The sequence below is a fragment of the Manihot esculenta genome, chromosome 1 (genome assembly GCF_001659605.2).
Source record: "Manihot esculenta cultivar AM560-2 chromosome 1, M.esculenta_v8, whole genome shotgun sequence".
In the NCBI taxonomy this organism is placed as follows: Eukaryota; Viridiplantae; Streptophyta; class Magnoliopsida; order Malpighiales; family Euphorbiaceae; genus Manihot; species Manihot esculenta.
In genome coordinates, this window is record NC_035161.2 from 38,221,993 (window position 1) to 38,451,832 (window position 229,840).

The 229,840-nt window shown below is 34.9% G+C and overlaps 28 protein-coding genes, 2 long non-coding RNA genes, 3 other non-coding genes and 2 pseudogenes across 63 annotated transcripts; 17 read left to right on the forward strand and 18 right to left on the reverse strand.

Annotated features, from left to right (window-relative positions):
• Positions 1 to 471: 471 nt before the first annotated feature.
• LOC110610695 lies at positions 472 to 3,643 on the reverse strand (annotated as a pseudogene).
• Positions 3,644 to 7,096: 3,453 nt separating this feature from the next.
• Positions 7,097 to 10,617, forward strand: LOC110623050 (putative E3 ubiquitin-protein ligase RF298). Its single transcript, XM_021767899.2, has 3 exons — positions 7,097 to 8,402; positions 8,551 to 9,548; positions 9,876 to 10,617. The coding sequence occupies exons 1-3, from the start codon at positions 7,397 to 7,399 to the stop codon at positions 10,398 to 10,400; spliced, it is 2,529 nt and encodes an 842-aa protein (XP_021623591.2). The 5' UTR covers positions 7,097 to 7,396; the 3' UTR covers positions 10,401 to 10,617.
• Positions 10,618 to 12,620: 2,003 nt separating this feature from the next.
• Positions 12,621 to 14,836, forward strand: LOC110623608. Its single transcript, XM_021768610.2, has 4 exons — positions 12,621 to 13,565; positions 13,851 to 14,058; positions 14,232 to 14,361; positions 14,450 to 14,836. The coding sequence occupies exons 1-4, from the start codon at positions 12,664 to 12,666 to the stop codon at positions 14,713 to 14,715; spliced, it is 1,506 nt and encodes a 501-aa protein (XP_021624302.1). The 5' UTR covers positions 12,621 to 12,663; the 3' UTR covers positions 14,716 to 14,836.
• A 2,811-nt stretch (positions 14,837 to 17,647) lies between these two features.
• Positions 17,648 to 19,222, forward strand: LOC110611288 (annotated as a pseudogene).
• A 5,806-nt stretch (positions 19,223 to 25,028) lies between these two features.
• LOC110621074 (sugar transporter ERD6-like 7) lies at positions 25,029 to 28,595 on the reverse strand. The gene is made up of 18 exons (XM_021765129.2): positions 28,166 to 28,595; positions 27,988 to 28,050; positions 27,682 to 27,771; positions 27,535 to 27,594; positions 27,386 to 27,451; positions 27,231 to 27,296; positions 27,024 to 27,099; positions 26,818 to 26,882; positions 26,622 to 26,714; positions 26,458 to 26,538; positions 26,281 to 26,365; positions 26,124 to 26,167; positions 25,977 to 26,039; positions 25,818 to 25,877; positions 25,688 to 25,741; positions 25,544 to 25,603; positions 25,344 to 25,458; positions 25,029 to 25,266 (listed from the first exon to the last, which is right to left on the reverse strand). The coding sequence occupies exons 1-18, from the start codon at positions 28,358 to 28,360 to the stop codon at positions 25,151 to 25,153; spliced, it is 1,452 nt and encodes a 483-aa protein (XP_021620821.1). The 5' UTR covers positions 28,361 to 28,595; the 3' UTR covers positions 25,029 to 25,150.
• Positions 28,596 to 31,991: 3,396 nt separating this feature from the next.
• LOC110618599 (receptor-like cytosolic serine/threonine-protein kinase RBK2) lies at positions 31,992 to 34,842 on the forward strand. Of its 4 annotated transcripts, XR_006352429.1 has the most exons (10): positions 31,992 to 32,152; positions 32,511 to 32,632; positions 32,736 to 33,092; positions 33,177 to 33,428; positions 33,534 to 33,688; positions 33,761 to 33,840; positions 33,930 to 34,065; positions 34,158 to 34,307; positions 34,399 to 34,563; positions 34,680 to 34,842. XR_006352429.1 is itself a non-coding variant. In XM_021761772.2 (9 exons), exons 3-9 carry the CDS (start codon positions 32,738 to 32,740, stop codon positions 34,504 to 34,506), a joined length of 1,236 nt encoding a protein of 411 aa, XP_021617464.1. In that variant the 5' UTR covers positions 31,992 to 32,152; positions 32,511 to 32,632; positions 32,736 to 32,737; the 3' UTR covers positions 34,507 to 34,842. The 4 variants fall into 4 exon arrangements, 3 of the variants coding, with proteins under 3 accessions (XP_021617464.1, XP_021617471.1, XP_021617479.1); XM_021761772.2 differs by having other exon boundaries at positions 34,399 to 34,842; XM_021761779.2 differs by having other exon boundaries at positions 32,140 to 32,282; positions 34,399 to 34,842.
• Positions 34,843 to 35,752: 910 nt separating this feature from the next.
• Positions 35,753 to 43,452, forward strand: LOC110611989 (autophagy-related protein 18g). 2 transcript variants are annotated; one of them, XR_002487412.2, is made up of 10 exons: positions 35,753 to 36,350; positions 37,642 to 38,106; positions 38,589 to 39,026; positions 40,060 to 40,305; positions 40,388 to 41,209; positions 41,287 to 41,444; positions 41,963 to 42,096; positions 42,407 to 42,530; positions 42,665 to 42,979; positions 43,090 to 43,452. XR_002487412.2 is itself a non-coding variant. In XM_021752594.2 (9 exons), the coding sequence occupies exons 1-9, from the start codon at positions 36,177 to 36,179 to the stop codon at positions 43,092 to 43,094; spliced, it is 3,015 nt and encodes a 1,004-aa protein (XP_021608286.1). In that variant the 5' UTR covers positions 35,756 to 36,176; the 3' UTR covers positions 43,095 to 43,452. The 2 variants fall into 2 exon arrangements, 1 of the variants encoding a protein (XP_021608286.1); XM_021752594.2 differs by having other exon boundaries at positions 35,756 to 36,350; positions 42,407 to 42,979.
• A 7,145-nt stretch (positions 43,453 to 50,597) lies between these two features.
• On the forward strand, positions 50,598 to 53,119 carry LOC110616601 (histidine-containing phosphotransfer protein 5). The gene is made up of 6 exons (XM_021759028.2): positions 50,598 to 50,657; positions 50,975 to 51,105; positions 51,410 to 51,472; positions 51,777 to 51,848; positions 52,362 to 52,434; positions 53,069 to 53,119. The coding sequence occupies exons 1-6, from the start codon at positions 50,598 to 50,600 to the stop codon at positions 53,117 to 53,119; spliced, it is 450 nt and encodes a 149-aa protein (XP_021614720.1).
• Positions 53,120 to 56,003: 2,884 nt separating this feature from the next.
• LOC110620303 (LRR receptor-like serine/threonine-protein kinase ER1) lies at positions 56,004 to 57,934 on the forward strand. Its single transcript, XM_021763994.2, has one exon. It carries the CDS (start codon positions 56,551 to 56,553, stop codon positions 57,760 to 57,762), a length of 1,212 nt encoding a protein of 403 aa, XP_021619686.1. The 5' UTR covers positions 56,004 to 56,550; the 3' UTR covers positions 57,763 to 57,934.
• A 2,389-nt stretch (positions 57,935 to 60,323) lies between these two features.
• LOC110611998 (pentatricopeptide repeat-containing protein At2g30780) lies at positions 60,324 to 64,533 on the forward strand. 3 transcript variants are annotated; one of them, XM_021752618.2, is made up of 4 exons: positions 60,324 to 60,894; positions 61,409 to 62,648; positions 63,519 to 63,612; positions 64,095 to 64,533. In XM_021752618.2, exons 1-2 carry the CDS (start codon positions 60,484 to 60,486, stop codon positions 62,531 to 62,533), a joined length of 1,536 nt encoding a protein of 511 aa, XP_021608310.1. In that variant the 5' UTR covers positions 60,324 to 60,483; the 3' UTR covers positions 62,534 to 62,648; positions 63,519 to 63,612; positions 64,095 to 64,533. The 3 variants fall into 3 exon arrangements, with proteins under 3 accessions (XP_021608310.1, XP_021608318.1, XP_021608300.1); XM_021752626.2 differs by having other exon boundaries at positions 63,546 to 63,612; XM_021752608.2 differs by lacking the exon at positions 63,519 to 63,612.
• Positions 64,534 to 68,424: 3,891 nt separating this feature from the next.
• On the reverse strand, positions 68,425 to 71,111 carry LOC110612013 (gibberellin receptor GID1B). Its single transcript, XM_021752638.2, has 2 exons — positions 70,528 to 71,111; positions 68,425 to 69,936 (listed from the first exon to the last, which is right to left on the reverse strand). Exons 1-2 carry the CDS (start codon positions 70,564 to 70,566, stop codon positions 68,941 to 68,943), a joined length of 1,035 nt encoding a protein of 344 aa, XP_021608330.1. The 5' UTR covers positions 70,567 to 71,111; the 3' UTR covers positions 68,425 to 68,940.
• Positions 71,112 to 77,625: 6,514 nt separating this feature from the next.
• Positions 77,626 to 87,583, forward strand: LOC110612018 (serine/threonine-protein phosphatase BSL1-like). 2 transcript variants are annotated; one of them, XM_043961461.1, is made up of 21 exons: positions 77,626 to 78,160; positions 78,251 to 78,311; positions 78,431 to 78,509; positions 78,619 to 78,698; positions 78,790 to 78,884; positions 80,112 to 80,211; positions 80,298 to 80,367; positions 82,044 to 82,145; positions 82,266 to 82,347; positions 82,415 to 82,585; positions 83,684 to 83,867; positions 84,006 to 84,204; positions 84,281 to 84,448; positions 84,554 to 84,792; positions 85,445 to 85,529; positions 85,620 to 85,718; positions 85,799 to 85,998; positions 86,081 to 86,156; positions 86,747 to 86,882; positions 86,963 to 87,102; positions 87,220 to 87,583. In XM_043961461.1, the coding sequence occupies exons 1-21, from the start codon at positions 77,956 to 77,958 to the stop codon at positions 87,301 to 87,303; spliced, it is 2,655 nt and encodes an 884-aa protein (XP_043817396.1). In that variant the 5' UTR covers positions 77,626 to 77,955; the 3' UTR covers positions 87,304 to 87,583. The 2 variants fall into 2 exon arrangements, with proteins under 2 accessions (XP_043817396.1, XP_043817399.1); XM_043961464.1 differs by lacking the exon at positions 77,626 to 78,160 and having other exon boundaries at positions 78,629 to 78,698.
• A 997-nt stretch (positions 87,584 to 88,580) lies between these two features.
• LOC110612048 (sister-chromatid cohesion protein 3) lies at positions 88,581 to 99,346 on the reverse strand. 5 transcript variants are annotated; one of them, XM_021752700.2, is made up of 23 exons: positions 99,123 to 99,346; positions 98,877 to 99,036; positions 97,951 to 98,063; positions 97,604 to 97,696; positions 97,328 to 97,491; positions 96,985 to 97,221; positions 96,728 to 96,872; positions 96,465 to 96,643; positions 96,226 to 96,371; positions 96,007 to 96,134; positions 94,701 to 94,874; positions 94,260 to 94,421; positions 93,916 to 94,116; positions 93,706 to 93,840; positions 93,398 to 93,601; positions 93,128 to 93,272; positions 92,546 to 92,652; positions 92,159 to 92,218; positions 91,776 to 91,853; positions 91,216 to 91,481; positions 90,978 to 91,105; positions 89,644 to 89,913; positions 89,108 to 89,272 (listed from the first exon to the last, which is right to left on the reverse strand). In XM_021752700.2, the coding sequence occupies exons 1-23, from the start codon at positions 99,165 to 99,167 to the stop codon at positions 89,256 to 89,258; spliced, it is 3,357 nt and encodes a 1,118-aa protein (XP_021608392.1). In that variant the 5' UTR covers positions 99,168 to 99,346; the 3' UTR covers positions 89,108 to 89,255. The 5 variants fall into 5 exon arrangements, with proteins under 5 accessions (XP_021608401.1, XP_021608392.1, XP_021608384.1 ...); XM_021752727.2 differs by having other exon boundaries at positions 89,111 to 89,272; positions 90,978 to 91,102; XM_021752709.2 differs by lacking the exons at positions 89,108 to 89,272; positions 91,776 to 91,853 and adding an exon at positions 88,581 to 89,075 and having other exon boundaries at positions 92,081 to 92,218.
• Positions 99,347 to 102,737: 3,391 nt separating this feature from the next.
• On the forward strand, positions 102,738 to 105,804 carry LOC110621871 (rho GTPase-activating protein 2). Its single transcript, XM_021766150.2, has 4 exons — positions 102,738 to 103,243; positions 104,067 to 104,187; positions 104,283 to 104,633; positions 104,791 to 105,804. Exons 1-4 carry the CDS (start codon positions 102,927 to 102,929, stop codon positions 105,376 to 105,378), a joined length of 1,377 nt encoding a protein of 458 aa, XP_021621842.1. The 5' UTR covers positions 102,738 to 102,926; the 3' UTR covers positions 105,379 to 105,804.
• A 277-nt stretch (positions 105,805 to 106,081) lies between these two features.
• On the reverse strand, positions 106,082 to 106,717 carry LOC110621882. Its single transcript, XM_021766161.2, has one exon. It carries the CDS (start codon positions 106,701 to 106,703, stop codon positions 106,263 to 106,265), a length of 441 nt encoding a protein of 146 aa, XP_021621853.1. The 5' UTR covers positions 106,704 to 106,717; the 3' UTR covers positions 106,082 to 106,262.
• An 11,918-nt stretch (positions 106,718 to 118,635) lies between these two features.
• LOC110612076 (RNA-binding protein BRN1) lies at positions 118,636 to 123,066 on the reverse strand. 3 transcript variants are annotated; one of them, XM_021752739.2, is made up of 9 exons: positions 122,533 to 123,057; positions 122,262 to 122,344; positions 120,854 to 120,905; positions 120,541 to 120,666; positions 120,368 to 120,447; positions 119,835 to 120,014; positions 119,346 to 119,694; positions 119,109 to 119,252; positions 118,636 to 119,031 (listed from the first exon to the last, which is right to left on the reverse strand). In XM_021752739.2, the coding sequence occupies exons 1-9, from the start codon at positions 122,699 to 122,701 to the stop codon at positions 118,904 to 118,906; spliced, it is 1,311 nt and encodes a 436-aa protein (XP_021608431.1). In that variant the 5' UTR covers positions 122,702 to 123,057; the 3' UTR covers positions 118,636 to 118,903. The 3 variants fall into 3 exon arrangements, with proteins under 3 accessions (XP_021608431.1, XP_021608438.1, XP_021608445.1); XM_021752746.2 differs by lacking the exons at positions 122,262 to 122,344; positions 122,533 to 123,057 and adding an exon at positions 121,184 to 122,246; XM_021752753.2 differs by lacking the exon at positions 118,636 to 119,031 and having other exon boundaries at positions 119,124 to 119,266; positions 122,533 to 123,066.
• Positions 123,067 to 125,555: 2,489 nt separating this feature from the next.
• On the forward strand, positions 125,556 to 129,404 carry LOC110612097 (U1 small nuclear ribonucleoprotein C). The gene is made up of 6 exons (XM_021752763.2): positions 125,556 to 125,722; positions 125,833 to 125,875; positions 127,482 to 127,523; positions 127,628 to 127,898; positions 128,378 to 128,656; positions 129,033 to 129,404. The coding sequence occupies exons 1-5, from the start codon at positions 125,715 to 125,717 to the stop codon at positions 128,641 to 128,643; spliced, it is 630 nt and encodes a 209-aa protein (XP_021608455.1). The 5' UTR covers positions 125,556 to 125,714; the 3' UTR covers positions 128,644 to 128,656; positions 129,033 to 129,404.
• Positions 129,405 to 130,337: 933 nt separating this feature from the next.
• Positions 130,338 to 130,409, forward strand: TRNAP-UGG. Its single transcript has one exon. It is a non-coding gene; the product is annotated as a tRNA-Pro (tRNA).
• Positions 130,410 to 130,640: 231 nt separating this feature from the next.
• TRNAP-AGG lies at positions 130,641 to 130,712 on the reverse strand. The gene has a single exon. It is a non-coding gene; the product is annotated as a tRNA-Pro (tRNA).
• Positions 130,713 to 130,818: 106 nt separating this feature from the next.
• On the forward strand, positions 130,819 to 132,522 carry LOC110622401 (F-box protein At1g69090). The gene is made up of 2 exons (XM_021766901.2): positions 130,819 to 130,942; positions 131,372 to 132,522. The coding sequence occupies exons 1-2, from the start codon at positions 130,893 to 130,895 to the stop codon at positions 132,330 to 132,332; spliced, it is 1,011 nt and encodes a 336-aa protein (XP_021622593.1). The 5' UTR covers positions 130,819 to 130,892; the 3' UTR covers positions 132,333 to 132,522.
• Positions 132,523 to 133,064: 542 nt separating this feature from the next.
• Positions 133,065 to 133,156, reverse strand: TRNAY-GUA. Its single transcript is given in 2 exon segments — positions 133,065 to 133,100; positions 133,120 to 133,156. It is a non-coding gene; the product is annotated as a tRNA-Tyr (tRNA).
• Positions 133,157 to 133,201: 45 nt separating this feature from the next.
• LOC110612105 (secoisolariciresinol dehydrogenase) lies at positions 133,202 to 137,630 on the forward strand. 10 transcript variants are annotated; one of them, XR_006352433.1, is made up of 6 exons: positions 133,205 to 133,457; positions 133,892 to 133,963; positions 134,120 to 134,915; positions 136,106 to 136,247; positions 136,559 to 136,630; positions 136,717 to 136,784. XR_006352433.1 is itself a non-coding variant. In XM_021752826.2 (5 exons), exons 1-5 carry the CDS (start codon positions 133,438 to 133,440, stop codon positions 137,516 to 137,518), a joined length of 873 nt encoding a protein of 290 aa, XP_021608518.1. In that variant the 5' UTR covers positions 133,202 to 133,437; the 3' UTR covers positions 137,519 to 137,630. The 10 variants fall into 10 exon arrangements, 9 of the variants coding, with proteins under 9 accessions (XP_021608518.1, XP_043817418.1, XP_021608484.1 ...); XM_021752826.2 differs by lacking the exons at positions 134,120 to 134,915; positions 136,106 to 136,247 and adding an exon at positions 137,409 to 137,630 and having other exon boundaries at positions 133,202 to 133,457; positions 136,717 to 137,315; XM_021752792.2 differs by lacking the exon at positions 136,106 to 136,247 and having other exon boundaries at positions 133,209 to 133,457; positions 136,717 to 136,960.
• Positions 137,631 to 140,545: 2,915 nt separating this feature from the next.
• Positions 140,546 to 143,121, reverse strand: LOC110612142. 2 transcript variants are annotated; one of them, XM_021752845.2, is made up of 3 exons: positions 142,764 to 143,121; positions 142,415 to 142,673; positions 140,546 to 140,787 (listed from the first exon to the last, which is right to left on the reverse strand). In XM_021752845.2, exons 1-3 carry the CDS (start codon positions 143,049 to 143,051, stop codon positions 140,735 to 140,737), a joined length of 600 nt encoding a protein of 199 aa, XP_021608537.1. In that variant the 5' UTR covers positions 143,052 to 143,121; the 3' UTR covers positions 140,546 to 140,734. The 2 variants fall into 2 exon arrangements, with proteins under 2 accessions (XP_021608537.1, XP_021608528.1); XM_021752836.2 differs by lacking the exon at positions 140,546 to 140,787 and adding an exon at positions 140,825 to 141,600.
• Positions 143,122 to 145,048: 1,927 nt separating this feature from the next.
• Positions 145,049 to 154,541, forward strand: LOC110612161 (protease Do-like 2, chloroplastic). Of its 2 annotated transcripts, XM_043961494.1 has the most exons (21): positions 145,050 to 145,450; positions 145,545 to 145,712; positions 145,825 to 145,875; positions 146,891 to 146,964; positions 147,190 to 147,253; positions 147,485 to 147,529; positions 148,370 to 148,477; positions 149,360 to 149,437; positions 149,569 to 149,635; positions 149,843 to 149,901; positions 150,056 to 150,155; positions 151,019 to 151,098; positions 151,958 to 152,014; positions 152,473 to 152,576; positions 152,741 to 152,828; positions 152,943 to 153,028; positions 153,163 to 153,187; positions 153,313 to 153,384; positions 153,617 to 153,667; positions 153,746 to 153,806; positions 153,886 to 154,541. In XM_043961494.1, the coding sequence occupies exons 1-21, from the start codon at positions 145,256 to 145,258 to the stop codon at positions 154,131 to 154,133; spliced, it is 1,881 nt and encodes a 626-aa protein (XP_043817429.1). In that variant the 5' UTR covers positions 145,050 to 145,255; the 3' UTR covers positions 154,134 to 154,541. The 2 variants fall into 2 exon arrangements, 1 of the variants encoding a protein (XP_043817429.1); XR_006352436.1 differs by lacking the exon at positions 153,886 to 154,541 and having other exon boundaries at positions 145,049 to 145,450; positions 153,313 to 153,493.
• A 290-nt stretch (positions 154,542 to 154,831) lies between these two features.
• Positions 154,832 to 157,153, reverse strand: LOC110620746 (probable indole-3-pyruvate monooxygenase YUCCA10). Its single transcript, XM_021764594.2, has 4 exons — positions 156,412 to 157,153; positions 156,086 to 156,319; positions 155,382 to 155,504; positions 154,832 to 155,303 (listed from the first exon to the last, which is right to left on the reverse strand). Exons 1-4 carry the CDS (start codon positions 157,021 to 157,023, stop codon positions 155,139 to 155,141), a joined length of 1,134 nt encoding a protein of 377 aa, XP_021620286.1. The 5' UTR covers positions 157,024 to 157,153; the 3' UTR covers positions 154,832 to 155,138.
• A 1,421-nt stretch (positions 157,154 to 158,574) lies between these two features.
• On the reverse strand, positions 158,575 to 161,397 carry LOC110621761 (protein NETWORKED 3C). Its single transcript, XM_021766051.2, has 3 exons — positions 161,047 to 161,397; positions 160,484 to 160,662; positions 158,575 to 159,478 (listed from the first exon to the last, which is right to left on the reverse strand). The coding sequence occupies exons 2-3, from the start codon at positions 160,569 to 160,571 to the stop codon at positions 158,760 to 158,762; spliced, it is 807 nt and encodes a 268-aa protein (XP_021621743.1). The 5' UTR covers positions 160,572 to 160,662; positions 161,047 to 161,397; the 3' UTR covers positions 158,575 to 158,759.
• Positions 161,398 to 162,217: 820 nt separating this feature from the next.
• On the reverse strand, positions 162,218 to 167,529 carry LOC110612170 (sodium/hydrogen exchanger 2). 3 transcript variants are annotated; one of them, XM_043961512.1, is made up of 15 exons: positions 167,358 to 167,529; positions 166,778 to 166,940; positions 166,553 to 166,671; positions 165,840 to 165,937; positions 165,703 to 165,762; positions 165,355 to 165,401; positions 165,066 to 165,260; positions 164,779 to 164,825; positions 164,324 to 164,390; positions 164,087 to 164,187; positions 163,855 to 163,956; positions 163,532 to 163,670; positions 163,392 to 163,454; positions 162,965 to 163,048; positions 162,218 to 162,801 (listed from the first exon to the last, which is right to left on the reverse strand). In XM_043961512.1, exons 2-15 carry the CDS (start codon positions 166,805 to 166,807, stop codon positions 162,463 to 162,465), a joined length of 1,491 nt encoding a protein of 496 aa, XP_043817447.1. In that variant the 5' UTR covers positions 166,808 to 166,940; positions 167,358 to 167,529; the 3' UTR covers positions 162,218 to 162,462. The 3 variants fall into 3 exon arrangements, with proteins under 3 accessions (XP_043817447.1, XP_021608568.1, XP_043817445.1); XM_021752876.2 differs by having other exon boundaries at positions 166,778 to 166,975; XM_043961510.1 differs by lacking the exon at positions 167,358 to 167,529 and adding an exon at positions 167,284 to 167,307 and having other exon boundaries at positions 166,778 to 166,975.
• A 2,704-nt stretch (positions 167,530 to 170,233) lies between these two features.
• LOC110612180 (tubby-like F-box protein 3) lies at positions 170,234 to 173,926 on the forward strand. 2 transcript variants are annotated; one of them, XM_021752888.2, is made up of 6 exons: positions 170,236 to 171,256; positions 171,760 to 171,847; positions 172,095 to 172,224; positions 172,312 to 172,491; positions 172,674 to 173,159; positions 173,544 to 173,926. In XM_021752888.2, exons 1-5 carry the CDS (start codon positions 170,906 to 170,908, stop codon positions 173,143 to 173,145), a joined length of 1,221 nt encoding a protein of 406 aa, XP_021608580.1. In that variant the 5' UTR covers positions 170,236 to 170,905; the 3' UTR covers positions 173,146 to 173,159; positions 173,544 to 173,926. The 2 variants fall into 2 exon arrangements, with proteins under 2 accessions (XP_043817449.1, XP_021608580.1); XM_043961514.1 differs by having other exon boundaries at positions 170,234 to 171,256; positions 172,095 to 172,491.
• Positions 173,927 to 174,276: 350 nt separating this feature from the next.
• On the reverse strand, positions 174,277 to 176,161 carry LOC110612189. The gene is made up of 2 exons (XR_002487442.2): positions 174,786 to 176,161; positions 174,277 to 174,652 (listed from the first exon to the last, which is right to left on the reverse strand). It is a non-coding gene; the product is annotated as an uncharacterized LOC110612189 (long non-coding RNA).
• A 10,616-nt stretch (positions 176,162 to 186,777) lies between these two features.
• On the forward strand, positions 186,778 to 190,773 carry LOC110612195 (protein TRANSPORT INHIBITOR RESPONSE 1). Its single transcript, XM_021752905.2, has 3 exons — positions 186,778 to 187,432; positions 188,877 to 189,369; positions 189,652 to 190,773. Exons 1-3 carry the CDS (start codon positions 186,969 to 186,971, stop codon positions 190,447 to 190,449), a joined length of 1,755 nt encoding a protein of 584 aa, XP_021608597.1. The 5' UTR covers positions 186,778 to 186,968; the 3' UTR covers positions 190,450 to 190,773.
• Positions 190,774 to 193,228: 2,455 nt separating this feature from the next.
• LOC110612205 (zinc finger protein CONSTANS-LIKE 13) lies at positions 193,229 to 196,571 on the reverse strand. Of its 2 annotated transcripts, none has more exons than XM_021752917.2 (5): positions 195,658 to 196,571; positions 195,021 to 195,194; positions 193,792 to 194,078; positions 193,569 to 193,666; positions 193,229 to 193,485 (listed from the first exon to the last, which is right to left on the reverse strand). In XM_021752917.2, the coding sequence occupies exons 1-4, from the start codon at positions 196,249 to 196,251 to the stop codon at positions 193,576 to 193,578; spliced, it is 1,146 nt and encodes a 381-aa protein (XP_021608609.1). In that variant the 5' UTR covers positions 196,252 to 196,571; the 3' UTR covers positions 193,229 to 193,485; positions 193,569 to 193,575. The 2 variants fall into 2 exon arrangements, with proteins under 2 accessions (XP_021608609.1, XP_021608614.1); XM_021752922.2 differs by having other exon boundaries at positions 193,229 to 193,488.
• Positions 196,572 to 196,649: 78 nt separating this feature from the next.
• Positions 196,650 to 205,693, reverse strand: LOC110612218 (E3 ubiquitin-protein ligase MIEL1). 3 transcript variants are annotated; one of them, XM_021752932.2, is made up of 12 exons: positions 205,537 to 205,693; positions 205,316 to 205,403; positions 205,142 to 205,198; positions 201,640 to 201,672; positions 201,450 to 201,527; positions 201,303 to 201,346; positions 201,162 to 201,202; positions 199,733 to 199,815; positions 199,568 to 199,659; positions 199,405 to 199,474; positions 198,625 to 198,663; positions 196,650 to 197,910 (listed from the first exon to the last, which is right to left on the reverse strand). In XM_021752932.2, exons 1-12 carry the CDS (start codon positions 205,596 to 205,598, stop codon positions 197,788 to 197,790), a joined length of 810 nt encoding a protein of 269 aa, XP_021608624.1. In that variant the 5' UTR covers positions 205,599 to 205,693; the 3' UTR covers positions 196,650 to 197,787. The 3 variants fall into 3 exon arrangements, with proteins under 3 accessions (XP_021608624.1, XP_021608634.1, XP_021608642.1); XM_021752950.2 differs by having other exon boundaries at positions 197,823 to 197,910; positions 198,625 to 198,678; XM_021752942.2 differs by lacking the exon at positions 198,625 to 198,663.
• A 4,092-nt stretch (positions 205,694 to 209,785) lies between these two features.
• LOC110620540 lies at positions 209,786 to 211,943 on the reverse strand. The gene is made up of 3 exons (XR_006352443.1): positions 211,524 to 211,943; positions 210,910 to 211,059; positions 209,786 to 210,628 (listed from the first exon to the last, which is right to left on the reverse strand). It is a non-coding gene; the product is annotated as an uncharacterized LOC110620540 (long non-coding RNA).
• Positions 211,944 to 215,289: 3,346 nt separating this feature from the next.
• LOC110610704 (monothiol glutaredoxin-S9) lies at positions 215,290 to 215,996 on the reverse strand. The gene has a single exon (XM_021750746.2). It carries the CDS (start codon positions 215,773 to 215,775, stop codon positions 215,470 to 215,472), a length of 306 nt encoding a protein of 101 aa, XP_021606438.1. The 5' UTR covers positions 215,776 to 215,996; the 3' UTR covers positions 215,290 to 215,469.
• Positions 215,290 to 218,144, reverse strand: LOC122725064 (glutaredoxin-C11-like). Its single transcript, XM_043961544.1, has one exon. It carries the CDS (start codon positions 217,957 to 217,959, stop codon positions 217,651 to 217,653), a length of 309 nt encoding a protein of 102 aa, XP_043817479.1. The 5' UTR covers positions 217,960 to 218,144; the 3' UTR covers positions 215,290 to 217,650.
• Between the last annotated feature and the right edge of the window lie 11,696 nt (positions 218,145 to 229,840).

Sequence of the window (229,840 nt, forward strand, 5' to 3'; positions counted from 1 at the left end):
TTTTTACATATAAATATATTAACATCATTTGTTTGTAAAAATTGCAATTAAACAATAAAAATAATTTATATTTTCAAAGTAATTTTTATATAAATTATTTTTAATAAAATAAATGTAGCTTCGTAGCCTTTTAAGATCGTGTTCTCAAACTATTTTTTGCATATATATAGTCTAAAGGAACTATTTTTTTATAATTAAAATTAATGAATTTAATGTTAATAATTTTGAATTAATATATTTAAAATAATTTTTTTATTAATAACAATTTTATTGCCATGTTCGGTATGATCTATTTTGAAAGAAAAAAATTTAAATGATATTTAATTTTTTTTTAAATAAAAATTTTTTAATTTGAAAAGAATTAAATTTTTCATTTTAATTAAAAAAATAATTAAATTAAATTTTTATAAAAAATTTAATTTCAAATAAAAAGTAAAAAGAAATTTAAAATGATTTGCTACATATTTTCAAACAAAAAATAAAATTGCATTCACGAGTTTCGTAGGATATTGTGATTGAAATTTACTCATAAAAAGCACCTTTGCACCTTTGTTGCCAAGGGGCTCTTCCCCCAACTTAAAAATCAATTAAATAATTAGTTAACCAATACATGATTTAACATAAATAAAAGAACACACACTGGGCAATAGCTATAAAACTCGTCCTTTGTGCACATACCTCGTTGGAAAATCTAAATACCTTCAAACGAATCATGAATTAAGTAAAACAGAGAAGGCAAAGAAAGAATCTGGTGGAAACTGGAAAGCAATATCATTAGTAACATTTTTTATGTGTCATTCAACTTTCAATGTGATAAGCTCTCATACGAAAAACATGCCATCCACATAAAAAGAATAAACCAAAATTCCTTCACTATTCTAGCTTGTGAAAAACCATGGCAAATATTGCAAATCCCACGTCAGAGATAAATACTCCAAGCGTTCAATGAAAAAGCCAGCCTCCTAGTACAATGCCTACAATGCTATTCTTACAACTATGCAATAGGACTACCATCATCTGCAAAATACATCGGCCCAAAAGAAAAAACCTGATATAAGGTGAAAATGAACAAAAAGACCCCCTCATCACACCAACTTCATGAAGGTGCGACACCCAGTATCAAGTTAGGGACAAAACATTCCAGCTCAAGCTGCATCCTTTGATGCCTTACTTTTTCTATTACCACTACCACTGACATCAACCTTCTTTCCATCTTCAGGTATAGTGTCTTCCATTACCTTCGGAGAAGTGAAATTGAGGTCCTCAACAGATACATTTTTGGTATTTTGGATTTGCTTTTAAAAATGCAGCAAGTTCACTTCCCGTCCTTAGTTTCTTACCTGTGGGAGCGATATTAAGCATCCATTTTGGAGAAATCTCGTCTGAGCACCAAGCTCCTCCTAAAACCTTCTGAGGTTTTTGGGATGCCAGGCCTGTCAATCATCCAAATTCTAGTAGCATTGCACTCGATGTCAGCAGGATCCTCACAAGTTAACCCAGGTATATTCTGTCACAGGTAATTGGATTCTCCAAGATTTTGCTTCTGATTTCCTCATATTCTTCTTGTGTCGCAATTACCCTCCATTTTAAGCATGTTTCACATTGTGCGGCATAAGTACCAACTGAACATGAATTCAGTAATCACAGCTATAAAAAGATAATTCACCATCTCCTCTTTTAGATTTCCTCACGTGTGATAATTTACCATCTCTCCCCTTTCAGATTTTCTTCGCATGTCAAAAAATAATATGTAGGCAATGACATAATAACAATGATCTGAGACAAAACCAATGGCTGCTATTTACGCAAGTTCATATTCAAAAGAACATCAGATGTTGGATATATGTAAATAAAGATAAATCTATACGATGGAAGGCCACTTCTATGGATACAAACTTGTTCAAAACGCTAACATGTGTCAGGGATGTTATGGAACTGTTACAGTGATGGCAAACGATGTATTTTTGTGGGTTTTCAAATTTTCTTAAGACTAGACAAGAAATGACAGTAGAAAAGGGATCTTGGAAGCTAATCAAACTCCTGTTCTACAAAGGTGAAGACATGAAGCTCATTAAACCTACAGCTTGAAAAATATTTACTTGGCAAGTTCTACTGGAGTCCTTCTCAACAAGAAGAATGCTATGGAACAGCACATTGTCCTTTGCTAAATTTTTGTGGAGCTCCTGACAATGTTCTGAATGAAAACCTCAAACAGTTTCACTCTCTTGAAAGAATTATGAGAGGGTGATGATGGGGAAAAAAAATTAAAGATGATGTTCCTAAAAGACCCTCAGGTTTAAAGCATAATGCCGTATTAGCATCTAGAAAGGAAGATAAAATTATAGGAAATGATATTGTAGGTTTAAATGGCAACGCATATGGAATTCCAAAAATATGATTTTCAAGTAGCCAAGTCAAGAATATTCACTAGGATTTTATCTGCTTTCTGCTCAGATCAGAGCCTTATTTACAACACGAAATGTTTTAGTCTAATCTAGAGAAGGTCTTTGTATGTAGATTGGATTGAAACCTTATGCACTACGAAAGGGAAACCGAGTGTGTACAAGAATTTTCCAGGAGGAAATGCCTATTTCTAGTGATTGATCAAGCATGTGAAAAACAATTCTGAAACTAACAGACTATGATGGGACTGAGGATATAAATTTTCTTGAAGGCTTGATAAGTGGCATCCTAGAGGTCGTCTTCTCATGGACTACAACTTTGGCGTCATCTATGACACAAACCCTTCTTCAAGTTCAAGTGGCAGCTCTTATATACGGTTTTGGTTTGAGTATGGTCTCCTACCATATCTAATTATACTTGAGTCCACAGTTATCCCAAGATAAAACACATATGGAAAGAGATAGCAAGGACTAAGGTACCCAATGCAGGAACTATTCAAGTAGTAAATTAGCAGACGTATCAGGTTCAAATAAAACTATTCAACCTAAATTGTGTCAATATCTTGCGACAATGGTTTCATCATTGAATGGTACACAATACCAACCTAAACAGATTCATGCGAACCGAGCTAAGGCACATTGGTAATTTGGTATTAGCGTAAAATCTACTCTGTTAAGCATTTTATCGAACATTTACTAGGCACTAAGTCCTTTGAACACCAACCAAGGGTTTAAGATCAAAACTTCATTTACACCATCAGAAACCAGCGCCTAATAAAAACGATACAACCAGCAATAGTATAAAAAACCGAACGCATCAATAATCAAGTGTTTGGAAGGCGAGAAAATCGAATGACTAAACTAAAATGAAATAAACGAACGGCTTAAAATCCAGAAAGTTCGATTTAATGTTTTCCCTACAAACAAACAAAACGGAGTTTTCAATCCCAGCAATATAGAGCACAGACAGAACCGGAGAAGGGGGATTTTATTTTATAAAATAAAATAAAATAAAGATCGCACCTTCGACGCCGTTTTAGGACTTTCACGGTTGTCCTCTTTCGTTGCCATATCCTGTTTCCTTGAGCTGAAAACGGGGCCGCATTGGTAATCATAAAGTCACGAGTCATGCACGCTATCAGGTCACTGACTTCACCATTATCCGACACGTGGAAACGCCATCCATCTCCATGTGGTCCCAACGCGGCTGCAAAGCTCTCCGCATGCTGCTCACGTGTCATTTTTTTTTGTTTTTTCTTTCTGGTAACGCTTGACGGTTGGTAATGGAATCTATGGGACCCACGGAGAAGGAAGAAAAACGTGGGGTCGAGTGAAATTCAAACGGAAGGGGTCGTCATGTGGACCCGCTTTGAGATTCCCCGTTTGGCTGTTTGCCCATGCCAAAGATGGTAGCACACGGTGAAAAATTAATTGTTTGGAACTGAAAATCAAAAATTGAGTGTAATTAAACTTTTTTTTTTTTTACTGTTTTATTAATTTTATAAATTTATAATGCAAGCCCATCAACTTTCAGTTTTTCATCTTACGACCCCGAATTTACTCTTATTACACTGCTAAATTTTAAAAATGTGAAATATTAATATTTTACCCCTTAATTGACAATAGTTAAATACCGGACACAGCACTTCCATATAATTTACTTTTGCTATTTTTACTATGGTTACAACCATTTTTAATAGCCGTGAATTTGTTATAAAAATCATAATTTGAAGTTAATAATATCACAAAAATTATTATAAATATATTTTTCGATTTCATAACCGTTATTTTATTATATTATTGACACGTACACATCCATTTATTTAAAATATAATAAATTTTGAAACGTACAAACTATAAATAATATGTTTTTTATAATCGCACTTCATTGTCCTGGTGTAGTTTTTGAAATTATGTTTTTATGATCCTTAGTTTCATCAAGAAGTCAGGATGATTTTGTGAAATTTGAAGCATTGAGTTGATCTTCAAAATAATGGTTAGTTTATCGGTTTTTAATTTTTCTTAGTTCTTGTGATTTTTTTTATAAAATAATTATTGATATTGACAGGATAAGAAAGCTAAACAATTTGTAATGAAGAGGATTACTCCAAATCCCCTGGAGTTATTGAAGTTCATGCAGAGACACAATAAGGTAAATTTATAAAAGCTTTAAAAATCTCACATTATTATTATTTAGTTGGGATAAAAGATAATTTTATATATATATACAGTGGCAGGATGAAACAAACAAGACTATGAAGATCTATCGTTTGCCCAAATCAAAATTAAAACTGATCCAATCAAGAAACGATGATGAGGTAAATTTCTAGTGCCTTAATTTCCAATTTACTATGATAATTTATTTGCCAAAAAAATTATAAATTATTTTATCCTAAATAATAAAATTTCAAAAGAAAATTGAATTGAATCCGATTCTTATGAAATTTGTGAGGTTAATGATTTGGACTCCATCAATCTAAATATCTCTTATCAAATTTTATTAAATTTATTAATTTATAAAAAAATATTAAAATGCTTTTACAAGTAATTATTATTTTTGTTTTAAATTATATCAAAAAATTAAAAATTTTATTCCAATCTTTAAAAAATGATTTAATTATTTTATTTTAAGTTTATTAAATTAAAAGAGAACAATAATTTCAAATATAGATAAAAGGGTTTTTTTTAAAAAAAAATTTACAAAAGTCAAATATAAAATTTTAATTATTTAGCTTTAAAAATCAATCAATATATGTATTAATTGTAATATAAGAAAATAAATATCTTACTAAAAAATTATTCACGTTTTTAGTTATTTGTAGAATTTACTTAAAATTAAATTAGAGGTTTAAATAATTTAAATTGTTAAATAAAAATAAATAATAAAAACGAAATATTGGATTAACAAAATTATTTGGTGTGGTCGTAAATGAAATTCTGCAATAACCTCATGTCCTTAGTTGTTATTATGAATTTTCAAATTTAAAATAAAAATGCATTGAATTTGTCTTCTTAAAATGGTGAAAAATGCTATAATCCGATGTATGTCTGTGTATTGTAAGGTAAAGATTTAGTTATTACATTATTCACCAACAACTTAGCAAAATTATATTATCTATCTTAATTTATAATATCAAAATATTAGTGAAACAAAGCTTAATTTATAAGAAATTTCTTAAAACATCTCATAAAATTTATTAAAATTTAATATTTTTAAAGGACTATAATAGAAAAATTAATAAATAAAATTATATTTATTGATATATATAAAAAATAAAATAAATAAAAATTATAAAAAAAATAATGTATATGTTCGAGAATATCATAAACACTGAAAATTTTATAATATAAACTAAATGAATTCAACACCATAAAATTAATGCACAAAACCTATTAATTCTATACAATAAATCATATTATGTAGGATTTGTCTTATAGTTTTTATTTTATTTATTTATATACCTAAATAAGGGATTGTTTTACTAATAAAATTAAATAAGATATAAATTTTAATAAATAGTACTCACAGTTTTAATTTAGTGATAAGTATATCTGAATAAATTTGAGAAATCTTAAATTGTATTTCTCAATTTTTAATTTTTATTTCAAAAAAAATAAATTTTATTAAATAAAATATCAAAAGCTCAAGTTTTACTAGTATTATAAAATTTTATAATTTTTTACAAAAATAAATTTCTTCGTATATAAATTCCATGATCACAGTTTTTAAAAAATATTTGTATTATATTAGAGCTTGTTTTTTTTTCTTTTATCACAAAATAAAAGAAAAAAACATATATTTATACAATTTTTTGAGATTAAAATTTTAAATTTTGACATGATTTTATTTTATTAGATGAAGAAATGGGTTAACCATGGTTCTAGAAAATAGGGCCTAGACTCGGAAGAGACAAATCCGTTTCATGGACCATGGTTTTTTTTTTTTTCTTTTAAATTTTTTTTATTGACTCCCCTATATAAACCCATTCTCAAAATTCAGAGCACGCTCGCCCCAACCAGTGTAGTTGCAGCTGACAAAATGCAGGAAACGGGAGGCCTTTGCTCAAAAATTATCCTCTCTATACGATCAATTCTCGCCGTTTTTTCGCACGGATTGAAAGAATCCAATCCATTTTCTCTTGTTTGACGACCCCTTTAGGTGAAAAAAAATCATATATCTTCATTCTTCATCATTTGGGTTCTCTTTTATTGCTTTTCTTTTTTCTTAAAATTTCGGTCTATTTGGTTCTTTTTCTCCTCGGTGTTCTTAAGTCAATGTGATGGTTTCTTGTTGTTCTTAATGCTATTGGGGAGACAGGTTTTTAGTGTATGTGTTTATGTATATGCATATAAGGGTGTTTTTTGTGCTGCTTGCGTTGTTTGCTGGTTTAGTTCATTAGTTGCAGATAATGTGTTTGTTGTTGGAACTTGATTTATAGGTTGATATCTAGGCTTCCTCTTTTTTTTATCAATCTGAGTGTTTTTGATACAGGTTAAAGAACCATCCCCTCGTTTGCCCTCTCTCAAAGACAGAGGTTTGGTTTTCCCCCCATATTTTCCTTGTTATCAAGAATTTTTCAAGAATTGAATTCTTTTTTTTTTTTTTGTCCATTCTCACATTTGCAATGAAAGAATTCAATTCTTTTTAATTTAAAAAAAATGTCAAAAGAAAGAAAATAATTATTGTGTTAGAATTATTTTCATGCAAATGAATATTTTTCATTCTTGTTGTGTATCAGAATTATTTTCACTAGAACGGCATTGCCTGTTTTACATTAAGCTTGGTGAAATATATGAAAATTTTGTAGCCCATTGCAACTGTAACACTATTGTGTTAGAATTATTTTCATGCAAATGAATATTTTTCATTCTTGTTGGGTATCAGAATTATTTTCACTAGAACGGCATTGCCTGTTTTACATTAAGCTTGGTGAAATATATGAAAATTTTGTAGCCCATTGCAACTATAACACTATTGTGTTAGAGTTATTTTCATGCAAATGAATATTTTTCATTCTTGTTGTGTATCAGAATTATTTTCACTAGAACGGCATTGCCTGTTTTACATCAAGCTTGGTGAAATATATGAAATTTTTTTAGCCCATTGCAACTATAACACTAACCTTATTTGGTTAACGTTGATTTCTGTTTTTGTTTGGTTCATAGGGTTTAGTAGTAAAGATTTTGACGGTCTAGACAAACTCCTTCTTCTTGTTCAAAAAGCGGATGAAATGTCTAATTGTGGTGGTGATAACAGCAACTTAGGTTCTTCTTCTTCTCCTCCTCCTGTCCCTCAACAAGATGTAGGAGGCAAGAACAAGAGAAAATTAGTTGATCCTTCTCCAGGGAATCCAATCAGCTTGCCTTCATTTCCGACTGAATTTCCTCGGTGTGGCTCATACTTGGACAAATCTCAGAACCCACAAAGTGACCTTGGGCATTCGGTGGTGGGGTCATCTCAGCCTAACATTGCAGCAGAAGCTGATGAGCCTACTGACTGGAGTGACCCTCTGGCATTCCATCTTGAAGAACTATTATTGTTTAATATACGAACAATTTTCCAGAATGCAATTAAGCAGCTCTGTCTAAGTGGTTTTAGTGAGCACGTTGCTCAAAGGGCAATTACAAGGCTGGGCTTGTACCAGGGGGGAAGAGACATTGTGGCAAACATAGTGACGGATGCTCTTGCCTTATTGACGAGTGGGAAGGACATTGACAGTACAAAGGATATTGTGTTTGAGAATTTGCAACAGATGGTGGAGTACACAATGCTAGAACTGGTTAATGTGGTTAGGCAAGTTAAGCCATCATTGTCCACTGGGGAAGCAATGTGGCGGTTATTAATATGTGATATGAACATTTCACAGGCATGCGCTGCGGAAGGAGATCTACTCGGTGAATGTGGTTGTAAAGCAATCCCAGGAGCAAGCTCTTCTAATTCTAGCCTTCCCAAATCAAGGTCTAAGGCACAATGCTCTGAACCCATTCCTTCAAGTAACCGTAAGCTACTTACTTTATATTTCTTCTTTATTTGATGCTCTAAGTTAATTGCATAAAACATTAAAATTTGGAAGTTCCAAAATTTGCCTAAACTCAGATATTCCTTTGTCTTGATGGGCTAACTAGGAGAATGTTCTTTCTATGCCAGCAAGTTCACGGACATCCCAAACATCTCCTTCTGAAGGAAAATCAAAGAAGGCACGCAAGTCGCGCAGCAAGAAAGAACTTGCAGCTCGGAACAAAACCTTAAATCCAGACAAGGTTCCAGGGAATAAGGGTAAATCAGGAAAGGCTGCTAGTTCTGGTCGTTTGATTATGGAAAATAGAATGAAGTCTTCATCTGAATCACATGGTCTGCAGACAAAAGGTTCTGCTTCGAATACGAAAGACAAAGTGGAAGCCCCTGTGAGAGAAGGAAGTTCTCATGTCCCTAACAAAAGTCCATCTGCTGTATCTGCATCAGATGATCCTTCAAAAGTCCATAAGGAGGGGACAACATCTGCAGCAAATACTGAACTCACAGTTTCAGGAAAGAAGCCTCTATTGAAGCCAGAGGCTAACACTGCAGTGTTTCCAAAAATATCTGATTACTATTCTAGAATTCCGTATGATGAGTCTCTGGGAAAGTATATTCCACAAGATGAGAAAGATGAATTGATTCTTAAATTGGTTCCTCAGGTGCAGGAACTACAGAATGAACTACAGAGTTGGACTGACTGGGCTAATCAGAAAGTTAGGCAGGCTACTCATAGGCTTAGCAAAGACAAGCCCGAGCTTAAAGCACTAAGACTGGAGAAAGAAGAGAAGAAAACCTTGGAGGAGAATACCCTGAGAAGGATATCAGAAATGGAGTTAGCCTTGGTTAATGCTGCTGGCCAGGTTGAAGCAGCTAACTCTACCATTTGCAAGCTTGAGGAGGAGCAGTCTCTGCTACATGATGAGTTTGATACTGTAAAATTGCAGGCTGTAGAGGCAGATGTGAATTGTGAGGAAGCCTTGGAGAGAGAGAAGAAGGCCCTAAAGGATGCTCAATCATGGAAGGGGCAGAAAAGCTTATTGCAAGAGGAGCTACAGACTCACAAACAAAGGGTGACTGAACTGCAACGAAAGATAGGTGAGGCGGAAAAGATCAAGAACCATTTTGAGGTATGCTTTTTGAGAAATAAATGAATACCTCTCAAGAAAATGAGCGTCACATCTTTGTCAGCTGAATACTTCTGTATGTCTCATATAGGACCATAGTTTCATGCTAAAAAATTTTGGCATGCAATGGCACTAGGTCACACTCACTAGCTAGACCAAGGATTCCATAGGAGGAAACTCTTTAATTATTTGTGAACCAGTGGCAGTTGCAATGGGATCAAGCCAAGGGATTATCCTAGAAACATCTGTCAATATGTAACATTAGAATAATGCACATTATGATTTTGTCATTTGGTACTTTTCTCACTTGAAGCATAAAAATTTCTATAGGCAAGATGGGAACAGGAGCGAATGCTGAATGAAAAATTGCTTGCGGAGGCGGCATCTATAAGAAATGAACGAGAACAACTTGAAGCTGCAGCAAAAGCAGGGGAGGATATAATCAGACAAAAAGCAGAAGAAGATTTGAAGAAATATATGGAAAACATTAGCAAACTCGAGAAAGAAATATCCAAACTGAGATTGACGTCGGATGCTTCAAAAATAGCTGCTCTTAGAAGGAGCGTTGATGGAAATTATGGTGGGACATCCATCCAGAGTATGAAGGGAAGTCAAGACTCTAATGTCTTAAGAAAGGCGGATTTCCAGGAAACTTGTGGAAGTGGAGGTCTGAAACGGGATAGGGAATGTGTGATGTGCTTATCTGAAGAGAAGTGTGTGGTTTTCCTTCCCTGTGCACATCAGGTCCTCTGTACAAAATGCAATGAGATCCATGGGAAACAGGGGATGAAGGACTGCCCTTCTTGCAGGACTCCTATCCAGCGACGGATTGCAGCCCGCTTTGCTCGTCCATGAGGGAAATTTATACCTTTATGTTGGAATAAAACATGGGTAGAGGAAGTGATGTTTAGAATGGATCATAGAGGGGAAGTTGTGTTGAACTTCACTCAGAACATGCTCTTTTTCATTTATTTGCTTTTAGGTTATAATGAATAGTTAAAACTCGATGGATGTTTATACATTTAGGTATAGGGAAGAATTTTTCATAAATAATAAACTGTTGTGATTTACATGAATTACAGATCTATAATTTTAAGCAAACTCAATTGGTTTTCCTATAACATTTTTTTAATATGGTATTTCTTAAATAATTATTGAAATTTTAGTGTCTTGTTATTATTTAAAACTTTAAATGAGATTAGGACATGATATAATTAAAAGAAGATTAGTTGACCAGCTCTGTGAATTATTTCTTCGACATCATTCAATTGCAGTTATGCATGAGCTCTCCATCTGAGATTTCGATGAGATTCCTCGTGTTTATCGACGCATTTCAATAATTTAAAAAAAAAAATTTACAACAATAAAAGAAAAAATTAATAATAAGTGAGATACTCCGAGGGAAAACTCAACAGCCCCGACCACGAGCAGGTAAAGGCAATAACAAAATTATAAAAAAACATTTCTCTCTATCAAAATTTTTATTCATTTTTTGTATATATATTAAAAAAGGTAATTTTTTATTAAATTTTTAATTATACTCATCTTAGAATTATTAAATATTTAAAAAATATTTTATTTTTAAAAAATATTTTATTTATAAAAAAATATAAGTGGTTTTAAAAATAAAATAAAATAATAATAATTAATTTATATATTATTAAAAAATGAATAATAATTTTAAAATAATAAAAAAAGATAAAAAAAAATATGAAGTACTGGTTTAATGATATATTACTTATTTAAATTTTAATATAAAATTTATTAAGATTTTAAAGGCTGCCATTTGCTGAAAATGAAAAATGATGGCTCTATCTTCATACAACAAATCAAGATACAGCCACCAACCTAATTAATTAATTCTATAAAGAAATCCCATTTTACCTAATTCTTTAATTTAATTCATGTTTTTTAAATAAAAATAAAATAAAAAGAATTTAGAAAAGCCATGAAAAAAAACACTAACATGGTTGATCGTTTCGTTCGATTTAATTTAAAATTAAATCAAATTGAATAAATTAAAAATTTAAATTTAAATATTTTTAAAAATCGAATCGAATTGATTTTTATCAGAAATCAAATCAAACTGAATTAATATGATTCGATTCGATTTGATCGATTTTATTTTTAATAAATTTTTTATTTTATATAATTTATTTTTGATATTTTAAAATTTAATTAGAATATTTTAATTTTAATATGATATAATTTCTATATTATTAAAAATAATATATTATTATCACTAATCGATTCGATTTGAATTTTTTAATTTTTTTTATCAAAATTGAACCGAATCAAAATAATTAAAATTTTTAAAATTAAAAATTGAATGAAATAAATAAAAAATTGAATTAAAATTTTAAATTAATTCGATTCAATCAATTTTTTTAATTCAAATCGAATACACATCGCTATGTGAGAAAATCAAATTATAAATAGAATTGTATTAATACTTAAATTTAATTTATTTTATATTCCAATTATTTCAACCTAATTTTTATATTTTAAGAAATTCAATTTCTTCCATTTTCACAGTTTTAAACTTAAATTCATTATTTACATATTACAATATCATTTTTTATTTGAATACCCTTGTTTATTTTAGTGGCTAAAAATATATAATTCATTTAATAATTTAAATTTAAATTTTACAATCTCAATCCCTATTAAAAAAATATATATATATATCTTTATTTCATAATCACAAATATTTGTGCGATCAATTAATTGAAATGCTTGGACCCTTTTTAAAGCTTTTATATATATATAAGAACTATTAATTAATAATTAATTATATTTCTTAAAAAAATATTTATAATTAATAGATTATATAAAAAATATTAATTAATTAATTAATTAATTAAATTTTATTAGTCCAGAGCTGACATTTTCTCTGTCCATACACACAATTAAAAATTAAAAACATCTCCCTCACCGGAGCAGTTAGCTTAGCTTTTCTCTCTCTTCCCCTGTCCCCACAGACTGTAGTCCAAATCCCACCCCTACTTTGCTGCCAAGTGTCACTAACCCATTTCCCTCTCCAATGGAAAGGAATCTAATTAAGCCTCCTCACCAAAATAATCTCCACTTAAAACCACTACGTGACATCCTTTCTTTCATGCTTTGCAGGAATACACTTTCAGGCCGATTCTCTACCATGATTAGGATCCTTAACAAACGCTTCAGGCGCTTCTGCTCTCGTCTCCGGTGGCCGATTCGCAGGTCCAAGTCCAAAATTCTCATCAGGAGATTTGGAAAAACAAAATCCAAGACACAGAATGAGTCTATTAGTGGGTTTGCCGTTGTTCATCCAAATGCCCTATTCGCTGAAGTGAGGCCTATAAAAGTAGCAACTTTTAACGCTGCCCTGTTTTTCATGGCCCCTGCTGTGCCTAAAGCACTGGATTCTTCCACTTTTGACTTTGAAAATGAACATCATCAAATGGTTACGAGGTCTGCAAACGGTATTTTCCGTACCAAGTCCTCAAATGATCGGCCAAAGAGCATTCTAAAGCAATCTCCCCTGCATCCCAACACCACGAACAGGGATGAAAATCTTTCCAGGCAGGACAAGTTTGCTAAATCAAAATTAAGGGTATCCATCAATTTGCCAGATAATGAGATTTCTTTACTGAGAAATAGACAATTGGGATTTGTGGAGGAGAAGGAAACTACTATAGGCAGCAGTTTGAGTAGAATTCTGAGAGGGAAGGCCCCAATGAGATCACAGAGTGCGATTTCTGCAAGAAATGTGGGGAACCGGGTGGACGGAGACAGCTATAGAAGCACAAGAACAGTGGTTGAAGTGTTGGAAGAGTTGGATGCTGATATATTGGCTCTGCAAGATGTGAAAGCAGAGGAGGAGAAATCAATGAAGCCTCTTTCAGATTTGGCTGCTGCTTTGGGAATGAATTACGTATTTGCTGAGAGCTGGGCTCCTGAGTATGGAAATGCAATCTTGTCCAAGTGGCCGATTAAGAGTTGGAAAGTCCAGAAGATCTTTGACGATACTGATTTCAGGTGATTCTATTTTGCTTCTCAAATTCATGCTCTGTTTCTCTCTGTTCTGATTAGATTTTACCTTTTCTCTAGTTAAATTTAAATAACTAAATAAATAAAGGGAATCATCAATTAAATTCAGAACTTTTTATTTTATATAAGATGACAATTAAACATCACTACTTTTGATAAAGTAAGCAATTATAGACTGCTTTCCTATGGATTATTTTTTTTAATTAGAAAAGTAAAATGATGATATGAGACTGCTTCAGGAAATGAATGAATGAATGAATCTCTTTGGTGCAGAAATGTTCTAAAGGCCACAATCGATGTTCCTGAGAATGGGGAGGTGAACTTCTACTGCACACATCTGGATCACCTGGATGAAAACTGGCGGATGAAGCAAATAAATGCCATAATACAGAGTAATGATGGTCCCCATATCTTAGCTGGAGGCCTGAATTCCCTGGATCAAACGGATTACTCCTCAGAGAGGTGGATGGATATTGTCAAGGTAACTGCACAGTAACTAGCACTGTCAATGAGTTTTAACTCAGTGTTACTTGACTAGCCCTGAGTTCGAGTCCTAACCAGAGCCAATTGACCACTCATTATGATGGATTGAAGTTGATGGTATTGCTAATAACATGATATGGCAATTTAATGGGTGTCTTTGTTTTTTTGTAGTACTACGAGGAGATGGGGAAGCCAACACCGAAGGTTGAGGTGATGAGATTTTTGAAGAGTAAGCATTACACAGATGCTAAGGATTTTGCAGGAGAGTACGAGCCAGTGGTGATGATAGCTAAAGGGCAAAGTATATTAAGCAAACAAAAACCTGTGAAATGCTTGATTTATTATCTTCCTCTCATGGCTGACGCTTGGATTAATTGATGATTTTGCAGATGTTCAAGGGACGTGCAAGTATGGAACTCGAGTAGATTACATATTGGCTTCCTCAACTTCACCATACAAATTTATTCCAGGGTCTTACTCAGTGTTGTCTTCTAAAGGAACTTCAGACCATCACATTGTTAAAGTTGATATGATAAAACTCAGAAGTGACCAAGAAAATTTCACTAGAAAGAGACGCCAACCTAAACACAAAGTTGTAAAGATAACAAATTCTTCACCTTCTAAAGGTATATGGAAAGCACAAACATTAGATTGATAGATTTTGATCCTTTGTTTTATTCCAAATAATATTTCTTTTAGTCTTGTTTTGGTTTCTTCCATGGGAGAGAAAGAAACCAAAGGCTTTGCTTTGTAAATCATCACTGCACTCTGCTTAATTTTTTTCTTTTGGTTGAATTGGCTATATTAGTTTTAAAATTGAGACCTCCCAACGAGTTAAATTCTATTAGTTTCCTGAGTTGTTATTAAACAAAAAAGGAAAAACCTGTCTGTTTGATATTTTTTTCTTAACTGTCTCAATAAGGAAATTGAAATTGAAAAGGCATCAGTGACATATCATTCTTGAATCATTCCAGCTGGTTTAGAAGGTTTTATCATCTGTATGAAGTGTAGACTAACATTACCCATCTGTACAAGTCTAATTTATAATTCGGTAATAATTTATTTTCTATTATTAAAGATAACGGCTCGTTTGTTTGTTGAGTGTATTAAAATATTTTATATTACTATTATATAAGATAATATAAAATTATTTTATAAAATAATATATTTTTTATATGAATTCATCCTGTTTATTAAGAAAAGTAAAAGTATTTTATTTTTTATATTCAAATTTAGAATTTAAAACTTGATTGATGAAAAATAAATCATAATATTTTATTTTATCTTTTAAAATTTAAAATAATATAAAAAATTATTAATTAAATATATAATTTAATGATAAACGGGTCTAAACATCTCAATATGACTGAACTTATGATAGAAAAATCATATCTTAATAGAGTTCGATATATAGACTTACTTTACATATAAGTTCAGGCCTTACTTTAACGAGCTGGACTGAGCTTAAATCTATATGTGAAAGGTTTAGCTCGATTAACGTGTTGAATTTGTGAGGCAATAAACTCCATAAAATCTATGATGTGTAGTCCCAAATGCAATTAAATAATTGTCATACATTTATATATACAGTCAAGTGTAACTATGACAGGAGATACGAGCGCGCTACACATCATTAAAAGATAAAAAAGAAAAAAAATAAAATAAAGCAGAGGAAAAGAATGAATCAAATTTACTAAAATATACTTTGAACCCACACTTTAATCGATCTGAAACACCACAATCTAGTGCCATAAAATAAAGAAGATAATGGTAAAAATATGCAAAAATTATAAAGTAAGAAATTTAAAAATTTTAAATATTAGTTAAGTATAAAATCATATATTAATAAATATAATTATATAAAAAAATTAAAAATTTAAATATTTACCATCATATATTATTAATATTCAATAACAGATTTTATTTAAAACAATATATAATATAATATATTAAAATTTACTAAACTTCAATATTACATAGTGGTGACGGCCGTGATGATAGTGATTGGGAGAATTATTTAATCACATAATTCCAACATTTAAATAACTCTTATTGAACTTCTATCTATTCAAAGAAAGTTTAGTACATAAGAAATGTGCACTAATACATTTATACTAAATATAAAAAAAATATTAAAAAAGAAAATTTTAAAATAGCAATCAATTAAAAGTAAAAAAAAAATAAAATTGCCAGAATAAAATTATACTAATGAATTTTATATAAAATAAATATATGAAAATTACGGTTTTAGAGGAAGTGAAGAGATTAAAATTATCAAGTAAGTTATAACGATTCAAATTTAATAATTTGATTCTTGAACATTTATAATACTTAATTTAGAGTATTATAAATACTATTTTATTTTTTATTATATTTTAATTATTTATAAATTATTTAAATTAAATAAAATTTTAATTTAATAATATTTTATGCAGTTATATTAATTCTTTAATTGTTTTATATTTTATCGTAATTAATATTTTTTATAGTAATTTTAATTGATTATTTATATTTATTCTATATAATTATTTATATTAGAAAAACATAAATATGTAATATTTATTAATTAGATTATATTAAATATAATTTTAAAAAATTATCAAATCAATAAACTGACATTGTTGAGATATATTTTGTTATGGATTTTATATATATATATATATATAGACTGTGATTTATTTTTAATATCTAAACATAACATTATGTTTATTATCAAAATAAAAATACAAATAATTGTTTTAATAATAAAATTTTTATTATAATATTAATAATATATTATATTAAAAAGTAATAGAAAATAAAAAGTTTAGTAACAATCAAATTTTGATATGAATTCAAAAAGTCATATATTAATAGGGATGATAAAAATAATAAATTTTATTTAATATATATTAATTATTATTTTATATAAAAAAATTAAAATATATAAATAAATTATAAATTTACGTTAGTTATACACTAGGCAATCTTTTATATATTTATTTTTTTATTCATATAAGATATAAAAAATGTAATATTAATTAATTAATAATGTTAATTATAATTTTTTTAATTTATTTATTATTAAAATAAAAAATAAATTATATATGTTAATATTTTTATTTTATTGTGATTAATATATTATATTAAAAATATTGTAAAAAATTAAAAAATTATATAATAATAATAATATAAAAAAATTGAAAAATCATATATAAATTGTAATAATAAAAATAATAAATTTCATTTATTATAAATATTTTAATTAGTTACATATTAATATTAATAATAGAAAATTAAAAAATAATAAATAAATTATAATAATAAATTTAATTTACTATGAACATATTAATTAGTAATATTATTAAATATAAAAATATAACTTAAAAATAAAAATAAAAATAAAATATATTAAGTATGTAACTGATACCATTTTGAGTAATTATTTTGAACTAAAATATAATTTCATGTAGATGGATGAGTTCCTTGGTTGAATGAATTTATTCTGCCGCCAACTGTCAAGGGAGTTGCTTACAGCCCAACATCCTTGACTCTTGATCTCTCCTTGGAGTCTCGACAAAGTAGCTCTGGAAATCCGCTGTTAAGGAATGACGAACGAGGACAAGAGGGGGGGGGGGGGGTTCAATGCTGTGGCTGCCTCTTCGTACCCTTTGCTGAAAATGAATAAAGCTAAGTGGTCTGAAGCTCTCTCCTGCACTAGTCCACCAGAAGTCATTTCTGGTACAGACGTTAAGGCCCAAATGTATTGTCATCTTCTTTGTGCGCTTAGAAATTCTGATTTGATAGATGGGATTCGTGCCCCTTGTGCTCTAGGCTTAGTTAGAGCATTTAGTCTGCTAGAGTCCAAGTGGGAGCAAATATGTGATGATCTTGAAAATGGGTTTCCGGGTATGCAGATTACTGATCCTGCAATGAGAGAATCTGTTGCTAAGGTTCTCGGTGGTCCTCAACCTGATTTATCAAAGAGATTTCGATCCATTTTTGAGGAAAAGAATTGGGATGGAATTGTGTCTAAATTGTGGTCTAATGTTCGTTTTATTAAGTGTGTTACAACAGGAAGCATGAAGCAGTATTATTCCAAACTCAAGTACTATGCAGGAGAGGTGCTAATTTTAGGTGGAGATTACTTTGCATCAGAATGTCCTGTGGGTATTAATTTGGACATTAAACAACCACCAGAGACAACCTGATTCGTTATGCTTCCAACAGCTGCCTATTTTGAGTTTCTGCCATTCGATTTGAACGAGGGCAGTGTTGATGGAAATGAAACTGTGAACTTCTCAGATGTTAAAGTAGGGAAGACATATGAGGTGGTTGTTACTACTTACAGAGGATTTTATCGTTACCGCTTGGGTGATATTGTTAGAGTTGTTGGTTTTCATAATTCATCTCCAGAAGTAGAGTTCGTGATGAGAGCTCCTAACAATGCCTATGAGGTAATAACAGAGAAGGATTTGATGTCTGCAATGGAGAGTTTTCAGCTTGTTATGATCAATGCTGTGGCAGTAGAGATTGTGGAGTTTGCAAGTTTCTTGGATATGGAATCAAGTCCAAAGCAATTGAAGATCTTCTTAGAAGTTAAAGAGGGATGTGTGCTTCTACAGGAGGAGAAATTGCAAGAATCAGTTTGAATCTCTTAAAAGGTGTTGTTCCTCTCTTGAGAAGAGTTTGGGAGGTTTATACAAGGTGCAGAGAGACAGGAGTGAAATAGGGCCTCTGTTGGTATACATTGTAAAGCCTGGTAGCTTTGATAGGATATTTCAAATGGCAGTGGAGAATGGAGCACAAGCTAGTCAATACAAACCACCGAAGATCATTAGAAACAGCAAAGTTATTAGTGCTATGGAATCATCTGCTCTTGTGACCGTGTGCCTGGACTCACTGGATTGATTTGATCCCAACTAATGAACCAAACAGGCCTGCAAAAACTTTATCTATATATATGCCTTCAAGCTTCTACTGGCGATAGATGCTTGTCAATCTGATCTGACTAACAAATACCACATGATCAATGTTATATCAAATTCGCCCGCCAGGACAGTCTACCGACGAGTTCAACTCCGAGGTGCATCACTCTAAAATCTCCTTGAGCTGACGCTTCTTTTTAAGAGTGTTAACCTACGGGCAGAAACTTTAGAAATATAGAATAGGAAATAAATAAGACCGACTTTTGTAAGAAGGGTCTGAAAGGCCCAACTTTTATTAACAAAAGGAGAAGTTTCTTTTGTTTCACCTTTTTTTTTTTCTCTTGTTTCTATCCATTTAGGTTCAATTCTTAAAATTTTTTAACTTTTCAACCCATTTAGTTTTTTATCATTTTTTTTTTTTTTTTTACCAAAGGAAGGATTTTACTAAACTTCCAAGTTCGGAAGACAAAAAAAGTATGTAGTTAAGTTGCGTCAAAGGATTAAAAACAAAGGAATCATCATGGAGACACTTCTTGGCTAGTGAGTGTGCTACCACATTTCCAATCCTATTGACATGGTGAAAGATTGTTGAAGACAAATTCCTTGCTATACATAAAGCATCATCAATAATACCACTAATGGAAAGAACATTTGAGGATCTTTTAAGGCATTGATAACCATTAGACAGTCGCTTTCAATGTGAGAGGATTAATATCGAAGAGCTAGTTGTGCAGCCTCTCTAGCAGCCATCGGTTCTAGTACTGTAGGATCTACGACACTCGAAATTTGCTTGCAATTCCAACCAATAATCTGTCTTGTTTCATTTTTAGCCACGACTGTAATAGAACCACATTTATGTCTGATGTCCAATCTTGGAGGTAGGCAAGACCAAGAAGGCCGAAAGTGATGATTTTTCATTTGAGGTGGATTTTACTGTAGCTCTCTCTCACTTAATTCTTGAGAGAAGTTTAAGGTTGCTAAAATAATATGGTTATAATCCCATATCTATTCTGAAATTGTAGTTCCTTTCTAACTTTCTATATAAACCACAAAAGGAGGAACATCATAATCACAAACTTACTAAAATCTGTTGGTGTCCGTAGGAATTCTAAGATTTCATACCAACAATCTATCAGATTGGTGCCATTCAAATTAAAAGAGCGCAGCATAAGAGAGGAAGTTAGTCACACTTGAGAGGCTTTTAGACAGCCAAAAAACAAATGATTAGTTTATTCAACCATACCACAAAATTTGCAAGTATTTGAAGCTGCTGGAATAATATGTGAAGAGCTTCATTTGTTGGTAACTTGTTCTTCAAAAATTTCCACGTAAAAATAGAAATTTTAGGTGGCAATTTAAGGCTCCACAATTCTTTCCAAAGCTTGTTATTGAAAGCTGAAGTATTTGTACCTGATTCTGCCGCTGAGGAGCTTCCATTATCTGCTTTAAGCTTATAAGCAATCAAGTAACCTGATTTAACAGTGTATTCTCTAGAAGTTGTAAAGTGCCATGCCAAGGGATCCTCACGATCAAACAAATTGAGTGGGACGGCCAAAATATTCTGAATTTCTTCATCTTCAAAAACAAATTTAAGCTTGTTGATATCCCAAGAGTTAGAATTTGAATTCATAAGCTGAGAAACCAGATTGATATTTGGGTCTGCATCTGGTCTTATTTGGGGTATCCTAGGAAAGGAACTAGGGATCCATATGTCATGTTTGCAAAAAATTGAGTTACCATTATTGATATTCCATCGAACACCTTCCAGAATTCTTTTTCTGCACAAAATGCTCTGTCATGCCTAAGAAGGATGAGAACCTTGCTTTGCTCGTAAAAAAGAGGTGAAATGAAAATATCTCCTTTAAGGATTTTAGCCACTAAGGAATGAGGTTGAGAGAGAATTCTCCACCCTTGTTTGGCAAGCAATGCTATATTGAACATCTCCAGATCTTTAAAACCAAGCCACCCTGTGCTTTTGGATAACACATATTCCTCCAGGAGATCCAATGTATTTTTCTTTCCTTTTGCTTTTGACCCCACCAGAGATTAGAAAGCATCTGATTAATGGATTTGCAAAATTCTACACTCATTCAGAAACAAGATATAGTATATACCGGAAGAGCAGTGGTCACCGCTTTGATAATCACTTCTTTTCCACCCTGTGAGAGGAGTTTTTCTTTCCATCCAGCCACTTTGTTAGAAATTTTTGCCTTAAACTGCTAAAAAGTAATAGATTTTGATATGGAGAAAAGCGCAGGAAGGCCTAGGAATTTATCTTGACCTCCAATGTTTTCTACCTGAAGCAAGACAGTTATATGTCTTCGTATGTTCATGAGAGTGTTGGCACTGAAAAAATGGAGGATTTTTCCAAATTAACCTGTTGTCCACTCACTTCTGCGTATTTCTAAATAATTCCCTGAATAAGGTGAGTTTACGCATAAGTGGTCTTAGAGAATATAATTGAATCATCAGCAAACAGAAGGTGTTTCACTTCTGGCCCATGTCTAGATATAGAGATGCCCTGAAGTGAGTAGGAGTTCAGAAGGTAGAAAAGGCCTTTTGCACAAAAGAGATAGAGGTATGGTGAGAGTGGATCACCCTGACAAAGTCCTCTAGATGGCTTGATCGTTCCTATTTTATGTCCATTGATAACAAGGGAATATGAAATCGATGAGACACATTCCATCACCTAATCTATCCATATATCATGAAATCCTAGATTCTGCATCATATGCTTTAAGAAGCCCCATTCAACACATTCATAGGCTTTTCCAATATCTAGCTTAAGAGCAAGACCATAATTCCTTCTTCTTTTTTCTGATGTTTCAAATGGTGCATGATTTTATGTCTGATAATTATGTTATCAAATATGAGACGACCTTTGGTAAAGGCATTTTGTTGTTCATTGATAATATCATTCATCATTGGTTGCAATAGGTTTGTAAGAATCTTGGCAATGATCTTATAAATAACAGTACAAATACCTATAGGTCTAAGATCCTTCATGGAGCACACCTGTTTGACTTTAGGAATGAGAGTGATCACTGTGTGATTCAAACTTTTGAGCATTTTGCCTTGGTTGAAAGAAGTTAAGAATAGCCTCACTGATGTCATTGCCAATGATGTGCTAGTAGTGGTGAAAGAAATAACCGGTCATGCCATCAACCCCCGGTGCTTTTGTTGGATTAATGAAAAAAGCAACTTTTTTTTTTTTCATTCATACTTACTTGTTGAATAAGAGTAACATTCATATTTGCTTAAACTCTTGGTTGAAAATCAGAAGTAACTTGATCAAAGCTTCCTAGATTGGAGGACTTATATATATCTTGAAAATAATCAATTGTAATTTTAGAGATTTTGGATTGAAATGCCACCATCGATCCTCCTTATTTAGTAATTTCAAAGTCCGATTGCGTCTCCTTCTTTGTAAGACTGTGGCATGAAGGCATGAAAGAAGGAGGTATTTTTATCTCCATGTTGAAACCATTTGACTCTAGCCTTTTGTTCCCATAATTGTTCTTCCATTTCCAACTCTTCTTTCAAATCTTTTTCTATGCCCCTGATTGTGGAGTTATCCCAACATTATGCATTCTTGACTGACTCTAGTTGCCGTCGAAGATAAGTAATTCGACTTTTAGCATTTTGATCCGAAGATTTCTTCCAATCAAAAAGCTTTTGTCTGCAATTCTTGTTAAGATTTCTTCCCGTCAAAAAGCTTTTGTCTGCAATTCTTGATTTTAGCCCATACTCCGTACAGATTGGTTTCATAGATTGGAGCATTCCAAGCATTTGAAATGATATTCTCTATATCTTGTTTATTAAGCCATTTCGCATCAAAGTAAAATCGAAGTTTCCATTTTTTGTTCGAACATGTAGAATAAGTAAAATGGATCTATGATAGGAGCCTTCACCTTGGAGATGTTGCACTATGGAATTTAAATATTGAGCCAGCCAAGTTGATAAGCAAAAAGCCCAATCAATCCTCTTTCTAATATTCTTAGAACATTATAATCAAGTCCAGCATCCCCATTCTATTAGAGAAATCCCTAGAGGATTGAATTTTGGCCGCATAATGAATATCACTTTCTTTAGCTTAGCAGAAAATTATGATAAACTGCTGAGGCTCATAATTTTTAGCTGGTATCCGTATATCCAAAGGATGCATTGGTTAATAAGGCTTAAATTTCTTGCACCCAAAAATTTTTGGGCTTTTTAGATTAGAAGAGTGGGTTCATTTTTTTTCGGGTGTTTGGGCTTTGGGTTAAAGGGTTATTGGGCTTTGATTTAAAACAAACTGTTTGGTTGAAGAGGGTTCAGCTTGTTTGGTTGAGAGGGGTTGAGAAACTGAATCACTATCTACACTGCCCAAAAGAGGTGTATCTTAGTGGGTTGTATCTTTGTCTTCACCAATGATTTGAGGTTCATTAACGGTCACGAGAGTACAAGCATCCAGCAGAGGTGGGCAGGTTTGAAAAAGGCTCAGAATTAATATCTTCTCTTCCAATAAAGCGCATATAGTCACCGAAAAGGCTGGGTATTTGGGCTCAAGGTACTAGGTCTGAGACTTTAAGGATGGTTTTTTTTGAGCTAGGCTCCCCGACATGGAAAAGAAAAGGTTGGGTGCTCAATGGGTTGTACAACGGCGCTTTGCCGAGGATGGATGATTGCCCGATTTCAGGTATATGTGATGGAAAAATTGGGCGGTTTTCCGGCATTTGGAGATTCTGTTCAACATCGGTGAGGGAAGGGAAACTAGATTTTGAGGTTGTGGAAAAGGAAAAGGTAGGATTTTGCTTGGATCGTGAGGTGTCTGAGTTTTGATTGAAGGGAAGAAGGTTTGCTGGACTGATTTACTTTTGGGCATCCAAAGGTTGGAAGAGTAAGGTTGGAGGTAAAGCTGATTTGAAGAGTAGGTTGGGATTTGAAAAAATAACTTGTGTGTCAGAGTTGTGAGGAATGGATTCGGGTAAGAGTTTTGGGTTTTGCATACCTGTTTTAGTTGGAAAGATAGATGAATATTTGATTAAGAGCTTTTCCACATTAACTTGAGTGTACAAGTGAAAGATGAGATGGGTTTCCAACGACTCCTTTCTGCACAAGATCCACTTCCACAAATTGCCCAATTAGATTGCCAATGGCTTTTGCATTAATGGAATTCATTTGATTTGGGGCTAATCCGTGCATCTGGATCCAAAAGGGCGAGAAAGTGAACTGCAAATCCTTCAGAGCCAAGTGTAGTGGCCATTCTCTAATGCACTGAGTGTTGGTTTTGAATTGTCCAAAGCCTATTCTGCAGCACAAAATGCACATCTACTTCATGCTTAAAAGTAAATTGAAAAATATTTGTTCCTTTTACAGCAACCTGAAATCTTCTTTTAGTCGCCCATGACTTTTTCAGAGTAGCTTTAATTGTGTTTGTTGGGAAAATTTTAGTGAAGATGACTTTCCCCACTAAAATAAGCTTCTGAGTGGTTAAGTGGGTTGTATAATCAGATGCTAGTTGGAGTGTTGGCTCTGAACATTGCAGAATTTTGGCTTTATTAATAAGATCATTAATAGTTAAGCCAAGATCATTCATGGTTGTTGGAAGGAACAAAGGTTGTGGGGTAGGAAGAGATAAAAGAGAGAGATCATAATGGAGGACGCTAATTGGTAGGCGAAGAAGAGTAAAGAAGAATGCTATGGAGCTGGATATAAAAACCAGAGAGAACACAAAGCCAATTCTCATACGCATTCATTGGTATAGAAGTTACCAAGCTAGCATATTTACTGCGCTATGCTTTAACGAGAGGTAGCACTTGCACCAATGTCACTTCACTATCATTCTTCAAAATTCAGGACGTTTTAATATAAAATTTCCTGATCGTCGACGGGAATTCACGATCATGGTTGGCCAATCAGTTCCATCCGTAGGATCATCTTCAAGATGTTCTGTAAATTTACAAGTTCACATCACTTGTGGTTTTTTAAATTCTTCTGATATGCATGTTGTTAACGTAAACTTCGGCTTTAATTACATCATGGCTGTTAATTTTTTTATTTAGAGTAAGGCTATAGAGAATGCCAGGTAGAATGTGTTTACAACTATCAGATTAAATACTTGTACATATAGATTCGTACATTCATAGCTATGTAATAAGCATTTATTTCCAAGGGATGATTATCTTTGCTTCAGTGCACTGTTTATGCATTAATGGCTGCTTGAATTTGTTCCAGAGTTCGGCCTTTGGTTTCTGGTACCACTTTGGCTATGAACAAAATACCCAGAGCATTGACTACAGCATAAAGAATAAAGGTACCTGAAAATCACAGTTCAAACTTATTTAAGGCTTTTATCCACTACCAGTTGATGGGTTCAAATTTTTGTTATATTTACCATAAGAACTCCAGCTCATGAGGAAGTTGTAAGTGTAGGAAATTGTCCATGCACCAAACCAGTTCACCAGTGTTGCAAGGCTTCCAGCTACTCCTTTAATATTTATAGGAAATATCTGCCCAAAAAATAAAGGATTTTGTTATTATTAGTGGAAATTACAAATTCTATAGCTAGAACTTTCATCCTGCTAAGTATATTACCTCTGACATTAGAACCCAGGGAACTGCACCCATTCCTGCTGAGAATGATCCTACATATAGCTGTACTCAAAGAAAGAAAGAAAAGTGATTTTTTGAAATAATAAAAATAAAAACTTTACATTAAGAAATGCATTATGCTATTACCAGTATGCCAGTGACAGCGAGTACAGGTACAGACTGGAGAGCCAGTTCATTAGCCTGGTTCATATACATGTCAAATATTTGAGAGAGAGAGACAAAAAAGTTGTTTTAGATCTGATGGTTTAGATATAACCTTAAGATAGAATGAAATTGCAGTTATTATGCAAGCAATGACCAATCCGGATGCAGAAACCTGTATTGTAAAGTAAGCAAAATTCAGATTTCATTATGTGAAAGCTGATATGTCCAAGAAAATATTGGAAGTTAACTGAGCCTTGAAGAAAATTTTTACCAATAAGAGAGGCTTTCTTCCACCTTTCTCTATCACTATTGTGTTTAGGGCAGTAACCACAACCTATAAAACACATTCATTTCACACAGTTCCTGCTGGATCTATGCAGATATTTTAAAACTTAAAAAGTTTGTGAGAATTAGAAACCTGAATAATGGCATAGATTATGGTCCCAATAGAGGCAGAAAATCCTGAGATGTTGCAAACACGAGATGCCAGATTAAGCTTATGTTGTTTGATTTTCTGACAGGTAAGGAATGTGTATTGTGTGTGATCTGATTAACATTGTCAAGACCTCTTATACCTGCGGACTCAAAAATGTGGCTGACATAAAAGCAGACTCCATTGATTCCTCCAAATTGCTGGAAGACCATCAATCCAACTCCTATCTGCTCAGACAAGAAAAGAAGAATATTTATTTTCAGATGAGATCAAAAGAAAAAGAAGAGAAGGATTTGATTTCAAAGAGAGGAATAATTACAATGACTGAGCTCAGATATCTTCTTTGAAATAAATCTAGCAGTTTGGCTTTTGGGAGCCTCTCAAGAGTTTCTATATAGTCCTGTCAGACAATAACAATACTGTTTCATGTTTTCTCTCGAATGCTTCACTTTGTCAATGAGGGATTATGTAAGGATTAAGAACCTTAATTTCTTCTGCCTCATGAGATATGTCCGTGCCCTTACCACGAAGTTTCTTTAATGCAGTCTCAAACTGCTTCTCACGTCCCATCTTTGCCTGCATTCATCAGACTTGTTTTATAAAACTTCAATGTCATCATCAATATGTGTGTTGAGAGTGAAAGAGAGATGATTAATTTTGATGTATTATCGTCAGTTACCAGCCATCTGGGGGACTCTGGAATGAGAAATAGGCCAAAAAGCAGAATAGCACAAGGGATAAGTCCTGCAACCACTTTATAAGTAAGCCTCCTGTAATAAAATGATTTGCTGTGCATCCTTACTGGACGTCTCTCTCTCTTTCTCATTTTTAATAGATTTATGACTTATCCGTGCATATTGAATAAAATAGGTCAAGAAAATTTACCCATCAATGCCAGAACTCTCCATTTTATTACTGTTCCTACTATGTAGAAAACAGACACTCCAGTGCCAATCATAAGCTGTAAAATAAGACAAAATTATTAGATATGATCCTTTTCCATTTCTCAGAAAACTGATACCATTTAGGAAAAAAATTGTATCAAATATGAAAGAGGGTCTCTATCAGATTCTTTTGTGTGCAAAAGTTTACCTGATTTAGAGTTGTTAAGGCTCCACGAAGATTTTTGGGTGCAATTTCAGCTATGAAGACGGGAACCTTGCCATCCAATTCAACATTGGCATCAAAGTCAGGAGCAAATAACAAATGTCCTAAGAAATAAATGCTGGAAGAGAAGAAAAATTTACCACATAGGAAAAGACTCCCATGCCATATCCTGTTGCCACTCTTCCAATGTCCAATGCCACTGCCCCCTTTTGTATAAATCAAGACTCAGGTAAAGCAATTTTTTTTTCGTTTGTTATTTAGATGAATCAATTGTTAAGATGGCACAGACCTGAGCGAAGTAAATGGAAAGCCATCCTGCAACACAGAAAGCAGCAGACACTCTCATCGCCTGCATACGTTCCATTGGAAAAGAAAAAGAAAATATATTAATACATTAAGACATCACTGCAGAAACATTAAGACATCACTTTCTTACCCCTTTCCTTCCGATGAAATCAGCAATTGGCCCACTTGTGATTGCTCCGACCATTGCACCGAATGTCAAGATGGAACCAAACATGGAATACTGCGTACAACACAGGGTATTACAAATCAGTTTGGATTTGAAGTTATAATCTCAAGAGTGAGTTTTCTGCAACATATTTAAAGATATTGTTTTGTCATGAGATTTTGAGATCCCATACAATTTTTCTTACACTTGTGACAACACTTTATCCAAAATTCTGTCTTAGAAGAATAAATGGTTAATAGTTAAGAGGACAAGACATGTAGTTAAACTCACCTCTGCTAGAGACAGAGAGAGATCTCCCGTTATTGCATCTTCAGTAGGTGAAGAGTAGCCTGCCTGAAAACAAACAGTAAAATCAGAACAAAGCATTACAGAACCAGGTATGCTTCCGAAGCTGATTCTAAATATGCAGGTTCCTGAAACTACTATTTCAAAAGAAAGAGATACTCACACAGCATCCGAATTCAAAAGAACCACACACAGCAACCAGCGTGCTGAGGTAAACCATCCAGTTTCTCTGTTTGCTGCTGTTGAGTTCTCCAGATCCATCTTCCTCGTCTGCTAGATTTTTCGCCATGAGTGGCTCTGTCAACTCTCCAGTGCTACGATTATGCTCACCATTTTCTATATCCCTTTTAAAGGCCATGCCTAACTTAATTTAAATTCCACTAAGTTTATGTGTCTGTATATGGGAAAAGAACAAGTTCTCAAGAACTGCTTTTGAGCTCACAGAAGATGAGCAAAAATGGAAGGAAGAGAACCTTTTTTCGAGCATGGATAATGGAACCATCCCAACATCAGTTCAGTACTTAAAGTAGTCCTCGTGACGAGTGGGTTGATTTTTATTACCAGCAGCATTTCTAACGTTACAGCTCCTTGATTCTTCTCTTTTGTGTAGATATGGAAGGTAATTAAATTATAAATTATTGCAACTCTAGATTGAGTTGTCGTTTGCATGGTGATTGAAAAGGCTGAGTTGTTCTTGACTTTCAATTGTACATGGCAGAGGAAAGAAGTTGAGGTGTTTCAGAGGAATCGTCTATATGAATATTTAAATAAATAATACAAGTTGAATAGTAATAGCTGTTCTTTTGTGCCTTGTTCACCCTAACCAAAGTCCAACCTTCCAGCTTTCAAAATTCTATTCATTTTGTCCCAGGCTGATAAGCTTCGGCCTTTTGGGCTTTTGCTTGAAAATAATAACACCTTTTGCTCGTAACACATTCACTCACAAATTCACATAAATAAATGGGATGACACAGGTGTTTTCTCCGCTGACAAATTGAATTCACCCTGGTAAAGGAAGGGGAAAGTATCACAACAAGCTTGTGTTCAGACCTCAGACATTAAGCACAGTAGCAAGATTCAGAGCTATCTTGGCTTTTGCGGCTGACAGTTTTTCAATATACTAGCAGCTAATAATGCTTTGATCTGAATTTGGTTAGATGGTTTTCTCACATGGAATCTGCGTGTCGCATGTGGTGGGATGAGAGTAACTGTAATGGCATGTATCCACAAGAAAGCAAAAAATAAAATAAGGGCTTGGCTGATTCCGTCTTCTGCAAAAATAAAATAAGGGCTTGGCTGATTCCGTCTTCTGCGTTGCTTCCAAATTGTTGGCGGTTGGATCTTGTCTTACTTGGGTCAATGTCTTTCTTGTTCTTCTTCCTTTTTTTTTTTTTTTTTTAATTTAAACTTTAATAGTACAATTTTTTATAATGTAAAAATACAACTTAAATTTTCTCATTGAAGAAATAATATAGAGATAAAAAAAAAAATTAAAAATTTTTGATATTCAAAGTCTATTCTCGATAGATTTGATATTTATTGGTCTTTTGTTTTGAAATGATATTAGTGAAAGAGCTCAAAAGCCAGAAAGAGGTTCATTTCCAACTTGGGACAAAGGCACATGGGGTGAGAGATGAGGTTTAGCTTCAATTTGCTTGGATCAAAGGAACAGTCAGATAGATGGTGAAGTAGACTTATTTAAATTTTCCTCTTTAGTTTAATATAATATATTAATAAATTTTATGTACTATTTTTCTAATAATACCATACCCTCACTCGTATTCATACAAAAAATTAAACAACTTATCTTATTAAATTTCCAGTTCAAAAATACATGAAAAAAAAACTTAACCTATAAAAATTCAAATTAGCCCAGACCGTCATGAAAATAAGCACGAAGAGTTATAAAATGGGAGTTGCATTTTGCAGATCATAGCAAAAATCAATTTTAAACTCAGTCGTTTTGCCATCTTCACGGGCCTGCACCCTTTAGTTGGGCCAGCAACTCGACTATACAGATTCTATCCCTTCCCAACCTAATTCAAATTATGATTAGTATCGTTCGCCTTATTAATACTGTGTTCCCAATTTTTTTATATATTTATATTTATTATATAAAATAATTTTAAATAATTATTAGTATTATAAAAATAAAAAATATATTAACTTTAAATATAATTGTTTCATTTTTTATTCTCTATAAATTGTTATAAAATTTATAATAATGAAATAAATATAAAATATATAAAAATATAATTTATAACAAAATATAATATTTATTTTAAAATTAATTAATATTAATTTTTTTAATTGATTAAATTTATTTTTAAATTATATAATCGAACCAATAATAAATTTAATAATTTTTTATTTTTTATTAAAATTATAAATTATCGATAAATATAATTTATCTATTGATTATTATTATTTTTTCATATTAATAACGTTATTTAAAATTTAACTATAAAAATATAAATAAAATGAAATGATGTTAAAAATAATTAATATTTATAAATTAAAATATTATGTTAAGAATTTTTAGAATAAATAAATTATTCTTATTATATTGAAACTCATTAAAAATAATTTGTACTGATATGAGTTATATTTTTTAGTATTTAAAATTAATTATATAATTACTTTATTATTCTATTTTTTTATAAAAAAATTAGATTAATATTATTAACCTTTATATTATCTATTATTTTTTTTAATTATATGATATAAATAATATAATACAATATGATTTTAGTGTTATTAAACATTCACATATTTAGTCCACAATATAATGAATTTATATTTTAATCCAACTTTATTAATTACTATTTTATAAGAAATCAATCACATTTAAATAAATAATAATTATTTTAATATATTAAAAAAATAATTTTTAAATGTTATAAATATTACTAATTTAATATTAATTTTTTTTAGATTAAAGCTTTTCATTTTTAGATGATTTTATTTATTTTTAACAATTTTAATTATAATAAAAAATTAACTAAAATAATTTACATATATAAGTATACTTGTAATATTTTTAAACTCAAATCTATAATTGTAATTAAATTAAAAATCATAATCAAATTATATGCATTAAGAATTTTAAAATTTGAAGTTAAAATAAGAAATTCATTTAATTAAAATAATTTTCTATCTCATAATTTAAATTTAAATAAAAAACTTAATTAAATATAATTTTTAATCAAAATATTCTTAATTAATTTAAAATTATATAGAATATTAATATAATTATAATTATAATTATTAAATATAAGTAAGAATATTTGAAAAAATTCTATTATTTTTCCACTTTCATTTTTATATAGAGTGTACATAAATCTGGAAACTTTTCTAGTATCTTATTACGATATGATATCCGTAAAATAATAAATTTAATTAAGGATATTTTAATTGTAAATTTATGTTTATAGAGGTTGTTGATATAGCAAAGCCAAAGTCAGTGTTAACGTAAGACAAAAACAAGCACCAACCAATAAAACCAATTAATATTGACACTGCTTATACCTGAATCAACATCAAATTTGTATTATACTCTCTTTCTTCATTATTAAGCTTCAAACACAAGCATACTAGATACGTAATGTTTTAATTATGAGTTTATTCGCATAATTTGTGTGGGATATATTTAAATTATAATCGCAGAAATAGAAATAGTAGACGTATTTTAATAAATTTGAGAGATTTTAACGGGGGAGACGGGACTAATTTTTTTAGTATAAGGTTATAGTTGAGTTGAGAATATGAATCGATTAGCCGATTTTTAGTACAAATATGACCAGAGGCAGTAAACCATAAAAAGTCACGTGCTTCAGTAATTCTGCATGCCATATCCCAATCGAGGAGACCCAAAAGAGCCGTCTCTGACGGGCAACCATTGTAGGGTGTTAACAACTTCTGAATCTTTGGGCTTCTGCAACTTTACAAAATCTAATCTTTTTTTATTTTATTATAATTTAAAATTATTAATTTAATTGGAAAAGAATCCCTGACCACTTATTAGCGGAGCAGTAATTTGTTGGAGTAATTGTGAATTTATGTCCACTTCTGCCTCTTGTCTCCTCTGCTTCTATGCTACGTTCTCTGCCACTCTCTCTCTCCCTCAAAAGGATTCAGCTTCTCCTATCTGGTTTGTCCCCGTACCCTTTTCTCTTCTCCTTATTCTTCTTTTGTTTATGGTTTCCTTTTTGTGCATCGCAAGAGATATCAGAGGAAATGTCCCTATCTGCCTTCTCTGTTTTTTGGTTCGTTATTTGCCGGTTTGTTATTTGAATCTATCTATCTCCCTGCTTTTTTACTTGTGTATATATATATATATTCCTTTGAATTTCATTTTTACTTGTGAGGAATTTATATGAAATTGAGAATTGGGCGCTTGAATATTTGAAAAAAATCTTTGGCTTTCTCAATGAAGCTTGTCTTGCACTGAGAAAATTAAGAAAATCTTGAACACACTTTGATTGTTTCTTTGACCTATTTGAGAACAGAAGTCCACGCCCCAATGAATCTGAGAGAGAACAATTAATCCGATAGAGTACTTTGTGAAGAGGGTGGTCCCTGGAGTCGCTAAGAACACAGTACTCTGTTCTGTGCTCTGTTTCTGCTGCAGGTTAAAAAGAAATTTCAACCATTTTACTTCTTGCCTCTCAATTATCTACTGATATTTTCCACATTAGAATCACGTTGACGTAGTAGGTGTTTTGTTGATTTAGATATGGAGAAAAAGGAGGGTACGAGTTCTCCCGTTGGGGTGCTTGAAGATTACTTCAGAAGCGAAGAATCCGAAAGCTGTTCTTCAAAGGAACCCACATCAGACTTGGAAGCTCGAAGAAGTTCAAAACCCACTTCCCGTTGGCGTGGCCTTTTTCAATTGGTAAGAAGTAGATCAAAGAAGCCTTTAGCTACACTGCATCCTCTCAGTGTCCTGAAGCTCTCATTGAGAAGGTGCTCTAGTATGAGAGAGATAGTACCCAATCTTTTTCCAAATTCTGATTCCTACAATTTGAAGTCCCCAAGAACGAGCTTCACTCTCTATGAGCTCCAAGCTGCAACCGGCAATTTCAGCCAAGGTTTTTAGTACTCTTAACGTCCTTTAAATAAAATTGTCCTATTTGGGTATGAACTTAGGAAGAACTTAACATGTTCTTGTGTAGAAAATCTGATCGGAAAAGGTGGTTACGCTGAAGTTTACAGAGGGTGTTTGAAAAATGGGAAACTGGTGGCTGTTAAGCGGCTGACGCGAGGAAAACTTGACGAGATGATAGGGGACTTCCTATCAGAAATGGGGATTATGGCCCATGTGAACCATCCTAATACAGCTAAGTTAATTGGCTATGGGATTGATGGAGGAATGCACCTTGTTCTTGAATTGTCTCCCCATGGGAGCTTAGCTTCTAAGCTTTATGGTTAGTTCATCTTTTCTTGGTTCTCCATTGTTGAAGTTTGAAATGGTCCATTGCCATGGAATCCATTACCCTTTCCATTTCTGTAATAAATTTCCATTATCACAGGCTCCAAAGAGACATTGACATGGAAGATTAGGCATAAAATTGCACTAGGAACAGCTGAGGGTTTACTCTATCTTCACGAGGGTTGCCAGAGAAGAATTGTGCATAGAGATATTAAGGCTGCCAACATTTTGCTTACAGAAGACTTTGAGCCTCAGGCATATCCCTCAAACCTATCAAGCATTATATATGCACATGTCATGATCCTAAGATAGTGTTTTTAAATTCAGATTTGTGATTTTGGGCTTGCAAAATGGCTACCAGAGCATTGGACTCACCACATTGTATCCAAATTCGAGGGCACATTTGGGTGAGTAAAGCTTGGACAGATTTAACACTTCTGCTGTTTTTCCTATTAAATATTTCAATTTAATCAACCTAATTTCTCATATGCCCCAGCTATCTTGCTCCGGAGTATTTAATGCATGGAATAGTGGATGAAAAAACTGATGTTTTTGCCTTTGGTGTACTGTTGCTGGAATTAGTCTCAGGGCGGCGAGCACTGGACTACTCGCAGCAAAGCCTTGTCTTGTGGGTATGATTTCCTGTTGCTTTTTGTTCAGAAGCACTTGCAAAGAATGCCTGTAAGTGGATGACAATAATGAAATTGAATGTTGAACTTTCTAGGCAAAACCTTTGCTTAAGAAGAGTGAGATTAGGGAGCTAGTTGATCCTGGCCTTGCCAATGATTATAATACTAAACAGATGAATCTCATGCTTCTGGCTGCTTCTTTATGCATACACCAGTCTTCATTAAGGAGGCCACGAATGGCGCAGGTATCCGAAATTCCTAGAAAACCAAACTTTCTTGACAACTTCGTTCATAATATATAGTTCTGTGAGTGATGAAAGATTCCACACATTGCAGGTCGTGCAGATTCTGAATGGCAATCTCAGCTCCGTAAAATGCATGAACAAATCCAGAGTGGCATTTTTTAGGAAAGCTGTAGCAGAGTATAAATCACCAAAGAACTAGATCCATCCCAGTTGAGCAAACAGGCTGATTCGGCTGGCTACTTTCTTGGGCACTGGAATCGTCCGAGGCTCCAATTTTCCTTAACCCCATAAGTCCAGATTGTAGGCTGCGCCACTGAAGTTGGCTGCCAGTGTCCCCAAATGCTAGAGGAGAAGAAAGGGATTGAATCACAATGTATTTTAACTTGTGGACATATAAAATTTTAAAACAAAGATTATATGAATGCAAGGGAAATTTAACTAAACGGGTATAGGGATGAACTTAATAAAAATGTTTTTAATTTTGTTATTTATTGTAGGGATGAACTTAATAAAAAGTTAGGTATTCTCCTTAAAACTTTTGTTTAATTAATGACTAGATAGATCCCTTCCCTTCCCTGCCACGGTTTGGACCAAAACAAGTTAACAACGTAAATTAGGACAAAGAATAAATGGAAGCACAAACAAGTTGAGCGCGTGGGCAATTACGGAGAGTATCAATAAGATTAAGTAGAGCTAAACCCGTAAGCCACGCAACCCCCGACCCAAATACCAAACGCCTAATTGTTACCTGCTGCAACACAACTTCTCTCATTACTCAATTGTTATCCTTATCGGCAGAAAAAAAAAAAAGTTGTATAAATATATTTAATTTAAAGAATTAAAAAAAATGTTGAATAAATAATTGATCGTATAAACAAAAATATTTAATTTGGCTACTTAGGGAGAAGATCTAGGTACTATTTTACTCTATGATCAATTTATGTCAACGAATGCATATACTCATAATTTATTTCCAAGCGATAAATTTAAAAATAACTGAAAAGATAAAAAATAAAAATTAAGAAAATGTATTAAAAAAAAGAGTGGATAAGACAATTAGCAGAGAAATGTGCATTGGTGGTAATAAAAAGAAAATAGAGTTATTAGCAATTTAATTTGTATTAAAATAAGCTCTTAAATAAGAATTGGTAAGGTAGCAGTTGACTTTAAAAGATTTAAAGAATTTATCAGTTGATAAACAAGACCAAACACTCTGTAAACGGTAGCCATGGGAATTACAGTATGGAAGTAATAACTCACCCTTGTTTGTGGCTTTGGCATCACGATAAGAGATATTCCATGTGCTCTGGACCTCTAGTCTCGTGATGTGTCCCACAATTATGAGAATTAATTATATCCACAATTAGCCCACCATTTTCCTTAATCTCCGGCATTTAAAAATAAATAAAACAATTATCAAAATCAAGCATCACTTCAAAAATAAAAAAGGAAAACAGTAATCAGTAAATATGCACTTACAGGCACAGCCAAGCCAAGCCAAGGGAACGCAAGGTGGGCGAGAGAAAGCGATGGAAAACGAGAGGGAAAGAGAAAGCCAGTACAGCGAGAAGCAGATGTTGTATAGATATTCCGAGAAATAGAAACAAAAAATAGAATTACAACACGACCTCCTCGCTTTTTTACTAGGCTCTTTCAAGTCAAACTTTACGAACTCTGATATTTTCCTGATTTTTTCCCCCTCTTTGTGGTTTGGTAGTGATCCCGGAATCGGATGATATACCCGATCGTCGGTGGCGATCGGCGATGCTCGTCGGCGGCTGTGCCGGTGGAGGAGGATGGCGGTGGCGGAGTAGCTCAGGAGTCCTTTAGTGAGTCGGTGATAGTTGAGACAAGTTCAGGAGGTGGAGGATGAAGAAAGGAAAGAGTAAAAACAATGGCTTGTTGCCAAATTCCTTGAGGATCATCTCTTCTTGCCTCAAAACTGTTTCCACTAATGCTAGCACCGTTGCTTCAACGGTTAGGTCTGCTGGCGCCTCCGTTGCTGCTTCGATTTCAACTTCTACTGAGGATCACAAAGATCAGGTTTTCTTGTTTTCATGTCAAGTTCAAATTTTTAGCAGATATTACTCTAATTTTTTGACTAATTGATAAATGAAAAACTTGATACTTCAGTTTAAATGACTTCCATGGTTTTTAGTTGCCATATGTGTCCGTTCCGCTTCTCTGGTTGCATGTGCAATGTGTTCAGTAATACGAGAAAATTGTTCACAAATTCCTGCACCTGAATTGAAATTACTAGCATATTACCATATGCCTTGAAAGAGGTGGGGGAGAGGGGATTTAAATATAAACTTTCTGCTATTTACCTACTTTGTAATTGGAAAACATCCTAGGTCTTCCTCCCAGTAGATTGCTTGTTTGTTGGCTACTTGTGGAGCTTTTTTTTCAACTATCCAGTCCCCTTTGTAATACGAAATTCTCCTGCCAGTAAAGGCCTTTTCAATTTTTGGTCTGCCTCTCCTATTCTTGTTTCTGCTTCTGTTCAAGTGCATCCACCTCTCCGTATCAGACATACCCAACCCAGTTTCCACTCTCCTCAGTTTGCCACTTCTAATTTGGCCTTGTCAAGTGTTCCACTCCAGTACTCTCAGCGTGCCACTCTAGTTTCTAGCATTTGGAACATGTCACCTTCACTTATTTTGTTAATTTCTTTGGTTGTGGAGGTCCATATTAGGCTTCTTTCAGGCTTAGCTGATTAAATGCACTGAAAAACACATGTTATTGCCTATTACCTAAAGAGATAAATTGAATAGAATTAGAATATGAACATCTTGTTCTTGTAATTAAATTTCAGGTGTTGTTCTTTCCAGAGTTTGTTAAAGTTTATTGGGACATGTTCGATCTAGTAAATGGCTTTGTGACTTAAAACATTACACTGAATCAATTAGGATTTTGAAATTTGAGTGAAGGCATGGCATTTTTCAGCTTTTTAATCTGTAGATTGTGAAAGGTAAGAGAACTTCGTAAGCTATATTCTTATACTTGTTTCTCTGGAATTATTTATCTGTCAAAATTGCTTTTGAAAATGTCACCTGGATTTATTATTATTATTATTATTATTATATTCTTCTTCATCATCGTTATCATAATCTAAATTTACTTATAGCTTTTGGTTTCTAAACAATATTCCAATGATGTGATCTTAATGCACAGTCCCATTACTTATCATGCAAAATTTCTGTTCAACTCTTTGTTTCTGCAAGATAGGGTGTTGGCTTCCTAATATCTTGTCCTGCCTAATCTCGCACACTTTTTTGTTTTTTTAAAACCAGTTTACTTGGAGCTTCGTTTTGAATTTTTTGCTGGTGAGCAGGTAACCTGGGCTGGCTTTGACAGGTTGGAGTTAGGTCCATCTGTCTTCAAGCATGTACTCTTACTTGGTTATCAGAATGGCTTTCAAGTCCTTGATGTGGAAGATGCTTCTAATTTTACTGAACTGGTTTCCAAGCGTGATGGTCCAGTTTCATTTTTACAGATGCAACCTTTCCCTACGAAGTCTGATGGCCATGAAGGATTCAGATCATCGCATCCTCTGCTACTGGTTGTTGCGGTGGATGATTCTAACAATTTGAATGTGGGTCAAAATCATGGTCATCTAGGTGGGCTAGGGAGAGAGAATAATACTGAGTCTCAATCTGGAAACTATATTAATACTCCAACATCTGTTCGGTTTTACTCCCTTCGGTCTCACTGTTATGTGCATGTTTTGAGATTTCGCTCAGCTGTGCATATGGTTCGGTGCAGCCCTCGGATTGTTGCTGTGGGCCTTGCAACTCAAGTATGTGCTTCCATTTGTAATACTTCTATTTTCATGTTAAAATTTTTAGCTATAATGTTGTTGGATATTTTGGTCTAGTGAAATGAATGAACAATTCAGATTGGCATTGCTAACTCTAGGCTTAGTGGTACTGAATGAACAGTTTGGATTGGCATTACTAACTCTAGGCTGGCATCGACTTCCAGTGGATAATAACTCCCAAATTAAATCCACTAATCCATAATTTTCACCTTTTTTAGAACTTTTTTTTATTTATTTCTGTCTTCTTATCAAAGTTTCACACTTGATGCGAGTGATTTTAGCCAGCAAGTTGTATTAATTTGGTGGAAAATATTGGTGGTAATTAGAACTTGCCTTACCAAGCAATTTTTTCTCTATCAGTGTAATGTAGTATGATTATATGTATCTAATGAAGGTTTTAAGATGAATATTCACTCTCAGTTTCACCATGCTTAACTTGCAGCATTGGTTTTTGTTTGCAGATATATTGCATTGATGCTCTCACCCTTGAGAGTAAATTCAGTGTTCTTACCTATCCTGTTCCCCAGTTGGCTGGACAAGGAACGGTAGGAATCAATATAGGTTATGGTCCGATGGCTGTGGGATCAAGATGGTTAGCTTATGCTTCAAACAATCCACTGGTATCAAACACCAGTCGCTTAAGTCCACAAAACCTTACTCCATCTCCAGGTGTTAGTCCATCAACATCACCAGGTGGTAGTAGTCTGGTCGCTCGTTATGCAATGGAATCTAGTAAGCAACTGGCTGCTGGAATAATCAACCTTAGTGACATGGGATACAGAACATTGTCTAAATACTATCAGGAGCTGCTTCCTGACGGGTCTAATTCTCCGGTTTCATCAAATTCTGGTTGGAAAGTTGGTAGGCTTGCAGGATCGGATATGGATAATGCAGGGATGGTAAGCTTTCTTTTGAATACATAGCACATAATAATATTATCACATCTGATACAATGAAAGTCTAATCACTGTTCTATAACTGGAGCATGTAACAATATGTTCATTTATTCTTCTAAATTATAGGCCCATATATGCCCATATATGCTACTAATGATTGCAGCCTGTTAGTCATAGTTTTAATTATTTACACGTTTTTTAGTGTACTGTTACTGTGGCACCCCTTAATTAAAGGATATAAATTTGTACTTGTAATGACCTTTATGCAATGGTAACATTCTGTTACTTCATTTCTTTTGTTTTTTTATTTTTTGTTCAGATGGGGGCAGTTCTTGCTCATGCGTTGTGTCTGATTTAAGGAGTTTTAAATTACTACATCTCACTCTCTCTCAACTTTCCATCTTTGTAACCCATTACTTCTTGTCTCTTTGGCTAAGATCATTAACAATTTTTCTAGCTTTACAAAGGGTGAGTTATTTATTTTTGTTTTTGGTCTCTCCTTTTCTATTGGAAAAAGTATATTATATGCGTAAATTTGTAGTATGAAGCATTAATTTGCTTGACCTGTAGGTTATTTTTTATTTTTATTTTTAATTTTTTAATGATTTTGAACTAGTTTCAGAATTAATTATAGATTAAACTTTAGTTTTCATTATTGTTTACTAAGTGTGAGGTTAGTTCATTACTATTGACATAGTTATTTTAGTTTAAATTGATTAATTCTAATGATGTCTAAAAAGATGGATTATATGTCTTGCAAATGCTGGCTGACTTATTCACCAACATAACAGTAATAGTGTTAGACTGGCCTTTTTTTTTTTTAACTCTATTCTTATAATATTCATGGAGAATACAGCTTTAGTGATTCATTGTGGAAAGAAACTCGGATCTTCTTGAAAGGACTTGATATGATGTTTGACAATGTAGTGGACCATGATCAGTTCTTTTACTAACAGATAGGCAGAAGTTTTCGGGCTATGAATTAGATCTGAATGTGTTAGTTTATTTATTTTCTTAGTTAACATGGTTCTTGCAGGTTGTAGTCAAGGATTTTGTATCCCGAGCTGTTATATCACAATTTAAAGCGCATACCAGTCCGATATCTGCACTAAGTTTTGATCCTAGTATGACCTTGCTTGTTACTGCTTCAATTTATGGGAATAACATAAATATCTTCCGAATTATGCCATCCTGCTCTCGTAGTGGATCAGGTGTTAAAGTCTATGATTGGAACTCCTCTCATGTGCATCTTTACAAGCTACACCGGGGAATAACATCAGCTGTTAGTATTGGTTTCTCTCACTTTTACTTGTTTCCTGGTATGTATATTAATGCATATTCATTTTTTGCATTTTTTTTATCAGATGATCCAGGATATATGCTTTAGCCACTATAGTCAGTGGATTGCAATTGTTTCATCCAAGGGGACTTGTCATGTCTTCACTCTATCTCCTTTTGGCGGTGATTCTGGGTTTCAGTCTCTTAATTCTATGGATGAGGAGCCCTCCCTGTATCCAGTTTTGTCTCTACCATGGTGGTCCTCCTCATCTTGCATGATTAATCAACATTCTTTCCCACCCCCATCACCTGTCTCACTCTCTGTAGTGAGCAGAATAAAATATAGTAGTTTCGGGTGGCTTAATACAGTTGGCAGTGCCACTGGCTCTGCAACAGGAAAGGTTTTTGTTCCATCTGGTGCAGTTGCTGCTATTTTCCATAATTCTATATCTCAGAGCATGAGGGCCAATTCCTTGGAGCATTTGTTAGTTTACACTCCATCAGGTCATGTTGTTCAGCATGAGCTCCTTCCATCTGTTAGACCAGAGCCTGGTGAAAGTGGCTCAAGAACCCACCCAGCTTCACTTGTACATATACAAGATGATGACTTAAAAGTTAGAGTTGAACCAGTTCAATGGTGGGATGTATGTAGAAGATCAGATTGGTCAGAAAGAGAGGAATGCATTTTTGGGAGTACTGGTGGACAGGATGTTGCTGAAATTATTCAAAAGACACCAGTTTCTCTGGATAACCTTAACATGGAATTTCTGGACATTAGTGATGATGTCAGTGAAAAGAAATCAACAAAAAGTTGTTCTGTAAAACCTCATGAGAGATCCCACTGGTACCTTTCTAATGCAGAGGTGCATATAAGCTCTTTGAGTTTACCAATATGGCAAAAATCCAAGGTACGTCCAACTGAAATTATGATCCTTTTATATTGGTTCTAAGACTTTGTTGTGATTTATTCTGTTCATCGTCTTAGATTTGCTTCTATGTGATGGATTCTCCAAGAGTTAATAGTTATGGTGATGGAGAGTTTGAAATTGAAAAGATTCCCATCCATGAAGTTGAATTAAAGCAAAAGGAATTACTGCCAGTTTTTGATCATTTTCATAGCATCAAATCAGGATGGAATGACAGGTAACAAACCATTTTTAACTGGTAGTTATAAGAAACTTAGTAGTTCTTGTCACTAGTTCTTGGTAGTAATGCTTGCCAAAAGTTTGTCATCGAGCTTAATTGGGAGAGTTGTAGTCTTAGGTATGGATGGTGGCTGGTGTTTTAGTCGAATTGGGCAGACAATTTTGGACCTATCATATGCTGCTTTGCTTCAATAGTAGTTCCCCCGATCAGGGTGGTGGTTTGTGGGAGTTTTTATTGAACTTTGATACCCTAGTGGTTTGGTTTTGCAAAATTATTAAACTTCCTGGTGCTTTGCAGGATTATTCCTTTTTCCTTTGTTGTTGGAAAATATGAGATTTGCACTAGTCTGAAGTTGTATCCTGTGCTTGTAAATAAAATTTCATGTCTACAGTGAGAAACATTCTTTTATTCATACTCCTTATGAATATGTGCTATGTGTTTGGGCTTTGTTTTGAGGCCCTGTTGAGGGAATATGTGGCCTTCTTTCAACCCCTTGTTTCTGTTCTATTATTTAGAGGCCTCGCTGTGGCAAGATACAACCATTCACCGTCATCAGAGCCACATCAAGTAGAGGGCAAGGTCATGCAGGAGACTGTTATTTGTCACTCAAAGCCAGCATCACTGAGCTCAACAGAAAGTTCAGAATGTGGTAAGATGTTACATGTATAAATCATTTCCACATCTTGTTTTTAATCAATACCTCTTTATTTGATACTTGAAATATAGAGATGTTGATTGCTGTAAGAGAACCTCTTCATAATTGTACCTCTTGTAGTGTTTTTGGCTAATATACTAATGCCCTGAAGATAATGGATCGAAATTTCACTCAACAGCCATTCTTTTGTTATTTAAGCGACAGTTCGAGCGTGCTAATTAATAGTTATCTATGTGGATTTTTCTTATTAGTTTGGTGTTTGTGAAGCTCTATAACTCAGAATAATTATCATTTTTTTTATCAGGGTCATCAAGAAGAATTGAGCATCTGCTGGATTTGGATCAAATAAATTATGAGAAACCTTACATTGCCACTTGTCAGAATCTGAATGATTACTATCAGGAAAAAAAAGGTGGTACCATTATCAGGTCTGGCGAACTGAATAAGAATTCCTTAACCATTGTATCTCTTCCACCTGAGCACCCAAAGAATATCGATGCTCATGGCATCAATTGTATTGGAAATAGTTTGTCTTTGTCAGAAAATTACTTGCCTCCTGCAGGAGGAATATTTATCGGAACTTCTCCAACTCTGGAGACCAATGGGAATGGTGATCTTTCGGCATTAAATGCTGGTGATTATGATGCACATATCCTTGTGGAAGGCTCCACTATTCCAACGGGGAAGCCATTAGATTTTGGGCTGTCTTTCCAGGAGGGTCACTGTAAGACATTGAACCTTGATGAATGCGACAGGTCAACTGAGGGGGTAACTGATGATGTGGACAGCAGTGGTGGCCACTGTGAAAAGGAAAAGCCTGAAGAGGATGGAGAGAACGATGAATTTCTCGGTGGCATGTTCACATTTTTTGAAGAAGGTAAAATATTTTGTACGGTTACTAATTATTGATGTTAAAAAAATTATGTTTTTTATCCAGTTACGTGGTTGTAGTTCAGTCACATGAGCATGCTGAACTTTTTATGGCAGGTTGATCTTAACCCTGTACTGAGTGAAAATTCCAAGCAAGTCGCAGCAGCAATTAAAATGTTACGGAAAAGCTTGGTGTTATTTCATGGAAGATGTTACCTCTTGGCGATGAAGGTGAGGGGGATGGCCATTCAATACGGTGCTTGCCAGTGTATTTAATCTTCTCTCTCTCTCTCTCTCTCTCTCTCTCTCTGGTGTACATTCTGTAGATGAAAATTATTAAAATCGTGGAGGATGCTATATCTTCCTGTTAATACTGTGTGTATATATGAAGTGGGTGTGAACAGAGTTCTCTCCAAGCTGTATAACTCTGTAAATTTTTTTAATTGTTAATTTCAAGAAAGGGATGCGTTTTGTTCAAAATGCCATTTGCTTCTTCTCCTCTGTTTCCTGTTGAGTGTTGTGTGGTGGGTTTGATGAAAATTTACATATATTTTGGGAAAAAGAATTTACCAGGATCAGGTTTACACGTATCCCTAATATAAAATCAAAATCATAATAAAGTCTACATAAAATATCTGCACTATATTGATTCAGTCTAAATCATAATTGTCTTTTTTTTTTTTTGAACGTTTTGTTTCCTTTTTCATGGCACGAGTACACACTTGAAGCTCTGAATGTCAAAACAGAAGTTTGAATATTTGTTGAATGTGCTAACCTATTTCTTTGATTGTATTTTCACTTACAAATAAAAAGTTAATTACTATAAATATATTTAAAATTTTATTTTTATTTTTAAAGATTTTAATATATATTATTTATATTATAATAGTAAATTAACAAATTATTTGACTAAAAAAATATAACTAATTTCAATTCTAAAAAATTTGTTTTATACTGAAAAACATGATTTTTATTAAAAAATCGTGAAAATGGTCATGGTCTAAATTATTTTTCATTCTCTTTAAATTTAAAAATTAAAATTTTTTATTTTTAATATTTTTTATTTAAAAGTTAGCACACATGAATAGAAGTTCTATTAATTCTTTTTAGAAGCGCATAGGTGATATTGTGAAATAAAATTATAAAAAGCTAAATTATTATAAATCTCAGTTTTTATGAAACTAGTTGAATTCTCGCGATATGTGGATGCTTATAAAATTATATTAAATTTTTTATAAATCTTTAAAAAAACAGTAAAATATAAAAATAATAACTTATATGAAAAAAAAAAGTTATAAAAATAATAAAGACAATCAAAACACTCCAATTGCATTGAATATAAAAAAAAAATTGTAAAACATAATTATAAAAAAGAAAGAAAGCAAATTTACTAAAAGAATAGAATGTTAACAAAAAGAATATATTAAACTTTCTTTTATTTCAATTTATATATATATATATATATATATATATAAGATAAATGTAAATAATTAAAATAATTTAAAATTTTAAAAAAATAATTTAGTACGATTAAATTAGGTGATTAGATTAAATATGCTAGTTTTATAGGATTAGGTTATATGAATAAATTAAATTATATTTTAAAAATTATTAATTAAAAAATATAATTAAATTAATTGACGTTAAAAATAGGATTTTTTTTTTGTGTGCGCAAGTTTGGACAGAGAGGAAGGGTTCCACTCTTTTTATCTCCCTTTTTCTTGCTTGCTGGCGACACTTAACGGCCTCTCAACTACAGTAACACTCATCTCTGTCAGACATGAACCTTATATACAGTGGTGTCAGTCTCCCTATCTATGTCAAGCGGCCATTTAATGCTCTCCAGTACGCATGCAGAAAGGGCTGCGGGAGAACTGGACCGATTTACTTCTCATCCTATCCCATCATTGGGTTGGTTTTCTTTTTCCTGGGCTTGGATTTAGGTACGACCCGGCCTGCCATGCATTCTGGAGCCCGAGCCAAAGCTGCCAAGCAAGTCTGTCCGAGATCGTTTCGAGCTCTAGACTTAATCTACTCTTGCGGGCCCTGATTCGGTCCAGGGAAGGTGTGAGGGACCGCGGTTATCAATAACCAATTAAAATAAAAAAAATAAATGAAGAAAATTTAAAAATTTATAAAAAAATAAAATGCTAAAATTCAAATAATTTAAAATTTTAAAAGTTAAATATTAGAGGATTAGTTTAAATTATGCTAGCTTTACCAAGATTAGATTAAGTTACATTTTAAAAATTATCAATTATTTATCATAAATTAAATATTAAATTAAAATTAACATATCAAAATATAGAAAAATTTAAAAAAAATTAAAATTTTCTAAAAAACGTAAATAAGTTTTTTTTTTTAAAAGCAAAACTACTTATTGTATTAATAAAATTTCATCGAACAAAGAAGAAAATCATCCCAAACAGAAAGACGATTATACCTAATAGATTCTCTAACTAAAGTATGAGCAGTTAAAGTAGTATTATGACGAACTCATCTAACGGAAATATCAGTTCTAAAGTTTAACAAAGATTTACAATCATTTAAAATCAAACTCCTACAAAAGATAATTTGGCAAAAATGCTCATCAAGTGACTGTCTAAACCTCAGTATAAAATAATTTGGCAAAAATATTCCTCCTTCTTTCTCATCTCTCGAGCATAAATCATTAAAGTCTTCCGAACAAAGTCACGGAAGAGAGTTTCTACGAGATAAAACTCGAATAAGGTTCCAAAACTGATGTCGTCGTTGCGATTCCGAAAATCCATAATAATCAGTAAACCTCCATTAAACATTATCTTCTAAAATAACCAAATCAATAAAATTTGAAGAAAAGCCAACCCAAAAACAGACACATAACTCTTCCACATTAATGAAATGTCTCCTCCCAATCATTGTCTATTGACTGAGAAACAACCATAAAAATGTAAAAAATTACGAAAAAATTCCATACGAGAATTAATAAGAGCTTTTGTTTCCATCGAAAATAAAATGTCCGGCTTGTAACTAGTAACCAAATCCTTCAATGCATTAACTGTCCGAGCATTGCCGAGTTTTCGGCAGTTCCAACACATGACAATTATTACTTTCAGCTATCTCGACCTTTAATGGGATGAACTGCTTCACTTTTGCCTGTCAAATTAACATTCGTAGGGGTGTTGTTAGAGACATCCTGTTGAGAGGAAGGAAAACCTGTAACAACGTTATGTTTAGTGTTTCTTGTCATTTTTTTAGTATCATCATTTATTCGGGCTGCACTCTCCTCATCAAACTTATAAGAACTGCCTTGGTCCACAGAATTCTTGTCCATGTCCATAATATGGTCCTCAGTCTTCTTATTTACAATGGGTTGACCTTTGCCAAATAAGGAGAATTGCCTATTATGTGCTGCCAAATTAGTGTTTTCAAAATTGCTAGTTGATGCCAATCCTGCCACAAATCCCGGCGGAGCAGAATTACTGGAATCACGCAGTCACAGGCTTGTCGGTTTCTAATTCCGACGAACAGGTGCTCTGAGAAAATCACCCCAATTAAACTTGATATCTTCTTTCTTCAACCTCAGCCGCAAGTTACAGAAAACCTCCACATGACCCAGTTTTGCACATAGATAGTAAAAAATTGTAATATCCGGCTAGACTCTAGCATCAGAATTTCCACTTTCCGGCGGAATCTCGGATGTCGGAACCCTCTAGAAGGGTAGAATATGGTTTTCTAAAGTGTTTTCATGTGTTTTTATGGTTTTAATAAAGAAAGAAAATGAGTTTTTCAAAGAAAAAGACCAAGGAAAAAAACTCAGGTTCGGCCGCCGAACATTGGGAGTTTGCGGAAGCACCTTTGGCTCCCAAAGGTGGTCTGGCCAGCCACCTATAAAAGGTCCATTGTCCGAAAATGGGCGAGTTTTCTCTCTCTATTTTCGGGCATAGGTGAGATTTCGCCCTTTCTTAGTCGATTTGTTGTTTTCCTTCAAATCCCTTCAAGTTTTGATGAGTTTTTACTTTGTTTTGAAGATTTTGAGCTAAGATCAGAGTTTTGAAGCTTGGAGACCCCCGGAGCTCGTTTTCTCCCAATCTCCAAGTTTGGATCATCTCTCCTCTCGATCTTCAAGAGGTAAGTGTCGATCCACGCCTTTTATGACGTTTTAAGTAACAGTTAAGGGTTTTGATGCATGTTTAGGCTAGTTGTAAAATGTTAGGGTTTATGTGTGGTTATTGATAAATGTATGCTTAAAGTGATGTTTATTGGGGTATAGGCTAGTTTTATGCCCCTATATGCTTGAATAAGTGTTTATGCATGTTTTAGAATAGTTGAATGCATGTTAGAAAGTTGGGATGGCTAATTGTGGGATGGCAGAATCGGGTTCTGCCACTCAGAAGGATCCAGGTTTGGCCGCCGAACCTACCAGGGAAGGCAGTTTAGGCCGCCTAAACTCGCCTCTGAAAGTTTGGACTTTCGGCTCTGGAGGGGAGTTTCGGCCGCCGAACCTGCCCTCGAAAGTGGGTGACTTTCGGCTTTGGAAGGACTTTCGGCCGCCGAACCCTGCCCCCGAAAGTGCCTTACTTTCGGCTCTGGAGGGACTTTCGGCCGCCGAACATGCTGCCGAAAGTGCCCTGTCCAGCCTTCCTTTGCATGTTTTCTATGAATATTTTATGATATTTTAGGAGGTTTTTGGGGAGATGTTTAAAGTCATGTTAGAGTATGTTTGGTCCCTCATTTGAGTCCACCTGTGTAGGATTGGACCCGACGAACCGAGGAGTTCAGCAGTGAGATAGTTGCTTCAGAGTCAGTCCAGTATCTGCGAGAGGTGAGTAGAACAGAACTACTTTCTATTTTAAAAGTAATTAAACTCCTAAGCATGTTCATGCATCACGATTGCCATGGTTATAGGTTGTTGCATTAGAATTCATGAATATGATGCATTGCATAATTTGATGTTGATGTGGATGGTCATTGGATGATCCATTAGTCCTCGATATGATATGATATGATATGATATGGTACGGAAATACCAGGGTTGCCCATTCTACGCCCCTAGCACAGTTGGACGTGATATGTTATATTTAAGAGGAAGTCCTGAGGAGCTCCGTCGAGGGCCGGGCATTTATTGGACATGTAGAGGGCTATTGGTGACAATACCATCTTAAGGTGATTTATTTGTGTTGTGATGCATTTCATAAAAGTATGTGATATTTAAATTATTTTATTATTCTGTTCACTGGGCTTTAGTAGCTCACCCCTTTCCCTAATCCCCAGGTTTGCAGGTTCAGGATAAATCGGGAAGTCGTCAAAGGTAAAAGCTTTGTATATGTCACAGTTTAGTAGTGGACATGATATGTAAAATAATGTAAGGTATTGTTCAGTGATGTAATGAGGATTAGTACTGTTCTTGGCTCTAATGTATGGTAAATCCCTTTTTGTACATGATCTTATGTTAATGTTTCAGTGATGAGTTATGTTGAACCAGGCTTGACATATGATATGTTGCCCCACTAGAGCTTTTGATGAGAGCTTTAGTGTGGGGTTTTATGTTTACAGTATGGTGCATGCACAGGTTAAGCTTGGTATATGGAAAGTTTAAGTTTTTATGAAAATGTATGATCATGTATGGGATTTTATCAGGTGTACAGGTTGTATAGTAGGCTTGCTATGGGTTCCGGCGACCTTAAGTCGATCTGGATCCTAGCGCCGGTAGCGGTCCGGTTTCCGGATCGTTACAAAAATAGTGTATTGAAACTTCACAGTAAACACAGTACCATCATCTCCAACAAACTTCTTCCGCCATTTCAAAGGTTGCCGAATGTCCAAACAAACTTTAACTCTCATAGGGTCCGGTGACATAACTGAAACATTTTTCATATCATACTCTTTATAGTGGCCAACAAAATCCCCGACTAATTTAGTCAACGTCTCGTTATAATAATCAGAAGGGAGATCTTTAATCAGAACCCAAAAATCATAATGAGTTAGAGGAATATGGAGAGGGTTTTCATTATCTTGTATCTCATTCCAAACAAGTAGGAATCGATTGTACAACCAAGGGCCCCATTCACTATATTTTCAAAATCAATATTATTAAAAAACTGAAACAAATATCTTTTTACCTCTAATTCCATAATAGATATCTCTCTAAAGGATGCCATAAATCTGGCAAAGAGGTCTGCATATTCTAAAAATTGATTGGATTGTGTATGAGAAATATCTCCACCATACAGAAATTATAAGTGACGATCAGAATATCTCAGGAGCTCTTAATAGGGACAACAGCATCTTCTTCATCGATAGTCAATTGACGAAGATCGTCTTTAATGGGAAAGGGGAAAGAAGAAGTTAGGTTTAAGAAAGAGAAAAATGCGAGAGCATCGAGTCACAAAAGGACCATAGATGGAAACTTACATCGAAAGTAATTTTACTTCAAATACTAAGTCTTTAAACTTTCACTTTGTATCAGTGTTAATATAGATATACTTGCATATATATAAATTGTTAAGATTTAAAATTTTATTTTTATAAGTTTATGAACTAATTTATAGATATATTTATTTAATTAAAATTACTTTAATTTTAAATTTATTCAATTTAAACTAAAACTTTTTGTATATCTAAATAAATTAAATTACTCGTTAACTATTTAAAACTAAACTAAATAAAAATTTAATTCGTCTAAATTCATTTACTAAATAAAATAAATTTAAATTTCTTAATACTCAATTCGAATTCAAAATGAATAAAACTTGAATTCAGCTCAAGTTCAAAAAAATTTCAACGAACTAAACTTGAACTCTTTAAAATTTGGTTCGTTTATACTCCTAGATTTGTAATTATTTATATAAAAATGTTTACACATAAATATTAAAATTAAAATTTAGTTTAAAATTTTAAATTTAATTATTTGAATGATATTAGAATATTTTAAATTGTATAATTTTCAAACGATAAAAGACTCAAAATTCTTCCGTTGATTAAAAACAAAAGGAAATTCCAATGAATAGTATGGGTAAAAGCTTTTTTTAAAAAAAAAAAGGTCACAAGGCTCTTATTTCACACAGAATATTTTCAAGAAAATTTTCAAATATTTTAGCAGTTTGGACGTCAAAAAATATAAATAAAAATATTACTATTTACACAAGAGCTAATGAATTTTAAATATTTTTTAAAAAAATTATTTTTCTAAAGTATTATACATGAATTTTATTAATATTTTTAATTTTTAATATTATAATATTTTCCAATAAGATTAGGCTTTTTTTAAAAAAAATTTAAATATATTTTTTTAATATAAATCATCTAAGTATATAAAATTTAATAATTCAATTAATCTGAATTTATTTCAAATAAATTTATTAAGAGAATAAAAGGCTTCATTCTAATTTTTTTTAAAAGGAACATTAGACTTCCTATCTTAGCCGTTGAGCCTAAACCTAAATATTTTTCACGCAGAACAAATAGAGCCCGCAAACGTAGTGAATCAGTTAGTGGGTTTCTATAAGTTCGTCTCTATTCCTAAAACCAATCTCCTTCGTCTTCAGTAGTTACTAATGCTACCGCATTTCAACTAGTCTGTTAGAGAGAATCACCAAGATCTTTATTCGTCTTCTTCTTTATCTCCCCATTGATTTCACACTCTCATGGACGTTATCGTTTTGCAGCGTCAGCTTGCTGTCTACACAGCTTCTCTGTATTACGAGGTCAGTTTATATTCATGTATGAACTGCTGTGAGTATGATCCAATTTACTTCGTTCATCTCTGCGGAAAGTGTCTCCGGGAATATCTTATCTTTCTGAATAATTAGAATAGGATAAAATTACATCTCAGAAATAAAGACGATGATTTTTTTGAAGGAACAAATCAGAAATAAAGACGATGATTTTTTTGAAGGAACAAAGGATTTGTATGATATTATGTAGATGTTCCTACTATTGAATGAATTTCCGAGGGAATAATTTTTGTAGATAAATATTTTTCGGGTGTCTGTTTATGAGCTTTTTGTTTGTTTTGGTGAAGGGATATGTTGACAGTCAATTCACTCAGGTGCGGAAGCTGCAAGACGAGAGTAGTCCTAATTTCGTGACGGAGGTTGCTTCTCTCTTCTTTGCAGATTGTGAGAAGGCTCTTAACAACATGTCCAGAGCTTTGTGAGTTTTCTTTCTTACCCGTGTTCTTCTTTTCACTTTCTTGGATATCCCTTTTTTCAATTTTTTTTCTATTAATTTAAATGAACAATGTTTTTTTTTAACTTATAAAATTTTCATTTTCTTCTAATCATACATTATTTTATAAAAATTGGTCTGAATTTTTTTCTTGTGAAATAAGTCAACCAAATAGAGTTCTCTTCTTTGTTTTTTAGGTCGACTTTGGTAGCAGTGTTTACTTTGTTCGCGTGCATGTATGGAAATATTTTACTTAATTCATATTTTTTTTTTTGAGATAAATGCTCAGAGAAGCTAAGGATTTCAAACAGTTGGATTATCATGCTCAACAATTGAAGGGTAGTAGTATCAGGTATTTGTATATATCATTTAATTGGGCAATTTGATTCATTTATTTGTACTTTAGTCATTACTTAGACCACTTCCAACTGTTAAAGGGAATGGATAGTGCTGATCAGTAAATCCATTAAATAGTTGTGTTTTTGTGAAATAAACAACTACCATTTGAAACTTTGATGATGCTAGATCTGGTTTGCGAGATCATTTTACTTCCGTTTTGTGATAATGTATTCTCATTTGAGAGGGATCTTTTTCCTCTTCAGCTTGTTTCTTTTCTATAGCGTTCAATTTACAAAATTGCTTTCTATGGTTAACAGCTTTGGTGCAGCTAGAATTAAAGATGCATGCATTGCCTTCAGAACACATTGCGAGTCCCAAGACCGTGAATGGTGAGCTTGATTTAATAATTGTATTTCATATTTTTACCCCCTTACTTCAATGGATATTCATATGGTGTATTCAATTTGGACCCTTATTTTTCCCAATCACAAAACTTTTTTCATGTATTCAATAAAATTTGGTGTGTCGATTGGCCACAAGCATAAGAATAACCAATTTGATTACGTGTTTACAAATAAATTTTTTGAGGTTCTGAAAGTGGAAAGTTGCTCAAATGATTTGATAGTCTGGTCTTGATTGGAATTTGGAAGAGAGCTTTGTTTTAATTTCTGGCAATAACTAGTATTGGTAATTAGTTTTTGTCTTTTTAGGATTGAATTGTTTGCTTGTGTAAAATGATCATAGAAGGAGAATTGAATGTAAGTCGCTACAAACTTCTGTCCACATTCCATTATATGATATAAGGGTACAGACCTGGATGCATACTAGCCTTTTATTTTTGGTGGAATCCATTAATGGCTTGGCTGTGAAGGAACTTAATTGATGAAAAAATGTTCACGCAGGTGTTTGAGATGCCTTCAACAAGTGAATCATGAGTATGGTCAATTGAAGACGAGACTTCAAACTTTATTCAGGGTAAGTTGAGAAACTTCAAAAATGGCTGGCTGTCCTTTTAATGGTGTATCTCATTGGAAAATGCCATGTTAAGTACATATAATAAACTCTGAAACTCCATCTATGATCCATCTGTCTGCTGCACCACTTAACCTCATTTGATTAAGCTTCCAGTATGTACTGTGAAAAAGATCATTTATGAATACTAAAAGTACCTTTGGTATGGAGTTGAAGGAGAGTTAGGGTTGATTTTGGGTTAAAATTTACTTTAGGTTTATACCCAGAATGATATTGTATCAAATTAAATCTTAAAAACTCTCATTTTCTTTTATTTCTCATTTTATTATATCAAATATGAAAAATATTAATAAATTAATAATTAACCTCATTTCAATATTGAACAAATTTCATAAAATAATTTTTTTTAGACATAACTACTCCATGAAAAAATTGCACCATTGACCATTAACCATACGAAACATATCCTAAGTGAATTTTTTTTATCAAATTTAATGTTTCACCTGACCTCAGTCAGGTGTGTGCCTGTGCTCCTTTGTGTTTTAGCGCTTCTACTAAATATGAGTGTGGCATTCTCCCGCCTGCAATTGTGCTTCTCACTCTCGCTCTCTTTTTCCCTATGTGTTGGTCGCTGCAGCTGGAACAGCAGATTGTCGCATCTGGTGGATCAGTTTCTAAGTTTCGATGAGCAAATACTGATTTTATCCCGTAGCAACACATTTTGTAGCAGCCAGCAGTATTTAAAGTTTGAGCTTGAGCTACTTTGATATCCTGAAAGCTTATATATCAGGGGGCGACAATGTGAATAGTCATTACTTTAATTGCTAGCTAAACGTGTAATTTTGAGTAGACAAAATTCATCCTTTATTGCTATCAATAATCTGGAACTCAGCAAATGAATGACAGATGAATTTGTATAGAGTATTATTCCATTCACGCCATAGCTTCTATGTTGCCCTTCACATACACATTGCTTAGACCAGATCAGTAGCCATCAAAATGAATGATTAATTGCCTTTTTGATGTTTATATATTCATTGTCGTATGGAACAAGATATGCCTTGAATTTCAATAAACCCATGAAGGATAATGTTATGCCGCAGATTTCTAAGTAGGTCAACCCATGTTGTTATAAATTCTGAATGGCAATATGTGGTCCTGGATTGAATGAAGCAGTCTGGTTGCTACTTATAAAAGCTTTGCTATTGAGGAGACATGGTCCCGAGTTGCATTTGTGGCTGCAGCTTTTTTGTTGGAACGAGTTTAGTAAGGTGTGGAAATTTAATTAAGCGGATATTTTCTACTCAATTTGTTTTTTCTTGCCAAATTAAGTCTACCAACACTATATAATACTCCATTCATCTTCGTTAACTAAATTTACTCTCTTTTTTTTCACATAAATTTATAATTAATATAAATAAAATAGAAATTTATTAGGAATTTGATAAATAAATCATCTGTAATTTGAAACTGAAGAAAAAATATATATTTTTATGGGAGGGCGAGAGGTAGTATTTATATTTATTTTTCCTTCTCATTTATTTTAAATTATAAGTTATTTTATATTTAAAATGATAATTTATTCGTTAATTTACTAGTATATTTTATTTAATTTTTAATGGAAAGATTGAATAAAATTTTATTAATTTAATCAAATCAACAATAGTGTTTTAATTCATATAAAAACAAAAGTATATCTATAATCCTGATTATGAGATGGCATTTTGAATAAAACTAAAAGAGAGATATTAAAATAAAATCAAAACTGTTAAATAAGATTTAAAAATCCAATAATATTATAAATTTGATCCATACGTGCTCGACAATAACCAGAATGAGAAATGATCACCTGTAGATTGTTCCACAATTTTATAATCATATACTTACTGTTAGATCTGGCCGTCACCGGGTTAATATGGAATCGGTTTAAATTAAGGAGAAATTAATTAAATTTGTGATTAACTTAAATAGAAATAAAATTGGATCAGAACTAGTCAGTTAATTTTGAATTAAAATTGTAATTGAGTTGAAAATCGAAACAGGAAATCTGAAGATTTTACGGACTAATTGAGTTCATGCTTCCGCCAAATCAAAATCAACGATTTTAAACCAACATTTCTAAATTGTACTCACCACCCATGATCAGGTCTGCTGGTGTACAGGTAGGGTCACTATTCGGACCGAGTAGACATTATGATTTAGGGTTAATTATAAGTTGTAAACACAATAATTGGCGACTCCAAATCCACATTGTGATGAGATAATAATGAATTCAACATTAATAACATTTATCAATGAAATAAATGGAAAAAATCATGAAATGGTGTCCGCTTGAGGCACACTTTTTGTGAGGGAAATCGTGGGCTGCTAATTAAGAAGCTGCTTTAATGTGGATTTGGTGTTTAGTGGAGATTCCCCTACCTTAATCTTTCCTTTTTATTATTATTATTGTTATTTTAAAATGTATATTCCTTAATATACTCCTATTTATTTATTTAATTCTTAATATACTCATATTTATAATGTATTAATTACAATGATAATTTAAAAATGAAGTGTTTTAATTAAATTAATATTCCTTCTGTTTTATAAGATGTTTTAATTATTAATTATAGTTATAATAATCAATTTATAATTTAAATATATGTAAAAAAATAATAGATAATAATTTTGGGATATTAAAAAAATAAATAAAAAGAGTAATATTTTTTTAATTTATGTGACGAATATATAGATAAATAGAACATACAACCAAAAGGATAAATATTGTTGTATGAGAGGTTATGCTTGTGGTGTTCCATGTGGGAATTGGATATCCCAATAACTGCTCCTTAGGCATATAGCTGAGATGAATTAATATTTGCCAGCTCTATCATCACGGACTGGTGCAAGCAGGAGGCAATCAATAATAATCTCATCCTCTCTTTAATATTTCATTGCACAATCACCAAATCATCACCGCCGATATATCCCATGTCGTGGGGTAAATGGAATTCTCTCATCCAAGCACACACCCAATAGAAAAAGGCAAATCTTCACTCTTCACCCACGGCAATGAGTGGTTGTAGCTCATGTATTGACACCCAACAAAATCATTTATAGATGATGAGTAGGGGTTAATTGGGTTTGTTGGGTTTGGTGATGCAATCACTCTTTCCCATGCAAATTTACCACTCTGAGTGTGGACCCAAAATGCCTTCAAGCTCCTAAATTTAAAGCACAATTGTCTGTGTGTGTTCTGATGATTAGTGCTTTTTTCTTGGACCTCTTTCCCAATCACAATGAATTCCTACTTTTGATTAAAAAAAAAATAATAATGAAAAAGAAGGAGGGTTATGTGAATGGGTAGAAATTGAGATTAATCTCTCTAGCTTTGGACAGAAACTAACTAAATATATAAATCATAAAAAAGAAATAAGAATCCATTGCACATAGAAAGACAAAAAGAAGTACTTTGATGAACGACCGCCAGCTGGCTGCTGCTGCTGTGTGGGACTAGGGCTTTATTTCACTTTACGTGTCAAACACCTTCCTGCCCGTGATATAAATATCATGCAACCTTTCTTCACTTTATCCTTCAAACCGCTTCACCTGGGTGGTACGCCGCCGTTCCTTCCATCCTTCATAGGCATATGAACCTCGCCGTCACGTGACCCCCGCCTCCAGACCTAGTGGCATCCCGTACACGTAGGCTCGGACAAACGTTTCCCTCCGAACCAAAGCTTCCAAAAAAACATAAAATACACAAACAACCTTGTATGTAGCGCTCGAGGGACACATTACAACTGCAAGTGAAAGGAACGGAGGTGTGTGTGTGGTGGTGTCGTCTTCTCCCAGAAGCCAAATATAATGAAAAAAGCTATTTCCTTGAGAGAGGAAGATTCAATAACAAGACTCCCCTGTTTCCCTATTCTATTCTTGTTGCTTCCCTTCAAAGCCACTGTCTCTCTTTCTACAATCTTTTGATGCTGATAGTTTCACCATTAAAGCTTTCACGACATTTCCCACGAGAAATCACTTCGCTTCGCTTCTCTCACGGAAAAGCACTCTTCTCTTCTCTATACCTTACTTTTTTCTTCTCTATATAACCCTTCTCTTCACTCAACTTCTAATTACTATATGCTAATGGCAGACCACAAGTTTGGAGTTTTAGTTTCTTGCATTTTCTTGGTTTTCTCTCTTCTTCAATGTAAATTCTGTGCCCTTGCAATGTTGGACCCTATTGATTTCTTGGCTCTGCAATCCATTAGAAAGGGATTAGATGATATGCCGGGCTCCAACTTCTTCGCTTCCTGGGACTTTACTTCCGATCCTTGTAACTTTGCCGGTGTTTACTGTGATGTTGACAAGGTCATCTCTCTTAACCTCGGTGATCCAAGGGCTGGTTCTCCAGGTCTCATCGGTCACCTCGACCCCGCTATTGGTAAGCTCTCTGCTTTGGTTGAGTTCTCTGTTGTACCAGGCCGGATTATTGGTTTACTGCCGCCATCTATTTCGCAATTGAAAGACCTCCGTTTCCTCGCCATCAGCAGAAACTTCCTCTCCGGTGGGATTCCGTCAACTATAGGCCAGCTGCGCAATCTCAGAACTCTTGATCTCAGCTACAATCAGCTTAGCGGAGAGATTCCTCACTCAATCGGTACCATACCGGAATTATCGAATGTCATTCTCTGCCACAACCGCCTCTCCGGATGGGTCCCTCCATTTCTATCGCAGTCACTGACTCGGCTCGATTTGAAACACAACGAGCTCTCCGGTTCGCTTTCCCCATATTCTCTCCCTTCCTCGCTTCGTTACCTCTCTCTTTCATGGAATCGGCTCAGCGGACCCGTGGACCGGTTACTGTACCGGCTATACCAGCTAAACTACCTGGACCTAAGCATGAACCAGTTTAGTGGTATCATTCCGAGCCGAGTCTTCACATTTCCAATAACCAACCTCCAATTGCAGAGAAATCTATTCACCGGTCCGGTTCAACCGCTCCATCAGGTGACAATAGAGACCGTTGATCTTAGCTACAACAGATTATGGGGTCGAATATCGCCCATGCTCTCAACCGTACAAAATCTGTACCTGAACAATAACCGGTTTACCGGTAAAGTGCCAGGGAGTTTCGTGGACAGTTTAATGGCGGCGAGTATAAGAATATTGTACTTGCAGCACAATTATCTAACGGGGATTGAGATTAATCCGGCGGTTGATATTCCATTAAGCAGCTCGTTGTGTTTGCAGTATAATTGTATGGTCCCGCCCGTACAGACGTCGTGCCCGTTGAAGGCAGGGAAACAGAAGACTAGACCAACAGCAGAGTGCAGCGAGTGGAATGGGTAAAGTTGCAATTATGGAAAATATGAAGGGTACAAAGATATTCATATTCAAATATTTTTTTTAAAATGCAATCTTAATTTTGGTAAATGATGAAAATAAGGGAGATCATATTTTGATGAGAAAATTTTATTAATTTTTGGTAATGTCAATACTAATTGAAGGTTTCTTATTTACCTTAAAGGGACGTATGGATGGATGCTTTTTCTTTCCTCTTTCTCACGCTATTCTAATTATCAAGTTATTATTAAAACTAATAAAATTTACTTTTTCAATTCATATTATATTAAAAAATTAATAAATAAATTGTATTTTTTTCAACTAAATTATCATATTGAAAAGGAAAGTGAATATATATTCATTTATAAATTTAGTTTAAAATATTTAGATGAAAGATTTTGACAAGTTAATTAAATTTGATTTATTCAAAAAAAAGAAAAGAAAGGTGGAGACGGTCCTGTCTCATGAGGTTTTCAAAGGCTGCTGGCTCAGCTTTTTTACTTTTTGAGGCAGCTTTCACTACATCTTCTGAAGCTGAACTAACATTCATCACTCACCTGGAAGTCTTCATGATATCCCCCCCCCCCCTCCCTTTTCATCTGTCCTGATTTGCATAATCATTGCCATTGAGATTTAAAAAGAAAAAAGAAAACCCCATTAAAGCAAATCTTAAAACAAAAACATTAGGATGATGAGTTATGGGTTAAAATCACATACCACTTGTTGTTCATGTTCAGGCAGTTGTAAAGGGCTATGTTAAAAAATGAGAAAAATGGGGATTAGGTTTAGAGGCACATGATGCAGCAGACCAAAATCCATCGCTTAGCCCAAGGCTCAATCTTACGGACTATTTCACTTTTTAAACTGACTTGTTGTGTAGGTTTAGTTGGGAATTTCCCACAGTCAATCTGTGTAAAGATTTTAAAAATACCCACTTCCCTATGGCTTTACTTGCTCCCCCTTCTTTTATTAAACTCAATGTGTTTTCTTTATTTGTTTGTCCCCTTTGGAAGATTCATGTCATTTCATTTCATTCTTAAAAGTCAAAATTAGCGTTTACATAACGTTTAAATATAAAATTTTATTTATTTTTAATTAAAAATAATATTTATACAAATCCATCAATTGAATTTAACTATAGATATAATTAATAGTTTACTAACAGATGAAAGTTTATATTAATTTATATACATTAGATATTTGGTAAATTATATATAATTATTATTATTAATAGGTAAAATAATTAATATATATATGTATATTATATTATTTAAAAATTTATCAGCTGTTTTCAAATATATAAAATTAGCATCTTATCCCATAGTAATTAAAAAGTAAATATTCCAACATACAAAGCAAAGCCAGCCCAATTAATTAAAGTGCATAAGTTAGATTCTGCTTCTATTTTCCCATTAACAAGAAGAATGCCAAGTCATATATATATTAGGATAAATGGTCTCCCAACTTCTCATTTTGTCACAAAAATATATATCAACTTTAATATTATGCGTAATGGCAAGGTTACAGGTTAAAAAAAAATTTTAATTATATATTTTTTTATTTATAATTTTATTATTTATGTAATATTTTAATCAACATTATTAATATTAATTTATTAAAAATATTAAAATACTAGAAACCTTAATTACATATTAATAATTTTACAAAATATTAATAAATTAATATAAAATTATAGCATTTTATTTTAATATTCAAAAAATAATTAATTTTACTAGTGAATATAATATAATAGCTTATCTATTTAATTGTACAATAATGAAGAAATAAAAAGAAAAGAGAAGAAAAGGATAATGTCATTTAATTCAAGTAGGAGCCCTCAACTCAAGTCTCTTATTGGTAAGGTCTTTTTTTTATAGATGCAGCAGTTGCAATCAACAAAACCTACATCGCAACGTATAACGAGCGGTCTATACTCACATATTAATTCGATAGGAAGTGCATTTGAATAAATTTGAAATATTTTAGATTCTGTTTCGATTTCCAATTTCAGTTTAAAACAGAAAATAAAAAGGGAGTGGCCCGTATAAACCCAAAAGAGAACATCCAACTAGCCCAATTCAAAGCCCAAACCACAGTCCAGCCCGAATCTAGAATCAAAGCAGCCAAAAAACCCAACCCAACCCATTCATTGACTAAGCCATTATTATTTCTAACATAATGTTATGGGCCTCTAGCTCCTGCTAATGATCATCTGATTATATGTATAGCTTCAACAGGGGGCCTCTCCTCTCCTCTCCTCTCCACTTGAGAGTCATAAACACTGCATATTAGAAGAAAAATCAAGAAGAATATGCAAGGTCCTTATTTTAATTAATTGATGTAGTAATGGATTACAAAAAAAAAAATTAATTTTATAGGATTTTCAGACATAATAATATCATTGAAATAAAAATAAAAACAAGAAATTAGTTTTAAGCATGACACACTCCTTTGATATTGGGAACCAAGAAATTTTCTCGTCCAGCCCACTCTCTAAACAAAGCCCAATCAAGCCCAGAGTTGGGTCTTCTTTGGATCCCCGTTTTATTTCCAACCCATACCCGGGAATAGCTTCTGAGAGGGATGCACTACTCTCGACCATCGAGGAGTCCCATCAGCATCGCTCCTCTCCAAATCCCCTCGCCTTAAACATCTCATCAATTCTTTTGATAAACCCTCCTAAAACCCTCGAAAGCTACAATTTGGAACTATGCCAATTACCAGGCAATGAAGAGAGCGTTCAAAATCTCGGATGCAGCCCAAGCAGAGCTGCTTTGCCGGCACAGATCCCCTACTGTCTCCCTTACTTTGGCCACTTTCCCCTTCGGCCTCATCAATTCCCCAGTTTGCAGACTTGCCCGCTTGCAGACTCACACTTCGGCGCCCCTCAATTTGTTCCCTTCCATTATTCCGCTTTTTTCCGACAAGCTCTCTCAAGTTGAAACCAAAGCCAGGCAGGATTTGAACGAAAAGGTGTCTCTTTTGCGGGATGAATTGGTTCAACATGTTGGGGATTTTGATAAGGTTACTGGGCTTTTGGAGGAGAAGGGTGACTCGTTGTTTAGGAGGTATTTCGATGGATCCGCTTTTATTGAACTCCTGAAGCAGTTGATGTCTTGGCGTCACTTAGCCATAGAGGTATTGTTTTGCATCTATTTTACTGTGTTTCCTTTTTCTTGTTTGGCTTTCTTAGTATTTATCTCTGGTTGTTCTTTGTTTTGTTTCTCGATCAGCAAGCCCATTCATTTGTATGTTTAAGCTGATATGTTATTGGGAGCATCTGCACTTGTCTGAATTTTCTTTTCATTACTTTTTGGAAATTTCTTTGGAATGGCTTATACACAGTAATCTTTTTGTTTGAAATTGTCCCATTAGACTGTTACATATGTTTCTTCATCAAAAGATACCGAGATTTAGGTTTCATTTAAAGCACAATGGGGTAGATTCAACCGATTTACATAAGGATGAGGATGTTCGCAGGATTCTTATTTTTGTGAGAAAGTTTTTGGACTGTTGCAATAGATTGAAACTACATAAGATTTGGGCTAGAAACACAAAAATATATTAACTACGAGCTCCTTGCATATTTGGGTGATGGATTTTGTTTTCTTATCTTTGAAGTGTAGATGCACATTTAAAAGTTTGTTTTCAGGTCTTAAGTTGGAGAAGAAAACAAGCTGAGAGGAGCAATCCGATGAAACCAGAGGAGTATGCCAAGTGTATTGCAGTTGCTGGTAGAGCTAAGAATATTGATCTTGCAGTTGAGCTGTTTGCTGAGGCTAGTAGCAAGCGTGCTAAGAAAACTTGTACATATAACGCATTGATGGGTGCCTACATGTACAATGGTCATACTGATAAATGTCAGTCATTGTTCCGTGACTTGAAAAAGGAAGTAGATTTTGGTCCTTCAGTTGTAACATATAACATTCTTATATCAGTCTATGGTCGGTCATTACTGATTGATCACATGGAGGCAACATTCGAGGAGTTAAAGTGCTTAAATATCTTGCCAAACTTGATCACGTACAATAATTTAATTGCTGGTTACGTCACTGCTTGGATGTGGGATAGTATGGAAAATACTTTTCAGATGATGAAGGAAGGTCCTGTTAAGCCTGATCTTAATACCTACTTGCTAATGCTACGAGGCTATGCACATTCTGGGAATTTAGAAAAGATGGAAAAGACATATGAATTGGTAAAAGATCATGTAAACATCAATGAAAGGCCATTGATCAGGGCCATGATTTGTGCATATTGTAAAAGTTCAATCAAAGAAAGAATCAAAAAGATTGAGGCACTATTGAAGCTTATTCCGGTGGAGGAATATAGACCTTGGTTGAATATATTGTTGATTGGGGTTTATTCAAAGAATGATCTTTTAGAGGAAATGGAGAACTTTATCAATGAGGCATTCCAGCGACAAACCACTGTAACAACCATCAGAGTGATGCGGAGCATTATTACATGCTATTTTAGATGCAATGCAGTTGACAGGCTTGCAGCCTTTGTAAAACGCGCTGAATATGCAGGATGGAAAATCTGTCGCTCTCTATATCATTGTAAAATGGTTATGTATGCATCACAAAAGCGCCTAGATGAGATGGAGAGGGTCCTTGATGAGATGGAGAACTTCAACTTGGACCGCACAAAAAAGACATTTGTGATATTGTACAATGCCTATTTAAACTGTGGTCAAAGGGATAAGGTTGAGCAAGTAATAGCTTTGATGTACAAGCATGGACATGGGATTCCTCTAGGTGCATCTCCATCATAATAACCTGCTAACATGGTCGCATACCATGCATCGCAAACTGCAGAAGGCATTCAGCTGATTGTGTGAATGGTTCATCAAAACTTAATATTGGATTGAAATTTCCAGTAATTCATAGGTACACAGAGTTTGATACTGGCCCTCATCTATTTTTGTTTTAATCTTGTTATGTCGTATATATCTATCATATCAGTTTGAAATTTTCTGATACTGGCTGATAGTTCATATTCTTTCTTATGTTGCAAGCATATACATGGATCTTCTCAATTACGAACTATACCTAGGACCAGTTGGTATGCAAGGAGACCTATGTATTGCATTTTGAACTTTTAAGCTCATAGGATGAGATTGCCTAAGGTATAGGTAATTTGTGCATCCTTTAGGCCACCACTTGCAATCTTTAAGTACGGTAGTTAAACTATTCTACTTCTCATCAAAGAGCACCCCTTCCTACAAAAACTTTATTGAGAGCATAATAAATTTTGATCTTAACAATGCCATTATGACTGCAAAATTACATTGCCTTCGTATTTGGGTGAGATGATCATGTCTAGTTTTGGCATCAAGTGTTAACACAGTTTTCTAATCCCCATCCCCCATTATTTTCCACTTTCTGTTTTTATTGTGATTTATATTGTTTATTTCTTGAGGAAAGGATACATTGTCCTTCACTTTCTTTCTTCCTTACGATCAAAATCTTTTTTGTTTATCCTAAAATTGCTGCTATCCATCAATCCCCTATTCTTTATTTTACGTCCAAATAAAGATATTTTATTTTAAGTTTGTAACCTTGGAACCACTTCGGTCATCTATATTCTCCAACTGAACTCGCTTATTTTCTAATGCATCTTCTTTCCATTCCTCTTCCCCACTTTCAGCAAGTATTGTTATTTTTCAATTAATCATGTCAGATTGTCAACCTGGCTTTGTATGTAATATTAGGGGATTTCCTAAGCATCTAATTGGACTTATGCTTTGTATATACAAGCTCACTTCCTTTTACTGGAAAATGAAGGAGAGAGCGCATGCAGAAAGATCTCCTTTCTTGGCACTGATGCACCCTCAGATATGGTTTTAATAAGGTTGGAAAATATTGCAATGGTCTTTCCAAAGTTAGTTTGTGTTTTTGCTATTATATGATTTCGTGATAAGGTTGTAAATTATTGCAATGGTCATTCCAAAGTTAGTTTATGAATTTTTGCTATTATATGATTTGTTAGAAGTATAGATGAATCAGTATGCTTTTCAAATTGGAAGCTGGAATGTTACTTATCTGTAGTAAAAAGATACTTTTACCAATAATGTTTGGCGACATCCTTTTAATCCTGATGAGAAAAAATGTAATACGGTGGATAAAGTCTTTGTGTATTGAACATCATCTCTCTCTCTCTCTCTCTCAGAGGATGCTCCAGAATATGTATTGCTTTCTTCCTGCTAGGTCTCTCCTTCGTTCCTTCTTAAGACTACATAAAATGTTGCATAACCTGTATTTGAAATAAGAAATGTTGATTCTCTCCCTTTCTGTCTTGGTTGGCTTGATATTTAATTGATGTATACAATGCAGAAAACTTGGTGTTTTGTGTGATGGACAATGACTGCGAGACTGCTGAATGCTCACGGAAACTGAAATGAAATTCAGCAAGAAGTGGCAGGGTGGTGTGTTTTTTTGTCATGATTCCTGCCTAGCGTCCTGTATCCTGCCTAGATTGACTAAATTATGTTAATACTACAAAAGCTGAGAATAGGGTGAACTTTTGCCTTTGGTTCTGGCTGCCGTACATTAAGGTTAACCTTGTAAGAGATACTATTGTTTGCTCATCATCACGCTCAAACAAAATCCTAGCTGGTGGGCTGAATTTATCCATTGAGTTGAGTTTTGTAGTTTACAACTGAATAAATCAACAATTTTAGTTTTTTCAATTGCTGAAGTTGTCATGTAGAATATTATCCGATATTCTGGAACCTTGTATTTTACCAATTTAGACACGTTTTTTCTCTTTTTTCCTGCATGTGCAAACATGTTTTTTTTTCAAGTGATGCTGGAGTACTTTCAGGGTGGTGAGGAGTTAAAGTTTGCTGGGGTAGATCGTGTTTTGCTGATGTTTTCAATTTCATAATGATGATGACGAAGATCAGTGCTTTAAGAGGGCCTATAGTCGAATCATTTTTGTGGAAATGTTTATTGACAGTTACGTTGGATTGTGAATTGCAGCAGTTGGCACTGCAAAGACGCTATTAAGCTGGTAACTTGAACAATGAATGATGTCTGAATTCTAATCTCTCATGAGATGTTTGTATATTCTTGATCGGCAAACTCTAAGTTGCTTTCAGGATCCTTTGTTGAACTTAGCTTCATAACTCGCTTTTGGCAAAGAAACCCCTTTTCCATCCCCAGCACAGTCAGACCCAATTGAAACTCCAAACATGTTGGTTTATTCTGTGCGAGAATTGAGAGTGATGGGAGTGTTGGTTTATTCTGTTTGTACAGTTGTGTGAAAATTTCAGCTCCTTGTGAGAAGAAGATGGTGGCTGACGGGGTGAGGTCTGAAAAGTTAATAGGGCAGCTGAGCCAATGAGAAGACCCCTACCATTGCTTCACTCCGCAGAAAACAAAGTTTTCCGTCTATTATATCTGTCTTTCATTGGTAATTGCTTTTTCTCATTCCAGAAGCTTTACTGAATTATACACTATGATAATATATTATTCCTGCCGTTCTGGAAATTTTATCTATTTTTATTTTTTAATTATCTTATAATTATTATTTATTTATTTTTACATTATAATAATAGATAAATTAATTATTATAATTTTATTTTATTTTATTTTTAAAAAATCTTTCAAAACTATCTCTTACTATTTATTATGGGAGTGAAAAAATAATATTTATCATTTGAAACTTGATTAGTAAAATGAATTTTATTAAGTATACAAAAATATTACGTTTTTGTATTGATAATTAAATGAGGGATATTGATTTCTCTATACATCCTTCTTACCTTGGCTGCTCTTCTATGCTTTTTTGATTAAATTTGTATCGTGAACTTAAAATCTCTAATTTTTAAAATGACTTTAATATCACTGTGCTAAAGTTTTTTATTTTTTATATTTTTAATTGCAATATATCAAGTATATTGTATTGTTGTAAAGATGTGTCTTTAGGTATGAATCACTAGATTTTAAGTAGCCATGTAAATTATTATTTTATATATTTTAATTTTAATACTTAATAATAATTATTTAAAGTAGTAAATGTATTGCGTTTTAGGTTATTATATATATATTTTAATCCAACAATCCTCATCATTGATGAATTAGATAAAATTCCCTTTTTTTTAAAATTAATTTTGCATGATTATGGGCCATACTAACAGATGGAAGTAACTTTTTGCTCTTTAATTCATAATCAAATCAATAATCATATTTGTCCGTGCCTTGTTAATTTCCCAATTTAAAAATTTACTCCCAAGTTTGAATTGAATCTCTTTTTTTGTATTATTAATTTGAACACAAAAAGTTAAAAACGTAATAAATTGAATATTCCTAATAATTTCATCGGTAAAAATTCAAACTTTAACCTAAAGTCAATCCACGTGGAAATATATTTAATAATTATTAAATTAAATTTTTTAATAAAACTTAATTTAATTAACATTTATATTTTAAAATTTAGTAAATAGTAAATTATTTTGATAAGATTAGTATTATTTATTTTCTCTATTTTTTTATTCATTTTTTCTTTATTCTCTAATGACGTATAATTATAATTATTTTTGGCTCTACGTACCTCCTGCTATAGCTACATTTAGCTGTATGTATGGTATATTATGCTCTTTTCCATTATCAGATAACTATTTAATTCTATCTGTTACTACGTGGACACGATCTTAAATGTTATGAGATCTATTAACTTATGAATTTAGCAGATTAATCAAGTTAGGCCTTTCATATATAAGTTTGAAATCGATTATCCACTTCATTGATAACTTTATCATCTGTTCAGTAGTGCTTTAGGAGTAGAAAAAACGATTTTATTCATATTTTAGACATAACAGTTACATTGTATATTTTTATGGAAAATATCCCTTTAGATTTTAGGTGATGAATGTTCCAGACGTGAGATTCTGAATATTCCTGCAGATTTTCGATTGTGTATATTCCGGGTCTAATGATTTTGGCAATTACGAATAGTCCTTTTCAGATTGACACTAATTTTTCAACAGCAACACTCTTTCCCGTTATTTCTAATCTTCTTAGGATTAAATTTCTAACTTTCAAGTTTTTTTCATGCACGTTTTTTGTTGTAATACCAAGCTGTCTTCTGCTGATAGACAGTTGTTCGTACTTGTGTCTCATATTTGATTTCTTCTAAAAAATCCAAATTGCTTTTCAATATATCGTTGAATTGGACACGGTAAGTAGAGATCTGCAGCTCTGTAGGGACTACAGTTTTTGTCCCAAATTCTAGCGCGAAAGGTTTCTCCTTTGTTAGTGTATGAGATGTAGTCCATAATATTATGAGATCTAATCCATAATATTATGAGGTCTATTGTCCCATGAGATTTATTATACGTGGATACAATTCTGAATGTTATAGGGTCTATTGTCCCACAAGTTCAACAGGTCAATCGAGTTAGATTTTCGTAAATAGGTCCGAACCCAATTTGATCTGTCAAAATAAATTCTAAACTTATATGTAAAGTAGATCCATATGAAATTTTAATAGAATTAAGTTGTTATCTTTCTTTTAACTATGGTCACAATGTCTAGAAATTATCATCAAACATTATATAAATATGGATATAAATATTAAATTTAATGATGGATAAATTAATTTTAATATACTATCAAGTTTATATTAAATACATATTATATTATTAAGAGAAAAGCATTAAAGAATGAGGTACCCACCAAAAACAAATTAAGGATTTTGTCCATAATCAAAGCATTAAAGAAAAAGCCCCAATTAATGACAATGGCTTTTTGGCTTTGTCGTGTTGTGTTTACAGAATATTTCAAACATACAAACAGCTTATTTACATGGGACAAAATATGAGACATAAGAAACCCATGTTAATCTCAACAAGCAAATTAAACAAGCAAAGTTTGAACAAACAAAGCACTTGTTCTAAGCAAAGAGCCTACAAAGTCAATTACAGACACTGTTCCATGTTCATGTCCTTGTCCTGGCTTTGGCTGTTTTTGCCACGCGCTTCATTAAGCTCTTTAAAAGCAATCCCAACATCTCTAAGATTAAAATAAAATTTTGGGAGGAGATGGGTTGCTGGTGTTTTACTTGGTTCAAAGTGGTCCCCCATAATACTTCCAAAAATCCCAACCACTAGAGGATGAGTTTCCTTTCCTTTCCTTTCCTTCCGTCAAAACAAAGCCAAGCCAATCCCTGTATTTGCCTATTTTCCCCTACTCCAAACAAACCCAACTGCAATTGGCAATAAGGAGCTGACAAGATTTAATCAATTCAATCTAGAAACCTGCTGATGTCCATGATTTTGACCCTTTGTCCAATCATTTATTTTTCCCTCTTTTTCTTTTTTATTTTGTTCTGATGATCAACCCCATCCCTCACGAGATTCTTTTCTTTTGTCCATTTCTAACTTGAGGGTTGGCTAAGGAAGAAATTTCCTTTTCTTTTTTCCCTTCTTGACATCTGATGTGAGGCTTTGTGAAGCAATTTATGGGACACACAGACACCACTTCTTCAAATCACCTACCAATCTCCAGCAGAAAGAAAACACTGTTCCTTGGGAAGAAATCATCTTAAATCTTGTTTGTTAATCCATCAGCTTTGAGAAAGGTTATTAGACTTGAATGAGCTGCTTCTGTGCGTAAAAATTGCTTTATATTTGAGCAACAGGAAGTGCTAGAGAATGAGAACTAGAAAAATGCAAAATCTTTTTATATAGAACAAAGAGTATAACATACAAGTTAAATTTCAAGACTGGACATATTCCAGTCTGAAATTAGTTGCTGTAAATTGCTAACTTACTACTAAAACCAATTGATCAAACCACCAAACATTACCCCCCACACTTCTTCGTTCGCTATTATTTGTGGCCAGAAGTGAAACAGGGTAAGATTAATTTACATCTGGTGGCTCAGCTGAATGCCATTAACAAGTTCTGATCCTCAGCAGCCGCAGAAATCGGCCATGCACTCAGAAGACATGAACAGTATGCTCCAGTCTGCAGACCAAGAACTAGCAGTCCCCAAAGATACAGAATTCGTATATATCACCAGCGGCGACATGGTAAGAAGTAATACTACACATTCTTATAACTACACACCATCACAGCAAAGTGGGAGAAGAAGAAAAAAAAAAGAACCCAAGTGAAGTGTTAAGCTTCTGTTATGTATTGGCTGCCTGTAAGGCAAGGTAAGGGTAAGTAGTCTATTAACAGTTAGGATTAACGAAGTTTTTAATCTCCTCCATGAGGCAATAGAAATGATCGTTATTTGGCAAGAAGTAAAACCCAATTGTGGCTTGCTTGAGATAAAGAAGTTTCACTTCGTGGCCAGCTCTCTGTAGCCCTTCAACGTAAGCCAATTGCCAATCTTGAACAAGATCCAAACCAGCTACAACAACTAGACTTTTGGGGAACTTGAGTTTTGCGAGGTTTCTTCCCCTGGGGCCAAAAATATTACATGCTGGATGATCTCTATCTTCTCCCTCGGGCAGATATGCTCTCCAATACCAGTCACGGTCTTGAATCGTAACGAAATATTTGCCATCTAATCTCTTCTCCGATTCACTTCTCTCTTGCCCGCCGAACATTGGGTGAAGAAGAATGTTACCCAATACTTCGATTTCTGCTTCTGCTGCTCTCACTGCAACATGGTGAGCAATATTTCCACCTGAACTATCCCCAGCCAAGTACACATGAACCTTGGGACTCTTTCCACTTTGAAGCCAAGTTCTTGATTTAACCCACTGAAGAGCTGCCCAACCGTCATCGTATGCACATGGGTACCTATACTCAGGTGACCGCCGATAATTAACAGACACCACAACAGCCTTGCAAACGCTCACAAGACGGCGACAGAAGGTGTCGTAGATAGCACTATTGGCAGAAGAGTGAGTGAAGCTTCCACCATGAAAGAATATTATAACTGGGACAATCTCAGTGGTGCTCAAAGGCTTTTCGAGCTCTACAATGCCCCATTGAGCCTCGTTTACGGGGGCAGGCTGGTAAACCCGGTTAAGGAGGCCTGTGGTTCTATCGACGTGATCAAAGGAGAAAACCCCATCAACTGGAATGGTGTTGGCATTGACTTTACGTTCAAGGAACTCTGCTAATTCACGGTTAAATGTTCCGTCGGGGCGGCGAAGGAGATTATACGCAAGCTTGAAATTAGAGATGAGGATCCATGTGTTCAGCGGAACAACCTTCTGCAAGAATCACAAAGGATTTAACAATTAGATGGTCTTTCAATTTAAAGATTCAAAAGTTAAAAAGATAAAAAGTCTATTGACTTGCGTAATGAGCGATAGATTGATCATACACATTTTGAAGAGCAGAGGGTGTATGAACTTTTCTTATGCAACCAAAACGGTAACAAGAAAATGTAAAATAAACCCTGAGAACCCAACAGCACTGCTAAAAAGCAGTTGAATGAGAAATGTTAAATCAAATCCCATAGATGAAAACAATAGATTGGCGTAAACTACAAATTCAAATTTTTAAGAATGAGATGGCAAGCTTTTAAAACTGCAAAACCCAACAATGAAATGGGTGAAGGGGGAGCACAGTAGCAAGCAATTGAAAGCAAAAGCAGCTCGAAAAATGACATTCTTCAAAGCAAATCCAAAGAGCAAGTCCATTCCTCTTGTCATAACCAGAGTCAAATTTCTCGCTTCCCATTTTCAAAAACACGACTTGATACAAATTCGTTGAACCCATGAAGCAAAAGAAATTGTTGTAAGAAACCCCACTCCCGTCGGTGGTCAAACTCTGATGAAGAAATGAAGAGGGGACAATACCTTGGATTCATTGAGGTTGACTTCATTACTACCAGCCATGAGAATGGCTCTGTATAGCAATAGCTAAGGAGTAAGAGCTAAATTAAGCGAGAAGGCAGCAGAAATGATCTTCACAAAAAGCTGGACATTAATTTATTTAGATTGAATGAAGGAGAGTGATAATGAAAAAGATGAAAAGCCCAGAAAACGTATGCATCTGCCTATTCCCGGGTCTTCTCTGTATGTGAGATTCTGTGGAGCTATAATATATGTAAGTAGGGCGTGTCTTTTTTTTTTTTTTTGTACTCTTTTTATCTGCTCTCTTTCCTTCCTGTTGATTGATTCCTCGTTTAGAGTTCTGAACAAGGAAGGAAGAGACACCTGTTTCTGAAATAAGGGAACAGTGAGTGAAAGAAATCGAAGATAGATATATCCTCTAGAGAGAGAGAGAGAGAGAGAGAGAGAGAGAGAGAGAAATGAGAAAGAAGGGAGAGAGTCAAAGGGAAAGGATCGACTGAGACGGACGGAGACGACAGAGACGACAAAGAGGGCAGCCGAATTAAACTGTTCACGTGGGTCCCACCTCTCTCTCTCTCCACAATGCACACACTCACCATTATCACGCTTCGATTGCCATTTGATAAGCTTAGTTCTTTAGAATTTTTTATTTTTTATTTAGAAAAGAGCTTAATTCATCTTTTCATTATTTTTTTTTTTTTATCATGATAATATCCTCTCTCCTTTTTTTTGTGCATAAATTATTTAATATTTAAAATTTATTAATTTAATTAATTTAAATTTATGTTGAATAAATTTATTAAAAAAATAAAATACTACGCGCCACCTCATAGGAGTTATTCTCCCTCTATTTCATACAGTAATACTAACTCTTTTTTTTTAATCTCAATATTAACTCTATTTACAAGTAAATCTAAATTAATATAATTTATTTTATTTAATATTATACTATACTCTTAACTTATATTATTTTATTATTATTAAAAAATTATATATATTAATCTTTTAATTAACTTATTTTATTTTCATAAATACTAAATGTTCATAGATACTAAATGGTAATGTAAGACAAACATCATAAATAAATTATTTAATTTTAAAAAATAATTTGTTATTTGAGATTATAAATAAAAAATATATTTTTTGGGGGAACATATAGCACTATTAGAGCCATATCTATAATTTAGTAAAATTATTATTAAAAACTGTATATAAATATAGAAGTTAAAAAAATTTAAAATAACTAGATTTAATATATATTATTTAATAAATTTTAATGTATTTAAATATTATGAAATATTTTAAATAATATCTTTTTTTTTTTCTGAACAAAAAACAACCGCTGTCTGTAACATCTGAAAAACAAACCTCTATCTCTAGCCACAGACACGACTTTTGACGGCTCTTTATTGCTTATGCAACACGTAAGTTAGGGATTTTGTCTTTTTTTTTTTTAATAAAAAAAAAACAAAACAAAAGTTTTGGTTTAATGCTCAATTATGGTAATTTCTGTAATCACTTTACTAAAAATAAAGTAATATTTATTTTATTATAAAAACTATTAAATTTTTAAAATTTTATATATTTAATTTTTAAATTAAACTTTTTTTAATCAATTATATAACAGAAAGCATATAATAATTTAAAAATATATTTACTTTATATTTACCGTATGTAATATTAAATAAATATTTATTATAAATATTTTTTCATATAAAATATCACATATAAATATTATATATTAAAATATTTTATTAAAAATTTATATTTACTATTATAAATTATGGATATATTAAATACATATTTTTAACATGTGAAAATTATATTTTATATAAATAATATTAAATAAAATAAAATATTACATATTTTAATATGTAAAGTAATTTTTTTATAATTTTTATAAAAATTTAAATATATTAATCACGTTTTTTTATTTAATTTAATTTTTTTAATTATAATCATAATAAATTGAAAAAAATTAATTTTTTTATTTAAAATTTTAAATATAAATATAAATTAATGTAAATATTTAAATTTTTTATATAATAAATTTTTTAAGGAATAATTTTATATGATATGATATAGAGATTAAAAAAATTTAATTAAAATAAATTATGAAAATTGAGTTAAATATCAAATAATTATTTTATTATTTAAAATTTTAAAATTAAAATATGAGCAATTTTTTAATAGATTTTTAAAAAATATATAAATTTATTTTTATATTTATTTGATAATATTACTATTGGTGGTAATGGATGTCAAGATAATATTTAATTAATAATAAATGAAATTTAAAATAACTATAGTTAATATACGTTGGAAATAAGATAAGAGCAAAGATGGCCGAGTGTGGAAATAGCCAGATTATGGGGTCCCGTAGAAAATTTTCGCTAAAAACAAATGGAAAAAGGAAGCAGACGAAGACTTTCCTGCGTGCGGCCGACGCCAAGGCACGTGGCGACAAAGGGTTCCATCTCCACACTTTTGCCAAAAACCCACATTCTTCTTTTCCTAAACTGCCCCTCACTCTTTCCCATAACCACGAGCCTTGCCCTTTCTGAGGAGGACATGTGTTTTTGTCCGCTAGTGCTAAGCGCGTGACAGCATGCCTTTTGTCAGGGCTTGAGAGTTTTCTATTTATTTATTTAATTTTGTCATCCAATGTGGGCTTTGGATTTTGTCGTATTCTGTGTAGTCCTGTGCATCTTGTCAACAGTCTATTGGAGAAACGTGTCTTCACAAGAGGGCTCATATACTCTGATGGGTCCCACGCTGTAAGACATTTCTCCTCTTAAAAAGTGCTACTCTTTAGACATGTTGTGATACGATGATCAAAACCCCTTTTCTTCTCGCTGTGTGGGACCCATGATTATGAGTCTGTATTAGCCACGTTTTTCCATTGAGAGTTTTTTCATATAAGATAGAGCAAACTATAAAATTTTTTTAATTTATATAAATATGATATTTAAATTTTTTTAATTTATATAAATATGATATTTAATTTTTATAATTTAAATAAAAATGTGAATGAATAAGTGTAAAAGGATTAAAATTAAGTATTTTTAATATACTTGAGTTTTATTTTATTTTATTTGAAGTTGGGTGGTCGAAGCATAGAAGTGCTTGGGTACTATTTTAGATACAAGCTTATCTGTAGATAAAGTTAATCGGGACCATTGGATTTTGCTTGTTGATGGGAAAAGTCATACGAATATGGTAATCCTAAGAATCTTTTTTTGATTGTGAATTTCTTTATCAAAGTGGTCACCTCACTCAATCACTACTCGTGTATGTCATGCCTACTTCGAGTTTATCAATTTGTTGAAGCATATCCATCATATCCTTACAATTCTAGAAAATTCAATTAAATTTCAAATTTTATTTTTTATAAAAAAAACAAAACAATTGAGGTGTTAAATCTGAATATTTCAAGGTTTAACTAGGCGGACAAGGGCATGCATGTGGCAGCGCCACACGCACAGAGTCTCGTTTTTTCATACCAAACATATTTGCCGTGTTGCTTTGCACAACCTTCTCGTTTCCCTTTCAATGGCTACCGCGTTTGTATGTTTCCTTCTTTATTTATCTATTTTTCTTTTTAATTTTTTGATTTTTACGTGTCACCCGCAATAGCTTTGTCCTCTTGTGCGTTAGGTCAACTGTAAAAAGCGTTTGGCTTCTTCTGCCGATTGGGTCAATCGCACCACCATCTCTTATAAATCTGCATCATACATTTTTATTTATTTTTCTTTCTAAAAGAAAAATATGAAAATGCTAAGAAATCTTATAGTATTCAATACAATTCCCGACAATTATGTTCCGTCGTTTTTCTTAAACACCAAAATTTAAGCATAATTGGCTTGAGTTCAGATTCAACCAATGATTCATAGAACTTTAGACAAAGCAATTGTGAAGGTCAGCTTTTGATAATCTTTGAATTGGTTCTTGAAGGGAACGATGTAGAGCTATGTGCAATGAACAAGGAATATTTTCTCCTCTTTTTTTCTTTTTTTTTTTCCCTCAAGTTAAACAAAGAAAAGAGAAAAACACCAAACTCTTTTTTCTTTTTACCCTTTAATTTTTAGGGACAGAATGTGACCACCAAACTGAATACAATGTATTTGAGGTGTTTTTTAGTGGTTAGGGTTCTTAATTTTGACTACAAACAAAGGATCACATGCATGATTACTATCATATTTGAGAGATTCTCTTTATGTGCTTTTGATTTTTTGGATCATTTTCCAGGAAAATTTTACTTTTGTCCTTTTTCTTTATAATGGAGCTGCTGGATATTTGAAAAATAGGTCTATTTTGTTGATGCAAAATATCATTAATACATATTCAACTCAAATTTATTAAACTTTCAACCACTCCCCAAAATTGCTTGACCACAAGAAGCATGTCTGCTTGCACCACATATATCCCTTTCACACTTGCATATATCTTCGTTCAAAATAATTTATTTAAGAATAATTTTTTGGTATGAAATTTTTTATTTAAAATGAAAAAATCAATTAAATTTTGAAATTTATAATTCCAAAAGTGGGTAATATAATACTGCGATTATTGTGGATTAAGAGAAAGCCACCTCAAAGGTATTAATAGGTGTGTATGTACCACCCATTTTGTAAGCAAATTTTAAAATAAAGAATGCAACTTGATAGCAATTTCATGGTTGATGCTTTTAGTCTTCAGTAGTGGGGGACTTTCTCATGGATGTTTGGGTTTGACAGCAAGTTTTGTCCATAATCTAATGCTTAATTTAATTTCAATAGCTATTTAAAAAAAAAAAAAATTGTCAATGGTATATGATATTCATTTATTTTGGTCAGTCAGTAGACCTTAACACCAATAAATTAATCCCCAAGCAACTAGCTAATAAATTAGACCATGTGTTTGTTAACATGAAATACGATTATTGAAGAGTGGAGAATTTATTAAGGCTCTGTGGATCCAAACCCATTTTTATTTATTTAATTATTTTTATAAGTTTTATTCTCAATTATTATATTATTAATAAAATAAAATGTAATAAGCTAGTTTTTAGTTGAAGAAGCAAGCCAACACCAGTGTTAGAGTGTGTGGGGGGAATGGAATTGAAGAGTGATGAGAATGATGATTGACAGCCAGGATTTGTAATCTCATTCAACCAAATAACGACATAAAAGCATAATGTGGTTCCCTCTCTTCAGACCCAATTTCTCCAATGCTCACTCCTTCCATTAACCCAAACGCTCTCTCTGCTTGTTTTCAGGATACTGCTCCCTTTTTTTTTTAATTTAATTAAATTAATGGCACAGAGCAAGGCTAATCTAGTCCATCTGGCCCAGATTTCTGTACAAGAAAATAGACAAGCAATGATAGAGCCCAACATGTCCAAAAGGAAAAGAGAATGGGCTATTTATTATGTGCTAATGCTATGGCATGTTTGGTTGACTTGGAATAACTAGGAATAGAAATTGCTCCAACATTCTCTCGTTTTATCGATATATAGCGAATCAATGGGTGTAGATTTTTTAATGTTCTCTGATATGGGGGGGCTGCTTGTTAACAATGGTTCTCTTGGTTTTGTTTTAACAAAATCATATGCAGAGAGTTTATCACTATATTATTGGGCGCAGTGTACAGATCTATTGGTGGTTATCGGTTCCCCAAAAACCTGGCAAATTAACTAACAACTTCTCTGTAAATTGATTGCTGTATTTCTCTGAGTATGCATGTCATTTTAGGCATAATCATCAAAATCCCACAAGATGCACATGCTGGTACAGTAGCAGACAATGAACGTAAACAGCTTCCGGCATGTTGCAACATTTTTATTTTATTAGTGAGTTGTCTGCAGTGTTGTTATACATTGTTGGGATTGGGATTGGGATTGGGGTGTTGCCAGAGAAATTGACAAAATTCAAGAAATCAACATTAGCATGCAGAAATTTATTTTGTTGGGGTTGGGCCTTAGGTAGGGAGCTGTGGAAGTCTGCATCAATATCCTTTGTGGGCTATATGCCTATAAATATCTAAAGAACCAACGGTCAATTTACGAGGCATCAACGCCAACCTAATTTGCATTTATGAGGAGAGCCCATGCCTTTTGCTTTTTTTTATTTATTTATTTAAATTAATAAGACCTAATAAAACCAGATTCGAATCTCCACTTTCCTAATTTCTTAGAGATAAAGATATTTTATGAATTAAACTACTCAACTTAGATCTATTCCACAGAGCTCTGGTCCATTCCCCGGTGGGAATTTTCTTGGCTTAGACTCTTCAACCTTTGACATGCTGGAGCTTGACTGGATTGATTCTCTAGAATAAGAGCAACCAATCTGGCATCATATATTCAAATAGTCATAGTAATTGACCACTTTTAGTTTTTTTTTTTAATAAAAAAATCAACAATATGCATACATTTGTAGCGACTGGTTTAGGGCTTTCCTCGTCCAGGCACGACTAAAATCCAACAATAACACAGAGGTCCATAGCAATCATGAAATGCGAAAAAAGCACAGCCTTCTTTTCCTTTCACACTTTTAAGTTTTATGGGAATCCAATTCATCATTTCTCATTGCATAAATTAGAGCCTACACGCATAGCAATAGTACTTATAGATGTACAATTTCTTTTTTTCTTCTTCTTTTGGCTTGAATTTGAAATCATTTATTAAAAAAAATATGATATTTTAAATTTCTTTTAAACTTATAAAATATGAAATTCACATAAATTATATCAAAAAATACATAATAACCTTTTTAAAATTATAAAAATTCAGCCCAAGTTGAACTTTAGAGACCAAACCATGGCTGATTCAAATATGATCCAATGGTAGAGCTTCCATTTTTCCAAAAATTCCTCCGGCCACCAAGAAACACATATTACGGCGGCCTCATCAATTTTCCCTTCAACAATAGTAATAAAAAGGCCATATTACTAAAATTGTTGAAGCTTAAAAAGAGAAAGGAATTACATGCAACCATCTCAATACCAAAAGAGTTAGATCTAAAATGAGAGACTAAACTCCCAGGGAGAAAACTTCTTGATAAAACTGGAGAGGGAGTTGGCTCATTTTAAGTACTCTCCGCTCATACTCACATGAAACCTTTAATGTTTCTAATCACTTGGCCTTCCATCTCGCGGAGATGCCTTCATTTTTCCAACTCCAACCCAAAATGTCAAAGAAAATAGTATTATTATGCGCTAATTCTATTTTCTATTATTTTTAAAATTACTAGCGGTATATATCCGTAAAATATTTTATATTATACTTATCAAAAAATAATGAAAAATGGTCCGGAGCTTTTAGCCCGGGCCGCCCCACCACCATAGCGAAATCCACCACCGTGGTTCTCCGACCTTAGGGTTCGTATTCTGTTTATTACTATCCTCAGATATCGTGATCTTTAATCCTCGTGAATTTGCCTTGCCTCTGCAATGGCTTCGAAACCGTGGCTACACCCGGCTCCCACCTATCGTCCAGTGGAGACTTACTGGGATACCGATGAAGATGCTCCTGGTTACCGATGCGCCCATACTTTGACGGCTGTTGCTGCCACCAACACTCATGGACCCCGCTTGATTCTCTTTGGAGGCGCCACTGCCATTGAGGGAGGCGGCTCTTCCTCTGTCCCTGGCATCAGTTACGGTTCCTCTTCTTTCCTCCCTACTTTCCCATAAGAATTGCCGGAATGATGCTTGCTTAATCAATTGTTATGTTGATTTATTGTAGGACTGGCTGGAGTCACCAATTCAGTTCATTCATACGACGTCCTTACTAGGAAATGGACTAGGTAGTTTAAGCTTCTTTTTTTTTTTTTTTTTTTGGGTTGGGGGTGGGGCTGAGGCTGGGGTTAAATGGTGGGATTGAATTTGACTTTAAGCTGCACTTCTTGAACTGCTGTCTGATTAGAATACGACCCGCTGGGGAACCGCCGTCTCCTAGGGCTGCGCATGCGGCAGCTGCTGTTGGTACTATGGTTGTCTTTCAGGTGAATGGACAAGGAACTATGGAGGAAGATTGAAATTAAGTTTCTTTTTTTTTTTTTTTAAATTGATGGATATTCTGTTATCTAACGTGAATTGGTGATTACTGGCTAGGGCGGGATAGGTCCTGCTGGGCATTCAACTGACGATCTCTATGTGCTTGACTTGACCAATGACAAGTTCAAGTGGCACCGGTGAGTTTCTATAATCTCATCTTTCAAAGTTTTTGCAAACGTTTGTGTATTATAAATTATGAACTGATTAGGATCTATCTCTGCGAGGTAGACTGGTTGTACAAGGACAGGGACCTGGGCCTCGCTATGGGCATGTAATGGACCTGGTTGCCCAAAGATTCCTTGTTACTGTCACTGGCAATGATGGTAAGAAGTTTTTGTTTCCCAAGTTCATTTTTTGTTTTTATTTTTATTTTCTTCAATCTATGCTGTACTTAGCCTTTTCTCCTTTGTAGCATTACAGTGGGAAACAAAATTCTAGTTGTTCAAATACTCGTACATACTAACAAGAAATCCCTTTGGAACTGAACTCGTTATTCGATGGAATTTTGGTTTTCATGAATGTTCTCAGTCTGATCATTGGCCCTCAGTTATGTATAGCCTTCCTTTTGTAAGGAACAGCATGTTTGGGGGGCCTATTTTCTCGGCTTGGCATGTGGATTGCACTGCATTAATTGCAGAATCGATACATAAGATGCTGGGAGTGACCAAAAAAATTGCTTACTAGGTTAGGACCCAGGCTACCGGTATTTTTTTTGAGTGGTAATCGATATAGTATGATTAGGTAGCAAATTTGCATGGTAACCCACTATAACTCTGGCTAGGGAAAATGTGTTAGGTTCCTTTCCATTGATATTGCCTTTTCCATGTTAATTTTAACCAAGAAATGGCAGAACTAGACCAAGACCTTCTCTTTTAACACTTTATGGTCAAATGGCTCAGCATTTCTGCCATAAAGGCACAAAGATTTATGTGATTAGTCAGATTCCTATTTTCTTTCTAACTAATTATTATTAATGGCTATGTCAAATATTTCAGTGTAAATTGATTTGTTAGGTGTAGTTCTGGAATCTAGTTAGCAAAGCTGCAAAAAGGAACCAACAGGTTTAGTAGTTAGTGGTTGCAGAGAGGGGAAGTGTGATTTGAATGATTTTCCGCTACAAATTTGTAATGGTACAAAAACTTTAAAGTGGCCTAAAATACAGTTTGAGAACGGCAGTTAGTTATGCAAGCAATTGTTGAAGTAGTAACTTGATTTAGATTACACATGCAAGGTTCTTTACTTTATCTTAGTAGATGGGGTTGTGTAGGGGAAAAAATCTGTTGTGGTAGGAACTCATTCTGTTCCATGAGATTGTGTCTTTTTATCTCTCTTCTTCTACCGTCCTACAATTACTTTTTTGCTGATAAATTTATGGGAACTTTTGAGTTAACTTACTAGTGTCGTCACTCCATTTCGTAGCCTATGGATGTTTGCATTAAATTTGCATTTTATAATTTTCTATGCAATGGATGTTTGCATCGACAGGATGATTATGTGGTTTTTGTTTGTATCCAAAGAAGTGCAATTACTTATTTCCTATTAATGTATAGGGAAAAGAGCTTTATCTGATGCATGGGCTTTGGATACTGCCCAGAAGCCATATGCATGGCAAAGACTAAATCCTGAAGGTGATAGACCTTCTGCTAGAATGTAAGTGCATTTAGTTTGTCAAAACTGCAAAATTGTCAACTGCTGTTTCTCTAGGCATTATATGTTTTATGTTTAACATGGTATAGGTATGCAACAGCTAGTGCCCGTTCAGATGGCATGTTTTTGCTTTGCGGTGGAAGAGATTCCTCAGGCGTGGTATGATCTCTTCTTTACTTTGGGCTGTAAAGCAGTCAGTTACAATAATTTATTTTATACTCTTAATACACCATAGTGGTTTACTGCATCTTATCAGCAAGGTTTTCCACCATGACAGCTTACCATTTGTTCTTTCTTTCTTTCTTTCTTTTCAATTTTGTATAGTAATAAAAAAATGAATTGGCCATGCCTAAACCTGGTTCATCGCCAATTTAATCAAAGTAAATGAGATCTTCTGACTTCTGAGCACTGTAATTTGTGATGCAGTCAAGTGAAACATAATTTAGATATTATTTTGATTTAATTCATAATTGTGAAGTTTAGATTTTCTTGTAAAATTTTCTGCTTAGGGAGTTCATTTTTTAGCATCACTTATGAAATTTTTTTCTTCCATTATGAATAATACATAATGTTGTTTGCTTCTTATTCAGTACTTAGGTTAGATCTTCCTGTTTTGGGTCCCTAATCCTGATCAAGTCTATACCTATGTAGGAATTTGATTTCAAAGCCTTTTTGTCTACCGTCTCATTCTCTCCCCTCTTTCTTTTTTCCTTCATTCATTTCATTCAAAATATTCTTCTATAACCCTAATCTTTGCCTCTTCCTTAAATTTGAACCCTAAAATCCATCAATTGCTTGAGATTTTCTCACAATGGAACCTTCAGTGGGCAGACATGTCTTACTCCAATCCGATACGTTACAACTTTTATGTCCAGAACTAAAATTGATAATGGTAGTATACAGCTTCAAATTCAAAACCCATAGTTTATAAAATCTGCATAGCAGATAGGATGAGGTGGATATTTGTACAATATTGAGCATAATCAGTCTGTGCATCTTGCCTGTCCGGCATAATCAGTCTGTGCATCTTGCCTGTCGTGGATGATGTGCTGTCCTTATCCACTAAATTACAAGACTTGGACCCAATATTGATTCCAATGTAACATGAGAAAGTGATATAATTATTAGATTACTCGTAAGTGGAACGAAGTAGTAAACATATGTATATGAAATAGAAACAGGAAAAGGAGTTGATTGATGAAAACAAATTGGGACTCAGATAAATCAAAGAAATCTTTTTTTTTTCTTTCCAAGTTTAATGAGAAGGTTTGGAAAATGACTGGAAGATGGGTCAAAATCATGCCTGCTTCCTCCACTAACAAGAAATTGGAGTTTCCATTCAATTTTAAATTAATTCCCTAGATATAAAACCTAGAGCCCGATATTGATTCCAACATAACCTGAGTAAGTTATATATTAACTCAATAGTAGACATATGTATATGAAATAGAAACAGGGATATAAATTGATTGGTAAAAACAAATTGGGACCCAGATAAATCAAAGACATGTTTTTTTTTCCTTTTCAAATTTGATGAGAAGGCTTGGAAATAGCACAAATATGGGTCAAAATCATGCCTACTGCTACCTCTACTAATGAGAAAGTGGAGTTTCTGTTCTTTTTTTTTTAAAAAAAATAATTTTGTCCGTAGTCTCTGCTGTTTCCAACAAGTACTACTGCCATTCCCTTAGCAGTGAGGATTCTAATAAAATTCGTTTTCAAATTATAACAACATTAAGGTGCTTCAATATTAATATGTTTCTTAAAGCTATGTTTATTGATGATCATGTTTTCTAAGTTGTGGTTTAATTCTTTATTGTTGTGTGCTTAAACAGGCACTTGGAGATGCTTATGGGCTCTTAATGCATAGAAATGGTCAATGGGAGTGGACTCTTGCACCTGGGGTATCTCCTTCCCCAAGGTATCAGCATGCTGCGGTGAGTGATCAATGAGGGCAGAACTTCATACCTTTTAGATTTATGTTAGAAAAGTGAGATTATAGTTTTTCATACTTTCTAATTTTTGTTTTCCCCCCTAATGACCTACCTTGCTATCAGGTTTTTGTTGGTGCACGATTGCATGTTACAGGAGGTGTCCTGAAGGGGGGGCGTTCAGTAGAAAGTGAAGCAGCTGTTGCAGGTAAGTTTTGGCATTTTTAGCTCTCATCTGTTTAACAAGTAACCTCTTTGTTGTTTCTATGTTTTAGTGTTGGACACTGCTGCTGGTGTTTGGTTGGATAAAAATGGGCTTGTGACTTCACCAAAAACCAGCAAGGGACATACTGAGTCTGATCCTGCTTTGGAGCTAATGCGTCGTTGTCGCCATGCATCTGCTTCTGTTGGTGTCCGAATATATGTTTACGGCGGTCTGAGGGGAGGTAATGATTGTATTACCAAATTGTTGAGCCTATAACTTTTCTTCTTTAGTTCTATTGAGAATATATCTATTTGAGTTGGGAGTAGCAGAATTTTATTCCATTGAGTGTGCAAGAAGGGACTAGTTTTGATGTTTGTGGGTAGCATCCCTAGGTTTATGCTTTAATTTGCTAGAAAATGTAGCATTGCTACTTTTGTGCACCCTCCCACATTTTATGCCTTACGTTTGATGCTCAGCAAGATACATGACAAGCATACACTGGTAAGAGCATGTGTTGCTTATTCCCGTGTACAATTAGTGAGTTTTTTGGTTGTTTCGGTATGAACCTTACACTTTTTTTTATAAGGATAAGTGTGATATGGAGACTAGTCACCACGCATTGAGTTGTTGTACTGCATATGTTACACTGAATTAGTAAATTAAAAAGCAAAACTCATATAATTGAAAGCTTTTTATTATGTGCAACAATTTTTAAGTAACCCCATTGTCTTGCATGAATATATTTGTAGTTAATCTAAGCCAAACGTTATGAATCACAATCTCTGCTGTTTCTAATCTAGCATAAATTATGTATAAAATGTCCTGTACTTTTACCAATGAACTTTATGACACTAAAAACAGAATTGAATCGGAAACTGAAACAAAAGATCAACTTTAAAAACCGAAACTGATCTGATTGGTTTGGTTAATCCCTTTTTTCACTTCAGATTTTCAGTTGTCCAGTTCTTTTTCTCATTCATTGTGGTTCTATGCTTATCTGCTAGTTCTTAACCATTCCCAATTGGACACTTAGTCTTAACTTTTGAGTTGTTATTGCTGAATATATCAAGTGCTTCTTTAAGTGTGTTTGATTGGCCTTAGCCAGTTAGTTGCTGCCTATGATAATTGAACTTCTCTCCTTGCACAGAGATTGGATTCCCATATGAGGTTTCATGTCTTCTTGTTTGTTGGGTTATGCACATTCAGTGAACAGTCACTAGTTCTTGTTCTTCAGTGTAATCTTAATTATATACCTTATGTGCATTAAGTTTCTACTATGTGAGTCTGCAAGTTGAGATAAGATATCCAAGTTTAATACCAGTTTATCTGCTCTCTGTAGATGTGTTGCTAGATGATTTTCTTGTCGCTGAAAATTCACCATTTCAGTCGGACATTAATTCTCCTGTATTAACATCTGAGCGAGCCTCAACTATAACAAGTCCTAGAATAAATAATTCTCATGCTAATCGCTATGAAACAGTTTCAAATGATGGACCGGAGAGCCCCTTGTCTTGTGGTATCAGGTTGTAAGCATCTCTCTCTCTCTCTCTCTCTCTCTCACATGCATTTTTATTTTGTGCAGTGCACATGCATGATGCAAGGGTGTTTATCATAGTACAGCTTCTATAAATTTTCATTCATTTACACTTCTTCATTGGCAGCATGGACAAAAATTCTATGGAGAAACTTAGGGAGGCTTCTGCTGCTGAAGCTGAGGCAGCTAACGCTGTTTGGCAAGCTGCCCAGGCATCTGCCAACTCTGCTGAAGAGACATCTGTATCTGATGACAACTCACTAGCTGCAGAAGCAACTTCAGATGGTAGTGATGCTGAGGCTGATGTTCGCCTTCATCCTAGAGCTGTATGTCCTCTTCAACTTCCTTATAGTTTATATATCAATTGCCTAGTTGCAAACTCATACTGCTTCACTGTTACAGGTTGTGGTAGCTAAAGAGGCTGTGGGGAACCTCGGTGGGATTGTGAGGCAGTTGTCACTAGATCAATTTGAAAATGAAAGCAGAAGGATGTTTCCTATGAATAATGACACACCATATGCTGCCAAAAAGTTCAACAGGCAAAAGTCTCCTCAGGGCTTGCATAAGAAGGCTAGTTAGCAACTTAATTTATTAGATAAAATAAGAGTACTAATAGATATATGAGTATTCTTAATTTATTTAAGTGCTAGCTCATAATTGTTTGCTTTCTTGCAGATTATTTCTACGTTGCTTAGGCCTAGGAACTGGAAAACTCCAGCTAATCGAAGGTTTTTCCTGGATTCTTATGAAGTAGGCGAGCTTTGCTATGCAGCCGAACAGATCTTTATGCATGAGCCCACAGTTCTTCAATTGAAGGCTCCAGTTAAAGTTTTTGGTGATCTTCATGGGCAGTTTGGTGACCTGATGCGTCTATTTGATGAATATGGATTTCCTTCCACTGCAGGAGATATCACGTGAGTATCATACTAGAGCTCATAGCATTTGCCTATGGGAATAAAATTGCATAGTGCAAGAAACTGATGAATAAGGTTAAATACTGTTTAATCCTTGACTTCTTAACACTGTTATCCCTCTAGTTTGGAAAATATCTTAAAACGTTTCTAAGCTTTAGTTCCATCTGTAAAATGACCTGTCCATTTATTTTTCCATCTATTTGATAATTTAGAAGTGGACTAAATTATATAATTAACACTTTCACCCTTCTTTTTCCAATTTCTCTCTCTCTGTCTCTCTCCTCTGTCTCTTGCTCTGGCATTATATAAAAATGAAAAAAGAAAAGCATTCATTTGTATGCTTATGGCACACTGGAGTGAGGTTCTACTTTGATTTCAACTTTCGGTCCTAGTATCTTTAATTGTTTGCCCCCATGGAAGTGCAAGGCAATCTTTCTAGTCTGTGTTTGACGTTGGGGTGGTCAAATGTTAAGTGCTTCATACTGTCTGTATAATACTAAGTGTGGTGAATGATCATGGAAACCTTGTTCCAAAAATAGGCCTGAACTTGAGTACGTAGTATGTACCCTTTGATGGTCTTGTTGACAACAAAGATTCATTTGTAAATCCCCAAACTTCTTGTTTAACCAGCTTTTTCATTTTTCTATTGCAGGTACATTGACTATTTGTTTTTGGGAGACTATGTTGATCGAGGGCAGCACAGTTTAGAGACTATAACTTTGCTTCTTGCACTTAAGGAAAAGCCTCTTTTTTGACGGAATACTAGACCGTATTTCATATCTGTTCTAATGTTTAAGCTCCTCATGCCTTTTGTTATTTCTTTGCAGATTGAATATCCTGAGAATGTTCATCTGATACGGGGAAACCATGAAGCTGCTGACATAAATGCTCTCTTTGGGTTTCGTCTTGAATGCATTGAGAGAATGGTATGATAAACATTTGCCATGTGGTTATTTATATTGAATTTGAAAATCTCTCTGGTGCTGATAACCAATAGTATTTGTAGGGAGAAAGTGATGGGATATGGGCATGGACACGTTTTAATCAACTATTCAACTTTCTTCCACTTGCTGCACTTATTGAGAAGAAAATTATTTGCATGCATGGTGGTATAGGCAGATCTATTCATTCAGTGGAGCAGATAGAGAAGATCGAAAGGCCCATAACTATGGATGCTGGATCTATAATTCTAATGGATCTTTTATGGCATGTTTCTCTTTGTATTTGTCCATTATTTTCTGTCTATTATTTCTTTCATTAATATGTCTTGTGGCATGTCTTTGCACAGGTCTGATCCAACAGAAAATGATAGCATAGAGGGTTTGAGACCAAATGCTAGAGGCCCTGGTCTTGTCACTTTCGGGGTACATTTGTTAGCATTTGCTACTTGAAACACTTTGTGTTTCTTCTATATCTCATGTTTTGCAGTGTGTTCTTGTTCATGATGGGTTGGTTATCATTATCTATCATGCAGCACATCATAGAAATTAAAACCTAACTGACTTCATGTTTAGTATAAGATACCTAAGGAATAAAGCCTTGAAAGTTCATTAACTGTTGATGCGTGCTTTATGTTTTTTTTCTCATGTCTGATTATTTGCAGTGTGTTCTCGTTCATGATGGTTGGTTATACATTTAGCATGCATCACATCATATAAAATAAACCCTAGTGACTGTGATAACTATGAGATACTTAAGGAATGAACCCTTGAAAATTTGTTAACTGTTGATGCATGCTTTATGGTGTGCTCTCTCTCTCTCCACTACCTTCATTTATCATGTTAATTAATTTCTGTCAGGATATGAAAATTCTACCGACATTTTATGTTGGTATCAATTTCTTAGTGAACTTGTTTTAGTCCTGCACCTTTGAAATCTGATGCTTTTGAACATCATGCAAGTACCTAAGCTTTGCACCCATCTTTCTTATTTATTTACTATGATCATATGGCAGCCTGACCGTGTAACTGACTTCTGTAAGAAAAATAAGCTGCAACTGATCATTAGGGCGCATGAATGTGTTATGGATGGGTTTGAACGGTTTGCTCAAGGTCAATTGATTACACTCTTCTCTGCAACAAACTATTGCGGTGAGCAAAAGTAGCTTGGGTTTTCTCCACCTGTACTTTTATAAGCGTCCTAATTTTGTATATTGGTAATATCTATATAGGAACTGCAAACAATGCTGGAGCTATACTAGTTGTTGGCAGGGGTTTGGTTGTGGTTCCAAAATTGATCCATCCTTTGCCGCCACCTCTTCAATCACCAGAGACATCTCCAGAACGTGTGATGGATGATACATGGATGCAGGCAAGTTTTCTCAAATTATCGACATTGCAAATTGTCCCTTGGTGCCAAAATGAATTCAGAACAACTTATTCACAGGTGTTCTTACTGTCCATCCTGTATGTTTCTTATGTTGTGCAGGAACTTAACATCCAAAGACCGCCTACCCCTACTCGGGGTCGCCCACAACCTGACCTTGACAGGAGTTCACTTGCGTACATATGAAGTTAGTTTCATCTCCGCCCTTATTTAAAAGCAAAGTATTTTCCGATTGGCACGGGTGGTGTTGTACTTTATGATGAACTAGTTGCAAAGATGAAAATTGTTTAGTGTACACAGCTCAAAAATGATAGAAGGTTTAGCTATTATTCAGGGAGTGTAACATATGTTCAATCAGTATAAGTGATAGTTTTTGTAATTCTTTCGTTGTTCATAATTCACACGGAGGGAACTTGGGTTGGTTTTTGTGCATTGTAATACCGAGGCTGAGAGGCTTTTAGTCTTATATGACTGTTGTTTATTATTATTATTATTATTATTTGTTCCAATGATAATGAGAATTATTAAATTTGGGTTGGCAATCATCAATAGTGGAACCTCAGTTAAGACTTAAGAGGCCTTCACATGACTCCTACGCGTTTGCGCTCGATCTGTTCCCAAGTTTAATGGGATCGTCGCGTTTGAGTTTTGCAGGGGTCAAAATATAAACTTATCCTAATCAAGACTCTCAAATATCATTATGTTTTAGGTTTCAATTCGATCTAATCGAGGATAATCCTTCTCAATAAAAAAGAAAATATTGATATTTTTATCAAGCTGATCTTAAATAGTTTGGGGCCTTGGTGATTTCTTTCAAGATTATTAATTTGTTAGGAGCGCAAATATTCTATCATGACGACTACATGTTTTAAGCTGAAATTTCTCATATTAACTTTATTTATTTATTGTGTTTAGCGGAATACATGATCCATCATATGGACATAACCGAGTTTACACATCCATTTGAAGTCCTTTTTTTAAGCGGGTTCAAATTGCAATATTCGAGTAAGAAATTTCAATGAATGTTAAAAGTAGGTAAGCAAATTGAATCGAGAATTAGAATGAACAAAGCTAATGCCCAAACCGAGAACATATGGGATTTTGATTGGGCAGAAGACGGTATATCCAATGAAAGGGACTCCAGTAGAGAAGCCAACGAGGGAGATTATTTGAGAACAAATAAGATAAATCGGCAGACACGAAGAAACTTACTTTGTCTTTGCCTGGAAGAATCTCAGAGAAGGCAGTGATATGGAGGAATTGGAGTCATTGTTGCAAAGAAATCCTGGTTGCTAATACCTTCTGATTGATCGGAAAGTCATCGTAGATAATATCGGGCGAGTTAAGGCCTCGAAAAGAGTTTCTTCATGCCCACAACCCCAAGAACACGAGCATATACCTTCGCTTCTATGTGCAATAAGCAAATCAAATGTGCTTTTGTTGTATGCTTTATAAGAATGAAATTGGTTTCAAATATGAGATATATATAAACTAAAGAAACATCCGATACAACTAACTTTATCACACATGCAACATAAGTTAGACCCGATAAACACGCTGTTACTCCGTGATTTACCAATTAGTTGATATGTGCCTGCATTTCAATCACCAAACCATGGTTATTGACCACAAAAAGAAAACAACCATGATTACTGTGAGCGGCCAGACATACCACCCGTGCAGCTACATTTTACAATTTACATGGTATCTCCACCACTCTGGTCTGGATTTGAGATGTGCTTTGAGCAGCCATTCGGTATATTTGCATCCATGAACAGGCACACCTAGTAATCGTATTCTCACAGATCTTTCGTTGAATCCAATACAACGATGACCCCAACCCTAGCGTCAAACAGATGGGGGAAGAAGTCCAAGATGTAATAAGTCCTATCTCCTCATGAGTTGTGCCTTCAATATACAATATAACTTGGGCAATGGCAATTACTAGTTTGAAGCCCCTGCAAAATGAACAAATTCACTAAGCGACTTTAGCAATCGCTACTCAGCCAAACATGGGTAGTGAATTATAATATTCCCATAATTATATGCGGTATCAGTCCATGCCTAGGCAGTTAGGTCTTCGATGGCAAGTTGCATAGTTGATGGATGCAGTTGTGACAAAAACTCCATTGTAGTATTCAATCATAGGGCTGTACTGTGTCCTCGAATAGTTGGGAAAATTACATACTTAGCATTAGCAGTCAGAGATAGCCATTTGGAAGTCGTGTATTAGCAGAGACACGTTTTAACTTTTGGAGCAAACATATTTAATTACAATGAAGACATGATTCCAGAAGTATCTTCTATAATTTGTAGGAATACGCCTTTTATATCTCTCCCTCTCTCTCTCCTCTCTGACACACACACACACATAAATTGCTTGAATTATACTGTGGATATTCATCAAACAAGTGCCAAAAACATTGAGCCCATACAATCAACATGATCTAAACTACATTCTATTAACACCTTGACCACAAAAAAGAAAAGAGAATCAAGCTATGCAAGAGACAGGGATAATGATACCTGATGTTTTAGAAGCAGAAACTCCTGCCCTTGCATCTTTTGAAACCTTTAATGATCTCAATTTGGATGACCTCAGCGAGTGTATCAAAGGAGTCTCTTCTTCTTCCTCCTCATCTTGCTTCTCTTCCTCCTGCGCATCTTCATGATCAGATCCACTGATTGAATCTTCCTCTTCACTTGAACTGTGTTCATCGAAGAGTCTCTTTCCTTCTATGTTTTGTCGCTTCCTTGGACGACCCCTGCGTCTTACAGCAGTCCCATCTCTTTCTTCTGTAACATATTGGCACCAAAATACATACTTAAATCCAAAGTCTATTCATGATTCAAAACAAGAACAAAAATTCACAATAGGATGGTACAACATCTATAACACATTCAGCCTCATGCAGCTCCAAGGTGCTTAATAACTGCCAAAAAACCATACCTCAAGCAAAACTACTTTTGAGTCTTTGGCATCTAGTGAAAGAATGGAGAAACTGTCCTTATCATCAAATGCAGGTATAACTAGATCTTAATATATTGCAGTAATAGATTGAAATGCGAGCCTTGGTCCAATATAAGGTTGTTCCATTGAGATTGAGAGGTCATGGGTTCAAAACATGGAAACAACCTCCTTTCGCTGAAAGAAAGTTGTCTAGCTCTCCATCGGCACCTCTCAAGGATATGTGGGTAATAACAAAATGGGATTTCAATGAGACATCTAGCACTGTGTAAAAATACCCATTCTTCCAGGTAGACATGGCCTGCAGTCCATTCCGGTCAGTTCTGCTAACCTCCATACCGAGGGATCCACCCTGGTCCTAGTTCAGTCTGGTTTTGATCAAATCTAACATTTTTAAGATTCTTTTAGCTGTTTTCTTTCTTCATCTCTATAGCAAAAACAGATTTGTGGAGGTTAAAGTTGAAATTTTAAAATTCATGTTTTCATTGCTTATCGATACTCATGCATAATTGATTGCTGCTTATGGAGATTTTGTTGCCTGTTGACTGTGAATGTGATCTGATGGAAAATAACAAAACCGATGAACTGAACCAAACCAAAATTTTTTGGTTCAGTTAAATTCCGTCTTCATCTTCAGAATTCAGTTTTCCGTTATTACAATTGACTCCAGTTCAAAACTGAACCAACAAATTGCACACCCCTAGACTGCATATATATCCACAAATACACACAAAGCACATGCACAACATAGAGAGAGACACACACAGAGAGAGAGAGAGAGAGCAAAGTAAAAGCATTTAAAACTTTTGAAGTAAAATATTGGGTTAGAGGGAAACCCCAAGTATGTCAAAAATTAGATTCCAGTCATACAGAAAGTGAACTGCAGTATTACCTGGCAAACCTTCATTCTTCGCATACTTTTCTCGTAAGTTCTCCACAAATGTATAGTAGGGGCGCCAACCACTGGGATCTTCATCAGTGTTTACATTCACTGTTCGGCTTTGGACATCTTTTAGACTACTTGCAAACCAATGAGCAATACCAATAAGTTTTAACAAACTATCTGTTTGGTCACATCAGAATGAAATTAAGAATGCTGAAGATACCAAAACTAGAGAAGTAATTCTTACACTTCCAGGACATCAAATGTTGGAAGTTTGGATACAAAAGGAAGCACTGCACTTTCGAGAAAAGACAGCTGTGTTGGAGCTTCAATGAAAGCATATTCAATACCTTCCTTTACAATTTTTAAGATGGCTTCCCTATGCTTGTTCCGGGCAGCACCCATGAACATTCCAGAAAGTCGAGCAGCCAGGTCCTTGCACTCCTGGAAAGATTTTCCTGTGAAGGCCCCGTCATTGCTTCTAGAAAGTTCCTCCAAATGCCAATGATGAGCCTAGCAAAAATAGGCAAGTCCCATGAACTTGTGCGTCTTAAATGCAATTTTTTTCAGAAAATTTTTGAATATATCTTTCATATCCAAGAATCTTATAGTAAGCCTGAAAACATCAAAATTCTAATATGCTCACAAAAGCTGCCACCACATGACAATATCTTTTATTATATTAAACACATGGTAAATACAACAACACTAAAAAAGATGTGTTCAATAAATAAAGAAAAATCAGTAAATTCATATAGTTGTCTTTTTCCATCATGTGATAAGACCACCCAAATGTTCATGCCATACCCTTTTCAATGCTTCTAAAAAGATATTGGAAATATCATCGTCTTTTTTCTTTAAAACAGTGATCAGATGCTTAACAATCTCTTTTATTATACACATCGTCTTTTTTCTTTAAAACAGTGATCAGATGCTTAACAATCTCTTTTAGAACAGTGAGCACATGACAATTTCTTTTATTATATTAAACACATGGTAAATACAACAACACTAAAAAAGATGTGTTCAATAAATAAAGAAAAATCAGTAAATTCATATAGTTCTGTCTTTTTCCATCATGTGATAAGACCACCCAAATGTTCATGCCATACCCTTTTCAATGCTTCTAAAAAGATATTGGAAATATCATCGTCTTTTTTCTTTAAAACAGTGATCAGATGCTTAACAATCTCTGCTACACTTGTTCCATGCATCACGAAATGAGAAATTATCTCTGGAGCTAGAGATTCCTGCATTACAAGTAAAAGATATAGTAAGCAATGTACAAACTGAGATCGTGAGATCGTTACATGCATGATAATGGAATCTAGTCCAAAGATAAGAAAATCTCAATCACCACATTTACATTTCACAAGATTCACAACCCCCACTATTTGACCTCCCAGAAAAGGAAGAAGTTGCAACAGTAATGTGAGCAAGAATAAGAAAAGTAAATCCATCAAAGAACATGGTCTACAACATTGCCCAATAAGAATACTCAAACCTGACCATTCAAGCTACCTTATTACCATACTCTGAACACCCAAGTATCTAACAGGCAACAGATGCATGCTTACCTTGGAAACTGTATCTGTAGCAACCAACTTCGCCGCAGCTATCATAACTGCATCTCTATTGGTCTCCTCAATGTACTCTCTATTCAAGTCTTCATCTTCCGTTTCAACTGTGAAATGTATTGGAATAAATATAGAAACAAAGATTACACCCCTATTTGGAATTAAGAATTTTGTAATAATTCAATTCAATTGATTTCTTTTCTATCAAATTTTCTTGTTGGGAATGAAATTCTCTTTAACTCAAAAAAAAAAAAAATCATTTTTGGGAAAAATTGAAATCATGCATGATTTTGTAAGAACTCATTTGAATTCTTCTTTGCAAAAATGAATCATTCCAAAAGAAACCCAAGGACAACAATGCATAACCAGAACATGACACATGAATCATTCATTTAAGCATCTATTTTGTCAGGTAAACAATCTAAACAAGTAAAATTGAGTCGATATATTATAATAAATAAATAAGAGCAAGATATGGCAGACAAGAACCAACTATTTTATCATACAATCTACAAGACTGGCTGGCTTTAGTGTATTAAACATTTATCACAAGAAGCAACAAGTAAAATAAAAATGAGTCACCTGAAATTTTGAGTTGCTGTTCACAAAGACTCCAGAATCTTTTAACAACAGATGTATCCGAACAATATCCTAACCTTTCCAGCTTCGTGGAAGAAAAATTTGTTTGCCTGAACAAGCACCATACCTCTGCAAGTATAATACAAACCTGGAGATACACACTTCACATCAGAATTAGAGCAAATAACAAACATTTGATAGTTTATATCATCTCCAATATCTTGTTGCAGATATCATAGATCAAAGAAAAAAAATAGTAACAATAGAGCTTACTCTGCAAGCTAGCTGATTAGGGTATTTACTAACTCTCTGTTCTTCAGAAAGGGTAGGAAGGAAGTATTCAAGTTCCTCAAACAAGATATTGCGTTTTGAAAGTAGGGAGGATAACTGTGCTTCACAGACAGTTTCGCTAGTAACAATAGACTGAAGAGTCCATGCTACATGCAAATACATATTGAGAAGCAGAAAACTGACAACCTGGATGAGCAACAGAATTTATGACAATGCATGAGGAAACAGATTATGGTTAAGCCTAAAGAAAAATTTGGAAAAACACGTCTTTTGAAGTTCAACTATTGCACCTCATCATCCACGTTTCTGAAATTGTGGAGATTCCTAACGATATCATCATATAAACTCTCAATTGGCACGGCCCTTGATAACTGAAGCTCATATAACCTTTTCAAATTTACAAGAAGAGAATATTCATCACCATCCTGCAATTTAAAGTGTGTCACATCTCAACCCCCCTTTTGAGCATCAAATTGTAGAAGGCAAAAATAGAAATGTACCACTGATTCTTTCATTGCAGATCTAAGCTTAGCAATTAGCTCGTCCTCCAGATTTTTAAGTATATTACAGGCAAAATCTTTTAGCTCCCCTTGACTCTCAGTGGTACAAAACTTAATAGCCTTCACACAAGATCTCAATGCTTCCTTCTCACCATGTTTAAAAAATGCTTCTTTCATGAGCTGAAGGACATTTTTGAAATTCTGAAAGGTGAAAGGAATAAAACATTAATATCCAAGATTTGATTAGTCTGCTAAATTACTGTGCAAGTTAATCAGCAGTCATCATCAAACTAATTTGTAAGCAAATAAAACGAATTGCACAGACAAAAGATTCTTCTGCCCACCTGTTCCTGTCTCTTTAGGGAATAAAGCTCTAGATTCGTATGTATGATGATCTCAACTAGTGATGGTACTTTTGCTTTGTCAGCCATGAATTTTCGTAAAATCAGAGGGTAGTTCTTCATCATGGCAATTGTAACATCTCTTCTATTGCTTTCAAATATTTCCTAAAAATTTAAAAAACAATTAATATTTTCTTATAAAGTGGCAACTATACAAACACCATGCTACAGATATGGCCGGTACCCATAAAGAGAGACATATGGAATCAAGGAAAAAAAGAACACATCAGAGTTTGAATCCCTGAAAATAAGATAACCTAGACGGTGAATCATTCCTACTGAATTTAGAATTTCAAAAGAGATTGCAAATAGTCAGTGTTCATTCAGCTAAACTTAAAATTCAGATGGAACAATAATAATGTATAAAGCCATGGAATTACACACCTTCTGAGCTTTATTATAATATTGCTTTCGATTATCAGAAGCTGGAACAATCCTTTCTCCAACAGCCTTCTGGACAGATGCAAAAAGAAGTCTAACCAAATTTGTTGCATCATCATCTGTAAGCTCCACCATTGGATTCTCATCCAAGAGCATGGAAATAATGCACTTCCAATCCTGCACACATAGAAAAGCTTTTCAAGCTTGGAAAGCAACATATAAAATATTCCCTACTCATTTTCAATAACTTAGTGCTCCTATATAATAGTGTACTATAATTACAGCACAAGACTTATCAACCAAAAAAAGTCCTTTGTGCAGAAAAGTTATCAGGGTAGAGTATTGTTGTTAAGACTGGACCGGATGGGCCAGTTAACCGGGAAACAGAATCTATTCCTGTCCAATTTAACTCTTAAACCATGAACTTCAATAAACCAGTATAAACTAGCTGAGTAATTGACGAACCAGAAAACTGGGCAGTTAGAATACCTTAAAAAAAAAAAGAAAAGGAAAGAGCAGTACCAGGATTCAGACCTGGCACCCTTGAGAGTTTTACATGCACAATGACCTTGTGAACCACAACCATCATTTGTCATTGAATCACAATTATATATATATATATATATATATATATATATATATATATATATATATATATAATCAACTAATTAAATGAAAAGTATTTCCTACTATATCATATTAATATGAAATAATTAGCAACTATTGTTTTATAACTATGATAAAGAAAAATGAAAAAAAAAAAAATAATTCTAACACTACTAATTTAAACAGCAAATATTTTGAATAATTTTTTTAGTATGTTAAATTATTATTTATATTTTATTATTATTTACAGCAAAAAGTATTTCTTTAATGGACTATTTTATATATTTCTAATATACTAATATTTATTTTCATAATTATAAATAAATTTATTACTATAAAAATATTAATTTGAGTATTTCTCTTTTAAATAATTATTGTTATTAAAACTTCAAATTATATTCTAACAAATGTTACGATGCTAAAAGATTAAATTTATTTTAAGCACTATTATTAATTTTATAATTTTATTTAATAATATAATGGTTAAATCCCAATTCAACTCCATTTAAATCTTAATGCTTAAACCTTTAACTTCACCTATTCACTAGCCGGTCAAGTTTAAAAACTTGATGCAAAGTACAATCACAAAAACAATGCAAGCTGGACTCAATGCCACTGATTAGATTCTGTCATTTCTATCTTAGCACTTCCTCTTTCACGACTCAGCTTTCATTATATATTTCAGAAAACAATAATAATGTACCTTCATTGCTTTCATATACTCCCAAACATCATCAATAACATAGATACAGAGGATTGGATCTGTTGAAAACTCCCTTAAAATTTGCAACATTCTGCTGAGATGAACCTCAGAAGAACCATTGTCATTGCCTGCAAAAGGATGGTTATGACCATAACTGCCCTAGTGCCATGCAATTTTGATAAAACCCATTAAACTAAAACTAAAGAAACAGAGTAAAACCTCTACTGCCAGATTGAGAGCTATTAAACTTTTGAGCAATCAAGTGATCATACACCAATTCTCCTATTGCACGCCTGATGTCTGCTGGATCATCAATGAGTAAATCATATAAAGGACCCAAGTCATCATCAGGTAGAAGCTGATGCCTGAAATACACAACAAGACCCAATTTTGTTTCATGCAGATAAACATCCAGTGTGTGTGTGTGTGTGTGTGTGTGTGTGTAATTGAGAGAGTACCTTAGTAATTGTTTTACAAGTCCAATGGAGCATACAGCAACAGAGACATCAATGTCATCAGCAAGCTCAATCATGCGGTTGGAAAATCGTTCAGTGAATAGAGAAAGAGTGGGCACATTATCATCCACATCATAAAGATTTTGCAGTGCAAGGATAGATGCTTTTCTTACACCAGCACTCTTCAAGCACAATAAGGCAGAAGCTAGTTACAATTGAATAGCTCAATCATAAATCAAAAACTAGATTGTTCAATATTAACTCACTTTATCATTTAACGTCCATCCAAGGTACTTCAAGTACAAATCCTGCAGGAAAAGTGATGGATATGACAAAATCCACACTCCAAGTGACTCTATGCATGATATTCGAATATTAGGATCAATATCTCGATATCGATGCACAAATAACCTTCATAAAATAACAAATATGATATCAAAAGGCAATTTAATAGAAACAAGAAATTTCTTATATCGGATACCTTCTCTTTCGGTAATAACAATGACAAGAAAAAAAATCCTACCCAGTAAATATTTTGCGCATCATGTCCTCCAACACAACTATCTTTTCATGGGTTGTAGATAACCTTTTATTTAGTGATTCTAGACGAGGTCCTTCTACTCGTTTCTTCTTTTCAGCATTTAGCTGCCTCTGAGTAGTTTCTCTCTGTGTTCCAAGTGTTTTTGTAACTGTTATGAATGATGTTACAAGTTGAAGACCCATCAAGGAAGCAATCTGACGGTAAACTCTTGGAGGAGTGCTGCTTAGTGTTAACACCATAAAAATTGAATCAAATTGAGTTCATAAATTCAGCCAGAATTGGACATTTTGTGTGTGCGTGTGCACAAGAGAGAGAGAGGGCTAACCATGACAATGCTATTATGTAATCCATGCATTTATCAAACAAAACCTTATCAAATAAGGGTCCACTATGGGACTCGACTACCATATTGTCCCAAAATGAGACAAGGTTCTCTTTGAAGTTCTTGAACTCCTTCCTCTTCGAGCTTTGATAATCTTCAACTTCCCCCTAATTAATCCATAGAAGAAATAAGCAAACACTCTAGCCACAACATTTAAAATCTAGCTGATTGTTTAGTTGACAGCAAAGAGTATAATAAAATTCAATCAAAGTAAGATACTTTTCTGGCAAGATTGACAAGAGCAACGACAACATCATCAACATCAGTCTCATCAAGCAACTCTTCCTTGATATAAAATTTAGCTCCACATGCCTGGACAGTTGTACACGCTATTAGTATAATATCAGATATATATATAGAGAGAGAGATGCAATAGTGAGCTTGAATTCCCAAGCAAGGTAACGTTTGACTAAGCAAGCAATGATCATAAGGATCTTGTTGCAATTTGTAAAATCATTTATAGGGTCACATGTAAAATATCTATTTCTTTCAATCACTTTAAATGATCTCAATTTGTGGTTCTCTTGTGGTTTTGTACCTCTAATTTTCATAACTTCTAAAATTACCTCAAACAGCATGGTCAAGAGTTCAACCATTGCAGGTTTTGGATCCTTTTCATAGTGCTCGACCCAAAGCTTTACCACTTGGGGAATCTGTTTCCCATTACCTTTGATAACCTCTGCAGAAGGTGATCAACATGCAAAAGCCAGATAGAGAAAACTCTAAGCAAAACGTTTCGAACAGAAAAAAAAAGTTAATAATAATAATAACTTCTTAAAGGACGCTGAACAAATTTCTAGCATGCATAAGAATATTTGTAAACTCAAACTCTACAGCCCACAAACACATTCATATCTGGAGTAGGCAAACATTATCTACAGCCACGAACCTCATGAAAATGATACAGTGATGCTAGGAAAACAAGACAGCTACTTGGCACCCCTCAGCATCTTTTGTAACCGAGGAATATTAGATATTGCATAATACCTGTCTATGATGGATCTAAGAAAGCATATTTGTAATTTTGGTGGGTATTGCAGCAAATTTTAATGAAACTCCACAAGAAAATTATCGGTATTTATTGAGATTCCTTTCCTTCTTAAAAGAAAATACAAAACCAAGAAATTTTGCTCAGATCATAATATTCTATGAAAAACACCCATTAAAGCAAAAACAAACCGCTTATACTCCATAATTATTCAAATTCTGTAGTATGAATATTTGGGTACATAGATGGACAAACAAGCTCTCCAGCATTATGACCACATAGAAAAGAATCATAATATATGTTATTCATTAAAACCACCACTAATGGTGATTTAATTCCAACCCAACCGCAAAATCGAGTCGCTAAACACTTTCTTATTCCTAGCCGCAAAAACCAGGTAAACAAGTCTGCCACAGATGATTTCCAATCAAAATATGAACAGAGATTTCTGAACAACTTAACAATGATAAGCTTCTAAAGTAATGAGAACTAAGAGCTAAGTACCAATCAAGGTTTGGTCGGACTTTTGCGCCTCCGAATCTCGGCTCCGTTTAGCTTTAGGACGGACCTCACCGACATCGTCGGGAGATGCCTCTCGCTCCGCCTGATTGGGGGGACCTTCGTCACTTGTTTCTCGGGGGTGAATGCGAGGCCTGCCCCTTTTCTGTTAAAAGAGAGGGGAAAATAATAAATATCATGCACTTACGAAGATGCCAGTATAAGAAAAAAAAATAAAGAATTGAGACTCACAGGGCGAGGACGAGAAGATTCGGGATCTTGGGGTGCGTCATCCATGAGCTAGGGTTTGGGTAAGATGGGAAAAGAAATAGAATTGGGGATGGAAATTTCTGAGGAGGGGATGAGTAAAGAGTGATTGTAAGGGCGGAAGGCTTGCCCTAATTTTGCAGAAACAGGAATGGGAACTCCCGCCAAATGAAATATCCGCCTCTTTACTACGGGCCTTTGTCAGACGGTAGTAGTCTAGGGGTGAGCATTCGGTCGGTTCGGTTCAAAATCGAACCGAACCGAATAAACCGAAAACCGAAATTTGAGTGTTTATGAAAACCGAACCGAACCGAATTTGGTCAGAAATCGAATCGAACCGAACCGGTCTGATTCGGTTCGGTTCGGTTTGATCGGTTTCGATTTTTAATAATTTTTTTATTTTTTACACTTTATTTTTAATATTCTAAAATTTAATTAAAATATTTTAATTTTAATATGATTTAATTTCTATATATTATTAAAAAAACATATTATTATTACTAATCGGTTCGGTTCGGTTTTTTTGGTTTTTTTCTGATCAAAACCGAACCGAACCGAAATAACCGAAATTTTTAAAATTAAAAACCGAACCGAACCGAACCGAAATATATAAAAAATTAAACTAAATTTTTAAATCGATTCGATTCGGTCAATTTTTTCGGTTTGAACCGAATACTGCTCACCCCTAGACGGTACCATCACCGACCGACTTTATGTTAATGTCTACGTGCGTTCTGGTAGGGTATAAACCGACGGAGGCAAGAAGTATTTCGAATTTAATTCGTTAAATTTTTTGAATGAGTCGAATAAGTTTAATTTTAATTTATTTAAAAAATAAGTAAAGTTGAATTGTGTTTTTTTAAATAAAAATTGAATTTAAATTTTTATTAAAAAAATAAAATTTAAATTGATTTATTTTATTTAAAATTAAATAATTTTAATTAAACGAATGTGTTTTAACTTGGCTTATTAAAACTTTTAAATCTTAGACTTTCAATGGCTACTTTCCAGATGCATGATATTCTAGCAATTAAATTTAGTTGAAATTGGCTTTGGCAATGGTTTCATATATCCAGAGGTTGGAAGTGATAACCAAGCATTAATTTCAGCTCTAACGGGCGTCCCCATGGCATGCTTTTATGAAGAAGATGCTAAGGCTTTTCAGTGTGGATTGTTATAATGTTCGTACGCACATGCTCTTCAATTATTGTAAAACTCATCTCATCGTATTACGTGAATTATGACTTACTCAGGAGTCGACTGAAACATCGAAATTGAAAAATCACTATTAGAAAATAATAATTCATATCTTTTTTCATTCTAAATAAAAAACAATAATGGTCTAAAAACTACACAAGGAAGTCATATTATTCTTGGTTAATTGCAGGCACTCCTCTATAGTAAATTTTACACTCAAAATTTAAAATATCATCTACAGACACAAATTTCTCTACAAACTCAAAATTCAAAATATCATCTATAGACACAAAATTCAAAATTCGAAATCCCAACAAAATTTGAATGAGATTTAAATTATGACTCAAATTTCCCTTAATGCAAAATCCCTCACTCAAATTTAATAATATTAACATCCCAAAAAATCTAATTATGAGTAGCATTTCCACTCATAATATTATGAGTCAAAAAATTTATCGAGACGGGAATTGGCTCTCAAAAAATTTCCATAATACGTATTGAGTTTAACCTGCGTCTTTTTCCTGATGGGCTCCCACTCAAGCAAGAAATCAAGTCTTTTAAGTAAAATCTGAAAGATCTAGCGACTAGTCATATCGATAAAAAAAAGTTAATTAAAAGCGATGAGATACTTATTATAGAAAAACTTAAAACGAATTATATTGTCAAATTTAGAAACAGACTCAACAGTTCATCTAATATTTTTAAAGAGTCCATTTTAGTATTGAACGATGTAAGGTACTTGTCATGTGGCTACAGAGATGGATCTTGCCATTAGGAAATAACTCCATAGTGGATCGAAAATGGTTAGAAAAATAAATTGTTAAACAGATTTTCATGATTTGGTGAATATATGAGTAATTTAGTATTGTATATCTCTTGAAAAAGTAGGTAAAAGAGAATGAAAAATTGAAAGAAACTGGAATTTATCTTTTGATGCAGAATAAGAGTGTTTATGGAATTTATGTTTTTTTTTTCTATTTTAACATATTTTATTATGAAAAATTTGTTAGTTTGGATAAAAAAAAATATAAAGGTTTAAATGTTTGGTTTTAAAAATAAAAAGATTAATTTTTTAATTATATTAAAATTAGAAATTAAAATATAATTAAAAAAAAAAGGAAAAAATAAAAAGGGCGAGGAACTAAGAGCAAGGGATCCAATATTTGATCAGTGCAAGTGGCATTCGAAATTCAAATAGTGCCTTTTGTTCTGGAAGATATACATTATATACAAACACACAAAATGCCGCTTGTCGTGTGTTGCTCACTCTGTCTTGACCCGTGAAATTCCCTTTCATGTTTTTATTTTTTTTTATTCTGTCTATGGCGAAAACAAAAATTTCAATTAATGATGTCCGTATCAAAGTTTGTAGATTCTCTACCCCACCATTTATCCCAATTCCCGGATTTCAAATTTCACGTAATATGTTTTCATGATTATAATAATTTTAAAAGTTTAATATATGATTAACAGATATAATACTTACACTGAAATTACTGAATAAATATTTATTACTAATTTTATAATAAATTATGTTTTCTATACAACCTCATTATTTTTAATAAATAACTTATAAAAAATTAATATAAATTTACTTAACGAAACTTATTAAATATAAATTTGGACTCAGTTGTTAATATTTTAAAACTAATTTCACTATCTTTAATTATCTATAACTTGAATTTCAATTTCCAAATTATTTATATATTAACAAAAAGTTGAAGGATGTGGGCTAGCTTGCCAATAAGTGACCGGAATATTGTCAACTTCTTCATATTGCAACGGAATCCAAAGCCTCACAAGTCTCAGAACATGAATGCCCAACGATTTAGTTGATTATCTACGACGATTAATTGCAGATTATATTAAGATTTATGCTAATTTATTGTAAATCTTTAATGAAAATAAGCGAATCCGCGGATTACTTATCGAGAATATCGAGGGGCGACCACGAACAAGTAAACCAAATTCAAGATCAAGGTGGAGAAAACATTTCGTTGGGCCTCGAGTTGATAGGCAAAACTCAAAACGACAAAAGGATGATCTATTTTTGCTTTCCCTTTAATCACGAGAAAGCCCTAAAAACCCAAAAAAAACACAAAAAGGGGGGAAAAGTGTGTTTGATTGTTGGAAATAACAAAGCTGTCCTGTCAGATTTGATAGTCAAATCCCACGGTCTCTGTTTCAAAAATTCAAATGCTTTTTATTTATTTTTTGAATATTATTATTATTTAATTAAAAATTAATTACATCATTTAATACTAATTATGCTTCGGTATTCTAACTAGATTTACGATTAGATTATGAGAAATTAAAGAAGGCTAAGTAAAACTTAATGGGTAATTAATGCAACAGCACTGTAAGGTCAAAAATGTCCAATGTCACAGATAAAGGGAAGGGTCCTTTAAAAATTTGAAAGGAGTGGCCGTTGGAGAACCAACTTCAAACTTGAAAAACTGAGTCCCTTCGATGCAACCACATTCACAACCGCAACCACAAATCGGCTCGATTCACTTCACTACCTGTCCCGGAGAGAGAAACAGACCCACATTGCATACTCAGTTAGCCTGAGATTTGTTGTTTGAGATAATTATGACTGGCATTGTCATGGTGACCAAAGGAGGTGGCTGCGCTGGTGGGGTTACGAGAGCCAAGGGTACAAGAGGGAGCGAACACGACCAGAACCAGCTGTCAATGATGGCGATTCTCTTGGAAGCTGTAAGGAAGTCGTTGGTGTCTTGCCGTTTTGAGGAGAGAGAAGATGGAATTCCTACTGTTAATCATATGGAGATTGGCTGGCCTACGAATGTTCAGCATATTTCACATGTCACGTTCGATCGCTTCAACGGTTTTTTGGGTTTGCCTGTGGAGTTCGAAGTCGAGATCCCGTGTCGGGTCCCGAGTGCTAGGTAGTGTTTATCTCCTATCGTAGTTTTTTCGCCCTTCAATGTTCTTCTTTCTCGTTTTGTAAATCGGGTTTCGTGGGAGCTCTTAAATTCACCAGACCTGAACTGAGTTTTGCTTAGAATTATTTGAGTGTACTTGATTTGGTGGGAGAGTAGATCTGAGAGATAGCAAGGACCAACTAGTATTTGTTTTAAGAAAAAAAAAAAAAGGAATTGGTAGAAAGAGTTTTGAAAATTAGCTGAAATTTTAGCTGCATATGTACTTTTTCTTTTTTTTACTCAGAATCAGATGTTGGGGTTTATGGATTGTGTGGTCAAACCTCTTCTCGCTGCTTGGAAAACGGAGACTCCCCCACTTGGAAAAAACATACTAGCTTTGTGATGTGAAATGAAATTTTATTCTAGCTTATTCGAGTAAATAATAATTTGTTTAATTAATCTGTTAGAATCAACTTCCAAGTTAAACATTCCTATCATTTTTCTTCCACAGCAACTAAAATCACGGAATTTGGCTCAATGCTAGTCACTATCATTGGATTCCTGTCAGTTATCAAGCCATTTATCAATTCAATATCATCATAAATAAGATGGGGATTGTTATAGGATAAGGTTCCCCCTACTACAGAAAGAAGCAGATCAGGATCATCCAAAATTGCAGAAATTAATTGTATTTTGTGCTCTTAATTACGCAATTTCTCATTGTTTTTGGTGTCTGTTAATTGCATTAATCAATTTCTCTTGTCAGATAGATTAAAATATTAATTTCTGCTGCTTCATTTTGTGTATTTTCTACATGGATTTAACTTGAATGCATAAAATTTTGCAGTGCTAGTGTGTTCGGTGTCTCAGCAGAATCAATGCAATGTACTTTTGATACCAAAGGGAACAGTGTCCCAACAATTCTCTTGCTAATGCAGGAGAGGCTATACTCACAGGGAGGTCTGAAGGTATTAGTTGTTCTGCTCATTTTCAGAAAATTAGTGTTATATCACCTTAACTGAATAGTCTTATAATTTCACTTCCGTCGTTTTTCACATTTTAGGCAGAAGGGATTTTTCGCATAAACCCAGAGAACGGCCAAGAGGAGCACGTAAGGGACCAGCTGAATAGGGGCATTGTGCCTAACGATATTGATGTACATTGCTTGGCAGGTCTTATAAAAGCCTGGTTTAGAGAGCTTCCTTCAGGAGTGCTGGATGGGCTTTCCCCTGAACAAGTTCTTCAATGTAACACCGAAGAAGAATGTGTTGAGCTTGTGAAGCAGCTAAAGGCAACAGAAACTGCGTTGCTCAATTGGGCGATTGACCTCATGGCTGATGTTGTCCAGGAAGAAGATTCCAACAAAATGAATGCCAGAAATATAGCAATGGTTTTTGCTCCAAACATGACTCAGGTACATAATCATTATTTGTCAGCACATTTCATCTCATTGTTTTATCTCTAAATGGAGAATTATACGAAGGAAGCCAATTTTTTGTCTTAAAAGTGATAGTTCAGTTTTTTTTTTCTCAATAAAGCTGATATATTTTTCTTCATTTTTCCTTAATTAGATGTCTGATCCGTTGACGGCGCTGATGCATGCTGTACAAGTAATGAACTTGCTTAAGACTCTGATCACAAAAACACTAAGAGAACGTGAAGAAACTGTAACAGGAGGACATTCACCCATGTCGTCTCAATCATCTGGTCAACAAACTGATGAGGATTTCGATAGCCAGCAAGAGACGGATACCAGCTGTGAACTGAGAAAGGCACCATTGGATCGCCATAAAGAAGATCATGCCCATTATAGTCCTCATAATGATGATGAAGTTGAGTCATTGAGTGATGTAGAAGATTGCTTTTTGAGGCATTTGGATAAGAACAGAAGTGATCGCGACATATTCTTTCAGCAATCGCCGGGTGATTTATCTAAAGAATTTTCGAGTCCCAGAACTTGCTCAGGGTTTAAAATGGAATCTGATATCTCATTTACTGATAGCAAAAGTGAAAGTTCCAGTTCAGCTACAAGTGACGGAGAAGAGTCCAGGGCAAGTATGAGAGGTATAGGCCAAGAAATTAACAAAAGAAGCCCATCAAAAGCATACAAGAACTCTGATGATGTGAAGATGGTTGACAGTCGATTGTCTAGTTTTTAGTCTTAGAAATGCTTAGGTGAATACTTGGTTGCAGAGTTTGGTATGGTCTCAACTGTGTGGGCTTTGCTTACACTGGGCTTTGGAGTATTCAAGTGTCGTCGATTGTTAGAGAGTCATGGTTCAGCTTTGGGCTGAACTTTGCTTGTTTCGTGAGTTTCTTAATGGAGCTGAAAACTCTACGTTTCTGTAGTGTGGATTTCAATTCTAATCTTGAAGTTCTCACCCTTGAAAAATTCATGTATGCGAGTCTAATTTTCTTGGGAACAGGCAGAAGTCTATGATGCTGAATTCCTAGAATCCATGTAACACGCTATATTTCCAAGAATAGTGGGTCCATGTGTTTGTTTATTTGCATTCAAATAGTTTGAAACAGATCGCTGTATTTCTCATAAATTTATTGACAAGTAGAATGACAACCACTTTTTATACTTGTGAGACTGTGGAATCTGATCCCATCAACTTCTATTATCATCAGTTTGTCTTATATCCTGCCAAGGACAAGAAATATCATCCAAAGATTCTCTAAAATATTTGAAGTTTTTATTGGAGCACAAAGTTGATTATGAATCAACTTTCGATGAGCTTTGATGCTTTGGCGTCTACTACTTGCTTTTGAGCACAAAAGTTGAACTTAATTTTTGCTTTTACACCATGAATGTTGAGTGTGTGTATGTGTATAGATTTGTATGCTTCTTTCAAAATATGCAAAAAGGAAAAAGAACATAATTTATAAGCAGCATATCATCTGTACATTTGTTTCCTATCAAGGATTTGAGCTATGCTTAACCTCTTTACCCCTATCCCTAAGCTCAGGGGAAGCTATATATGAAAAGAAAATTAAACAGTAATGAAAAGAAAACCATGCAAAATGAATGAGAAAAAGTTTAGGAAGCCAAGCAAGTCTCCCAGAAGAGCCTGTTCTTCTCCATCTCATTCATGGATTCATTGGTCGACTCAACAGAAACACATGATTTCTGATTCACTGTTAACCCATTAGCCCATTCTTGATAACCATGAACCTCGTCTTCCTGCTCCTTTCCCACCTCCTTATGATGATCATCAACTCCATGAACAGATTCTTGTTGAACTTCAGTAACACGAGAATAGTAATCCGACACATCGCAGCTGCATGATTGTGCATCATCATCAACATGATCTTTAATGGCTGAGTTGGGATCAAAATCACTCTCAGAATCACCAGAGGCTTCAACGAGTAAGAAAGAAGAGAGATCCACATCTTTCTTGGTGTCCATTTGTTTGGAATAGAAAGACCAGAAGCTCTCCATGAGTTTAACAGTTTGAGAGACTTCTGATTTTCTTTGCATAGAAAATACCAAAGGTCTTTATTAGTTTGGTCTTTATATAAACTAATAAATAAAGGGATAGAATTGATAAGTGTGAGTTTGTTCAATAGAAAAGAGCCTCAAGAAAATTATTAGTTTATTATAGCGCAGAAGAAAAGGCAAGAAGAGAGAAAAGATACAACCATCAAATATGCCTAATCTTCTAGAAGGAAAATATATTAGAATTGATTTTTCTTTTTCTTTTTTTTTTTTTTGAGAAAAAAGAATTGATTGATTTAACCCCGTTTGAAATAAGAATTGATTTTTTTAAAATGAAATAATTTAATTTTTTAATTCAAAATTTTAATTTTTTCTAAAAATTTAAAATTATTTTTAAATAAAATAAATAATTTCAAAATAAACCTAAACCAACCATGTCAGAGTCGAAGGTCTGGAAGAAGCAAATATTTATAGTATGCAAGTATGCCCATGTGTCCAATTGAAAGATTACACGTGCCATGCCTTTTTTTTAGTTATTATTTTTATTTTATTTTTTACTTAAAGAGGCATTGATCACTTAGAAGTGTGGCAGCGTACATACAAGTTCGTACTTTTATTCAAAGAATTCATCTAATGTTTATTTGATTTTATTTATTGCAATCCAGAAGAAAAAGTTATTATTAGTATTATTTTGGGACTGTGGTGTAAAAAAAATAAATAAATAAATTTGATAACTTTATTCTATTTAAAAAAATTATGAAAGCTTTTTTAAATAAGCAAAGTAGTTGGTTTTTAGAGCGTGCATTAAAAGTTGAACTGTGCTGGTGATAGCAAAAGCTTAGCTCTTCATGGTATTTTCAACAACATTCATTGTTTTTATACGATTGTTGGTGGAGTTTGAACTGCTCTTACGGATATTAAATGGATTTTTAACAAGAATATTCAATGGATTTTTAACAAGAATATTCGTTATGTTAAGTGTACGATGAACTCTTTACTATTATGTGGTGTATTATGTACGTCGATGTCCTTTTCAATTAAAAAAATCAGTATGATTGTAATAACTATATTTTCTTATAATTTTTAACTTTCATATATTTCATTCAAGCATATTTTTCAATCAGTCAATTATTTTTGTTAATAGAATGATTAAACTCTGTATAAAAAAATATTATTCTCTTTGATTGATTAATTATCGGTTATCTGAATTATAATAATTTTTTAAATAATATTTTTTTATGTGTTTTATAGCATTTTTTTAAAATGTAAAAAAAAAATACAAACTTAACTAATAAATATTTTTGGAAGGCGAATACTAAAAATTATTAAAAAAAAACTTGGAAAATAAAATCACTTTAGAGTTAATGATATTAAAATCATTTTAAAAATTATAAAAATGAATATATGTGAAATAATTTCAAACAAAAGAATAAATAATCTAGAGATGTTAATGCAATTAAAAACGAAGAAATTATAATAATATTAAAATTGCATGAGGTTTTGTATTTAAATTTTAAATGAAAAATAGTATTTATCAGAAATTAATATAATATAATATAATATGGTGACTTAAGATGGTAGAAGTGTGAAAAATTCAACAGTGATTTAAAGACCGGAATGTTAGCTTTGAACAAAATTCGCGAAATTTATCAAATAATATTCAAAGCTAACAAAGACAATTGTCTGATAATTAATTAGTCAAATCCAAAACCAAAAGATATTTATAGTGAGCGTGATTTAAACGTGGAAGATTACTACTCGTTTTTCTTCTTTGTCTTAATCAGAAGCATTTCTCTATTTTTTATTAGTGTTGTGATTCCTTTTTGCTTTATCATCATTGTAATTATTTTTCTTTCATAATACCTTTTATTTTACTCTAAAATACAATGCTGGAATTTAAAAAAAAAAATTGTCAAGCTTGAATTAGTCTAATAGTTTTTTAAAAACATATATAATTCAACAAAAAAAATTGAAAGTTGAAATCCTTACTTTCCTTTTCCTCCTAAAAAAAATGAAAAGAGATTAAGTTTATATATTGCTTTACATTTTTGTCAATGTAAATACGTGACATCGTAAAGTGCGGAAGAAGTCAGCCATATCACAAAGTGTCAAAACACCTAAATGTAATAAGTTCTATAATTTTATATTATATTTTTTGAGTTTTATACAATTTTTATTCATGTTTCTTCATTTTCTTACCGCTAGACTTCCTCTAACTTTCTCTATCCTGAGCGAAGCCGAACCCAAGAGAAGAACAGTGACCCAAAACCCATCAAACCCTCCTTAGGCTGACCAACTCAGCATCTCAGGTCTCGACCCAGACACGCCGGGCCGGATGGGTTACCCCCGAGCCCAGACCCAGCAGGAAGAAGTCCAGCCCGGTGATGTGAGGGAGAGAAGCTGGTACAGTCACTTCGCAGCCCTGCCCGCACGCGCTCTGAGAGAATTAAATGGCCGCTTGGCGTGGAGAGGGGGTTTGACACGTCCGTACATACGGGACTGAGTGACGTAGACAGGTAGCACAATAGCAGGACACAGGAGGGGCAGGTAAAAAAGGGGTTCTTCTCTTTCCTTCTTCTTCTTCTGGCTTCTTCCTCGGCTCCATGTTTTTACTTTACTTTTCTCTGCAACTCTGGTCTATCTCGACTAAATTAGTTCATGAATCTGACTTGAACATCGGAGGGTCTCCACCGGGGCATCCCCGATAGACCCTTGACCATCTTTTCTTATTTTGCAGGTCCTTTCATCAAATCGAATATTGAGAGACCCATATGATGGACCCATATGATAGAGCAAGAAGAAAACCAGATCTATCATGGAATAAGAGAAAAATCAGATTTATCAATTGGCGCCGTCTATGGGAATGAAAGAGATTTTTTATATTTCTAAAGTTCCTAAATGTAACGACCCGAAAATCGGACCGCTACCGGCGCTAGGATCCAGATCGACTTAAGGTCGCCGGGACCCGTAGCAAGCCTGCTCTACTGTCTATGCACCTGTAAAATCCCATACATGATCATACATTTTTTGTAAAACACTGGAAACTCAACTCTGTACCATGGTTCAACCTGTGCATGCCCTAACTCTGTACACAGACCCCCTTGCCAGAGCATTCATTCAAGCCCTAGCTGAGTCCACACAGTATATGTTAAACCTGGTTACCATACTCATCAATTGACATATCCATAAAACAGACCATATATACATAAGAGGGATTTACATCACATCTGGGTCAAGCACAAAACTATACATAGCTCGTTACAATTTTTACATCTCTTTACAAGTTTGCATGTCCACACTAATCTATAACACATCTCTTTACTCTTTCTGACCTCTGCTGATCCTTCCCTGACCTCTGAGCCTGCAAAACTGGGGTTAAGGGGAAGGGGTGAGCTATAAAGCCCAGTGAGTAGAAACACTGAAAACAGTTCATTCATTACATGCTCTCATTAAATGCGTCACAGCACAAACATTTCACATTACGGATGGACATGACCACCAAAACTCCCTCCAGTGTCAGTATGCCTGGCCCGGCCAGGTCTTACAACCGTTACAAAAACAGAAAGCTTACCCTTCTAGAGGATTCCGACATCCGAGATTCCACCGGAATGTAGAATTCCGATGCCGGACTCTAACCGGGTATTACACTAAATTCACCCATTGAGATCCACATGAAGGTACGAAAGTTTATACAAAAAGGAAGTTGAAGGTTTACAATAACCCAGCTGAAAAGAAAAATTCATTATGTTTAGAAATATTTTGATACTCTTTCAGATAGTTTATTTTAATATTTATTGAATTTTATTACTACTAACTTTTTCTTCGAAACCTGGTGAAGTGAAACTTTAGATCAAAATACTTATTTATGAGTATCAAATTTTAATATTTTCTGTAGAAAGAAAAAATAATAATAAAATAAGTGATGTATATATTTGTTGAAATTGTGAGGTCGGCAGTATCTATGTTGTAAAGGTTAGATGGGCAAGTCGGCTATAGAGTTCCAAGTTAATAAATTAGAGAGAAAATTAATAAATAAAAAATAAAATAAAGTAAAAAAAGAAGAATATGCTAGAAAAAATGAAACAGGTTGGGTAAATTGGACAGCTCTATGACTGGACAACAAATAGGCGAGGCCAAACTGCACAACAAATGATGAAAAATAGATCTGTAGAAGAGTTCAGGTAAAAAGACTCCAACTGTTTAAAATTGCCTCTTACTGTGTATACTTATTATTTTGCTTTAGAATTTCAAGACTGTCTTTAGTTACTGGAAATTATTTTTGATTAATTATTATTGAATACAAAGAATTTTATAAATTATTAAAAGATATGCTTTGCATGTAAATAATAATGCTAAATTTAATTAAAGTATACTTCTCTGAGATTAAATATCGTGATAATTGCTTACATAACACTAAAATTCAAGTATTGTCATGACAATTTTATTATTAATGTTAGCACAAACATTCCTAAGAGAAAGATCATGTATTTTATAGATTGAAAAATCTTGGAGAAATTTACACATACAAAATATTACTTGTTGAATCTCTAAATTGTATGAGTTAATATTGTTAGTTAGAGCTAATATTTACATCTATCTGAAATATGAAACTAAGTGACATGTGCGACATATTATTTATTGATGAATATTATTGAATTAACAACGAGCATCCTCATTATATACGCTCTGTGCAAGCTCTTATTTTGCAGAAAAAATTATGAATCCTAAGTAAAGACCTCAGTGAGGTAGGTGATCAGCCTCGGAAAATGACCCCCGGCACCACAAAACTGGCTGAGATGACGAAGCGACAGTACGGCCAATGAGCCTAAATCCCATGCAAGGCTAGAGAGCCTGGAAGCGACAGTAAAGCCTAAGAGCCTGAATTTTGCGCAAGACCTTAGTGAGGTAGGTGACCGGTCTCGAAAAATGACATCGGCACCACAAAATCGGCTGAGATGACGAAGCGACAGTAAGGCCAATGAGCATGAATCCCATGCAAGGCTAGAGAGCCTGGAAGCGACAGTAAGGCCTAAGAGCCTGAATCTTGTACAAGACCTCAGTGAGGTAGGTGATCAGCCTCGAAAAATGACCCCCGGCACCACAAAACCGGCTAAGATGACGAAGCGACAGTAAGGCCAATGAGCCTGAATCCCATGCAAGGCTAGAGAGCCTGGAAGCGACAGTAAGGCTTAAGAGCCTGAATCTTGCGCAAGACCTCAGTGAGGTAGGTGACCGGCCTTGAAAAATGACCCTCGGCACTACAAAACCGGCTGAGATGATGAAGCGACAGTAAGACCAATGAGCCTGAATCCCATGCAAGGCTAGAGAGCCTGGAAGTGACAGTAAGGCCTAAGAGCCTGAATCTTGGGTAAGACCTCAGTGAGGTAGGTGACTGGCCTCGAAAAATGACCTCCAGCACCACAAAACCGGCTGAGATGACGAAGTGACAGTAAGGCCAATGAGCGTGAATCCCATGCAAGGCTAAAGAGCCTGGAAGCGACAGTAAGGCCTAAGAGCCTGAATCTTGAGCAAGCCCTCAGTGAGGTAGGTGACTGGTCTTGGAAAATGATCGCCAGCACCACAAAACTGAGCTGAGAGGACGAAGGGAACTATTTTTTCGCCTTTTATTAAAAAAGAAAATACTGTATGCTCACAACAAACAGCGGCATACGATGACAACACGCAAAAACAACTCATAAGAACACAGCTCCGACCTCAAAAAAAAGATTGGAGCACTGGACCATAAATGAAAAGTTAAACTCCGACATTCCAAAGGAGCTCAGGTCAAAAGGTAAAGAGACTTTGATCTCACACAACAGCCAAAAGCGCCAAAGCGCCATGCTGACCTCAAGAGAGTGCTGGAACAGAAATAAAAAATCTGAATCCGACCTCTCGAAAGAGCTCGGATTATATGCTAATAAGACCTTGATATAGCAAAATAGCCAGCATATAACGAAATTAAACTAAGGCGCCCTAACGCATCTATCATGTAGCAATGCGACCTACTAAAGGCCAATGTAAGGCTCACGGCGCCAAAGCGCCAAAGCACCATGTTGATCTCAAGAAAATGAGCTCGGTACTGGTAAATCCAATAGGCAAACCAAATTAAGGCGAGGCGAATCCTAAGCAAAATGCATACCAAGATAGAGAACCAAACAAAGGACCAGGGGCAATCATCGGAGGCACTAACCTTGAGAATTGACTGCTAGTACTAAACCAACTCGGCTAGGCTAGAGAAAGGTCTAAGTAGCAAAGAGCTCGCAAAACGCTTGAGGAAAGACAGCTCGGAAAGCACTCGGGGGCAAAAAACCCAAACAACCGAGACATACTCAAGGACCCAATGTTCAGATAAAGAATCAAGGGGACAGGAGCAATGTAAAAGGCCAAATGGACCATTCTGAATGATTGGATGGGGCAGTGGTGTAATACCCGGCTAGAGACCGGCATCGGAATTCCTGTCGTCCGGTGGAATCTCGGGTGTCGGACGTATCTAGAAGGGTAATACATGTGTGTTCGAAGATGTTTTAAGTGCTTTTAACGTTTTAAAATGGTTTAAGGACTAAGGTTTTGAAAGAAAAGCATTATGAGAGAAATGGCAAGTTCGGCCGCCGAAGGTGACTTCGGCCGCCGAACCTTGCATGGATTCAGCTTCACGTTTGGCCGCCGAAGGAGGTCTGGCCAGCCCCCTTTAAAATGGTCAAAGGTCGGTGATTTGGATACGTTTCCATTTTCTCCACCTGAGGTGAGGCTCTGAGTCTCCTTGGGAGATTTTCATGTTCTTCCATAAAATCTTTCAAAGTTTTAAAGAGTTTATGTTTGTGTTTAAAGGTTTTGAGCAAAAAGAGCAAAGTTTGGCAGTTTGAAGGTTTGGAAGCTTGAATCTTCATAACTCCACGTTAGGATTGTCTGATCTCTTGTTTGGAAGAGGTAAGTGAAGATCCTGAACCTCCTTTGTTGGTTTTTGAAGGTTTTAAGAAGTTTGTATGGGTAGTATGCATGTTTGGTTTAAAGGAGGTTTTTGTTGATTTGTGATGTTCAAGCATGTTATGTGTTGTTTGCTACTGTTGTTTGGGGTTTTAGGTTAGTTTTAGACCCCTTTGGGCATATATATGTGTATATGCTAGTTGGGAGTAGTTGATATGCATGTTGTAGGATTTTGGGCAAAGGTTTGCATGAAGCAGAGCAGGTTCTGCCCTTAGGGCAAAACCAGGTTCGGCCGCCGAAGGAAGGTTCGGCCGCCGAACAGAAATGATGCATTCCATGAGAGCATGTTTTATTCTCCACTCACTGAGCTAGTTGAGCTCACCCCTCTCCCCTCATCCCAGTATTGCAGGTTTCAGTCATCAGAGTTCAGAGAGCAAGGTTAACAGAGGATAGAAGGATTGAAGGATATGTAATAGCTAGTGTGGACATGCCTTGTTATGAGATAGACTGTAATGTACAGTGTATAGATTGTGCTTGACTAGTTTACGATGACCCTTGTGTGTATACATGATCTTTTTATGTCAATGTTTTATGCGATAAATGTGATGAAAACCAGACTTAACATAGAGGAAGTACAGTATACACAGGTTAAGCCTGGCAAAGAAAAGAAAGTTTGAAATGTTTACAGAAAATGTATGATCATGTATGAGTTTTCACAGGTACACAGAGTTCACAATAGGCTTACTACGGATCCCGGCGGCCTTAAGCCGATCTGGATCCTAGTGCCGGTAATGGTTCGGTTTCCGGGCTGTTACAAGTGGAAAGTCTTTACTCATTGGATATAAAAGAATCGTACCCCAGTATGGTCAAACCCAAAATAGATAGTCCAACCTCTTCAATCCAGGGTCGATCTCCCCAGAAGCTTGGAGGGGCCTTATGTCTGTACCGGTAAGGCTATAAGCCTATAAAAGAAAAGTTAAAGCCAAACAAACAAGCAGTTAGACTGAAACACAGCCTGTGTAAGGCTAGATAAGAAAGTAAGAAAATTAAGTTCGACTGCACAAAAGAGCTCGGGGCACCAAAGTAAAGAAAACGAAATCCTGAACTCTCGAGCTCATAGCACAAGCAGCATCATGGGCTATAGGCATAAAAGCCTAAGCAAAGAACAAAAATCCGAGCTCCCGAACTCGCGGCACGGACAGACTCACAACAAGTAAATAATCAAGCTGAATAAAGCTAAGTGTAAAAGAAACAACAGAGAGCCGAGCTCCCTATATGAAAAGGCCCGCCAATGCGAAACGCACAAAAGGATAAACGAAAGCAAAGGGTCGTGCTCACAGCTCGGATTAACCCATAGTAAACAAACACTTAACAAAGATGACCCAGGAAGAGGAAGACGATAAAAGACCGAGCTCTCTATCTCAGTGGAGCACACAGCTCAGACCGCACTGACCGCCAGAAGGTTACACCCAGAGGGACAAGATGTCCGAGCTCGTAATAAGAACAAGATTTAAAATCGTCTAAAGCGGGCACTCATGCAAATAAGACATTCCTCTAGGTATTATATATCCGAGCTCGCAGCACTGAAGAGGTCATGAGCCAAAAACAGAAATGCCCTCATGAGAATAAGAAAAACTCGCAAGTCAGAAGCTTAGCCAGACTCCGAGCTCTTAGCCCGGGTCAGTTCGACTAGCAAAGTCCCAGTAGAGATAGTCTGGTCCATCAATTAAGTAAAATTGACAAAGCCAGAAGACAGTCTGAGTAAAAAATAATAATGAGGTACAGGCCGAGGTGAAATATCATTCATCATCAAATACACATCTCCAGATCGCCATACATTTAAATATCAAAGTAAAAAGACAAAGAAATAAAAAGGCAAGGAAAGGACACTTTTGACAGGAGCAGTTCTCGGGCCACGCGGTCATATATAGAGTTTAAGGATTTACTCCCTCGCCACTCATGTAATAACTGCCGAGGAAGTAAAGGGGCAATTAATGATCGCTGGGCTTCCTCTACCCTGGGCGAGGCCGGGCTTAAGAGGAGAACAGTGACCCAAAGCCCATCAAGCCCTCCTTAGGCTGACCAACTCAGCATCTCAGACCTCGACCCAGACACGCCAGGCCGGATGGATTACCCGCGAGCCCAGACTCAACCGAAAGAAGTCCAGCCCGGTGATGTGATGTGAGGGAGAGGAGCTGGTCCAGTCACTTCGCAGCCCTGCCTGCACGCGCGCCGGGAGAATTAAATAGTCGTCTGGCGTGGAGAGGGGGTCTGACACGTCCGTACGTATGAGACTGAGTGACATAAATAGGTAGCACAATAGCAGGAACAGAAGGGGTAGGTAAAAAAGGGGGTCTTCTCTTTCCTTCTTCTTCTTCCGGCTTCTTCCTTGGCTCCGTGTTTTTACTTTACTTTTCTCTGCAACTTTGGTCTATCTCGACTAAGTTAGTTCATAAATCTGATTTGAACGTAGGAGGGTCTCCACCGGGGCATCCCCGGTAGACCCCTAACCATCTTTTCTTATTTTGCAGATCCTTTCATCAAATCGAATATTAAGAGACCCATATGATAGAGTAAGAAGAAAACCAGATCTATCATGGAGTATGAGAAAAATCAGATTTATTATTATTACATAAAAAATTAATTATTGATATGATATTTATAATATGAGGGAACAAAAATTAAAATATTAAATAAAAAATTAATTATAATTTATTTTTTTTTTGAAATGGCATTATAATTTTTTTTAATTTAACTGTTAAATACAATTAATAACCAATAATTAATGATAATTAATTTATGTTAGGCATTTAATCGTTTTAATCTGTCTCAAACAAATTTCTAAATCAAACATTCCCTTGGACTAGTTCAATTCCAATGGAAACCCTCCAATTACGGGAACTCCTTTGAATTGAAGCAGGTGTGAACTAGAAATGGCTAAGCTGCTAAGTGAGGGATTACTTGCATCTGATTATTTATAATTACAAAAAATATTAAAATAATAGAATTTGAATCGCTCTACTGAGACCGCCACATAGCAGCAGCTAGCATCCACATCCATCACGTCACGCAACCATTTCAACGCATGCACTTTTGTTTTTTCCCTTCAACTCCCGTTTATTTTATTAAAAATATTTTTTTAAAAAATAAAATTTAAAACACTAAAATTATTTAGACAATAAAAATATTTTATTAATAAAAAATCATTTAAAAAATAATTTTTTTAAAAAAAAATCATTTTATACTATTCTTATTAAAATTTTATATATAAATTTATTAATAAATTTTATTTTTAAAATTAAAATTAAATAATAAGAAATAAATTATTTTATTAACAAAATATTTTTTACAAAAATATAAAATTATTTTTCACAGATAAACGAAATCTTAATTGTAACTGAAAGTGTTGAATGAAATCTTCTACAACTACAAATCTCTAATCCAAACGCTTTTTCCAAAGTTGTGAACCTTCCAATCTCACCTGTTTGACAACTCGCAGATATTGGATTAGTAGTGAAGGAACAAGGATCAAACAGCCATGTCATGGATCATGTACGCATCGCCTCACAAATTGAGTACACCAGGGCAGCCCTTTTTCACCTAGTTGACAAGTGTAACAAGTCATCAGTCAACTTTGAATGTGAAGTTCCATTCTTTGTGCAATCTTTTCAAATTATTACTCGGTGGAAGCACATTCAAGGAAATGCACCCACCAATTTATGTTATTGAAGATGATACATGTACAAGTTTTAGTTTTGATTGAAAATAAATGCCAATAACATCATTTGATTAAATCATATTTCAGGATATCAATTCAGTAATTAAATCCAACTGGCCTTTCTCAAGAATACACCATTAGATTTAGAAACTTCAAAAGCAGCCATCACTCGAGACACTATTTGATTAATATTTCACAGAGGAAGACGTCATCAGAAAAGCCAGGCAAAATATGAATGCAATACATCAAAGACGTGTTCCGAAATACAGGATATAAATAAGTACAATGCTGTTCCATCACGGCTATATTAAAGTTCATCAAAGTGTATATAGATAGGTAATTATATAGAGTGAAAGCCAATGGCTAAAATATCTTTACATCCAAAATTTCAGCTGGCATTAATGTTTCTCTCCATTCTTATCTCCTGAAAAGGCGAGAGGACTCGACAAGGAAGCAATGGCTGAAACCTGAGCTGCAGAATCTTTTTTCTCTTTCTTGAAATCTAGTTACCCTAGTTAGATAAAACTTTCATTTAGCTAAATTCCAATCAAGAGCAAAAATTTAAATGCATTCAACAGCTTTAAAATTGACAATACCTGAATCATAGGAAGCAAATGGTAGTATAACATAATTAAACCCTTTGATTTTGCCCGGTAAGATTCATCAAGATTTTCATGAAAGGAAAACATGCATATATTACACAGAAATCTTATAATCGCTATTTCCTATCTATGAGTCTCTGTCATGCTGTTGTCAGTACGCAGTGTCAGAATCTTTTTGCTCTTCTTGAAATCTATTAACCCTAGCAAGAAAAATGTTCATTCAAAAATTATCATCAATAGCAAAAAATTTAAATGCATCCAACAGCTTCAAAATTGAGAGCACCTGATCATAGCAAGAAAAAGGCCAGCAACAGCAACTCCATTCTTTTGGAACAGAAAACTGAAAGAAATTAGCATAAAAATGTTAAACAGGTAAACTATTGTTAAATCCTAGTGATTTTGCCCAGTAAACATGCATATATTTCCCCAATAAGACATCATCACCAAAATGGCATCAAGAAATGTTTGCATGCAGCAACCAGTAAGGTAGAACGTACAGATCACTGCAAATAAACGTGCAGACAGCTAGCGCAATACCTGAAAACTCACTGGACATTACGATGATGCATCAAGAGGAGAAGGAAAAATTAGCACAATGCACAATAGGCTCACATGTCTTTGAGCAACAGATTCTTTTTTTTTCCTTTTTTGGGGGGATGCGGGGGTAGGGTGGTGGGGTGGGGGAAGCAGATCAAGAAACAAAGATGTTTCCATGAACACCATACCAACAGAAGAGGGAAAAATCAAAAAATTAATAATTGATCTCTAAAGAATTTCCATGGTACACAAATTACAAATTTTACCGGCGTAGAATGCACCGTGAATTACAAGTTTTGGGAATTTCAATCCCACGAAGCAATTACATGGATGGAATATACACAAACCCAGATAATTGATCCATCCCAAAGTGCTGATATTGCGGTCACTCCCATATATCCAGGTTAGCATGCGACCACAATCACATAGAATTCAGCTTGCTTCCATGACTCACCTTCTGATCAATAAGGTTTACTCTGTTTATTGTCCCTCTTAACCTGAACTTTTAATTTCTTACCGCCTAATTGGCATCCATTCATCATATTAATAGCCATTTGTGCTGCTGCTGGTGAGTCATAACTAACAAATCCTGCAAATAAAAGCCTATTAGATATATAAACTCTACATGTGAACTATGATTAAAATGTAATTAGAAAGTGTGCATACCGAAACATTTGCTAACACCAGTTGCTTTATCTACAAATACCTTAGCACTTAACACTTTACCATATGGCTGAAAAGCATTGGCAAGTTCCCGGTCACCAAATTCTTGAGGTATGTGATATATGAAAAGATTAGCACCAGGCGGACCTAAGGCAAATAAACTAGAACAATAAGCATAATACCACCACCATGAATACCAAACAAAATGAAAAAAACTGGACCCAGAGATATAGATCAAACCTTCTATTTGACCACCAGAACTTGAACTGACACTTGAAGACATTGCAGAATTACTGCTTGTAACTGCAGCTGGTACAGTACTAGGTGACCCACTCAAAGGCTGGTGACTTGGCATTCCTCCAGGATATGCCATGGGATACTGAACACCTGGCATTGCAGGATAAGCAGAGCCAACATAACTGGCTGGAGGCATTGCATAATTTCTAGGACCCATAGCAGGGGCAAGCTCAGGTCTGATTCCACCATGCAATGCGTTTCCTTGATTAACTGGAGGAAGCATACTATGAAAAGCAGGTTGATTCTGCAAAGGGGGCAAGCGGTATGGCATAATTCCATAAGTTCCAGGAGTCTGCAAAGACAACAAAACCAGTCTGAGCATGGTCAAATATTCGAAGTTGGGACTGAAAAGAAAAGATACTGATAAGTCAAAAGAGATTGCTAAACAAAGCAAATATTAGAACTATTTGCCAACAAGTTGAGCAAACTGACCTGATATCCATATGCATTATAAGGGGGAACGTACCCCATTGGCAAGGCTCCAAATAATGAAGGATGTTGTGAATCAACAGTTGGCAGGCTAGACACCTGAGATTGTGCTTTCTGAGCCCTCCGAGCCAGCCTTTCCTTTTCTGTATCTGCCCATTTGACAACCAAAGGAACACTTGAACCCTAGTAGAAACAAAGACAGCAATTAGGCTGCAAACATGGAAAAGTTTATAAGACATCAAACAGGCCTATAAAACTCAATAAAATACAGATTAAAGTAACAGTACTACAACTACATTTTCCTACCATACTAACTAATGTTGCTTTGAATAAATTACTAAGCCATTTAGCAAATGTTTCAATAGATAAATACATTTACCATGCAACTGTTACATTGCAGTTTATCTTGCAACAGGCATAATAAAAATACAAAAGTAGGCGGAAAAATCTCCAGAACTAATTCAAAACTCCTTAAAGATTTTAAGACCAAGCAATAAAGGAAAAAAAAAAAAAACAAAATCATAATAATCACAAACCTCCATTTTGTGCTTTCCATTGACAGCTGCCAGGGCAGCAAGGGCTTGTTCTTTAGTCTCATACTTCAAAAAAGCACACCCTACCAGGTAATTAGTTGAGATCAGCTATAAAAAATTAGAAATTAGTACTTTGACAGCCACGAGTTCAAAGTTTTCAATTGTTAAAAAAGTACCTTTGCTTGTCTGTTGTGAACCTCTTAGAATTTGTAAGTCTTTTATAGTTCCATATTTAGAGAATAACTCAGATAACTCAGCTTCAGAAACATTTTTTGGAAGCATACCAACAAAGAGCTTGTGTTCTGGATTGCAAGGAAAGTATAAAACATTCAAAATGCAAACAAGCATGCCATGCAAAATCAAATAGATCAACACAATGAAAACAAAAAAAAGCAGCAAGAGATAAGGAATAAGAATATTGACTGCAGCAATTTACAGCAATCATCGTCAAGGCAAATACATTAAACAGTCAATGAAATTATATTACACCTAGCCTTTCCAACTCGCCATCTGCATACTTCACTTGCAACGGACTAGATGCCTGAATTGGACAGAAAGAATAGGGTGCATTTCAATTAGAGACAAAAAGAAATGGATGGATCAGAGTAATAGAAGTAAGAAACATAAGTTGGCACTGATATAGGGCCATATATGAGTTATAAGATAATCCAATAAAGAGGGTTTAAAACTTTCCTTATGCCTTTTGGAAAAAGATTTCATTAAGAATTAAACCTTGACGCAACCGGTTAAATGGTAACATTGGCTCGTGAGAGCTACTTGTTTCACCGTACTACCTAGATCAACAAAGTACCAAGTTACCTTATAATGCATTTGTGATGTATTTGGGGACAAATCATGCATTAATAGTGACTTTTGTTGGTCAAACTGAGGGCCTCTTTTCACCATCCCCCTTTTGATGCAAAAGATGATCACTATAACTTCAGCCTGTACTATCTACCAAAAAACATCTTGCTGACCACCTAAGCTAAGCTGACAGGATGATTTCAAACTAAAAACATTAGACGACAACATGTTCACAAACTAAGAAGGATCCATTCGATTCTTCATTAAAATTGTAAACTTGATTTTGTAGTCAGTGGCATTAAAACCAAATTTAAAGCATTTAAAGCATCCAAACAATTCTTCAATTCCATCACAACTTATTTCGATAATAAAAAATTTCAAGGAGTAGTTTTTCTTTATGTATTAATTAATCATGAATGGAATTTAAATCGTCATACTTTTTGATAGGCTGCACCCTGATCATAAAAATTAGTCTCCTGACCACCAAATCTTTCAAAGAGAGTTTTTCTACATGCGAATCATGAATATGCATTTTCACAAATCAAAATTCTAATCTTGTGACTCCTTTAACAAAATCTTCTGACAAGCAATTAGCAGACTACCACACTACCCATGTGAATGGGAAATGGGAGCCTGAACCTCACAGTAATTAACTGTCCTACACATCCTAAAACTGCCTATTTCATGTAAGCTATGCAACTAGATGCAAGAGTGACTAAGATATCTTTGTGAGTTGTTTGCCAAATTACAGGAAAACAGCTTCATAGTTAGAGACTTAACTTTTTGCCGCATTATTGACTTTGAAATTTCCAGCTAACCAAATAATTACCAGCATCGCTAATTTATCATGTTATGTCATGCAGTAAATAATATGTGGCTATATAGCAAACAATACAGAAAGAATTCCTTTTACCCTAGTACTTTTCTCTACCTCACCACTAAACTACAGTATGAAATTGTCATAAATAACCATTATTAGCGAATACTCGATAATTATTTCTTGATAAAACCTACCAACTTTAAATCTACAATGTGGAAGATAATAAAGAATAAAATGTATAAACAAGTAAATAAAGCTGAAATTTGCACTAACCCCAGGCAACGTTTTCTTGTTATGGCAAGCATTTACGGCCTTATCCGCTTCCTGCCGAGATGGGCATATAACAAAACAACACCCTACACACGCAAGCACGAAATTAGGGTTCAGAACACCACAAATCTAGAAGTAAACATAAAAATAATGGCGCAAATCAAAAAAGAAAAATCAGAAGCAGGAAAAAATGAAAAAAAAAAAAAAGAAACAGTAGAGGGACAGGCGAGGAGAGACAATGTGAGATTTCCTGAATGTGAAAAGAAAAAGGAACCTCTGGAGGCGCGAGTGGTCTTGTCTTTAATTATGTTGACCTCGTCGACCAAAGCGAACTCGTTGAACATTGCGAGAAGCTGAGCTTCCGTCATGTGCTTCGGCACTTGACCGACAAACAGCTTAACGCTCTCTTCGCTCGATTTCTTCTCCTTCTTATCCTCCGCCATTAATGCCTATAGAGCACAGACACGTAAGCGCGCGCGCACACACACTCTCTGTCTCTGTCTGTCTGACTGTCTCTCTATCTGTATCTATGGCGTTTTCTCTCTCTGTAGAATTGGCTAGTTGTTTTTCTCTCTCTAGATTACAGTTGGCTTTGCGTTTTCTAATTTTTCCTTGGAGAAGTCGTCAATGGGAAATTGGGGGATTTCTGGATGGCAAAGTTGGATCTTCGCATAGAAGAATTATAATTAAATCAATCGGAAAAGGGCTCAATCTTCGCCTGATTTACTGGCGTGACCTTACAGCTGTTTCGGTTGCGATGCTTGGAAATGGGTGTACTTGTACAGTTGCGGATGGAAGCTAAGGGGTTGTACCTTAAACTATGTGTGTTTAAATTACAAAAATGGCCCTGAAAGTTCAGGTCTCTTGCATGGCAAGTCTGACTTTGGGGAAGTCTGATGAGAAAATGACTGGTTAAAAAAGAGGAATACTGGAACTTGATAAAACTGGACTCCTCGCTCTTCCCATTGGGACATCAGAACGCGCACATTTTTTTTTTCTGGCATTTATTAAATTATGTATTTTGATTTTATCAAATATAAATATTATATTAATAAATATTCTAATCCCATAAATGTAAATTTTATATTAGCCTTTCATTAAGTGTAAAAGTAGTATATTTGGCAAGTGGTAGATTTTCTTTTTAAAAGTTTAGGAATATAAGCACATATTTGGCGAATAAAACTTAACATAGGAGAAACCAACCCACACCTGACTGGCATGCACGTATCCATATGAAACATAGTGAACTTTAGCCAAAATTTTAGTCTATATTAACTAATCCAAATTACCAGTTAATTATTTATAGAAAATAATTTATATTTAAAAATTATTTTAAAAAAAATATTAATAAATTTATTTAATGTTTTGTAAAATAATTTTCTCCTTTGAAAGATATTTTTCTTAAAAAATAACTTCTTTTTACTAATCAAGTTTTCAAAGTGTCTCGAATATTTTTTTCTGAAAAAAAAAATTCCCAAACCAACAAAAAGGGGCAAGTGTAACGTGAGAAATTTGAAAAAAAGGAAATATAAAAACAATTAAAAAATTGTGCCAGGGGCTTGGGTCATTTTCACCATAAAACGTACGAGATCCGTTATATTTGTTGCAGAAGCAGTGGATTAATCATTCTAAAGGGGCACTATCGTAATTGTGAAGAGAGGGGTATAATGGTAGTTAAAGGTAAACTACGAGGCCTAAAGATAACTACGCCAGACTGTCCCGCCAAGGCCAAGTCTTTGTCTCTTATTCCAGTTTCCATACGCAGCGCAACTCTTGCCTTGCGGCTCTTTTCTTTTCTTTTCTTAATCCAGTTTTTGTTGCTTGGAAAATATTGTCTCTTCAGATTAAAATGGCAAGAAAATCACAAACTTCGATGAATTAGTGTTTTTTGTTGACGGACATGAAATATCAGTGAAAGAAAAAAAAAGTTCACATTTCCTATGGTGGGGTGAACAGAAGACACTCACCAGTGGCAAACGATCAAAAAGGGCTGTCTATCTAGAATTTGTCAGGTGCATTTAATTTGTTGATTGGCAGCCAGCAAGGCACTCAAAATGGGGCCCTTGAGTTTCTCTTTGGAAACTATCTCCCAAGTCTAAGAGCTACAAGTTGAATGATATGGCTTCTATTATGTTTCAGAGTATATTGATCTGACTGCTTGGCCAATTATTGCCTTGGTGACAATCAGCCCGAGAATGGATTCCTTGTCTTGCCCTACGGCCTTGTTGGTTCATAATTGAAACCAAATTTGAAAAGCCTAGGAGAGTAGGCGTATATGAGGAGGAGGAGCAGGGGTTGGGGGGTGTGAATTGAAAGGCTAAAATTATTAGTAAAATCTTGCATTCTTGAAGAAACACCCATTTAAAAAGTGTATATGAGTTGTACCTGAAAGTTGAATCAAGGGTGCCTCGGTTAAACCAAAACCCATATGTAAGGGCAGGTGCCAAATGGCCATAAAAAAACATAATATACGAATGACTCGGTAGGCTAACAGATTCATTCACTCTCGACTTCTTGGCAGCGAGGACGCTTCGTTTCTAACAAAGGCAAAACAGTAACTTTTTGTCATCTGTGAGTGATTATAAATGGACAATTCCACTTCTAAGTGGCATTCAACTAGCAAGCTTGACTGGAAACTGAGTGGCCCTCCATGTTCATGGCTCTGTGTTTCGTACTTCGTAGCTTCCTTCTAGGATGACAGAATAAAAATGAAAGTAAAATAATTATGTATTATGACTGATGGTAGAGAAGTTTTAAGCAATAGAAAATAAATAGTTTTGTTAAAATATTTTTATATAAAATGAAAAATATTATGTATTATGTATTACATGAAAAATATTTTTTTATATAAAATATTTTTAAATATAAATTATTTTTTATAAATAAATAAAGTCTTAATAATAAGTTTAATACATCATTTATATTAAAATGAATTTTGAAAGTATTTGATGGTAATGATAAACTTAGATTAGTCAGAAAATCAATTGGAATTACATTTTAGAATTATATAAATTAAATTTAGCGTTGTTAGAATTATAAGATTTCAAATTCATCCAATTAACTAGTTATATTAAAAAAATAAATTGCTAATAATATATCGAAATTTCAAAGATTTTTAATTCTTTTTATAAAATTTAAAAACCCAACAGATCATACAAAAATACAAATGTTTAGATTAAATTATAAAACATTAAAAATTTTTGGGTTATTTTTATATTAAGCCTATATGACGGGGTGCCAAATGTGAGCGACATGTCGTTTTTCTCATCCATTAATGACGTATTAAAAGCCGCTGCTGGTGCTGCGTGAGATTTCAGATCTGCAGTCGTTGCAGGCAGCTTATACGCAGCGTACATGTCGTTTTAACTCATCAACAAAAAGATCCTTTTTCTATTTCTTTCAGCTAGGGTTTTGCCTCTGAGTCAACAATCTAGGGTTTTTCGCAATCTTAAAACCATGCCTCGGTATGATCTTCGCGTGTTCTTCTTTGATGTGTTTATTTTTTTAAAATCCTTATAATGGACGATTTCTTATTAATTTGTTTCGGGGTTATCCTTCTGGTTCGATCTTGCAGGTATTACTGTGATTATTGTGACACTTATTTGACCCATGATTCTGTAAGTGCCTTTTACTTATTTGTGGTTCAGTTGCTCTTTAATGATTTGTTTACGGCTTTTTTTTTTTGTGTTAACCATCCCATTTGGCAGGCTAAAACTTACAGCAATGCAAATTTTTTCTGTCTGTACCTAATTCCGATAATTATCGATTGAAGTGCTAGTATGTTACTTTAGTCTATTCATTGGTAATTCAATGAGTATGAAAAGTGAGCTTTGTTCTTGTAGCAATCTCCTTTTGGTTTATCTTCTAAGTTTTAGTTGAACTTTAAAATAGAGCCTGGTCTTCGAAGTATTGCCTGCTAATTTGCTACAACCCAAATGTTGGTGCTGAAATTCAAATTCAACGGGCAGCCTCCTCCCCCATCCCTTCATTTATGGCCCCCAGGGAGCATTCAGCTCTTTACACCATGAATGCTTATTTGCCCTTTTCCCTTTCTGGAGAAGGTCGTGCCTTCCAAGTTCCGTGTCATTTCATTTCTGGTAAGAGCTGAATGTTTCTTGTTGTACTACCCTCTGTTAAGATTGACCTTCCAATTTCAGAAGACTACCCTCATTACAGGAATCAAGCATTCAATCTTTTCACATTGCCTTTTCCTACTCCTCGGAGCAAAATAGGGCTAATGTTATTTGTAAAATCCAAGTAAAATGTTGCATTGCATTTAATTGGTTGTTGTTGTTATTTAGCTAGTAGATGTACTTGTGGATCTCATCTTACATTAATCAGTTGACCCAATTGAATTCTGAATATCTGTTTTCAAGTGTTGATCATTTATAACTTTAAAATTTGTCATTTGTAATTTTGGTTCATTAAGAGGAGGCACTGCCTACCACAACACTTGCGTTACAGAAATGAAATCACTCCTCTGGGTACATGCTTTCATAAAGATCCAAATCTCATAGCGTGAGATTGACCAAATGAGACGGCTGATAATAAACTACTGTTTGCATATCTAGTCTTTGGCCATTTAAGAGTTTCTGAAAGGGGGTTTGGAAGAGGGAATGTTGAGGGCTTAGATCTAGCTTTAGTACTCTGCCAGGCTGTATGTCACATCATTGCAATTAGGATGTAAATGAAAGCTTCTTTCCTATTTCATTCCCAACAACCTGAATAGCTGTAAATATCTATTTGTCCTCACTTCAGCTGACAGTTCTTATTCACCATTGCTAAAATCGAACTGGGAAAGTAGGAAGAGATTTTTCATTGAAAAACAAGGTCAGAGCTTTGAAGGCTGATTGATCATTAATGGAATGCTGACTCTATTTGGACAATGAAATGTTTACAAAGTTTTGTTCAAAGGTATGTTAAAGCATATGGACCACTGATGCTTAAGAGCTTCACACTGCAAAAGTGTACTGGAATTTATTAATGTGAGGAAAAACTTTTAGATAACTTTTTGCAGCAGGGGCGCCATAGCGAGAAGCAATATTCTTGTCATAATTTATATATTTGTTAAAACTATTTACTGTTTCTATTTGTTTTAGTCAACAGCTTGTTGTGGATTTTTTTTTTGTTTTTCTAAATTCTTATTTTATATAGCTCCAACCAACTACTAAGTCTTAAAGTGATTATCTTAAGTTGCTGATAGTATCCTGTTATGTGTTACAGCCATCTGTTAGAAAGCAACACAACGCGGGTTACAAGCACAAGGTACCTTTTATTTTTGTTCAATTGTCATTATTTAACATCTTGGCATGAGTAATTTTTTAAAATTGTCTGACAACTTGCTAGCTGGTTCTGTGCATTAACATTAGGCAAATGTGAGATCCTACTATCAACAGTTTGAGGAGCAACAAACCCAAAGTTTAATTGATCAAAGAATAAAAGAACACCTTGGCCAAACTGCAGCATTCCAGCAGGTTGGAGCTGCATACAATCAACATTTACTGGTGCAGAGGCCCCGTCTTCCTGTTCTGCCTACACCAGTAATGCCTGTCTCAGGGAATCCGCAGTTACCTGTAAATGCACCACTAATCCCTGGGATTAGGCCTCCTGTTCTTCCAAGACCTATACCTGGTGCTCCAGGTAAAGCACAGCTATAAAGCTGCTCCATTTGTTGCATGTAATGATGTTGCTCCCTCTCTCTCTGTCAACATTTTTCTTTTCCATGCTTATGTGATTGATGCTGTTCCTGCTGCCTTGTTCTATCAATTTGGTCATACGTTCATTTTGCAACTGCAATCTGTTATTATCTTAAAAAATTTATTAGCTATGGTTATGTAATTTCTTTTAGTAGTTTTTTCATGATTCTGAACAACAAATATTTCTATGAGTGATTATTCATTTTTATCTGTCTAAAATTGCTAAAGTTGATTATATAGCAACCCACTTGCTCGTTTGATTCATATTTGTGTATTACTAGTTTAATAATTTAACCACTTTTACTTTCACTGCTTGCATTCTAAGGAGTTACTGTTTGACCTCTGTGCATTATATCATAAATTATTCTATCCTGTTACAATAAGAAAGCTTGCTATTTAACCTTCTCATTCTACTATTGGCAGGTTATTTGTCTGCTCCAGGCATGCCACAAATGTTGGCACCGCCTGGTGCACCTCCCTTACCTGGTCATGCAAATGGCATGCAAAGGCCTCCCATGGTGATTCCCCCAACAACTGTTCCTGGGAGTACACCAGCATCCACTGCTTCTGGTGCTGCTCCTTCGATGGTTCCACCTGCTACTTATCAGGCAAATCCAGCAGCAGCCACAAGTGGAAGCTTTGACAGCTTCAATAGTGCTCCGGCTGTGGCTCCTGAGGCTAATCATTAGTCTGATCAAATTGGTAGGCTTTGCATTTGTTTCTTAATGAAGGAAGTTATAGCAACATTAGACATTCTGCATTCTACCTGTAACCTTATGGTGATTATTGATGTCTGTAGTTATCTTTCTAGGATAATGAAATTTCAACTAGGTAGTTTATGAATGTTTTCTGAGTATATGGTGCTGAAAGCCTTATGAAAGAATTGCTTTATCTTATGGAAATAGACTTCCACCATGAAGTATTGCATTTGAATTTTGTTACAACTGATCAAAAGTTTTTCCCCCTTCTTTTGACAAAATTTTTATGCACCTATATATTTGATTTTAGATGCCGCCTTACTTGTGTGTTTGCTGAATAGTTTGAGCGTGATTTCTATGAAAGTGTGTTCTTGTTACAGGTAATTACAAGAAGCATACCACCTCTACACTCTGATGCCTATTTAAAGCTTCTTGAATGGTTGTGTACCATCATTTTTGTAAACAATAGTTATTGTAAAATGATAATAGATTCAGCTTAAAGGGGCTGCATTTCCCTGTCTTGAAATTTTACTGATTTACTTTGATTCTCAAGCAAACTCTGATTGATGTCTTAAGTGATCTACTGGGGTTTACAAGGACGAGAATATATTTGGTGGCATCTTGCACTAGAAGGCCTTAGCGTCCACTTGGGTTCTTCCTGATGTTTATGCCTTCTAAGTTTAGTTTCTGGACTATTGAGTCTGCATGTGATGAATCATTTATTTTACATGTATACATATATTTGCGTATTAGGGTAGCTGAAAAATGGCTTATTCCCTTTGTATTGTAATGAAGTTTAAATGTCTCATATCCTAGTAAAAGAAAATAAATTAGATTAAATAAGTCCCAGTATTATTCATTTTTATTACATGATTAATCTGCTTTAAGATAAGTTAGATAATTAGTCCATAAGATCTACTAATAAGGTTAAATAAAACATTAACAGACACCATGACTTGGAAACTGATCTCCTTGTGCTTTTTTAAAGACTTCAGGGAAGATTTAGTTAGCCACGAGACACTTTGTCATTGAAAATTATAAAACCTTCAATGTTACAAATTATGTGTTCAGTCCTCTAGCCTTGCGGGAATTCGCGTATGCTTGTGAACCTACTACATAGGAACAAGGGAGACTTCATTAACTCCAACATTTCGTAAATTGTAGACAATATTATGCTCAAATTAATGCTGAAATCCCAAACTGCATCTCCTGCAAGCAGGTTTAGTTCCAAATTGTTTTTGCAAACCTCAGCTGTCTTTTACTTTTATTTTTTTGAAAAAAAAATTTGTAATGTCATTATATTATACCTTTTATCAAAGGTGTACACTGCTAGCACCTGAGTAAAGATCAATATCAAAATCCCCCGAACCCAACTACGAACCTCCATAGATTTTATTTGTTTCTGAAGTAGCATTTCCCAATGAAAACACATGGATCCTTTACGGATTCCATTTAAAACCACAAAAGTTCTAAACTTTGACGCAAACTTCAGGTGTGTCTTGTAACAAACATTAATTAGCACATACTTCTGAAGGAGAAGCACAAAGAAGGATAATCTCAGGGATTTCAATTCATAAGTTGACATTAAATTAGCATCATAACCCAGCAGCTTTTACGGTTAACATCAGCAAGTATAGACTTATTACCATGTCAAATAAAAGTTAGTTACCTCGTCTTGTCAACAAGGGCATTTGGTCTAGTGGTATGATTCTCGCTTTGGGTGCGAGAGGTCCCGAGTTCAATTCTCGGAATGCCCCGCTTCTTTTTATTTTAAATCTCTTCGGTGAGAAAAAAAACTACGTAAATAGTACCCGGATTGACGAATTTGCCCCTATTTTAACCTGAACTCTAAGTGAGTGTCAGCCAATAACTTTTCTTTTCTAAATCTCTTAAAATGAAATAAATTAGTAGTAACGGAAAGACTAATTTACCCCTATTTAAACTGAGACTCTTAGTCAGAAACCAGGCATGGCAATCGCCAAAAAAGAGGGGCATTCCGAGAATTGAACTCGGGACCTCTCGCACCCTAAGCGAGAATCATACCACTAGACCAAATGCCCTTGGTTGGGAGTTTTCAAAATCATTTATAAAGACGTTAAAGTTTCCAACATAGGAGCGGAAGGCTAGTGCGATATAAATTCCAACACCTAGGAGTACCAGGTTGCTATAAATTCTCAAGTTGTTCTTCACTGTTTATCGTTGTAACATCGCTACTGTCCGTCTTCCAACCCAATTACGATATGAATTCTTCTCCTGACGATTATTGCGCTCCTCCGCCAAAACTCCCAAGGTATTACCCAACAACTTTTCATCTTTCCATCTTTATTAATCATGCCAATACTGATTTTAATTGCTGCAGTTTTCGATACCCAATTTTCTTAATTGGTTCTAGACACTGTTGCTGATTTAAAATTATTGAATCAATGTCTTCCCATTAATTCTTGATTTTCTTAATTAGTTTTTTTGGTTGCCATATCCTGAATTAGTCTTATAATCTGGATTCTTAATCCAAAATCTCAATTGATCATATGTTGTAGGATCAATGGTCCTCTCAAATCGCCATTCAGATGATTCAATTCCTTTCCTGATAGTAATTAGTGTGTCTCAGTATCGTCACTCTCCTTAAATTGAAATTCATCTTATATGAATATGAGTTTACGTTTATTTTGAATTTTGGTTATTGTGTTTTAAATCTTTCACTCAAAACAATCCTTTGCAGGACTAACAATGGCGACAAGCCAGCCAGAGATTGGTCTGAACTTCCTCATGAGCTTATAGCAATCGTTGCTGATGGCTTAGGCATAATTGACCTTCTCAGCTTTCGCGGTGTTTGTAAGGATTGGAATATTGCTTCTCGTACAGCTTCAGCAGAGATTGAATCCTCGCCATCACGTGAACCTTGGTTTCTACTTTACGGCGAAAGTTCTCAATGCCTCCTCCTGAGTGAATCCGGTAAGAAATACACCATCAATATCCCAAAGCTGAACAATGGTGGAGCCACTTGCATAGGATCAAACAATGGCTGGCTTCTTATACTTCAACAAAACTCTATTTTCTTCTTCTGTCCATTCTCCGATGCAAAAATAGACCTTCCCAAGTTGCCTAGCTCAGAATTCTCGGATTATGCTGCTTCGTTTTCATCTCCTCCTACTTCCAAAGATTGCATTGTTTCTGTCCTTTGCCAGAATAATACATCAGATATGGAATTGTATCTTCTTCGCCGTGGGGGTAATAACTGGACAACCCACAAGCACAGGTGTCCCCATGAGAGACCACCTAAGAAAATCAAATGTGCAGTTTACTGTGAAGATGAGTTCCATTTTTTGGACGATGCAGATAAACTAGTCACATTCTCAGTCAAGGATTTCCAGTGGAAAATCTTCAGGATAATTTCGCAGGATAAGCCTGGTGTTGAATCAATACCATATTACATGAGAAAGAATTCCTTCAAGACGAAGTGTATGAAACAACAATTAGGATTGGGAGATGATGTGTCGATTTCTATTTGTGGGACAGCAGTACTAGCTATTGCCCACCCAAAAACAGAAAGGATCATCTTTGGTGAGCTCATCAATCCTCCTCAACCTCAAGAATCTGAAGCTCGTAGCCTGAAAGGGGTGTGGATCCAGCCTCGTTTCTTTTATGTACCTGCGGATCAGAGTTGGTATGCTTCAAGTTAAGCTCTCTATATTAGGATTAGATTTGTTATTTTTTTTGTCTGTTAGTAGATTGGGTGATAGGAGTTGAATTCGAATGGTCGTAAGACTTCGTACGCATTTACCAACCCATTTAAAGAGTGACATGCATTAAGTCACTAACGTAGAATTGAGCTTTTTCAAGTTAATCATTAGTCTTCAATTTTGTGACCTATCATCTTCTTCTATTTATTTAGGTTCCATTTAGATTTTATAAATTGCGTTTAATCTGTTATATAATGTAACAAGTTAGCTTGTGTTTATAATTTCTAATGTTGTCATCTTGATGAGCTTAATAAAAAAAATCTTCAGTCTCTCAATGCTTTTCAACATCGAAGCCACAATAATTCTTTTGATAAAGATAGATTCATTAATGAAAAGGGGTCTCAGGCTTTGTACACATATAAAAATTATAGAGAGACCCAATATAAGCTGATATAGACAATGATAATATTAAAAATTAATAACTCAAACCAATCCAGAATAAAGGCAAGCTCAAAAGAGAACTTGGTTGAAAGCCACGATTTTTTGGCAGCGAAATTTCGAGGCTATATGTCACCCTCTGGGGTGCTACTGGCTTTTTTTTTTTTCCCCCCATTTTTTCACGAATATGCGAATTACTGGCTGGGCTTAATTCTCGCGTGCCTTTAATGCCTGGGACTTGGAAGAATGCATATATAATTGCAAAAAAAAAAAAAAAGGGATTTTGGAAAAAATTCCGACCTGCCGGATTCGAACCAGCGACCTAAGGATTTTCTGTGGATTTCTCCGACTACAGTCCTCCGCTCTACCAACTGAGCTAAGGTCGGATATACGACATAGTAGACCTAAATACCTATATGAAGTATGAATATCGCAATACCACATGGAGCCTCAGGCATCAGCTAACTGATTGAAAAAGAGGAAAAAGTTTACATGTTATAGATAAATCATGGACATTGTTGAAGTGAGATGACTTCAATTTCAATGTGATTTTCACCTCCATCCCGTGCAAAACCTTGATTGTGGAGGCTAACTGAGGCAAAGCTTTGCAATTGGCATACTGTGACAGTAAAAACCTCTCTCTTTGTTTCGATTCTGCAGTGGGAATATGTTCAAATTTGGATTTAGGTACGTCTTCTTTTGGATTTTCTTATTTAATCTTTTTTTTTTTCCGTTGCAACTCGAAGAATTATGATACTAAGAACACGAGCAAGCATGTCTCCTTTAGGTCTTTATCGCATAAGATTGATAGAAGTTCCTGTTATTACTTTTTTCCTCCTCCTTCGATTTATGCAGCTACTGTGAGAGCTGTATTGCAGCTTCTCCTTGTATAATAAGGATCTTTCTTTGTTTTTTTTTTGGTCTTTTTTCCAAATAGATTATACTTGATCTTGAATTTCGGTTGGCCAATGTGTGAAATGCCTGATTGGCTTTGAGCCTTTGCTATGCCAAGTAGATGTACTACTGTTGGTTTTCTTTCTTTTCTTTCGCTTTCTTGGTAGTATAGCTCAATATACAGCTAAATTCTTTTCGTCATTATTGACTTTCGTCATTATTGACAGTAAAGGTGCTTCCATCTCAAGAAATCCACTTGCTGAGATATTCACCAAGGGATTTTCTACTCAGATTCGAAGGTGTGTTTGATTCTTATTCATTCCTTCTGTAATCATTTCTATTTTTACCGTTGCAATTTGCTACATAACAGACAGTAGAAAGAATTATACATGTGCATGGTTGAGTAGGAATGTTTGATGCATAAGTATTCTAATTATACATATACTGTGGAATAGAAAGTTAGAGGGGAAGGTAGCACTAATCACTGGAGCAGCAAGTGGTATTGGGAAGGCAACTGCAACCAAATTCATCAGCAATGGTGCCAAAGTTGTTATTGCTGATATCCAACAGCAACTTGGCCAAGACACGGCAAAAGAACTCGGATCCAATGCCGCCTTCATTGCCTGTGATGTAACTAAAGAATCTGATATATCCAATGCCGTAGATTTTTCCATTTCGAAATTCAACCAACTGGACATAATGTACAATAATGCAGGGGTAGCCTGCAAATCTTCTCCAAGTATTACAGACCTTGACCTTGCACAGTTTGATAGAGTGATGAGCATAAACGTGCGAGGAGTGATTGCCGGGATCAAACATGCCTCTCGTGTGATGATCCCACGAAGAACTGGCTCCATTCTTTGCACAGCAAGTGTCACAGGAATCATGGCTGGTCTTTCACCGCACACATATGCCGTATCAAAGGTCACAGTTATAGGCATTGTTAGGACTGTTGCATCTGAACTATGCAAGTATGGGATCAGAGTCAATTGTATATCACCTTTCGTTATTCCAACTCCATTTGTCATGGAAGACATGAGTCGGTTCTATCCAGGTGTTGATGCTCAACAACTTGTGAAGATATTACATAATAGTGGTTCATTAGAGGGGGAAATTTGTGAGCCAATTGATATAGCTAACGCTGCACTATATCTTGCATCTGAGGATGCCAAGTATATTAACGGCCATAATTTGGTGATTGATGGAGGCTTTACGTCATTCAAGAGTCTCGGATTCCCCGCACCAGATCAGGTGTAGTGCTAAACTTGTTTGATGGAGATTTTAGAAACTTGAAACATCTATGGATTTTTACTTTTCCTCTTTTGACTTGCTTAAGGAGCTATATTTTAATTTTTCATTTAAAATTGCTCCAGAGATGAATAGACATTTGCTCCTGTCACAAACGTGGAGTTTTCATTCACGAGGCAACAACTGCTCCATAGTCCATTATGCAGTGTTGACAATGGGAAAATGGATCCACATAGTCAACAAGGTCGAAACAATTTGGGATTAGGCCATAGTTGGGTTAAGTATGGTTTACTAAAGTTCATAGATTGAATATGAATATGAGCATACAGGGGAGGTTATGGAAAGCTAAGCAATGGCTGCTTACCTGAAACCTGCAGAAAGTTAGTGCTTTTGTATGTTCAAAAGAATTGTTTAACATCATCCACTTGCATGGGAACATAAATTCCACTATATCCTGTGTGTCTGAGTGCAGGGTTGTGCAGAATAGGACCTCTACTGTAGCCAATTGGATTTGAAATTAGACCAAGAACTTCCGTTTCTGCACTTATATATTCAAGCTTATAAACATGCCTAAGACTGTACAGAGCTGCCATGCCTGGAACTATCTTGTCTCCAAAAGATCCATACACCAAAAACCCACCAAATTTTGGGTCCAAAAGCTGGCATATCCTCCTCCTCCTTCTTCTGCGAGAAAAAAAAAAGGAATTTCACATTAAAAGAAGGGTATTTCTGGAAAAAATTATCACTTCTCACTTTTGACTCTTTGACCAAACGGTTTAAATGGACGGAAGGACTACAAATTTAGACGGAAGAGACTACGAATTTAGACGGAAGAGAAAGTGAGGGACTTAAGTGTTGGGTCGCCAAAATAGAGGGACAGAAGTGTTAATTACGTTAAACTTCAGGAACTAAGAAGTAATTTTCCCTAATAATTATTATTATTGCCAGATTATTGATTGTTGAAGGTGAAATTAGGTGATAATTTGAGATTTGCAATCTATAATACCTTATATAAAGGTTGTAAAATCATTTCAAAGTGTTTCAAAATTCCAGGTGCATATATATTTAGCCATTAGAAAAAAAATTACACAAAACATATATCACAATTCATTGCTTAATTTATTCTTCAAACCATATAAAAACACAGTATGACCTCCATACAATAAAAATAGTCACATGTATGCGATTTTCAGCTCCTGATCACCACCCATTGCAAAAGCTTGATTGTGGAGGCTAACTGAGCCAAAGCTTGATTGGCAACTGGCATAGCATGACAGTAAAACCTCTTTTTTTGTTTCAATTCTGCTGTGGCAACATGTTCAAATTTGGATTTAGGTACGTCTCCTTTTAGTTTCTTTTAATTTTTTGGTTACAACTGGAAGAATTAAGAAACACACTAAAGAATTACACAAGAGGTTATGTCTCCTTTAGATCTTTATCACATAAAAGATTGCTTGATGTTTCCGTATTGCAGCTTCTCCTGGTATAATAAGGATCTTTTCTTGTTTTTATATCTTTTCCAGACAGATTCTAACCTGATCTTGAATATCGGTCGTCCAATGAGTGAAATGGATGTGCTACCGTTGCCCTTTTTCTTTTTGTAGTATAGCTCAACATAGCTAAATATTTGTGGTCATTATTAACAGCAAAGGTGCTTCCATTTCAAGAAATTCACTTGCTGAGATCCTCCCCAAGGGATTTTCTACCCAGATTGAAAGGTGCGTGTCATTCTAGTTCATTCGTTCCTTGATCATTTTCATTTTTTACTTTTGCAATTTTGTTCATCATATGGTGTGGTGAATAGAAAATTAGAGGGGAAAGTAGCACTAATCACTGGAGCAGCAAATGGTGTTGGGAAGGCAACTGCAACCAAATTCATCAACAATGGTGCCAAAGTTATTATTGCTGATATCCAACACCAACTTGGCCAAGACACTGCAAAAGAACTCGGTCCCAACGTTGCCTTCATTGCCTGTGATGTAACCAAAGAGTCTGACATATCAAATGCTGTAGATTTTGCCATTTCAAAATTCAACCAACTGGACATCATGTACAATAATGCAGGGGTACACTGCAACTCCTCTCCAAGTATTGCAGACCTTGACCTTGCACTGTTTGATCGAGTCATGAGCATCAACGCGCGAGGAGTCATGGCCGGGATTAAACATGCCTCTCGTGTGATGATCCCACGAAGAACTGGCTCCATTCTTTGCACAGCCAGTATCACAGGAATCATGGCTGGTGTTTCACAGCACTCATATGCTGTATCCAAGGCCACTGTAATAGGCATTGTTAAGACTGTTGCATCTGAGCTATGCAAGTATGGGATCAGAGTCAATTCCATATCACCTTTCATTATGCCAACTCCATTTATCAAGGAAGCAATGAATCAGCTCTATCCAGGTATTGATGCTCAACGACTTGTGAAAATAGTACATAATACTGGTGTATTGGAGGGGGAAAATTGTGAGCCAATTGACATAGCTAATGCTGCAGTATATCTTGCATCTGAGGATGCCAAGTACGTTAATGGGCATAATTTGGTGGTTGATGGAGGCTTTACATCATTCAAGAGTCTGGGATTCCCTGCACCAGATCAGGTTTAGTGCAAAACTTGCTTAAGGAACTATGTTTTAACTTTCCATTGAAGATTGCTGTAGAGATGAATAGATATTTGCTTCTGTCACAAATGCCCAATAGATTAAAAGCTTTTCCTGATGCTTCATTTGCAAGAGCCATTGCTCTCTCCGGTACAAAACAAAGTAACATAGTTAGACATTGAATAAAAGACCGTTAATTCAAAGTATTCGAAGAGATAACTTTAGCATTGCATACCATAATTGCACAATCTGAAATTTAAAAAGACAAGTAGAATAAAGTAAAATTTAAAAAATAAAATAAAATAACTTTTAGTAAAAAGGCAAAAGTTTAAATTATGTATTTACTTATGGTGACATCTTACCAAAGTTGTTGAGGCAATACGCATTTCAAAAACCAAGAAGACACAGCATGCAGCCTTGTCGTTGGAGTAAAGAAAATAATGAGAAGAACCTGACAAGCGCGCGCACATGCACAAAAGACAATCAAATATCTAGCCCCTTAAACCATATGAGACTTTCTTTACCCCCTTATTTGAAATAAAAAATTATATCTATCAATTTTTATTTAAAAAAGATTTCCTTTACTTTTTAATTTATAAAATTTTCATTTAAAAAAAATAAAATTATACATAATTTACTAAAATTTATTTAAATTATTTTTTTATAAAATAAATTATGCTAAACAAAAAATAAAGGACATGGACATTTTTTTTCGTTCTTCTATCTGCGATAATTTAGGTGCTATTCTCAATGGTTGGAAAAATTACACTATAAATCAATGATTCCATGCCAAATTTAACATGGGATAAGTTATAATTATTTTTTCAAAATTGGGTCGTCACCTAAAATTACTTATATAGGCTAATTGATAAATCCATAAATATTGGGGGTAATTGTTCAATTAGTATCTTTGCGATTTACACATTTTCTTTTTGTTTATAATTTTTAACATTTACTGAATTTTTATTTGGATCAGCTGTGTGTTCTTAATCCGTGTTGAACAGTTAACATACTCATTCAATTGGTTGGGTTCGATCTAATATGAATATGAATATGAAAACCAAAATCTTACTTCCAATTGTCCATACAAGGACGCCTAGTAATGTGGAAGGCTAATGGGATTCCTAAGTTTCAATCCAAAAGCATGTGCCAAGTCAGGTACTGAATTAAACGGATTCCTAAATTTACTTGACTTTTCATGCAGCATGCGCATGTGATACATCATGCCCATGTGATACATTTATACAAAAGCAAGCAAATATTTGATCACGCCTTGTATTCAATTTATTACTGTAACAACCAACATTAAGAGAGAATTAAATCTAATGATAACCCAAAAAACCTATCTTTTTTCCCAATAATTCAAGAACCAAATGCATAATTTCAAGCACTCATTTTAATCTTGCATCAGTAAGGACACAATATTTAATTCATTCACCAAATGTTGGGATTAACAAACGCGACCCATATTCGGTTTAAATTAGAAAATTGATCGAATTATTTATTTCGGTTCGATTCAATTTTTAATTTTAAAAATTTCAGTTATTTCGATTCAGTTTGATTTTGATAAAAAAAATTGAAAAAATCAAACCGAACCGATTTAGTAATAATAATATATTATTTTAAATAATATAGAGATTAAATCACATTAAATTAAAATATTTCAATTAAATTTTAAAATGCTAAAAATAAAATATAAAAAATAAAAAAAATTATTAAAAAGTGAAACAGAATAGAATTAAACCGATTCGATTTGATTCAATTTTTTATCAAAATCGATTCGATTTAATTTTTATAAATACTAAAATTTTGATTTTGATTTATTCGGTTCGGTTCGATTTTAAACCGAACCGACCGAATGCCCACTCTACTAACATATTTAAATAATAATTTAAATAAAAATATAAAGTAAGATATTTTCGTTCGGTAAATTCGATTACAAAACTTATTTTAACTGGAAAATAAATAAATAAACAAATTATAATAAATACACAATTAGAACTTAGAAGCAAGCAAGAAAGTGGAATTGAACTAACCATATCAATTTGGTTTGGCTTTATATTTATTTATTCTTCTTAAACTTCATATCATTTTTATTCTTTTCATTATATTAAATTAAATATTTAAAATTAATAAAAAAAAAGTTACTTAATCAAAGCCCAACAAGCCCAAGAAACATAGCTTAAGACCTCTCAACGCCTCATGCAGATATCCATCAAACAAAGCAAAACTTTAGCATGACAATTTCCGATTACGAACGCCCCTACCTTAGAGTAGAAATTATCTGCCTTGACCAAACCCGTAAATAGCAGCATAATGACGTAGGAGAACAGCACAATTATTTCTCTAAGCAAATCTTGGCATCATAGCAGCAAGCAATAATAATTGACCCCTTTCCGCACTTGGTGTTTGTTACTCTATACAGCTCCCACTAAGTAAAGCATTTTGATCATCGAAAACATTGAATCAAATCGAAAAAATTGACCGAACCGAAAAAATTGACCGAAAAAATCGAAAACATTGAATTAAACAGTGGTCAATCTTACTACTGTGATGAGTAGTATTCGGTTCAAATCGAAAAAATTGACCGAACCGAATTGATTTAAAAATTTAATTCAATTTTTTATATATTTCGATTCGATTCGGTTTTTAATTTCAGAAATTTTAGTTCGGTTCGATTTTGACTAGAAAAAAACCGAAAAAACCGAATCAAACCGATTAGTGATAATAATATATTTTTTCAATAATATAGAGAAATTAAATCATATTAAGATTAAAATATTTTAATTAAATTTTAAAATATTAAAAATAAAGTGTAAAAAATAAAAAAATTATTAAAAATCGAAACCGATCAAATCGAACCGAATCGAACCGAATCAGACCGGTTCGGTTCGATTCGGTTTCTGACCCAAATCGATTTGGTTCGGTTTTCATAAACACTAAAATTTCGATTTTCAGTTTATTCGGTTCGGTTTTGAACCGAACCGACCGAATGCTCACCCCTAGTCTGCCACCAGACTAGGAAAGGCAGATTTCATTAAAGGAATCCACAACCACAACCTTACTTTTCAGGACAAACTTTGACGGCAATGGTCCCAATTTCTTTACTGCCCTCAAATAATTGGTGCCAATCCACTGGAAATAAATGTCCGATCTTAACAGCCTACCGATATTAGAATACCCAATTAACTTGCTTTGGAAGAAGAGCATCACAAGGGATAATTAATTATCAGAAGCACATGTATGGCTGTGTAACATTTCTCCCATAGCCGGACCTAAGATAAGATTAGAGGGAAAAAAGCAAACAATTAAATCGTGATGAGTGCCTTCTGAACAGCTTATGTTACTCAAGCTTCAATGTTAAATCTCATGGGTGCAATCCCTTCAAAATCACTGGTCGCGGTTCCTTTCCCCACAATTACGATGGTATATAGTTCCAGAAATTACGCATTCGAGTTCCACATTAGATGTAGGTCGACTTTATTACCAAATATCACGAAATTATTTCTACACAAAATGATCACTTAGCTGACAATTGTACTATTTTTTTTTCTCACAAATCACATGGTATGTTGGTATATTTTTGGAAGCAGTGTTAATGTATCGTGCGTATGAACGGTGAAACATACTCCAAGCCATTTGTCCTTTTGCTTTACTTGTTTTCTTTGCATAGGGTTGTGTTTGCTAGTAAGATTAGTCTAGTTGAATACTTATCAAGGTCAAAATTCACTTGATTGCATAAATCTTAGAACTGGTCAAATGGACTAACCTCATGCAAAATTGGCAAGAAACTTAATATTCACTTGCTGATAAAACTTAGAGCATCCTATTGTCTGCTGGAATAGCATAAGCTGGAACTCCCATGGAAGATGGCATGAAACTTCATCTAAGGAAAGGTTGTTCATGAGGGTGAAGAATTGAGTTAAGCTCAATTGGGCCTAGACTTTACGAGGCTTAGCTGAATAAAATCAAATGTATACAACCTGTAGGCTAGCTCAGCTCAAGTAATCGGTATCCCGCAACAGGCCCATTTTGGAGGAGCCTTGATTGGAGCGGATTTTGCCAAGAAAACAAGCTGGTGCCCCGGCCTGCGGATAGGTTTGGAGCTAAGTAATTCTTTTTAATTATCAACGCACAGATAGAAAGAGTTGTTTCCAAAACTTCATTCTTCCTCCTTTTGGAATGTTGATATGAGGAATGAGGATGTCTTTACTACACTATGCACAACAGCACCATTACCTTGCACTGACATTTGATAATCTATAATATAAGCCCTTGGAATTTTCAAACCCTAGACCATTAAGTTAGAGACCTTGATGCTATATCAGAGTACTAGTCAGCTTAAAAACTCAAATTTATAAGTGAAAATCCAGTAAGTTCCATATCTCTAATACAATAAATCCCCTTTACCAACCAAGGACCATGGTTTACTGATATATTAAAAATCATGCTCAGTTAACACCATACTTTAGTAACATCAGAACTGTAAGTCCCTTACAGATAGAACCAACTATTGAAGGCCACCAAATAATCAATAAAATAAAGTGCCAAGTCTCAAAGTTAAATTAGTTACAGCTGAAGACATTGTTGTTCTTTCAATTAGATATTATAGAAAAAAAATAATTGAGCTTCAAAAGAACGTATTATCAGATTTCCATGAAACAACGACAGCAACAATATGTAATGGTTTTGTATGTATTGATGCATTTTAACACAGAATGATTATTAATACATGTAGGACATGAACATAATGAAAACTTCCACAGAACATAAATACACAATAACGAGAATATAATTCAACATAATATGTGTGCATATCATAATGCTCAATTTAGACGCATGCATAGCAGCGACGAAATTGAATAGGAAATAATGGGTATCTAATAACTCATAAATTTTTACCTTGAAGCTCTATCCGCTGGGCAATCAAATTCACTGCAGCATTTGCAGAGGAAAATGCCCCATGAAAGCTTTCCTGATAGGAAATGGATTGCAATTCTCTAACCATCTTCAACAAAATCTCACCCAGGTCCGTCCGTTTCTCTACCAAAGAGTCATAGTATGACTGGGCAGCAACCTTACTGATTTCTACATTTGTTTCCTCAGGGCAGTACTCATCATCCAGCCATTTGTGCAAGGTCAACCTAAGCCACTCGGATTCCTGCAAGGGCCGCTGATAGTGTTTGATTCACAAGCCAAAAATTTTGACCAAAGACAATCCCCAAAATCTTTTGAAGAGGGAAATTGGTACCTGGCGGGCCTTGGAAGGGAGCAACCAATTTTCGGGAACCTGTAGGTCTTGAACTTGGGCTTCTGGGTCATCCTTATCGTCTTCTTGGCTGCTATTTGGATTTGAAGGAGACTGGTAGCTGAAAACGATAGTTGAAAATTGGGTTTGTCTGAGAGGCCGAATCTGTTTTGAATTATAAAGGACTGGGAAATGACTTGCAAGTGTAACAATTGAGGAACTACGATGGGTAATTGTGGATGGGACGATGAGCCTGTGGAATTTTGGGGTGGATAGTTGGCTTAGGTTCATGGTTTCGAATTTTTATCGTACTTTGGCGACGGCGGGAAGCCAGAATGTGGGCATTCTGGATAATGTGAATTTTCCATTACGGATAATATCAAAATTGGAACGACGTCGCATGAATGGAATGTAGATTGACACTCGGTTTTAAATAATTAGGGAAAATTCTACAATATTTTTATTTATTTTATCAAATATCTTATTTTATGTAAAATCAAGTTCATAATATTTATAATTTTTATAACATATTAAAGAGTTGATGGCAAAAAAAAATTATATTTTTTATTTTATTATAATTATATTATATATCTTTTTATTAATTAAAATTTAACTTTTTCTATTTTATTGTTATCTATATTATAAAAAATTAATAAAATTATTACATTACTTTTCGTATTAATACTTATAATTTTTAAAATATTTTATTTATATATATATATTTTTAAAAAATTTATACTAAATATTAATATAAATTTATTTTAAAAATGATGAATTAATATTATACCGAAAGTTAAAAGAATAATTTAAAAAAAATATTTTAAAAAATATTTTATTATTTTAAACATTTTAAATTGAATTATATTAAATATTATTTTAAATTATTTTTTAATATTTATAACTATTATATTTAATAAAATTATTTTTTTAACAATAATTAAAATTATCTTAAATAGTAAATATATTAAATAGATTTAACAAAAAATAATTGATAATAATTTTAGTCAAAATAAAATTAATAAGAATTATTATTATAAAATTATTAATATAAAAAATTAAAAAATAATATAAATAATAATTTTTAAATATATTTAATAGTAAAAAATTAGTGATTTGATAATTTTATAAATTTTTAATCATGAGACAAAGGTAGAGTATATTTCAGTAAAACATTAAAAAAATAAAATTTAATTAATAAAAATAAAAATATATGTAAAATTAAAATAAAATATAAAATTTTTTAACGATTAATTTTAAATTTTATTAATATAATATATTTTAATAATTTAACATTAATAATTTTTTAATAACAGTTGAGTATAAATAAAATAATTTTAAAAAATTAAATTTTATTGATAAAAAAATATAGGTGTAATTACAATAAAATAAAAAATATATAGTTTTTTTTATTATTAACTCTATATTAAATATATAAGTAACTACATTTTAATTTATTAATAAGTATTTAAGTCAATGGATCGTTATAATTAATTAATTGCAAATAGCAATAAACCATGCACGTTACCATTTTTAAATATACAATACTAAGTTAAATTTTCATCAAGAGAAGCAACATGTTTTAGGGGGGAAGTAGGATAATAGCATACAATATCAATAATTATTTATAAAAAAAAAACCTGCATAAATTAAATAAAGGTATAAACAACTTATTTTATTTACATTTTTATAAACTAATTTTTATTTTAGCGTGTATGGAACATAATTAATTTTAAAAAAAATAAAAATAAGATGAATATATAATTTAATTGATAAAAGTATTTTTTTTCCATAAATTTGAAATTTATTAATTTTGTAGCTAGTTAGTGGTATATATTCTCATGATAGTTTTTATTGTGGTGTGATAAATTAAATCCACCTATAATTTTTAAAACTATTATTGGATTAATAAAATTATTTAAACAAACCCGCTGCAATCTTTTTTAACCTCTCGAAACCTTAAACTTATATTTAAAAATAAATTGAAGTTTTTTAAAAGGAAAGTTTTTTGAAATTTATAAAAATTTTAAAGAATTTTTATTTTTAATTCATTAAATTGATGGATTCAAAATGTTTTCTGTTTAAAACCTTAAAAAATTAATGTATTTTATTTTCATTCCAAACAATGATGAGGTCTATCACCTTCATCTATCCATAAAAACGACGCGTTTTGATATGGAGGACCGAGAACAACAAGAAGCCCACAACAATTGAGCTTTGAAGCGGGCTTCTCGCTCACTAACTGAAGCGTTTAGCTTTTAGCCCATTCGTTTAAAGTACAGGTGATGAATTCTCCGACATCCAAAGCAATCCCATTGGTCTAAAACACCTAGGCGCGAAAACCTGCAAATCCTAATCCAATCCAATTTTGGTCAGGACTTAGTAAAGATTAAAGAAGCAGGGGATAAGGAAACTGCGAAAACTGATGCAACTGAGCTCAACTCAATTCAAAACTCAACTGTTTCAACCTTTTCTTTTCCTCTACTAGCTGCTGCAATATGGCCATATCTGCGGCTAACTGCTGCTTCTCTGTGCTCACCTCCAGTGTTAAATTCCGCTGCTACTCTTCTTCCCAACGCCATCTCCTCACGTCTCATCGAGCAATTGGCTCCTTAGCTTCTAATCCTATCAATGACAAACGACGGCCGTCCAAGCGAGGTTCTTCGGCGTCAATTAATAAGGCCAACAGAGATGTAACCCTAATCGATATCTTCTTTTTATTTAACTTATTTTTAGCTCAATTTCCTCTTCTGCTATCTTATTATGTTGTTTCTTTGGTACATTTAGAAACAAGTCGCGTTTCAGAATAAGTCGCCGGGGAAATCAAAAGATGAGAGGTTCTATTCATATGGCGACAGAAAAGGGACGGGGAAAGCTCAGTCAATGGCTTATAAGTCGTTTGGAATGCAAAGAAAAGACAAGAAGGAGTTTCAGTTAGACTTGCAGGAGCATAAGGTATGTGATCCTCTCCGTTTTCAGTGCAGTTGCTTTGCTCATTTAATAACTAATTAAGTAACTGTAAAATTATGTTGTTATTTTCCTTTTCCCTAATTTTATCTATGGCCAGGCTGAACCTGGGAATTTTCAGGAGTCAGCTTTTCTTAATGCGGTTGTCAAGGTAAAATAGTAACTAATTTTGTATTCAATTCTGACTGGTACAACGGTGCTAAGCACAACATGTCTTCCTTGTGGCTATTGTGCATGTCTACTTTCCTGCATTTGTTTACAGTTTTAGTTTTTTGTGTGAATAGAGCATTGATGTTTATATCGCGTTTTCTTTGCACAAAACACGGGGTCTTACATGCAAATATTGTGTAAATAATTTTGATTATCCAATATTTACTTTTTATTTAGGTATCTATTAATGATTTTTTGCTCTTAACCCAGATATATTGTTTTACCAAATTTACATGGGTGAGTGGTATATGGGTTTATACAGTTAACGCAAATTCTCTGTCAGTGGATCCATATGTAAAGTGTTCATTCTGTACTCCCATCTAAACTCAAGTGTTGTGTCCAGTACTGAGGATGATTAAAATCGTGTTCCCTTGCCTTACCTTTCTTATTCTTTTTTATTATACTTGCTTTCATAGAAAATTTATATTATTTTTAAGGTTTATTTGTTAATTAGTATGAAATTTTTTCTAAAATTGCATATAAACTATAAAGAAAATTAAATCACAAGTACACACGATGAGTACAGGCAGGAGTCGATCCAAAATTTAATTTTTTCTGGGTAGAAAATGGCTTATTTAATTTATAGATCTAGATATGTAGATAAAATAAGCCAAATATATGTATAAATGAATAATGAGCTAGACTAACTATTAATTTATTAAGCCTAATAAAACCTAAACATAGTGTTAGACTATAATGATCGAAGGTTCAATAAACTAGTAGGAAAATTTTTATTTTTATGTGGGATAACAATAAAATTGATATATATATTTGTAATAAGAATTTTGATGAGCCCCTGTGTATAGACAACAAGCAACACACGAAAAAGAATTAGTATTGTTAAATGTGTGTGTGCATTTTATTTTCCTTCACAAATTAGAAAAGTGCATTCTATCTCTTTTGGATGTACTTGCTCTCTGCTAGTGTAGAACTTCATATTTCTATTATTTTTCTAGGTTTACTGCACCCATACTGCACCTGATTATTCCCTTCCTTGGCAAAAACAGAGACAATACACAAGCACGGGAAGGTGAGTTTTCTTATTTAATTCTTAAATCGTCTGTAATCTATTTGTTTCGTGTTACTTTTATTTTTGGGTTTTTCAAAAGAAATTATTGAGTTGCTGTTAAATCTTTAAAGCTTTTATGCTTGATTGCTATTAACACACGATAAATTTTCCTTGCTTTATTTTTGAAAGTTATTGATTATGTTTTGTTAAATTGGTTATTCATCTGTTTCTAAATTTCCTGTGCAGTGCTTTTATGATTGGGAATGGAAAACTCTTGACGAATGCACATTGTGTTGAATATGACACACAGGTAATGTACTTTCTCAGAATCGTTTATGAATATAATCAACATAGTTGTCAATGCTCTTCCATGTCATATCACATACAAGCAGTTCCATCCGCCTATGCATTGCATAATGTTAGGTGGAATGATGGCTATTCTTTAGATTCCCAATTTATCCAAGCCTCAAGTCAATTATCTTTTTCTTTTTTAAAGCAGTTTGTAATATGATGTGTGGGTAACCCTTTTTATGTGTTGCAGGTGAAAGTGAAGAGAAGAGGAGATGATAGGAAATATGTAGCTAAGGTACTTCTTTGTTCTTTAAAAGATGTGAGGTCTTTAATAGTGTGCTTAATAACATCAATAAAAGTTATATGTGGTTTGTTCTCCATAGTATTTGAAGGCACAAAAGCCTTAAACCATAAAGTGGAGGGACAATAGTTGCTAAGGATATGTATGGTACACAGAATAAGTACGTAAGTGGATCTTGTTTAAATCAGATGAAAATTCAAATATTATGGATTTTAAATTATCATTGAGTTTACCATATCTGGTCTAGTAATATTACTTTTCAGAATTTTCTTGCATAATTTCAAGGCCTCCTTTTAGAAAAATTACAGACATTTTATCCTTCTGGTAATAAAATTTGTGATCCTTTTATCATGTCACAGCGTCATTATTTTTCTCGAATGTCTTGTGCTTTTGGACACAAAACTTGAGTGTAAGAAAAGAAAATAATCTATTGCAAGTTCAGAGACTATTAGTAAATGTGAACCACAATTTTGAGTTAGTTGACTGTGATTAACCCATAAGTATTGGCAGAGAGGTAGTCACATTAAAAAAGCGATATTCTGCATTGATTTGCATGTTTATGCATTATAGGTAATCAAACTTTATCTTGGTAAACATACAGAGTTGCATATACTATGGATGTGATTCTTGCATGCTCCAATTCTGTCTCACAGCATTTGTCTTTGAGTTCCTGAATATCCTTGGTGTTTTTCGTTTGTCATTTGCGCTTCTCTCTGCAAACCTAATAGCAATATTTGAATTTATGATTGATTAGTTAATGCTTACACACGCTGCTATATTGAGTTGTTTATCCCTATGGGATATTTGTAAGATTTTAAAAAATTTAAAATGCAGGTGTTAGCCAGAGGTGTTGATTGTGATATAGCTTTACTTTCTGTAGAAAATGAGGAATTTTGGGAAGGATCTGAACCACTACAATTTGGACATTTGCCTCGTCTTCAGGTTTAAATGATCTCTTTCATTTACAGTCATTTTATCATTTATGCTTGTGTGGGTGTGTGTTCATGTGTTTTACTTCCATGTCTATGGATCTTTTTCTACTTGCATTTGCAGCTGCGTTAAATTATCATGCTTTTACTAAATGATTGAACTTCAGAGCATTAAATATTTAACCTGAATTTCATGATTTCCTAATGTTGAATCCCATATCGGTTGTGCAAAAGGGTAATGTGCTCCTTATATGGGCCATAGGCAATCCTCCTCCTTGAGCTAGCTTTTGGAGTTAGTTAGGCCTGGTCCAAATTTAACATGCTATCAGAGCTTCCCCATCCGATGTTGGGCCTCCCATAAATGTGTCACGCACTAGTAAAAATTCTTGGCGTGAGGGGTGTATTGAATCCCACATTGGTTGTGGAAATGGGTAATGGGCCATAGGCAATCCTCCTCCTTGAGCTAACTTTTGGAGTGAGTTAGGTCTGGTCCAAATTTAACACCTAATGTTGTAAAAATAGAGCAGCATGTTATTTAATTATATAAGTTATATTATCCAATAACATCAACTATGAGATGACGACAGATACTATAAATCTGCTACCACAGTCTAAACCATCATCAAATGCATTGGCATTGACCAAATCCCTCCTTTCTAGGAAAGAAACCCTTTTTATCATTGTTATGGTGGCTATGTTGAAATTTACTAGTTAATACTGAGTTTATGTATCTTTGTATGTTTTGAAAATGCAAAATAGATAAGACATTCATTTGTAAAAAATAGTGATATGAAATTCTTCTATTTTATAAGTTGGCTATTCATGTTTTGCATTGTATGCATGTCTTTCTAGAACCTTTTTAAACTACTTGATATACTTATTTTCATGTGGGCAGGATGCAGTAACTGTTGTGGGATATCCCCTTGGAGGGGACACAATTTCGGTGACAAAGGGAGTTGTATCACGCATAGAGGTTTGATTTATTCCACAGTGGACCTATGACTTATTACAGTTTGGATGTGTCACATACGGTCATTTGATATCTTTAGTAGTGTCTTTGAGCAACGCACAGCATGTTTGAATAAATTCACTTTACCACTTCAGGTTACATCATATGCTCATGGATCATCTGACTTGTTGGGCATTCAAATTGATGCAGCAATAAATCCTGGTTAGTGCATATTCTGTTTTCAATTTTAGTTCATGTCTTTATGCATTTGCATTTTCGAAATTGCTTATCTTAGACTTACCACAATGACAACTCTTCTCCCCTTCTATGCTCTCGCTCTCTCTCTCTCTCTCTCTCTCTCTCTCTCTCTCTCTAAGGCATTAATTCATGCTTTTGCAATAGTCACTGCTTATACATGCTAGATTTTAGGTAATAGTGGTGGTCCTGCATTCAATGACCTAGGGGAGTGCATTGGCGTGGCATTTCAGGTACATTCTCTGGCATGCATCATGCTTTTAGTCAAAGTCTTCATAGTCTAGTCAACAGGAAGCTTATCCGTTGCTATTGTTTGCGAAATCTGTTGTTCTTTTACTGGTATTTTCCCTTTCCTTATTTTTTATTTTTTTGAGACGCTTCTTTTAGGTTTACAGATCTGAAGAAGCTGAGAATATTGGATATGTGATTCCAACAACAGTTGTATCTCATTTTCTAAATGACTATGAGAGGAATGGGAAGTATACTGGTAGGACACCTTCACTTCTCACATATATTCATACGGTGAATGTTGCATATTTCTGTGCTGAATGTTCTTATATTTAACTGTGTTTGTAAATTAGACATTGGCAAGTATTAAGGTATTTCTAAAAGTTTCTTCGATCTGAGTTCTGACTTTCACTGAAATTCAGAGATAGAACTGTTAATTATTAATCTCTCCTAAGTGAATTATGGTGTTTTTATCATCAGTTTTCAGTTGACTTTCTATAATATACACCTATTTGCTTTCTATGGTATCGACATTGTATGCTATATATACTCTACATGATCTATAACATCACTCTTATCTGGCATTTGTTTCTATAAAGCCTTTCTCCAGTATAGCAAGATTTTTCATATTTGTTATTGTTGTAAAGATAATATGCCTTTTCCTGATTACATCTTTTTGCTTGGGAAACTTTATACAGGTAAATTTATCAAAGTACTGATTATGGTAATTGATTCTTTATAGTGTGTATTAATTCATATTTGTTATTGTTGTAAAGATAATGTGCCTTTCCTTTCTGTGATTCCATATATTTTCTTGGGAAACTTTAGACATGTAAATTTATCTGAGTACTGATTATGATAATTGATTTCGTCCACTTGTGCTTTCTTGACTAATCCTTGTTGCTTTTTATTCACTTAGTGGTATTTCCTCGCTTCCATTTGATGCAAAACCAACTGGGAGTTTGATAATGCCGACTGATGATGGGTTGTTCTAGGAAGTGTTTTCCCCCTATAGAAACCTAAAACTAAATCCCAAATAATGTGAAATCTCTTAAATAATAATGAAAATGAAATTTCCTTGCAATACATTCTATTTAACTCCATTTGATCTTTATCTTCCAGGCTTCCCCTGCCTCGGTGTATTGCTGCAAAAGTTAGAGAATCCTGCTTTGCGTGCGTGCTTAAAAGTACAGTCTAATGAGGTGTGTCTTTATCATTTATCTTTTATCAAACTTATCTGTTGTAACAGTGTGCTACATTTTGCTTTAAGGTTACCACAATTTCATTTGACTCTGTCTTTTAAAGGGTGTGTTTTTTATGATTCATACTATACTTCAAGTTATTTTTAAAATTTCCTAGGGTGATGGAGATTGGAGGGTCACTTTGGTGGTTGTGCTAAAATTGATTTGCTTTTTGATGGATGAAGTGAGCATTTGGGAAAGAATGGAGTGGGACAATAAGAGAGCTAAACATATATGCTGTAGTAGATGAAAGTAGTTGAGGTGTAAGGTTGATGTTGTGAAGATGCTAAGTGAGGACTGAGGCGGAATGCTGATTATGAAATTTGTGATGAAGGGATTAACTATGAAGTTGCATTCTGTCCAAATATGAAGTTGTTCAAACCTCAAGTGTAACATATGGATCATTGCATCAAAATTTGAAAAAAATGTGGATTGTGACTTATTCTATGATTGTTGAATGGTCATATGTGCATATCCCATAAACATTTCCCTCAAGCTGTATGCAGGGAATGGAAAATTCATTTATGTTATGTGACATGCAAGCAGAGGACTTTCTGGTAGATGTAGTGCTTAGAATCTGCACACATTTTAAGGCATATAGATTGTGAAGGTTTTTTTTTTTTTTTTTTTTTTTTTGCAGACATTTAAAGTGGGAAGTTGATCATGCATAGCCTTTGCCTAGTTATTTCTTTTTTTTTTTTCTCATGTTCTTTGAAGCATTTTATCTGTCCAAATTTCATTTGCAGGCTTTATTTAACTTGTAGTTTTCCTTTTTCAACCCTGCACATGATGCTTTAATTATAAGATATGTCTTGTGCAGGGTGTGCTGGTACGGCGAGTTGAGCCAACCTCTGATGCAAATAATGTCTTAAAGGAGGTAAACTGGCCAACATAGTTCCAAAGCTTGCTTTACTGCAGTTGCATTTATGCTTGTCCTGTTAAAGTCACCCAGAAAAGGACCAGGAATTGTTGTGATAGTTTTCCTCTAGATTATCAATCTAACAAGTCTTTAAATAGACAAATCTTTCTGAATGAGAAAAGGGAAAATCACTGGAAAGGCAGTTGTATAAGAAAAGTGTGTAGCAGTATCATGTGTTACTTGTAGGCTCTGATTCTAGCTAAGCTGTCTCAGACGCCATTCCAATTAGGCCAATTTAACTTTGGAAGAGATGTAGTCCATGTTGGGCATGGATTTATAATCCCTTTTCACTTTTTTGTCCTTGGCCATTGCATGTCTTCTATATTTATCATTGTGTGATGCGATTATGCTGGAAAATCAGCAAAGCAGACTTTTTTTTTTTAAATACTGATGTTTGATGTGGCTGTTATTTTCAGGGGGACGTGATTGTGAGCTTTGATGATGTTCATGTCGGTTGTGAAGGAACAGTACCATTCCGATCAAATGAGCGCATTGCATTTCGTTACCTTATTAGTCAAAAGTAAAGGGCCTTCATCTGTGCCAAAAAAAAAAAAAAAAAAAAAAAAGAAAATATTCCAAGATGCTACCTTTTGTTTTCTTAATCACTTCTCTATTTATTTTATGTTGTAAAAGTGTGTTAACTATGATATTTAGGCTTGATATCAGACAATGCTTTTTGTACAGGTTTGCTGGTGACGTGGCAGAACTTGGTATCATCAGAGCAGGCTCATTTATGAAGGTTAAAGTGGTTTTGAATCCAAGAGTCCATTTGGTAACGCTATTAGAAACTTGGATTTCTACATGATATTTAAGTTTATTCCATCATTTTCATTAATTTTTATGCATAGATGCTAACTAATTTGATTTCTTATGTACTTGCTTCAAGGTTCCCTATCATGTTGATGGAGGTCAGCCTTCTTACATAATAATTGGTGGTTTGGTGTTTACTCCCCTCTCAGAACCATTGATAGAGTATGTAATGCTTTTAAGGCACTTCTGTAATGTGGACAAACCTTTTGTGAATATATAATTTTTGTTGCAAGTAATATTCTAATGCTCTTTTCTTAATTATTATTTGTAATTATCCTCTTCTTTCCCAATGACAGTGAGGAGTGTGAAGATTCTATAGGGGTAAGTAGCAAAATTTTGAGGACATGTAATCAAAACACAGATTGCAATTGTTATTTCCAACTTGCTTTTTGTTTTTTTTTTTTTTGAATAATTTTCAACTTTTTATTTTTCCCCCTTATGCTCAGTTGAAACTGCTAGCAAAAGCACGCTACTCTTTGGCAAAGTTCAAAGGGGAACAAATTGTTATCCTATCACAGGTAAGTTTTGTGCTGTCTCGTCCAACAGTAGCTTACAATCCCTACCCCTTCTGCATCCGATTTTTCTTATGGTCTTAATTGTACCAACTATTATGCTCTGAATGTAACGGTAATGTTTCTGCATTGATTAAATCTTCAATAGAGAATGATATGATCCTATTGTATAGCCTAGCTGTTTTTATTAGATTTTTTTTGTTGGCTTTTTTTAAAGAAAAGGCTTTCTTTCCAATAGGTCTTAGCAAATGAAGTCAACATTGGATACGAGGATATGAGCAATCAACAGGCAAGTTATCTATTTACATTCTGGTTTGCAAATGACTTAAAATTTATGCATGTATACTAAAGTGGAAAAAAATATCAGGTTTTGAAGTTCAATGGTACTCCAATCAAAAACATTCATCATCTAGCCCACCTTGTGGATTGTAAGCATTGTACCATTCCTTTTCTGTATTCTCTGATTTTTCACCTGCACTCAGTTCTCAAGTGTGGTTTGTTAATCAGCATGCAAGGACAGATATTTAGTGTTTGAGTTTGAAGACAATTTTTTTGCTGTGATGGAGAGGGAAGCAGCTAGTGCCTCTTCATCCTACGTACTCGGAGATTACGGGATTCCGTCTGAAAGGTCTCCTGATCTATTGGAGCCGTATGTGGACTCGCCATCGGATGAGCGAGTAGCAGAACAAGATCCACTAGGTGACAGCCCAGTTTCAAACCTGGAAATTGGCTTTGAGGGACTCCTGTGGACGTAACTATCACATGTTGCGAGGTCAATTTTAATTTTTTAGGCGACCCTTAGGTTGGAAGCATGGCGACAGCCTACAAATTCACTATTGATTGAATGCCTGAGCTTCTGCTCATTTTTTAAGAGCCCTTGCAATGGCTGTTATTGAGGCTTTTTTTTTTTTATTCCTATTAATTATTTTTTCCCTTTTCGGATGGGTAGTTTAGGTTCAGTTTTTTCCTAGACTTTTAGTCATTTCCATTTTAATCTCTTTTTTTTAAAGCATTCTATATTTTCGTCGGAGAGCATAATTATGTATAGTAGAGCTGCATCAGCCATGGACTTATTGGCTGTAATGATTGTGAATGGATATTTGAATTATTCATCATTCAATTTAATACGAGATAAAGAGCACAGAACAGCATTCAATTTCAAATGAGGTTTTTCTTCTTTTTTTTTTAAGTCATCTGAAACTGGACCACAATTTCATGATCATTGTGATTGTATCTATCTAATTAAATAACCATTGTTCAGCTTTTTTTTAATTATTTTAAAATTAGGGTTCATTTTTTTTACATTATAATAATATATAAATTAATTATTATAATCTTATTTAATTTAATTTTTTAAAAAATTGTTAAAATAGCTTTTAATATTTTTAATATGATTATAATTAAAAAATTAATAATTTTTTTAAGTATGTGTAAAAAATAAAATAGATAAAAATTATAGAATAGAAGAAGCAGTATTTAGAAGGTAGAAAAGGTTGGTGCATCTAGCATAAAATTTTGTCCATTCACTTATTTGTATGCATACACATGCAACGTTGTAGTGATAGAAGCATCGTATTGTTTAGACATGCTGGAATTTTTCTTTCATGCAGATTTTCAAAGTCCATTAAGATCACAAGGGATTTTGGGTTGCTGAAATGTAAATTACAACTTAAATTTAACATGTACTATCTTATATAGGCTATTGGAAAGCAATGCCATTACATGATATATCACGATTCTCTGCTCATATGTAAACTCTCTCACAGAAGTGATTTGATGTCGTCAGACGTGTTTTGTGCATCTGCACTGGCTCCATACAACCCTCTCCTTGACAATCCAATACAATATAAACCCTTCTTTCCCTTCCAGTGATTGGGATAACGTGGCTTCGGAATTCCATCCTCATTCAAAAGATAATCATCTCCCTGATTACAAAAAAGCCATTCATTAAATTTGGCTTATAATTCTCGAATATATATAAACATTTCCTTTCTAATAACTACCTTCAACCATTTGTTTGTTGATCTCTTGAATCCAGTACAAAAAATTATCGTATCAAACGAATGTGACTTGCCATTCTCAAAGACTACCTCATTGCCTCTTATGTTTTGTATTGCAGGCAAGACCTGCACACGCAACAAATAAATAAATATATTTAGTTTAGCTTGGATATGAAGGATTCTTTTTTTTTTCTTTTTTTGTGAACAAATGCAAGCTCTCAAGTTGACGCACACTAACTGCACTCGGTTATGTCAATCATTTTAAATATACGATACTAGTAGCTACTCCATACAATAAGTATTAGAATGATTAGAAAAATATTTGTAACCATTTATTGCCAACATCTTTAGCAAGCAAGAAATTAATTAATATTTAATAAGTGGTTACCAATACCCTCATACACAGTAAGCCAACGGATTGAAGACATTACAGAAAGCTTTCTCAAGAAGAAGACTTGTCTTTCAATAAAAGGAAAAAAATTTAAAGAATAATAAAAAGGAGGAGAAACCAGCAGAGTTAGTAAGATTCAACGACCAAACGGTATTTTTAATATTTATCTCGTTTGACAAAAATACTTTATGAGAATTGAAAAGGTCAAAAAAAAAGAAGTCACTTTTCCCTTCAATAGCAGTAAATTAGGGCTAGATTAACGTCAAAAAAGTCTCTCATATTTGAGTTATATTAGATGCTAATGCTCGTTATTTACCTGAATCTGTCCGGACTTAATCTTACTGAAGGTACCCACGTCAAAAATGGGATACTTGCCGTAAGCAACTTTCATGAAAAAGGGACCCTCCGTGGCCCTACTCATCCCATAATTTCTCAAGTCTCCATACACGATCTTGCTAAGCAACACCATCGAGGAGTCCACCATGCCCAATGAAAAGTACTTCAACATAACCAACCCCAAGTACACCATCTCCCTAGATAGAACGTGCACCTGCAGCATGCATATATCTATTAATTAATTATTTCTGCAATATCAATCTATTATGATTATCGAAAAAATTAATACTGCTCATATATTTTTACCGGGCTTCGGACAACGATGGATGTTCTGGCACCGTTGTTTGCTAGGTCTAGAGCAATCTCCATGCCAGAATTACCAGACCCAACAACCAAAACGTTCTTGTCTTTGTAAGCCTTGCCAGTTCTGAACTGGGTAGAGTGCAGAACATCACCTGTGAAAGTATTCAATCCTCCAACCTCAGGTATGAAAGCATTGGAAGCTTCTCCAGTGGCCACCACCAAAAACCTAGCGGCGTATTCCTCAGTTTCACCGGAACTCACATTCCTGGCAATAACCGTCCATTTCTTGGTAGCTTCATCGTAGCTGGTCGACTCCACACATCTTTTGTAGATAGGAGAAATCTTGAAATGGGAAACATAGTGATCAAGGTATTTGATGAAATGATCCTTAGAGGGATAAGTGGGAAAGGAGGCAGGGAAAGGCAAGTGAGGTAGCTCGCAGAATTGCTTTTTCAAGTGAAGATGTAGACGATCATATGTAAATTTCTTCCAAAGCGAAGCGAAACAATCTTCTCTTTCGAGGATGATATGAGGGATCGAATGCTGGTTCAGGCATGCCGTAGTGGCTAGGCCGGAGGGGCCAGCTCCTACTATGATTACTACAGGTTCTTGCATTTCTTCTGGGTGATTTGCAATTTGCTTCTTTCAATTTGGATAAGGAAGTTTAAGAAAGCCAATGGAGGTGGCTTAATTTATAAGCTTATCCTTCTTTATTTTTATTTTTATTTTTTAGGTAAACAGAAGACTTAATTGGTTATCTTGTTGGTGAGACTTGTGGGAGAATGTTGACTTGGTTGGAGAACTGGAGAGATATTTGTATTTGATTTTTCAGAAATTTGAAGGAAATTAAATTTATTTATTGTGACATAATTATAATATTTGTATATTTTATTTTAAAAATGTGATAGTAAAATAATGTTTTTCTCTAAATTTTTTATTTAATTTTTAAATTGTTTTCTAAAGATTAAGCTCTAGACTTATCAATGAATTTTTTTTTCTTTCTATATCTATCAAGATGTTTAATCATATTTTGAGAATAAGACCCATTATTTAAATAATAAATCCATAATAACTCGACTAAATTTAAATATGAATAAAAGAATTGGATTAGATATAAATATTATTTTTATTTTAATATTTTAAATTTTATTTGTAAAAATAAAATTATAATTATTTTTTAGTGCAAATTCTTTGATCCATGCATATCCATTTAAGTATAATTATCTTAAAGAGTAAATAGTTGATGGTAAATAAATATGAAGGATTAAAGAAATAAGAATGAAATTTATGTAATAACATAAAACAACTATATTATTGATGCTATGATCAAATTATAATTAAAAAAAAACAAATCATTAGTGAATTAATCGAATAAATTAAAAGACTTTTAAATGATTTAAAGTATTAAAAAGTGTAAAATTCAAAAAAATCATTAACATGTACTTTTTTTTAATATGTTTATATAACATGTTTCTTACTAGCAACATGTTTTACTTTTTTAACGGTATATAAAATATGCTTTTAAAAAATTAGTTTTTAGAAAATAAATTTTTGAAGCCTGCATTATAGGAAAATAAATATGTGAATTTTATTATGATATTAGGTTTGTAATTAGTTAGTTTTAAAAGCCTGGGTGTCCATTCCATCCCATTGTTGAATCGGACGTGTTACCTCCTACTTTGGGGTGAAGTCGGTCAACCATCCCTTAATTAAGGCAATGGTGGCGTGGAGTGTGGGACTATAGATTTTGAAATACCTTCAGATTATTCATTATTTTCTTTTTTTTCATATAATTTAATATTTTTAACATGTATATTTAAAATATATCATAAAATTTTTATTAATTGTATCAAACTATTGCCAATTTTATTTAGAGACGTATATAAAACAATTTTCTATTTTTAATCCCATTTTCAGGTAATACCTGCCTTGTAAACTTTTCAAAGTTGAGAGTTTGATATTTATTTTAAAAATATAAGCACAGATGCCATTTAATTTTAAAGTAATTTAATTAATAATTATTTTTATTACTTTCTGAATTAGAGATAACCTTAGAAATTGAATTTATAAGAATTCAATTTGTATTTTTTAAATGCATATTTTCTCGAAATTTAAAACCATTGATTTATGCACTTTCCTCCTCCTGTTAGGTGAAACAATGGCACAAGCATCAAAATTGCATACTATATATTACTATTGACAACAACTAGACGTTTGACATGCAAAATCCTAAATAGAGAGTTCAAGACACTCTACTGTATATGTATACTTCCTATATTATGCGATTTATACATACTCTTCCTAGATACGAACTCTGTCTACAAGCTACTTGTCGGCTCCAAACTATATATCTAAGTAGCTACAACACTCCCACGACCCCGAGATTCTGAAAAGCCATTGAAAAGCTTCCATGAAAACACCTCCTTCAATTTCTTCAACTCAAAAAGGCTCGTTTTCTTGGTAGAGCCTCTTGCTACATGCTTCCTGAGCTGCACATTTTCTAGCTTAAGCACTTCTATAGCCAAACTTAGTTGTCTTATAACCTCTCTCTTCTCTTCATCTTTCTGCAGAAGTTGTTCCCTCCAAATCCTCTTCTCTTCTACGAGTCTTTCTAGTTCTTCCTGCATCCTCATCACCTCATCATTAAAGACTGCACCTGAAACTTCAATTTCACTAGTTTCTAATTTCTCTTCAGGATCCTCAACTTCTCCCATTTCTTCTTCGCATACAATTTCCACTTCCTGTTCAGGATCTTCCACTTCAGACTCAGCAGAGTCCTCTGGGTCGTATGTTTCAGAATGGCCACCATAGGTTTCATCCATCCCACCCATTAACTTCTGTTGCTGATATTTGATTGAAAACGGGGAACCCAATGTTGTTATAAGGCGATTTCCTGAATCAGATTTGAGTTGATCATATTTCTCTGCTAATGATCGATGTGTCCTGTAAAAATCTTCAACCATGCTAATCAGCTGTGGCCTTTTCTCATAATACATCTCTGCACGTTCTGCAAACGAATCTGCATCTTCCTCTATCAATTTCAGCATTGCCTTTGTCTTCCTCTCTAGCTCTGAAAATATCAAAGTTTAAATAACACAAAAGAATCATTTAATTGAAAAGGCAAAGTGAGAAATTATTAAGTAAATCAATAGATCTCAGAGAACATTGGATTCTAAGAGAGACAATATCAGGAAAAGTGAAAAATGCATGACCAAATCAAATCCCTCGAGTTTCCAGTGGTATCATTATCATGGAATGTTGCATTGTGAAATATTGTGGGCAACTAATCTATTCATAACCATATCAAGAATCATACAAAAGAAAAACTCTTGTCTGGTTTTATGTAAGTATCAACGTCAAAAAGTTCAGAAAAGAAATGAAAGAAAATAACCATTGTTTATTTTATCAAAAGGGCCCGTGCTGGCAAAGGAATTTAAAAAGAGTTCATGGCAACGACAAGAACCAAGAAAAAGATTAAAAAAAAAAAAGAAAAAGGGGGTGTGGGGGTGTGGGGGGAATATCACCCAGGGTCATGAAATGACGTCGACCATCCTTGGTGGATCTTTCCTCTAATCCCAATTCCCATGTGTGAATCCAAAACACACAAATTAGTAATAAACTTTCTGATAACACTCGTTTCTTGATTCCTTTTCCCCCACCCCTCCCTCTTATTGGCGACTATAGTTTCTCAAAAAGTCCATGAAGGTGCAGCCATGAACTACAATTTTGTACACGCAAAGACAAATCTTGAAATCTAATCCTTGCTACAAGTATTCTACCCCCCAAAAGATAACAGCCATCTATACTAGTTAATCAGTTGTAAGGCAATTCCTCACTAGAATTTCACTGGAAAAGAAACGATTTTTCAAAGAAAAAAAAAGAGTTGGTAAAGAAACAATTAAAAAATTTTGAATCTTCAGAACACCCGCCTACTGCAACTTTCCAAGGGGTCAAGAATCAAGAGAAACTGTCCCATCTCTACGATAATGAAATGCAAGAAAACCATAAAGAAAACGAGAACCACAGATATAAATAAATAAATAAAAGAGAGATATAGGTTAGAAAAGCCTTTCACCGCCAAGAGTAGATTGTAGCCATGGAGAGCGCTTGGAGTTCTGGTGGCTCTCAAACCACCACCAGTGCGATGTATCTTTGTTCATCATCTCCTCCACGTTCTATGTCTTCCCCTGATTACTCTCTCCTTTACCAAATCCGAAAGAACACAGCTCAAAATAAACAGAAACCGCAGCAAACCTACACATGCAACGACGAACGTTACCGCTTGCCGCTTGGTGTTATTGTTGTGTTGATAAGGACAACAGATTTTTAGTTATCTCCCATGGGAGAAAATAATGATAAAATATCGGGGTTAGTTTAGTCATTGTATCCACTAAAACCACAGAGGGAAATTTCAATTTTAAAAACAACGCCGCCACAACTGCCTCAAGTGAGGAGGATTACGAAAAATTAGAAAGGAAAAGAAAACAAGAGAACCGCATATCCGCAGCAAACTAGCGAATAAAAAGAGAACTCAATTTTGTAGCTAGAAGAATTTTCATCACCATTTTATACAGAAGATAAAATTGGAAGTTAATTAACAAAAAAACTGCAGAAATCACAGAAAACTGAAGAAGGTACCACAGTGGTCTTCGTTTCTTGCTGTGAGAGACGACAATGGAGTCTCTCTCTGTGCTTGAATCTGCTGCTAGCTATAACTCAGTTGCATATGGTAGACGCATTGTAGGAACAGAGGCTTTGTGCTGTGCCTGTGTGATCGAGCGATTTAAATAAATAAAATTAGCGTGGTTTATTTGAATTTCCAATAATGTCATCCATGAGAGTTTGAGGCCAATAGGAAATCGGCACGTGTAGGAAAAAGGGCAGAGTGCGGCTGGGTATGACTTTACGAAATTGTCCAAACTCAGAAGGCAGAACTCATCGAATCATGCGGAGCGTTTCGCTGGAATTTAAAAATCGCTGTGACCAACGGTCGAAATGTGTGTCAATGGCTACTTAATGCCACATCACCTTCTCTGAAAAAAAAAAAGGCCACATCACCTTTGCGGCTTTGGTTTTATTGCCAAACACATCCACACTTCACACCCAGCCGGTTCCACAATGTCATCTTTGCCACTGGCGAGTTTTGATCCGGTTCTAGATCAGCATCCCCGATTCGTCGAGCTTTACGATTTAAATCGATTTTGATTCAAAAGGATTTATATTAAAAGTTAAATATGATTCAAAACTATTTCAGCTTGATTTTTAATTTTAAATTATGGTTTTGAAAATTTCAAAATTACAATAATATTAACATTATTTATATTAAAACATATATTTTTATAAAATTTAAATTTATAATACATTTTTTATTTAGTTCTATAAAAATAATTATAAAGCATTAAATCAATCAATATAATTTTTTTAAAAATCAAAACCTGATTCAGTAAGAGAAAGCCCATAATTTGTTCTACTAGACGATTAAAGTTCGATTCATGAATCAAAACTATTTGACCCATCTGTTTTCAAGTTTAATATAGACTGAATCTGGTTTACTTTACAACCTGAACTAAACCATAGCCGAATCAACATTAACATAGTTGAAATAATGAGCTTTGTACATCCTTCTCATTCATATCGGATTAATAATTTTTTATTTTGTATTTTTTATTTTATTAAATATTAATACATTAATAATTTTAAATTATATATTTAATATGAAATTATTAAATCAATTTTTTTAAAAAAATTAAAATTGATTTTTGTTGAAGTGTGTAGAATTTACTAAAAAGATAAAGAAACAGAGAAACAATTAACCGAATGAAAAAGCTTATATCTATGAAGCTTTACATAATAATAATAATAATAATCACATATAGAACTAACCATTATCACCCACGAAACATTGTCCTCCTCGTAAGCAAATGCCAGCGGAAAAGCATTCAGTGTGGAAGGATGAAACATGCAAGTATTGTGATCTCTTTAATCTTATACGTAATTTAACTTTTCACAGTGTTGTTTCATCATCTTCTTCTTCTTCTTCCTCCTTAGATACTGTCAACGAAGATAGCCTTCTGTTGGTGAGCCAGGAACATGCGGGGTAAATCCTCGTCCGCCGAACACTGGACGCATGATGGCATCATCAAATTTCCGCCAATAGTAATGGACAGTATGCGTTGGGGTCGACAGGAGCATGCGTAGACTTGTGGGACGGGGAATATTATCCCTATCCCTACCCACTTCCGATTCTCTTTCTTTCCCTCGACTACTACTAAGAAGTGGTAAAGCAAGAGACTTTGAATCAACTGAATCTGCTAACTCAGAAATTACTGCATTGCTCGAGTGTGTCTTCGGTAACAACACCTTTATTAGAGTCTTGGTTAATAATCCAAATACCTACACAAGACGAACAATAAAATTTCAGTCATTCTCCCCAGTCCAACCTGAGTATATAAACCATCAGGGGGCTTCTGATACATAAAATGGATCTATTGATTAAGTTTTTGAAGGAATATATATAAGGTGAGCACATTTCATAAAAAAATATGAAGTCTCTTACCACAGTACTGAAAAGAACAACTGAAATGGTGCTGGTTATCATGAACGCATTTCCTGGCAGTTGAGTATGCCCTGACTTGGTAAACTGCATCCACATCGTTACACAAAACACATCAACCGTATCAAATCAGTTTGATATCTTTGTATCATTAATTTGAAGGCTGCAATTATAAAGTGAAAGTATCATTCTTCAATGCAACAGAGCAAAAAAGTACTACAAAATCTAGATGTGTAAATCCTGGATGACCAAACATATTGAATGAGGGAGAGAGAACTGCCTTGGCCTTTTCCCTCCTTTCCAGGAACAATAGCATTCCCTCCCACATTAAAAGGAACGAAGCGGTTCTATCAGCCAACTCTAGACTGGCCATCCTATATTTCCTTAACTGCAGATACTCTAGACATGTAAACCTCACTCCAGCATTTACCTGATTATAAGCGAGTGCCATAGATACAGCTCCTCGCATGAGCCCAGCCCACCACATCACAACCTGTTTGAGTAAAAACAACAACTCATTTGGCATTCAGAGGGGTGAAAAATTAATAATAGAATATAATAAATGCCAACCTGCTGCTTCAATCCAATTTTGTCACTTTGAGACTTCCTGGTCAAATTGGATACAAAGGACAAAGGAAATATAAAAGCAGCTCTTCCAACCAATACTAGGCCAAGAAGTATTGAACTCACACCAATTGATGTGCCAGGACTGTGAAAATCAAGTATGGAATGAGTAAATGCTTTTTGCAGTTGGTAAATTGCAAGTTCAAATTATTTAGCAACTAAAAAAAATGCTTATCCAATAATGTTAAAAACGGTAGAGTAGCAAAAATGGAGAACGTATCAAAAAATACCCTTAAAGGAACTATACTTGTGTACGCTTCTAGGATTACCTCTTGCTCACAAATTTCCACTTCTCAATGTCCAAGGCGTCCATACCAACATATAGGAAGATGAAAATTTCAGCAATAAATGACAATGTTGCAAAAGTGTGTCTGCAGAAATAAATAAGGACCACATGAATTTTACTAACATTCCATTTGTGACCCCCAAAGGGGAAGAACTTGACAACCTGAATCTAATTAATCTAAATTTCCTGAGAAGCGGTTTCAAGATTTGAATTACTTGGTAGTGACTCTTGAACTTTCAGTCACATTATGCCAGGTGTAGTGTGACATGACAATCCCACAGAAGAACACGGTGAGAATGGCACTTAAATCGAACAACTGGATGACATATAAGTTGCAGATTCCACATCGTTAGAGCAGAAAGTGACACAATATCTAAACTTAAACATTATGTTCTAAGGAGAGAGGGAGAGAGAATTTACAGGGATGATTAGCAAACTAATAGAAATCTTACTTCAGACATAATATATGAAAGATAAGCCATGAGAATCATCAGAGCAACTTCACGATCAGTAGAGTGCCTGAAATTATGCATAACTTAGCTCATTCAATTCAATAGAAAAAGAGACTTATTAGAGGTAATTACTTGACCATACCAGAGATTTTGGAAAACATATAACAAAGCATCCCACAATTCCATAATTGTAATACCGCTATTTTTGTTGACTCATGCAAACATCACAAATAGATCATAGATCATAGACTATTTCAAATATTCATGACTTGCACAGATTTTCAAAATCAAACAATAGAGAAAATTCTAAAGATTAAGAATGAAGGGAACTAGAATTCCTAGGTAACCAAACCCCATATATAAAGCCATTCAAAATTTATTTACATCTAGAGTGAGAATATCCATATCTAAACAACAAATTTAGGAAATATAGTTCCTACTATCCCTTAATATACCTGCCAAAGTATAGCTTCTTTATGATATAAGCACTTACTAATCCAACCTGAAAAGACCCCAAAAAAAAAGTGTTATCGCATATGTTAGTCCTTAAATTCATCGAGCATATTCTATTGGTGTTCTCTGGAAACTTAATATAAAATAACATTTTCTTTTAACTGCAATTATTATGATCATATGATTTGCTGGACCTGTAACATTTCTCATTTGATCTAAAGAAGAGATGTTGAGAATCTACAAACACTGAACATAAGTATGAGATGGAGAGAGCGAGAGAGGAACTCACTGCCAACCCAAGCAACGTGCTGGTAGCAAATAAATATAAGAAATTGCCAAATAGGTGCATAGCCGTGCTCGAGTTAATGTGGGAGAGGTCAAATCGTTGAATCGCATTGAAGAGCACAACAGAGGTGGCATCATTTACCACGCCTTCGCCAAAGACTAGACTATAAAGCAAAGGTGTTTCTTCCTGATTGAGCACCTGCCACATCAATTATAAAACTGAGCAAGTATGTTGTGCTTGTTTTATCTATTTCCATATATAGAATAGAAAGATAGATTGAAACTATATATACCTGCAGAGTGCAAACAGAATCTGTCGCTGAAAAAATTGCTCCCAGTGCTAAAAAAAGGAAAGTAAAAAATGAATCACAACATATTAAAAGAAATAGATAAAGCAATGTTTTGTTTTAATTGCACTTAATGCTTTATTAATATACAACTTTTTATGATGACAACTGAGAAAAGTACTGATTTTTTCCCAAAAATGAGAAAGTAAAAAATGTAATTCCAAAAATGAAAATGAGAAAAGATTGGATGCGTTAATGATGAAATAGCATGTGTATATTTCCCAGGTACAAGCTCACATATAGTGAATGCATATAATTTCTCAAAGAAGAGAGAGAGAGAGAGAGAGAGATTACCTAGATAATCCCTCGTGTCCAAGAAACCAATATTTAATTTGTTGAATAACTGCACTGAGCCTGAAACACAGTTAAGAAGTTAGACATGATAGATAAATAAAATAAAACAAAAATCAACATAGAGTTTGGAACCATACCCAATGATATGATGATAAAGGATATTAAAGTCCCAACAGCACCAAATAATATGATTGTCATAAAGTTTCGAAAAAACTGCTTCTTTTTTACCTGGAACCTGTTACATACATGTATATAGGTGAGAAAGACACCAGATAAACAGATGGAGAAAGACATATAGAGAAGAAAAGCACGAGTTATATATAACCACAAACTATAGAAGTAGTTCTGATTGATCACATTGAGCAAAACACAACGCATTCTTTCAGAGGGTGTTAAAAAATAACTCCAAGAAAGACCTTGATTGTTTCTTTCAAATCATGACTGGTATGGGCAAGTTTGCTTTTCAATTATTAACATAGCAAAACCTGTCCAACAAGGCCAGTGCGCAATAGGCACCAAAAACGTGGCAAAGCAAAGAAGTATAAGACTCAAAAGGATACCTAAAATGCTCATCCGATTAATGATTATAGCTCCAGCATCAAGCTGAATTTAGAATTCAATGCGTTGTCAAGACTAGATGAGAATGGGGGAAAGGATATAAATCAAATATACAAATAGGATGCAGACAGAATCTAAGCCTCAAAAAAAAAAAAAGAAAATGAAGAATGACAAATCATATTGCTAAACTGGAAAAAAAAAAACAAAAGAAAAAAGAAAACGAGAGAGAGAGAGAGAGAGAGAGAGAGAGAGAGAGAGAGAGAGAGAGGAATACATAAGACGAATAACATACCCAGCATTGAATATGATAGGTGGAAGAACATATATAAAGAAAAGCTCTTCATTGAATAGAAAAAGGCGAGAGCTTTTCCCTTTAGTGATTAGCAGGATAATAAGCCCAGTACAGAGACCCTGATATAGAACATGAAACCAAAAATTCAATTAAGACACGATTGCAACAATAAATTGAATTTTAGCATCATTTAAAACCCATAGGTATGAACAATGAGCAACTCACAATGAAAAGGGCCGTTATTGACTCGTTCATCCATCTATTCTTCTCAAGAAGATGACCGATGAGAATGCAAGCACAAAGGAGAGCCACAAACAAAGTTATAGAATCTACATGGGCTTCATCAGGTCCCGAATTCAATCCCAATCGCACGACCACTGATCCCAAACTGAACTCCATCTCAGATATCAAAGAACAAGCTCACTGTTCTCAGCACAAATAAATAAAAAATATGAAAAAAAAAACTTAAAAGCAATTAAAGAAACAAATGCTATGAACAATACAGAACATCAAGACTTTGTTTGAAAACTAAACAAAAATTCATAAAAACAACAACCAAATTGGCCTCTTAAAAAATAACTAAATTGAGCCAGAAACGACTGAAAGAGCAGAAGTAAAGCGTCTTGATTTCCTTGTCTACCATAAAAGGCAGTTCATATGATCCAGGTCTTAAAAAATAAAAATAAAAAAATACAAGATTTAGAGTAAACAAGAAAGAGAAAGCTTGAGACCTCTGACTATTGGTGTGAGTCCTCCAATCTCTTAAACCAAACAGAAAGCTAAAAGAAAAGAAGCAGGCGTTTACCTTGAATTTCCACTCAAGCATCTTAATTTGGTTCCCGGATTAAAAAGGGAAATAGGGGATTTGAATTGGAAGAGACAGAAGGAGAAGAATTTGATTTTGGAGAGGTAACTTCAAAGGAGGGAATCACAAAAGAGTGGACAGTAGCCCAGGCGATACCGCGCAAAAGTAATGAAACGGGTGCAATTGAATTGCTATGTGGTCGCGCTCACAGAAGCCGATGAACCTAAGCCGTTGGTTTCCAGAAGCAATGGACGGAGATCGTGTTTTGGTGGGACCGCCACGTATTTTCCTTTTTGTAGACTCCACGCTACCATTACCAACTGCTGAAGGCTGAAGGAATTGTATTTTATTTTATTTTACTTTTATAAAAAAAATAAAAAAAAACTTGAATATTTTTTAAGAAAATAATTTATTTTTACGTTTTAATTAAAAATAAATATCTTGTACTGTAAAAAAAATATCAACTTGTAATGGGTGATATTTACTGCAGAACAAAAAGTGGTTATCTTAAGGAAACTTCGAGGAAAGACCGGAAAGAAAAAGAATAAAAAGATGTTTGGCGTTGGAAAGGCAAAATTTTACTCAAAACACAAGCAAGAATGAGTAAAAGGTAGTCCCACTCTTTTCCTCGGAAGAATCGAAACTTTTGGCCAAAGGTTTATGAACTCTGTCCGCCACCAGAACAGGCGAAAACAAATCGAGAACGAATTGAATTATTATATTATTTATTAATTTAAAATAATATTTAATTAATTTACAATAGTATATTAGTTTAGTACTTTAAACTATTTATTAAATATACTTTTCAATTTATGTGGAAATGTAGGCACGTATATTTTTGTGGAGTAGATAATTAATATGTAATTTCATAAATATTTTTTTGAAAAAATTGGAGTGAAAACTGCTTTGGAATTTAATAAAAGTACATATTGCCCATCATATTTATAAAAAATTTATTATAAGTAATTGAAAAAAATATATAATAATAAAACTTTATTAGGATAGAGTTAATGGTTAGCAAAAGAAAAAAAAGAAAATGATATAAGAAAAAAAAGTGATATGGTTGGTATTTATATGTGGTGAATTAAATATTAAAATTTTTAAATTATAAAAGATAAAAATTTAAATGGATTATTTAAATTTAAGAAAAATATATAAAAATACATATATTAAATTTTATATATATTTTAATTTTATAAGATAAAAAATAAAATTAATTAGTAAATTTATTAAAATTTCAATTAATAATGATTAATAAATAAGAAATTATGTGATTATAAATACAATAAAATTGTGTTGAATACTATTTTTTAACAATAATTTATATGCCACGAAAAATTTAATTATTTTATGTAAATGTGATATTTATATTGTTTTAAATATGGACCATTATAATAAATAAAATTTATTTTTTTTTGAATGAGATTCGTGTAATCGAATATTATATTTTATTAAGATATTATTAATTAGTTTCGTATTATGATAATGATTATTGATATATTTTATGTTACTATTATATTAATTTATATTTAATTATTAAACGAAACATTAATAAAATGCATAGTTATGAATTTCAAATGGATTAGTCTTCGCCAATAAATTAATGTTTAATTATGAGATGAGATATTAATGTAGAAAGAATAAGTGCAGCGGATAAAAAAAATGTGTTTATGTTGATTTAAATTTATATTTTAAATTTTAAAATTTAGATAATAAAATTAAATATTTTCAATTCATTGGTATTACAGTGAAGATAACTAAATTAAATTTGAGAATATTAATGAAAAATTATAAAATAGTCCCTGATTTATCTTTGACAAAACCGATTTTTTTTATAATTTTGAAAATGCATATTTTTTTTATTTCTCTTAAATTTTATGTGATTTGAAATTGAGATAATATGTCTTTTATACAAATTATAGTTGCTTCATCTTTAATTAGTGTTTCGCGTTTGAAATGAATTATATCTAATTTAAATTTAATCATTTTTTAAGATATGAAATTGCTCTTTTAATTATTTTAATTTTTAGGTTAATTGGGGTTTTCTAAAAACTTTAAAGTTGAATTTATTTATTTATTTATTACTTTTATGTTGAAATTTCAATTATCTCTCTTCTTATTTGGACATTTGAACTTTGTCACCAAAGATGGCATTGTTGGCCCTGATACTATCTTTATTATCCCTTTTGGGCTAGTTGTTTCCTCGAATCCGGAGAAGGATGACTTGCAGCTATTTGATTGATAACAATTTCTTTATGTGGCAGTCATCCCTCATTAATCCTTTGGGTGCATGTGTTTTTCTTGGATGGAGATAGACTCTTTATCCTTTGACAATGGTGGTGGTCATTGTGAGTTTTCCAATTGTTGTTTTTCATATTCTCAGCTCCAATTTTGTTTTACAACCGAAATAACTACAACATAAAGGAGTTTCTTTTTAGCCATGGTGGCATACATGATATTTAGGCAAGTTGGTTACCAACTAAGGAATGCGTTGAGCTATTGAAGCTTTTGAATCTGAACCGGGTTCTTCTACCATTTCGGGTTTTTAGGGCTTTTGAGTTATGGGCTCCATTTGTATTTAATTTTTAATTTTTTTAGACACTAAAGGCTTTCTCTGTGCTGTATGTATGCATTGCTTAACTTGTCATTTCTTTCTTAATGAAATCTATCGATTGACCCCTAAAAGAAACTTAAAATTGTTAACTTAAATTGGCGATAAGCCCGACCGACCGAATCATAGCGTCAACAACTTATGCAAACTGCTTTAGTGACCCGTTTACAGATCCGGGCCCTGACCCTGATCCGGAAGCCCCAGATTCATGCAACTATTGGATAAGGGAAAATGGAACCTTTATAGATTAAAATTCTGGTCTCCCTGACCTGACACCCCTGACCCCAGTACAGACACACATCACGTCGCGCATACCAAACCCTAATATCTCCATCTTTGTATTCCCCTTTGGTTTCTCACTGGCCTCTTAGTTTTAACCGCTATGCCTTTCATCGCCCCACACCAAGTTCCCATTTTGCTTTCTTTCAGATCCATTTGATGCGTTCTGAGGTTTGCTTATTCCAATATCTGTACACTTTGTTAACTTATTGGAGATTGTGTTTATTCGCTTTGTGGTTGTGGTTATGAACAGGAGTGATTTTATTTCAATCTGCATGTTGTCCGATCATGGAACTGTAGATCTGAATCTGTGTACTAGTGTTGTGTTAATTTTCCCTGTTTGAAGATGATTTAAGATTGATCTTCACTTTTTTGGAGATGAATTACTGGGAATTGGTATTCGTTCCCATCGAAATTGTAGCTTCTTAGCTTTTCAACCTTCTGTGTATTATTGATCAGTGATTATCAGCTCCTATCTTACTATAAAGTTCAGATTTTTGTTGATGTTATTGTGGGGGAGATAAGGATTCTCAGAGGATTGGCTATTTCCAGACATCTCTCTCTTCCCCCCCCCCCCCCCTTTTTTTTTTCTTTCCGTGTATTTTTTTTTGAGGAGGTATTCTTGGTCCTTGAGAGTTGAAAATTTAAGGTGGCAAAGATGTCTTTCAAGAGCATACTTCAGGACATGAGGGGTGAGTTCGGTAGTATGTCTAGAAAAGGGTTCGATGTAAAGTTTGGTTATGGAATGCGATCGAGGTCACACAGGGTGGTCCAGGATAGCTCTTTCATGCCTGTTGATGCATTTAAGCAGAGCTGTTGGGCTAACATGCCGCCTGAGCTTTTGAGGGATGTGTTAATGAGAATTGAGGCATCTGAGACTACCTGGCCATCCCTGAAGAATGTCGTTGCTTGTGCTGGTGTCTGCAGAAATTGGAGAGAGATTATGAAAGAAATTGTGAAAACACTGGAAGAATCAGGCAAATTGACATTCCCAGTCTCCTTGAAACAGGTTTGAATATTTGGCCTCGTTTTGGTTTTAAATAAGTTTTATTTATATTATTTATGTGTTTGGCTAGTGCAGTGGAATCCAAAAATATGTTAGGAGGCTGGGTACTGCTTTTTATTTGAATTTAAATGTGTTATTCGTTATTTTTTTGGTTTTTTTTGTTGTTAATGGTGGAAAATGGTATGTTGGATTATTTTATAATTAGATTACTTTCATAAACTGCTCTGAACTCTGTCCACTTGGTTTGGCCTTTCAATTCTGTTCCTTTTTGTAGTCGTAAAATTTTTTTGCTTTTTTTGGAGCTTTTAGTAATTCCATGAGAAATTATTCAAAGATAATATTTATCTTGTTATAAAAACTCTTACAGAAAAATTAACTTCTGTATCTAAAGACCTAATGCTACATTTGGTAAGGCATAATTGAATATAGTGTAAACTAATATTCTGTTGAGTTTCATTTTTCCTTTATAGCTAATGTCAAAGTTATTGGGTTATTTTGTTTTGCAGCCTGGTCCAAGGGACTCTCTTCTTCAATGCTACATCAAACGGAATCGTAGCAATCAAACATATTATCTCTATCTTAGCTTAAATCAAGGTGAGTAACTAAATCTTTCTTATTTAATTCCTTTTTTTTTCCTTTTACTTGTAGATTTCTCCATGAGTTGATGTATTTTTCTTGCTGTCTATTTGGGAGATTATTGATGGTGCCATCAATTTACCAAGATATTCTGGAGGGTTTATTTCTCTTATAATTTTGGAGATGTGTATGTTTCTGTTTTAATGTGGGCTTTCTCTTTGAGCTGCTACTGTTGAACTGTTTTACTCATATAATCTATTGGCAGCATCAAATGACGATGGTAAGTTTCTTCTTGCTGCACGGAGGTGCAGACGGGCTACATGCACAGATTACATAATGTCTTTAAACTGTGACAACTTGTCCAAAGGAAGCAGCACATACATTGGAAAGTTGAGGTATTGTCAGCTATTAGATGATGTGACAGATCTTTTTTCCCCTTGTTTTGTAAGTCTAATTTTGTGGTTTCATTTCCGTTATAACAGATCCAATTTTCTCGGAACCAAGTTCACAATCTATGATGCACAGCCTCCAATTTCTGGAGCCAAAGTTGCTAAATGTCGCTCCACCAGGATAGTTAACATGAAGCAGGTCTCCCCCACAGTCCCTGCAGGGAACTATCCTGTGGCCCATATCTCCTATGAGTTGAATGTCTTAGGTTCAAGGTAAAGGGTGTTTTTTTAAAACTTTCTGCTTGTTTTAGGGTAATCAAATTATGTTCAATGGGAAAAAAAAATGAATTGAGGCATGCATTCTGGTGAATGTTGTTCTTTCCCATTCCTCTATGGAGGATGGATATTTAGATTCATTTATAATTTCCTGGGTGCCAAATTTATGTAATATTCAGAGGTCCAAGGAGAATGCAATGTGTTATGGATGCCATCCCTGCCTCTGCTATTGAACCTGGTGGAGTGGCCCCTACACAGACTGAATTACTGCATAGCAACTTGGATTCTTTTCCATCAATTCCCTTTTTTAGATCAAAATCCAGTCGCACAGAGAATTTCCAATCTGGTCCTTTGGCTGGCTATAAAGATGGAATGCTAGTGTTAAGGAACAAGGCACCCAGGTGGCATGAACAACTCCAGTGTTGGTGCCTGAACTTCAATGGACGGGTGACAGTTGCTTCAGTTAAGAACTTTCAGCTGGTTGCTTCTGCCGAGAATGGAGTGGGCAGGCAAGAGCATGAGAGCGTAGTACTCCAGTTTGGAAAAGTAGGAAAGGATGTGTTCACCATGGATTATCAATATCCCATCTCTGCTTTCCAGGCATTCGCTATATGTCTTAGCAGCTTTGACACCAAGATCGCATGTGAATGACAGACAAGCCGAAGGTGTGAACCCTGTGGCCCATTTATGAATTCGTGCAAGGTCTTTCTGACCATATAATGATTTTGCTGTTTTTGCTACTGAACCCACTGAAATATGATATCTCATGAACTTTTTTCTTGCAATGCTATCTGTATATTTATTAACTTTAAACTTTATGGTTAACTGCTGGTATATTTTTGAACTTAAAATGCATCGCCTGATTTCTCATTGCCTGGCTTTGAAATTTAGATTGATCTTATATCATATAGGATATAGCTTTTAGCAACCCCCCTCCCCCCCTCTCTCTCTCCTACTTCTCCCTTCCTGACCTTAGGCCATCAATTTTAGGGGTGTTCTTTCTCTATTTGGGTCTGATATTTTGGAATTTGCTGCATTTATCCTGACAGGTATCATATGGTTGAATATGGCATTTGTTGGCTTGTAGCTGCATGGCATGGGAGCATTCTGCGACAAAGTTTCTGGGTAGTTTAATTTGGTTCCTTCTAATTGCCATGTGAAGAGTTAGGGTTTTAATTTTTTGAATTATTCCTGTACATATTATGAGCCAAATGTGCTCCAATCTGTAGGATGTACCGTGGCTGACAAAATTGTGTTAGATAATTGACGCCTTAACAGGGAGTTGATTTTTGAGAGATCACATGTATTTTCCTAGTTGAAGGTTGGGTGGGGTGCTTCGGATGTTGTATATTTTGGAGCTCTGAAAAGAAATTGCTTCCCTTGTTGAACATTTAGAAACTTGGAATTTGCTAATCTTGTGTGCTTGACAAAATTAAGTGTACATGTTTACGTTGCAATTGGTAATGCGGTAGTCATGGTAGAGTTACAGTGCAAAACAACTGAAGATGTGGTGCAAATTCTTATTATCATTATTATCATTATTATTATTATTTCACTTTGACATTTTGCTTAGGCGCTTGATGCCCCCAAAACTTTGATTTACGTTGGGGTTGGGATGTTGGATCAAACTAGGCAAGTGCATCTATTATCGCACCCAAAGCTGTACTCTGATTTTTTTTATTTTAAATGGTTGTGGAAGCAAGGGATTTTATTTTGCTGAGAAATGGCATCCGAATTACCTTATCAACTTGGCATGTTTTAATCTGAGAATTGAGAAGCTTGTTTGATGTCATAAAAGGAACGGCCATTAATTTCTAAAACAATTCATACAATCTGTAAAACAGATTCAGATGCTGATTTGTTCAGAATTAGTAGCAATAAACATGATGTTCATACGCTTTAACCCTTATGAATGAAGTGGAGACGAGAAATAGGCATCCTTGAAGCTGTAAGGTAAACAACAAATTAAGACAACGTAAAAGAAATCAAAGTGCTTCTGAGAAAGTTTCAACAGGACAAGGGAACCGTTATTCCATGACTGAATGGATGAGCAGAGCATCAGAATGGTGGGGGTCCGCCAGGACCAGGTGGGCCATATGGACCGCGAGGTCCACCAAAGCAATCCTGTATCAACCAACAACAGCACAAGCAGTAGAACCTGCAAATCCACAGGACATTCAGAACAAGGATTTACTTGATCTATAAATTTTCACCCATTTCACTTACTAACACAATATGCTTTAATTAAACGACTAAATCAACAAAGCTGAGGCAAGGAGAGGATCACTTACAAAGAAGATACCATGCCGCATAAACCATCAAAAAATCCTCCAGGTCCAGCACCCCAAGCTCCTGGTCCACCCCAACCAGGCCCTCCAAGTCCCGGACCCCAGCCAAGTCCTCCGGGTCCAGGACCCCAGCCAGGTCCTCCGGGTCCAGGACCCCAGCCAGGCCCCCCGGGTCCAGGACCCCATCCAGGCCCTCCAGGTCCAGGTCCCCCTGGTCCACCAGGATGCATTTCCTAGTTCTTGCTCTACTGAAATGGACACACAAAGGTTCCTTAACTTGAAACGAAGATATCTGGGAAAATCAGAGCAGATGATCGCGTGAAGATACTTTAATAAACCTAAGGAACTCGCAGTGTTTGCGAAGAAATGTGAGAGTATCTAAAAAGAAAAACCTGACCAACATTTCTTTATAATTTTCAGTTGAAACCTACAATTCAAAACCTGCAAGCCTACAACTACTCTTCCTCTTTCACCTACCATCCAAAGCTTTCTGTGGGCTTGGCCCAATAACCAACACAAGGAAATGGCCCAGAAAGCGTAAATATATTAATGTCCTTGTAAGAATTAGGGGGTCCAGGTCCAGGCTGGTTGCATATGGTGCGGAATAATTGATGAAGTTGCATGACCGTGAGATGATAAGGAGATCGCAGTAAAAGAAAAATAAAAAAGACAAAAAAAAAAAGATGTGATTCCTGACGCAGAGTGAGTGGCCAATAAATGAGAGCAAGCCTAGTAAACTTGTTCTTTAAATGTAAATGAAACAGTCTGCCTTAGGCTACAGAGATGGGGCTTTCACCTCGGACATCAGTGTCAGGTTCTCGTGAATTATATCACAATAAAAGAAGGCAAAATAAAAAATCTGGTCCCCAACAAATGAGCAAGCTAATGTTTTGGACACATTTACTTGTCTCACCATTAATGCGGAAATGCAGCCGTTGGATTCTCAGATTTGGCAACCTGGGCCATGAAAACTACTGCTCAAATACTCGTAGAGATGGATGGAATTGATAAGTCGAAGAGAAGAGCTAAAAAATTTATGGTGTGAGAGATGAGCAAACCAGTGGTCCCAAAACCCAAGTGGATACAACCAAATGAAATGATGGAAACCCATTAACAATAATACTTGAAGTAGCTGCTAGTATTTGGAGGCCTGAGATGAGAATTGATTGGTCCATAAAATATATTCATTCCAATTATTCTTTAAAAAAAAAAAAAAAAAAAGAGGAATGTGGAAGAAAGAAAGGCAGAGATGTTAAAAGATGGGACATTTGTTAAATCTTCATTTTCCTTCTTTTCCTAACATGTTGGGCTACAGAATTTCCCTCCATGCATATTGCTTGCTTCCACACACCTCACAATTTCTTTCTTCTTCATCTCCTTTTCAGTCAAAAAGTTATTGAAATTTATAAAGAATATATATTGAAGGATGCAGAGAGAAATTTGTCATGTAGTGGACCAACTTCTACCAAATAACCATTTTTTTAATTATTTTTTTTAAAAATGGCACTGAACATAATTATTATGTTCCTTTTAGTGCCCATATTAAGATAAGATTTTTTTTTTTTTTACTTAAATTGAAACGCCAACACATTATACTATAAAAATCCTACGCTTGTTCTGTAATTAAACCAATACTCGGTATAAAATAAGAATTTTTTTTAAAAAAAGTAGAGAAATGTGCAAAACGAATTTGGAAACAAAAACAAATATGCAATCAGAAAAGTAGATTTATGTTTATTATAACAAAATTGAAACTAGAGAAAAAACCAAAGGGTTGGATGAAGGGAAGGGGAAAAAGCAAAAATACTTTAGATTGAGTTGACGTGAGTGAAATTTCACACACGTTTACAATGATCACAATACGTATAATTTTAATAAATAAATAAGGGAGGAAATGGCCAAAATTGGAAAGGTCAACCATTTTATTTTGGAAGACCGAATGAGAAGTGGACACGCTAGCATTTACTTTAAAAAAAAAAACTAGAACGGATATGATTGGACAGTGCAGGCCGACACTAGGCACTCTACTGTCTACTCTTGCTTTTTAGGCTTCGTGGCGGTCCCCCTGCTCCTAATCCCTAATTGCCCTTTGCTACATATGCGACTCACATAAAATTCACTTTTTTTTTTTTTTTTTTAAAATATCTATATATTGTTATAATTTTTGGGTCCAATTAAATTTGAAGAATAAGTACATTTTGTCCACTAAATAAATTGGATCTTAAGTAGGATCTTGTAATGATTGGGGAAATTGCTTTTATTTCTATGTTCTTCTAAATACATAGGTAGATAAGTAGGTCTGCATGCACAGCTTTTTAATCTTTAATTATATTATCCCTTTTCCTTATTAATGGTAAAACCCCTTTTTAATTATTAGAGAAAAAAAAAATGAATAGATGATTAATTGGCATTGAGATTTGGTGTGGTGGGGTCTGTCATGAATGGCTTTAACTATCAATCACAATCATCCTTTCCTATGCAATAATTGGGCTTATCTATACCTATCCAATGCCTAATCCAACTTACTATTTCATTCTTATTTACATAAACATCAATTTTAAAATAAAAGTCCTAATTCATATTGCCCATCGAATCGAATATTAAATTTGCAAAATAAGAAAAATATTATCAATATCAATTATTATTTCCTCAAATTTTTTCTTTTTTTAAATTGTGGAGAAATTATTAAAAAAAATATAATTATAATTTAATATTATATAGGGTAGTGATAAAAATAAATAATTAATTAAAAATAATAAAATTAGTAATTTAACATTTTTTTTAAATTATGTATCAATAATACATGAAAAATATCTAAAATAAGTCGTGAGTTTTCATTATAAAATAAGGTTATGTGATAAGGTTTAATAAATCGATAAATGGTTTTATCCGTGAAAAGGAAGATTCGAACGATCGGCTCTTAATCAAGACTCGGACAACCATTATACTCAAAACTCAAAAAAAAGACTCAGCCTCAGGACATGTCAACTTCAGGTCGAATAAATTCGCCCTCTCAAATGTTAGGTCCAGTCTCCATAAGAAAATTATTGTTAAATAGTTACAATCCAATCCAGAAGATCCCCTATACGTCTACGATCAGGAGACTCTCAACTAATTAGCTGATAAAGATCTCTTACCAACAGGCTGGCTACATCACGTCAAATTATCAGAAAGTGCTATATTTATTTCTACCTTCTTACGGTATAAAAAAATAATAATCATAAAAACAAATGTATGTTATTTTCCCACACAAATACTCTCAAGTTTCTCATTCACCATTTTCTCCGGTTTACCGACTCGAGCGTCGGAGTGGCTACTGTGAGCACCCACCACCTCACTTTCTCTTTCTTACAAATTTAACAATCACAACTCAGTTTCGATCCGGCCACGTCATCATTTTAGTTCCAGCAACATCATTTCGTTCCACTGCCAAGAGATCCATTAAATTCTCAATGTTCATTTGAATTAAAATCAGTCTTTTATCATTTTTCTCTTAAAAAGAAATTTTACCTTTCCCTCCTGATGTTGCCAGAATCTCGCAGGCTGCTTTTAAGGGTGTTACCAATGAGGACGCTATTATTTCATCCACCACTAGAAGTGGACAAAACATGCCCTCAATGGTCAATAAAGTAGATCCCAACAATTTGAGTATTGTGCAAATGCTTCAGTATGTGAGAATATTGCAGGTTATTTTTTACCAATACAAAACTCAAAAAGAGGTGTCACTCGTGGCTCCTAGGGGAATGGAAGAAGTCTCTGAAGATACTCCAGGGACTCAGACGGAGGTAGCTCAAACATGGTCTAAAGGAAAGGACAAGTTTGAGGAAGGAGAGCCATCAGATGATGTTCCCAAGAATGCTGGCTGAAAGCTGGCACGGGCTGCCCAAAGATTCTAGAAAGGATGGCAAGAGGACAAAAGGATGGGTCAGAAGTAAGGCCAAAAGGCTGATAAGCAAGGAGATGAGGGAGGCTATTGAAGTTATTTGATTTTTCGAGGAAAGAATAGCCGAGGTAAGTATACAAAATATATTCCATTGAACGATTCACGAATACATATCCTAACATGGATTACAAAAAATAACAAGAGGACCAAGTGACCTCTCGAACTCAATCCTAAGAAAGCTGAAAAATGAGATGGATCATGTACTGCCATTTTCATGAAGACCACAAATACGTAACAAAGGAGTACCGACAATTGAAAGATGAGAGCGAAAGGTTAGCAGGGAATGACACAATTCGGAAGTTCATCAAAAAGAGTAGAAAAGTTAGGAGGTCTGAGTTCGAGGTAACAAATTTCCAAAACTACCCTGACAACAAACCTATGGGATATTATTCATATGATTACATGAGAATCAAGTGTTAATAGGGGTGGCCGTAAGGGCTAGAGTGTCACAGACATTCAGTCCCTGAGTCAAACCCTGAAATTTTGGCATTGGTCAAGTTAGATGATTGAATCTTTTGTTCTATTCCTGGAAAAAGGTAATTCGTAAAAAATGTTATTAAATAAAACTATGACATATTTTTCGATCTTTTCTTTTACCAGAAACGTTGGATGGATGAAAGTGTGGAAACAAAAACAAAAGCCATCTAGGCATGGGTCCAGCATATATTCCGAGTATTGGTCCATGGAAACAAAGGCCACAAGGCCATCTGGGTATGAGTCATGCACATAATTCAGACATTAGACCGATGAACAGAAGTTTTTAAGGCTTAGGTGGGAATTCTCTGAGCACACACCTAGGTGGAAATCCCCGGGCACAAAATTTGGGTATTGGACCGCAAAACACAAGTGACAAAACTTAGGTGGGAATCCTTCGGGCAGATGCTTAGGCGGGAATCCTCCAAGTACATGCTTAGGTGAAAATTCCCTGGGCACACAACCATGTGTTAGTAAAATAAATTCATAAAAGGCCATAAGGCAATTGCCAGGCCATTCGGATGTTGGTCCCACTAATCAAGGCCATAAGACAGTTTTTGCTAGACCATTGTATAATATAACAATTTTTAAGTCATAAGGCAGTCTTCGCCAGACCACTGGGGCATTAACCCTACTAATCAAGGCCATAAGACAATTATCAGGTCATCTGGAGTTTGGTCCCATATAAAAAGGCATTTAATAACCGGTGTTAGTCCTACAAAAATAAGACTTTGGAGGGAAACCTTTGGCCACATAATAGGGCTTTAGTCCCAATAAACAAGAGTTTTTAAGGCATTTAATTCCAAGGCCATAAGGTGGGTACGCCAGATCGACCATCTGGATGTTGGTTCGTGTCACAATAACTTTCTAAGTCATTTGATGATAGGCTGTAAGGGCTGAAAAAATGCCCGGAAGCTCGAGTAAAAGGAGCTCGCAAGAGCATAAATGCTCAAAAGATGCTTAAGGGCAAAAGTGCCCAGAAGATATGCAAAAGCAAAAATGCTCGAAAGATGCTTAAAGAACCAGAAGATGCACAAGAACAAAAGTACTCGGATGAAAATTAGGGTTATGAGCCTGAAAGATGACAGGGAGCGAAAAGAACTCATACTAAAGTCCAAGCAAAAAATCCGAAAGACTCGCAAAAAAATGATTAAAAGCTAGTTAGGGCTAGAAAATGTCCAAAAAATCTACAAGGCCAATGGGAAAAAAAAGTGTGTGAAAGATCGTTAGGACTGTAAAAGGCCAGAAAGCCTATAAGGGCCGTATAAGGCCAAGGAGCTTGCAAAGGTTAAAAAAATGCCCGAAAACTTACAAAGACATTTAGTGCCAAAAGCTCGTAAGGGCTGTAAAATGTTAGGAAGCTCGTAAGGGCTGTACAAGGCTAAGTGTAATGACCCGAAAACCGGAAACCGGTACCCCTCTGTAACTGTCCGAACCATCACTAGCACTAGGATCCAGATCGGCATAAGGCCGCCGGGACCCGTAGTAAGCCTACTAAACACTCTGTGTACCAGATAAATTCCATACATGATCAAAAGGAAACAACAATCCTGTAAAACTACCAGGCTTAACTACTATCACTCAGATATACAAATCTGAAACAGCCCTCAGGGCATACACCAGTGATCCTGCTCGCTGTGGGTCAAGGGAATGAAACCCTTTCTTTCCAAATCACTTTCACTGGAACATCATCAAACAAGCCATACATTAAGCCTGGTTTAGCACATTTCTCATCAAGAAACGTAAAACAGGATACATGCATACATTTGGGATTAACTATACACTAGGCAAAGTACGTACTAAAACATAAACACTCTACCTTACTATCTATTACATCATTCTACATACATTTCTTTAATTTACATCATGTCCACTATTCTATTACAATCAAAACCTTAGCCGTCTCTTTCCTCTTTACTTTTGCTATCTCTGTCTTCCCATGGCTAACTCTGGTCCTGCAAAACTGGGGTTTGTTAGAAAACCTTTCTCTCACCCGTCGAGAAACCTCTGACATCCTCGAATTCCACCGAACGGTAAGAATTTCGATGCCTGATCTAGCCGGGTATTACATTAAGGCACTCACAAGGATGAGAAAAATGTCCCGACACTCGTAAAGACATTTAGTGCCAAAAGCTTGTCAAGTCTGTAAAAGGCTAGGAAGTCCGTAAGAACTGTATAAGACTAACGAGCTCGCAAGGAGTAGAAAAATTTTGGGAAGCTTGCAAAGCATTTGGTGCCAAAAGCTCATTTGGATTGTAAAAGGCCAGGAAGCCCGTAAGGGCTGTATAAGGCCAAAGAGCTTGCAAGGGTTAGAGAAATACCTAGAAGCTCGTAAAGACTAGAAAAAGCCAAAGAGCTCGTAGGGGTTAGAAAAATACCTGGAAGCACGACAAGCCCGCAAAGGGCCTAGAAGTTCGATAGGGTGAGAAAGTGCTCGAAAGCTTGTCAAGGCTGAACAAGACCCGGAACCACGGACAGAGCAAAAGAATGCCCATAAGAATGTTAGGGTTAGAAAACACCTGGAAGCACGTCAAGACTAGGAAATTCCTGTAAGCTCGGATTAATTTTTGCCGGACAAAGTCTTGGAACTTGATTAGTTGATAGGTCAAGTAAGAAAAAAGTAAGGATATTGTGTGCTCAGTTCGAACAAATAAGCCACATGATCCATACTATGAAAACAACTCAGTTCGGACAAATAAGCCACATAATCCATACCATGAAAACAACTGTCAGTTTCGAATTTAAAGAATCAAAGACCAGTAGAGGACCTCTGATGTTATATAAGAATTTTCTAAAGTAAGTCGTGAGCTGTCACCATAAGATAAGGGCACGTGACAAGGTTTGATATGCCGATAAGCTGTCCTGCTTGTAGAAAGGAAGACTCGAACAACCATTATGCTCGGAACCCAAGGAAAAGACCTGACTTTAGGACTGGTCGGCTTTAGGTCGGACAGACTTGCCGTCTCAAACGTCAAAGCCAGTCTCTATAAGAAAGTTACCATTAAACAGCCACAATTCAGAAGATCCCCCTCTATACATACGATCATGGGACTCTCAACCAATTAGCAAATGAAAATCCCTTACCAATAAGCCGGCCACATCATTGTCGGATTATCATAAAATATTGTATTTATTTCAATATTCTTACAGTATAAAAGGGGAACGATTAGAAAGGTAAAAATACGCTATTTTTCCATACAAATACTCTCAAGTTATTCATTTACCATTTTCTCCAGTTTATTGACTTAAGTATCGTAGTAACTGTCCACTTTACTTTCCCTTTCTTACAGATTTAGTCAATCACAACTTAGTTCTGATTCGGTCACGTTATCATTTTAATTCCAGTAACAACATGTATATATAATTTTTTTAATTATTTTATAATTACAATCAATCATAACTAAGCATATATCAAAAGAAAAGATCTTCCAAATTAAATATAAGGTCATGCACATCGTTTTCTATTTACATCAATTTCTTTGGTTGCTAATTTAAGCTTTGCATTAGCGTATTGTACATCATGCCTAGTCTAATATTGATATAAAGTTTAAAATATAATTAACATAGTTAAAATAATAAATTTTATTTTTGTCTTTTTTTAATCCATCTATTTTAGATTATTTTGTTAAAACTTAAAAAAAAAAATCATACTCCCTCAATTACATAATTTTTATCCATCTTTAATAATATATAAATGGATTATTATAATTCTATTTTATTTTATTTTATTTTTAAAAAATATTTCAAAATATTTATATTTAATATATTTAAAATAAATATATTTAGAAAATTAATAAAAAAATAATATTTTGTAATATGTGTAAAAAAATAAAATAAATAAAAATTATAGAATAAAGAAAATATTATATTTTATTATCCAATAACTCATAATCTAAAAAAAATATATTATATAATCTGGAAATAATGAAAAACCTATTTTTGGGATGGAGTGATACGGTTTTTAAAAGAAATTAATTACTTATAATTATTCAAGATTAAAATATTTAAAGTATCCTTTTCCTAAAAATTTCACAGCTTTTATTTGAAGAAAATATTTAACTAAATAACTGTACTGTAGAAGAGTTACAAGTACAATTAACTAAAACTACGCAGCTTTCTCATCGAATTTCATATCACCTCTCTGTTCGCTCTCTCACTGCCACTGATCCATCGTTTGTCTCAGCCAGAGCCTCTCCCCATGTTCTCACCAGGGCCTTCTAGCCCTCACCGCCTTTTGCTTGCTCTCACAAGCTCGCCCCTCTCATTGCTTTCGACTCTCGTTCTCACAAAAATTAAAGGCCCAAAACTTGGTCACTTCACATAATTTCGCCCAATGACCTTGCCTCTCTCTATGGATGGTCTTTGATTCGTAATTATCTGATGAGATTACCACAATTCGCAATGTGCTGAAAGGAGGCGATCTTGGCCGAAGACACTAAGCTACTTGCAAAATAGAGGTGAAGCCTTTTTTTCTGACATTCAATGATTCTCTTGCCAGGCAATGGGATGCAGTATAATTGGATCCTGACAATTTATGTTCTTCGAAACGCACACGATGAAATTGGAAAATTGACATCAATTTTGTGTGATTTCTTTTGATTTTTGGTGAAAAGATGTGATGAGAAATTGGGGGAGCTTACAATCTAGGGTTGCCTGCATTCCCAACCACATTTCTGATTTGGAAAAAGACACATAAACAAATACATCTTAGTTGCAGGTAGAACCAAATGAGAGAAAAACAAAAAGCGTGGATGCCTTTTATTTAAACTTCCCAATTGATGTTGGGGTGTAAGTTTAAATATTTTCTATTAATTTTTTAATTATATTAATTTTTAATATAAAATAAAAATGTTAATTCGTATTGGAGTTAATTTGAAAATTGGGAGATTTTGAATGAGCTAATTATATATATATATATAGCAACAGGTCAGGTGGGTGCAATCAAACGCGCATACCTTCCAAGTATACACAGCAAAGTCCCAGCCATTCCACTCGAGGGCATGAGAGATTCCCGGAGAACCGAGCGTGGGCTTAATTATCAATTCACCTTATTTATTATCTTACTCACCATTGCTCAACATTTAATTATCTCTTTTACGTGCTTGACAACTCACTCTCCTTTCTTTATTTCTTTCTGCTCTATACTTAACTCATTAATTAACGCCCTCAATTTCTGTGCTTCTAATTTTAATTAACTAATACTACTACTAATTTCGTATTCTCTAAAACGCTACTACATTAGAGACATAGCAACCAACGGTCCTGGTCTTCCTCTTTTTTTTCAGTTGCGATCTGGACTCTTCATTTTCTCACACATCAGCTTTTTCAACATAAAAAGGACAGCTCTATGGAGTCCATGCTCAGGCAGTGCCGCCCCATGATACCATGTCCTTTTCGTGCACTGACAACACTACCCTTCATTTTTATGGAAAGAGGAGGATACTGTGTCAACAGATAAGGGATGTTGTCGTCATTCTAGACACTACCGAATCAATAATTCTATGTGACGCTTTATACGGTAAACCTTCGGTAACTATGATATTCTTTACCGTTCACAACGAGAAGCAAGAAAAGGAAAGGAAAAAAAACAAAAAATTACTCCCCACTAGGGCTGAGCAGAATTCGGTTTAAACCGAAATAACCGACCGAACCGAACCGATTTGAAATTTTGGTTCGGTTTTATTTTTTTTTCGGTTCGGTTCGGTTTGAAATTTTAAAAAAATCGGTGATTTCGGTTCGGTTCGGTTTTAGACGTAAAAATTTCGATTAGACCGAACCGAACCGAAATCACTTATACTACGTCGTTTGAGTAGTTTCCTAATTCCCTATTTCCCTTCCCTTCCCTTCCTTTGCCTAAATTTAAAACAAATTTCTCTCTCCGTGCGTGCATCTCTATCTCTGTGCTCACCCACCCCTAAACCTAACGCCCTCACCTCTCAACGTGCCTCGCCTCTGAGTTCCATCCAAGTTCCAGCGGCAGTTCCACCATCCACCGTCCACCGTCCACCGTCCAGCCTCCGGTCTCTTTCTGAGTAGTAGAGCCACGCACGCATCTCGTCGCGAGATTCTCGCGCATGTGATGTGCCTCCACTCTCCTCTCGACTGGACTGATTCACCATCGTCGATCTTCACCGATCTTTAGTCTCTCTTTCCACGCAATCATCGGCGTCGGCCGTTGCTCTCTATTGGCTCTCCACGCATCATCGGGCAGTCGGCAATTTGGTCGTGCTTATTCCACAGCCCTCAGTCCTCTCCGAGTCTCTGTGTCGCGCTTCCAGCCTTGAGCCTTTCACAGTTCGTGGACCAGACTCCGGGACCAAGAGTGCCACTCGCGCCTCCAGCCCTCGGTTGTGTCGGACATGGTTGCCTGCCAGTGCCACGGCGTGCTGTTGAACTTGAGTCAACCGTAGAAGCTAAGTAAATATTTGTGATTTGCTGTTGATTGTTGAATTTATGTACTCTTGGTTGAATTTGTGTACTATTGATTGTTGAATTTGTGTTATTGATTGTTCAAGTGTGTGCTCTGCTCTTGATTGTTGATGTAAACTCATGGCCGTGAAGTATTCTATTCTAGATTATGTTAACTGTTATTATTTTTTTTTTAAAAATCGGTTCAATCGATTGAACCGACCGAACCGAACCGAACCGAATCAAATCGGTTCGATTCGGTTATCCCTCTTATTCGGTTCGGTTCGGTTTATGTAAAATACTGCAATTCGGTTTTCGGTTATTTCGGTTCGGTTCGGTTTTGAACCGAACCGACCGAATGCTCAGCCCTACTCCCCACATGGAAGAAGGAACCTTTTCATCTAGTGAACATGAATGTGCAAAAAGACCTGTTTGCTATTAGACAGCAATTCCGTACACTGTCAAAAAGTGTTCCCATCTGACGGTCTTGATTAAGATGCAACGTGCACTCGTTTGTACTTTGATCATAACATTCGTTTTATTTTAGTTGCTATTGAGATTAGATCAGAGCCTTCGGAATTAAAATTAATTGAATTTCATACAAAATATCACTCGAGTAATATGTGAGTGATAATTTCCTATGCTTCAGCAGGACGATAGCCTAATCTCGGAGTGAGAGAGTCAAATATGATTGAACGGTCATGATGTCATCATAAACAACTAAAACCTCACATCAGATCATTTTATTATTTAGCATTTTATCATTTCTATCCTCTCTCTTGCGGTGGTCCCCCCAACATCCGATCCCTCAGATCCAGCCGTGCAACGCGAATCATGAGATTTCCTCTCCACCATCCCCTCTACTCTACACATCGTCACACTTTATTATCCCTCCCTCGCTACTTTTTCCAATTTCTCGCCTACGATAAATTCAAAGCAGAAAGAAAGAACCAATCACTGCCGGCGATACTTTGAAATTCTCTCCACGTCTGCCTGTGGCTCCACGCTCGTACATGCAACCGTTTTCTGCGGCTGCACTTCGTCGCCAACGGATAAGATCCCTTTCTCCCACCGCCCATCCGACGGTCTAGTTTGATTTGCATCCACGTGTCGAGATCAGGGAAAGCAATAGCACTGTTTAACATTAGTTAAAATGTAACCTGATCAGTCACACAACAGAAAAACTCCTCTTTTTTTTTTTATTACTCTCTCTCTCTCCCCAAAGCACCTGTAAGCTCCTTTAGTTGGTGGTCTCTCAGATCTAACAGCAATATCAATCCGAGCACCCTGTCTCTCTGTTCTCTCTGAACCTGAATCGCTGAAGAAACGACATTATTTCGGATTCATAATAATTGGCATTAATGTTGAGAATGGCGAGGTCGTTCCCTGAGGAGGTGCTGGAGCACGTGTTCTCATTCATACACAGCGACAAGGACCGGAACGCGATTTCGATGGTGTGCAAGTCCTGGTACGATATAGAGAGGTGGTGCAGGAGGAGGATTTTCGTCGGAAACTGTTATGCGGTTAGTCCGCCAATGGTGATTCGGAGATTTCCCGAGTTGAGATCGATTGAGCTCAAAGGGAAGCCTCACTTCGCTGACTTCAATCTGGTCCCCGACGGTTGGGGTGGTTATGTTTACCCGTGGATCGCGGCCATAGCTACAGCATACCCCTGGCTCGAGGAGATCAGTTTGAAGAGAATGGTGGTTACCGATGAGACTTTAGAGCTGATTGCTAAGTCCTTTAAGAATTTCAAGGTTTTGGTGCTCTCTTCCTGTGAGGGTTTCTCTACTCATGGACTTGCTGCCATTGCTTCCAATTGCAGGTTTTGATCTTTTCACTCTTCTCTTCTCTTTATGCATTTTTCTTTGAGGCAATCCTGATGGTTGGTTTCTGTATGGTTGGTGAACGAATGTGGGTTTTTAGATGGGGAGAGGAAAAATGTTTATTTATTGGTTTTCTTCTGTCGGGAAAGAGCAAGTTTGGGCGAAACTAAACGAAATGAAAGTTATTCTCCCTCTTTCTTCTTCTCTTTCTTTCGGTGGAGAGTTAGAAAGGCAATTAAGCTGAGTCGAACATGATTGAGTCAGCATTTCTGCAGTGGAGTTGGCTGCTAGAGTATTTTAGGTATCAGAGAATGAAACGTAAATAGCAGCAGGCTTCCATTGTTTGCATATGAACGGAGCAATTTTGACATCGTGGATCTTTTATTTATCTATTTTTTTGGTTTGTTTAAACTGTGAGCGTTGATTTGCTGCTTTGGTTGTTCGGTTGGTGATGACGATGATGAACGATAGCAGAAGTGTTTTTTTCCCTCCAATTTAAATTCTGTTCAGGCAATTTCTTGGTTTCCAAATTGAGGGGCTTACAGTGTTTTCTCTCTTTCATTTAATGCGTCCTCTGTGTGCATACGCCCATTCGTCTCTGTCCGAGGAGTGCGCTCAGTTGCGGCCTCTATTTTTGTGGTTTTGATACTTTTCCGTGGTTGGTTTCTAAGAATGATATGCTTTACTTTGATTCAGTATCCAGCTTTGGTCTTTAGATTTGGAAATGCAAAGCTTGCAATGCGAAACTTTTTAATTGCTATGGTTGTCTTCTCTTTTCAGTTTGTTTCTGTTAGATCTGGGGTGTGCTTGTTCTTTGAATCATTAGTAATTTGGAAATCTAGTCAAGATCTATTACTTGCTTTTTCATATGCTAATCAAGTTTGTGGTTGAGTCTGGTGTAAGAGTTGGTCTGGTTTTTGGATGTTTGCTTCTTGTACAATGTGGGTTTCTTTTGGATTCCTCAACCAGATACTTTCTCCTTTCTTTATGCTACTGTTTTGAGAAGGATAGGTGCTTTATATTTTTTGCTTTAATGGCTATTTTGGTTTGTCAAATCCTGCTGTAATTGATATATTTTCTTTTTTCAAAATATAAATTCAGGAGAAAACCAACATGTTTATGTAGATTTTTGGAGAAAAAAATGTTTCTTAATTTAATAGTTTTGGCCGACTTAATAGACCATATGAGAAAAGGGTGAATGGTTCTTTTCTTGGAAGCATGTGTGTAGAGGAAAGCAACTTTATTAAGGCAGTCTAGTTGGTTTCAATGATAACAACGTGATGGACCACAAATTTCATCATAAGTTTTCTGTTTTATTACTTTAGTTTCTTTCATTCTCTAGCTAAAACTTAGTAGGAGAGTTGCTGCAACATTTATATGTGAAAAATAGAATATTCCTGTGTCTTGGACCTTATTCTTATTAGTTAAGCAACTTGTCTGTAGGAATCTGAGGGAGCTGGATTTGCGGGAGAGTGAGGTGGATGATCCTAGTGGGCATTGGTTGAGCCACTTTCCTGACTCATTCACGTCACTGGTGTCCCTTAACATTTCCTGCTTAGGGTCTGAGGTGAGTTTATCAGCCCTGGAGCACCTGGTGGGTCGGTGCCCCAATTTGAGGACTCTTCGGCTCAACCGTTCAGTGCCTCTTGACAGGCTTGCTAACATACTCCGCAGGGCACCCCAGCTGGTAGAGTTGGGCACAGGCACCTACTCAGCTGAGCTGCGGCCTGATGTTTTCTCAAGCCTAGCTGGGGCCTTTTCTGGGTGCAAGGAACTAAAAAGTTTATCTGGGTTTTGGGATGTGGTCCCAGGTTACCTTCCAGCGATTTACCCTGTTTGTTCAAGCCTAACATCATTGAACTTGAGCTATGCCACTATCCAAAGCCCTGATCTTGTTAAGCTTGTTAGTCCGTGTCAAAGTTTGCAGCGCTTGTGGGTAAGTTTGGCTTTCTAAATTCTAATTTTCATTAGGATTCTAATTGCGAGTGCCTCATTCCTTTTGAGATTGACAATTGGTGGAACAAATCAAAACAGTTTCTGGCAAGTTATAAATTCTATCTACAGTTAACTTTAATTGTTAGGTTTAAGATTTTGCCATTTGGCTTGGATGAATTTCTGCATAGTTCCACATCTTAAGGGTAACATATTTGGATATTGACTTTTGATGAGTCTTGAGTTTCTGTTGATGTTCTTAATCTAACAAAGGATATACATGTAGGTACTGGATTACATTGAGGATATTGGACTTGAAGCTATTGCAGCATTTTGCAAGGACCTGCAAGAGTTGAGGGTGTTCCCATCTGATCCATTTGCCTTGGAACCAAACGTATCCTTGACAGAACACGGCCTCGTCTCTGTTTCTGAGGGCTGTCCTAAGCTCCATTCTGTTTTGTACTTTTGCCGCCAAATGACTAACGATGCCTTGGTAACAATTGCCAGGAACTGTCCAAAAATGACTCGCTTTCGACTTTGTATTATTGAACCACGAACCCCTGATTATATAACCCTTCAGCCATTGGATGATGGTTTTGGAGCTATTGTTGAACATTGCAAGGACCTCCAGCGCCTTTCTCTGTCAGGTCTCCTCACTGATCGTGTGTTTGAATATATTGGAACTCATGCCAAAAAGCTAGAGATGCTATCTATTGCTTTTGCTGGAGATAGTGATCTGGGACTCCACCATGTGCTATATGGGTGTGAAAACCTTCGCAAACTAGAGATTCGAGATTGCCCCTTTGGGGACAAGGCTCTTTTGGCCAATGCTGCAAAGCTGGAGACAATGCGATCCCTTTGGATGTCTTCTTGCTCAGTGAGTTTTGGTGCATGTAAGCTACTAGGTCAGAAGATGCCTAGCCTCAATGTTGAAGTTATTGATGAGAGGGGACCTCCAGATTCAAGACCAGAAAGTTGTCCTGTAGAGAAACTTTACGTTTATAGGACTGTTGCTGGGCCTCGATTTGACATGCCTGGTTTCGTTTGGACAATGGATGAAGATTCTGCATTGAGGTTTTCTTGACAGATTTCTATATTTTCCCACTTCTGCCTCCTTGCCAGTGGTGAATAGATATAGCAGTTACATGCTCCAAATGCTACTCATTGTTGCACACTTAAATTTCAGTAGCTTGATACAAATGCAGCCCCATTGGACTGGGAACAAGAATGGACGGTATACTGAGGCTTGAGAGCTTAATTGCCATCCTATTTTACTCTTTGGCTGAGCTACTAGTTAGCAGTTGGTGATTAATAAAGAGATGGAAACTTGAATTTGTTGTAGCATGTATTAATCAGACTTTTTATTTAATTCAAGGTAGTTGTCGTGTATACTATTTGCGGACTTGAATGCTTTGTGTTTATTTCATGATTTTGGGATAAAAAACCTATTGTGAACACTGTTGTGTCACTTTTTGGCTCCTTGAGAAATAAAGTCACAGATTCATGTTGATATGAAGTGGTACAACTTGCAATATTCGATGGATTTCAGTTGCTATTACTGCCGTTCATTCTCTTCTAAAAATTCACGTATATGTTTTATTACGTTCAGACTGGTTCAACTATGAAATTACTGAGCGAGTTATCACTTTATATGCAATGATGCTGTTTTCTCTTTAGTAACTTTGGTCAGGTTTAGTCATAATCATTTTCCCTGGTGAGGCATATGCCAGATTCCAGGTCTCTAATCATGGATCTGATTAGAAAAATATAATAAAAGTTTCAAAAGGACGCTTTGCTTCTAAGTTCAATATTTCTGTGCCGTCAGGTGAAAACTAGGTTTATAGGTTTGTTTTAAGACGCATTTTTACCCGGGTTTCTGGGGACCTACTGTTGAGTGTTTGACTCAAGGTGATTGGTACTTCACATTCACATGTCTGAAATTTCAGGCTGAGCTTGGAAATGCTTTTGTAGAAATGGCTGAGGTTGTGTATTTTGTTAGATATGCAATATGTATGTTGGAAGTATTGGGAAGTATGATTTATAAAATTCTGTAAGAGTGAAGAGGCAGTGTTTACCAGATGATATCTGAAAAATTATGAACAGAAGTGGTTGATCTTGGTCAGAGTTCAGAAACACATCGGTTTTCAATTCCAAGCAGTGGTGAACAAAGAGTAAAAATATAATACAACTGCACATAGAACCAAATGAAATTGGAATTCAATTGAAGGCGCTAACTTTAGCAGACTCTCCTAATCCTCATTCATGTCCAACATTAACGGTAGCCCTCCTTGAAGAGAATGTAATATTTGATAGTGCAAGGTTTTAGCTTTCTTTTATTTGCTATTAATTTAATTTATTAAATTATTTCTTTTAGAATTCAAAAGCCTCGACCGTAGGGCCGCTTGACAAATTCATAGACATGGGTTCATGTCCACAACTTCTGTTTGTTTCCTTTGACGCACTGTCTCTTTCCTAAATTGAAGCACCATTGTCGACACCTGAAGTCTGATGTGCCAGCAACCATATACTTATAACTACCAACGCATCTAATCTCATTCATATGTGGAAACACTGATATTAACTAAACATGGATGCGGTCGGTTTCTGGCGAAACTGAAATCAGATTAACAGTTTTGTATTTCAATTTCTTTTTTAATTTGATTTTGTTTAGGTTTAATTTGAATTTGATCAAATAATGTGAAGGGAAAGTGAGGTTTCAAAAGTTACCCAACCCCTACATTTTTATTGGTTGATGATGGCCACACGTTTGATGCATTTATTGTCCGTCATCATGTAATATTCTCTGTTGCTATGATTGTCTGTAGCTGATTTTTATATATATAAAATTTTTTTACTGTTTTGCTGATATGATGAGACACAGTAAGTGAATCAAATCTATTATATTCCATTGCATTTGCATAAACAGTAATAGGTAAAAAATAGTAGAAAAAGAGGCCCACAGGCAACGTCTACTGTGGTCAGTGTAATGAATACTTGAAAAACAGAGCCACCCCTGAGTGACCCTCCTTTGATGAAGGGAATCAAATCAATGATTGTTGCATCTTTGAATAATGGTCTCAATCATTTTGTTACCCTCCACTTTATCTCCATCCTTCCCCTTTCTAATTATTTCGATTCAACCCTCCATTCTTTCATGGGTAATTCTTAAAAGGCCAAGGTGGTCTCTCATCATCTTGGGCCCCTTGCTTGCAGAACAGAACCCATTGGCTCATTTTCTGGCCCAACCCAAGTCTCACCTCGACAAACCCAACTTTCTGCTGGCGACCAAATGGAAACCGAAGCTTTTTTTTTTTTTTTTTTTTTTTTTATATTTTTTCATGAGACTGCCAATGTCAGCTTTACCCAACCCATCACAATAATATTATTTCAAAGGAAATCAAAGGACAAAAGCATAGTTGCTACTTGCAATAGCGTCACCGGTGAAGCTGATGGAAAAAGTCATTTGCTCGGAGATAAGCAAAGATGGGTTAAGCTTTACGAGACTTCTTATGGCGTTTGCCATGATGTGTTGATATGAGTAATGATTAATGATTAATTAAGTAGAAAAAATAATAAATTAATATTTGTTACTAATATGATGGAGAGTTCTGTAATTAAAAAAAGGAGGTTTAATTAAGTGAAGAAAAATCATCTACTGCATGTCACTTTATGGGTTTTCCTAATTTCGAGAATGGGGCTGGCTAGTATTTCCATTACTGGGAGCACATAATAATTTAAATTTAATTTCAAATTTGAGCTTAATTTAAAAAAAAAAAAAATTTTATACATTTATTATAAACATTTTAATTAATTTTATACAGATTTCAACATAAATATTAAACTTAATAATTACTAAATTCAAGTTGTTAGAAAGTAGCTGATTTCCATTTTTCTTTTGGACGCCAAACTCAGAAATTCTTCAAATCTCTTCTACACATACATAATTCAGTGTAAATTTCATTAAAAGGTACTAAGACAAGAAGCTTAATTATCACATCACTCTACGGTCGTTCCTCGATCAGAGTTGCAGAATCCCAGCCACCCAATCCTACCAAAAATGCCAAGCAGTATTCCTTGTGTGCTTTCTGATCGTCATTTTTACACACGAAACTACCCATGTCTGCTACAATGGATGCAAAACATGACAGTGGTTGGTAACTCTCTCAGACAAACACAATTGTAAATAAGGAAATGATTGCTTACCATTGTTTCAGGAGTCCATCTTTGCAAACCGTCCCTTGATTCTTATTCTGCTTTCTGCCCGTGCCTTTCGCGATTCATACCTGATGTGCTTATCGTACCTATTGTTTTCAACACAAAGAACCTTCTCTTATCATCCCAAATGTTCTTATCAAGTTTGAGTCATTTGTGAATTGAGCAGGATGAATCTGAAAATCATATTGATAGGGAAAATGTTGTACACTACCTCCTGGTTTTCTTCTTTTCCTTGTACCGTGAAATTGCAGAATCCCTCTCCTGGCTGTTTAACTCGTGGGATCCAACTTTTGGGAAAACTGGTACCATTCTAGTAGAGAAAGGATATTGTGTTTCCTCTTCATGACTTCCATTGGCACGACTCACACTGCCGCCAATATTTGGCTGCTTGTCAGGAACAACAAAACTTTCCTCCAAGTTGGTTCTAAATAATGGAGAAGGTACAGAAACTTGGTTTCCAGTTTCACCAGTATCACTGATCCAGTTAAATGTGGTTTCCTGTACAAAGGGTAAATTGATTACCTACTTTTTATTTCATCTAAAGCATTATGTCATGCTAATCCATAGAAGATAAATTTGAAAGAAACAAGTTAATAAGAAACTCTTTGCCGACTGAGCCAGTCAGTCGCTAATTTATAACAAAAGAACTATTCTGAACGTTTGAAGCTTGAAAGGAACAAAAACAATTATAATGTAGATTAGATATGTTTATTAAATTTGGTGGATAAAGTATTAGCATGAAGCCATGAACTCTGATCTAATGCCCAGGGAAGGTTGTGTAGATGCATAATTCAAACCCAGGAAACCAAGAAATGCTCTTTATTCAATTGTCAAAAGTTCAAGTCATGCTGAATGGTCTTAAAGGGTCAGCTCAGGTAGCTGAACATAGCATGATGAGGTCCAGAAGGATATGATACATATTCATGGACCTGTATGGAAGGTAGGTGGTTGCAGTGACGGACCAAGGGGTTGGTAGAGGCTGTCCATCCTCTGAAATTTTAATTTTTAATTGGAAGTAAATTAGATGTGACTCTATTTTTAATAGATTTTTAAGTTTAGCTCCCTTCACCCTTAAAAAAAAATTTAAAAAGTTAATTTTTTATTGGTCTAACTTAAATAAAAATGTTGTGTCGTCGCTGAATCCTTTATGCAGAGGCTCATATATGTCACTTCCTTTACAAACCTAGAGCCCTTAAGATGGTAATTTACTAGTGTGTCTTACCACCTAGGAGACCAATGAAATAGAAATAGCTGCGCCCATGAGTCATTTTCAAGTAATCAGACAATAATGGGCACATGCTTCAAGTTCTAAACATATTCCAGATCAGAGTGCTCACATGTTATCACATATAGAATGCACAATTTGGAAAACCAGGGAGAGCACTTAAGTGAATATTAGAAAAAACAAAAAAAAAAAAAAAAAAAAGGAAAGAAGCTTACCTTGTAAAGACCTGTATCTTGCTCATGTATATGTTGTCCAGCAGCTGATGGCTGGAATAAATTAATAGGTTTAGTGTCTGGGTTTTCAGAAATTGAGTCAGGTTCCAACCTTGCTAGTTCACGAAGCTGACGAAGTATTTCTTCCTTGTGTTGCCCACAAACAGCATTACGATTCTGATAAAACAATGATGCCTAAACAAAGTCAGAAGAAAAAACACTCTGGACAATTTCAACAATTACTTATCACCTAAATTAAAGCTAGTTCATCACATGAAGAAAAAGAAGTTTCATCGTGAATACTAATCGCAAAGGTTTCAGAATTGCATTCATTTCCATTTCCAATCAAACCAAGCAGGCTCTATACTTTTCTTTTGTTGCCAAGAAAACCAGTATGACGTATTTCATGCATTCAACTTCAACCCAGGAAGCCCATGTCACTCAGAGGCGAGAAACAAAAACTACAGCAATATAAGCAGAACTCTGCAACCTTTATCGCTTAAATTGACTACAAAATAGGCTCAACCTAACACAAATACTTAGTCTGACTGCTCACTGATTAAAGTTATATAATGATATTCAAGAAGCAAGAGGCAATATTAGAACGCAAATGCACAAAAGAAGCTAACGGAGAAATTGCCTTGGGCAGAGGAGGAACCCCTAAGGCCTGGAAATTTTGACCCGAATCACTAGAAGCTATCAAATCGTCAATGCTAACAACAGCAGGAGTCTCCCATATCAAGAAGTTCGAATACCCATCTCCAAAATCCGAGTCATCAAGCCTAGACCCTGCTGAACCATTACTGTCTTCATTTAAAAACAGAGATTTCTTATCACCGAGATCTTCAAAGCCCAAAATACTGATCAACTCAGTCAATGAACGGCATCCACTAAACCCCTCAACAGGCCTCCGATTGTGCACGGACGATAAGGAAAGACGGTGCCTTTCCCAGTCACAATTATGGCAGAAAACAGAGTGCTCAGTTTCACAGAAGATTGAAACAGGGGACTCGTCACAGGAGTCACATAAAAGAGAGCGAGTATGCTTGCAGAAGAGCTGGTTTGTGGAGTGAACTTCGCGGTCACATGAGATACAAAGCTTGGCTGAGTCAGCTCTGCAGTAGAGGAGAGCAGTGGTGTGGTTACAGTAATCGCAGAGACGTCTCTGGGTAATTTGCTCATGCTGGGGCTTCATGGTTTGGGCATCATGTGGGGGTCTATGAGAATCGCTCATCTCTGGCTAATGATATTTTACCTCTTATCCTTCAAACGCTATGTTAACGTGTTGGTTGGTTGCTTAGACTGAAAACGGAGCGTAAACAAGGCATAATATCCTCAGAACGGCGGTGAAAAGTATACTTTTGAAATTTCTATCCGGGGAGAGAGAGAGAGAGAGAGAGAGAGAGAGAGAGTGTGTGGGGATACGACAGAAAAAGCTGAGAAAATCTTATCAGTTAAGCTGTTGAAGAAGTATCTTGAGAGGCGTTTGTTGATATTTTTCCTTCTTTTTTTTTTTTTTTTCTACAAGGAAATTGACATAAACATTTAGCTAACCTTCATGACATTAATTTTCATAGTGTGAATAAAATTAATTAGTGAGGACCAACTTGATAAAGAAAAAAGGAAGCTCACATGTTGGTGCCCAAGGCTGGTGGATTTTGTAGGCTATTGCAGCTCAAGAGTCCTTGTTGCTTAACCCATTCCAAGGATATTCAGTTTAAAGCCTTTTCTTGTTGTAAAACATCTCCCAGAGATCTTTACAACATCAAAGTGCTGAAGTTCTTGAAATCTCTCTTAGCAGATCTGAAGCTGGAATATGGTGGAGAATTTATGAGAAGTAGAACCGTGGCCCATTATCCAGCTCATTCAATTAAAAAGAAAAAAAAAAAGGTGGTTCGAGTATTACAATGATGATTAAATTTTATATAAATTCAAATATAAATATTTAATTTAATAATTATAAAATTAAACTCGTAATAGATGAATTTGGCATCAAGTTATTTATGCCCTGTAGGCGAAGTCGGTTAGGATTTCGTGATAGGAGCATTAATGAGAAAGCGCAGAGGCAGGCAGATGAGATGAACGAAAAGGACGTCAAAACTGAGAGATCTATTAAAGATATTTAGCTTTTAGTAACTTTTCCTACTTATTAGAGATTGCTGGAGACTGCCTCAGCCTTTCTTTCTTTTTTTTCCCCACCCAGAATAATTAGGATAACCCATGTGTGGTTAACATCCCAAATCTCTGTTTGGTATCCTATTTGCAGTGCATTTCATCATCCCTGACGTAAATAATATTGGTGACCTGATGACATCGGATTAATTATTTCTCCATTTAAAATTGAAGCAGAAAACGCCATTTCCTTGTCTGGGCCCAACTCGATCATTTGCAAACTAAGTTGGAGAATGTTAGACGATTGAACAAGTATTTTACTGCTTGCAGTTTCTAACAAACAAACATGAGATTACTATCATATCTATTACACTTCCTATGTCATTCATTTTCTGAAATAAATGCAGTAAACAACATTACAGGTTTTTCAGGGTGCTAATACTAATTAACTGTGACCATACATCTTCAGCTAATAATAAATAAATGATGTCAATAGGAAAACAATAAAATAAAGGGCTTTTTTTTTTCTCGGTTCTTAGGTAATCATACGAACAGTGATCGAGAAGAGCAAGAGAATTTGCCAAAACAAAACGATGCCTTCTACAAGTTCAGCAGTGTATGAAGCCCATCACTCGTATTGGCAGCCAAGCCAAACCTCTCAGTGATCATCTGGTGTTGAAATCCTTCGAGTATTGTATGATCTGCAGTGGCTGCACTTTAGCCCAACAATATGAAATGCAGTTTTGCTGGTTTCATTGCAGTCATTGCATAAGATTGAAACCTGCCAAACATCCATAAAACTCAGAATGCAGAACAATACTTGAATGCTTGTGTATGGTCCAAACCCGGGATAATTATACATAATGCTCAAGACAAGAATTCCATCTTTCAAATGAAGAGGGATGCAATTTGAACAAGGGATGACCCAAAAATCCATGCCATGTTATTAAAATAACTTAAAATAACAAAGTAAACATGCTGCTTGGATGTGGGGCACAGCTACTACTGACCTAAGAAAGCTTCTAGAAGCAGCATTAAGGAAATATTGAATACATCACTCAGAGAAAATTTACCCTCCATAAACAAGAATACAACATTTCATAAGAAAGGGCTTATAATGCACGTTCCAATTTCCCGGTGACTTGGCTTAAATCCCCACTGCATGACTCACTGATAGAGAAAAATTCATTGCCGCCAAAAGCTTAGACATTCTTTTCTTCAGAATAAATTAAGACGAGTCCACTCTTGGGGTTGGTAAAGAGCAAGTTGTATATAGCATGATTAGTTTCTCTCCCTCTCATTCTCATGACAACTTGAAAAGAAGACTACTCTGACTAACTTTCCAAGCCCAACAGAAAATGTAATTCATAATACTTGGAGTTACTTCAAAACTAGGTGAAAGATAAACAAGAATCTAGTGTACTAGAATGAATAACGTAGTGGTAGTCATTCTGAACCAGAAAAAGGAAAAAGGGAAAATATGGATGAAAAGTACCTCATAATGGTATTCCTCAGGCATTTGAATAGCTTCAATCTATCAAAAAGAGACCTAACAATGTTATCATAATCACTTCTATAGATAAAAAAAATTGATGGGTAATTGACCAGTAATAAGCATGGTCAACTACTTGATAATTGGATTTGCATCAGCAATTTATGGCTACCACTGAAAAGTATCCCAAAAGCAGTTATTTAAGCTAAATGAATTTCCAGCATGTCCAAGTTCTCACTAGTTCATTTCAGTAGTGCTCAATTGTTCAATGATAACTCAATACAGCAAATATCAAGCCATTCACAAGCCTCTTAAAACATGTCAAGTCAGTCTACGCCGTGGGAGGATTGGGGTGTGGAAATGGGAACATGGCAAAACAGGTAAGGCAAAGGCTAGTTGCGCCTTTCAGATGGTCTTTGGCATTGCCATGTCATCCATTGTCAACTTTTCAGTATTTACTATTTAATTGACTGCATCACCTCAACTAAATACATATATGCAGTCAATTTCTACTTCAAGAAAAAAAATGTCTATCCAGGTGATACAATCTGATCTTGGTGTGCTGTATTAATAGTAAGTGTGTAGAAGAAACAGAGAAATATACCAGCCTTAGAAATCTGTCAGTTTGGTACTCAATAACTTAATCCTAAAATTCATGAAAATTCAACCCAGGAAGACTACTAAAAGTAAAGGCAAGCTTTCACCAATTTAATATAAGTTAACACTTCAATTTCAAATTTGCACAAAAAACTGTTATGAATGTCAGGGCCAAAAATTCCATACCTCCTGATCTAGCATTCTCCAATAATTCGACACTTTCAGCACAGTCTTGGAACATATTGGACAGCGGTACCTGGGTGATGAATTCTACATTATATTCAACATATTGTTGACTTGTCAAAACTAAATAAAACAAATAAGCAACTAAAATTTATTAAAGGTTTACTGATTTTGTTCAGCCATCAGATTGAGACAATCTGCGTGCATAGTATGTCCACACTGCATAACCGTTGCACCTTTAATAGAGTCAAAAAGGTACTGTTGGCACAAAAAAAGTTGTTAGAATATCTCAGCTCAATGCTCCAACAAATAAGATGAAGAAATTACAAACCTCATAACAGATTGGGCAGTGGTGCTTCATGGAGTTCTCAACGCATGAATGATTATTCCGCAATTCCACTTGATAACAAGAACCTATTGCAGTGACATAATTAGAGAAAGGAAAGCGAAATCTGCAGGTAAACAGGATAATCTGTATACTTCCAAGACCATATTGAGGCTTGAGCAATATATTCAACTCAACCATTAATGCACTGCTAAAGGACTGGCTACAGATAATAACATAGTAAAAGATTAAAGTAAGAAACTTAATAATAATATAATATAACTGTATCTCCATTATTCTGGGTAGGCATTTCCCAGAAATAAGGCCACTAGGGGGATAGCAACTTGAAAAGAGTGTCAACATGTTAAACTCATATTGATTGTATTCAAGATGGACACAACATCCTTCTTTATGATGTTATGATAATTGTTTGTTTTTTACATATTAACAACTTGGTAATAGCTACTAATTAATGCTACTACTTACCAGCTGTCAATCTCCTCTCTCCCATGCTTGAATTAGTTTATATATTACATACCAGTAATAAAATCTATGGAAAATTCCAGGACTGGAATCAAGCCTTTGTCACCACTTTTTTGGTTTTAAATAAACTGAAACCTCAGGATGACAAAGAATAATAACAAATAAAATAACTTTATTCACTTATTTTCGTTTTTCATGGGGATAATTAAGTGTTGAAAGGAGGGAAAAGAATACATTTTTATACCCATTGCCACACAATTCATGTGGCACAAATCCATAAAATATAGGTCATATCATAATCTAGAAGCGATAAGCCTTCATACTGCATACCATATCAATAGCAATTAGACCACCTAGACATAATAATCATGCTCCTCAAAAAACCAGCCTCACGCATAAGAGAGGAAAAAGGAAGTTAAGTCTTAGCATGATATGTGCTGTACATACACTTTCACATTTCATCGCAGTTCATAACCTGAAACCTCAAATTAGCTAGCTGATAGGAATTCTCAGCCCCCTACTTAGTTGCAGCTAAAACACAGGATTGATCCATGAAACATATGATCCCAACTGAACCAAGTAAGCCATCAGACTTCCAAGCAGTCAATTTCTAGATATCTGCTTCAATTATATCAGGTGAACATTCACTATATTTCCTTCGCCTGATTTATATTATTAGAATCCTTCAGCTAATACCTATAACTAAGTTATTAAAATAATCCCTTTCCACATCTGAAACCTAAAAATTTTATTAGTAAAGAAATTTTGTAAACAAACACACTACACTTTCAGAATACATTAATACAAACTACAAGGTCATAGCAAGCTGCTAAAAAGCTCAACAACGTGCTGCAAATTTAATTGCATACAGTAGAGAACAGATATCGCTCCCATAAACAAGTCAAAAGAGATAAATCAATGAATACAAAAGCCAATGAGATGGATGACATACCACATTTCTCACAATGGAAAAAGTTGTTTCTACCCCCAACTCTGAACACCACAATTCAGGTCAAAATAAAAATTCAAGAGATGGAAAAAATGTACCCTACGAAACCAAGGTAGCTACAAAATGAATCAATCTGTTACTAACCTACAAATCCCACATCCTTCGCAATGAAACTGACCTTTAGTTGTCTACAATTAATGATAGAATCAAGTATTATTAAATCAAATCATTTTCAACATTCAAAAACTTTAACTCTACTCCATCAAACGGTTAATGAAAAAAATTTCTTACATCATCATCATAAAATTTGCATATTTCACAATAGTATTCACCCATCTTGACTCCACAGTTGGAGCAAACCTGAGCAACCTAAACATACAGGACACACAAGAAATAGAAAAAAAGTTTGAGTTTTTGACTTGTAGATGAGTGGCATGAAACAAAAAGAAGTATCAATAATTTAATCCAGCACAAATTGCACCTCCTGCTCGGTGTTGCAAAGTGAACAAATGACCTGCAACACCAATTAGCAACCTGTTAGAGTGTGAATATAATTTATACATAATTAAAAGAGATTATATAATCATAGACTAATTGATTGACAGAGGATTCTTAGGATTCTTAGGAGTTGACCTAACAAGGCCTTATAACCTGTATATTTAGACACTTACTTTAATAAGGAAAACATAATGAAATTACCCAATTATTTATTATCTTGTTACATGGTATTAGAGCCTTTGAGCTAATTTTGGATGTCTGTTTTCTTTGGGTTTTTTGGATTGAGAAACTGGTTGTTGGATCACCAAGTTTGGGTGTCCGTTTGGTCTCAGACCGCCTGCACGGAGAGACACAACATAATTTCTGACCGTTCCTCAGAAAACCGTGACCGGAGCTTCCGCGAGTGGTGCTCACACGCCGATCCAAGTTTTGGCCCACACGACGGCGCGTGGGAGGACGTATGACGTCCGTTTGACTTCTGGTTTCTTCCCCGACGGTCGCCCGGTCATTTCCGGCACGTCTCTAGTGGAACTCCAGCCATCCAACATTGATTGGAAGTGTTCTTTAGTGGTAGGCTACTGTCCACTGGGTTAATGTTCACTGGGTTAGATTCTATTGTATTCCTTTAATTCGTTTGAAGTTTGACGGTATAGGAGTATACGGTTTTGGTTGAAATGATTTCTAACAGTAAAATCCATATTATTAAAATTATCCCAACGTCTCTAGTTGCAGCCGCTGAGATAGGTAAAACTTATCTTATTTTGTCTTCATATAAATGGATCATTGATTCTTGTGTCACAGATCACATGATCGGTAATCTTCATATTTTTACCAACTTTCGATCGCATAAAGCACATTCTCCTGTTACTATAGTTGATAGGTCAACCTATAATATTGAAGATTCTGGGACTGTTAAACCTACTCCTTCTATTACTCTATTATTTGTATTAAAGACCTAAATTGTTGTGTTTTCTTTTTTTCATGATCATTATCTCATTCAAGATCTTGTGACGAAGCAAATTATTGGAAATGACATGTATCTAGGAGTCTCTACATTTTAGATGCATGGGTGCCTCGATCTGTTGCCTGCTTCAGTGTCGTGTCTCCATTCAAAGCACATTGTCGGTTGGGACATTTTTATTTACCGATTTTGAAAAAGTTATGCCCTCAATTTCATGAAGTATCTTCACTGGAACGTGAGTCATGTCATTTTACAAAACATCATCGAAACTCGTTAAGTCCTAGAGTCGATAAACGAGTTGAGTCTGCTTTTGAATTAGTTCATTCAGATATTTGGGACACATTGAATTTAGATATTTTATCACTTTTGTAGATGATTACTCTAGAACGACTTAGATTTATTTTATGAAGCATTGTTCGAAAGTGTTTTCTCCTTTTTTTTTCCTTTTGTGCTGAAATCAAGACTCAATTTGATGTTTCTATGCAAATTTTGTGAAGCGACAATGCTAAGGAATATATGTCAAAATCATTCCAGGCTTATATGACTCAACATGGTATTCTTCACCAATCGTCATGTGTTGATACACCCGCTTAAAAAGTGTTTTCTCCTTTTTCTGCCTTTTGTGCTGAAATCGAGCTCTATTGTTTCAGATGCAAGTTCCTAAACAATTTTAGGCCGATACTGTCTCTACTGCATGCTTTCTCATTAATCACATGTCCTCTACGGTACTAAACGGTAATACTTCTTATAATGTCCTCTTTCCTAAAAAGCTACTATTTCCTTTGGAACCACGCCTTTTTGGCTAACACTTGCTATGTTCGAGATGTCAGACCTCATTTGGCTAAACTTGATCATAAAGTTTTGAAGTGTATTTTTTAGGGATATTCTCGCCTTTAGAAGGGGTATTGGTGTTACTCTCCAGACCTCAATAAATATCTGGTCTCAACAAATGTAGCATTTTTCAAGCAAATCCCTTTTTATTCTATTACACAAACCTCTACTGATCAAGAGGAGAACGATGAGTGGCTCATCTATAGAATCATATCTGATGGTGGGAACTCTTCGAGTATGCCTTCTGCTATACAATCTGATGGTAACATTCCTCCTAGTACTCAGCCTCCTGTTAAACCGTCAGAAGCCATCAGTTGTTCAAGTTTACTATGGCGTTGACTATTCTGATACTTTCTCCTGTGGTAAAAATGACCTCAGTTCGCTTGTTCATCTCTCTTGCTGCTTCTCAGCATTGGCCTTTACACCAGTTAGATATCAAGAATGCATTTTTATATGATGACCTCCAAGAGGAGGTATATATGGAGTAATCACTAGAGTTTGTTGCTCAGGAGGAGTATGGAAAATTCTGTCGTTTGAAGAAATTTTTGTATAGTTTGAAGCAGAGTTCTCGTGCATATTTGGCAAGTTCAGTAAAGTTGTTCAAAAATTTGAGTTAAAAAAAAGCAAGTGTGACCATTCAGTCTTTTATAGAAATTCGAATACTATTCTCCTTGTTGTGTATGTTGATGACAACAGGGATCTCCTCTCTCAAAAACTACTTGCATGCAAGTTTTCATACTAAAAGCTTGGGTGAGTTTAAGTATTTCTTGAGAGTCGAAGTCTTGAGAAGTAAAAAGAGAATTTTCCTGTCTCAAAAGAAGTATATTACTTATTTGCAGAAATTGAAAAGATGGGAGCTAAACCTTATAGCACACCAATAATTCCTAATGTATGTCTCACAAAGGATAACGGAAACCCTTATGATGATCTAGAGAAATACATGAGGTTGGTTGAAAAGCTTAACAACCTTACAGTGATGACTCAGTCAAATATTACTTTTACCGTAAGCGTTGTAAGTCAGTTTATGTCTGCACCTATGGTGAAACATTAGACCGCTCTAGAATAAATTATATTTTATCTAAAAAAGACTCCTAGATTTGGTATACTCTATAATGATCATGAGCATACTGCACTGAGTGTTTTTTTTATGCTGATTTGGCGGCATATAAAAGTGATAAAAGGTCGACTACAAACTATTGTGTATTTGTTGGAGAAAACTAGTGTCTTGAAAAAATAAAAAGGAAAATGTGATACTCAGATCCAGTACCAAGTCAGCTCAATCCACTTATGAAATTTTGCATCACCCGTGAAATTTTGGTATAGTCTTCACATTGCTTCCAATCCAATATATCGTGAACGGACTAAGCATATTGAAGTTGATTATCAATTCACATGTGAAAAGATTCAATAAAATTTAACCTCCACCTGTCAAAAGCAACCGGATGATCTACTCACTGAAACTTTAAATGGATTTCTAACAAGTTGAGCATGGTAAATATTTATGCTCCAACTTGAAGGGAGTGTTAGAGTATAAAATAATCTGTATGATAAAAAATTCTTAGAAATTGATATACAGGAATTGACCGATTATTCCTTGTCTTATTAAAAACACAAAATGAAGTAGCCCATGAAAGTAGAGAAAATAGGATTATTATATACATCTTGAGCAAGAGAAGTCAGAAATTGAACATACTTGTTTAATGTCATGCCTAACGACTTCATGCCGATCATCAGGATTGCTCATCGCGCTCTAAACCGCACAAAAAAGAAAATTCACAAATTCACAAACATACACTCACTCCTGTATTCTACATAAATCTCAAGAATATGAACAAGTGCATATATATCAAAACATTAAGAGAGTTACAGTGGCTTCGTTATGACAGTGACGACATGAGAATATTTTTTGGCAACAAGGAGCTCGGATTTTGCATCTTCTACGGTAATGGTCGCATCTGTAACACCGTAGAAGAAAAGGAAATGGACAAGGAAAATCAATTATTCATAACCCGATCCTTAGCGAAAAAAAAAAAAAAAACACAATAGAAAAGCACGGCAGCGAAGAGATGAGAAGGGCTTAGAGGGTACCCATATTGCAACTTTCCAGCATCTTCTCTGGTGCGAGGCGAGGAGGTTTCTTCCTCTGCCATGGGGAGTATCCAGTTTTGGCGGTAGGGAACGGAGAGAGGCGCAAGTTAGCCGCACGAATCCTTGAGATGCTCTACTTAGCTTTGCTCTATGGGCCCGTCACCACCAACATTGGCCCATTTTCTTTTTATTTATTTTTAATGATAAATAGTAATTCGTTTTCTGTTCTTATTTTCTTTTACAGCTTTCTTGGAGTATCATGATGCATTTCACGTTTAATTATTAGAATTTTTAATTAATTAATAATATATTTTTCATTTTTAGGTTTCCATGATATAGCTTATTCCTTCAATTGTTTTTTTTTGTAAACGATGCATAGTATCCTGCATTTTATCAAGACTTATTGAGTGATTATATATAAAAAGGGTTTTAAAATTTATACTGATATCCAATTTAAAATTCAAAAGCTCAATAAAATGATCCTTGCGTGGATTCTGCGCGGCTCAATATCAACACCAAGAATAAGAATGAAGCTTGGAGCGAAACAAATTAGTACAAACGCCATCACAACAGCCACCACAGAATAGATAGAGAAAACAATTGCAATATCCCACGTCATTTAGGAAAAATTGCAACATCCCACTTTGTTTAAATTTTTTTTTTTTTTAAATAAAAATCATAGATTTGGGAGATCAGAATATAAGTTTTTATTTAAAAAATTATAAATAATTTAAATTAATTATTTTAAAATATATAAAAAATGAATTTTCTTTTGAAAAAAAATACAAACAGAGCTAAAGAGTCCGCGAAGCAAGAGCTCACGTGGAAGCTATATTCACCGGGCGTAATGTCGAGCTAAAAGATCGCGAACAAACAACACAAAACAACAAATTGAAAACCAAATTAAAATGGACTACTATTACATTAGTTTTTAAAAAGAAAAAATTTGGGTTGGATTATCTCTAAATAAAATATTTTAATTATCATTATTTATGTTTTCTCCTTTAAAACTGTTATTACTTTTTGTTATTTATCAAATAAACTATATTTTAATTTTTTTAAAAAAAAGAAATAAAGATTACATTCTCCAATTGTAGACAGTTTGTTACAAAGTCTCAATAATTGATAAAACATATTGTTTTTATTTTTATGAAATTTATGTCACTAAATTTTAATCAGCTCGAATTCAAATAAAATAATTAAAATATTTAATATATATATATATATATATATAATATGATAAATACAACTGAATAAATCGAAGAGATTTTGGATTATATTTTTCAAATTCTCAATTTTCAGTTTAAAATATATATATATATATTTCAAATTTTTTTTAAATTTAAAATTTTAATTAAAATATATATATAATATGGTAAGTACATCTGAATAAATTTGAGAAATATCAAATTCTACTTTCTCAATCCCAAATTTTCAATTCAATATATATATATATATATATATATATATATAATTTTTCTGAATTTAAAATTTTAATCAACGCTTAAATTTAAATAAAATAATTAAAATATTTAATATATATATATATATATATATATTGATATTTTTTTGAATTCACCAGTGATTATATAGTCTCAAATCATTGATTATAGTTTGTGACATAAAATTTGCACTCACAAACTCTTAAAATGATGATAAGTATATTTGAGTAAATTTAAGTGTTTCAGTTTTATTCTCAATTTTTAATTTTCAGTTAAAAAAAAAAAAGTTTGTGACATAAAATTCTAACTCAGTTGGTTGAAGGTTTTTAATAATAAATACAAAAGTGGAATAGAAAAAATAGTAAGTGAATTCAAAGTGGAGAAGGAAAAGAGTCCATGATGCAGTGTCCTATTTGTGGTAACATATAAAAGGAAAACTTATTCCATCGTCTCACAGTTTTGGTTTAGTGTGGTCGGTGGCGCAATAAAAGCCAACCAAGTTTTCTCTCAGAGGTGTATCGATTAGTGCATGAGCGACTACAGACAATGACGAAAACCCGTATCATGCGGCAAGAATATGTTATTGCACTGGAGGCCAATCCCACGAAACGGCAGCCTAGTTCTCCAGTGAAGTCTGTCGTCCAAAAATCTTCCAAACTCGAGAAGTGTTCTGCCTGTGAGATTGGAGAGAAGGAGGAGGGTCTCAAAGCCAATAAGCAACCACCATCGTCGCCGAACTATGATGCGTCTGGGGGTACTGATAAAGAAGACGGCTACGCCTGGGCACATCAGTTTGCAATGGAGCTATTATATGATCAGGATGGACGACCACTATCAGTCAAAGAGACAGAGGTTCAATTCTTGAGTAACAAGTATTATACAGAAAAATGGTTGGGCTGGGAAATCCTTACTTAAAATACTAGGGTTTTTTTTTTTTGAAAAATTTTTTGTTTTATTACTCAAAGTTACATGGTAGAAATCATTCATAGAGGATTATTTGTCGTTGTTGTCGTTTTCTTTTTAGGTGGTTATAAGAGTTTCATAATTGCCTTTGATGCTTACTGTGCAATCAATTGCAGTGTTTTTGGCCATTAAGAGTTCTAATTATGTAGTGTTTGTATGTAAATGATGGCGTATTGAGATACTATCATTTTAAGTTTTTTCTATCTTAATTTCTTTAGTAGTTTTTATTATTTTACTTTTAAAAGAAAAAAGTTTTATAGTGTTTGGTGTTCAAGTATGAAAGAACTGCAAATTAAAAGACCTTTAATTGATGAATATAAAATTAATTGTCAAATTTGTCAGATCAATAAAATCAAATTGTGAGAATTGGTCTTACTCGAGTTCAACGAGCACATAAACCCTAGTACTACTGGAGTAAATATTGATTTCTGCAATGTCTTAGAGCTTGATTTGTCAAATTAATTTTACAAGAATTAGGAACAAGCAACTCACCGTCTCACAGTGCAAGAAAGTCTCAACAACCATCCTTCAACAAGATTCATTCTTATTCTAATTGAGCTATCGTTGCAAAATCGAATCAAGAGTTGCAAGCTAGCATACAATGCAGAAGACCAAATCACGGAACTTGCAAGCAAATCCTCCCATGTCCGAACTATCTATCATTAGCATTCCACAGTTGCAATTACACATGCACTCTCCTCTCATAATTTTTATTTTTTTTTAAATATTTCAAAATTATTATTCATTTTTTATTGTAATAATCTACAAAATTATTATAATATTATTTAATTTTATCTTATTTTCAAAATAACTGTTATTTTTTCTAAATAAGTATTTAAAATATTTTTTTAATATTTAATAAAATTTAATGTTTTTAAAATAGATATAATTAAAAGATTAATAAATTTTTTTTGTTTTATTATGTGTAAAAGAACAAAATAGATAAAAATTATTAGAGGAAATTTATTGTTTCAGTCTCTCAAATTGTCCCAAACCAGATTGTGCTCAGAAAAAAACCACTACCGTGTAAACAAATATGCTGCCTGCCCACGTAGATACTCTGCTTTTGCTTGTAGAAGAGAGATTACAACATGAAAACAATAGAAGCAATTAGAAATTGCAAATGCAACCCACACATATGAATGCCATATAAAATGTGAAACTGCACTGGTATCACTATTTTTTTAAAAAAAAAAGAGTTGCATTTGGTACTGCATTTATAGCCAAAAAGCATGCTTCACGAGTCAAAGGATAACACATGAGCATGAATTCTGCCTTTTCATCTCTTCTGGGTTTTTCCCTGCAGTAAAACAAACAGGAACATTAATGGAAAGTGAAGTTGGATGCAGTGCATAAAAAAAAAACTATCTACAGTTATTTGCAATTTCAAGAGAAAGTTTATATGGCATTACTTATTTCCCCATCTCCTGAGTTTGAAGCCAAGAAGGTGCTAGTTAATTCAAACTGTAACCAAAGTGAACTAATAATAACCTGAAGTAGTGAGCTTTAGCTGAAAAATATGATCCACTATCATGTGACCTTATTAAAATTTTAAGTGAAAAAATAAGCTGCATCACTAGTATTTGTTACTGAATCTAAGCCATGACAAACAAAGTTGTTCAAGGTTTAAAAACTACTATGTACTGATCCATGTACCTCAAGAAGTAGACAGAGAGCAAAAATTATAAATTATCAAGAGTCAAGACACCAGGGATCTTCTTCTTAGCTGCAAGAGGCTGTTCCACAACATGCATGGTGATAACCCGACCAGGAAGGTCACCATAGGTTATTCTGGAATCAGCAAGTGTCTTATTATTCTCCAATATTTTACCAGCATGTATTAGTTTCAAATCATTTACTGACTTGGGTAATACTGTTTTACCTGTAAACCCAAAGGCATCATTACAGACACAGAAAGGGACCTTATCCAGAAAAAAAAAACAAAAAAGAGACACAAAAAGGGAATAGACTATAGAGTATATACCTGAATGCCAAAGTTTGATTTGCAACATAAAGCAGCTAAATTTGTGACTAGAAACATACAGCAAGATCAGTCAATAGCATAACACTAATAAAAATTGCCGCCAATGCAATCAAGTCATTGGCCATTCCCTCTCACAAGTCAATTGCTAAAAGATGGACCAAATGTTTATGGCAATATAGAATGCATTCCTGGTTCCTGGAAAAATAAGAACAAAGCTCCAAACTGGCCGTGTTCAATTGAAAAATATATAATTTTTTTCAAAAGGAAACTTCTATAAGAGAAGTCTGAAAATCACAGAAAGTACCAACCTCCATTTGAGAAATTATAATAGGTTGGTGGCTAAAAACACAACAAAAACAATAAAATACAAGCCAACACATTTCACACTGTAACCTTCAGCAGTTAAAAAGCAATTGGAAAGTGTAACAATCACTATGCTTATTTGGAACAAGTGAAAAGAACATAAATGATCTAGATAAGTAACCTTGGGTCCACTCTGTAACTAGCCTTTGCTTAAGAGATCCAACAGTCATAGATGATGCATAAGTACTATGCCCTATATCTGTTCCATCATAGATATGGAATTTAAGCTCCATTTGCTTTCCTCCTTCAGCCATAACAACCTTTGTGCTCTTCTTTTCAGCTTGCAGGTTCCATGTGGTACCCAATCAAAAGAAGAAAATTTTCGTCTCACCCCACTCACCTGCCAACACAAATATATATATATATATTCATTTGAAGCCAAGATTTTCAAAGATGCCTTTCAAGTATAGCCACTATTTTAAACACAATATCTGTTTCCAAAATCCAGTACTTAAATTCACAGGCAAATGGATAATCAACCTTAATTAAGTTTAGCCTTTTGAACTATAGCAAGGTACCAACTACAAAAGCTTGAAAAGTGTAGCAATGAAGTTTACTTTTTCAACATTTTTCGGTGTCAACCAAAATCAATGCAGAACTTCACTTTTCTGTTGTACTAACCTCTGTGAATTGGCCAAAAAGTTCGCTTGGTGTAAAAACATGCAAATACAGTTCATCGGAATCAACTGCTAGAGAACCAGTCCAATCAAGTAAGCACTTCATATGATCCAATGGGTTCTATCTATAACAGCTTTACCCTTGCGCTTGTTTCTGCAGACAGTTGATAGTTAAGAAATTTGAATAAATTGGAAAAAAAAAATTGAAGACCTCAAAGACCCTAACCATTAGCTTCTAATAGATAGAATTAACCATGGACAGCAATCTTCATAAAAATCAAATCAAATCAAATAAAATCCTAGACTTTTAATGCTGAAAAATGAATGGAGATTCTGTTCTCTTTCTGTTTCTCCATTTATTTTAAAAAAATAAGTTGTTTCGATGTAATATCCGAAAATATCGTCTACATTAAAATTAACACTATAGTTTATTTGAAGTGACTTAGAATAATAAATTACCGACTGGAAAAAAATCCCCTTTCTATATCCTGTAGTTTCTCAGCGACGAAATGAATAGAAGGTAATTAACAACAAAATAAGAATTCAAAACAAAAATAGAAGAGAAAAAAAATGAGGCTTTAAAGCATACAACTGAGAGAAAGATAGAACGTTCAATACCTGGTCAAGATCAGGAATCCATGAAAGGTTCCAATTGCAGGATCAGTGAGAGCCAAAGAGAAATCCAAACAAATAGTTCTAGAGTTTTCAGTTACAGTGTTGGTGCTTGAGAAAATGTTCCTTGATTGCTAATGTGTCTTTGCGACTTTGGTCTCTCCTTCTCCATTGAAAATTTGTGTATTCCAGTTACAAGCTACATTTCAATGCTATCAAATTTTTAGTCAAGTTGCTTCTCTCAAAATCACAGATTAACTCGTCATCAAAGAATCATTGCCAGTTTTCATTATTTGACGAAAACGGCCCCTCCTATTCTACTGAGTAGTTCAAGTTGCAACATGGCAATTTATGGTTGGGTTGGGTATACTGCATAAAAGGTGTGTGTTTGATGTTTACCTCGCCAAGGTGTAGAAGACGCTGGATAGAGGCAGTTGATAATCTAACGGTCCAAAGTCCGCAAAAAAAGTACCCGTAATGAATCCGTTACTAGCAGTCATGGGAACTATGCCAACGATTAGAATACTGGTAAAAATTAAATTATTTGATTTATATTAATTAAAATTTAATTTATTTAATTTATTTAAACTCTTCTTAAATTTAATTATTATTATTTAAATAAAATTTAAACTCTTAGTTTTATGTATTTTAATTAATAATTTATATAAAAATTTTATTAATAATATTCATTTAAAAAATTTAATATTTTTAAAAATATTTAAAATTTGATTTTAAATAAGAATATATAAAATATTTATAAATATTATTATAAAATATATATGTTTTAAATTAAATTAAATATTTATATAAATAAATTCGGATAGTAGTTACCCTATAAATAAAATTCACACCCGATTCCATTGATATTAATTTTTAAATTCAAATCTATTTTAAATAGATTATAATTATTTAAATTCATTTAATTAAAATTTATTTTCAAATTCAAATTTATTTTAAACTAATTATAATTATTCAAATTCTCTTATTAAAATATGATCGGATCGAATATTCAAAAATACTCAAATATTACCATCATAATGTGAACGGAGAGATTATTGGGTGTTATATTATACGAGTAAGAAAATATTATTTTAAAATTGTATAAAATAATTTATATTTGTAAAATATTTTTTAAAAATTATTTTTTATGAAAAATATTTTTTAAATAAATAATTTATTTTTTATTATTTAATTTTGATTTGATAAGGATTTCAAAATATAAAAAATAATTTTTTTAAAAAAATTATTTTCTTAAAAATAATTTATTTTTTATTTAATTTAAAAAATATTTTTTACTAACTAAATTTTCTAAATATTCCAAATATTAAAAAATATAAAAAAATATTTTTTAAATAATATTTTTCATAAAATAAACAGATTCTATTTTAAATATATATTTAATTTGTACTTTAGATGGAAAGAGAAAATCAGACATTGTAATTCTATATTATCGGATCAATTTTTGTGTAAATTTCCTAAGAACTAATCTATATATAAATATATTTACATTCATTGAGACTCAAATTTAAAATTATAAAATATTTTTTAAAAAAAATTTATTTAATACAAAAATTTTAATCTTTCAAGTGGTCTCTTAATAGTAAATAAAGATATGGCTTGATGGCACAAATTCTATAATATATTAGGTGTTTATGTTTTTGCAACCATCACTAATAAAATGTTATTTTTTAAAAAATTTAAATCATGAGATGGGATTACTTATTCTGATTAAAAATATTAATTTAAACTCCAACCATTATAAAATATAAATAAGTGAATTCTCATAAAAAAAAATAAAATTCTTTGATCCATGATAAATTAAGGTTATCTAAGAATTTATCTCTGGTATTGATTGAACTTGTGGTTGTGGAAAGGTTAAAAGAAAAGGTGTCTATATATCATGATGTTGAATGTTGACCTTCTTTTTCCCTTTTCTATTTTTTTCCCTTTGGCCGTAGCAAACTTTTTCAACTATCATGTGAGTGTTGATATGCGTTGCAGCCCAGCTTTTGGCCATGCCTGTAAAGCAGAGGGCCAATACAGTCGAGACAACGGTGACATGCATGATGTGAGAGAAGGTTGAAAGCAACTAAAGTGAGAGATTGGATCCTGGAAAGTTGGGAAATATATGTGGATTCTCAGCTATCCGTTATCATCACTTAATTATAAAGGATAGCTGTGAGGCTTTCTAATGATGCATGGGCTTCTCTTTTTGCCTTAGGAAGGAAAGGATATAACCCATCCTTTCTTTTTGCATCAGAGGATTGATCAGAATCCATTTCCAGGAAAAGGAAGAAGCACTAGAATGGAATTTGAATGATTAATTATTAATGGGATGGGGAACTTCATAGTGGATATGGAATCTATACATATACTAGTTAAGAGTTTATTCTGATTTCTTGTTCCACAATACTGTTCATTTCCTTCTGCTCTGCTATTATCTAGAAAGATCTCTGTTCATGCACATTAATTCATGGCTCTATGCAGGGCTAAAAGAATAAATATTTCAGAATCCTTTTGCACTTTTTTCTCATAAGCTGTAATTATTATACTGTTGCCATGATATTTATTAATTAGCTATAAGCAGACAACTTTAGCATTTTATGATTCTCCAATTCAGCACCACATGTCAATGATTTTGTGCCTTTTCCTTTCTTGATTTAGCGAAATTTTGTATCCTTATTGCCATTGAAGAATCTTCTTTTGCCACATTTGTGTACAATTTCACTTGTGTTTGTCTATCAGCATCAACAAAAAAGCTTGAAATGTCTTTGATGTTTATGGCCATTCAATTTGGTCTGATCTTTAAACTAGCAAATCTCTCTCGTGAATCACATAAAGTGAGGGAGTGGAGAGGGGGACCTCCTTCCTTCTAAGTGCTGGTAGTTCTCACCTTGTCAAAATCATTTCATGCTTATTATAGGCTTATAAAACCTTTAATCTGCTTAGATATATAGCAGAAACAAGTGTAGCATTAACAGTGACCTAGGCTTTGAGGGTATAAAGAAAATTCCATTGTCAAGCTGGCAAACTGCACGTTAAGTTTTCAATGATGTAGCAGCAAAAGAGTGGCGGTTGTTTCAATAATATGTATGTCAGCAAAAATTTTGCCATCTGTAAGTTGATAACAACGAGAGAGATGCTCTTAAGAAGATGGATGATGCTACAGGGCGCCTAATTAGCAAGCTCCAGCTTTTCGTTTACCATAATATAATATCCAATCTTACTCATAGTGCTTATTAATTCAAGTTTCTGACAGAGCAGAAGGCAATCACAGAGAAGAACAGGAGCAAAAAGACAAGGAATGTATACCTTTCTTTATTTAAAATAAAGCAGACGAATCAATAGCAGTACACACACACACACAAAAAAAAAGTTTACGAATCTTGCTTTTGAACTTTCTGCATATGGTGGAATGCAATAGGAAGTTCAAAAGTTGGAGACCTCAAAGTTCATTCCCTCCCCTCGTAAATTGTTCTTCCCTTATCTTTTGGTGGGCCTACCCCTCTAGCATTTGTTTCTTAATGGTGGTAATCTTATGAAAAGAATTTAGCATAGTATATTTGAAAAGCTATATGTTGAAATATCAAAAAATTTGTCTGACACCCAAATGACAATAACTTCTGTTCATAATGTTCTATGTCTGAGAGGTGCCATTGAAGAATTGAAGTAAAGTTGTTCTTTATTTTTCTGGTCTGAATTTTCTTCTTGTCTTCAAAATTAATGTGTTAGATACATAAAAGAAATGGCGGTTCAAGAAACGCAGAGGAAGTATATAAAGCTAGCTTCATTAACAAGAGAGAACACGTTACACAATAGCTAATAATGAAAAGCTAAGAAATACTTAACACAAACAGCTATGCATACTAATTGATACAGAGCACGCTGAAGACTACGTACTAAATCAAGCCAATTTTATTATGTGGAGAGTGAATAATTTGAAGTAGTGTATTTAAGATAAAGTCTGGTATGGCTTGAGCATTTGAATGAGGGTGCCACTTAGATGGTGTGACATGATTTCATTGGTAGATCCTATCAGCTTTCCACCAATGAACACAGCTGGTACAGGAGCACTACACCCCATCCTCATGAGAGCTCTTTCCATTTCTCTGCCTTCAGGGTCTTGGTCAATCTCATAAACCAGAGGGTCCACTCCAATTCCTTGAAATAGTATCTTCACTGCATAACACATGCAACAAGAGCTCTTGCTGAAGATTACAACTCCCTTCTCTGAGGCCAGTCCCATCACCTTTTCCATGATTAGAAATGTCTCCTTAGTCTCTACTTAATGCAGAGAGAGAGAGAGAGAGAGAGAGAGTGAGGTCTGATCTTTTGCCTTAGAGTTCAATCAGAACCTCAACACTCTCAGCTCGAATTCTGAGATAGAACTCGATCCGATGGTAATGTGAAGATGGAAGGTATTCAAAGGAAAGTGGACTGGCAAGATAGGGAAAAAAAGGAAGGAATTTTAGAGCTCAAGGCTGTTTTGAACTTATGCCCTAATGCTAGACTATTTATAGGGATAACTTTAGCATGGAGTATTGGAGTCCTTTGTTTGAACAAGAACATAGATTCAAAAGTAGGGGAACTTTATTACTTAGATGCCCAAGTTGATGAAAGTTACATGTAAAAGGATAATTAAAGACTACTGCGCTATACCATGGGCTGAGCAAGTTGCAAACCCAAAAAAAAAAAAAAAAAAAAAATCTTCAGCTCTATTCAAGTTTTCGCATTGACTTCCATAAGCCTATTTTCTTTCTTCTACGAGGTGGAAGCATAAAAAATTGAAGTTAATTAGTAATGCTTCCAGATTGACCGTTAGTTCTGGCTCGTGCAGATTTAAAGGAAAATTAGAAAGGCACAACAAAAGTAGAGAGAAAACGAAAAATTCTCAAAGGGGTAGTCAATTTTTGCAGATTCCTACAATCACCTTCTTTGAATCCTTTGGGAATGAATGAGATGGCTTTCGGTGGCTAGCTGGGATTCTTTTCTGTCGCGCCCACCAACTTGCATGATTCCATCCTCCCACGTACGCGCACAAGCATATTTGAGTGAGGGAGCTCTATATGGCACTACTGCATATATATTATAGTATACTCCAACCAGCTGAGAGTGCTCTCTCACGTGTGCATGAATAAAACCCACACGTACGTACAAATCCAAAATTGGACATTACTGTGCATATATCTTATATATCCTGCATTTCTTTATGTGCATGCATGTATTAATGTATGCTGATGATCATACAAACAAGTGTTCATATGCATTATACATATGTGCATGCGTGTCATATTCTTAGGCACGAGGAAAAAGTAATGTGGATATGAAAGAATACATATGGGAGGCATGAAAAATTTTAGAATCACCTTTTTGTGCCTTCCCTGAATCAGCTAATATGCAAACGTCTCAATCACCAATATAAAAAAAAAAAAATTGCTTAGGAGCTTATAACTAGACTAATTAATATGGCATTGACAAGACCAATCAAACATTATTTTAAGATCAAACTCTAAAACTTAAGACTAAAAAGGGAAGTTAGGGGAAGGGGGAATGAGAAAATAAATTAAAAAACATAGAAGGAAGAGAAAAGGAAAGAAGAAAAAAGCATCTGCACCATTATATATATATATATATCCACAAGCTTTTTCTATGAGTTGATGGTTGTGGGGAGGAGTTCTGCAAACTATTCGCAATTTTCACTTCATGAAATAGCAGGGTATCACTTTTAGCAATTGTAATGGATAAGTTTCTTTGAGAATATTTCTGATTATTACTTTACATGAGCAACTGATGAAGCAAAATTCTGCTAGATTCTCAAGGGAGAATTCTCCTGGATTGTGCCTGGTCGGGGTGAAATTCTTAGGAACCTAGACCATGATTACAGATTTATGATGTCTAGTGCTAGCTAAGCAGGAGCCAATCCGGCCTGCATGCACTAGATTAAGTTAACGAGTACATATAGCTAGGAACTCCATAGTCTAATTTGATAAAAGTATTACATTCTGCATACAATGTAGTCAGGGAAACAAAAAGCAAAGCGCCTAATACAACATCGTTCTCAACATGGTATTAGAGCTACATATTACTACAGCATGAAGTAGTATTATTATACATAGTTGTTTCATATCATGCACTAGAACCAAATTGCCTTAGCATCTATGAGCATTTGCTTCAGCGAGCCATCCAAGTGTAGGGATAAAACATCTTTTGCTGAGCCTACATATTTTCCACCTATGAACACAGCTGGGACTGAAGGATTACATCCTAGGCCTCTCAAAGCCCACTCCATTTCCCTGCCATTGGCGTCATGGTCGAGCTCATGAATTGCAGGGCTCGCACCAAGCTCGTAAAAAAGTGTCTTGATGCTATGGCACATGCAACATGAGCTCTTGGTGAAGATAACTGCAGCCCTAGTTGATGCCAAGTCTCTTACTCTATCCATTGCAAAAACTCTGTGTTTACAAAATAATGAAGCAAAACTGTTTTTGCTCTACAGCTACCTCTGATAATAGCTAGAACAAAGAGCGAGCCACCCAAGGTTTCTGAAGAGAGATAAAAATAAAACTAGGCAAGTAACTGAAGAAGCTTTGTTTGATTGTATTGAGCTACGGTATACTCAGAGATTCATCAGGCCTTATTTATAAGGAGTGGTGAGGATGGTGGGATTGCATTGTTTAATCCTTAATGATTCAAAGAGAAAATTCGTTAAGATATTTTTATATTTATTTGGATAAGAAAACTGCCACTTATGATTTGTATGATGGTGACTCTTTGTGCTCAAAACAAGTTGCAAATAAATATATAATCAAAAGATGATTGTGGGAAGAATAATTAATAAATTTTATTATATTTGTAGAAGATATGCACTTTCGGCGACGGTTGGTGCAACATGGAAGAGAATATATAATTGGAATTATAAAATCTTTTAAAATGAAGAATTTATAGAATGTCAACATGGAAGGTTCAAGTTTTCGAGTCAGTTCTTTTACTTGCTGCATACTGCTGATTAACATTTCCATTTATATTTTAAGGCAAAGAAATTAATACAGTTAGTGAGATTGCATGTGACGTATATGTCTGAAAGTTGATCAACATGAACTCCTTTTCATGCGATTGAATGTCGTATCTGGTCAATTGCATTGTAGAATCAGGTGGCTGATGTGGAGTAGATAGAGTTTATCCAATCCTCTCCAACTTTGTGATTGGTCCCCTCATCATACACATGGCATGCAAATTAAAACTCGCCATTGACTCTTGGAAAACCAGAAAATTTCCAAGTGTAAGAATTTCTGAAACGAATAACATATTTGATGAGGAGGAACATTCTTTTTCCAGAGTTTTTGCAACTATCAAGTCGATATAATCGAATATTGTTCTTTCCTATACGGGGGAGATATAGATTGAATTTTCTCCGATCGACGAAATCAGCTAGCAGAATCTACCCCAGAAGAGAAATTGGAAAATCCCGCGAGTTTCCTGCAAATTGATATCTGCATTTAATGAGCTTTTGCTTTTTCTCTCTGCAAATGATGAGTGGATAAGTTATGGCCTTAGGGAGAAGAGAAAGGGCAATGCTTTTTTAATCAGACAAATGGAGGAATAAAAGCAGATTTGGCAATGCTGCCTCCTACAAGTGCATCTCTTTCTTCCTTCCTTGTTCTGCCTCATCATCTCAAGATGTTCAAGAATCTTTTTCTATGTATCAATCAAGTCTCAGGAATATGCAATATTCCCTGATTCTGCATGCTCATGTCGGCCAACTTCAATAGAGATGGTGATGACACGTCTATATATATATATATATATGTAAATATTTACCTAACGCATGTGTGTATGTATGGAAAGAATGCATTTGTACATGCATCATTTGCCAGTAGTTACTAGTTAGCTATGTGCATCATTCTTCTCTTTTTTTTTTTTTTTTTTTTTTTTTTTTTTTTTTAAATTTTGTTTTAGGCATATTGCATATTTCTACTTTTTAATTTTACTAAAAAAAAGTTTTATATCACCTATAACTTGAAAAAAAAGTCTAGGCTACACTTCAACTGTTTAAAAATTAAATTAAATTCTTAAATCAATAGAGGAAATTTTTTTGCCCTCCGTTTAAAATAAAAAATTTTATAAAAATTTAATCGGATTCTTTTTTCTGTAAAATTTTTATTTGAAATAAAAGAATTTAAAAATTTTTTATTGTATATGAAAATAGAAATCATGAATAATTTTATAAGAATTTATTTAAATTTTTTTCTTATAAAATCATTCTAGGAGTTAGTGTATAAACTATAATATGAGTTTCAATTTTAAAATATATATATATGTATTATAATACTATTATTATTAAGTTATTGAATATTAATGGTGAATTTGAAAAATAATTTAAAATTTATGAATACATGTAAGTGTATTTATAATTCATGCTAATTTGTATTAAATTGTAATATTATTTTAATTATATTTTTAAATAATTCTAATCTATTATGGAGCCATTTCAAAGTTAAAATGGTCAAAAGATTTTTTTATAGAATTTAAATAATAAAAAATAAATTATTTTATTGAAAAAATATTTTTTAAGTATAAATTATTTTCTATAAATAAATATAATTTTAATAAAAATTTATATTTTATTTAATAGATTTAAATTCGAATTTCATTCGTTTACTTCACTATTAAAAAGAAAAGGTTAAAAAAAAAAAAAAACGAAACAGAGTGTTCAACTTTTATAAGGTATCGGAGAAAATGGGTGGCTCTTGATTAAGGATATGTTCATATATTGGAATTTGAAAGATCCGAAACAGCCCAAAAAGAACTTTGGGATCCAAATTTATTCAATCTATGGTCATCGGCGATCATTTTCCAACATCTTTATATATATATATATATATATATATATATTTTTTTTTTTTTTTTTTTTTTTTTTTTTTGAAATGGGGAAAGATCTTTATATTTATCAGCCGTTTTGAATAAATTATTTATAATAAAACAATTTAATTGAATTTTTATACCCTCGTATATAATTTTTAATTTTTTTAAAATAAATTTTAAAATGTTTAATGTTCAAACATAAAAGAGAATGACACATACATATTGATGACCGCTGGATTTCTTCACCCCAGATCAGGGGCTTGACCATAGCCAAAGGCCCATAACGTAGAGGCCCACGCACCTGATATGCACAACAAGCCTGGCCCATTCAACCTTCAAGGCCGGGCTCAACCAAGCTTCTTCACTCAGATCAGCCCAGTCCGCGACCAGCAGGCCCTCTCCTCTCAGGCTCAACGTCCGGCTCGACTCTCGGCCCAGCTCAGTATCCAGAGCCATACTCAGACAACCTAGCAGATCCGCTCGAGCGTACGCACGAGGAGAATCAGAGGCCATTACGCATGGAGCAGGCGGCTGATACCCTCGTACGCCCGAATCTGTATGTCAGAGACGCGTGTCCCAATCATGGAGAGGCCTTTACACGTCACCAGCAAGCATAGCGAAATGGATAAAAGGGGAACCCCTCCCCAGAAAGTTTAAGTTTATTTTTCAATACAAAAACCCTTGTAAAACCCTATTCTATTGGATCTCAGATCATCAATTGGCGCCGTCTGTGGGAAACGAAGGAGATCTTTTCATCACCGGAGTTTTCACTTTTAAAACCCACTGAGATCCACGATGGCAAACCACCAAGAAAGTAACCTTAATGATAAGCGGTTGTCGAAGCCGTCAAAAATAAACCTATTATCGATGAACAAATAAATTTGTAGATAGTGGCAATAGGGTCAAATCCACAGGGAATTGATACTTACTTATTTTCCTAGTCAAGACCAAGCAAAGAAACAAACAATAAAAGTAAAATGGGGGTTTTGAGGTTTGTTAAACTAAACTAATATTGAAAGCAATAGAGAAAAGCAAATAATTAAAGTAGAGAAATTCAATAATGAGAAAGGCCTAGTTGAAGAGTTGGATCCACTTTAGTTGTTGGGATTGATCATTGAAACTTATATTCTCTTATTTAACTCAATAAATTAGTTATGGAGGTGGAAGACGCTTCTCATCAACCATATCCCTCCTTAAGCATAGATTAATTAGGGAACGTCCTCTAATTAATCACTAATCAACAAGTTGCCAAGGAACGTCCTTGGGCCTTTGGCATCTAACAACTGTTAATTGCATTAAGAAATAGAGAGACCTAATCCTAGCTACCCAAACGTATGGTGATATTGCTAGATTATGCGATTTCCTAGGTTTTTACACGGAGGGTTACTTGTGTTTGAATAATTCCAGCAATTACGGACTAAAAATTATCCAAACTAACAAAGAATTACTTTGCAATCAAGAATCAAGTGGCCAATTTGATCAAAACAACAAAGCAACAATGAATTAAGCACAAAATTGCATAAATACTGATTAATAAAAGAATAACATAAAGGTTCAGATCTCCCAATCCATAAATAACCTAAGTTTCACCTTATTCTTCAACTAGAAAAAGGGTTTCAGCCACTCATGGCTGAAACTAACACAAAAATAAAAGAAAGAAAACAAGAAAAAGGAAGAAGAAGGGTTGGCACAAGGGCGCAGCTGCTGTGGTGCTTCTGTCGCAGGTATTCTTGATCCCAGGATGATCCAAAGATGATTGATCTGCTGGTTTGCATGCCCTTTTATAGCTGAAGAGGCTGCCCTAGGGTTTCCTTGTTGAGTTGGGACTCCTTTTCCCAATTGGAGTTGAATTATTGGAAGATAATTGTATTTTGATGAGATTTGTCTTCCTAAATATGTGGGATTGAGTGCTGAGGTGTCTCTAGGATTTGCTGAGCTGTCCACACGTGTTTGGGAGGAAAAACACTTCTTGAGCATTTGAATTTTGATTTTCTCGCAATTTACTGTCTGTTGGTTGCTGGTGCTGTTTGCCCGGGTTGTTTGGGCAAACAGCTCGGGCAAACAGTCTGGTTTTCCAGTTGTCTGTGCTCTGCTTCTGCCCTGCTGGTCTGTTTGCCCAGTCTGTTTGGGCAAACAGTCTGGTCAAACAGCAGATTGTTCCTCTTCCATTTCAGCTTCAACTTTGGTTTGGGCAAACAATTTGGGCAAACCATGCTTGTGCAATTTTGCTCTCTTTTGGGCAGATTTAAGGCCATTTTTGCCAAATTACCATTTTACTCCATTTTATGCAAAATAAGGTTAAAACCACAAAATTAGGTAGAAAATGTGTAAATTAACATAAATATTAATATGGAAAATGGGTCTAAATTTGGCTCTATCACTTAACATTCCAAATGACCTGAGCTCTGCCCAAGATGGGCAGCAGTTCTCCTTTTCTAGCCCTACAACGTTGAATAACCAAACGCCTATTCCTCTTAATCCCTCGCCAAGCTTGGCAGGGAATACTCCCACCGTGACTCTGTCTAACCAGGACATTCAAACCATGGCTCTCCAGCTACAGACTACTGCTCACTGGTTGGGGCAGATAATGCAACAGAGGGGCCTTAGCACCCCAGTAAATGCACTCCCAGTGGTGGAGGAACCCAGAACCAATGAACCTCGACCTACCTTTGACCGCCCCCAAACTAACAGCCGTAATACCGGGGAAGAGGAAGAACCGGAGGCCCGAATCCATAGGAGGAGGGCAAGAGAGATGATAGAAAATGAGGGGGCGGACAACTATTCTGCCGAAACAACGAGAACTGCAACAGAAGAAGAGGAATGCAGCTTGGAGGGAAGATCCGGTTCAGCAGACGAGAAAATGGACCAAAAGTTGAAAAGGTTGAAGGAGCAGCTCTTAGCCGAGCTAGGTAAGAAAGACCAAAGCCAAACCTCTTTGCCCACTTCTTCCCCTTTCTCAAAGATAGTGCAGCAGGAGACCGTTCCCAAGAAGTTTATGATGCCGCCGATGGCGGCCGATAATGGAGCTGGTAACCCGAGAGAGCATGTCATGAACTATAAGACCTTCATGGAGTTGCAAACCCTGTCAGATGCCTTAATGTGTAAGGTGTTCCCAACAACGCTCTCGGGACCAGCGCGGGCGTGGTTCAACAGCCTGGAGGCCGGGAGCATTAAAAGTTTTGGAGATCTTGCCACCCGCTTCATCAGCCGGTTCATAGCTGGGGTGCCAGCAGATAGGAAGACGAGCTATCTAGAAACAGTGAAACAGAAAGAAGGGGAATCACTCAGAGAGTATGTCGCCCGCTTCAATACGGAGGCCCTGCAGATTCCCGAGCTGGATGAAGGAAGGGCGGTGGAGGCCATGCAAAAGGGAACAACCTCTGCCGAGTTCTTTGGTTCTTTGAGCAGGAAACCTCCGACCTCACTAGCTGAGTTGATGAAGAGGGCGGAGAAGTATATAAGGCAGGATGACGCCTTAGTGACGAGTAGATTTGCTAAAGGGATGGCAAGAAAAGAGAAAGCCCCGGAGGAGAGGAGACCGGAGAGACACGAGAAGAAACATGGAAAGAGGCCTGAGCCGTACAAACAGGCCTGGGAGAGAAGGGATCAAAGGCCTCCTCCTCCTCCTCGGGCTCTTGAACCAAGAGTGCTCCCTCCTTGGGTTCCTGAGAAACCAACCCCCCTCAACGCTTCCAGAGCCGAAGTGCTCATGGCAGTCCAGGATAAGGAGTTCCTCCAGTGGCCCAAACCCATGAAGTCGGAAGCAGATCAAAGAAATCCTGACAAGTATTGTCAGTACCACCGGAGCCATGGGCACGATACGAATAACTATTTTCAGTTAATCGCGGAGATTGAGAGGCTGATAAAAAGGGGGCACCTCAAAAATTTTGTGAAGAAACCAGAGGGACAGAGGCCTCAGCCTGGTCCGACAACTCAGACGCCTAGGAGAATAGGAGCTGGACCAGTTAATGATGGGTCCAGTGGGACCATCCACATGATTGTTGGAGGAACGGGAGGACGGATGAGCCGTCGAGGAAAGAAGAGAAACCGGGAAGGAGAGACCAGCAATAGTGAAGTCATGCAAATCGTCGAACACTCTCCCATGACTATCGCTTTCTCTCCGGAAGATTCACAAGGCATTCAGATGCCCCATGATGATGCGCTCGTCATTGAGGCTGTCATTAACAATTTTCGAGTAAAGAAGGTTTTGGTAGATGACGGGAGTAAGGTCAACTTGCTGCCATATCGAGTTTTCCAGCAGATGAGAATCCCAGAAGAACAGCTGGTTCGGGACCAGTCACCAATCAAGGGGATCGGAGGAGCACCGGTACTTGTAGAAGGAAAGGTGAAGCTAGCTCTTACCCTGGGAGAAGCACCCAGAGCTCGCACCCATCATGAGGTGTTTTTGGTGGTCAAACTCCCACTGAGTTACAATGCGATTTTGGGGAGACCGGCGTTGTTCGATTTTGAAGCTGTCACTAGCATCAGGTATTTGGCACTCAAGTTCCCAACGGAAGAAGGAGTGGGAATGGTCCGGGGTAGCCAGGAGGAAGCAAGGGCGGTATACTTGGCCACAGTAACAGAGCCGAGCTCAACTGGAGAAGCACTCGACTCGGAAGTTCTGGAGGTCAGAGATGAAACAAAAGAAGCCCGGACAGAGCCAGTTGGAGAATTGGAAACCTTCCCCTTATCAAAAGAAGATGCAAACAAGGTCTTCAGTCTTAATGCCAGCCTCACCAAAGAACAAAAAGGTGAAGTCATGACCCTGATCCAAAGTCACGCGCCGACCTTCGCATGGAAGCCTTCAGATATGCCGGGAATTGACCCCAAAGTGATGACACACCGATTGAATGTCCTCCCCGAGGCCAGACCAGTGAAGCAAAAGAAGAGAGTAGTGGGAAGAGAGAAGCAGCAGGCCACCCGGGAAGAAGTGCAGAAGCTAGAAGAGGCAGGCTTTGTTAGGGAAGTCATGTACCCACAGTGGTTGGCAAATCCTGTGTTAGTCAAAAAAGCCAATGGCAAATACAGGATGTGTATAGATTTTACCGATCTAAATAAGGCCTGCCCTAAAGATTGTTACCCCCTCCCTGATATTAATAAAATGGTCGACTCAACGGCCGGTTTTGATTATATGTCTTCTTTGGATGCTATGTCGGGTTATCAGCAAATCCCAATGGAAAGGTCGGATGAGGAAAAGACCTCATTTATAACTGAAGATGGAACTTACTGTTATAGGGCTATACCCTTTGGATTGAGAAATGCCGGGGCAACTTATCAGAGGTTGATGAATAAAATCTTCAAAAACCAGATCGGTAGAAATCTGGAAGTGTATGTGGACGATATGGTGGTCAAAAGTTCAACTTTCCAACAACACATAGCAGATTTGAGGGAGATATTTGGAGTGTTAGATCAATACAGAATGAAGTTGAACCCAGCAAAATGCGCCTTCTTCATTAGGGGAGGAAAATTTTTGGGGTACATGGTGAGTGGTAAAGGCATTGAGCCCAATCCGGAGAAAGTAGAAGCCATACTGAATATGCCAGAACCGACCTGTGTACGAGATGTTCAGAGATTAACCGGGAGAGTAGTAGCGCTTAACCGATTCATGTCGAGGTCAGCAGAAAAATGCTTGCCATTCTTCAAAAAGTTGAGGAAAGTACCGAATTTCGAATGGACAGAAGATTGCCAAAAGGCCTTCATAGAGCTTAAGAAGTATCTTAGCTCGCCTCATGTGCTCAGCAGTCCCATAAAAGGAGAAGAACTTCCGATATATCTGGCGGCCTTAGAACAAGCAGTCAGCGCAGTGCTAGTAAGGGTGGAAGAAGAAGAACAGAAACTTGTTTTCTACGTTAGCAAGGTACTCAGAGACACTGAGGTCAGATATTCGAACATTGAAAAATTGGCTTACGCCTTATTGCTAGCAGTCCGGAAATTCAGAGTTTATCTAGAAGGCCACCAAGGAGTCGTGATGACAGACCAACCCTTAAAGAAGATTCTACATAGGCCGGAAACTTCAGGGCGGATGTTGGCATGGTCTGTAGAAATTAGCCCTTACTGTCTAGAGTACCGACCTCGAACAGCCATAAAATCCCAAGCTCTGGCTGACTTCATAGCGGAGTGCGCATTCAATGAGGAGAAAGGAGGATCATCCTCGGAGATATCAAGAAAGGGGGAAGAGAGAGAGCCCCCCCCAAGAATTTAGCTGGAAGCTGTATGTAGACGGAGCATCAGGTGCTGAGGGTAGTGGAGCTGGGATAATGCTTAAGGGGCCAGAAGGTTTTAAAGTATGTTATGCCTTGCATCTAGAATTTACGGCTTCTAACAATATGGCCGAATATGAAGCCCTGGTAAACGGAATGTTGGTAGCTTCGGAGGTAGGGGTAACCGACCTCGAGGTGAATAGCGACTCTCAATTAGTGATCAACCAGGTGACGGGAGTATATCAGGCTAGGGACCCCATCATGCAGAACTATCTTGATAAAGTAAAGACAATAGAAGCCGAGCTCACAGGTCGGGGAGTTATCATCAGATTTCAAAGAATACCTCGGGATGAAAATGAGGAAGCAGACCTGCTTAGTCGATTGACCAAAGAGGAGTTAGAACAGCTTCCCGATGAAGTATATATACAGCATGTCCGTACACCTGCTTTTAAAAAGACAAACATGGTACTGCAGGTAGAACAGAGCCCAACTTGGATGACCCCATACCTGAGATACTTGGAGGAGGGTGAGCTCCCCAAAGATAAAGATGAAGCTAGAAAGATAGCAGCTCGTGCTGCCAACTACCAAGCAATAAGGGGAACCTTATACAGAAAAGGGAAGTCCAGCCCATGGCTCCGGTGTGTGAGTCCGGGAGAAGCTGCAAAGGTAATGGAGGAAATACATAGAGGCCTATGTGGGGCTCACGAGGGAGCAGGGACATTAGCCAACAAAATATTCAGGCAAGGGTATTACTGGCCCACTGTTAAAAAAGAAGCAGAAGAGTTTGTCCGAAGGTGCGACGTATGTCAGAGATTTGCTAACGCCATCAGAACCCCCGCCACTCCTCAAGCAAGCATATCCAGTCCATGGCCTTTCTCACAATGGGGAATCGACATCCTGGGACCTTTCCCCAAGACTACGGGGCAAAGGAAATTCGTGGTGGTGGCTGTGGAATACTTCTCGAAATGGCCAGAGGCAGAAGCAATAGCCACAATCACAGCTCGCAAGATGATAGATTTTGTATGGGGACATATCATCTGCAGATTTGGTATACCTAGAGTGCTTATCTCAGACAACGGCAGACAATTTGACTGTAGCATTTTCAGAGCCTTCACGACGAACATGGGCATATGGCATAAGTTCTCCTCCGTGGCACATCCTCAGACTAATGGCCAAACAGAAGTCACTAACAGAGCTATCCTTCAAGGATTAAAGAAACGGCTGGATGGCGCAAAGGAGAATTGGGCAGAAGAACTCAATAGCATACTATGGGCACTCCGAACCACTCCCAGAGCGCCCACTAAAGAAACACCGTTTGCACTTGCTTATGGCACAGAAGCCGTAGTCCCAGTTGAATTGCAGATCCCCACTCATCGAGTCCAATTCGTTAGTGAGAATACTAATGAGGATAAATTAAGAAGCAACCTGGATGCTGTTGAGGAAATCAGGGAAGAAGCCCAAGTCCGAACTGCCGCTTATCAACAACGAGCAGCGAGATATTACAACCAAAAGGTCAGAGAAAGAAGCTTAAAGGTGGGAGACCCGACTTTAAGAAACCTGGAAGCTACAGGAAAAAGAGTGGCCGCGGGCAAGTTAGCACCGACCTGGGAAGGTCCTTTCAAGGTGACAAAAGTGGTCAGGCCAGGGGTATACCGAATCGAAGATATGCAAGGAAATCCCGAGCCCCACGCTTGGAACATCCAGCACCTAAAAAGGTATTTCCCTTGAAATATTTGTAAAGAAAAACATTGTATTTGGACAAAAATGAGTAAATAAAAAATTATTTATACAATATGAATTATCTTTATGAATAAACATTCCTCCATGAAAAAGAAAAGAACAGGGCTCAGAAAGATCCCTTGAAACAAGACCTCAGTTAGGCACAAAACCAGCTGAGATGACGAAGCGACAGTAAGGCCAATGAGCCTGAATCTTGTGCAAACACCTCGAGAAGACACAAAAAACCTGCCGGCGGGGCCCCGAGGTCACCCCGGAACGGCCGGTGAGGATCTTAAAGATGCCTCCCGGAGCATGAAGACCGGGATCCCCTAGAACTCCCGGGAAAACAAAACAAAAAACTGCCGGCGGGGCCCCGAGGTCACCCCGGAACGGCCGGTGAGGATCTTAAAGATGCCTCCCGGAGCATGAAGACCGGGATCCCCTAGAACTCCCGGGAAAACAAAACAAAAAACTGCCGGCGGGGCCCCGAGGTCACCCCGGAACAAAAACAGTCAGGGTCCCGAAAAGATCTTCTGAAAACAAAAACGGTCGGAGAAGGACTTAAGAGCCTCCCAAAATGAAAATTTCCCATAACATATGCAGGGACAACTTATAAAATACAGTTCCGACCTCACAAAAAAGAGAGGAGCCCAGAGCTACCAAGGCAAAATCAGGTTCCGACCTCCTGAAGAGGTTCGGGGCACAATAGCCAAGAAGCACCGACCGAGCCCAGGGCTACCAAGGCAAAATCAGGTTCCGACCTCCTGAAGAGGTTCGGGGCACAATAGCCAAGAAGCGCCGACCTCGAAACAGACGCTAACGCTAAAAGATTGGCTATCGGGCAAAATGCCGAGCTCCCAGCTCGGATAGACCTATATTAAGCTCAAGGTCGAGCTCCCAGCTCGGATAGACTTGCATCCTCAGAAGCCCAAGATATGAAGGCCAAAACAAAAGGTCGGGCTCCCTCTTTCAAAAGGCTCATAAACGAAGAAACCTGTAAGAGGACAAGTGGAGGAGGAAAAGGCTATACTCCAAAAACAGTTTATCAAGAACAGACATCCCAATTCACAACCAAGAAGGAAAGGCTAAAAGCAAAAAATAGACATGCTAGTCGCCATTAAAAGGTATGAGATTTGATCTCTCAGACTATTAGCTTGCAACTCAAGAGCAATCCAGAGCTTATAAATGAGAATACATAGTGTACAAATATGAGAAAAAAGATATTAGAGTACTTTGAGGAAAAAGAAAACTGATATTTCATTACAAATAACTATTACAAATTATCCTTCTGACGAGGTGGGAGGATAAATAGTCCTTAAAGGACTTACATCAGTAAGAACACCCTCGCCTACATTATTTCTACTTGCAGTCACATCTGAAGGAAGCTCGGAATCCCTTGGATCAGAGCCCTCAACGTTTACAACGGGAGCTATCTCTGACTCAAGGTGGAGATCCTCCTTCTCAGAGTTAGGGTCATCCTTCCCTGACTCAAGGACTTCCACGTCCTCCCCCTCTAGCTCGGACTCTTCCGAAGAAGACTCA

What these genes read in the sequence shown, in the direction of transcription:
- LOC110623608 (XM_021768610.2), top strand. Translation starts at nt 12,664, where the DNA reads ATGCTTTGCAGGAATACACTTTCAGGCCGATTCTCTACCATGATTAGG. An exon ending in TTTGACGATACTGATTTCAG is followed by an intron (nt 13,566 to 13,850) that starts GTGATTCTATTT and finishes TCTTTGGTGCAG; the next exon opens with AAATGTTCTAAAGGCCACAA. An exon ending in GATGATAGCTAAAGGGCAAA is followed by an intron (nt 14,362 to 14,449) that starts GTATATTAAGCA and finishes ATGATTTTGCAG; the next exon opens with ATGTTCAAGGGACGTGCAAG.
- LOC110612205 (XM_021752917.2), bottom strand. Translation starts at nt 196,251, where the DNA reads ATGAGCGATTCTCATAGACCCCCACATGATGCCCAAACCATGAAGCCC. An exon ending in GGGTTCCTCCTCTGCCCAAG is followed by an intron (nt 195,195 to 195,657) that starts GCAATTTCTCCG and finishes TTGTTTTATCAG; the next exon opens with AATCGTAATGCTGTTTGTGG. An exon ending in GAAAAGAAGAAAACCAGGAG is followed by an intron (nt 193,667 to 193,791) that starts GTAGTGTACAAC and finishes TGAAAACAATAG; the next exon opens with GTACGATAAGCACATCAGGT.
- LOC110621761 (XM_021766051.2), bottom strand. Translation starts at nt 160,571, where the DNA reads ATGATGAACAAAGATACATCGCACTGGTGGTGGTTTGAGAGCCACCAG. An exon ending in GCTACAATCTACTCTTGGCG is followed by an intron (nt 159,479 to 160,483) that starts GTGAAAGGCTTT and finishes TGATATTTTCAG; the next exon opens with AGCTAGAGAGGAAGACAAAG.
- LOC110616601 (XM_021759028.2), top strand. Translation starts at nt 50,598, where the DNA reads ATGGACGTTATCGTTTTGCAGCGTCAGCTTGCTGTCTACACAGCTTCT. An exon ending in CAGCTTCTCTGTATTACGAG is followed by an intron (nt 50,658 to 50,974) that starts GTCAGTTTATAT and finishes GTTTTGGTGAAG; the next exon opens with GGATATGTTGACAGTCAATT. An exon ending in TTGAAGGGTAGTAGTATCAG is followed by an intron (nt 51,473 to 51,776) that starts GTATTTGTATAT and finishes TATGGTTAACAG; the next exon opens with CTTTGGTGCAGCTAGAATTA.
- LOC110612170 (XM_021752876.2), bottom strand. Translation starts at nt 166,951, where the DNA reads ATGGAGTTCAGTTTGGGATCAGTGGTCGTGCGATTGGGATTGAATTCG. An exon ending in GCACGTTGCTTGGGTTGGCA is followed by an intron (nt 164,826 to 165,065) that starts GTGAGTTCCTCT and finishes GGGTCTTTTCAG; the next exon opens with GTTGGATTAGTAAGTGCTTA. An exon ending in TTTCATATATTATGTCTGAA is followed by an intron (nt 164,188 to 164,323) that starts GTAAGATTTCTA and finishes TATGTCATCCAG; the next exon opens with TTGTTCGATTTAAGTGCCAT.
- LOC110612076 (XM_021752739.2), bottom strand. Translation starts at nt 122,701, where the DNA reads ATGGCGGAGGATAAGAAGGAGAAGAAATCGAGCGAAGAGAGCGTTAAG. An exon ending in ATGGAAAGCACAAAATGGAG is followed by an intron (nt 120,015 to 120,367) that starts GTTTGTGATTAT and finishes TGTTTCTACTAG; the next exon opens with GGTTCAAGTGTTCCTTTGGT. An exon ending in TGGTGTTAGCAAATGTTTCG is followed by an intron (nt 119,032 to 119,108) that starts GTATGCACACTT and finishes TTTTATTTGCAG; the next exon opens with GATTTGTTAGTTATGACTCA.
- LOC110622401 (XM_021766901.2), top strand. Translation starts at nt 130,893, where the DNA reads ATGAATTCTTCTCCTGACGATTATTGCGCTCCTCCGCCAAAACTCCCA. An exon ending in CCTCCGCCAAAACTCCCAAG is followed by an intron (nt 130,943 to 131,371) that starts GTATTACCCAAC and finishes AATCCTTTGCAG; the next exon opens with GACTAACAATGGCGACAAGC.
- LOC110621871 (XM_021766150.2), top strand. Translation starts at nt 102,927, where the DNA reads ATGACTGGCATTGTCATGGTGACCAAAGGAGGTGGCTGCGCTGGTGGG. An exon ending in ACTCACAGGGAGGTCTGAAG is followed by an intron (nt 104,188 to 104,282) that starts GTATTAGTTGTT and finishes TTCACATTTTAG; the next exon opens with GCAGAAGGGATTTTTCGCAT. An exon ending in TTGCTCCAAACATGACTCAG is followed by an intron (nt 104,634 to 104,790) that starts GTACATAATCAT and finishes TTCCTTAATTAG; the next exon opens with ATGTCTGATCCGTTGACGGC.
- LOC110612013 (XM_021752638.2), bottom strand. Translation starts at nt 70,566, where the DNA reads ATGGCTGGTAGTAATGAAGTCAACCTCAATGAATCCAAG. An exon ending in TCAACCTCAATGAATCCAAG is followed by an intron (nt 69,937 to 70,527) that starts GTATTGTCCCCT and finishes TGATTCTTGCAG; the next exon opens with AAGGTTGTTCCGCTGAACAC.
- LOC110623050 (XM_021767899.2), top strand. Translation starts at nt 7,397, where the DNA reads ATGCAAATGAATATTTTTCATTCTTGTTGTGTATCAGAATTATTTTCA. An exon ending in ACCCATTCCTTCAAGTAACC is followed by an intron (nt 8,403 to 8,550) that starts GTAAGCTACTTA and finishes TTTCTATGCCAG; the next exon opens with CAAGTTCACGGACATCCCAA. An exon ending in AGATCAAGAACCATTTTGAG is followed by an intron (nt 9,549 to 9,875) that starts GTATGCTTTTTG and finishes AAATTTCTATAG; the next exon opens with GCAAGATGGGAACAGGAGCG.
- LOC110621882 (XM_021766161.2), bottom strand. Translation starts at nt 106,703, where the DNA reads ATGCAAAGAAAATCAGAAGTCTCTCAAACTGTTAAACTCATGGAGAGC.
- LOC110612018 (XM_043961461.1), top strand. Translation starts at nt 77,956, where the DNA reads ATGGCTTCGAAACCGTGGCTACACCCGGCTCCCACCTATCGTCCAGTG. An exon ending in TTACGGCGGTCTGAGGGGAG is followed by an intron (nt 82,586 to 83,683) that starts GTAATGATTGTA and finishes TGCTCTCTGTAG; the next exon opens with ATGTGTTGCTAGATGATTTT. An exon ending in ATTCTAATGGATCTTTTATG is followed by an intron (nt 85,999 to 86,080) that starts GCATGTTTCTCT and finishes GTCTTTGCACAG; the next exon opens with GTCTGATCCAACAGAAAATG.
- LOC110612180 (XM_043961514.1), top strand. Translation starts at nt 170,906, where the DNA reads ATGTCTTTCAAGAGCATACTTCAGGACATGAGGGGTGAGTTCGGTAGT. An exon ending in TCCCAGTCTCCTTGAAACAG is followed by an intron (nt 171,257 to 171,759) that starts GTTTGAATATTT and finishes TTTGTTTTGCAG; the next exon opens with CCTGGTCCAAGGGACTCTCT. An exon ending in CTATCTTAGCTTAAATCAAG is followed by an intron (nt 171,848 to 172,094) that starts GTGAGTAACTAA and finishes ATCTATTGGCAG; the next exon opens with CATCAAATGACGATGGTAAG.
- LOC110612048 (XM_021752700.2), bottom strand. Translation starts at nt 99,167, where the DNA reads ATGGATGACGCACCCCAAGATCCCGAATCTTCTCGTCCTCGCCCT. An exon ending in CTCTCAATCTGGCAGTAGAG is followed by an intron (nt 96,135 to 96,225) that starts GTTTTACTCTGT and finishes ATCCTTTTGCAG; the next exon opens with GCAATGACAATGGTTCTTCT. An exon ending in GAAGAATGAAGGTTTGCCAG is followed by an intron (nt 89,914 to 90,977) that starts GTAATACTGCAG and finishes AATATGTTACAG; the next exon opens with AAGAAAGAGATGGGACTGCT.
- LOC110618599 (XM_021761772.2), top strand. Translation starts at nt 32,738, where the DNA reads ATGGAGAAAAAGGAGGGTACGAGTTCTCCCGTTGGGGTGCTTGAAGAT. An exon ending in CAGAAGACTTTGAGCCTCAG is followed by an intron (nt 33,689 to 33,760) that starts GCATATCCCTCA and finishes TTTTAAATTCAG; the next exon opens with ATTTGTGATTTTGGGCTTGC. An exon ending in AGCAAAGCCTTGTCTTGTGG is followed by an intron (nt 34,066 to 34,157) that starts GTATGATTTCCT and finishes TGAACTTTCTAG; the next exon opens with GCAAAACCTTTGCTTAAGAA.
- LOC110610704 (XM_021750746.2), bottom strand. Translation starts at nt 215,775, where the DNA reads ATGGAAAAGGTGATGGGACTGGCCTCAGAGAAGGGAGTTGTAATCTTC.
- LOC110612161 (XM_043961494.1), top strand. Translation starts at nt 145,256, where the DNA reads ATGGCCATATCTGCGGCTAACTGCTGCTTCTCTGTGCTCACCTCCAGT. An exon ending in CAAATAATGTCTTAAAGGAG is followed by an intron (nt 152,015 to 152,472) that starts GTAAACTGGCCA and finishes TGTTATTTTCAG; the next exon opens with GGGGACGTGATTGTGAGCTT. An exon ending in AGTGTGAAGATTCTATAGGG is followed by an intron (nt 153,188 to 153,312) that starts GTAAGTAGCAAA and finishes CCTTATGCTCAG; the next exon opens with TTGAAACTGCTAGCAAAAGC.
- LOC110612218 (XM_021752932.2), bottom strand. Translation starts at nt 205,598, where the DNA reads ATGGCAGAGGAAGAAACCTCCTCGCCTCGCACCAGAGAAGATGCTGGA. An exon ending in TTTCCATTGTGAGAAATGTG is followed by an intron (nt 199,816 to 201,161) that starts GTATGTCATCCA and finishes TCACTGCAATAG; the next exon opens with GTTCTTGTTATCAAGTGGAA. An exon ending in ACTGCCCAATCTGTTATGAG is followed by an intron (nt 199,660 to 199,732) that starts GTTTGTAATTTC and finishes TTGTGCCAACAG; the next exon opens with TACCTTTTTGACTCTATTAA.
- LOC110611998 (XM_021752618.2), top strand. Translation starts at nt 60,484, where the DNA reads ATGAAGAGAGCGTTCAAAATCTCGGATGCAGCCCAAGCAGAGCTGCTT. An exon ending in GGCGTCACTTAGCCATAGAG is followed by an intron (nt 60,895 to 61,408) that starts GTATTGTTTTGC and finishes GTTTGTTTTCAG; the next exon opens with GTCTTAAGTTGGAGAAGAAA.
- LOC122725064 (XM_043961544.1), bottom strand. Translation starts at nt 217,959, where the DNA reads ATGGATAGAGTAAGAGACTTGGCATCAACTAGGGCTGCAGTTATCTTC.
- LOC110611989 (XM_021752594.2), top strand. Translation starts at nt 36,177, where the DNA reads ATGAAGAAAGGAAAGAGTAAAAACAATGGCTTGTTGCCAAATTCCTTG. An exon ending in ATATGGATAATGCAGGGATG is followed by an intron (nt 39,027 to 40,059) that starts GTAAGCTTTCTT and finishes TGGTTCTTGCAG; the next exon opens with GTTGTAGTCAAGGATTTTGT. An exon ending in ACCGGGGAATAACATCAGCT is followed by an intron (nt 40,306 to 40,387) that starts GTTAGTATTGGT and finishes TTTTTTTATCAG; the next exon opens with ATGATCCAGGATATATGCTT.
- LOC110620303 (XM_021763994.2), top strand. Translation starts at nt 56,551, where the DNA reads ATGCTAATGGCAGACCACAAGTTTGGAGTTTTAGTTTCTTGCATTTTC.
- LOC110621074 (XM_021765129.2), bottom strand. Translation starts at nt 28,360, where the DNA reads ATGGCCTTTAAAAGGGATATAGAAAATGGTGAGCATAATCGTAGCACT. An exon ending in GAGAGTTCTGGCATTGATGG is followed by an intron (nt 26,883 to 27,023) that starts GTAAATTTTCTT and finishes AAGTGGTTGCAG; the next exon opens with GACTTATCCCTTGTGCTATT. An exon ending in CAATTTCATTCTATCTTAAG is followed by an intron (nt 25,742 to 25,817) that starts GTTATATCTAAA and finishes TATATGAACCAG; the next exon opens with GCTAATGAACTGGCTCTCCA.
- LOC110612105 (XM_021752775.2), top strand. Translation starts at nt 133,438, where the DNA reads ATGTTCAAATTTGGATTTAG. An exon ending in ATGTTCAAATTTGGATTTAG is followed by an intron (nt 133,458 to 133,891) that starts GTACGTCTTCTT and finishes CATTATTGACAG; the next exon opens with TAAAGGTGCTTCCATCTCAA. An exon ending in TTTTCTACTCAGATTCGAAG is followed by an intron (nt 133,964 to 136,558) that starts GTGTGTTTGATT and finishes CATTATTAACAG; the next exon opens with CAAAGGTGCTTCCATTTCAA.
- LOC110612195 (XM_021752905.2), top strand. Translation starts at nt 186,969, where the DNA reads ATGTTGAGAATGGCGAGGTCGTTCCCTGAGGAGGTGCTGGAGCACGTG. An exon ending in GCCATTGCTTCCAATTGCAG is followed by an intron (nt 187,433 to 188,876) that starts GTTTTGATCTTT and finishes ACTTGTCTGTAG; the next exon opens with GAATCTGAGGGAGCTGGATT. An exon ending in AAAGTTTGCAGCGCTTGTGG is followed by an intron (nt 189,370 to 189,651) that starts GTAAGTTTGGCT and finishes ATATACATGTAG; the next exon opens with GTACTGGATTACATTGAGGA.
- LOC110612097 (XM_021752763.2), top strand. An exon ending in ACGCGGGTTACAAGCACAAG is followed by an intron (nt 127,524 to 127,627) that starts GTACCTTTTATT and finishes CATTAACATTAG; the next exon opens with GCAAATGTGAGATCCTACTA. An exon ending in ACCTATACCTGGTGCTCCAG is followed by an intron (nt 127,899 to 128,377) that starts GTAAAGCACAGC and finishes TACTATTGGCAG; the next exon opens with GTTATTTGTCTGCTCCAGGC.
- LOC110620746 (XM_021764594.2), bottom strand. Translation starts at nt 157,023, where the DNA reads ATGCAAGAACCTGTAGTAATCATAGTAGGAGCTGGCCCCTCCGGCCTA. An exon ending in CCATCGTTGTCCGAAGCCCG is followed by an intron (nt 156,320 to 156,411) that starts GTAAAAATATAT and finishes TGCATGCTGCAG; the next exon opens with GTGCACGTTCTATCTAGGGA. An exon ending in CAACAAACAAATGGTTGAAG is followed by an intron (nt 155,304 to 155,381) that starts GTAGTTATTAGA and finishes TTTTGTAATCAG; the next exon opens with GGAGATGATTATCTTTTGAA.
- LOC110612142 (XM_021752836.2), bottom strand. Translation starts at nt 143,051, where the DNA reads ATGAACCTAAGCCAACTATCCACCCCAAAATTCCACAGGCTCATCGTC. An exon ending in TCCCTTCCAAGGCCCGCCAG is followed by an intron (nt 142,674 to 142,763) that starts GTACCAATTTCC and finishes CGGCCCTTGCAG; the next exon opens with GAATCCGAGTGGCTTAGGTT. An exon ending in CCAGCGGATAGAGCTTCAAG is followed by an intron (nt 141,601 to 142,414) that starts GTAAAAATTTAT and finishes ACCTATCCGCAG; the next exon opens with GCCGGGGCACCAGCTTGTTT.